Source organism: Bos indicus x Bos taurus, chromosome 13 (genome assembly GCF_003369695.1).
Source record: "Bos indicus x Bos taurus breed Angus x Brahman F1 hybrid chromosome 13, Bos_hybrid_MaternalHap_v2.0, whole genome shotgun sequence".
NCBI classification, from domain to species: Eukaryota; Metazoa; Chordata; class Mammalia; order Artiodactyla; family Bovidae; genus Bos; species Bos indicus x Bos taurus.
The window spans coordinates 50,982,888-51,271,245 of NC_040088.1; the positions used below are offsets into that span (position 1 = coordinate 50,982,888).

The 288,358-nt window shown below is 39.0% G+C and overlaps 3 protein-coding genes and 1 non-coding gene across 5 annotated transcripts; all 4 read right to left on the minus strand.

Annotated features, from left to right (window-relative positions):
- Window positions 1-22,322: 22,322 nt before the first annotated feature.
- On the minus strand, window positions 22,323-136,201 carry MRC1 (mannose receptor C-type 1). Its single transcript, XM_027559833.1, has 30 exons — window positions 135,941-136,201; window positions 121,603-122,004; window positions 117,139-117,312; window positions 111,552-111,716; window positions 104,886-104,999; window positions 98,190-98,336; window positions 92,942-93,127; window positions 89,500-89,657; window positions 86,803-86,913; window positions 80,416-80,531; window positions 78,386-78,534; window positions 73,501-73,700; window positions 70,891-71,018; window positions 70,153-70,240; window positions 68,551-68,695; window positions 66,110-66,151; window positions 59,794-59,957; window positions 58,673-58,740; window positions 57,147-57,247; window positions 54,829-54,971; window positions 54,377-54,491; window positions 50,768-50,934; window positions 48,310-48,412; window positions 44,603-44,835; window positions 41,276-41,441; window positions 36,612-36,761; window positions 26,657-26,770; window positions 25,925-26,089; window positions 24,421-24,462; window positions 22,323-23,460 (listed from the first exon to the last, which is right to left on the minus strand). Exons 1-30 carry the CDS (start codon window positions 135,999-136,001, stop codon window positions 23,210-23,212), a joined length of 4,368 nt encoding a protein of 1,455 aa, XP_027415634.1. The 5' UTR covers window positions 136,002-136,201; the 3' UTR covers window positions 22,323-23,209.
- A 15,686-nt stretch (window positions 136,202-151,887) lies between these two features.
- TMEM236 (transmembrane protein 236) lies at window positions 151,888-191,473 on the minus strand. Its single transcript, XM_027559835.1, has 4 exons — window positions 190,989-191,473; window positions 179,524-179,596; window positions 174,640-174,781; window positions 151,888-153,410 (listed from the first exon to the last, which is right to left on the minus strand). The coding sequence occupies exons 1-4, from the start codon at window positions 191,243-191,245 to the stop codon at window positions 152,830-152,832; spliced, it is 1,053 nt and encodes a 350-aa protein (XP_027415636.1). The 5' UTR covers window positions 191,246-191,473; the 3' UTR covers window positions 151,888-152,829.
- Window positions 191,474-213,563: 22,090 nt separating this feature from the next.
- Window positions 213,564-276,905, minus strand: STAM (signal transducing adaptor molecule). Of its 2 annotated transcripts, XM_027559836.1 has the most exons (14): window positions 276,673-276,905; window positions 260,837-260,921; window positions 246,032-246,107; window positions 245,855-245,950; window positions 244,213-244,359; window positions 239,899-239,989; window positions 237,890-238,082; window positions 235,379-235,473; window positions 231,513-231,601; window positions 229,255-229,342; window positions 228,758-228,812; window positions 228,109-228,262; window positions 226,061-226,230; window positions 213,564-222,510 (listed from the first exon to the last, which is right to left on the minus strand). In XM_027559836.1, the coding sequence occupies exons 1-14, from the start codon at window positions 276,710-276,712 to the stop codon at window positions 222,285-222,287; spliced, it is 1,605 nt and encodes a 534-aa protein (XP_027415637.1). In that variant the 5' UTR covers window positions 276,713-276,905; the 3' UTR covers window positions 213,564-222,284. The 2 variants fall into 2 exon arrangements, with proteins under 2 accessions (XP_027415637.1, XP_027415638.1); XM_027559837.1 differs by lacking the exon at window positions 260,837-260,921 and having other exon boundaries at window positions 221,191-222,510; window positions 276,673-276,875.
- LOC113903794 lies at window positions 237,440-237,525 on the minus strand. Its single transcript, XR_003514327.1, has one exon. It is a non-coding gene; the product is annotated as a small nucleolar RNA SNORD62 (small nucleolar RNA).
- Window positions 276,906-288,358: the final 11,453 nt, after the last annotated feature.

Here is a 288,358-nt window from a genome sequence, read left to right on the forward strand (position 1 = left end):
TCATTAGAGCTTTATTTTATAAGCTACAGGATTTTAAACAATTTCAGGCATTCTTAAGTCTATTTTTCAAAAAAAAAAAAAAAAAAGCATGTGCTAGAGGAAATTCTTACCTGGGACTTAAGTGGGAAACTTTAATTAGCTGTGTATATTCTGATCTCAGATTCTGTGTTAGAAGTAATTACATCATGCCCTCCGGTGCTGTGAAACGAGCTCTCGCTAACTTATTAGGGAATAAATGACTGAAAGAACAAATGTGGTAAATTTTATAGGCGGTAAGAGAAGTTAAACACCCAAGATTTCAAAGTGGACATGGAAACAGCACAGAGGCTCCAGAGACACAAAATGAATCTGAAAAGCGCAGGCAAAGGAGAGGGATTTCTGAGTTGGGTTCTGAGGTGGTGGTTGGGGAGGGAGACCAAGGCAAAAAACAAAGAAGGTGAGATACTTGTTCTCAAATGTTCATCGGGTATGAAGATTGGGAACAAGAGTGAAATGATCCTAGGACAATGCAGGTAAGCCTGTTAGAAATACGGAAGGCCAGCGCTTCCAGAAACCGCCGGGCTGCTCTTGACCCACACATCAGGGAACACTCAAGATTTATCTAAACTGTCAGGGGAAGGGCCGTGGCCTGTATCTCTCGACATCTGTGGGAAGATGTTCCTGAAGTAAGAGTCCAAAACCATGCGTCCAACAGAGGAGTGAGGAGGTGGTCAAGACCTACCAGCCGTGGAGGTGGATGCAGAACAGGAAATGGACTCAGGACCAGAGAAGGCACCTTGGGCAAAGTTCTCAGCAAGCTCCTGCTCCCGACCTGCTGCCCACTCAGCAGCTGGAACCACCTGAGCATCATTTGTAGGCTCTGTCCCATCTCAGTCTCAGGGACCCAGGGAGCTGGTAACTAAGTAGCCCAAAGTCTACTGAGCGAATTATCCAGTCCTCTTGTCACCTGCTGCTTTTCATAACTTCAGCTCTGCCTTATTTCTGGAATTAAGCCCTTGCTTCCTGGCCCACTTCCAATCATCAGGTTCCCAGATCGGCCCTCCCCGCCCAAGTCCCTCCGTATAATTTTCCAGGTTAGAACAGAGCTGCATCTTGATTGGCTATGAAGTGGTCCTGGGAGAGCGCCCTCTGCTGGAACTTTGAGATCTTTCTCCGGATTCCCAGATGGATATCCAGCCTGAAGTCCTGTGTTTTCTAGTCTCAGATGCCCTGTGGCTAGGGATCCGCCCCTCTTAGAGCCCCAGCAAATTACTTCCTGCAGGAATTCTCAAACACCCATTACTAGTCTCAGCTGATCCCAGCACCTCAACCAGGCCACCCAGGAGCTAAGAGGCTCTCAACTAAGGGAACTTTTCCCTCAGGACACAGTCTGTATCATTTGCCTGGAGGCTTGGTCTCCCCTCGGAGTCATACCTAAGTCAGCCACCGACCAGATTTCTCTTCCTGCCTCAGAGTGAGACAGCCAATAGGAGAGGCAAGGAGAAGCCTTGGAGGAAGGCTGGAAGGCATGCAGATCCCAAGGAAGAAGGAGGAAGCACTTGGCTGAACAGTGAGGTGTCGCTTTCTTCATCTGATCTGGGTTATAGCTGTTAACTCTTCATCCCCAACCTGCCTGCTTCCCCAACAACCCTGAAATCAACCTTGCTTAAGCATGGTTGTATTTGCAATCCAAACCAACCTCTGGGGATAATGAGTTTCAGGTGTAAATTAACCCCCTTTATGTACAAAGAAGGAGCTCATTGACTCCTGGTTGATATTTACAAGGATTAACAAGGATTTACTAATTTGGAAATAGTTTCATCTGCTGCAGTATCTCCTGATAAGTTGTTGTTTAGTTACTAAGTCCTGTCCAATTCTATTGCAGTCCCATGGATTGTTGCCTACTGGGCTCCTCTGTATTCCTTTTTCTAGGAAAAGGAGTACGTCAAGGCTGTATATTGTCACCCTGCTAATTTAACTTATATGCAGAGTACATCATGAGAAATGCTGGGCTGGATGAAGCACAAACTGGAATCAGGATTGTTTGGAGAAATATCAATAACCTCAGATATGCAGATGACACCACCCTTATGGCAGAAAGTGAAGAAGAACTAAAGAACTTCTTGATGAAAGTGAAAGAGGAGAGTGAAAAAGTTGGCTTAAAACTCAACATCCAGAAAAACTAAGATCATGGCATCTGGTCCCATCACTTCATGGCAAATAGATGGAGAAACAGTGGAAACAGTGGCAGACTTTATTTTTCTGGGCTCCAAAATCACTGCAGATGATGACTGCGGCCATGAAATTAAAAGGCGCTTATTCCTTGGAAGAAAAGTTATGACCAACCCAGGCAGCATATTAAAAAGCAGAGCTATTACTTTGCCAACAAAGGTCTGTCTAGTCAAGGCTATGGTTTTTCCAGTAGTCATGTATGGATGTGAGAGTCGAACTATAAAGAAAGCTGAGTGCCGAAGAATTGATGCTTTTGAACTGTGGTGTTGGAGAAGACTCTTAAGAGTCCCTTGGACTCAAGGAGATTCAACCAGTCCATTCTAAAGAAAATCAGTCCTAAATATTTATTGGAAGTACTGATGTTGAAGCTGAAACTCCAATACTTTGGCTATCTGATGTGAAGAGCTGACTTATTTGAAAAGACCCTGATGCTGGAAAAGATTGAAGGTGGGAGGAGAAGGGGACGATAGAGGATAAGATGGTTGGGTGGCATCACTGACTCAATGGGCATGAGTTTGAGTAAACTCTGGGAGTTGGTGATGGACAGGGAGGCCTGGAGTGCTGCAGTCCATGGGGTCGCAGAGAGTCAGACACGACTGAGTGACTGAACTGAACTGAACTGAACTGAGGCTCCTCTGTCCATGGGATTTCCCAGGCAGGAATACTAGAGTGTGTTTCCATTTCCTTCTCCAGGAAATTTTCCTGACCCAGGGTCAAGCCTGCATCTCCTGTGTTGACGCAGGAAGATGTAGTAGACAGGAGGTGGAAGGGAAGCTGAAAGACATTAATCTGTCCTACCTGCAGCTCCAATTCTTTGCCGTGCTGTGTGATCTGAGTTTCAAACTTCTACCTCATATCAATATTGGAGAAGGCAATGGCAATCCACTCCAGTATTCTTGCCTGAAGAATCCCATGGATGGAGGAGCCTGGTAGGGTATAGTCCTTGGGGTGCTATGAGTTGGACACAACTGAGCAACTTCACTTTCACTTTTCACTTTCACACATTGGAGAAGGAAATGGCAACCCACTCCAGTATTCTTGCCTGGAGAATCCCAGGGACAGAGGAGCCTGGTGGGCTGCCGTCTATGGGGTCGCACAGAGTCGGACATGACTGAAGCGACTTAGCAGCAGCAGCGTATCAATATAATGCCTTGACCTGGAAAGAATTTAAAGGGCCCCACCAGGTAACATGAAATATAAGATGGCAGCCACTTCAGAAGAGGCTGAATAAAGTGTAGAGACATCTTGTATCATTCAGGGTGGCCATGCACAGTTTTGTAGGTTGTGTACTGTTCAACCCTAGGGATCATCATTTACTTCCATAATCATCACAGATTTATGGATTTATTATGTGAATATTCCAGCAAATGTCCTGAGAAAAGGAGACTCTGAGCTCGTGGTAGGACTGCATGTGTCCCTCTTCCTGAGCTTCCAGTTCACTGTGTGGGGCCATCTCTGGCAGTCAGATGAGGTCCTAAGACTCTGAGCTACTTCTGGGCCTTGCTCTTCCCCCTGTCCTCCCATTATGCTGTCTTCTTCCCTCTTTTCCAAGACTCTAACCTCCCTAAGTCATAACTAAATAAAGTTTATGAACATTTTTGAATTGTCTTTAATGCCTAGGCACTGGGCTAAGTAACCTCACATGTATTTTCTCATGTGATTTCAACTGAACCTAATTAATTTCATTTTTTTAAATTTATTTTTGGCTGCACTGGGTCATCATTGCTTTGTGAGGGCTTTCTCTGGTTGTGGTTTTCGGGCTTCTTGTTGGGATACCCTTCTCTTGTTGCAGAGCATGGGCTCTAGGGTGCACACGCTTAGTTTCCCCATGGCATGTGGGACTGTACTGGGTCAGGGCTCAAAACTGTGTTCCCTGTATTGGCAGACAGATTCTTACCCACTGGCCCACCAGGAGGTCCTGAACCTAATGAACTTCTTCTCACTGTACATTTCTAAAATCCCCAGGTCACATAGCTAGTAGATGACACCAGAAATCCAGGCCTGTATTCATCAAACTTGGTGCTTATACCAGCAAGCAACTGTCTGTTGCAATGTGATTCCATTTTTATTTGTTAAGTCTAGGTTTCTTTTTACAATGAATCATGGGCTACACAAAGGAATCAGGCAAAAGTTCATCATAAATAAAATAATCTTTTCCTGTATAGGTCATTATATAGTATTGGGTAGAGTTGTTTTTTTTTTTTAATTTTAATAAAAAAATTTAAAAGTTCATGTGATACAGATAGGTATTTTTTAAAAAAGAAAAAAATAATAATGATGTGCTACATTTTGATTTTTGAATTCTCCTCAAAAGTCCTACAGCACAAAAGTTCTCAGGGAAAAATTTTTCTTCAGAAAAGAAGTAAAACTTTAAAACAAATAGAACTTCAGGCTCTCCTTTTCTGTAATACATAATAGGTCTACCCACTAGGCATTTGAAACAAACACTACTCCTTCTTCAACTGTTTTCTCAGAGGAAAATCTTGATGTTCAATTGAAAGACAGCATTTACAGGGTAGACACTAGAGTCTTATTCATCTCCTGATTCTGTGACATCACTGTATCTCCAACAGTTAGAAGATGTCACCTGTTTTAAATGTTAACATTTAGATGATCTTTGATTTGGAAATAGTAAACATGATTTTTAAAAAACACGTATTTTATGTGCAACTTTCAAACAATATTTTCTTCTCCTTATGAAAACCATGTATAACTACTAATAAAAAAAGATATCTAAGAGCATTAAAAAAAAAGAGGGTGGTGTCTCTATCCAAGATAACAAATGGATTATGTTATATGCATAGTTTTGAAACAGTGTTTTTCCTACTATATTGTGTCAGACCTGCTAAAAATGGCTTTATAAGTCATTTCAAATATTCACCTTTTGGAATATTCAGTTCAGTTCAGTCGCTCAGTCATGTCTGACTCTGCGACACCATGAATCGCAGCACGCCAGGCCTCCCTGTCCATCACCAACTCCCGGAGTTCACTCAGACTCAAGTCCATCGAGTCAGTGATGCCATCCAGCTATCTCATCCTCTGTCGTCCCCTTCTCCTCCTGCCCCCAATCCCTCCCAGCATCAGAGTCTTTTCCAATGAGTCAACTCTTCGCATGAGGTAGCCAAACTCCAAAGCTGGAGTTTCAGCTTCAGCATCATTCCCTCCAAAGAAATCCCAGGGCTGATCTCCTTCAGAATGGACTGGTTGAATCTCCTTGCAGTCCAAGGGACTCTCAAGAGTCTTCTCCAACACCACACTTCAAAAGCATCAATTCTTTGGCACTCAGCTTTCTTCACAGTCCAACTCTCACATCCATACATGACCACTGGAAAAACCATAGCCTTGACTAGACGGACCTTTGTTGGCAAAGTAATGTCTCTGCTTTTCAATATGTTATCTAGGTTGGTCATAACTTTTCTTCCAAGGAGTAAGCGTCTTTTAATTTCATGGCTGCAGTCACCATCTACAGTGATTTTGGAATATTATTCCACCATAAAAAGGAAAGAAATTGGGTCATTTGTAGTAATGTAATTGAAACTAAAGTCTTACAGAGTGAAGTTGAAAAGAGAAAAACAAACATCACACGTTAACACACATATGAGGATTCCCTGGTGGCTCAGTAGTAAAGAATCCACCTGCCAATTCAAGAGACACAGGTTTGATCCTTCTATCGGGAAGTTACCCTGGAGAAGGACTGGTGACCCTCTGCAGTATTCTTGCCTGGGAAATCCTATGGTCTGAGAAGCCTGGCAGGCTGTAGTCCATGACATTATAAAGAGTCAGGCATGACTTAGCAACTGAACAACAGCACATGAGTATGGAACCTAGAAAAATGGTACTGATGACTCTAGCTGCAGGGCAGGAATAGAGATGCAGACATAGAGAATGAACATATGGACACAGGGGTGAGAAGGGGAGGGTGGGACGGACTGAGAGAGTAGCATTGACATATATACACTCCTGGGTGTAAGACAGCTAGCAGCAAGCTGCTGTACAGCACAGGGAGCTCAGCTCGATGCTCTGTGATGACCTAGAGCCGTGGGATGGGAGGAGTGGGGGGAGGGGATATATGTATGCATATAGCTGATTCCTGTTGTACAGCAGAAAGTAACACATTATAAAGCAATTATACTCCAATAAAAATATAAAATAAATAATACGATCCCCCAGAATTTACCTTTCACTTTGGCTTTGATGATCCTAATTATAGCCAGCTTTTCACATCATTAATTTCCACTCTTTTTATTTCCTTCCTCCTTTTATCCCATCTTTCCATGGTTCTGTCTTTGGGATTGAAGCTTTGAGTGGCAGACGTTGCTAGATGTCTATCTGTTAACCATTCTTCCTGCCTTCATTTCTTCAGGGCAGCAAAGTGCTCAACTAAAAACCCTTGCTTCTCCAGACTCTTTAAAAGACAGGTGACACAGCCCTGAGATGATGTGAGTGGTGGTCCGCTGGGGGCATCAAAGGGGGCCTCCCGCCTGGGATGTAGAAGTGACACAGCTGTGGCCCCGGGGGAGGCAAAGAGCAAAAGAACAAGAGCCTCCCCCTTCCAACTGAAACAGGAAGACAGAAGAAGAGCCTAGGCCTCAGAAGTATCACCCAAACCACCCTAGCAGCCCTGGCTGCCTATTCTTGGACTATTGGTTGAGTGAAATCCAGAACTCTATCTGTGAACTTCTTTCTGTTAAGTTCTCTGTTGATTTGCACCAAATGTAAACACTGCTACCCCTTGAGACAACAATGATATGTCTTGCCATCTTTTTCTGCTTCCTTAAAAATTTTTTTTGGAATATAGTTGCTTTACAATGTTGTGTTAGTTTCTGCTGTACAACAACCTGATTCAGCTTTATGTATACATATATCCCCTCCCTCTTAAGCCTTTCCCCACCATCCCCGCCATCTCACCCCTCTGCTGTTGCTAAGTCGCTTCAGTCATGTCCGACTCTGTGCGACCCCAGAGACGGCAGCCCACCAGGCTCCTCCATCCATGGGATTTTCCAGGCAAGAGTACTGGAGTGGGGTGCCATTGCCTTCTCCATCTCACCCCTCTAGGTAATCACAAAGCACCGTTTTTGTGCTGCTGAAAGCAGTATTTTCAGACATGGAGAAAGCTCATGGAAATGGAGAGTTGGAATGAGGAGGCCTGGTGACCACTTAATTTCCCAGTTACTTCCTGAGTCACTCAGAGTGAATCACTGTGTAAACAGGTGTATGAATCATCTATTTCTGTACCACACTGAACCACAAGCTTGGGCTATGGTTGACATGTTGATTATCCCATAATTTCTGTGGGTTGGGAGTCCAGGCGTGGCTCACATGGGCCGTCCACTCTAGGGTTTCATCAGGCTACAATCCAGGTGGTGACCAAGGCTGAGGTTTCTTTTGAAGATTGGACTGTGGAAGAATCCCCTTTCAAGCCCATGTGGTCCTTGGCAATCTAGTGAATTTTAATCCCAGGTGACACTGCATATTGAACTGGTCAGAAGTGAATTGCCTACACTCAGTAGGAGAGATATACTAACAGTGTGAATACCAGGAGGTGGGGTATCAAAGGGAGAAGAGTGGAATCACTTTGCTCTATGCCTGAAACTAACACAATATTGTAAATCAACTGTAATGTCATTTCTTTTTTTAATTTTGTTTGGCCAAATTGCACAACAAGCAAGATCTTAGTTCCCCAACCAGAGATAGAACCCATGCCCCCTGCAGTGAAAGCACAGTGCCCTAACCACTCGACAACCATGGGATAGATAATAACTTTTAAAATAATAGAAACTAATAAATGTTATTTATTCCATTATTTATTCCCTATAGTTCCATTTAAAAAGGGAGAAGAGTGTGAAATGATGTGGGTGAATATGATGATTAACATTCCAAAGGCTATGGTTTGCATCCATGTTCTTTTCTGAGGAGGTAAGGAAAATGGAACTTCTGACATCTTTCTTCATCTCCTAATCACTCTCCAACTGGTTTCAAAGTCCTCCTGGAGTTAGCTATGTGTGCTAAGTCGCTTCAGTCGTGTCTGAAGGCAAGAATACTGGAGTGGGTTGATATGTCCTCCTCCAAGGGATCTTCCTGACCCACGGATGGAACCCAAGTTTCACGCCTTCTGCATTGTCAGATGGGTTCTTTACCACTACTGCCACCATAGACGTTACCAAAGGATGTATTTAACATTTAGTACTCCTTCAGAATCTTGAGTACTGGTCCAAACCACTGGGAATTGTGTCTTTTAAAAAATTCAACTTCTCATTTGTTTGATTCTAAAATTGAGAACTTATCCTTTGTAATTTGAGATGAAAAGATATTCCATAAAGTATGCAACCATCAAATGTATTTTTTCTCCACACACTTAAAACGTGGCAGTTTCTAGAATATTTTTAGGAAAACAGTAGAATCCTTACTGAACATTTTATTCTACTTTTAAGATAGTAACTTTGGTATTCATAGTTAAATATGTCAAAAGTATGTGACTTGGGCTAAAATTTGTCTTTTGAATATCCTTTAACCTGATGACTTTAAAAAAAATGTGAACTAAAATCTTGCCAAGAAAAAATGATTCAACATTTATGTTGAATAAACTAATGACATTCAAGAGCATTTACAAAATAAATTGTTCACTGCTTATTATTCAATGGATTTTCATCTTGGCATGAAAAGACTTCTAATATTTGTGTAATTATTAGGCACATTATATAATTAAAAAGTTGTTAAACACTTATGTATAATGCTATTTAGATCATAACTATGTCAAATATATTTGTGGCAAAAGTATTGACTATAAAGTATTAATTGTAGCTCCCCACTGGTGGTAGGAACATAGGTGATTTTTCTTTCCATTTTCAATATTTTCCAAAGTTTCTATAACAAATGTATCATCTTGCACAATGGAGGAAAAATCATTTTTAAAAGAAAGGATTTGACTAAATCAATGACTTTCCTTTTTAAATTATTTGTTTTAGCAGCAAAACTCTTTTTTTGAAAGAAATTCTTAGAGGTCACCCAAATATGTAAATCTGAGAAGAGTGATGATTGTGTTTTGGAGGTATTCTTTATTGTTTCTGGATTCCATAACATCTGAGGGTTCTTGAGAACACATTTGAAAACCACTAGACTAGTTTCTAGAATTCCTTAAAGCAGGCCGTGCTGGTAATAGGAGCCAGAGACCTGTGGAAAGAATACTGAATACTGGCCCCGAGTAGGACTTCTTATGGGACCTCTGAGCCTTCTTCTCTCCCTTTTAAGATGCATTTATCATCTGCCCTTGGACATTTTAGTACCTGGCACGTATAGGAGCTCAGTCATCACACTGCAATCATTCTATAAGCTCTGTGATGTAATTCCATGTAATTCACTCTATAGTCCCTTCCACTTCAGTTCCTTCTTTTTCTCTCCCCACCCCTTAAAAAAATATTTACTTTTGGCTGTGCTGGGTCTTCATTGCTGTGCACAGGCTTTCTCTAGTTGCAGTATGTGGGCTTACTTGCCCCGCAGCATGTGGAATCTTCCCAGGCCAGGGATCGAATCTGTGTCTCCTGCATGGCAGGCAGATTCTTAACCACTGGATCACCAGAGAAGTCTTCCTTGGCTTCTTCTCCAGGCCACTTTTGCTTCTGTTACACTGAATTTCCCCAGGTTCTAGTATTCATGATATTCTCTCAAACTGGAAAAGCCCTTTCTCCTGTGAGCTGTTGAGTCTAGTTTTTGTTTTCCTAAGGCCCAGCTCAAATACCACTTGCTTTAAAAAGCCTTCCATGACTCTCATGTGTGGTAGAATCTCCATCATCTGTGCCTTGTGATACTTTATTCCATTTGCCTCATGGTATGCTAATCCATGTGTTTACATCTTGTTACGTCTTAGCTGCACCCATCAATGGGGCACGGGTCGTAATTATTTTTGTGTTCCTAGTGTTACACATTGTATTTGATAAATAGGGGGAACCCATCAATAGAAAATAGTGACCACAAGCAGTAAACAATAATATAAACACTTCACTGCACTGACTTAAGATTATCAGCGGTTGCAAACAGAGGAATCCACATTTTTTGAGTCTACTGATAAATGTGGAATCAGAGTATGTCTTTGAATGGATGGAATTCTTACTGTTAGGAACAGGGAAGGACCTGGCAGTGGAATATGCCAACACAGGTAAGACGCGGAAGTACGAGAGTGCTCTTGAGTCCTGAAGGTGGGCAGAAGTCCCACCCTTTGGAAACACACCTCAAGCCAATCCAGCAAGTGATTTTTTCCCACAAGATGTCAAAATGTAAATCACTGGGGAATGAGAATCTATTTTCAGTTAATTTGTTAAACTTATCTGTCCAATACTGAACAAAACTATTACTTTCCCAAATGGTTTAAATAGATGGGTTGATACTGATTCACAAAACTGTTGAAAGTCAGAGTAGCACCCACGTGCATGAGAAATATGGCTTTTTATATTCTTATGCTAACTCTAACTCTGAGCCTCCTTGTCAACTGGCTGGAGAGAAATTCCATCCTGAACTGGATCAAAAGTCCCAGGTCAAACACCAGGGACACCTAATCAGTGATACCCTCTGGAACTGGCTAAGAATCTTCTCATCCTAATTCCTGTGGTCTGCTCTTGTTTAGTGCTTCTCCTGTTTCCATTGTGTGTGGGGCTCAGAATCCTTGCTGAGACTGAAGCTCTTCTCTCTCAGTTGGAGGCACTCTGATGTCTTGTCACCCCAAGAGAGCAAATTCAGGCCCTCAACAGATTGAATAATGATCCCTTCCCACATTAAGGAGGACAACCCGGTTTACTCAGTTTACTGATTCAAATGCTGATCTCATCCAGACACAGGTTCACAGACACACCCAGAATATGGGTTGTGTTGAACCACTTATCTGGGCACCCTGTGGCCCTGTTGAGGCCTAACAGTAACTATCAGGTCAATATATGATAATTTATGATTGAAACTCAGCTTCCAGGACTTCCCTGGTGGTCCAGTGGTTAAGACTCTGTCTTTCCAAAGCAGGGGCTCAGTTTCGATCCCTGGTTGAGGAACTAAGACCGTACTTGCTGCGTGGCATGGCAAAATTTTTTTTAATTAAAAAACAAAAAAAGAAATCCAGCTTTCTATTACATTAGAACTTACAGAAACTCAGCTTCTCTTTGGGGCCACGTAGCATTTCCCATGTGAACCTCTTTAGACTGTAGAATTCAACAGAGTAAATCTCAATCTAGTGAGGGCCTGAACAAAACAAAAAGGCAAGGACTTCCCTGGTAGTCCGGTGGTTAAGACTTCACCTTCCAGGGCAGGGAGGGTGGGTTCGATCCCTGGTTAGGGGAGCTAAGATTCCACATGATTCAAGGCCAAAAAACCAAAACATAAAACAGAAGCAATATTGTAACAAATTCAGTAAATGCTTTAAAAATGATCCATGTCAAAAAATATTTTTTAAAAAAAGGGCAAAGGAAGGGAGAATTTGTTCCCTCTACTTAATGATCTCTGAGCTGGGACATTGGGTCTTTGACATCCTGAGGCTTGGCGCTGTGGAATACACTTGGTTGAAGACTGTCCAGAAGAACACAGTGGCTTGGATTCTTTGAAGATCAGCTTCAGGAAAAGCTACCTGATACTGTCTGGCTTCCCAAGACATGTATTCCTTGCTCCTCTTGGCCCCCATGGAAACCCCAGAGAATTGAGATTTTCCTGCTTGTCGAGGAAGAGATGTGGCTAGGAGGAAGAGAAACAAGTCCAGTGATGGAACACATCATGAAGATGAGCTCCGGGGAACACGGTGACTACACAAGTTCCAGTTGGCTGAGGCCCCTTGGAGGTTGTGCCAGATTCTCTGTCACTTGGCAGCAGAGTCCTTGTCAGCTGCTCAGGCTGAGGTCCCAAACTGGGTCTGCTTCCTTCAAGCTCTGCAAGTTTGGCTTGGGTGTTTTTGCTGGGTAGGGCGTGGCCCTGTGGATAGTCAAAGTGTTACTGAACCCAGGACTAGCTGCTCAGCCCTCAAAAGCCAAAAAAAAGGCCAGACTGGTGGAAAGGAAAGCTTGCTTTATTTTGGATGCTGGCAACCGGAGAGTGTGGGACAGATGTCTGTCCAAAGACTGACTGCCCACGCCTCCTCCATAATCAGTGGGCAAGAGTTTTTATAGCTGGAGGGAAGGGGCTACACGCAGGAATAGCACAGTCAGCTCTGACAGTCATCTTGAAATTGGTCATTGGTGGTCTGACCAGCATCATCTTGATTGTTTTAAGTACAGTTAATCTTCAGTTCCGAGGTTGATCAGTTTCCATTTCCTTGAGGCCAATCCTTGGAACTTCGGCAACTTTTGTCATGGCTAGAGACTGGTCACCATGTAGTTAACTTCTTCCACTTGGTGGGGGTTTCAGTATCTATAAGACAGCTCATGGGATATGGCTCAGAATAGTATATACAGCCCTTGAGAAGGAATTAAATGTTCTTAACTATACTTAATGACATTATTACTATTTGATCTCCTTTGATTATTTTCCTTTTTTTCTGCATTTTCTCACTTCTCTGATTAAACTTTGAATCTTTGGCTGAAATTTTACCACAGATGAAAGGCAGGCTGAGGACACTGTGGGGAGAGGGGCAAGGACCCTGGGGTCCTGCTCGGTTTCAAAAGTGGGAGTCCCAGTACCTGCTTTGTGATGCATCCACCGTAGGGACTTGATATGAGCACAGGTGTATCTGGCCAGGCTGTGGTTCATAAGGAGAGGTGGCTCACAGCACAGGTAGGGGGCTGGCGGGGTGCCCAGTATATGGGAACAGACTTCCAACAAAAATAGTTCTTAAGTAATCCGTCTCTAGTTACAGCCTATGGACACACGGCAGCAAAGGCCCAGATAGAAGCCTGGACAAGTCCGGAGAAAATAACGACATTTTATTATGAGACCAGAGATCAATAACACAAACGCATAGACTGGACAGGTTTAGCCCATCCTGTAGCCCGGTATTTCCTGGAGGGAGTCAAACCTTGCCAGGTGAATGAACTCTCCCATTTGGAGAAGTAGATTCCTAGGCACTGTCAATCCAATACCCTCTTTTCTTCTCCACTGGAGACTTCAGATCCTCCTCCTGGATCCACACCAGTTCAAGAGTCAGGCCCTGAGTTGGGAAGTTAACCCCCAGGGTGGCACATAGCAGTAAGCAGAACACACTCCAGGAGCAGCTGGAATGCATTTGATTGCCTGCCACTGGGCCTGGCATTTGAAAGGGACTTCATCAGTTTCCCTGTGACCTTTAGAGCCAAGTGTTACTCTGATTTCCAGAAAACTGGAGGAAAACAGACAGGATCTTCTTTGAAATATGGATGGCAATTTTTCTCAAAGAAGTTGATGAGGTTTCTCCTGCTCTCTCACATCTCAAGACAGCACAACTGGATTATAGAGTTAAGATGGTCCTGAGCGTGAGAAGGTTCCCATTCACTCCCTTTTAGAAGATGAGCAAACTGACCAAGGGAGACTGATGTTTCCATGAAGTGAGAGTCTCTATGGTGATAAACAGTTTTGTTATTACCGACAACACAGAGAAATGGTTCTTTTCCCAAAGATCTAGGGATCTGCCCAGGTTCACATAATGTCAGGCCTTTCCCCTCCTGGAGTTTGTAGTCTAAGACTGGATAAGAGAGGCAAATTGTCAACTCACACATCCTCATTCATGGTGATTGTGGAAGGGATTATAAGAATGCTGCAGCCTTGGGAGAATATCTTAATTCATTTGGGCTTCTATAACAAGATACATGGTGGCTTATAAACAACAGAAATTCATTCCTCACAGTTATGGAGGCTGGGAAGTCCAAGACTGAGGTGCCAACAGATTCAGTGTCTGGTGACAACCAGCTTCCTAGTTAATAGAAGATGGTCTTCCCTTTGTGGGATCTCTTTCATAAGGGCACTAGCTAATCCATTCATAGGGGTTCTGCTTTCATGACCCAATCACCTCCCAGAGACCTTACCTCCAAGTACTATCACTTTGGGGGTTAGGTCTCAACCTATATGGATTTGGTAGGGGGACTGTGTATATTCAGTCCATAGCAGAGAGTATAAGGGAGTTCAGAAAAGAAGTAAAGAAGTGGATTTTAGCACCAACAATTTCTGATTAATAGAAAGAATTGAAAAACTGCAGTTTTCATTAACTTCCATGCTGTTTGGTTATATGGCTTTGACCTCGTGGATTATTTGAAATTCATAATAGCTTTGGGGAAAATGATACCTTCACATAAAAATGATTCCAGAATAGATTACTCATCAAAATCACATCCTGAGGGCATCAGAATCCCCTGGGATGCTTGTTGAAATGCAGATTCCAGGACTGGACCCACATCTACTTAGTCAGAATCACAAGCAGGGGCCCAGAGGACTCTCTATTTTAAATGAGCTCTCTGAGAGACTCTTATGCCCATCAAAGTTTGAGAACCCCTGCCAAAACCCTGAATTAGGAGCAAGCCCAGGCAGTTTTGAACTTTCCTGCCCTTGAAGAAAAATAAAATTAAGTCAACAGAAAAAAGAACATGGTAGCATCACAGGTTTCTTGAACTTTGTTTCATAGAGAACTGTTTGTATGTGAGCTGTAACCAGACCCACAAGGAGAAGGGTTAACTCAAACCCGCAGAGCAAATTGAATGAGATCAACAGTCTTTGCCAAACCCTAACTGAGCAGACCTGCCATGAATAACTTGAGCATTTTAAAGGTCCCACAGCACAGCCAGGATCTCCAGCCAGCTCAGAAAGCCTTTCCAATGTCAGTGTCACCTTTTGTTGAAAAAAGTTGCCTGTCAGTGTTCCCTTCTAAATGAAAAACATTATTTACAAAATGCTAAGGAAATTCTAATACCAAAATATGTGTTCCTGCTATGTTGTTGAGAGGTTTGGGCAACATTTCCAGTGTAAGAAGTCTCCTAAAACATTTTCATGATAACATCTAAAATCCAAAATATTGTTTTGAGGAAATTTTCTCATTTGATAGTTGGACACAATGAGAAAAACCAGAAGTATAAAAAGACACATTGCTGCTGCTGTTGCTAAGTCGCTTCAGTCGTGTCCGACTGCCGGGAGCCGGCATATTGCATATTGAGTGCATATTGCATATTGAGTGCAGCACTTTTCAGGATCTGGAATAGCTCAACTGGAAATTCTATCACTGCCGGTAGCCAGCGTGAGGAACTCCGCCCATGACAAAGGTCATGAGGAAGGAGGCTCGGCATACGCAAAGGCGGGATCGAGCTTCAGGAGTCCCCCTGGAAATTCTCGAGCATATACCCCCAAAACCAGAGTCTGCCTACTTTCTGCTTTGTGCTTTCACCTACACCTCTGACTTTACGGGGGGCTGTCCCCCACTACCTCTCTGAAAAAAGTTAGCTTACAGCTCCAGTTAATAATTCCTGGGTGTGACAGTGTTTAACCTACAAACTCCTTTGGAAATCCTCTAGCCTGCCTGAATAGGTTTTTCCGGCCTCATTGATTGTTCGGAGCCTCCCAACTGTGAGAGGCAGGAGATGTTCTAAACTGTCTAAACACAGATTCTTTTGAGTAGTTAAAAGATTGATTAGAAATTGTATTGGTGAAGGGATTTTCACTTGTTGGGCCAATGTTTGCTGCTAAGTTTCCATATCCCTTACTTGCTGTGTCCCTGGCAGTGTATTGATTAATATAGTTGGTGTAAACAGTAGCTTTAATGTTTGTAACCTGGGACCCTTGAGTTAATTCTTTTTCTTGTTGTAGCCCACCACACCTTTGCTCTGTAGGAATGCAACTTTATCTAATGCTTTTGGAGGGTGGCTCCTGACCAATCACCTTTAGAGAAAAATAAGTTTTCTGAAGAAAAGGTCTTAAAATGTTCACAGGCCTCCGGGCCAGAAGATAATGCAAATCACCTAAGCTTTTGCATATGATAAGTTTGCAGGAAGAAAGCCTGGTTTGCTGCAAGACTCTACCCCTTCCCCCATTATCCTCTGTGCATAACTTAAGGTATAAAAACTACTTTGAAAAATAAAGTGCGGGCCTTGTTCACCGAAACTTGGTCTCACCATGTCGTTCTTTCTCTTACCTTCTGGCTGAATTATTCAGCCTCTTTTCTCCACTGAATTTCTTCACTGAGCTATCTTCATTTCAGCCTCTTTTCTTCACTGAATTTTCCTACTGAGCTATCTTCATTCTATTACTCTTTATATCTTTAATTAACATTTAATTAAGCAATTGTTTCCTGATCTTCGCCTACGCCGTCTCTCCTTCGAATACCCTGGTTCAGCCGGGGCTGGTCCCCGGCATCCGACTGTGTGACCCCACAGAGGGCAGCCCACCAGGCTCCCCCGTCCCTGGGATTCTCCAGGCAAGAACACTGGAGTGGGTTGCCATTTCCTTCTCCAATGCATGAAAGGAAAAGTCAAAGTGAAGTCGCTCGGTCGTGTCCGACTCTGTGCGACCCCATGGACTGCAGCCCACCAAGCTCCTCCGTCCATGGGATTTTCCAGGCAAGAGTACTGGAGTGGGGTGCCATTGCCTTCTCCAAAAAAGACTCATTATGATGCTATTATTTTGGATCATATCCTCTCTTTGTTAATAAATTAAAAAGAAAATTAAGAAATAAAACTATATTGAGGGTAGCTTTTCTACATCAGAAAATTTACTAACTGATCTTCCATAATTGTGAGTGACATTACTATATTCATATTTTCAAGAATTTAGACCTCATAGGGAATCCTGAATAATTAACCTTCATGGATGTACTGCTGCTGCTGCTGCTGCTGCTGCTAAGTCGCTTCAGTCATGTCGGACTCTGTGCGACCCCATAGACGGCAGCCCATCAGGCTCCACCGTCCCTGGGATTCTTCAGGCAGGAACACTGGAGTGGGTTGCCATTTCCTTCTCCAATGCATGAAAGTGAAAAGTGAAAGGGAAGTCGCTCAGTTGTGTCCGACTCTTAGCGACCCCATGGACTGCAGCCTACCAGGCTCCTCTGTCCATGGGATTTTCCAGGCAAGAGTACTGGAGTGGGGTGCCATTGCCTTCTCTGCATGGAAGTACTATTTAACATCATTTTGTCACCACGAACTTCATGAATCACCCAGGGAGTTCTTATCTGTTTGTTCTGTTTTGCTAGTCAAGCCAATGCATGAGTCCCACCCCGGGTTCTAGTTTCATGGGCCTGGAGTGGGGCTCAGGTGTTTACCATATGCAATCAGTGTTGAAACACCCATTTACAGCCAATACAACAGAGTTTTCTTAAGTTATTTGCAGAAGATAAATTCTCAAAAATGTAGGTGGTTTATATTCTCAATAATACAAAGGTTTCTATAATTAAGATAGAATTTTCTACTTTTAATTTTGTTATAGAGACAAGCCAATAATTGTTCTATGCATCCCGTAGTTATATAATCTAAGTCGTGGGGTGGGGGTATATCTGAGCCTAATTCTTTTTTTTTTTTTTGGTAAGGGGGAGACTGTTTTTATTTATTTTTAATTTTATTATTTTCTTGTTGGAGTATAATTGCTTTACAATGTTGTGCTAGTTTCTGCTGTAGAACAATGTGAATCAGCTCTATGTATACACATATCCCCTCTTTCTTGAGCCTCCCTCCAACCACCCCATCCCAGCCCTCCAGGTCGTCACAAAGCACGGAGCTGGGCTCCCAGTGCTGTGCAGCAGCTTCCCACTAGCTCTCTGTTTTACACATGGCAGTGTAGATATGTCAGTGCTACTCTCCCAATTCACCCTTTTCTCTCTGATCCTAATGCTTACTAAGTTTACTACAGTAACTTAATGGCCCCAAATTTGAGTGTCTCAGTCAAAAAGAAGTGTTATTTCTGAAGGCCTTCCTACGTTAAGCCATGTCACACATACAGCTTTGATTATTTGTGTTTTAAGGCAAAGTAGTAGTTAGGTCGTTTCCTTGGTCAGGTCAGGTGGGTAGCGTCTGACATGATATCAGGATGCTCTGAATTTAGGTCAGGTGTAGGGAGGACCACACAGAAGATGACTTCCTGTCAGTATTTGAGGCAATTCCTAAACTCCAGCCCCTGCCACGTGCATCTCACTTTCCTGCTGCTGCTGCGTCGCTTCAGTCGTGTCCGACTCTGTGCGACCCCATAGACGGCAGGCAACCAGGCTTCCCCTCCCTGGGATTCTCCAGGTAAGAACACTACTTAATGACAACAAGCTGTTTCTTATCTCAGTGGCTTTGCCCAAGTTCTTCCTCTCTCTGGCATCCATTCCTACCTTCCTTCCTTACACCTCAAGATTCTATCATCTCATCAGGCTCTGCTCAGTCTCCACCTATCAGAAGCTGTTCCTGATACTAAGAGTTGTTCTATAATGAAACAAATAAAGCTTATTAACCTTTGGGGCCCCTCACTCACATGGGTCCCTTCCAAACCCCTGGGAGGGACCATGGAAATATTTTCATGTGGTCGTGTTTCTTAAATCTGCAGAAATAAGAGATTGTAACCATAATAGATTCAGACTGTCTATTTCAACTACGCCCCTGTCAAACTTTCTCTTGTATTAAGTCCTGCTGGAAAGACCATGAGCATTTTTGAGAACCAGGGTAAATGAACATTGAATTTGGAATATATGTAGTTTGGGTTTAGTGGAATAATATATTTACAAATAATATAACCAGTGATGTCAGTATAAGAATGGCATATCAGTTGGATTCAAAGAAATAGAATCAGTAGAAAATAATAACATAGACTGATGGTAGGTAATTGATAAATGAGAGATAGATGATACATAGATAGATATACAGATATAGATAATTGATAAATAGATGTATAGATAGACCTTTTAGTTTCACTGTCTGGAGAACCCTGCAAATATGATGATCAGTGGAAAAAAAAAAAAAAAGTGTTGTAGAAGCATGCTACAGGCTGAATTGTGCCTTCCTCTCCAATTCATATGTTGAAGCCCTAACACAGAACCTCAGAATGTGACTGTATTCAGAGACAGTGTCTTTAAGAACTAGATTATGTTAAAAATGATTTTGGAAGCTCATACAACTCAACATCAAAAAAAACTCAAATGAAAAATGGGCAGAAACCTGAGTATACAGTTTTCCAAACAGGAAATACAGATGGCCAACAGTCACATGAAAAGATGCTCGGTGTCACTAATCATCAGGGAAATGCGAATCAAAGTCACAATGAGATATCACCTCACATCTGTCAGCATGGTCATGATCGAAAAGAACGCAGCATTGGCAAGGATGCAGTGCAAATGGAACCTTCACACATTGTTGCTGGGAATGTAAACTGATTCAGTCGGTGTAAAAACAGTATGGAGGTTTCTCAAAAAACTGAAATAGAACTACCATATGACCCAGCAATTCCACTCCTGGGTATATATCCCCCCCAAAAGAGAAAACATTAATTAAAAAGATACCTGTACCCCAATGTTCATACCAGCATTATTTACAATTGCCAAGATATGGAAGTCAACAGATGAATGGGTGAAGAAGACGTGGTATATATACAACCCAATGTTGTTCGGCCATAAGAAAGAACAAAATTTTGCCATTTGCAGCAACATAGGTGGACTTGCCTGGAGAATCCCAAGGACGGTGGAGCCTTTTGGGCTGCTGTCTATGGGGTCGCACAGAGTCGGATACGACTGAAGCAACAGCAGCAGCAGCAGCAGCAGCAGGTGGACTTGGAGGGTCTAAATCCATATTCTAAGTAATAAGTCAGGTATAGAAAGACAAATACTGTACAATATCACTCATACATGGAATCTAAAATATACAACAAACTAGTGAATAGAACAAAAACAAAGCAGACTCACAGACATTAAGAACAAATTAATGGTGATGGATCAGTTGGTAAAGAATCCTTCTGCAATTCAGGAGACCCCAGTTCAATTCCTGGGTTGAGAAGATCAGCTGGAGAAGGGATAGGCTACCCACTCTGGTATTCTTGGACTTCCCTTGTGACTCAGCTGGTAAAGAATTCGCCTCCAATGCAGGAGACCTGGGTTCGATCCCTGGGGAGATTCCCTGGAGAAGGGAAAGGCTACCCACTCCAGTATTCTGGTCTGGAGAATTCCATGCATTTTATATGGGGTCATAGAGTCAGACACGACTGACTTCACTTCACTTCAGTAGTTACCAGTGGGGTGAGAGGGGCAACAAGGGTAGGGGATTAAGAGGTATAAACCACTAGGCATAAAATAAGCTGTAAAGATTATATTGTACAATATTGGGAATATGGTCAATATTTTATAATAATTATAAATGGAGAATAATTTTCAAAAATCGCAAGCCACTATACTGTACACCTGTAATTTATATAATAGCATGCATCAACTATACATCAAAAAAAAAATCCCTCCAAAATGATTGTGTGCCTGGACCTCCATTAGACTGTGTACTTCTTCTCATGGACCAGCACAGCTTCTCACCCACATTTGAATCTCCAAGACCTAGCTCAACACCTGGGATATGTATGAGATGCTGATGGTGTATGTGATGAACAAATAGGTAAATACACAAACAGATGCCCAAGTGAACACTGAAAATAGACGCATCAAGACATTCCCAGTCTCTAGAGATATCATCTTTATCTTTAGAGATCAAGTCAAAGACTCTTCATATTGTTTTGAGTTCAACTGGGGGAAAAAAATATCCTTTAAGAATCTTCTGACTGCTGAATTCTGATGAAAACAAGTGCAAAGCCAGTGTGGAGAGCACTTAAACATTTAATCCCCAGAAAGAATTTTTGGTTTAAAAAAAAAAAAACAAATGGACTACAACCACCAAAACCAAAAATAAATGTAAAAAGCGAACAAAACTGCTCTTCTCCATTTTAGAAAACTTCTCTACCCGCCCCCACCCCATGCTTAATACGTTACTGAGTTTGAGTACATACGTAGATACAGATGACATCTATTTGATTGTATGTTTGAGTGGATAATGTGAGGTGTATTCAGCATCCTACTGATACAGACAGTTTCTTGAAAGGATAAGACATTTAAGTATGAGACAAATGTCTGAAGTCCAAAATACTTTCTGTGAAAATGTAGCTCTGAATTCTAAAGAAAATGACTTGTGTAAAGAATTTGTAAATCATGCTCACTCTTATATTTCTCCTCTTCCATATTTCTAATTCTCTCTTGTTTCTCTTGTGTCTTGAAAGAAAAAAAAATACATATATAAAGTTTTTTCAGTATAATTAACCACACACTGCTATGACACTGTAGCCATTGTTTCCATCGAAACGTCCTCAAATGGAACATGCTTTGTTCTTACCAAGAAAATAAAAGCAATTTGTTTTCTCCTGTCCAAGGCACGAGAGAAAGTCGTTTGTTCCCAGAAAGCTTTCTCACAATTGCCCACCTCTTACAACCTCATTTGGAGAAGGCAAGGGCACCCCACTCCAGTACTCTTGCCTGGAAAATCCCATGGACAGAGGAGCCTGGTAGGCTGCAGTCCATGGGGTCGCTAAGAGTCGGACACGACTGAAGTGACTTAGCTTAGCTTAGCTTACAACCTCATTAAGTTGGGGTATTGCAAACTCCTTCTTACTAATCAATATGCTGCTTCTTAGTCTCTCTCTTGTTTTTTTGGCTGCAGCACATGGGATCTTTAGTTTCACCTCGCAAGATCTGGTTTCCTGACCAGGGATCAAACTCGGGCCCCCTGCATTAGGAGCTCAAAGTCTTAACCACTGGACCACTAGGGAAGTCCTGTTAGTCTTTTGTGAGTCGTGGACTTTCTTGAAAATCTAGCTATTTTCTTCCCAGGAAAAAAAAAAAAAGGTATAAACACAAATGGAGACAACATTTTGCAAACAATTTGAGGGTCTTCGTAGACCCCTTAATGCCATTTAAGGATCCCTGTTTAGGGACTTCAGGTAAGGAACTTCTGCTTGTGAGTAACCCCTTGGGAAAGGCAAGGATGAGTTGGAAATATGATATCGGGGTAGATGCGACACCTCTGATATATTTTACAGTGTACACAAAGCTTCATCTGAGGAAAAGTTTTTGAGCAAAAAGGAATTGTTAAAGTGAGGAAAAGATCCTTAGAAACCTAATTCCCAATTAGGGAACAATGCCTTCAACTGTTGTGTTCTGAGATCAGTCAGTGTTACAGGGGAAAGATCCAGAGAAATAGGCCAAGTCATTATAGCAAAAAATTCATTTTATGCACAGTGTTTTAGCAATCTATGTTTTCCAAATACATTAAGAGCTTAATTTTAAAAATTCCTCTACTGATAATATCATTAATTTTCCAAGTAAAATGTAAAGTAAATGGATAAATAAATCTCAGTTAAAAGAAAATTTACACTTACTAAGATCACCAAAATACAAATCTATTAAAAATACACCTTGTCTTTGATGTTTATTTCACATTATCTAACTACATACAGTTATGCAAATTTACATTTTTATTTCAAATCTTTGCATTCCTGATATACATAAAACAGGACAAAGAACACATTTGTAATGTTCAGCCTGGAAAATCTTGCTTGGGGCAGACAAAATTCTCAGCTGCCTTTTTCTTTCTGCACATGTACAAATACAATTCTGAATAACTGGAATTAAAAAAATCAAGATGGGTATAAGGAAAAAGGTGACTAAATTTTTGTGTCACCTGAGGTTATATGTACTTGACTTTTAAAATGGTCTTCTAATTATCAAATAACTATCTCATGGGTAACAAGTCTTTGGAATCTCCTTAAATGATTTCAGGACACTTAGCTGGTTGCTTCTGGGGTTCTTGTATTTGAATGCAGTTGACATGAGCTATACACTAATGCTGTATATTCATCTAAGATCTTCTTAAACATTGTAGTCAATGTCATTATCCCTCTTTTGTGAAAATATCTTGCCAGGCTTAAAAAGGAGCACTTATTTCTTCCACTCGGCAAAGGAAAAAAGACAGACCAGCGTAATACAGTACTATTATAATTTGAAAGGAAATAATCACATTGAACAAAACAAAAGACCTTACCATTTTAGTTATAATTTTATGAAATTCAAATATACCTAAATCATACCATGATACTAGATGGCCGCATGTTCATTCTGTTCAATGTTTCCCATGAGATCTTTTGTATCATTAGTTCCTGGACTTGATCCACTGTTAAAATACAGAGTGTTCTCAAAAGCGTCCTCTCGAGGCAAATGCACACGTCTTTTCTTATAAAAGAAGTACACAGCGAAGCCAGCACCCATTATAATCAGGAGCACCACGATGACCACTACTCCTGTTGCACTGGAAGACGGTTTAGAAGGTTCCATCTTCCTTGGATCAGCTATAAATAAGTAAATATATTTTAAAAAAAGGTAAGCGGAGGGAGGCAGAGAGTAAAGTGCCATGGAGAACAGTACAACTGTCTTAGAAAAACTAAAATGCATGAATTTCCTGTCCAGTGACATTTCCCAAACAGAAATTTAGGACACGAATATAGAATTTCGTGGATGATAAATTCAAATGTTCAGATGACTATTCAGTTGCAAGAGTATCTCATGTATCTATGCAGCAGTAGGCTAGTATGATATTTTAAAATATTTATACCTTTTAAAAATAATTGAAGGCTGCTTACACATACATCATATGAAGATAAATGGAATAGTAAAAGCAGTGACAATAATAACAACCAAGGGGGAAAATTAGGGAAAAAAGAAAACGAATAGTGGAAATTTGAACACATGAGTATTAGTTAACAGCACGTAGGAAGTTAAGAGAGATGGAGGCAAGCCACACATCTCACTTTTACTTTTTTTTGGCAGCAAACAACATAAGTGAAGGAGGTCAGTTCCTCATTCATTCAAACTGTCCATAAAGCTAAAATTTTAAATATTGCTTAAAAAAAAAGAAAACAAAGAAATCATAGGGATTCCTAAGAGAAATTTCTTCCCTGGGTTCTCATAGGGCAATTAGTGTAACAAAGCAGTTAGTGTCCTCAGTAAGATCTAGAGTTCTTGCCTGGAGAATCCCATGGACAGAGGAGCCTGGCAGACTACAGTCCATGTAGTCATAAAGAGTCAGACACAACTGAGTGACTCAACAACAACAACAGGACCTGGGATAAAAACACCAAACTGACTCCAAGACCGGCTTTTCTAGAATATCATTCAAGAGTGATCGGTGCCCTAACGACAAAGGCTAGAGAGTGTAATGGGTGTAGGAAGGGAAAATTATGGTTTTTAAAGCAAACACACTGTATCAATGTATTGCTAATATGGAACTTAAAAGTTCATGATGATCTTACCTTTTGTTGTAATTAATGTATGCGTAGGTTCAGCATCAACAACTGTTTGTAAAATAACAAAATAATTAAATAGTTATAAAGACCCATGATAATTGCATGCAGATAGTGAGCATTATTTGGTTTACAAATACATAAAATTATTCATGTTTGATTTATGGTGATATATGATATATATCATATATCAGGTTCTTTCCCTGGTGGCTCAGACGGTAAAGCGTCTATCTACAATGCGGGAGACCTGGTTTCGATCCCTGAGTTGGGAAGATCCCTGGAGAAGGAAACGGCAATCCACTCCAATACTCTTGCCTGGAAAATCCCATGGACAGAGGAGCCTGGTAGGCTACAGTCCATGGGGTCGCAAAGAGTCAGACACAACTGAGTGACTTCACTTTTACTTTCATGATATATAGACAATAAACAGATAGATGGGCAGATAGATAAAATCTGTATGTATATATACAGATTTTAGCTATCTATCTTCCTATAAATGCAACCTACAGCTGCATGGTGAGTTTAAATAGACTGGAAGATCTGAAAACAGGAAAAAAAAAACACCCAGTTGCATTTGAGCCACTTATACCACAAAAATCTATCCAATCTACCCATAAAATAATGTATTCTAGGCTAGTGGTTTTGAAAATGGCTCACTGAAGCATAAGATATTACAAGGCATTTGAATGAAAAATAAAACAAGGAATCCAACACTGCACTAAAGGGTACAGTATCTTAGAACAGAGTTGTCAACAAATGAAGAACTAGCATCACCGACTCAGTGGAAATGAATTTCAGCAAATTCTGGGAGACAGTGGAGGACAGAGGAGCCTGGCATGCTACAGTCCATGGGGTCACAAGGACTCAAACGCAACCTAGCAACTGAACAACAACAACAAAATAATAAAACCACTGGGGATGGAGTATTACTTTATTTAGTTCATTTATTTAAATCTATTATCTAATTAATTTTATCTCATGGCAAAGATACTATGTGAAGTAGAATGGCATAAAACTATTGTGAATGTCCAGGTAATATCATATCATGGGCACATAATACTATTAACTCCCCCAATCCCTGTCCTGACATGGCCTGCCATTCAATCTCAGGAGGAAACTTAATTGGTCTTACATGATTTATTTCTTAATAAATTCTCATTCCTCCCCACTGTCCACTTCTTGTTTGGTCAAGGTACATATTTTATCTCTTATTCTCATACACCATAAGGCTAGATCTCCAAACTTCTCCCAACTTCACAAATCCATGTGTATGGATATTTCACACATGTGTATTCATATACCAAAATTATTACTTCAATTAAGCAGGAAGTTTTGTGCTCACTCAAAGCGACAGACAGAACTAATCATCATGGCAGACTAGATTTCTTGCTTATAAAGAGGGACAGTTTATAAGGAACCTGTAATCACATTGTAATTCCACACCTAACATCTTCATATTTGCAAGAAAAGGGAGCCTAGAAACATATGTACCATAGGACAAATTCTTACTTACTTTTTGGTCTTTTACAAATGTATCCTTTGTAGGAAGAACAGTGAATATTACTCCATAATCCAGAAGATGCATATAAAGTGACACAATCATTTCTTTCACCAGAGGGATCACCTGTTTTCCAGTTGACAAAGGAGAGTGGGTTGTTGTTTATCCACACCCACATTCCTGATTATCAGAGGAAGCCAAAAAAATTACAAGTTAAAAATAATCCCCCTTAAAATAAATTCAACTTATTCATGTGAAATTTCTAAGCATGTTATTTTACACCACAATCAATAGCTATTTACACTTAAGAGTTTTAATAGGCAAGATAATAATAATTAGTTAATAGAGGAAAGGAAACTTAGAATTATGTTTCTTATGTAATTTCAGTTGAAAATTTATTCCTAATTAGTATATATATGTAAAGTTATCTCCCCCTAATTTTTTTTAATAGCAAAAGATAGAAAAAATTTTAATAAAATTTTTAAAAATATTTGTCTTTAACTTAGCAACAGTGGATATTCCTTTTAGCAACTTTTAAGATAGCCTAATGTGTGAGTCACTTAAATATTCAGTTCTTATCTCAAATGAAACTATGAGTTTGAATTTTCAAATGTTTCACAAATTAATCATTAATTAAAGCAAGATTTTCTAGAACTGAAAACTTGTTTTGAAACAAATTTGAAACACTTTGAAATATTTCAACATTTTGAAATATTTATGATTCAAAAATCATGGTGCAAAAATTACCTTCAACATTTCTGTACAATCCTATCCAAAAATTGGTTTTGCTTTGAAGTGGCTCAACTCGATATGACAGGAAACTCAATTCAGCAGCACTTTCAATGGTAACCAGAGAGGAACCTACAAAGTACAAAAGAATAAACAAGATGGCAATATATTTAAGTAGTTGAAAACATTTTTATAATGATTGTGTTGATATCAAGAGCAATGAAAATCATCCCACTATCTCCACTTAAGGGGAAGAATTTCAAAGGGTGAACATTTGTCTTCTAAGAATTTGTTTCCATTCTGAAAATATGATTTTTTAGGCATCATTTGTGTACAACCACTGGACAACTCACTTTAGGATATACAAAGATGAGGAGAACACAGAATACCTCAAGAAGGTTATGGTTCAGTGAATAGGAATGAGTTGAGCATGTAAAGAAATGTATTAGAAAAGAAAATAAATATAAAAAGGTACTGACATGTCAAACAGGGAGAAGATTTGTTTTAGGGGAAGCTATTTAAAGGAAGCATGCAAGAAACAGAATTTAAAAATATTAGGGAGCATGAGATTTCAAGTAGAAAGAATAGAAAATAATTCGGAGATTAGGAAGAATAAAAAAAAATAAAGAAACAGGGAAGCATAGAGGTGGTTCACAGATGCATGGAATTCATGTCTGGTTTATAGTAATAAGATATGAAATAGATAGAAAGGCAGGTAGGTAGGTAGGTAGTTAGGTAGGTAGATAAGGCAATCTATTGGGGTAAATGAATAGCATTGATAGATAGCTCAGTTTGGCTGGATGAATCTGGTCAATGGGTGAAAAAAGCCTTGAGTTAGGTCTCACTGCAGATGGCAGGAGACTGGTATTTAGGGTATTTAGGGTAATGGCAGGAGACTTAGATTTTTAGGCAGCAGAATGATGCACGCACTATAAAAATATTAATCCAGCTGTTATGTATAGGACTGTACAAAAAGAAGACAGGAAACAGAAAGGCTGCTACAGCATCTAGCATACCCAGTCAAAGATCGCTTCAGTGCCAGTACTGTATTTTATCATAAATTTATAGAATTTTAAATAATAACAACTTAAACTATATTTAAGCTATTTCTACCAGATATTTTGCTTTGGGCTTTACAAACATGATCTCACTAACATTTTACAACTATCTTATTAAGTTAGTACTACTGTTAGTCCATTTTACAGATAAGGAATCTAAAAGTCCAGAGGGTAAGATCTTTCAAGATCTTAATGAGAGTGGAGGGCAAAGTCATGGCATGATCTGGGCATCTGAATCTTGCCCTATACCTAACCACATGCCTGCATCCCACATGACTGGGACCTTGCTGACTATTTTCGTTGCATCATTTCATATTTTATTTTAAAATATATTTCACAGATGATAGCCATTTCAATATATATGGGATATATTTTGATGAATGTGAATCATTCATTTTATTTATAGGAAAACATAGTTATCTACAGTTGAAAACAAAGTTTCTACATATCCACTGCCAAGAATTTTTTAAAAAATATTTAGCAACATAAAAGAAAAAACATTTAATTTAAAAAAGGAGGTTTCAAGTGACATCATAATGAATGGCAGAGGAAGAACCCTTGAAAATCCTCTCTCCTACAAAAGCAATAAGAACACTAATTTTTTTTCAAATCAACTTTTTCAGAACACTGAAAGTTAACCAACAGCTTGTAACAGTCCAGGAAGTATTTATTCAAGAAAAATGACTGACTCTCAGTAAGGAAAGTGAGCTTCATGATGTTTTAACTTGTCCTAATCCCATAGTCTTATCCCTAGCTCTGTGATTGCCTTAAAAGCCAAAAGCCTCAAAATCACACTGAAGACCAGAAACCAAGAAGACACTGGGAAAGTCAGAATGGGATTGGGGTTCTTTCCAAGTCACATTCTCAGAGAATTTCCATTATTTGATCTCTGACAGTTCCCTGGAAAACCTCACTTGGCAGAACCTGCCTTAATTTGAACTAACTCAGAGCTCATCCAATGTAAACAGCATTTTCCTTGGGGGAATTTGTCAAAAATTAACAGTGGCAATAATCTAACAGTATAGCTGCCTGAAGCAGGGATAACATTTTAGGGAAACAATAAGCTAATGAAAAAGCTAAAAGGAAAGACTGTGGAGTAAAATGTCCATAGGGAACTTTAAGAAGCACCGACCTATTCCTGGGAATCTAGAAGGCCACAGACATGCACTGGAGTGTGTGCATGCCCAGGACTATGTGCATGCCCATGGAAGATCTGAAAAGTCTCTACATTTTCACCTCTGGCTGACCTTGACAGTCTGCACAAACAGGAAGTGAAGGCTAAGGTAGAGTTTTAAACTTCATGTATGAATGTTGAAGACATGTCTTCAGACAGAGCCCCTCAGTAAAACCCAGAAAACTTATTCATTCTAGGCACTAAGGAAATACGTTACATCACTAGCTGACCACTAAACTAACTGGGTAGAGAATTCAGTAACTGCGCATGAGAAAGAATATGTACTTTATAGAATTTATGAGGGAAAATTACTAAACAAGGCAACAACAACAAACAGCAACAAAATCAAACCTTGTTGAGTGGAAATAAACTTATTTCCAATGTTGCTTCTTTTATTATTTTAAATACATATTTTTCAGTGAAAATTACAAGAAATTCAAAGAAACATGAAAATATGACCCATACCAAGAAAAGAAGCAGCCAGTACAAATTTTTCCTGAACAAGTCACATCTTTGGCTTACTGGACAAAGTCTTTTGAAACCAGCTATGTTAAAGATGTTTAAAGAACTTAAAGGGGAAAGTGTCTAAAGAATGAAAAGAAAGTTATGAAATAATTGCTCACTAAATAGAGACTATTAATAAAAAGATAGAAATTATTTTAAAAATAAAATTCTGGAGTTAAACATTATAATAATTGAAAGGAAAACTTCACTGGAGAAGCCAAAAACTGAATTTGATTAAGTAAAATAAATAATCAACAAGCTTGTGGTTATCCAGTCTGAATAATGGGAGTCCTAGGAGAGGAGTGAGATAAAGAGACGTAAAGAGTACTTGAAGAAATGATGGACCAAAAGCTTCCCAGTGGTCCTTCCCAGGACAAGTGCATGGCAACCCACACCTGTATTTCTGCCTGTAGAATCCCATGGACAGAGGAGCTGGTGGGCTATGGTCCATAGGGTCACAAAGAGTCAGGCACGACTGAAGCAACTTAGCACAGCACAGCACAGCACAATGGCTGATAATTGCCCTGCTGCTGCTACTGCTGCTAAGTCACTTCAGTTGTGTCCGACTCTGTGCGACGCCATAGATGGCAGCCCACCACGCTCTGCTGTCCCTGGGATTCTCCAGGCAAGAACACTGGAGTGGGTTGCCATTTCCTTCTCCAATGCGTGAAAGTGAAAAGTGAAAGTGAAGTCGCTCAGTCGTGTCTGACTCTTCGAGACCCCATGGACTGAAGCCTACCAGGCTCCACCTTCCATGGGATTTTCCAGGCAAGAGTACTGGAGCGGGTTGCCATTGCCTTCTACCTTGGAGAAAGAAACAGACATCTAGATCCAGGAAGCATAAGGAGTACCAAATACAGTGAATCTAAAGAGATTATTGCCAAATTCAGACTTAAATTGAAGAAAGTAGGGAAAACCACTAGGCCATTGAGGTATGACCTAAATCAAATCCCTTATGATTATACAGTGGAAGTGAGAAATAGATTTAAGGGACTAGATTTGATAGATAGAGTGCCTGATGAACTATGGATGGAGGTTCATGACATTATACAGGAGACAGGGATCAAGACCATTCTCATGGAAAAGAAATGCAAAAAAGCAAAATGGCTGTCTGAGGAGGCCTTACAAATAGCTGTGAAAAGAAGAGAAGCGAAAAGCAAAGGAGAAAAGGAAAGATATAAGCATCTGAATGCAGAGTTCTAAAGAATAGCAAGGAGAGATAAGAAAGCCTTCCTCAGCAATCAATGCAAAGAAACAGAGGAAAACAACAGAATGGGAAAGACTAGAGATCCCTTCAAGAAAATCAGAGATACCAAGGGAACATTACATGCAAAGATGGGCTCAGTAAAGGACAGAAATGGTATGGACCCAACAGAAGCAGAAGATATCAGGAAGAGGTGGCAAGAATACACAGAAGAACTGTACAAAAAAGATCTTCATGACCAAGATAATCACAATGGTGTGATCACTCACCTAGAGCCAGACATCCTGGAATGTGAAGTCAAGTGGGCCTTAGAAAGCATCACTACGAACAAAGCTAGTGGAGGTGATGGAATTCCAGTTGAGCTATTTCAAATCCTGAAAGATGATGTTGTGAAATTGCTGCACTCAATATGCCAGCAAATTTGGAAAACTCAGCAGTGGCCACAGGAAAAGGTCAGTTTTCATTCCAATCCCAAAGAAAGGCAATGCCAAAGAATGCTCAAACTACCACACAATTGCACCTATCTCACACGCTAGTAAAGTAATGCTCAGAATTCTCCAAGCCAGGCTTTAGCAATACGTGAACCGTGAACTTCCAGATGTTCAAGCTGGTTTTAGAAAAGGCAGAGGAACCAGAGATCAAATTGCCAACATCTGTTGGATCATCAAAAAAGCCAGAGAGTTTCAGAAAAACATCTATTTCTGCTTTATTGACTATGCCAAAGCCTTTGACTGTGTGGATCACAATAAACTATGGAAAATTCTGAAAGAGATGGGAATACCAGACCACCTGACCTGCCTCTTGAGAAATTTGTATGCAGGTCAGGAAGCAACAGTTAGAACTCAACATGGAAAACCAGACTGGTTCCAAATAGGAAAAGGAGTACGTCAAGGCTATATATTGTCACCCTGCTTATTGAACTTATATACAGAATGCATCATGAGAAATGCTGGGCTCGAAGAAACACAAGCTGGAATCAAGATTTCTGGGAGAAATATCAATAACCTCAGATATGCAGATGACACCACCCTTATGGCAGAAAGTGAAGAGTAACTAAAAAGCCTCTTGATGAAAGTGAAAGAGGAGAGTTAAAAAGTTGGCTTAAAGCTCAACTTCAGAAAACTAAATCATGGCATCTGGTCCCATCATTTCATGGGAAATAGATGGGGAAATAGCGGAAACAGTGTCAGACTTTAGTTTTTGGGGCTCCAAAATCATGGCGGATGGTGATTGCAGCCATGAAATTAAAAGATGCTTACTCCTTGGAAGGAGGGTTATGACCAACCTAGATAGCATATTCAAAAGCAGAGACATTACTTTGCCAACAAGGTCCGTCTAGTCAAGGCTATGGTTTTTCCAGTGGTCATGTATGGATGTGAGAGTTGGACTATGAAGAAAGCTGAGTGCCGAAGAATTGATGCTTTTGAAGTGTGGTGTTGGAGAAGACTCTTGAGAGTCCCTTGGACTGCAAGGAGATCCAACCAGTCCATTCTGAAGGAGATCAGTCCTGGGTGTTCTTTGGAAGGACTGATGCTAAAGCTGAAACTCCAATACTTTGGCCACCTCATGCAAAGAGTTGACTCATTGGTAAAGACCCTGATGCTGGGAGGGATTGGGGGCAGGAGGAGAAGCGGACGACAGAGGATGAGATGGCTGGATGGCATCACCGACTCGATGGACGTGAGTTTGGGTAAACTCCGGGAGTTGGTGATGGACAGCGAGCCCCAGCGTGCTGTGATTCATGGGGTCGCAAACAGTCGGACACAACTGAGTGACTGAACTGAACTGAAAAAGACCAACACTGAGACACATTACAATTAAGTTGTCAAAAATGGCAATCCACTCCAGCACTCTTGCCTGGAAAATCCCATGGATGGAGGAGCCTGAATGGCTACAGTCCATGGGGTCTCAGAGTAGGACATGACTGAGCGACTTCACTTTCACGTTAAAGACAAAGAGTGATTTTTTAAATTTTAAATTTATTTATTTTATTAGAGGCTAATTACTTTACAAGATTGTATTGGTTTTGCCATACATCAATATGAATATGCCATGGGTGTACATGTGTTCCCAATCCTGAACCCCCCTCCCACCTTCCTCCCCATACCATCCCTCTGGGTCATCCCAGTGCACCAGCCCCAAGCTTCCTGTATCCTGCATTGAACCTGGACTGGCAATTCATTTCTTATATGATATTATACATGTTTCAATGCCATTCTCCCAAATCATCCCCCCTCCCTCTCCCACAGAGTCCAAAAGACTGTTCTATACATCTGGGTCTCTTTTGCTGTAAAAACAGTTAAACAAAAGCAACTTTTTACACATAAGGCAATCCCTGCAATACTATGAAGAAATTTTCCAGCAGAAACTTTGCTGTCCAGAGGGAGTGAGAAGATACATTTAAAGTGCTTAGGATAAAAGCTTCCAACCAAGAATACTCCACCTAGAAAAACTGTCATTCAGAATTAAATGAGAGATAAAAAGTTTCCCAGACAAATAAAACTGGAAAGAGTTCATCACCAATAGATCTTTTCCCTGATAGCTTTATTTCTGTCCTGATAGCTCAGTTGGTAAAAGAATCTGCTTGCAATGCAGGAGACCCTGGTTCAATTCTTGGGTGGAAAGATTCACTGGAAAAGAGATAGGCTACCCACTCCAGTATTCTTGGGCTTCCCTTATGGCTCAGCTGGTAAAGAATCTGCCTGTAATGTGGGAGACCTGGGTTTGAACCCTGGGTTGGGACAATCTCCTGAAGAAGGCAAAGCCTACCCACTCCAGTATTCTGGCCTGGAGTATCCACGGACTCTATAGTCCATGGGGTTGCAAAGAGTCGGACACAACTGAACAACTTTCACTTTATAATAAATGTCAAAGGGAATTCTTCAAGTTAAAGTGAAAGGACTCTAATTAATAATACGAAAATATTTGAAAATATAAAACTCAATGGTTAAGGTAAATATGTAGGAAAATCCAGACTATTCTGATATAGTGGTGGTAGGTAAATCATCCAGAATTCTAGTATAAAGGTTAAAATACAAAGTATTAAAAATAACTATAAATACAATAATTTGTTAATGTATACACAACATAAAAATATGTAAATGGTGACATCAAAAATATAAAAGGTGGGGGAATGTAGAAATATAGAGTGCTTGCATACATTCAAAGTTAAGTTGTTGCCAGCTTTAAATACACTACTATAAGATGTTTCATATAAGCTTCATAATAACCACACAACAAAACCTATAGTACATATACAAAAGGAAACAAATCTAAGCATATCATGATAGAAACCATCTAATCACAAAGGAAATGAACAGAGGAAGAAAGGAAAAAAGGAAGGTCAAGACAGACAGAAACAATTAACAAAACGGCAATATGGAGTCCATGCCTACCAATAATTGCTGGAAATGTAAATGGACTAAATTCTCCAATCAAAAAACACAGAGTGGCCTAATAGATTGAAAAAGAAGAGGAATAAAAAGAAAAAGCCCCAACTATATGCTGCCTACAAGAGATGCATTTCAACTTTAGGACATACATAGGCTTAAAGTGAAGGGATTAAAAAAAATTATTCCATGCAAGTAGTATTGAGCGACTTCACTTTCACTTTTCACTTTCATGCATTGGAGAAGGCAATGGCAACCCACTTCAGTACTCTTGCCTGGAAAATCCCATGGACGGAGGAACCTGGTGGGCTGTAGTCCATGGGGTCACACAGAGTCGGACACGACTGAAGCGACTTAGCAGCAGCAGCAGCAGTATTGAGAAAACTGACAGCCACGTGAAATAGAGTAACTAACTACTAACACTACACAGGAAAATCAACTCAAAATTATTAAAGACTTGGATGTAAGACCTGAAATCATGGAAGAAAATATAGGCAATAAGCTCCTTGACATTAATCTTGGTGATGATTTTTTTGTATTTGCCACTAACAACAAAGACAAAAAAAAAGCAAAATTAAACAAATGGCACAACACCAACCTGAAACGCTTCTGTATAGCAAAGGAAACCATCAGCAAAATTAAAATATTACTTACTGAATGGGAAACACATTTGGCAAACCACATGTCCTGCTGCTGCTGCTGCTAAGTCGCTTCAGTCGAGTCCGACTCTGTGCGACCCCATAGGCGGCAGCCCACCAGGATCCCCCATCTCTGGGATTCTCCAGGCAAGAACGCTGGAGTGGGTTGCCATTTCCTTCTCCAATGCATAAAAGTGAAAAGTGAAAGTGAAGTCGCTCAGTCGTGTCTGACTCTTAGCGACCCCATGGACTGCAGCCTACCAAGCTCCTCCATCCATGGGATTTTCCAGGCAAGAGTACTGGAGTGGGTTGCCATTGCCTTCTCCGAAACTACATGTCCTAATAGAGGTTTTATATGTAAAATATACAACTTAAACAACTCAATGGCAAAAACTGAATAACTCAATTTAAAAAATGGGCTTAGAACATGAATAGACATTTTTTTTCCATAGGAGACTTTCAAATGACTAAAAAGTACATGAAAAGTTGCGCAACATCACTAATCATCCTGGAAATACAAATCAAAACCACAATGAGCTATCTCCCCACACTTGCTTAGGCTAGCTATTATTAAAAAGATAAGAGATAACAAATGCTGGAGAGGATGAGAAAAGAAAACCCGGTTAGGGTGAATATAAATTGGAACAGCATGGGGGTTCCTCAAAAAATTAAAGATAAAACTATCATCACTCCCATTCCTCAGTATATATTCAAAGGAAATGAAATTAGCATCTTGAAAAGATATCCGCACTCCACGTTTACTGCAGCATTATTAACAATAGCCAAGATATGGAAACAACCTAAATGTCCATCAACAGATGAATGGTTAAGAAAAGGCAGTGTGTATATACAATGGAATATTATTCAGTCTTCAAAAAAGAAGGAAATCCTGCCATTTGCAGCAGCATGGATCAACCTGGTGGGCATTATTTTAAGGAAGTAAGCCAGAGACAAACAAGTACTATATGGTATTACTTATACGTGGAATTAAATAAAAGTCAAACTCATAGAAACAGAGAGTAGAATGGTGGTTGTGAGGGGCTTGGGGTGTGGGAGAAACAGGGTACAAACCTTCAGTTATATGATAAATAAGGTCTTGGGATCTGTTTAATATAGTGACTATAGTAAATACTGTATGATATAAGAGATTAGAAATTAAGTATTCTTACCAAGAAAGAAAAAAAAGTAAATATGTGATACGATGGTTCTGTTAACTTGACACTAGGAATCCTTTCCCAGCAAACACATGTATCAAATCATCACCTTGTATACCTTAAATGTATTATAATTTTATGTCCATTACACCTCAATAAAACTGAAGAAAAAACTAAACATAAATGCAAAAAGAAGTAGCAAAAACTCCAGGCTGACTTTTGAAAGAACAAGAATATGAGAATATAACCCTTGCTCACCACTGTTGAAACAAGAGCCCTGACTTAGGGCATAAACAAACTTCAGTAACAAAATAATTCAGTAAAATATTTATTTGGATTAAAGTCAGTAAATTTGTTAATGTACCCTGAAAAGTTCACTTTCTTTGATATTTTTATATCAGAAGGGAAACCTTCCACTTTTGTCATGTCTACTTGAATTTTCTTTCATATTTATTCACAAATAAGATAACCAGATCTAAATGCTTTTCTATTCATGGCAAAGCAAAATGGTTCCTGTGCACTTGTGAAGGCTGAGCTGATTAGTGATAAAAGGTGAATCCAACACTCTGAATTATAATCCCAGTGATTTAAAATACTAGGGCAGAAAGTAAGAAAGACTTCTTCAGCAAATCATTGCTTTCCATACCAGAATTCTTTAATCTTTTGAGGCTATAATGTTAGAAATTGCATTTAAGGGGCATGATGTTAACATTTCTGTAACAATATGAATTATTAAGACAAAAAAGACAGATATTCTTACATTCCTTAGGTTTTAACATACAGGGCTACTATTATCATGGTAATCTAGAGTATATGATCATGGAATTTTCTGACAGTAAATGTGGCACTTACCCATTCGAAGACATTCCAGAGAAGCCTGGCCCCAGTTCCTTGTAAATGAAGATTCAATATAGTAGCAGTGACCATGGAAAGGAATCCATGCTGAGTGCTCTGTCTCAGGGCATCTACCAGGCAGCTGTGGGGGTTCAGTGGCAGGGATTTCTGTTAATAAAAAGATATTTGAAATAAAGTAAGATCTGAAGCTTCTGTAGTACACAGAATAAAATATTAACAATTAAGAAAATTTTCATCATCTGTTATTATTTTTTTAAAGCCCTAATGGTAATCATTTAGATCTACCATTTCTATTACTGAGATTTCTTTTTACTTTATCTTTATTTTATTTTTAAAATATTTAAATAGAAGTTATTGTGGTACAATGGCAATCAACCACATTCATAATTAAGAATATAGATCTACAGATACCTACAAAGATGTTAGTAAGTTCCCCAAAAATAATTTGCAAAGTGAGTCTTCCTGGAAACTCTTCATTTTCTAGGATCCTTGCCCCTATAAAACCATCTTAGCTGTGACTGACATTGATGTTAAAACTAAGTGCTATAGGTAGAATTTTAGGACTTTATCACTGTCCAAATTCAACTATATGTTAAGACTTTATCACTGTAATATCTCTGACTCCAATGAATCTGCATTGTTGTTCATTCATTAACTCACATCCAATGCTTTGTGACTCCATGGACTGCAGCACCCCAGGTTTCCTGTCCTTCCCCATCTCCCAGTGTTTGTTCAAACTCAAGTCCATTGAGTCGGTGATGCCATCCAACCATCTCATCCTCTGTCCTATCCTTCTCCTCCTGCTCTCAATCTTTCCCAGCATCCGGGTCTTTTCCAATGAGTTGGCTCTTTGCATCATGGGGCCTATGTATTGGAGCTTCAGCTTCAGCATCAGTCCTTCCAATGAGTATTTGGTTTTGATTTCCTTTAGGACTGACTGGTTTGATCTCCTTGTTGTCCAAGGAACTCTCAAGTCTTCTCCAGCACCACAGCTTGAAAGGATCAATTCTTTGGTGCTCAGCCTTCTTTATGGTCCAACTCTCATATCCATATGTGACTACTGGAAAAACTATACCTTTGATTATAAGGACCTTTGTCAGCAAAGGAATGTCTTGCTTTTGAATATGCTGTCTAGGTTGGTCATAGTTTTTCTTCCAAGGAGCAAGTGTCTTTTAATTTCATGGCTGCAGTCACTGCATCACTGACAGTGATGTTGGAGCCCAAGAAAGTAAAGTCTGTGACTATTTCCACTTTTTTCCCTATTTATGTGCTGTGAACTGATGGGACTGGATCCACCATCTTAGTTTTTTGAGTGTTAAGTTTTAAGCCAGCTTTTTCACTCTCCTTTTTCACCCTCATCAAGAGGCTCTTTAGTTCTTCTTCACTTTCTGCCATTAGAGTGGTATCATCTGAATACCTGAAGTTGTTGGTATTTCTTTCAGCAGTTTTGATTCCAGCTTGTGCTTCATCCAGCCCAGCATTTCGCATGATGTACTCTGCATATAAGTTAAATAAGCAGAGTGATGAATACAGCCTTGGCACACTCCTTTCCCAATTTTGAACCAATCTGTTGTTCCATGTCCAGTTCTAACTGTTGCTTCTTGACCTGCATACAGGCTTCTTGGGGAGCCAGGTAAGGTGTTCTTGTATTTCCATCTCTTTAAGAATTTTCCACAGTTTATTCTGACTCACAGAGTCAAAGGCTTTAGCATAGTCAATGAAGCAGAAGTAGATTTTTTTCTGGAATTCTCTTGCTTTTTCTATGATCTAAGAAAAGTTGACAATTGGATCTCTGGTTCCTCTGCCTTTTCTAAATCCAGCTTGAATATCTGGAAGTTCTTGGGTCACCTACTGCTGAAGCCTAACTTGGAGGATTTTGAGCATTACCTTGCTAGCATGTGAAATGAGTGCAACTGTATGGGAGTTTGAACATTCTTTGGCATTGCCTTTGGAATTAGAATGAAAACTGACCTTTTCCAGTCCTGTGGCCACTGCTGAGTTTCCAAATTTGCTGGCATACTGAGTGTAGCACTTTAGCAGCAGCAGCATTTAGGATTTGAAAAAGTTCAGCTGGAATTCCATCACCACCACTAGCTTTGTTCACAGTGATGCTTCCTAAGGCCCACTTGACTTTGCACTCCAGGATGTCTGGCTCTAGGTGAGTGACCATACCATCATGATTATTTGGGTCATTAAGACCTTTTTTGTATAGTTATTCTGTGTATTCTTCTCACATCTTCTTAATTTCTTCTGCTTCTCTTGCTACTGCTAAGTCACTTCAGTCGTGTCTGACTCTGTGTGACTGACTCCATAGATGGCAGCCCACCAGGCTCCGCTGTCCCTGGGATTCTCCAGGCAACAACACTATAGAGTGGGTTGCCATTTCCTTCTCCAATGCATGAAAGTGAAAAGTGAAAGTGAAGTTGCTCAGTCGTGTCCAACTCTGCATGACCCCATGGACTGCAGCCTACCAGGCTCCTCCGTCCATGGGATTTTTCAGGCACGAGTACTGGAGTGGGTTGCCATCTGCTTCTCTTAGGTCCTTGCTATTCTGTCCTTTATTTTGCCCATCTTTGCATGAAATGTTCCCTTGGTATCTCCAATTTTCTTAAAGAGATCTCTAGTCTTTCCCATTCCATTGATTTCCTCTTTCTTTTCATTGTTCACTCAAGAAAGTTTCATATCTCTCCTTGCTATTCTCTGGAACTCTGCATTCAGTTGTGTATGTCTTTCCCTTTCTACTTTGCCTTTGGCTCCTCTTCTTTTCTCAGCTTTATGTAAGGCCTCCTCAGACAACCACTTTACCTTCTTGGATATCTTTTTCCTGGGGATAGTTTTGGTCACTGCCTCCTATACAATGTTACGAATCTCCATCCATAGTTCTTCAGGCACTGGGGCTACCAGATCTAAACCCTTGAATCTATCACCTCCACTGTGTACTCATAAGAGATGTGATTTAGGTCATACTGAATGGTCTAGCGGTTTTCCCTACTTTCTTCAATTTAAGGCTGAATTTTGTAATAAGGACCTCATGATCTGAGCCACAGTTAGCTCCAAGTCTTGTTTTTGCTGACTATATAGAGCTATCCATCTTCAGCTGCAAAGAAAATAATCAATCTGATTTCAGTATTGACCATCTGGTGATGTCCATGTGTAGAATCATCTCTTGTGTTGTTGGAAGAAGGTATTTGCTACGACCAGTGCATTTTTTTGACAAAACTCTGTTAGCCTTTGCCCTGCTTCATTCTGTACTCCAAGGCCAAACTTGCCTGTTACTCCAGGTATCTCTTCACTTCCTACTTTTGCATTCCAATCCCCAGTGATGAAAAGGATGTCCTTTTTTGGTGTTAGTTCTAGAAAGTCTTGTAGGTCTTCATAGAACTGTTCAACTTCAGCTTCTTTGACATTAGTGGTTGGAGCATAGACCTGGATTACTGTGATGTTGAATGGCTTGCCTTGGAAATGAACCAAATCATTCTGTTGTTTTTGAGATTGTACCTAAGTACTGCATTTTGGACTCTTTTATTGAATATGAGGACTACTCCATTTCTTCTAAGGGACTCTTGCCCCCAGTAGTAGATAAAATGGTCATCTGAATTAAATTCACCCTTTCCCATCCATTTTAGTTCACTGATTCCTAAGATGTCGATGTTCACTCTTGCCATCTCCTGCTTGACCACATCAATTTAACTTGATTCATGGACCTAATATTCCAGGTTCCTATGCAATATTGTTCTTTATAGCATTGGATTTTACTCAGTATCAGTTATATCCACAACGGGGCATCATTTCTGCTTTGGCCCAGCCTCTTCATTCTTTCTGGAGATATTTCTCCATTCCTCCCCAGTAGCATACTGGACACCTACTGACCTGGCAGGCTCATCTGGTGTCGTATCTTTTTGCCTTTTCACACTGTTCCTGGGATTCTTGAGGCAAGAATACTGAAGTGGCTTGCCATTCCCTATTCCAGTGAACTACATTTTGTTATAATTCTCCCTCATGACCTGTCTGACGTGGGTGACCCTACCCATGGCTCAAAGCTTCACTGAGTTACACAAGGCTGTAATCAATGTGATAATTTTGATTAACTTTCTGTGACTGCTGTTTTTGTTCTGGAGGCTGTAGGACTATAGTTCTTGCTTCTTCTGTCTGTCCTCTGATGGATGAGGATAAGAGGCTTGTGCAAGCTTCTTGAGGGGAGAGACTGGCTGCAGGGAAAACTGGGTCTTGCTCTGTAGGCAGGTCCATGCTTAAATCTTTAATCATGTCTGCTGATAGGTGGAGCTGAGCTCCTTCCCTGCTAGCTGTTTGGCCTGAGGCGACCCATTCTGATAAAAGTATTTTGATACAGCTGTGTTGTCAATATCAAAAGCAGTCATAATTTCCTGAGGACTGTGATATCATAGACTCAGAGGATAATCCCAAATAATAAAACAAATTAGATATGTAAAAATAAACTCCAGCAATGAAGGAAATTTTCTCTCTCTGACCTATATATATTTGTTTATTGCCAAGTCAGTCTTTGGTTAGGTGAAGGAATATGTTTTCCCTTATCCCTAAGTTACCCCAAAACATATGACTGTTTAAGAATATCAACGGTGGTTTGTATTAGCTTATTGAGAAAATTTCAAACCCTTGACTGTTTTTGTGTACTCGATTACCATCTGATCTTTTGCAGAGAAAATAAAAGCTTTCATTGCACTGTGCTGTCTTCCAGTAGCCATCAAGATCCATATAAGCACATGCTGACTTCAGTCTGGGCTCATCAGGAGCCCAATTAGTGTACCTCACCCTCCATTTATCAGTCCAAATGTAGTCATTATTGGTCTGTAAAGAATAAAAACAACCATTAACATCAAGCCCAGAGTCATTTAGAAAATACCAAAAGAACCCAGTGAGGAGTAAAAAGTTATGTTTAAGACTGTGATTTGACAAGGAGTCTTCAACATTTGAGAATAAAAAGATTATAAATTACTTCTACCAACTCAAATTCAGGAAATGCAGCCTTTCTTAAGAAGAAAACTACTTCTTAAAGATACTCATGAAGACACCGTTAAAAGCTATTTTGAAAAACACCGGCTTAAAAACCTGTATCTTATTCTAGAAAACTCTATTTGCAGGCTTTCAGTGCAAAAGAGAGATTTTATCCTCAGAACAATATCTATTATACTATCATTGAAATGATAATAGAGATTAAGTAGTTTTTATTGAACTCATCCACCCTTGAGAGAAACATGTACCTCTTTTAATCTTACTGTTTGACTGTTAAAACAGGGCCAATGACAAATGACTGTGCAAGGTGACATGAGTGGATAAGAGAGGAGCTTGGGTCTCCTGCCTTCCAGTTAGGTGTCTCTCAACCATAAGGAAACATGATTGTATTTTTAAAAGCTAGTTGTTTTGTTCAATTTGCATACTCAAATCTTATTTAAACAAATTTATGGTCACATACAAATTAAATGATAACATCAAACATTTTCTTATCAGTGATATATTTTTAACAGTCTAAAAGAGATTTTACAGGTAAAGCCTACATTTTACAGATTCAGATAGCTTTAATCAGAGATAAGTACTTTTTTGGGGGGGGGAGGGGCTTCCCTGGTGGCTCAGAGGTTAAAGCGTCTGCCTGCAATGCAGGAGACCTGGCTCCGATCCGTGGGTCAGGAAGATCCCCTGGAGAAGGAAATGGCAACCCACTCCAGTGTTCTTGTCTGGAGAATCCCATGGACGGGGAAGCCTGGTGGGCTATAGTCCACGGGGTCGCAAAGAGTTGGACACTACTGAGCGACTTCACTTCACTTCAAGTACATTTTTAAACCATTCTAACAGTTATCACTTTCTAACTGCATTATTTAATTTACCAATGCAATTACCAAAGATTTAATGACAAAAGCAAAAGCATATGGTATTGCAACTTAGAATTTTGTAGTATTATACCATGTTTAATCAAATAATTACATAATCATTAACTCCATAGATATAATAAATATAACAGTATTATTTTAGTTATAAATGTTAGTATAATGGAAAGCTATTTAAACTTTCTAACAATAAATAAATCCCTATTTCAAACTCTTAACAGCATTGCAACCACAGCTGTGAGAAGAAAATATATGAATTAGTATGCAAATTAGTTACTAAAAATAGATTCAACATAGATGTAAAAATGTCGTGCTTAAGTTTAAACACAAAAATCATTGTGGCATTACTTAGATTTTTTTCCTGCATTTTATTTATTTATTTATTGGAGTAGAGTCATTTTACAATGTTGTGTTAGTTTCTACTGTACAGCAAAGTGAATCAGCTGCATGTACATATAGCCCCTCTTTTTTGGATTTCCTTCCCATTTAGATCACTATAGAGCATTGAGTAGCTTCCTGTGCTATACAGTAGCTTCTCATTGGTTACCTATTTTATACATAGTATCAATAGTGTATCTATGTCAATCCCAATCTTCCAATTCATCCCACCCCTCTCTTTCCCCCTTAGGGTCTGTATGTTTATTCTCTACCTCTATGTCTCTATTTCTGCTTTGTAAATAAGATCATCTGGAACCACTTACTTTTAAATGTTCACTACACACACCCTAACTCAGGAAATAGTCATTGCATGATGTATAAAATTCCATCTCTGCATCCAGGTAGAATAAGTCCTATAAAGTCTGACACCAGTCTGCTTTCCAGTTTTATCCCCTTCTATCTTTTCTCTCTTCTTGGTACTCCTTCCTTACATTCCGCCATCCTAGACTATATCTATAAAGTTTGATTTTCTCTGAGAAACTCTCTTGGTCCTCTCCCCTGGCACAAATGATCCTTTTCCTCTCAGGTCACAGCACTTTGTCTATATCCCTTTTTGACACTTGTATTATCTCCTAATTACTTATTGACATCTCTGTTCATTGCACTAGGAAGTTTATTGACTGACTAGTTAGATGGATAGACATATGGGTGGAGGAGAGATGGATCTCATGGTGTCAGAGAAGACTCGTTTTAGGAAAATTTTGGCAATGCCAGCACCACTCTTAGTTCTGAACCTCATCCCTCATTCTACCCCATCCTCTGCCAACCTTCTTTTCTGTTATAGAATCCAGAGAACTGACTGCAATGAAAATTATCCCATATGAATAGAAGCTGCACAACTTCAGAAAGGATAACAACTCTAGAATGATTTACCACAAAAAATAGGAAGAACCCCTCATTGCCCAGGAACTATGCCCCTGATGTTTTCTTTAACTCCTAAGGCATAGTTGTAATCATGACACTAAAAAGACTTAATGCATGAAACTGAATAGATGCAGAATCTAACTTTAATATTCAAAAGCACTATGACAGTTAATATTAGTTGGATAAGCCTTAGTTTGATTTCGGACACACATCACTAACTTGCCAGATCCTTGAAGGCACCATGCAGTAGAAAAATTGGGTCTCATATATGTTAGTATCGTTTTCTTTTCTTTTTTTAATTTATTTTTAACTGGAGGAGTATAATTGCTTTACAATATTGTGCTGGTTTCTGCCATTCAACAACATGAATCAGCTACAAGTATTAATAAATCCCCTCCTCCTCAAGCCTCCCTCCCACTCCACCCCTCTGGGTTGTCACAGAGCACCTGGCCGAGCTCCCTGGGCCAGACAGTAACTTCCGAGTAGCTATCTGTTTGCACATGGTAATGTATATATGTCAATGCTACTCTCTCAATTTGTCCCACCCTCTCCTTCCTCGCACGTGTCCACAAATCCATGCTCTATGTCTGCATCTCTAGTCCTGATATGCCAACAGGTTTCTCAGTATCATTTTTCTAGATTCCATATATATGCATTAATATATGATATTTGTTTTCTCTTTCTGATTTACTTCACTCTGTATAATAGGCTCCAGGTAGCAGTTTCTCTCACATAATAAGTATTCAACAGAATGAACAAAAGAGAAATCAGATTCAATTACCATTTATCAGTCATGTCAAGTCACGCATGTTTCCAGCATCTTACCAAGTTACTGTTGAGGGCAATCCATACAGGTTCATTCAGTGTCTGCATGTGCATCCAGGCAAAAGCATTACTATAAGGATCTAGAATGCTAGCGATGTGGGAAGTGTGCATCTTGCAGTAATCATCAGCTTCATGCCACTGCAGCTTTAATTTCATAAGCGAATAGCTACTTTCACCATATTTAATAAAACCATCTTTCGGAATTGTTGTTGGAGAACTCGGCAAGGAACGGTCTGGAATAAAAAGAAATATTTTCACTAACACTAAACACAATTTGAGTGCCATCAGCACATGACTTCTATATTTCATGCATCCTAAAAAAGAATCTAAAAAGCCCAAATTCAAACCATTGATGTTAAACATGTTTTCATGAGCCATTTCAAATGAGAACACAGTTCTGTTTTTTAATCAGTATGCCTGATTGAAGTCATTTCTAAACTCTATTTAGAATATTAAGAGAAATACATGATCAAGTTTCTAAACTATACAACCAAAAAGACTTATAAATACAGTGAGATCTAGGGTTTGAATGAAAGAAATGCCACAGTTTAAACCCACAAATTAGAGGATGTCTATCAACCTGTCAATACTAATCTTTTTTTTTCCCCACGTTGATTAAATATTAAGATCGAGAATAGTCTTCTTCTCCTTCCCCTCCCCCATTCTGTTCCATTCTACCCATGGAATTTGCATTTATATCTATTTGACTTCATCTGTGTGACTTCATCAGTGATTCATGTACCTTCAAGAGACTGGTTTATGCTCTGAAGTGAAGCCATATAACAGTTGCCAGTTCATTTAACCTTGATGTCAGGATCAAGCTTTATTCTTATGATGAGTAAGAGCATCTTATCTCCATGCCTTATCCAAACTGCAGCCTTTGCAAGTTAGAGTCACCCTAGCTTTCTGATCTTTCCTCCTCTATCTCTTAGAGTGGGTTTCTAATAACTACTCTAGACCCACCCAGACTTTGATCAAGACTCCAAAGAATCTTGTTTCTGTGTGCCTTAGTGGATGCCCAAGAGCAGAACAGAGGTCAGTGAGTAACAGCCAGAGGGTGAAATCTGGCCTGTTGTCTGTCTTTATATAGCCCTTGAGTTTTTTAAATGGTTGGGGAAAGAAACCAAAGAACAATATTTTGTGACATGTAAACATTACATGAAATTCAAATTTGTGCACATAAATAAGGTTTCAGTGGAACTCAGCCACGCTCGCTTGTTTATGGACTATGATCGCCCACGATCACAGCAGAGTTGAGTCACTGCAACAGAAACTTTACGGACAGCAAAGCCTGCAATATTTATAATCTGTCTCTTACAGGAAAAGGTTGCCAACTCTGATCGAGGGCTCCACATATCCTTGCCTACCAATGTTGTCTTGGCCAGTTCTCTGATCTGTTCCACTGTACACCAACCCAACCCACCACGTGCCTTGTTCTGTCACCCCACGAATGCCAAACTTTCCTTTGATGACTCAGAGGCAGCAATTTTGATTCAGTAAAGAGGGAGGGCAACCTCCCCTTTCTTCTGCTGTTGCTGCCATCGTGTGTTGGTACAATAGCATTAGCCCAAGAGCCCCAGCCCAGGATCCTTACGTGTTACAGCCAGCAGGAAGTCAAGTCCTATCTTTCCCAGCTTGGGGAGAGCTGGGTTTGTCTTAGTATCATTGGAACAGCTTTGGTCTGCTAAAAGTGACAAATGAAGCTTAAGATAAAGCTTTACAAAGCTGTATTAAAGCCTATATGCAGCCAGGAAATTAGCTCCCTTGTCTAATTAGCTTATTTATTAAAACATTCATAGAAAAAATTGCAAGGAAAAACTAAACTTTTGAGAGGTATTTTCAGGTGCTAAGATTAAGGGTAATTTTTTCTTTTTATACTTTTCTGTATTTTCTAAAATTTCATCAAGGAACATGTGTTTACGGATTGTGTAAGTGTTTTTTAATTCATATATTCATATGTATTCATTCATGTCTTTATTTCTATATTTTTATATATTTACATGAATATAGTCATTCATTTTTATTCATACACATTCATATGAATAAAAACACTATTTTATCTTTATTTATTTTATCTAATTTTTTTAAGGCCATACCACGTGGCTTAAAGGATTTTAGTTACCAGACCAGGGATGGAACCTGTGCCCCCTGCCATGGAAGCACAGAGTCCTAACCATTGGATCATCAGAGAATTTTTGAGAACAACAGTGTTTAAAAAAAATACTGAACACATGTTCTTTGCTGAAATTTTAGAAAATATAGAAAAGCATAAAAATGAGAAAAAATTACTCAGAATTTAATCACCTCAATAGTTTAGTATTTCCTTATAATTTTTATATATAGAGAGAGAGGTATTATATAATGTATACAATATAAGTATAAATATATAGAGAGAGAGAGACAGTGTGTGAGAGACAAATTTTTTAAAAATCCAGAAAAATACAATAGTACAATGAAGGAACTAAAGTTCTTAATCCCACGATCCACACACATCCACTATTTCTATTTTGATGCATTCCCATAGCTTTTATGTTCTTATTTGTTTAAGACAGTTCAAAGTGTTTTTTTGCATCATCAGTAGTCTGTAAAATTTTATATTCTGCCTTTTTCACTTTCATACTGTCAACCTCTCCTTAAACCTAAATGATTAAAAATCTTAGAGATATTTTTTGTTGGCAGCAAATATCCACTCTCTTATGTTTATAGGAAGAAGAAAAAAATGATTTTAAGTTAGTCTAGGGATTATCATTCACTCTTGGAAGGGGTCTCCTTTCTTTCCCCCAAGACCAGAAACATAGAGGTGTCACTGGTGGCCTAAGAATCTGGTGCTCGAAGGGCATAACAAAGTGAGAGCTGCGACCATGGCTTGGACCAGCTTTTGGATTAATAGAAGGCTAGAATTTCTGCAGAACTTTCCAGTCATCTGAAGATATCAGTAGTGATTTTCACTCATTGTTCCCTGATTCCCCAGAAAGAACAGAAAAATTTGTTAGATCTGGGACAGCATGTACCTTCCAACTCAAACACCTCTTAAGAGCTCTGCTCAGGATGACAACAACCCACCTCATCTCCAACCCGTGTCTCTAACCTATCTTTTATTTTCTGATCCTCTTCTTAAGTAGCTAAACACTTTCTAATTTCACTTGAAACTAAAATGTACATAACTACAATCTAGATTCTTTGTCAATATCCACATATCTGTTCTATTTTCCTTGAACCATAGTCAAGGCTTTCTAAGGTGAAAAAAAGGACCATAAGTAAGACAATTACTTTTCAAAAAAAATAGAATACATAGCAAATACTGAGACATATATGATGTTTGGGGTCAACGGTTCTCAAATTACATGAATTTAAATGAGATGTCCCCACTCATTTTTTTTTAAGCAGAGGTAAGCAAACATCCCAAATTTCTATCAAAATTAGAAAAAGTTTCAACTTCAAGTTTAATCCATGCAGATTTTCTGGTAACAGATGAGTGAGCACATTCATCAATAAATTATAGAAAATATCCTTCTTGTCTGTCACAGGCATCCCTGGATGAACGTGTGAATCAAATAAACATATTGATGTGCGAGGGGTCACCTTTTTTAAGCAAAAACTTTTTTAGAGCAGTTTAAGACTCACAACATAATTGAGAAGAAAGTCGTCCTTAAAAAATATGTAAGAGCCCCACCTCTTACAGGCTGGTGAGGTCTGTTAGGACTTACCAGGGTGTGTCTGGCATATATAACCTCGCTTACTGTCGCAAGTGTCATCCATCCACTTCCCCGCATCCCTTGTGTTCCCTCCAATAACAACAACACAGTCAGCCTGTATATTCATGGAAGAAAAAAAAAGCCAAATATGGACCAAAAATTATTTAAACCAATCATTAAAAAGCAGGAAAAACAAATCCTTAATCCCTAACCTCCAAATTTTAGGATAGTCCTAATTCATTCAAGGCAAAAGGAGAAGGGGGCAGCACAGGATGAGATGGTTAGATAGCATCACTGACTCAGTGGACATGAATTTGAGCAAACTCCAGGAGATAGTGGAGGAAGAGGAGCTCATATGCTGCAGTCCATGGGGTGGCAAAGAGGTCGACATGACTCAGTGACTAAACAACAACAATTCATTGACAGCACGTTCGATTCATCCTGACTTTCCACACTATTGCACCAACTTCCATGCAGATCCCTCACACTGAACTCTTGCTATTTTAACTGAAAATTAAGTCAGTTCAGTTCAGTTCAGTTCAGTCGCTCAGTCGTGTCCAATTCTTTGCCACCCCATGGACTGCAGCATGCCAGGCTTTCCTGTCTATTACCAACTCCTGGAGCTTACTAAATTTGGGGGCTGGTTCTGAGAAATGTTGCTATCAGAAATGCCCAGAAAGCTACCACACCTTTCACTATGGCCAGAGTCATCTTTTCAGCCTCCCTGCCTCCAGCCTCATTATCCCATGAGCCTTAACTATCTGGAACCCTGTAATCCTACATTTCCAAGATTCTCCACTCATCCCTTCTTAGCTATTATCCTTCATTATCCTGGCTCAGCATCTCTGTTCTAAGCCAGGAAACTGTACAGAACAAGCATATTTCCTCTGCAAAATGCATGTGAACATTTCTCTCCCACTCTATCAAACTCTATCTAATCCTCTTCATTGTAAAGGCTCTGAAATTGTAACAGCACATGTGTTGATTTGTGTGTGTGTGAAATAAACTTTATGTTTTTATACAAGCTAAGAAAAAAATCTAGGAATAAAACTAACAAAAATTAACAATTTTTTTGCCCTGTATGGTCAGTTTATAGATTAGTTTGTTTCTGTTGTTTCTCCTTTTCATTATGTTCTTAAAAAAAAATACCTGAGCCATAATGAATTTTGTTGTTTTAAATAAAATTTATCACTCATCCATGAAGTCTTTCTAAGCAAACCCTATCTCACTCCATTCTACTTTTCAGCCTCATTTATGTAATAAGGATTCAAAGAATTTCTCCTCAGAAGATTATTTACCCATAACCAGAATATATTTACCCTATACATAGCGACCAAATTAATTATTATAAAGATGCCATTCTGATCAAATCATTTTTCTGCTTAAATCTTTTTTTTTGTTGCCTATCTGACAAAGTCCAAACTCTTTCCTAGGGCATCTAAATTTCTCTAAATTCTGTTTTCCACCCTCTAAAGCTGACTCCTACTTCTTTTCTGCATGAAACTCCTGCTATATTCAAAGCCCTTGTGTCCTGCCAAAACCCAGCTTATGTCTTTTTCTTGAAGACTTTATTCACTTTTCCCACTTAACATTACTTCCCCATCCCTTGCCACCCCCTAATCATTGTGTTTTAAACATCTTGAGTGAAAAGACCCATAGCTGATTCTTCCTCATATTCCTTCTTCCCACCAAAGGAAAACTTCTGTAGATATGTTGCATATGTTCCATAGAGATGGAGTGAAAATCACTCCATCCCATAGTAAGTTTCTTTCCTCCTAACTGCTATCATGCTTTATAGCTTCTTCTCATTACACATTTTCATTCTTTTACAGTCTTCTTTCTTTACAAGACTTGATATCTAGCTGAAGGGTAAGCTTCTTCAAGGTAAGAATAAAATCTTAAGTTCCTTCGTGTATTTTGAAATGCCTAATATAGCATTTAACACTGATTAGTTGGCTTTAATGATATAAGATCAAAAGTAGTGAAATAATGAACCCATCGCCTGCCTCTTAGATGAGTGTACAAAAGCACTTAGCAGACTGGCACATGGTCTGCACCCTGCAAATGGTAGCTCAATGATAATGATGATGATGATGATATCTTTAGAAGCAGTAGTAGTAACCATATCCCAAATACTACAAGAGCTTCAAGAGTTTAGGGGCAGCTGATGCAAAGAATATTGTTAACTCTGGGTTCAAGTGTACATGCTGACTACAACATAAGCCCATGTTGGAGCTGACTTTCCCTATTCCTCACTACCATCACCATCTCTTCCTACCCTTAACCTAAAGATACAGAGTTCTTAACTGAATTTATATTCCTTCGTTCAAGGCTGGTTCAGTCTGAAACAGTTAAAATCTATAAGAATGAATCAGATCAAGTAGATTTTTCACAGAAGATTAAACACTACCATGGTGACCTGAATACAAACTGATAGTGTACAGAGAGGTGACCTGACAGTGATACTTACATCTTCATAAGAAAGACTGCTCCTTCTCCCACCAGGGTATCCTTTCCCCCAGTTTGTGTAATGAACTCCTCGTCCGTCTGTCCAAAGGAAGGTGTGTTCTGAATTGATATCATTCAGCCCAGTCCAGGCATTAAAAGTGGAGTTCTTCATATGATATGTAAGAAATGCTGAAAGAAAGTTTCACAAGATAATTTTTAAACTTTGGGGGGAAATACTCAAATATCAAAAATATTCAAAATACATGAATTTACAAATACAAAGCACATGGTTAATGTCTTTATTATCATTTAAAAGTTTTACCATGAAAACAAACACATTCTAACCTGACCAGCATGTTATCACTTCAGCTTTGGACTTTGAAAAGCATTTCACAATAAAAAGTCTAGGTTTTACCCTGGTCACTGCAGACAGCTGTATAGGTTGTGCTCTGCTCAGGGGTACTGGAGCACTGGGGAAGGGGCAGCGAAAATCCAACCCCTGCCCCAGTCTCTATCTGGTACACCCAGATCTGTGTTGTGGTTGCCTACCATCCTGCACGAAGAATATTTTTTCTGATACAAGCAGTCATCCTATGAGTTAGCAGGTATCCTAATTAGATAAATAAGATAATCTGACTATAACAACTGGGGGCCAAAAAGAGCTCTTAATTCAAAAAAGTTCTGAAAACAAAAACTATCTATCAAAATAAAAAAGCATTAAGCTCTCAAATGATCACCACCTTGGATTGCCAAACCCAAAGAACTCCTGCAGGGTGGCCAACTCCTAGGGGTCAGCAGCCATCCATGTCCAGTGAGTGTACTTGGATCTAGGGGGCATCCTGATGCTAAGTGCTCACATCACTGGGAGAGAAATTCTAGAGAAAGTTAGAGAGGGTAGGACAAATATGGCCTGCTGCTTCTTTACCAATTCTGTGGCAGAAAGGATGGTGGCAAATATGCAGCAGCTGTAAAAGGCTTAAGTGCAACATGTTCCCCATTGTCTCTCCAGTAGCCCATCCCCATGCCTCCCAAACCACAGCAGCTGTCTTCTGAGGTTAGCGATCTTACCTTCCAGGAGCCGTGGACACCTAGGACTAGATGGACACCTACTGGAAGAACCTTGACTCTACAACAGGGTCTCCAATCCCTGAGCCACAGACTGGTCCATGGCCTGTTAGGAACTGGGCCACACAGCAAGAGGTAAGCAGAAGGTGAGCAGGGTTCCCTATATTTATAGATGCTCCACATTGCTCACATGACCTCCTGAGCTCCACCTCCTGTCAGATCAGTGGTGGTTTTAGATTCTCATAGGAGTGTGAAGCCTTCTGTGAACTGCACATGTGAGGGATTTAGGTTGCATGCTCCTTATGAGAATTTAATGCCTGGTGATCTGATTTTTCATATGGTGGGTTATCTAATTATTTAACATTATATCACAATGTAATAAGTGCACAATAAATGTAATGCACTTGAATCATCTCGAAACCACCTCCCCACCCAGTCCGTAGAAAAACTGCCATGAAACGGGTCCCTGGTGCCCAGAAGGTTGAGGGGGTGGGGGGTGGGGGGTGGTCACCGCTTTATAGGGCAATTTTCAAACATACACACTTAAACACAACTCCTGAATGCAAACAGGAAACCAAATGACTAACCACTTGCGTTACTAATACAAAATGTAAAATAGAAGGTAACCTACAGAGATTATCTGTTTATTCATGAAAAAAAAAAAAAAAAAACAGTTCCAGAGAAGGGCCACTGCTATATGCTTATTCTTCAGCAGAAAAGAAGATGTCACCACCCTGCTCAGAAATTTGCTTATTTCTCAACTAACTAAAAGTAAAGAAAAGATTCTAATATTTTCAGAAAGAAAAGTGCATGGACAGATATATATTTTGTTTTTATTTCCCAAACAAGATCATAACTCTTGCCCTATCCCCAACTCAAAATGAAATGTGGAAAAGCTCTACCTGCCAATATTTCAACACTGACTTGTTTTCTGCCAAGAACTACAATAAGAATCCAACGTGTGCCTGTTTTGCCAGGAATAATGTTATTTTATCTGAAAATTGTTTCCTTCTGCACATCTCTATTACCCAGGTTCTAATTTTGTGATGCCAGGAATCAGAACTCTGTGGTTAAGAGCGGAAATCAATTATTGTGTTTCTCTGCTGGGTAGCTAAGCCCAAAATGTGGTAGACTGGTTAGAGAAATGTGAATATTATACTCTTGAATTTTTTTATTGTGTGCTATGGTTTGACACTTTTATTCCAGCATCTGGCAAGCTGCTGAACTTGTCAAAGGTTCTCAGAGAAAGCTATGTTGATTTAGTGTAGAATGCATTCCGAAGAAGCACATGGTGGCATTCGTGAACTGAAATTCACACTTGGGGGAGTGACACACGGGGTTCCAAGGTCTCTCTTCTTTCTTACATTTTTTGAGATAAACCATTTTTTTTCCAGTAAATGATTTTGGAAGTCAAAGAACCTCAGAACCAAAAGGGAACTTAGAAACCATCCAGTCTATATCTCTCCCCCCACAACATCTGCATAAATTCCTCTGTACAATAAATATTCATTGAGCATCTTCCAGGCTATATACCAATCAACATATGTGACTCTGCAGCACCAACTTGAGTACCTTCTAATATAAGCATTTTTACAGTTCTTTAAAAATGCATGAAGCAACCCATCCAATTAACTCTAATTGTTGGAATAAGCTCCTAATTCTGAGATTAAAATTGTTTCCCCGTAACTGCCCTTTATGGGATCTAAGTCTTCCTTCTCGAGTCACATGGGACAATCCTTCAAAGTTCACATCTTTTCTGACTGTGAAATATAGGGTCTTTCAAACAGTCCTTATTCATGGCTAGCTGTGGTTTCAAAACTTTCATCTGTTTGGTTACTTTCATCTGAATGGCCTGCAATTGGTCAACATCCTTTTTAAAGTAACTAAGCAAATATCTACAAATAAAGTGGCCCCCAAAAGACCAAGTGAAAGGCTCAAGTACCTCCTATTGACAACAATATAATGAATTTTATTATCTGCTATATGGAAATGGTATGTTTCCTCCTCCTGTTCTTTAAAGCTCTGGCTTATCCTCATGTTTTCTCTAATTTTTTTTTCTCAATTTGTTCAATGTTTCTATTGGAAAATTAGTTTTATTGAATTATAAGTTATAGGATCAAGTGATTAGAAGAGCAGTAAATGGAAAATGAGCAATTTAAAAATTTTATTCCGAGAAACCTCTACTTTTTTGGCTCTTTTGTGAACAAACCAGTTTGGCAGAAAACGATAGAACTGAAGCTGGAAGATCCAGTTTGATTCCCAGTCCTACCCCTTCCCACCAAGCTCCTTGACCTAAGACTTTCTGCACACCACTTCCTCATTCACACTGGACTGATGATTCCTGCTTCAATAGATTCATTATAAAAATGGAAAGGCGATTTACACATAAGACATTCAGCATAGTGCCTACAACTAATAAAATAGCTCTCAATAAGAGTTTGTTCTTCCTTCCTAGACTTTACTCTAGAAAATAAAAAAATCATTTACTATAAGCAACAGTCTACCATTTTTTAGGGAAAAAATTACATATTTATGTGCATCACTGACTATAAAACAGCCCACACACCTTGCTCTTTTTCATTGTATATGGATGCCAGATTTCCTCCAAATCCTATGCAATCTTTTCGTGCCTCTTGCCAATTTTTTCTTTCTTCTTCAACAAATCCAAAGATTTTGAAACACTGGGATGGAAGGGAAAAAAATCACAGGAATTACATACAGATAATAGTGTGTACTAAAGAAATGAAAGTGATTCAGAGCTAAATATATGTTTGCTCACAACCAATCAAAAATGGAGGGTAAAAAAGTTTTTTTCTACCTTGGGACAACAGGCATTTGTGTATTTGGATAATACCTTCAAGTCTACTCTCAATTCCCATAGAGAATGTAACACGGGAGCTCTTGCCTAAAATTCTCTGAATTGATGAGGTAAGCAAAAGTTAACTTAAAGCTGAAAGATTTGCATTGTCACTCTCCATATTGATCAGAGCCAGGACTACAACTAGATTTTCTTAGTACCTTGTGATTGTAAAAATTCCAACCTTCTTTACAACCTCCTGGGACTGACACCGTGGTCGGGACAACTGTGGCATTGATGCTGCTGTTATGGCGCTGGCAGATGAAGGCATTTGGATAACCACAGTTAATGTCATTCCAAAACCCTGACAAACAACAGAATAGTTATATTAGATTTACATATTTACCTTTAAACCCCTTTTTTCCCCAAAACAAACAACTTTTTATTGAAGTAAAGTTGCTTTACAATGTTATGTTTTGAGTATACAGCACAGTGACTCCATTTTATATATACTATATAAAAGAATCTGAAAAAGAGGATTATATAAGAATTATATATAAGAATATATATATATGTTCTTTTTCAGATTCTTTTCCATTATAGGCTATTACAAGATATTAAAATAGTTCCCTGTGCCATACAGTAGGTATTTGTTGTTTATCTATTTTACATATAGTAGTTAAAAATACTTATAAAAAAATGTGTTTATATTGTATAAGGATTCTCAAAAATGATTTATACTACAAACATCATTTACACAAGAGACCAGAAAGATCTATGTGGATAACCTTTTGAGCTTTCACTTAAACCAGTAATAGTTCAATTTTAATCAAGTGTTTGCTACTGCTACTGCTAAGTCACTTCAGTCGTGTCCGACTCTGTGCGACCCCATAGACGGGAGCCCACCAGGCTTCCACGTCCCTGGGATTCTCAAGGCAAGAACACTGGAGTGGGTTGCCATTTCCTTCTCCAATGCATGAAAGTGAAAAGTAAAAGTGAAGTTGCTCAGGCGTGTCCGACTCTAGCGACCCCATGGACTGCAGCCTACCAGGCTCCTCCGTCCATGGGATTTTCCAGGCAAAAGTACTGGAGTGGGGAGCCATTGCCTTCTCCGAATCAAGTGTTTACTATGAGCAAAGACTATATTAGGTGTTACACAATTATTTAAATAGCCAGACTTGCTAGTAATAATAATCTAATGATACATAAACTTTATATATATAAGCATTTGCTTAGTAGTTTAGATGTATGATCTCCTCAATTTTCTCGACATCAGATACATTCTGTTGTTACTCCCATTTTACAGTTAAAGACATGGAGATAAAAAATGTTTCATAAAATGAGAAGAAGTGAGAAGACTGTGTCATTCATTAGCTTATTTATTTATAAGAAGAAAGGATGTAGTATCCATTCACCTTACAAACTGAACAGTTGTGTTGCTAAAATTAGAATTCTTCATTCTCTCTTTTCTTATCTGATGTAGCACATAACTTGCTACTTTTAGCCTAGGGATGTAGCAAATGACACATCACACTACAGGGCAGATTCTACTCAGCCATAAAAAGGAACAAAATTGTGCCATTTGCAGAGACATGGATGGACCTAGAGTTTGTCATACAGAGTGAAGTAAATCAGAAAGAGGAAAATAAATATTGTATATTAATGCATATACATGGAATCTAGAAAAATGGTATAGATGAACCTGTTTGCAAAGCAGAAATAGAGACACAGACATGGAGAACCGATGTATGGACACCAAGGAGAGAAAAGTGGAGTGAGATGAATTGGGAGATTGGGATTGACATATATACTCTACTATGAGTAAAATAGATAACTAATGAGAACTTACTATATAGCACAGGGGGAAAAAATGAAGGTATAATCTGTTTGTAGGATATATATTAAGTTAACCTTAAAAATGCATTCCAATATACTTTGCTAAGTTGCTTCAGTCGTGTCCGACTCTGTGAGACCCCAGAGATGGCAGCCCACCAGGCTCATCCGTCCCTGGGATTCTCCAGGCAAGAACACTGGAGTGGGTTGCCATTTCCTTCTCCAATGCATGAAAGTGAAAAGTGAGAGTGAAGTCGCTCAGTCGTGTCCGACCCTCAGTGACCCCATGGGCTGCAGCCTACCAGGCTCCTCCGTCCATGGGATTTTCCAGGCAAGAGTACTAGAGTGGGGTGCCATTGCCTTCTCCCCAGTATACTTTAGGTATAGGCAAATACTGCTTGATTCCACTTACACGAGGTACCTAGAAGAGTCTAATTCATAGAGTCAGGAAGTACATCGGTAGGTCCAGGGGCTTGGGGTGGGGGGGATGGGGGATAGGGAGTTAGTGTTTAATGGGGACAGAGTTTCAGTTTAGAAAGGTGAAAAATCGGGAGATGGATGATGGTGAGAGTTTTACAACAGTGTGAATTGTACTCAGTGCCACTGAACTGTATAGTTAAATATGGTTAAAATTGTATCGTTTATATTATGTAATTTTACCACAACAAAAAAAATTTTTTTTAAAGAAGATTGTGATCTTGTTTACCTGAATTTGAATACATGGTTACACAGTTTTCATCATCATTTGCAAAATTGGGTTCACCTGTGGCCCAAGCCACATAATCCACTTTGCTTCCATCCATCCAACTGGAAAAGAAAATTAAGGTATTAGGCAAAAATCTAATTACAAGAGTTAGGAACTCCTAGTGGTGGGAACAGGCAAGTTAATTAAGATGAAGAGACCACAGCATCTTAAGCAAAGAGAAGAGAGGTTTCTACAGAGACCACTAGGAACCCCGGAAAGCTAGCTGCTGCTCCTGGGGCATTGAGATCTCCTGTAGCAACTGGATGCCTGACTAGTCTGCCTTCTTTTCCCTCCACAGAAGAGGTAAGTGCTTTTAGTCTTGAAGTGAGAGAAGAAATGGAGATTCCCAGTTACCCTAGAAATGGACTCAAAGTAAACATCTTCCCATAGTATTTCTTGGGCATGATTCCCACAAAACAAAACTACCCACAGAGAGACAGAGAATATAGAGTTTCTCATTGGGCCCCATTCTCTGATTTTCATGTTTACTCTGGTTCCTTCCAAGATAGGTGAAAAGTGAAAGTTGCTCAGGCCTGTCCGACTCTTTGCAACCCCATGGACTATACAGTCCATGAAATTCTCCAGGCCAGAACACTGGAGTGGGTAGCCTTTCCCTTCTTCAGAGGATCTTCCCAACCCAGGGATCAAACTAGGATCTCCTGCATTGCAGGAGGATTCTTTACCAACTGAGCTACAAGGGAAGCCCTCTAAGATAGGTAAGCCAATGTTTATTTTCATAAATTATAGAAATTCTGAGGCTATTAGCTAGAAAGAGAAAGGAGATCATTGAATTCCACCTTCTCTTTTGGAGGTGGTTAAAATGGATGCTTGCCCAAAGGAACATCAAACATCCTGATCTTTAAAAATAATTTATATGGGACTTTCCTGATGGTCCAGTGGTTAAGAGTCCATCTTCCAATGCAGGGGACACAGTTTCATCCCTGGTCAGGAACTAAAATTCCACATGCTAAGGGGCAACTAAGCCTGTGTACCACAACTAGAGAGCCCTCATGCTGTAACGAAGACCCAGAGCAGTCAAAATTTTTTTTAATTTCTAAATCTTTTTAAAAAATAATAATGAGAGTGAGTTTGGGTCTTTCCTGCCAAAAACAGCAACAGCAGTCACAATTGGTTCTGGGCACCAAAGACAGTCCCAATGGGAATAATTTTTCAAATAAATTCAATATTCATATTTGGGTAATACATCTTCCTAATAGATGATTTACTAACAGGTGATGACCCCCTAAAACAGAGAGGTGACATTTTGTAAGTTTCAATCAGAGCTTGAGTTGTTTATCTGAGAACTATATTGTTGAAAATACTTAAAAGGACTTTTTAAAATTAGTTTTTTAAAAAGATGCTCTGTAGATTGAGAGCCCATCAGGATTTTTTTAAATGCATTTAGCAAAAAGAAAGTCTGAAAATTGCTCTTTAGTGTTCATCACGTCACTGTCCTTAGCAAAGTTGTTTTATTTTGATTTACTTACATAAATTTTTTATCCAAGCTGATCAATAAACCAATAAAATATGCCGGCTGTACATCATTCCTGTTCACCTAGAACATGTAAGTTTACATATAGTTCAATCTGTACTTATATGATAGGCAAATTTTAAATAAAACCTACAGGTTAATGAGACAGGCTGTTAGGGACTTTTCTAAGGAGGCAATCAAGCAGAAACTCTGTTGTACATTCAATGTTTTTCACAGAAATAAAATGGAAAAAAAATGCACATTATGTAACAACCTGTATTTATATAGCAAATACCTTAAGATATTCTCTGTAATATCAAATACCATTAGTAATTAGATATTATTAAAGATATTCTTTTAAACAAAGTAATCATTTGGGATTATGTGTCTAAGGAAAGACTTCTCCATCCACACATATATTGGTGCAATATTAGGAAATACCTTGAAATTTTCAAACCATGGTATATCTATGAAAATGGAGACGAATCAGACTACACTCCAAAACCTTCATAATGAAATGAATTCTTACTCTTTCATTACTGTTGAGTTTAATTTTTCCTTCTCTCTTACCGCTTTTCTGGATAACAATAAAGACGCCATGAAGATTTTTAAAAAGGAAGAGTGAGTGAAGTATGCTTGGAAAAAATCAATTATACTTTAGCTGTTAGCTGAAATTTCGGTATAGTCAAGAAACAGTCTTATATGAATAATCAAACTGTACTATCTATTGACCAAGAAACTAATCCAACTAAGACATAAATTAATAATCAACTTACACTGTATACAAGGGTTCAGGACTGATATTTAACAACTAGTTAAGAATGATAATCTTTGAAAACAAAATTAGTGAAGTCAAGCCATCAAGTCTGGATTCTCCCAAAGCCCAGTCAGTCCTCCCAAAAAGTCTAAACACTGTTTCTGGGTTCTATGATTCTGCACTGAATATTCCAACAATCAAGTCATTCACTTATGTGATGGCCAGCACCCTCCTCCCTTCCCCTGGGACTCATATCTTTACTCCTGACCTTAGGAGGTTCAAATTCAGCACATAATTGGAAATTGCACCATGAGGTAGCAATTGCAGACATTATTGTTGCTTATCACATGTCACTATTTCATTCTTATTCACATTCTTACATATTTCCATAGAAACTTCTTTTCACTTTCACTTCGGATAGAAACAAGATCACCAAAATTCCTCTTGCAAAATTCTCGTGCCTTGTCCATGGTTGCCTTCTCTTTGCTGAAATAATACTGGTAGTCTTTGTAAATAACCCACCCATCATCGGTGACTGGTAGATCTGAAAAATAAATGAAAAAGGTGATGAATTTTACTTAGACGAATTCAAGAATCTAGTATGTAAGCTACACAAAAGTGAAAAGGGCAGAGCAGCCCTTCAGAGGTATCTGCAACTCTGAGAACTCAGAAGGAGCAGAACATTTATGCCAATATAGACTGAATTACCTAAACCCAAATATCTACTTTCCAACAATTCTGTAAAAACTAAGTTCCACGTATCATTATTGGGTAAGAGAACTCCCAACGTTACATTCATCAAAGAATCACAGAGCTGGAATAATTAACATACATGTACCCAAATGTTCTAGATTCAAAGAATAGAAGCCATGAGAAAGCAGTTTTCATCTCAGTGTAACAAAGAGGTTTTAACAGATGTACTTTGATGATGCTTCAGTGTATAATTGGAGAACTAAGGAATTCCCATACCCGGAGAGCTTCCAAGGCTTCTTCCCAATCAAAGAATTCTATGGTTCTGTGCTGTAGCAGGCTGAATAAGAGTCCAAAACATACCCAGGTCTTTTTTGCTTTTAGAATTGATTCGGCTGCACTGGGTCTTAGTTGTGGCTTACACTGGGGTCTTTAGTTGTGACAGTGTGTGTTCTAGTTCCCTAACCAAGGATTGAACCTCAGCCCTGCATTGGGAGCATGGAGTCTTAGCCACTGGATCAACAGGGAAGTCCTGATATCCACGTATTAATATCTGGAATCTGTAAATGTTATACAGAAAAAAGGTACTTTGTAGATGTGATTAAGTTAAAAACTTTAGATGGAGAGATTATCCTAAGTTTTCTAGGTAGGCCCCAAATGTAAATCATAAGTATCCTTATAGTGGGAGACAGAGGGAGATGTGAGTACAGAAGAAGGTGGCTTTGTGACAAATGAAGGAAGATGCTACATCGTTGGTTTTGATGAAGAAGGAGTGGGCCATTAACCACCAAATGTAAGGAATGCAGCTCTAGAGCTGGTGACAACAAGGCTATAGACTCTCCTTTAGAGCCTCTGGAAGGAGCATGGTCCTGTCCATCCCTTGATTTCAGCCCAGGGAAACTGAGATCATATTCCTGACCTCCAGAACTGTAAGAGAATAAATGCGTGTAGCCACCAAATTTGTGGTAATCTGTTACAGCAGCTATAGGAAAGTCATACATTAGGCCCTTGGATTTGATTCATGAACACTGAGAAATTGCATTAACATGCCTGATGCTTGTGCATGTCAGTATCTGTCTGGAGGAGAAGATGCAAGTTCTCATAAGATTCTCAAAGATATTAAGAATCTCTTTTATCTTCCCAGGGTAAGCATTCCACACCCACCCCCCACCCCTCTAAGAAAGCAACGAGAGAAAAAAAATCTATCAATATTAGAAAAGAAAAAAAAAGGCGGAGGTAGAACAAGATGGCAAAAGAGTAGGTTGACATGGAGTACATCTCTCTCCACGGATACATCAGGAATACACCTTCAGACACAGAAGTGCATGCAGAATACCAGCTGAGAGCAGACAGGAGTACCTGAGCAGCGGAAAAGAATACATAGAACCACACAAAACTCGGTAGGAGGAAGGAACTAGGGGGAAAGACAGGAGTGTTAGTAGGACTGGACCTGCCCTCGGTGGGTGGGGGAACCGAAGCAGGGGTGTCTGATCCCTACATCAGGGCAACTGTCTGAGTCAGAGGAGAAAAATTTAAGGCTGAGAGTGAAACTGCTGACCTGTGGCAGCCTAAATGGAATGAGAATCAGACAGTCTTTGCTGCAGCCATACACACCCTGGACAGGGACGCAGGTCCTGTGGAAGGCGCAGCAGCTGGCAGCTGGAGTTTAGGGACTGTGGAGCAATCCCAAGGCGAGGGTTGCTGTTGACTGTGGAGAGACAGTGAGGGGATATGAGGGAGGAGGTTGTGGGGGGAAATGCCTGTGGAGGAAAGCCAGGCAGCCATGGAAGCAAGGCGATACTGCTGAATCACGTGTAGGGGGTGGAGCCGTCACCATAGCCTCTCTCCCCATCTGCCAGCATCAGCAGCTGAACAATAGAGAGGTTGGCCCATCAAACATCTGAAGCACTGAACTACAGAGTAGGACCCTACCCAGGGTGCCCCTTTAAGTGCCTGACATGCTGATCTACAGAGTAGGACCCCAGCCAGGGGAGCCACCCTATGTTCCTGATGTGCTGAACAACAGAGAAGGACCCCAGGCAAGGGAGCCCTCTAAGTGCCTGAATGGGTGGAGCTACAAACAATAGGTTACTGAAGAAATCAAAAGGGAAATCAAAATATTTCTAGGAAGAAATGACAGTGAAAACATGACAACTCAAAACCTATGGGATGCAGCAAAAGTAGTTCTAACAGGGAAGTTTATAGCATTACAAAAGCTCTCACTGTTTTCAGATGACATGATACTGTACATAGAAAACCCTAAAGACAGTATCAGAAAATTACTAGAGCTAATGAGTGAATTTAGCAAAGTTGCATATACCTCAAGAAACAAGAAAAACATTGAATAGACAACCTAACTTAACACCTAAAACAATTAGAAAAGGAAGAACAAAAGAACCCAAAATTAGTAGAAGGAAAGAAATCATAAAGATCCAAGCAGAAATAAATGAAAAAGAAATGAAAGAAACAATAGTAAAGATTAATAAAACTAAAAGCTGGTTCTTTGAGAAGATAAACAAAATTGACCAACCTTTAGCCAGACTCATCAAGAAAAATAAAATAATCAAATCAACAAAATTAGAAACAAAAAAGGAGAGGTTACAACAGACAATGCAGAAATACAAAGGATTACAAGAGACTATTATGAACAATTATGTGGCAATAAAATGGATAACCTGGAAGAAATGGACAGATTCTTAGAAAAGTTCAATCTTCCAAGACTGAACCAAGAAGAAATAGAAATTATGAACAACCCAATTACAAGCACTGAAACTGAAGCTGTGATAAAAAATCTCCCCAAAAAACAAAAGCCCAGGACCAGATGGCTTCACAGGAGAATTCTATCAAACATTTAGAGAAGAGCTAATGCCTATCCTTCTTAAACTCTTTCCAAAAATTGCAGAGGAAGGAACACTTTCAAATTCATTCAATAAGGCTACCATCACCCTTATACCAAAACCAGACAAAGACAACACAAAAAAAGAAAACTATAGGCCAATATCACTGATGAACATAGATGCAAAAATCCTCAACAAAATTTTAGCAAACAGAATTCAGCAACACATCAAAAAGCTCATATAGCATAATCAAGTTGGGTTTATTCCAGGGATGCAAGGATTCTTCAATATACATAAATCAATGTGATACACCATATTAACAAATTGAAAGATAAAAATCATATGATAATCTTGATAGATGCACAAAAAGCCTTTGACAAAATTCAGCACCCATTTATGATTAAAACTCTTCAAAAAATGGGCATAGAAGGAACCTACCTCAACATAGCAAAGGCCATATATGATAAGCCTACAGCAAACATTATTCTCAATGGTGAAAACCTGAAAGCATTCCCCCTAAGATTAGGAACAAGACAAGGGCGTCCACTTTCACCACTGTTATTCAACATAGTTCTGGAAGTGCTAGCGACAGTAATCAGGGAAGAAAAAGAAATAAAAGGAATCTAGGTTCAGAAAAGAAGAAGTAAAGCTCTCACTGTTTTCAGATGACATGATACTGTATATAGAAAACCCTAAAGACAGTATCAGAAAATTACTAGAGCTAATCAGTGAATTTAGCAAAGTTGTAGGATACAATATCAATACACAGAAATCACTTCCATTTCTATATACTAACAATGAAAAACCAGAAAGAGAAATTAAGGAATCAATCCCATTCACCATTGCAACAAAAAGAATTAAATATCTAGGAATAAGCTTACCTAAGGAGACAAAAGAACTATACACAGAAAATTATAAGACACTAATGAAAGAAATAAAAGATGACATAAACAGATGGAGAGATATTCCATATTCCTGGGTAGGAAGAATCAATATTGTTAGAATGACTATACTACCAAATGCAATCTACAGATTCAATGTGATCCCTATCAAATTACCAATGGCATTTTTCACAGAACTAGAACAAAAAATTTAACAATTCATACGGAAACACAGAAGACCCTGAACAGCCAAAGCAGTCTTGAGAAAGAAGACTGGAGCTGGAGGAATCAACCTTCCTGACTTCAGATTATACTACAAAGCTACAGCCATCAAGACAGTATGGTACTGGCATAGAAACAGAAATACAGACCAATGGAACAAGATAGAAAGCCCAGAAATAAATCCATGCACCTATGGGTACCTTATATTTGACAAAGGAGGCAAGAATATACAATGGGGCATAGATAGCCTCTTCAATAAATGGTGCTGGGAAAACTGGACAGCTACATGTAAAAGAATGAAATTAGAACACTTTGTAACACCATATACAAAGATAAACTCAAAATGGATTAAATACCTAACTGTAAGACCAGAAACTATAAAACTCCTAGAGGAAAACATAGGCAGAACACTCTCTGACATAAATCAAAGCAAGATCCTCTATGAACCATCTCCTAGAGTAATAGAGATAAAAACAAAAGTAAACAAGTGGGACCTGATTAAACTTAAAGCTTTTGCACAGCAAAGGAAATTATAAGCAAGGTGAAGATAACCCTCAGAATGGGAGAAAATAATAACAAATGAAACAACTGACAGAGGATTAATTTCCAAAATATACAAGCAGCTCATACAACTCAATGCCAGAAAAACAAACAACCCAATCAAAAAGTGAGAAAAAGACCTAAACAGACATTTCTCCACAGAAGACATACAGATGGCTAACAAACACATGAAAAGATGCTCAACGTCGCTCATTATCAGAGAAATGCAAATCAAAACTACAATGAGATATCACCGTACACCAGTCAGAATGGCCATCATAAAAAAACCTACAAACAATAAATGCTGGAAAGGGTGTGGAGAAAAGGAACACTCCTGCACTTTTGATGGGAATGTAAATTGATACAGACACTATGGAAGACAGTTCAGAGATTCCTTTAAAAACTAGGAATAAAACCACCCTATGACCCAGCAATCCCACTCAGGCATATACCCTGAGGAAACCAAGATTGAAAAAGACACATGTTTTTTTCAACACATGTGCTGCATTGTTCATTGCAGCACAATTTACAATAGCTAGAACACGGAAGCAACCTAGATGCCCATTGGCAGATGAGTGGATAAAGAAGTTGTGGTACATACACACAATGGAATATTACTCAGCCATAAAATGAAATGCCTTTGAGTCAGTTCTGATGAGGTGGATGAACCTAGAACCTATTATACAGAGTGAAGTAAGTCAGAAAGAGAAATATAAATATCATATTCTAATGCATATATATGGAATCTAGAAAAACGGTACTGAAGAATTTACTTACAGGGCAGCGATGGAGAAACAAAGAGAATAGACTTATGGATATGGGGAGAGGGGAGGAGAGGGTGAGCTGTATGGAAAGAGTAACATGGAAATTTACATTACCATATGTAAAACAGATAGCCAGTGGGAATTTGCTGTATGGCTAAAAATCTCAAACAGGGGCTCTATATCAACCTAAAGGGGTGGGATGGGGAGGGAGATAGGAGGGAAGTTCACAAGGAAGGGGATACATGTATACCTATGACTGAGTCAGGTTGAGGTTTGATAGAAAACAACAAAATTCTGTAAAGCAATTATCCTTCAATAAAAAAATTAAAAAAAGAATAACCTGTACACCAATAGTATATTAACACATACATATGGAATTTAGAAAGATGATAAGGACAATCCTATATGCAAGGCAGCAAAAGAGACATAGATGTAAATAACAGACTTTTGGACTCTGTGGGAGAAGGTGAGGATGGGATGATTTGAGAGAATAGCACTGAAACATGTATATTATCATACGCAAAACAGATGACCAGTCCAAGTTCGATGCATGAAACAGGGCACTCAAAGCCAGTTCTGTGGGACAACTCAGAGGGATGCGGTGGGGAGGCGGGTAGGAGGAGGGTTCAGGATGGGGAGACACAGGTGCACCCATGGCCGTTCATGGTGATGTATGGCAAAAACCACCACAAGATTGTAAAGTAATTAGCCTCCAATTAAATAAATTAATTAATTAAAAAAAAAAAAAACAGAAACACCTACTGTCGTGAGGAGCTGGTGTTGGCTCAGGTTTGGGAGTTTGTCCTGGAAAACAAGAGAAAATAAGATATAAAAGGTGATTGAATTTGTGCTATTTCATATCCTCTGGTTTCATTATTTTCATGGATTAATATAGCTAAAAGCTTAACTCTTCTTTCTCTTCCTTCCACTCTCCAATTTTACTATCATGTTGTGAGGGAGAAAAGCAAAGGGAAACAAAATTAGGAGTTTAAGAGTTCAGCAAATTAGGTACAATACCACTAAAAATTGGAAGACAGTTTTTAAGCACAACAAGCAGCATTATATAAAGAAAGAAAAGAACACGAGTTTTGGAATCAGAAAACCTAGGTTCAAATCCCAGTTCAGGTTCAAATTTCTTACCTTTAATTTTCTCAACTACAAAAAGGAGTTGTCACCCACGTAAAGAGATGGGATAAAATATGCAAGTTATCGGTATTTAGAAGCTGCTCAATAGATGTTATTTTTACAGTAACACATCTTATAATCAGCTGTGAAAGTATAAATTTTCATTATTTGAAACCATTAGATACGAGCTATTTATTTATAAAATATAGTTTCTTCAAAAAAGCATATTCTTACTAAATGCACATTTTATGAAAAGTTAAATATTTTTCTTTCCAAGTAGTTAATGATCTACCTGGACTTTGTCAGAATCTGATAAAAGGACTCAAGTTACGTAGCTTTTGGTTTAATGAATTGAACATCTGTAAGAATAGAGCTGCCAATAACACACAAGGAAATTAGTCCTTGGGAGCAAAGAGACCTTTAAAGAAAAACTGTCCACTATTCATTCCTCCAAATTCCTGTGAAATGCCAGGCTGTATGAAGCGCAAGCTGGAATCAAGATTGCCGGAAGAAATATCAATAACCTCAGATATGCAGATGATACCACCCTTAAGGCAGAAACTGAAGAGGAGCTAAAGAGCCTTTTGATGAAAGTCAGAGAGCAGAATGAAAAAGCTGGCTTAAAATTCAACATTCAAGAAACAAAGATCACGGCATCTGGTCCCATCATTTCATGGCAAATAGATGAGGAAACAGTGGAAACAGTGTTAGACTTTATTTTCTTGGGCTCCAAAATCACTGCAGATGGTGACTGCAGTCATGAAATTAAAAGACGCTTGCTCCTTGTAAGAGAAGCTATGACCAACCTAGACAGCATATTAAAAAGCAAAGATACTACTTTGCCGACAAAGGTCCATCTAGTCAAAGCTATGGTTTTTCCAGTAATCATGCATGGATGTGAGAATTGGACCATAAAGAAAGCTGAGTGCTGAAGAATTGATGCTTTTGAACTGTGGTGTTGGAGAAGACTCTTGAGAGTCCCTGAACTGCAAGAAGAACCAACCAGTCAATCTTAAAGGAAGTCAGTCCTGAATATTCATTGGAAGGACTGATGCTGAAGCTGAAACTCCAACACTTTGGCCAACTGATATGAAGAAGTGACTCACTTGAAAAAACACTGATGCTGGGAAAGATTGAAGGCAAGAGAAGAAGGGAATAACAGAGGAGGAGATGATTGGATGGCATCACTGACTGGATAGAAATGAGTTTGAGCAAGCAAGATTTGGTGATGGACAGTTCTGGAAGCCTGGCGTACTGCAGTCCACGGGGTCGCAAAAAGTCAGACGCAACTGAGCGACTGAACTGAATGGATTCATTCCTCCATCCTGAAAACACTGTAAACACTCATCTAAGCAAGAGTAAGGCAAACAGCAGGAGAGCAGCAGCACAGTATTTTCAGCGAGTTGGAGCTGTAGCCAAGGTTCCCAGACAGCAGAGGGCGATGTGGTTCTATTTATCTGTTGACAAAGGAGGAAGTTAATATACATTTTGGTTCAAGGGTGGGCCTATTTATCTTAAAAGAATCTGACTTGGCTATGTGGAGCTTTGTGAGTCATTAATCACAACTGATGCGTATGCATTGATCATTGTTGACCATCAACAACATGGTGGATCTTATAGCATCAGGGGCCTCAGAATGGTGCCAGCTCTTCGGATGAACATCCTTGAGAAATCAGTCTGCAGTATGTTCAGACTGAGGGAGATAGCACCTACTGGATGATGAATGTGGGTCAGAGGGTGAAAATCCCCCAACAGAAATCACACTCTATTTACTCTGCTTACAGAGTCAAACATCTACCCACTCCCACGACTGCAGGAACTGAACAGGAACAGCAGCTCCTGAGAACTATTTTGGAGGCCACGCTCCGGTCCAGGATTCTGGGCTGGCCTTTTCATCCTCTGTTCCTTTGGAAGATTTATCTGTGCTCAGTGAGTTCACTCTTATCCTGTGAAGTGATGGCCCTTGGTGGTCCCTTATATTATTCCATTTGTTTGGTTGCATGAATAAAGGGAAGACTTTGGGATCACAGGAGGTTAGTGTTCCAATCTGATATAAAGCAGAGGGCAGGTCATCTTACCTTTTCGTATCTGGCAAATCCAGTTGTTAAGATGTTCACAGTTAATGTCATTCCAGGACATACCAGGGTCACCTTTTAACTCACCACAGTATTCAACATTTTGATAATTATTAGGTTCTCCATAAGCCCAATTTTCATATGACACCTATGTTAGAAACATTACATTACAACCATTAGCCAATACCAATCATCTATCCCTAGTGATTCACTTGGTAAAGAATCTGCCTGCAATGCAGGAGACCCGGGTTCCACCCCTGGGTCAGGAAGATTCCCTCAGAGAAGGAAACTGCAACCCACTTCAATACTCTTGCCTGGAGAATTCCATGGCCAGAGGAGCCTGGCAGGCTACAGTCCATGGGATTGCAAAGAGTTGGACACGACTATGCGACTAACTTTCACTTTCATCCAAACACAAAAGGAAAGATATGTTCACTTTTTTATTCTCTACTTTTTTTCACAATATGTTTGCTTTGAAAACAAGTTTGATGAGAACAGCTGGGAAAGAAATAGCTCCTATTACATGAAAACTTTTGAAGCTGAATAGACTATTTTAATTATTAAAAAATTTTCTTTACTCTTATTAAATGGAATGTATCCAGGACCACAAAAGTGGGATTTGTATATAGGAAAAACTTAGTATAGAAGTTCTACTTCTCAGTATTGTGAGTTCCTAAATTTACAACTCATCCTGAAGGGATAACATTTCATTGTGATATTTGGAACTTTCTTTTATTAGAGGGGTAGGAGAAAGAAATGGAGAAGGAAATGGCAACCCACTCCAGTACTGTTGTCTTTAAAATCCCATGGATGGAGGAGCCTGGTAGGCTACAGCCCATGGGGTCGCAAAGAGTTGGACACGACTGAGCGACTTCACTTCACCAGGAGAAAGAAATAAAACTAGTTCTCCTTACAAACAAAAAGGACTTCTGAATATTGCTAACAAAGCTACCAAACGTTACCAAGATGAATACTGGAAATAAGTGGAGGGCTAGGATTAGGTCCACTATGGTGTTTTCAGAGAGGAATCATAGCCTATATCATGACCTATTTTCCAGAGATCTAAATACAAAACCCTTGCTATCAATGGAGACATCAAATAATCCACCCTACACAAGTGCTCTGAAAAGCTGCTAATGGGTGGTAAGGGGAGGCAGAACTGAAATTACACAAAATCACTCCCTGCTGAGAATGGAGAAGTCTCACAAAAGTCAATGGTTGACACAAGTCAATGGTTTCTAATAGAATATCAAAAGTTATTTCCATATCTCCTAGTCTATAAGACAACATAAAACAGTTTTTAAGAAGTCTAGCTACTTACATACCAATTTGGCATGACAGAAGGAAGACATTATTTTATATAAATTAGAAGAATGAGTTTCCTAATTTTTTTCAGTCTATCATGGTTCCACCTCAGGTGAACAGAACTGTCCTGGGTCAGAGGCAGAATAATGACCCTAACATAGCATTTATTTTGCATAGAAAAATGTCTCTAATTATCATCATAACCCATCTTACCAAAAATTTTGAGTAACCCAAAAAGATAACATCAAAATAAAGACACAATAAAAGTAATAAAAATATCTATGAAATCAAATTACTCACAGGGGATCCATCACTCCAAGTAAAGCCCTCGGAAGGACTTCCATATGTCAGTCCCAACCAAAATAGTTCATGGTAGCTTCCACTAGCCCTGCAACATACAAGATATAAAGGCAGCTTATGGTACTATATGAACCAAGTTTGGTTACCTATGAGTCCTAATCAAATTTGAAAATGACTCCCAAAATATAAATTGGTTAGTACACAGGTGAAGGATTAAATGACTAAATATAAGCGTTATTCAACAGTTGCACATTTTGGTACAACTTGTAAATATCCTGAAAACAAGCTGCTGTTTTAAATAATTGTAAAGCATTGAGATATTCATTCATTTAATAAACGAATAATAAGTGTCTTATGCTTTTATAGAGCAATTCATCTCAGGATTTATAGCTATAAAATTAAAGCATTTGGAAATGAAGTGAAAGTCACTCAGTCGTGTCTGACTTTTTGCAACCCCACGGATTGTAGCCTGTCAGGCTACTCTGTCCATGGAATTCTCCAGGCCAGAATTTGGAAGTGAAACTAGGTCCAAAAGTTCCCACAGATTTGGGATATAGTATCACCAGTTCAATGGACGTGAACCTGGGCACAGTCTAGGAGATGATGAGGGGCAGGGAGCTCTGGCATGCTGCAGTCTATGGTTTGCAGAGTCGGACACAACTTGACAACTGAATAACATACAACAAATGTGTACTCAAAGGGTCAAAGGAAGGAGTATTAACTAGAAAAGATACTTACGTTACTAATCTCCATATTGCTTGCTGTTCCTCCTTACTATTGATACTAGCTAGATCTCCACCCAGAGCTCTACAAAAATCTCGAGATTCAAACCACGTTTTCTTCTCATGTTTTCCTTTTGCAAACAGCTAAAAGTAATACAGATTCAGAATTTATTTTACACTTCACAGCTTATCAAACCAAGAGAAATAATTATCTACTTTTGACAAGATTTCATTTAGCGAAAAGCAAGACATTACAATGGCCCCAAGCAACATAATTCTCTTGGCTGAAAATCAATTTGTGAGAGAATATTTGGGTAACAGAGTTTAGCAGATGATTTTGTTGAGAAAACCCTAGAAAATATAATTATTTTATAGCACTGAAAAAGTCGGATTGAAAGGTTAGGCATACAGCTTCTTGCAGAAGACAGGATTAATTTGGTTGTGTCAACTATGCCATTCAAATGGAAAAGAATGAAAGAAACTTGATATAGAGAAAGCAAACATAAATAAAAATTTAAGGATAATAACCTCCCTAAGATAGTGCCACAGTTTTGTTATCCTGTTTAGCTTAAACACTGAATAACCTGGGAGTCTTCCAATGCTTCATTGGTATGTTCTTAAAATTATCTTATCATTTTTGCTTATGGTTGCATATTTTAACAAAGATTGGAGGTCATGGCATGACAGACAGTAATTGGACAGAGCATGTAAAAAAAAATGGTATGTAAGCTAAATTTAGTATTTATTTAGAATTTAGAGAATATGTCATATTACCCAGAGGACTGCTGGGGGAATGGCACCCACAGGGATCCATCAGGATGTAAACAGTGGAGAGGTTTACATCACTGTATTCCTCAACTTTTATAATTTTTATTCATTGCTTCTCATGAGACATGGCCTGTATCATTGTAGGCTTGTAGAAAAGGAGTTTGTTTCCAATAGACCTGTGGTTGTCTAGTTGTCACCAAGCAACCTGAGGCAATCTTCACCTTGACCCTACTTGAGTTATTGGGACCCGTGTGCCTTGAGCAACTTTTCATTGCAGTAACTCCCAAGACCTCTGTGAGTAACTCAACTTGTGTAGATGGTGATAGAAGATTTTATTTTTGTAAATCAACTTACTAAAATAGCTGAACTTTATTAAGAATTTTCACACCTTAGTATGTACAAAGATGGTCTATATATTTTCAGACAAACCCTACCCCAAGCACCTCCAAAATCATAATTCCTAGGGAAGCACACATTTGAATTTGTTAAACATCTACCCAGATAATGTCTGCTGGAATTCTTGGTTCATTTTCCAGCTCTGGAGAATTCTGTACTGTCTCTCAGAAATCCTGCAACAAATCTCCATAGCCTGCCACTCTCCCGTGAATGGCTGTGTATAGGATGAACCTGGCCTTTGTGTAATAACTCAAAAGTTTCCAGAGGCAACAATAAAATACTTGATTTGCTTTGTATTAGTTTTCAACCCATTCGTAAAATCCTCTCCAGTCTTGGCCCAATATTTTCCCTTCTATGTAAATTATGCTTTAAGCTGGACTGGCTAATCTGTATTAAATAGCTCATGAGTCTTTGTTATTGCTAGTGGTAGTTACCAACCAAATTAGCCCTTAAGTTAGAGGCTAAGCAACCTCATTCCAATACACATTAGCAACTGAAGTTCTTCATCAGCTTTGTCTAACTGTCTTACAAAACATGCCAGAGCCATATGCCTCAAAGGATAGAATAAAAGAGGTCCCGAGAACTGGCCATTAGAGAATAATGTCATTAAGTTGTAGTTAAGTATTGGGTTGACCAAAAAGTTTGCTTGGGTTTTTCTGTAACATCTTACAGGAAAACCCAAATGAATTTTTTGGCCAACCCAATACATTGCTATATTTGGCTAAATCCAACCTTCTCTAGAAAGAATATGATTTACAAGAAAGAAAAGGACCTAAATGCTTAATTCACTGGAGTCGGGGTATGTTTTTTATTTGTTTGGGTGAACTTGATTGCATAAAGAGAAAATGGGTGATCTCACATAGGAATGTACTAAGTGACTACAGGATATCAAACTGTCATTTACGAGTCACTGAATGGCCATGTACTCCCTACCTAACAGTCCTTCATCTTCCATCAGGCATCATAATCAGGGGTTAAATAAGAACACAGGAATATTCTCTCTAGAATCCCCATGTAGCTTGATTGCAGATTTGTTTATCAATTCACTTAGCCAAAAGCTTGAGCTCCAAGAACAGAGCCAAAATGGGATGCCATAGGATAGCATGAGGTGGGGCAGGAATTTTTATTGAGAAAAAGAAATGTGAGCTCAGAAAGCATGGGAAAGAGGAAAGATGCCAAGTGTATGGAGTGATAAAGGCAGAGCAGGTGAAGAAAGGCTGGTGTGACTTCTATTTACAGTATCGGTCATGTTTGTTGGTCTGAATGCAACTGGTTCTTATCTTTCCACCCAAGGAACGCTCTTTCAAAACAACAAATGCCCAAGTCCCCTTTCAGATCAATAACATCGGAATTTCTATAGGTTCAACCCGGACATTGCTTTTGTTTTGTTTTCATTCCTTAGATGATTCTTTAGGCTGAAACATATCCCCAGTTCTTGAAGAGCTCAGCAATGGATACTTACTTTGAAGCACAAGCTTGTTTTACTGGAGGCACCCCAATCCTCTGGACATTTGGGTTCAGGGGTGGTTGTGGGCTCTGGTGGGCGAGTGACTCCTTCTGCCCAGTGTTTGCACACAAATTTTGCCTTTTCTTCACATCTCAAGACATCCCACAAGCCCCCTGCAACCCCAGTCTTCATGGCAACACATCCGGCTTTCCGTCCTGCAGGTAACAAAGCAGAATTCACAAGAGGTGATTGTGAAACCTGGCTGTGCTCAAAGAGCTCAAACCTGAGCCTCAAGTAGTGGGATAAAATCTACATGTGATAAGAAAATGTAGAGGAGACACTCTGCAGCATTTCACAATTGCTTTGTTCTATTTCTGAACCATTATTTGCCTTTTATTTGCATGGCCTATATCCCCAACTGAATTATCAATATAATCTCAAATGTTAAGGTTTGGCAGAAATAGAGACATAGATAGATGTAGGGAGCAAACATATGGACACCAAGGGGGGAAGGGAAAGTGGGATGTGTTGGGAGATTGCGATTGATATATCTATACTATTGATACTATGTATAGAATAAGTAACTAATGAGAACCTGCTGTATAGCACAGGGAACTGTACTCAATGCTCTGTGGTGACCTATATGGGAAGGAAATCCAAAACAGAGGGGATCTCTGTATACATATGGCTGACTCATTTTGATTTACAGCAGAAACGAACACAACATTGTAAAGCAACTTGTATTCCTATAAAAAGCAATTAACAGTCACCAGAAGGTAACCCAAGACCTTCATGTGAAAGTAACTCTGAAAAAAAAAAATTGTCAGGGTTTTGGTAACATTTTGTATTTCTAATATCTGGTGGGGTCCCCCCGCACCGAACAGAGACATAACAATACAATATTTTTAGTATGATAAAATCTATCCTAACGACAAAAATAACGGGTTTTGTTTTACCAAGGAAATTGTTTTTTATTTATTTTTTATTTTTTTATTTTTTTTAGTCTTATGTAGTGTTTATTTGGACAAATTACATAATCTCTGTGATCTAGTATTCATATACATATATATGAAGGTAAAGGATTTTTAGTACATTTTTCGCTCACTTGATGGATATAAAGCACTATAGTATATGCTAGAGAAGAAAGAGAACTTTCAACTTTCTGGATCATGAAATATTGTCATAGGATTAGTGTGTTTCAGATTGAACTAATGTTCAAAAATTTGCTAAAAATTTCTATCTGTTAATTCAGAACATACAAAGGTGAATAATTTTTATTTCATATTCTACAGATGTAACACAATTATACTGGCTTCACAGTTTATTATTAAACTCAGCAGTGGCCACAGAACTGGAAAAGTTCAGTTCTCATTCCAATCCCAAAGAAGGGCAATGCCAAATAATGTTCAAACTACTGCACAATTGCACTCATTTCACATGCTAGCGAGGTAATGCTCAAAATCCTCCAAGCTAGGCTTCAACAGTATGTGAACTGAGAACTTCCAGATGTACAAGCTGGATTTAGAAAAGGCAGAGGAACCAGAAATCAAAGGGTTAATATTTTCTAAAGAATAAGTAGAATTTCTTCCTTAAGGTACCACAAGCACTGCCTTAGGAATGCTCCCATTATTGTCTATCATGGTTTGAGATCATTAAAACTGTTATTTTCTTAAGGATGGTATGGGGAGGGAGGAGGGAGGAGGGTTCAGGATGGGGAACACATGTATACCTGTGGCGGATTCATTTTGATATTTGGCAAAACTAATACAATTATGTAAAGTTTAAAAATAAAAATTAAAAGAAATAAAAAAAGAAAAAATATCAGGAATATCAAGAAAGTAGTGAATATTTTGATAAAATAGGGGTCTCAAATGCATATAATGGATATTAGGTCTAACAGTTTTAATTTCCCTATAAACATACATTTTCCATAACCTCAATGGAAGAATTTATAGGTATCTAGAGAAAAGAATATCATAGAAAATATTCCTTAGAAAATTATAATAGTTTGCTTTTTTTTCTTAAACTAGGATTGTAGACAAAGATGGGAGAATTCTTCTATAGTTAACAGATTTCTCAAGCAATTTTTTTAAAGTTTATTGATTTAAATGACTATATTTATAGTTAGAACTACTTAAAAGTTATATGTTCTGGTTGACTGGAAGAGATATTAATATTGAAAATTATGTTAGACTAAGATCTTTTAATTTTCTATTAAAGTTTTATAGTATTATATATTAGTTATAGCTCATTGCTTTTGATTATGCAACAAATTTTCTCATTTTATTTTTTAAAGTTATTACAATTATAATAATACAATTATTATAATATTGTACTAGTAGACCAAACTAGTATCCTAAAAGGGTTAATTTTCTGAAGCTGAAAATTCCTAAACATCATGTTGACTTTTATTGAGCATAGAAAATCAATTTGGTATGTGCCCAAAGTTCACAAATCCTATAATAATTACGGATTTTTTTTCTTTTATGTTTTAAGGAAGTTGTTTTTTAAAATTAATTTTTATTTTATATTGGTGTATAGTTGATTTAAATTGTTGTGTTAGTTTCAAGTGTACAGCAAAAGTGATTCAGTTATACATACACGTATATACACTCTTTTTTGGATTCTTTTTCCCATAGAGGCCATTACAGACTATTGAGTAGAGCTCCCTGTGCTATACAACAGGTCCATATTAGTTATCTATTTTATATATGGTAGTTGTATAGCAATGGCAACTCACTCCAGTACTCTTGCCTGGAAAACCCCATGGACGAAAGAGCCTGGTGGACTGTCCATGGGGTCGCTAAGAGTTGGACACGACTGAGCGACTTCACTCTCACTTTTCACTTTCCTGCATTGGAGAAGGAAATGGCAACCCACTCCAGTGTTCTTGCCTGGAGAATCCCAGGGCCGGGGGAGCCTCGTGGGCTGACGTCTATGGGGTCACACAGAGTCGGACACGACTGAAGTGACTTAGCTGCAGCAGCAGCAGCAGTGTGTATAGGTCAATCCTAATCTTCCAGTTTATCCCTCCCTGCCCTTATCCCCTGGTAACCATATTTTTATTTTCTACATCTATAACTCTGTTTTGTAGATAAGTTCATCTGTGTCCTTAAAATTTTTTTATTTTATATTAGAGCATAGTAGATTAACAATGCTGTATTAATTTTAGGTATACAGCAAAGTGATTCATACATTCATTTTAAAATTCTTTAATGGATAAAGAAGCATATAAAATAAAATGTGGACCTACTAAGCTTCATAGTTTATTTCAAAATATCATTAAAATAGAACTTGAAAAACATTAGGATTTCTTACTGCTAAGATGAGATAATCTTTGATTATTATACTTTTAAAGGCAGTATATGTTTAGTTTTAGAGAACTACACTTTCCCCAAAATATTTTCTCTATGATTGCTAATTCCCTATGACTGTGGTTTGATTTATTTTTATTCCCTAAGGATGTTCCTAGATTAATCTTTCAGTATCCTACTGCTAAATGATCAACACCAGTGAAATTAAGGCATGTTGTCTGGCAAGTAAAAATTATCACTCAAAAAAAAAAAATGCACTCAGCTCTTAATATACTACCCTGTTCTTTCAAAATAAACTTAAATCTTACTATTTTCCAGAATGTTCAATTAATTAAACAGAAATCACACTATCCAAATTACTGATCTATTTTCCTTATTGATGACTGAGGATACAAATTTTTAAAACTTCTGAAGATTTGAACTTATTAGGCCAAAGAGTTAATTTGCATACTTAAGCTCTATTATTCCTTCCATAGCTTTTTAACTAGGCACAATGAAACATTTGCTGTAAGGATGTTGAATTTCCTGAGTGCAGTCATACTGAATTACATCATAGGCTATGTCACCAGTGCATTAAAAAAAGCAAAAAATAATTTGAGTGTCTATTTCAGAAGCTCCTTATTAATGAAGGCAAATAAAAATTTATAGGGAGAAAGGGTGACCTCCATGCAAAGAGCATGGATTTGGGAATTACAAAGATTAGTCTAAATCCATGCTTATAAATTTTCCAAGTCCCAGTTTCCACCTCGACACAAGGAGGATACTGAAACTTAGCTTATGGGTTTTCTACAAGTATAAAACTAAATCCAAGTCATATACACTAAGTCCCCTACATACAATCAAATTCCATTCTGAGAGTGCATTTGTCAAGTCCAATTTGTTTGTAAGTGCAATAAAGTTAGCCTAGGAACCCAACTAACACAGATGGCTATATAGTACTGTACTATAATAGGTTTATAACACTTTTCACACAAATAATACATAAAAAAACAAAAATAAAGAAAACAATTTTAACATGACAGTACAGTACCTTGAAAAGTACAATAGTACAACAGCAGGCATCCAGCGGCACATTCACATCTTTGAAAGTTCGCCACTTGAGGGTTTGTATGGAGGGGACTTATTGTAAAGAGCTAACAGGGTGGCCCGTTCAAGATACTGAAATAATACATTCCACATAAGCACTCAGTCTTGTTCTACCACTGAAGCACAGTCATATTTCTGTTCATAGTCACATTTAAAGTTTTATACCCCCGAGGACAGTTTTAAGTTCTCAGAAATACGTGAATCAGTGGTCACCATGGAATCTTTCTGACCATTAAGGATTTCATCACTATTTCATAAATACTTCAAATAGAGTGGCACCAAATAACCTAGGAGTTTTCTCTTCCTTTTTATCTTAGACCACTGCACACTAATGGGAACATTTTTTAAAGAAAAAAGAGAGTGAAATAAAATATAATAAAATTTTAATAGTACAATGAATTTACAGAAGTCTATTTGGAAAGGTACATGAAGGAATCACAGATTTGGCCAAATGGATATGTGGGGTGAATGGAAGTCTGAAACGGAAGCCCTGCACATACCTGGCATATCTGAATTCCAGTGTGTGAACTGAACGGCTTCCTCGACGGTCCACTGAAAGGTGCCTTTGTGTTGTACATCGGAAAGTCCTATCCAAAAATATCTTTCAGGCCTCAATCCAACCAAACTAGTCAGAAAGGCTTGTTCATATCTTAAAAAAAAATTTAACTAAATTTTAGGAAAAAAGTGAATTTTTCTAATTATCCACATGAAAAACATCTCAATTGTATGCCTATGCTATCATTTAGTTGGCAAATCAAACCTATTATGTCCTATTTACTTGTCATTTAAGTTATGCAAATTTTCGCTAAGGAAATGTGATCTTATGAAGGAAAAGTATCATACAGTTGACAGAATAAAATCATTCCAATGTACCCAAACTATTTCTCTCTATTTCTCATCAGTCCCTCTGCTTATCCTGTTGCCTTTTAAAATACAATGTTTGAAAATCAATTCACTTTTCAAATATTTCAGATGCTCTACACAATTCTTGGTGAAGTAAGTGGAGAGGCTGCAACATTATTAAAGATAATACAATTAGAAAATTTGTGTCGATTTTCCCCTCAATTTCATTCCCATTTCTCAGCTCTGAAACAACAGAGAAAATTATCAAGAAATATAGAGAACTAGAGATTCAATCTCTAGAAAGAACTGGGAGCAGAATCACAAGCTCCAACATTTTTTCTCCCTCTGGATCTCATCTTTATATTTGGCGTCATCTGGTAATAATACACTGTGGTTAGTAAGGCAAACAAAATTTGTCCTAATTGATAAATGACAGTGATGCAGCAGCATACGCAAAAAAGTCTCTCTTTGGGCAAAAGAAAAGTGATGTTCAAAATTTCCAGCAACAAGGGAATTGTAGATGGCTCTAGCACAAGCAGAGAGGAAATGGAGAGAAAACCACAATAACAGAACATTGGTTTGACCCTAGTCTGAATAATTTAATTCCCTAAACTGAACCAAAAAAAAAAAATTAAAAATAAGAAACTCAATTTTTCTTAAATGCCTAAACACCAAATTGAACCAAAGAGTTAGTGAGTTCCTGAACACAAATATCACAGAAAACACACACAAAAAAAGCAAACCTAAAATAGAAAATCTAGGGACATCCATGCTCCAGTAGACTCAAAGACCAACAAGATAGACCAGAACATGCTCCCAAGGTACTTAAAAATGTGTAGCTTACTTCCAGGTCATAAGATAAAAATTATCTATGTTCTGATTTTCAGAGGTGAGCAATGTATCAGACATTTAATTATACATGAAGAAAGAATGTTGAAATATAAGTTTTTTTATAAAGACTATATAAATTCTATGAACTCTATGACGTCTTTCATTTTATCAAAGAATTTTAATATCAATAGCATCTTCTAGATCTTATTGGGCCTGCTTTAAAAGGCCAAGAAATATAACTTACTGTATTAAAATTCAATAATTTTTACCCGTTTACTCCAAATCAAAATTAAATTTAAGTTTCTTGAAAAAAGTAGGAGAAAAATAAATACCGAAATCTCAAAGAAGGATAGAACGCTAGAAGTTAAAGGTTACATAAAATTCTCTATCTCCACATCATTTTCTGGACCTGCTAGTCTAGTAAGCCTAGAAAATCTCTCTGCTCCCTCTCACCCCCACTGGACTGCCAAGGGAAGTTCCTGTCTACCTTTTTTTATATTGGAGGTGGTAGTAAAAATAGAATGTTTGATTTCTTGAGATGATAAATTTTCCTTACTTTCTCTGCTTTAAAAACTTTTGAGATCTACTACATTAAAAAAGTTAGATATATAAACAACATTTACTGGAGTATTAGCAAATTGTTCTTGTTTTTTGGTACTAAAAGTAGCAAAATATTTTTTAGTGTTTGCAATGAAGAATCCAAATAAAAATATGATTTTTACTGCTTCTATATTTACAAACCATACTTCAAGATTCAGTGTAATTTACTCAGAAATTTAGAGCATACTGATATACTCTTCTGAAAATGTTTCATTATTTGATATATATATATATTTAAAATAGAATAGTTGCATACCTGTCTTCAACAGTTGTTAGGTAAGCCTTCTCACTTACACAGGTTTGGTTTGCTTCTGTAAATGTTGAAAGTGTGTGTCCAATCAAATAGCAGTAGAATCCATGCCTTTTCCAGCCCTATTAATATTATCAAGCAGAATATCATGCATATTTATTATATAATATTATTTTAATAATTTCTATATATTGAAACACAAATTGATAAACAATAGAAGCATGTAAATAACACAAATATCAGTAACTTGATATGCAATGAAAACAATTTATGTGAATAAAGAAAACGAGAGTGCATTGTTCCTCATAAGACGAATTATGATACAAAATGGGGGTAAGGGGAGTCATTCTTTCCATTCTGATGCAATTTTCAACAAAAACGATTTGTGAAATGTTTACCAGAGAAACTGAATGAAATGGGTAAGTTCTCAGTTTTAGAACAGGAAGCCACAGGAACTAATTTGCAGAATAACAAGCTTAGTTACCTACTGAAGACAGCAGTAGATGGTGAGTACAAAGCTGTGCCATCTGGTCAAAGGTTGCTGCTGCTAAGTCATTTCAGCCGTGTCCGACTCTGTGCGACCCCATAGACGGCAGCCCACCAGGCTCCCCCGTCCCTGGGATTCTCCAGGCAAGAACACTGGAGTGGGTTGCCATTTCCTTCTCCAATGCAGGAAAGTGACAAGTGAGAGTGAAGTCGCTCAGTCGTGTCTGACTCCTAGCAACCCCATGGACTGCAGCCCACCAGGCTCCTCCATCCATGGGATTTTCCAGGCAAGAGTACTGGAATAGGGTGCCATCGCCTTCTCCGGGTCAAAGGTTAGTACCTATCAAACTCCTGGCATCATAAATTGACATGGTTCCTCTCCCACAATTCAAACACATAGAAATGCTAAATAAAAACATGGCAATAAACAGAAAGTCCATACTAGAATTTGAGAGAAAGAAGGAAAAATCTTCAGGGTCAAAAATAAGTACTAGAGAACGAAAAAGCTGGAATAGAAAATGTACAAGCTGAGATTGTAGTTGCCCAGTCATATTTTAGACCAAGATTAAGGTCCTGAAGTTTATGGATTAGGGTTTTACTGTTCATACAGATTAAGATATTGGGCCATCAGCTCACCTGAGGCAGGGAGACAGAACTGATTGTTGTTGTTTAGTTACTAAGTTATCTCCGATTCTTCTACGATCCTGTGGACTGCAGCCTGCCAGGCTCCTCTGTCCCTGAGATTTCCCAGGCAAGAATACTGGAATGGGTTGCCATTTCCTTCTCTGGGGGATCCTCCCAACCTAGGGATTAAACCCACATCTCCTGCATTGGCAGGCGGGTTCTTTACCACTGAGCCATCAGGGAAGCCCATAGATCTGAAGTCCTTATGTAAAGATGATACCCATTCATGGTAGCCCCTCTGTGAAAGGAGAGCAAGAAAACACCACCCACAAAAACAGGAAATTAAGAGATCCTTGTCACTTGCTTGGGGATTTGGACACAGAAAGAAGAAAATTCTTCTGCTGAAAACAAGTACCAAGTCTGTGCCACACAAGTGGGTGCCAGTCCCAACTTTACGCTATCCACACTGTATGAGCCTCCATAGTCAAAACATGAAAAATAAAATACACAAAAGGAGAATCTTACAGGTGCTTTGAGAATTAAAACGCAAAATCACACAACAGAAATATTTCCACAACCCAGGTCATATAAGACTGTGACATTTGAGGGTAGGAGGAGATGGGATGGTGAACTAATTCACAACCAAAAATTATAAACCATCTAAGAAAAATGTCTCCTTTAAGGGAGAGTCAACAGTTTAACATAATAAAACCAAGTGGGAAAGAAGCATGGTATGGTGATTTAAGTGACAAAGGAAGAAAGATAATCAATGAGGAAAGATCAAAATACTATGAACAAAGAAAAACAGGATTTGACTACACACAAAAAAACCCAGAATTTCTAGAAAAGAAAAATATGAAGTTAAAAACTCAATGGCCAGATAAAGCATAGAAAATGTGGTTTCAGAAAGATTAGTAAGCTGACTGAATGTGGAAGAGAGATGAGACTATGAAAAGATGTTTAAAATCATATTGATAGAAAATATAGAAGATACAGAGGGCTTTCCCAGTGACTCAGCATTAAAGAACATGCCTGCAGTGCCAGAGACGCAGGAGACATGACTGAAGCAACTAAGCATGCATATTTGGTGAATGAGGTTGAAAAGCATCCTGAGAGAAGTTTGAGAAGCATTGAATAGAATGAATGACTGGTAATTTTCAAGAATGGAAAGATACAAATCCTCAAAATGAAGAGATACTCCACACCAAATGGAACCAATAAAGCAAATCCAAATCTCAACACATTATACTTACAGAGACAATGAAAAAACTATTCAAATCAATCAGAGAGAAAATACAGATTATCCACTTTTTTTAAATAAAAAAAGAAGAAGAATTAGTTTAATAGGAATTCCAATGGCAAAAATAAAGATCAGGAGAAAATGAAATAATATATATAGTGCTGTCAGAAAACAGCTGTCAACCTAGAATTCTAAAATGACTTACCTAAATTACTATGCAGAGGGAAGATGAATTCAAGACATTTTCAAACACAGACAGAGAGTTTTCCACTCCCAAATCCCAGTGAAAAGAACTTCTGAAAGATTAACTTTGGCAAGAAAGTAAAGTCAAGAGGAGTAAGTGAGCTAGAAGTCTACACTGAGCAAAGAAGTCAATAAATGTCAGTAAATCCAGATCTAACTGCCTGGACAAATAGCAAAGATAACTAATTGGAAGTGAGAAGCTAAAGAATGGAATAGTAACAAGATCTGTAGTTTAGTTAACCATATTGTATCCATGCCAACCACCTGTTGTGATCATGTACTCTGGTTAGATAAGACGCTATCGTTGGCAGAAGTCGAGTGCAGACTTCTCAGTACTCTTTTTTTTTAAACTTCTCATGAGTCTAACATTATTTCAAATTTTAAAAGACTCTGAATTATAAGTGGAATAATAACATTCATTTTGTTCAGGAGGCAGAGAAAGAGACTGGTTAACTTCAAGACAAGAATGCATGTTAAAAATATAAGATTAACCATTTTGAAAAAAAAAGGAGTAAAAATGTAGAATTTCCCAAAAGGGGCTTCCCTTGTGGCTCAGATTGTAAAGAATCTGCAACGTGTGAGACCTGGATTTGATCCCTGGGTCGGGACTAGCCCCTGGAGAAGGGAATGGCTACCCACTCCAGCACTCTTCCCTGGAGAATTCCATGGACAGAGGAGCCTGGCAAGCTGCAGTCCATGGAGTCTCAAAGAGTCTGACACAACTGGGCAACTTTCACTTTTTTCAGAGGAGGGAAAGGGGGAATATATATTCATTAGAACCAATGTGAACCAATGTTATGCACAAAAAGAGAAAAAAGAAAGAAAGCAGAACGGTAAACAAAATAAAGCACATAATAATATGGTGGGAACAAATCCAAATAGATTGGTATGCGAAACAAATCTAAGCTCATGTCTTCACCAGTTAAAAGCCAGAGTTCCTCAAATTAGATTAAAATGAAAATGCAGATATTCATTTACAAGGGCCATTCTTCAACTACAGCTACATAGCACGATTAAAAGCAATCAGCTGGAAAACAGGATTCTGGGCAAACACCAAACAGAAGATAGCTTCTGTGGCAATATTATTTAAAATTGACTTTATGGTAAAAAACATTATTATGAATGAAGAAAATAACTACATAATTAAAGGACTGATTCTCCAGAAAGATATAAATACATATGAAAAGTATACAAGACAAAACTTGATAGAATCACAATAAGAATATTATATCAAACAGACGAAATATTAGTAATATAGAATATCTGGATAATATAATTGCTAAGTTTTATCAGTGCTCATTCAGTCATGTCTGACTCTTTGAGATCCCATGGTCTGTATGAGATCCCATCTATGTGTTCAAGCATAGATGGAATATTTAGAAAAACTGATTATGAACTAGATAATGAAGAAAATCTCAACAACTAACAACAAAAACTTTATATGAGCACAATGCAGTGGAATGAAAATCAATAGTACCTCCCAATTATTTAGAAACTAAAACACAAAACTGCCATTACTGCCACCAAAACTTCCACCAGCATGAAAACACACACATATACACATACACACCCCAGTTCACAGGTCAAAGAATCTCAATGGAAACAAAACATATTTAGAATTGAATCATAAAGAAATCCCACATAATACATGGTGTCTGGTCCATGGTTTCAATTCCACCTTTTACTTCTCATAAGCATTTGAAAAAACCAGTCACTTTAATGTCACATCCATTCATTCCACTATCTAAAGCTCATGATGGTATGTTTTATAATTTTGGATTTCAAACTCATCTGTGGGATTCTCAATCAGCCTGGAGAAGGGGTCTTCTAAAGAGGATTTACACGTGCATCTATCAGACATCCAGGAATATTAGCAACTCAGGACCACTTCATGTTAATTTCTTAAATCAAGGTTTCCCACAGAGATAGCAATGGATTGCAAACTGAATCCCAGATCTTGATCATAGAAGGTCTGTAGTTCTGAACTCTCAAAAATACTCCCAAAACACCAAGTACCCAGGCTCAGACCAAAAAAAAAAAAAAAACAAAACCTCTCTGTTATCTTCTTTTGCCAGCAAGTGGGTTTTTTTTCCTAGTCTTCCCAATGATCTGAGGAAACCACTGCCTAAAGCATGTGTTTTTAAAAACTTGCCAAATTAATATCTCTAAGTCTTTGCTTCCTCTCCTGTCTAATTAGAAATGTAATATTTATCTTTTAGGGCTTCCTTGGTGGCTCAGTGGTAAAGAATCCGTCTGCCAATGCAGGAGAGTTGGGTCCAATCCATGAATCAGGAAGATCCCTTGGAGAAGCAAATGGCAACCCACTCCACTATTCTTGCCTGGGAAATCCCATGGACAGAGGAACTTGGTGGGCTACAGTCCATGAGATCACAAAACAATCAGACATGGTTTGGCAACTAAACAACAAAATTAATCTTTTAAGACTATTGAAAGCAAAATAACCACACTCAACAAACAATTGGCTGATACTTTCTTCCTTTTCTTATTACCAACCTAATGATTAAATTGGATTTTATCAGTGATTGTAGACAGTTAATAGAAAAAATATATATAAAAAAATTTTGATTGCATAGAAGTAATAAAATTTACTTTCCCGGTGGCTCAGACAGTAAAGATCTGCCCACAATGTGGGAGACCCAGGTTCGAGCCCTGAGTCAGGAAGATCTCCTGGAGAAGGGAATGGCAACCCATTCCAGTATGCTTGCCTGGAGAATTCCATGGACAGAGGAATCTGGCAGGCTACCGTCAATGGCATCACAAAGAGTCGGACATGCCTGGGCTACTTTCACTTCACTTCACTTCAGTAAAATTTAATGACTGGTTTATTAATTACAGAAAGTTACAATAATAGACAATCTCCTGTATATGCACATGATTAAGTAAAGAATATATAAGTGTACTGGTGGTGAAACCAGCAGTGAAAGTCTAAGAACTTGGCAGGAGACTTGGGTTCTTAACTTCCCTCTGTGTGACTTGAAAAAGTTATCACTTCTCTGGCTGAAATTTCCAGAATGCAAAATTTAAGTGGGGGTTTTCAATAGTCACTAAGATACTCTTTCTATCTCTCACATTCTGTGATTTTCTGTGTCTGCTCTATTTTTCTTTATGGTTTAATGGTATAGTACTCAATTATGTTTCATGAATTCTGGTGTTTGTTATAAGATAATTTGATCATAACGTGACACTCTTGGACAGAAAATCAGTTGCTACTTTATTTTTATCCAAGAGAAGTGAGAAAGGAAAAAAGAGGAAGATAGGCAACTCAGCAATCAAACAGGAAAATGATAACCATACACCCTGTGTTTTTGTAGCTTCTTTGCGTTTTCAGAAACTGTTTCACAGAAATAATCTACTTTAACCTCAAAGAAAGATAAGACTTGCTAGGAGGTATTACTAACCACGGTGCAGCTGAGATTAAAGCACAATAGGATTGCATGGCTTGACTTGGCTTAGCTGAATTACTACTAGCTACTACCAGCTGGAATGTAGACCTCCTGCCTTCTAGATCCTCAGAGATTCCCAGAGATGAATCCCCACCAAGAACAAGGTCACCAGAAATATTAAAAATGGAAAAAATGACTAAGGATAATTTGCTGGCTACAACTTAAGGTTATCCACTAGAGATGTCCTTGACAATGCACTGGGTCAAAGATTAGCAATACCTTGAAGCTGAAGCATTTGGCTACTATGACGACTAAGTACTTCAACAGACAAAAATAAGCTAAGTCTATCACATCGACTTTGCTGATCTGAAACCATGGGGTGCGTTCTATACTCACTTTCTGGCAGCCTGCTTCCACTTCCACTACTCCTGGAGTTTGGGCTTGTGATTTCATCTTACAGATGTAACCAAGAGGCCGTTCGCATGCCCGATCTGCCCAGTACCCATCCTGCAGAAAGCAAGGGGGGAAAAAATCTTAATGATTATCAGTTGTTTGACCTTGATGCTATTTTCTTATAATTGTGCCTCTGAAAAGGGAAACAAAGATTCGAGGTTATTAAGAGAAAAAGGCATCTATGAAGAGGAAAAGTAAGTGGATATTTTACCAGGAAACTGCAAATTTGACTTCGGCTACAAAGATGTAGCCAAATCAAGATTGCTGGGAGAAATATCAATAACCTCAAATATGCAGATGACACCACCCTTATGGCTGAAAGCAAAGAAGAACTAAAGAGCCTCCTGATGAAAGTGAAAGAGGAGAGTGAAAAAGTTGGCTTAAAACTCAACTCAAAACTAAGATCATGGCATTTCATCCCATCACTTCATGGCAAATAGATGGGGAAACAATGGAAACAGTGACAGACTTTACTTTTCTGGGCTCCAAAAGCATTGCAGATGGTGACTGAAGCCATGAAATTAAAAGACGCTTGTTCCTTGGAAGAAAAGTTATGACCAACCTAGACAGCATATTAAAAAGCAGAGATATTACTTTGCCAACAAAGGTCCGTCTAGTCAAAGCTATGGTTTTTCCAGTAGTCATGTATGGATGTGAGAGTTGGACTATAAAGAAAGCTGAGCACCGAAGAATTGATGCTTGTGAACTGTGGTATTGGAGAAGACTCTCAAGAGTCCCTCGGACAGCAGGGAGATCCAACCAGTCCATCTTAAAGGGAATCAGTCCTGAATATTCATTGAAAGGACTGATGCTGAAGGTGAAACTCCAATACTTTGGCCACCTGATGCCAAGAACTGACTCATTTGAAAAGACCCTAATGCTGGGAAAGATTGAAAGCAGGAGGAGAAGGGGACAACAGAGGATGAGATGGTTGGATGGCATCACTGACTCCGTGGACATGAGTTTGAGTAAACTCCGGGAGTTGGTGATGAACAGGGAAGCCTGGCATGCTGCAGTCCCTGGGGTCACAAAGAGTCGGACACAACTGAGCAACTGAACTGAACTGACAAAGATGTAGGAAGGAACTGTAGCCACAGTTTGTTTTTATATATTCACTGTCAGGTCACAATGGAGAAGGACCTAGATAGAAATTAAAAATGCTCATAAGCCCTTAAGTGATGGTTCAACAGAAGGTTTGCACACAGCCTCCTCATCCATCCCTACCAGCAGCTGTTTTCAAGTTAAGTGAGTACATTTATTTATTTATTTATTTTTGGCCAAACCATGTAGTATGCAGGATCTTACTTCCCTGACCAGGGATTGAACCCAAGCTCCCTTGCAGTGAAAACCTGGAGTCTTAACTGCTGGGCCACCAGGGAAGTCCCAGAGTACACATAAAGCCATGCAGAAAGAACACTCCCATGCAACACACCCAACCTGAAAACAGTATCCTTCCCTCCCTTCTTCCTATTTCTATTGATGAGGGTCCTCTATGAACTTAAAGTGGCATCTTTCATTCTGCTTCAAATTCTACCTTTTCTATCTTCCCTAGAGATTTCACATTAAATGAGTGCTCATCCCCTTCCCTCAACTGCTAAACACCTTGAAAAGTGGTTTTCTGTACTCTTTGACTTAATCCTCACATTTCACTCAGTCTCAGCCACTACAATCTGGTACTCAGCTCTTCAGCCAGCATAATATTTGCAAACTGCAGATTTGGTTTGGCTGCTCCTGGGCTAATGCATGTTTTCTCTTTGCCAGTACTTTTCCTACCCACCTCTCCACCTCTCACTCCATGCTTTCAGCCATACTGTCTTTCGAGTTCTCAATAAGAACAAAGCTCTCTGGTTTCCTCTTCCCAGGATATTCTTCTGCCTATTCTTTCAATAATTAATACATATTCTTTCCTTAAGCTTTCAATTTTTCACTGTGAAACCAACCACAATGACAAAAACTGTAGCTAATACTTACTGAACACCAAGTTTGGGCCGGGGACAGTGCACATTATATGTGTTAATCCATTTAATCTTTATACCTACCATGTGAGCTGGGTACAATTATACTCATTTTACAAACAAGGAAATGTTTTGCATTAAAACCCAGCCTCTTAACCACCATGTTCATTGTTTATTAACAAAAAATAACTTGATGATATACTTCATAGCTAAACTGCCTGATTTCCAACACGGAAGCCATCGTTTCATAGTTGACACTTCTGTGTAACCTAAAATAACAAAAGTCGCTCTCCAAGCACAGACTCAAGGTTGTAGGACCCAGGATAGATCTAACCAGGTCTACATCCACTCGGAGCAACCAGCTGAAAGTAGAACCAAAGTTCTGAAACTTGTTTAATCAAGCCATATAATCATATGGCATGATTTAGAACCAAACGCAAACAATATGAGCATTCGTACTGGTTAATTTCATCTTTGAAATGACAGTTTATCTGCTGCTTTTCTGGTCTTCTTGAAAATGACTTGGCCAAGATACTCAAGAGACTGAATCTGAATTCTAGTTCAACTTTGATCTATGTCAACTCATTAGGATAGAAACAATGGAAACAATGATATATAATAAGTGGGGCAAAAGGAAAATTCTCCTGTGGCTTTTGCTAGATATCACTAATTAAAAATGTCTTACTTTGCCTTTCATCACTGCACAGTCTTCTTGCCTGTTGTTTTCATGACTTGGTTCTCCATGAAGCCATTTGGTAAAAGTTACAGGGGTGCCATCACTCCATTCAAAGTACATTTGAATCTTGATGTCGTTTAAGCCAATCCATAACTCATCACTTGGCTCTAAACAGGAAGAAAAGCACAGAAGCAATTTACACAAAGTTTTCTTTCCAAAGATCAAAAGGTTATCAGGAAAGGAAGACCCCTTCTTTATCAACAATTCTTTTGATATTACAACTATCATAATATACCATCCACTTGCAAGTTAAATGGATCTACCTCTGTAGCCTGAGATGTCAATGACATTTTGTGTTGTCAGTTTTAGTTTAAAATATGTAATGTATGGGGAGGGAGGAGGGAGTGGGGTTCAGGATGGGGAACACGTGTATACCTGTGGTGGATTTGTGTTGATGTATGGCAAAACCAATACAATATTGTAAAGTAATTAACCTCTAATTAAAATAAATAAATTTATATTAAAAAATATGTAATGTATTCTTCACATTGTGAAGGTGACTGTACTCTTTTTTTTTGTGCTACTGCAGATTTAATCTCCTGAGAGTTGTTAAAATGAAACTGAAGTAGATCTATCATTACCCTCTATTTTGTGAAACTGTTTTTTTGTTATAAATAATTTACTATAACCAATCAAACTCATGGTGCTGGAAATATATAGTTTATTTATACATAAATCTATTTGACTACTATTAAATCTTAGTGTAGTGAAGGTTTTAAAATAAAAACTTTAAAAACCACTTCTATTTTACTAACAAGGTTGTTACCAAGAAAATTCTAGGTGTTTCTGTTAAAGTTTAATCACTGTAATAGAAGTTAAAATGATCCATACAGTAAGAAGATGTATCAACTGAATAAATGGACTCTCTTGGCATTTAGCACTTATTAGTCTATAAATATAAATGAATCCATCATCACTGTCACCACAAAATACCAGAAAAACCCAAACAAACAAAAGTTAGAATAAAAAACTACCAGGTATAGATATAAAAGGTAATCATTCTGTTCTGAAATTCTATGAAAAGCATCACTGATTTTATCAGGAATTGTAATTCTAAAAGTTCTAAATAGCATAAGCATAAATGGGATAAAATTGAAGGCCTGCAATCTCACAGCTAAAATCATACACATTTCCACATTTTTAAAAATTGGAGGCATACACAATTCAACATGTGTTTAAGTTATCTCCCTGGAATTCCATCATGGATGCTTGATCTATGTTCTTTAAACAGTTAAATAAAATTATTTGTCAACAGATTGTAAAGATGTTGTATTAATAGTAGAAATGCCACATCTTATAGGAATTTCCCTAAATGGTGTAGCCTCTTCCTCCTAAAAGCTGTCACTCAGCTTTGCTTTTGGAGAAGTCCCTGGCTGGCCCAGTGTCAGCCCCAGCAGATGTTTCCAGCACCATGAGGCATGAATGGCTTTGCCAAGATGATCCCTTTTCCTTTCACTTAATTTGGCAGATCATGATCTGTGAGCAGCAAATACAGGCTCCAAAATGACCTCATGTAACTCCTCAAGGTTTTTAGGTTCAAGATCAATGAAAACCTAAACTCTCAAGTCCCACAATTATAACAGAGTAATGAGGGTCCAATAAACATTTTTCTCACTAAACTCTTCTCCCATCTAGCTTTTGTAGTTCATACGCACAAACTTGATCCTATAAAATATATTTAAGATGTGAGCATAATGTTGTTAGACAAAGTTTTTTGTAAATCTGTTAAGTAAACTGTCTTAGTTAATGGAGTCAAAATTTATATATGTAGGTTCCAACTTATCCACTGTATTTCCATGATTAACATGATAGATATTGTCTAAACTAGCTAAAAAAGGTTTTCTAGGCTTTTGACTCAGAAACAATTTTTTTTCAGAGGTTAAGGAGGGAATTTTTTATTAAAGTGTAGTTGGAAAGTTTGACATTTTAGGAAAAGAAACACTAATTTTAACTTTATTACTTATTTTTTATTAATATTATTTGCATGGTTTTAAAGAAATAAATCTTTATCAATAATAAAAAGGGAAGTTTCTCCAGTGAAAATTTACTAATTCTCTAGCTGAGTTTAAAAGAAACCTTCCTCATCCAAATTCAAAATAACTACAGCAACAAATATATAAGGTTCTCCTTTATAATAGACCATATTATATAAAGTAGAGAAAATTTGCACATTAGCCCTACAGCCTCTTAAACTGTTTTCCACTGACTCACTTGAAAAGTTTATCACCTACTATAAGCATCATGCCATCTGTGTCGTGATATTATTCAGATATCTTGGTTTTGATTACATTATTATTGTGTAGTCTAGGTGTTCCAGGGTAGGTAAATATAGAGTAATCAAGAAATTTACAAGTTAGTCGAACATCATCACCCTACTAAATTCAGTGAGGTGAGCAGAGGAGGAAGGATTCCATTCAGCCAAGCACTAACAGCAGCAGTGTTGGGGATCTTTTGTACTTGTCTGAGACTAATTTATCTCATCTGTTTGTTCATTGTTTTTTTCTTCTCCCCTACCCCCACTCCTATCAATTTTCATACAGTAAGTGTCAGGAAGCATTCCCAGCATCACCATCATCCATTTCCTCTTGTTTTGCTCTCTGGAAATGAACAGGTCCAGCTATTCAGCAATCTCATCAGTGGAAGAAGAAAATGATCATCATTTAATCAGCAAGTACCATGGGGTGTCCATCATTATTATATCCTTCCTCACCCTCCTCCTCTTCAGGATAAGCATTCCCAAGTCCTTTACCCACTTTTCAATTGTTTCTGATAGAGCCAATTTTTGAAAACTTTACAATATGTTAGTTTTCTATATTTTCTACATTTACTCTGTATCTCTTAGATTATAGTCCTAAAGTGGATATATGAATTACTTCAAAAGGTTTAGGCCACTATCTAACCACTCCAATCAAACATCTTCTTGATTTTTCTGCTCATCATTCTAGCAGAATCAGCTAGATTAACAGAGAAAATAAATTCCAAAGGATGAGATAGTTCATTTAGAGACCTTTCCTGTGAGAGAAAATATCGGCCTTAAAATAGAAAATACCTCCATACACACAAATTCCAATAAGTGAAATATTGTTCACAAGTTTAAAGAAGACTGCTCTAAATCCAGGTTTTATATAGAAAAACAATATTTTAAAAGCTATGCATAAGCTGATTCCTTGTTAAAGGAAAAAATCAAATGTTCTCTCAGTGATAGAAATTCTTTAAGTTACTATGCAATTTTTATATTTTAGGCATAATTAATATTTGTCACTAAGTTTATTGAATTGTTAATTTGAATTTATCTAGATTATAAAATTTAACATTTATGATTAAATTTTCCAGAGACAGATTGTAAGTCGGGAAGACAAGAGTCAAGCATATTATAGATGGAAGTTCTTACCATAGCCCAGCTGAGAGATAATAAAGTCAAATTCCTCAATGCTGTGGATACTTGCTAGGTCACCACCCTCCTTCCTACATGCTCTTAAGGCATCTCTTTGTATTTTCTTCTCCTCTCTGTAAATCTTGTAACAGTGACCTGCATATGGCCACCACTGACTTGGGCAGTTGGTAGGCACATCACTTTCTAGAAAAAAAAAGAGTTTGGAAAACACTTTAAAAGAGTTTTAATTGTAACAATATTTTCTATTAATAACATTCTCTATAGTAAACAGTTCATTATTATAGGCAGATACAGCTAATAGTTATTTTCTGTTTTTTGGCATAGGTATTCATAAAATATAGAGAAGAATGTGTTTGATATTAGACTAAAAATGATATGGAAGCCATCTTCCACTATAAAATGAAGCCAAATGAGAAATCTCTTTTACTTTTCAATTATGCATACAAGGCCACAAGAAGATACAATAGATTATCTCTTTTTGTATTTTATCATCAGTAGACCTGTCCTAGCCATGTCCTATAAATATATTGGAGGCACAGATTTCAAGGGGACTTTCCTGGTGGTCCAGTGGTTAAGAATCTGCCTTGCAATGCAGGGGACATGGGTTTGATCCCTGGTTGGGGAACTAAGATCCCACATGCCACGGGGCAACTAAGCCTGTGTGCCACAACTAGACAGTCCGTGCTCTGCAACAAAGATCTTGCATGCTGCAACTGAGACCCAATGCAGCCAAATAAATAAATCTTTCAAAAAGATTTCAATTTACTTCTCTTCTATGGACATTAGGGAGCCACTCATTCCTCAGAGGAGGGCAAAACTCATAATGCAATCAGGAGAAAAATGTGTTGACACAGGGCACAGAATGGGTAGGAGGTAGGGGAGTCACCAAGGAGCTTCTGAAACCATGGTACTGTGAGCTGGCCACCTGTGCCTCTGAACCAACTCACTGCCACTGACTTTCTCCCAAAAGATGACATGTGACATTGCAGAAATCACAAGGATTTCAATTCCAAAGTCTTTCAGCCAAAATCTGAATTTGCCATGAGCAAATCACATCACATGAACCAAACTATCCATATATATAAAAAATTGTAAATAATATTAATACTAATATTAAACTACCCATCCTCACTGTGTTCTTCTGCACTGGAAAACATTTGAGATAATATGACTATAAATTATAAACATGACAACAATGATGATTTAATCAAATCAGTAATAGTGACCAATATCCTATTTGTTGCTACTAACAGTTAGGGTCAAATTTCATAACCTTGATGATTGATACATTACAAACATGTACTATAATAGTAATGAGTGGGGGAAGGGACAGTAACGACATCTGAAGGCAGGAGACTCACTTTATTTGTCCCCATACGTCCTAAAATGACATAGGGCCTGGCACAGAATAAATGTGACGAATATTTGTCAGGAAAATAATTGAAGTTATATTTAATACACAAAGCTTATTATTACCATTTTATGGATACTATTTTAGAGAGCAACTGAGCAATATATCCTGCTTAAAGAGGAACTATATTGTCAAATAAATGTCAATCTCTATAAGTTTGATATGAAATATTCTCAAATGTACTGCCTTAGTAAAGTTTCAACATAAGGTATCTTTGTCATTTGATGCATTGGTCCAATATTGTCTCAAAGTCTGGGACTGTTTGCATCACCTTTGTATAAGCTCAAGATTTTGTGTACAATCATCATTCAAGTAAATAGCAGTCCTGATATTCAAACACTGTATTATTATAATAGAAAAATGCATATGTTAATTTTTAACTAGAATATAATTGCTTTACAATGTTGTGTTTATCTCTGCTATACAACAGTGGGAATCAGCTGTATGCATACATACGTTCCCTGCCTCTTGGACCTCCCACTGCCCTCATCCCATCCCCTAGGTCATCACAGAGCACCGGACTGAGCTCCCTGTGGTATGCAGCAGCTTCCCACCAGCTGTTTTACACATGGTACACGTGTCAGTGCTGCTGCCAATCCATCCCACCCTCTCATTCCCTTTCACCCCATATCCTCAGGTCTGTTCTTTACGTCTGCATCAAAAAATGCATATTTTTAGAAAATATTCCTTGTACACAGTTCCAGTAGTTACCAAGAAAAAAAAAGTTTAGTATTTCTCTGGAGCCCTCTGGTGGGATATTTTAATTTTGCTGCCCAAGAAGCTGAAAATAATGCCAGCATATTCTAAGGGCTTCAAAAACTAAACAGATAAACTTCTAAAATATTAAAAAATATGAGAACAACCAATGAAGAGGGGTTACCTGGGGCAGACACAAAAGATGGCTTGTTTCTCTAGAGCAATGCTATGTGATTGAGGCATAAGGAAATCCACAAATGGAAGCCACCTATGGAATTCTAAATTTGCTAGTACCCAAGTCAAGAGAAACAGGTAGCTTTCATTTTAAATATCTTATTTAACCCAATATATTCAAAACATGATCATATAGTCAATTAAAAATAATGAGGTAACTTTTTTTGTCATGCTATGTCTTGGAAGTCCAGTGCATATTTTATACCTATAGCATAACTCTCTTGGAACTAGCCGTGTTTCATGTGTTCAGTGCTCACATGTGGTTAGAGGCTACTGAACTGGACAGTGCAGCCCCAGAGACCCAGGGATCATGGATGAACAGGGTGGCATTGCAAGGACAAATAGTACATGAGGTGGAACTCTTGCCCAAGAGAGTCAGCAACTGCGTGTGCTTCATACTCCTCTTTGTTTTTTCAAACTCAGGCTTATTTGAGTGTATAAATAAGACAGAATGCTAATCCAGGAAGTACAGAAAATTTAAAAACTAATGGAAAGTGAAAGTTAACAAGTGAAGTAAGGCATGTAACCCAGCAGGACTTTATGGGGCCTTCAACAGACCCCACTCTCACATCCTCAGCTGTAACTTGTCTCTGAAATACCTAGACAACAGTGTCTTCTGAGTGTTTAATAAGTTGTTTTACAGATGCTAAAACCACCACCAAATGAAAGAAATTAACTACTTGATTATCATGGGCATGTAGCCCTCAGACCTGTTGGTGCCCAAGGATTGATAATATTAACCCCTGTGACCCTGCCCTGATACCTCACCATCAACCAGAGAATTGTACTTGAGCTTATCACATACCCTGCAATCCACCTCCCTTACCTAGCCTTTAAAGATGCTTTGCTGACCTGCTGTATAGCACAGGGACCTCAGCTCAGTGCTCTGTGATGATCTAGAGGGGTAGGATTGGAGGGGCAGGGAGTTGACAATGGAAAGGAGACTCAAGAGGGAAGGGGTATATGTATACATATAGCCAATTCACTTTGTTGTGCAGCAGAAACTAACACAACATTGTAAAGCAATCATACTCCAATGTAAATGAATAAATAAAAATGCTTTGCTAAAACATATTGAGGATTTAAGTGTTTTGCACACTAGCTGCCCTAGACTCCTTGCTTGTCACCTGCAATAAACATTGTGCTTTCCTTCACAGCAACCTAATGTCAGCACATTGGCTTTACCGTGCATGGGCTAGCAGACCCAAGTATGGTTCGGTAACAGGCCTTGTAGAGATACAAGAATAATGGACTGAGTGCTTGACAATATAAACAAGTACTCACAAGGAGAACAACTATTATTAGTATTTCTACTTAATAGGTAGGAAACTATAACTGGAGGGTTAAGGAACAAAGTCAAGTTACAGAATTCTGCCTACTATACCAGGGATGATAAAACCACCATTCTCCTCTTTCCCAAAGTGGCAATTCCAAATCTTCTGAAGGAGAATTATATGAGCTCTTCCAAGAGGGAGGATTATACTATTTATCATATGCAAGGAAGAGAGGAGATGAAATATAAAAATTACTGAAGTCTCTCTAAGGCATGCCCACAGTTATAAGGGTGAACCTGTAAAGTATAATCAAACCCAATAATGGGACCTTCATCTACATCCATTGGCAATCTCTGCCGTATTTGTATCCATTAAAGTTCCAAACACACCTACACTCTGCTTCAGCAATTCCACTTCTAGGAATAATGAGACACATGAAACCACATAGATATAAAATTATTCACTGTAGCATTGCTTATAATAATAAAAAAATGGAAGTAAACTAAAGCTCCATTAAGAGAGGACTAGTCAAAAAACAAAAAAAAATATGGTCTCTTCCTGCAATGGCTAATGTACAGCCATAAAAATGAACATAGAAGCTATTTATGTACCAGAAGGAATAACACCCAACATTGTTATTTAGTGACAAAAGTAGAGAAAAGTGTATTATCTGCTGCTATTTGTATAAAACATACAAAAATAATTACATATTTATTTATATAGTCATAGAATAACTAGGTAAGGATATACACTCAGACACAGTTATTCAGAGAATAAATGCATATTTGAATAAGACATTGGAGGAAATTATTATTTATCATGTCATACCTTGGACTTTCTAGCTATGTCAACCATATTTTAAAATAAATGAAATTGCTTTTAAAAGTCACAGAGAAAAAAAAAGTCAAGAATGCCACACTATCAGATTTCCCAAGCAGAGAACATACATACATACATAAGTCTCTTTGAAGTTTTAAGTGTCTCTCCAAAACAGCTGATAGTGAAAAAAAGTGTAGTTAGTTCGCTTTTGCTTAGTTTGAAGAAGGAATGCAGTTTGGCCTTGGTAGTTTAATTCTTCTATAAAATTATAATAGAGAGCATAATTGCCCTTTTTCCCTCTGGTCTAGCCTGTATATAGAATTCAGTTACTACTTCTGGGATGTTTTACTATATTTCAGTGAAGACTTCAGTTTATGTTAAACAAATAGCACTGGCTCCCAGATAGGCCATTACATAGCGAGGACATAATAAAACACCCTTTTCAGATATTGATTTCCTAGCTTGGACTTTAGTTCTGTCACATGTGCCAATTTTTTGCAGCCTATGAATATCTTTTTCCTCACTGAAAACACATGAATAATAATACCTACCACCTAGGGCAGCTGTGAAGATAAAATTTTTATTAACAATTATTTATTTATTAAATTTTTTTTATTAATGGTTTTGCTCCTGCTGGAACACCCGAGAACACTCTGGAAACGTTAGCAACCAAGACAAAGACATTTGTAGGAATATCATTAAGTTGCCTCCATAAATGATCAATCAAACCTGTCATTGCCGACAGTTAGGACTAGGCTGTCATTTGACCTCTAAATTATTTTATGTACTTCAGATCAAATAGATCACTTACCTGAGGGGATAACAAAAGGATTTAAAGTGGTGTTGCCTTTTTTGCAAATATAGCCTAGTTTCTGAACACACTGTAGATTTTCCCATTTAGCATTTTTTCCGGGATTGAGTGACACACAGCTTTTTCCTGGTTCTGCTGATGGACTTCCTTTGGAGAAAAAAATAAAATAAAATTAGGATTACTATAGTATGACAAGTAGATAGTCCCTCACAACCTCATGTGTTTATCCTTGGCATTTAATGGATCCCCAGTTTTTTGCTATACATTCACAAAGAAATATTTACTGCCTACAGAGCAAAAGCTATGTTGGATACTACTTGTTTTTCCGTTGTTGGCTCATCCCAGTACTTAAAATGTTGATTATACAAGTTTATTTCTTTGGGTTTTTTTAAGACTTTTTTTTTTTGATGTGGATCATCTTTAAAGTTCTTATTGAATTTGTTACAATATTGCTTCTGTTTTATATTTTGGGTTTTTTTTTTTTTTTTGGCTGCAAGGCACATGGGATCCCAGCTCTCTAACCAGGCACTGAACCTGTACCCCATACACTGGAAGGCAAAATCCCAACCACTGGCCCAAGGAAGCCTCAGTAAGTTTACTTCTTTGAAATAACTTTTTCCCCCAATGAGCTCAAATAATAAAGCTAAATCTTAAACCGTGAACAGTTTTCACACTGGGCTATTTTATGTATGAAAGTTAAAGTTTGAAAGTGTTAGTCACTCAGTCGTGTCTGACTCTTTACAGTCCCATGGACTGAGCCTGCCAGAATCCCCTGTCCATGGAATTTTTCCAGGCAAGAATACTGGAGTGGGCTGCCATTTCTTATTCCAGGAGATCTTCCTAAACCAAGGATTGAACTCAGGTCTCCTGCACTGCAGGTGGACTCTTTACCATCTGAACCACCAGGGAAGCCCCTCATTTTATGTATGATAGCGGGGTAAATAACAAGAGTTTGTTGTGTGGATCCCAACAAACTGTGGAAAATTCTTAAAGAGATGGGAATACCAGACCACCTGGCCTGCCTCTTGAGAAACCTGTATCCAGGTCAGGAAGCAACAGTTAGAACTGGACATGGAACAACAACTTCCCTATTCCTTCCAAATAGGGAAAAGAGTAAGTCAAGGCTGTATATTGTCACCATGTTTATTTAACTTCTATGCAGAGTACATCATGAGAAATGCTGAGCTAGATGAAGCACAAGCTAGAATCAAGATTGCTTGGAGAAATATCAATAACCTGATAAGCAGAAGACACCACCCTTATGGCAGAAAGCAAAGAACTAAAGTGCCTCTTGATTAAAGTAAAAAAGGAGAGTGAAAAGTTTGGCCTAAAACTCAACATCCAGAAAACTAAGATCATGGCATCTGGTCCCATCACTTCACAGCAAATAGATTGGGAGACAATGGAAACAGTAGCAGACTACTTTTTTGGGGCTCCAAAATCACTGCAGATGGTGACTGCAGCCAGGAAATTAAAAGACGCTTGTTCCTTGGAAGGAAAGTTATGACCAACCTAGACAGCATATTAAAAAGCAGAGATATTACTTTGCCAACAAAGGTCCATCTAGTCAAAGCTATGGTTTTTTCAGTAGTCATGTATGGATGTGAGAGTTGGGCTTTTAAGTTGAGTGCCAAAGAACTGATGCTTGTGAACTGTGGTGTTGGAGAAGATTCTTGAGAGTCCCTTGGACTGCAGGGAGATCCAACCTGTCCATCCTAAAGGGAATCAGTCCTGAATATTCATTGGAAGGACTGATGCTGAAGGTGAAACTCCAATACTTTGGCCACCTGGTGAGAAGAACTGACTCATTTGAAAAGACCCCAATGCTGGGAAAGATTGAGGGCAGGAGGAGAAGGGGACGACAGAGGATGAGATGGTTGGATGGGATCACCGACTAAATGGACATGAGTTTGAGTAAACTCCAGGAGTTGGTGATGGACAGGGAAGCCTGGCATGCTGCAGTCCATGGGGTCGCAAAGAGTTGGATACGACTGAGCAACTGAACTAACACAATATTTCAAACTAGCCATATTCTACATAGTCAATACCCTCCCAAAAACCTAAGTCAAGCTAACTGTGAGGACCAGCTTAGAGACATGGGAAATTTTTCTAGTTAGAAAGAAGAGGCAGGAAAGATGGCAATAGGAGAAAAAGAGAAGAATGTCACCAAAAATGCAAGTCCATGTGCCCCGATGCACAGGGAGGACAAACAATTCTAAAAAACATTGGAGTTTGGAACAGAGAATTGTTTACTGTAGGACCGTGTAAGAGGATAGGTGTCTCGTGCCCCCAAGAACCCCAAAGTTACTGAAGTCCCCACTTAGTCCATCAGTCATGTCCAACTCTTTGTAACCCCATGAACTGTACCCCCCCAGGCTCCTCTGTCTGTGGGATTCTCAGGCAAGGGATCTCCGACCCAGCGATTGAACCCCCATGTCTTGCATTGCAGGCAGGTTCTTTACTGTCTGAGCCATCAGGGAAGCAAATCTGTACCAAACGAATGTTATTCTCTGTCCTGATAAAAAAGGCACAACTTTGACTCTCCAAGGTCCCAGTCCTGGCTAAGCAGAGGCAGAGCTCAGTTGATGGCTCCCTCAGGACCAGGTCCCCTGACTCTGCCCAGCTGTCATCTCTGAAGGGAGCTAGGTATCCAGCCCAACTGGCCCTCAGGCTCCTCAGGCCACCCAAAGAGGGGAGACCAGGTCCCACAGACTGTGACCCAGGCAGACTGCCACCACCACGAGGTCACAGAGGCAGTAACGGGGAGAGGTTCGCCACTGCCTCAAGGCCCAGTCCAAGGCTAGTGGCTGGCCTTGGTGGGGGCTCTGGAGCCCAGCAAGACACAGCCCCCAGCCCTCTGGCCCAAGGCTAAGTGAGCTGAAGGGTCTCAAGGGAGAAGACCACGATCCACCTCAGACCACCACTCCACTGTTGTCTGAATCTCCTCACTAACTGTCCTTTCTTGATGGTTGGTTGCTTGTGGGAAGATTCCACTGAGGCACTGACCAATGGCTGAGCAGGACCTGTTGCCTGGTTACAGACTACAGAGTAATAACGCGCAGCAATGGCTGCTGTGCTAAGGGCTGCGCTTCTCTGCATGCACTTACAGGAAGAGCTGCTAGAAGTAGCAATGTGTGTTCAGTTGCTTCAGTCATGTCCATCTCTTTGTGACCCCATGGACTGTAGCCCATCAGGCTCCTCTGTCCGTGGGATTCTCCAGGCAAGAACACTGTAGTGGGTTGCCACACCCTCCTTAAGGGGATCTTACCCACCCAGGGATCAAGCCTGCATCTCCTGTAACTCTGCAATGCAGGTGGATTCTTTAGCTAAGCCAACTACTTCTAGGGAAGCCTAGAAGTAGTAATATGCCACCCTAAATGCTGACAAAGTATTCCCAAGAGCTCAGACTCTCTCTCAAGATTTTAAACTCAGCCTATTGAAGAATATTTTTAACAGCTAACCTCTCATCCCATTGCTTACTAGAAAATGATTAAAACACCAGGTCAAGTCAGCTTGGCGAATGCACTTGATACAAGGATCAATACCCACATTTCTCATGCTTTTCTATCACTTTAATATATGATTTTAAAACCAGGACTGGAAAAGCTAGCTGCAGCTCCCAAGAGAAGACAGGATGATGAGTCACACTTTCTTTATGACTCTGCTTGGTCACTTCTGACATGTATACAAACTGGGTCTGGGCCACACTTTCCCTTCCTGCAAGATGGAATCACATTACCTGCTCCATAAAACCTTTGTCAAAAGTGTTTGGAAGTTGCTTGAATAGCACAGAAAGAAAAAACTGTTAGTGATAAGGATAAACCTTTTTAAATGTATTGGTTTTATGGCCAAACTTCCACTATAACTGAACTAAGAGATAAGGTACCAGTACTAGAAAGAAACTTTCAAGAAACAATATTTCACAGCTAGTAGTACTTAACTAATATATAACTATTAAATCATAGTGATATAGCTATTTACCAATAGAACACCAATACCAACTTTAATATATCAATTATTTGTCTTAAATGGTTACTATAGTTACTTATTTGCATTCACACTTCCATGTCATTTGTATAAAATATTGTTACTTAAAATGTAGATGCACTTAAAAAAAAAAAGTAGATGCACTTTAATAGATGTATTACTTTGGAAGTACTAAACTGAATGCTGATTAAACAGTTTATACAATTAACCACTTCTAATATCCCACAAGGTTTCTAATTTTTGTTTGAAGAAACTCTCATTTCAGAAGTTGATTTGATCTCAAACCTACTTCTCAGGAATTTGATTTAGTAAGAAAGGATATCTCTTTTCTCATTAGTATTCCAATTTTATTCCTCACTTTCACCGAAGTTAACCCCTCAATTTTCTCACTGAACTCTTAGAATGCAAATGGTTAAATCTAACAATAACTGTCACTTCAAACTGAGTAATAAAATGATCTAACAATCTATAACAATTAAGCAGCAAAGAATAAACTCTAATCCTCCAATAAATAATTATTATCCAATCATCTGACTGAGTCAACTGGAAGTCTCCAATTTAACTTGACTGAGTCAGAAGGCAGACAAATCAAATTCTCACTCATAAAAAAGCACATCTTATATTCCCCTGCAGCAACGCTTACTTCCCATATCCAGAGGAGAGCAGAGCTAATGCTAATGACAGACTTGTGACCATCGTGCACTGAAGCAATACTTTGAAAATCAAATTGCAGAGTAAAATCTAATGTTTAAATCAACATGTCTCCTCTAAAAAATCCCCTCTCACGTTTTAGCATATTCCAAATATCACCTACTTATTTCAAAGCTTTTTTTTTTCTTTTCAATATCATAAGACTATAACATAGAAAGTGGAGAGTTTAATCCTCTAAGCCAAAAGCAAAAATCATTCAATGGCTTTAAAAAGAACTCTGATCATATGAAAAAACACCACACCAGTATTTTCCATCACAGAAATGATAAATAGACATGACCCATCCTTTCCCACACCTACTGCAGACATCACTAATCCTTTCCTGCATGCTTTCCTAATAAATCAAGATTAGTACAGGATGGAGTGTGGGTTGGGAGTTTAGAATCATACTCGGTAGAGAATGCCTCAGGGGATCCCCAACTTCGGGGATCTAATGCCTGCTGATCTGAGGTGGTGCTAATATAATAACAACAGAAGTAAAGTTCACAATAAATGTAATGTTCTTGAATGACCCCCAAACCATCACTCCTCCTTCTTGGTCCATGAGAGAACTGTCTTCCACAAAACCAGTCCCTGGTGTCAAAAAGGCTGAGGACCACTGCCTCCGGAAGTGACTAACAAGGGTTGGTATTGGTGGATAAGATGGAAGACTTTTTGTCATCACTGGTCCTTTGTTTTCTCAGAATAATTGCTGTATATGTAGTTGCATCTTTATCATTTAGTCTCCTTTTATATTCTGTTATCTCTCTGTCAAAGCTATGGTTTTCCCAGTAGTCATGTATGGATGTGAGAGTTGAACTGTAAGAAAAGCTGAGCGCCAAAGAATTGATGCTTTTGAACTATGGTGTTGGAGAAGACTCTTGAGAGTCTTCTTGGACAGCAAGGAGATCAAACCAGTCTCCTGAGAGTCTTCTTGGACAGCAAGGAGATCAAACCAGTCCATCCTAAAGGAAATCAGTCCTGAATATTCATTGAAAGGACTGATGCTGAAGCTGAAACTCCAATACTTTGGCCTCCTGATGGGAAGAACTGACTCATTTGAAAAGACCCTGATGCTGGGAAAGAATGAAGGTGAGAGGAGAAGGGGATGACAGAAGATGAGAAGGTTGGATGGCATCACCAACTCAATGGACATGAGTTTGAGTAAACTTCAGGAGTTGTTGATGGACATGGAAGCCTGGCATGCTGCAGTCCATGGGGTCACAAAGAGTCAGACATGACTGAGCAACTGAACTGAACTGAACCTCTGTGTCATGACAATGAAGAAATTAGTTCAGAGCCTTCTCTGGCCTTCAAAAAACTGGAAAGCTATTGCAGGCTTGATTGTCCCCTGTGTTTTTTGACAACTAAACTACAAATTGTTAACAAAATTGTTCATGAATGATAATGCTAGTATGGAATATTACAACCTGTGGCTGTAATTATTTTTAATCCAACTCTATTTGATTAAAAACAGGAGAAAATGATGTTAGTGTAGACTTTCAGATCATGATCACGATGACAGAAATATGGCAAATATCTCATGGCTCAAGATAATGAGAAATTCTCCAGCCCAAAATAATTTAAATTTCTTAAATCCATAGTGTGTGTATATGCAAATAAATATGCATAAAATCTTTGAATATAATATGTAGCATTATATATTATATAAATATCTCATAAATATAAAATAAAATATTTGAATATAATACCTAGAGAATCAAGGATACTCTGAGAATATATACTTTTGAGTCCTCTATTGATTTGTGCAATAATCCTTCCAGACAAGTCCTTTTCCCAGAAAGCTGGAATATCCTTATAATTTTAGTGTATTCGAATCTAGCTGGCAGGTTTCTAAGCAAGGTAAGAAATGGACTGCATTTGATGAAGTCTCCCAATTATGCCCTTCGTGATCTACATGTGAGCTGATGGAGATCTCCAAGGTACCAAGATAAATTAAATGTATATGAATTCAACCAGCTTAATCCCACCGATTAAATCAGACAAGCTTAATCCTACCTGGTAACCAGTTCAAATATCGGAACGGACTGCCCCCACTCCACTGCCATCCACTGTTGAAATTTAGACTGTTTAGTCCAATCCAGAGTCCTGAAGTCAGAGAATTGGTTAAACCTATAAGACAGAAGCAAAACAAAAACTGTCACTCAGAAAAGATGGTGAAATAAAATTCAGAATTAAGTACTTGAATCAAAATGTATTAGAGAGAAGTCATGAAAATCATGTCTTGCAAATCTCCTCTGAGTAGCCTAACAACCTAAAAGCAAGTACAACTGTTACCTCCACTGGTAACATCTAAGTTAAGAACATAGATAAGCAAGGAATGTCCTTGTTGGGAGTCTAACTCAGATATGACCAGGCCTCAGCCCCCATCATGTTGATGACTATTACAGGATCATGTGAACATGCTTTTAATTTGGAGAAGACTCTCTCAGACTATCTTCAAACCAAAACATGTTTAGTACATTTTAGAGAAAAAATAAGATTGATTTTGTATAAAAGTCAGCATTTCCTATCATGAGAAGCTGAATACACATTTCAATCCATCACTCTTGTTACCCTGCCCTCATATTTCAGAACTTACTCTCAGAATCTTTTATTGATATTTTTAAAAATCAATTTTTTCCTCATGAAGATGATGATTAAAATCTAAACACTATGTGCTTGTTCTCCTACAAACAATGTTTTATTTAGGTAGTTGCCCATACGTGCTTACTTGCTTCAGTCCTGTCCGACTCTTGTGACCCCATGGACTGTAGACTCCTCTGTCCATGGGATTCTCTAGGCAAGATACTGGAGTGAGTTGCCATGCCCTCCTCCAGGGGATCTTCCCAATCCAGGTACCAAACCTGGGTCTCCTGCATCTCCTGCATTGCAGGCAGATTCTTTACCATTGAGCCACTGGGAAGCCCATTTAGGCAGTTAATAAATCCTAATTACAATGTTTCAAAGTCTGTGCTTGGCTTGAGATGGAATAAAGAACAAAACAGAAGCAACATGGACCTCAGCCCTCCTATGTTAAAAAACTCTAACCTTTTATTACTTATAACTTAAAAAAAATTAGATCTGTTGTTCTCTATATATTCTTTTTAGTTGATTAAAGAGTTAATGATAGCATATTGAAAAGCAGAGACATTACTTTGCCAACAAAGGTCCGTCTAGTCAAGGCTATGGTTTTTCCAGTGGTCATGTATGGATGTGAGAGTTGGACTGTGAAGAAATCTGAACACCGAGGAATTGATGCTTTTGAACTGTGGTGTTGGAGAAGACTCTCTTGAGCGTCCCTTGGACTGCAAGGAGATCCAACCAGTCCATTCTGAAGGAGATCAGCCCTGGGAGTTCTTTGGAAGGAATGATGCTAAAGCTGAAACTCCAGTACTTTGGCCACCTCATGCGAAGTGTTGACTCATTGGAAAAGACTCTGATGCTGGGAGGGATTGGGGGCAGGAGGAAAAGGGGACGACAGAGGATGAGATGGATGGATGGCATCATGGACTTGATGGACATGAGTTTGAATGAACTCCAGGAGTTGGTGATGTACAGGGAGACCTGGCATGCTGTGATTCATGGGGTCGCAAAGAGTCAGACACAACTGAGTGACTAAACTGAACTGAACTGAAGTGGCTCAGTGGTAAAGAATGCATCTGCCAATGCAGGAGACTTGGGTTCGATCCCTGAGTCGGGAAGATCCCCTGGAGAAGGAAACAGCAACCCACTCCAGTGTTCTTGCTTGGATAATCCCATGGACAGAGGAGACTGTCAGGCTGCAGTCCATGGATTGCAAAGAGTCAGACATGACTTAGCAACTACAACCACCACTCCACGCTGAATTAGAGTTGACAAAAAGTGCAACTGACAAATTTCAAACTCTGTATTAAATATGTCACTTAAACCTGATGAGTATCTTCCACAATTTTTTCTCTAATGTGTTTGTAATTTCATAAAAAAGATTACCAAATGTTTTTAGTATTATTACACAAAGCATCAATTCCACATGCTAAACTTTTTAATGTTTAATTATTATGCATGCATTGTCTGAAATGGTTAATACCTACTTTTAAACTTAGTTATAAGACATAGTAATGTCCAATATTACACCATATTTTTCTTTTCTATACTGTGGTCCAATGTGTTCTCCAGCCTCCACCATAGGAAACTGGCAAAAACAATCAGAGTAAACAAGCCAATTTCACTTCCTGTACCTTATTTCAGTTCTGCAAATCCTATTTGTGCACATACATAGTTATAAATCAGTTTCAAGAACTGAAGATTTAATTGAGTGTCCCAACATTTTTGAGGGCAGAAGTAGAAGAAACAATGAAGTGACGATGGGTGATGTAAGAATTGGCTGCTGGGCAGAAGCCGTTAACCCAGCTGCTGCTGCTGCTAAGTTGCTTCAGTCGTGTCTGACTCTGTGCGACCCCATAGATGGAAGCCCACCAGGCTCCCCCATCCCTGGGATTCTCCAGGCAAGAACACTGGAGTGGGTTGCCATGTCCTTCTCCAATGCATGAAAGTGAAAAGTGAAAGGGAAGTCGCTCAGTCATGTCCGACTCTTAGTGACCCCATGGACTGCAGCCCACCAGGCTCCTCCGTCCATGGGATTTTCCAGGCAAGAGTACTGGAGTGGGGTGCCATTGCCTTCAGCAGATAATGTGAAATCAGATTGCCAGTTTACTAGAATGAATTTTCTAGAACAAGGGGCTGTTGACATCTAAATTAAGAATTCTCCTTCATGCATTGGGGACCATCAGATCTTTGCTTATTTTGTGAGTGAGACCTGGGCAGAGTGTAATGGAAAGACAGAGCTGAATTCCAATTCAGTTATTTTCTGAACATCTGGGATAAGGCAAAATGCTTAACTCATCCCTCCTTCTGTTACTTTGTCTATAAAGTGAAGACAGTAATTCTTATTTACCAGTTTTAGCATCAGCTTTAGAAATAAAGCTGTGTCTGACACACAAAAGCTGTTTAATAAATAATAGCTGATTTGATTTCAGAGTCATTAAAGAGGCTTATACCTTTGTGTCAAATGAAATTTACTCTTAAAAATTCTCACATAAAATAAATCATATTTTATTTTAAAAGTATAACTATTGTATTTGTGGCTTTTAAAAAATTTTAGTGATCTACTTCCCAGAATGGAATGAATGACAATCTCCTACTCACACCTTCATTTTCTAGAGTCTTCGCCAATTTATGCCAATAAATTCCAAATGTCATGAATACCTTCTTTCCAGAAAAACAAAAGTCTGTATTAATTTTTAAATTCTCCCTTAGACTCCTTTTGTCTCCTCATGCTTGGTATTTCTAACTTAAGGAAAACAGGAGGGACTTCCCTGGTGGTACAAAGTGCTTCCAATGCAGAGGCATGGGTTTGATCTTTTGTCAGGGAACTAAGATGCTGTGCAGTATGACTAAAAAAAAAAAAAAAAAAAGAAAGAAAGAAAAGAAAAGGCAGGAGATGCTACACATCTCATTGGAGAAGTCATTCTTACCCGGATTTCAATTCAAATTTGCTGACTGAAATTCCAGAGGCTTGGGTGAGATTCAGCTAAGTATCTGAGGTGAACTCTGCCTCGAAATCTCTTTGGGCTTGTTTGCTCCCCTGAGGACACAATAATAGCCCTTGCTGATTAGGGAAGCATTTCCTGCAGCCAGCGCCTGATAGCAGAGCTGGAGCCAGAAATGTGGAAGCGAGCGGAGGGCTGGGGCAGTGATGCTGTCCTGCCCACGTGGCCCCTTTGCTCTAGGCAGCTGGAAAGAGAGTCCAAAAGTAACCTGTGCTCTGTCCCTTCGCTTCTGGAAAGCCAGAAAACAAGCAAAACTCAGAAGAGTCAAGATAACACAACACACAAACAGACCCATTAAAAAAAAAAAAAAGCCAAGTGAAACCATTTCAACTGATAGAGTTTTCTCTCACCCATGCAAGCCAGCACACATCACACCAGGATTGTCAGCTCATCATTTCTCTTCCTTCATCATCTACATAAATTTCATCTATCTCTGTCTGTTTTCCTCTTCTCCTTATCTTGATACATGGTTATAAACATTAATCCCTCTGTACTTTGTCCCAACACTACATACAAAGGCCCCAAAGACCAACACAGACCAGGACAACACCCCGGTGAGGTCACAGCGCTTTTCTGTCTTCAGTTTCCTTAATAACGCCGGAAAGAAAATGGCGGCTGCAGTTACACTACTAGGAAAAATGTTATACTTGGTGTTTTCAAAGTTGTACTTGGCGCCTAACTATTGCAATAAAGCTTTCATTACAGTGGAGCCAGTTTTCATGATTTAGTCCTCAGAAATGGGCAAGAAGCAGAAAAATCTTTCCTAATAATGCCTTGTATATTTCACAAAGTTGTACTAAAATATAACGCATGTTACATTTTTTTCTACCTAAAATAGGATGCAACCAGCATCTTGAAATTCAGTTTAAAAATAGTAACTTATAGGAGAAATGTGTTTCACTTGATGGAGATATCATCCAAAAAGAGTTGGAGAAAGCAAAGTCCTAGATAATGAGGTAAGGCTGGGGACAACTCTGTCCCCCATACCAGGTAACACACACTTTCTCCCTTAACAGATGATATCACTGCAGCATAGAAGCCTCAGGTATTACCCCCAAGATCCCCCAGCTTCACAGATCAGGGGCTCAGGCAGTCAGGCTCCTAAGTCTGTGCCCTACACCTCTGAGCTCTGCTGCCTGCTGTCCAGGCAGATGGAATCAGTAGGCGTTTTTGACACAGCGGGTACTGAATATAGTGTTTTACCAAGTGTGGTCCTCATCCACTTGCCCCAGAATCACCTGGAAAATTGATCATATGCAGATTCCTGGGCTCCCACATTACACCTACTAATCTATATTCTCTGGGGGTGTGCACCCAGGCAGCTTCACTTTAACAAAGTTCCCTAGTGATGGATAAGCAACTTCACACTTAAGAACCATTGTCTTCTTGCCATAAACTGACCACTGGTCCAAATGTGAGGCTGAATTTATAAATAATTGCTTTTCTTGTGTTGCATCCTCATTTGTCAGTTAGCAAATATTCTTCAATACTGTCTTCCTTGGAAGGTTCTGCTGTGAATCTCTCTGGGGGTGGGGACATACCTAGTCACAAGAGATCCCTCACTTTCAGCCGTCTGCCCCTCCAATCCTTTTTCTACACAGCATTCAGTTTGCTCTCTCTGTGGCATTTAATGATAATTTGTATTTATTTGTTTGTTTTCTTGTTTATGTGTTTTCCCCATTGAACTTTAAGCTCCACGTGGACAGGATATGACTGGCTTTGGTATCATTATGTCCTAAGACCTAGAACAGTGCTCCATGCACAGATACCACCTTGTAGAATGATGAATGAATTTAAAACAAATGAATATTAGGGGAAGTAGAACATATATAAGTAACTTTTATAAAACTGGTAGACAAATAAGAGAAATGCAGACACAAAGGGAGAAGATTGCCTTTCAACTGGATAACATGTGGGGAATCCCAGATACAAAAAATGCCATGGAAACAGATGTGGAGGTGAGAAAGTATGAGACATTAGATGAGAAACCCAAAACTTTTCTTCTGTCAAGACTGTGAAAAGCACAATGGGGAGCAGCACTCAGTGGACAGGTGACAGCCCTTGGAAGTCAGGCAAAGATGTGTTGTTAATTATTTGATAAGAAATGAGAAGCCACTAAGGGTTTTTTCAACATGGTGGTGACCAGAACAGAGATAGATTAAGCTAGAAGCAGGGTCAAGGTGAATGGGAGGAGAGACTCTAGAGCAGGAAATGGGGGATGCTCTTAATCTCATACTTATTTCTGGTCCTGATCTCTCTGTTCCCCGAGTGTGGATTACAGAAGTTAAAACAGAACTTCTCATCTCAAGCAAACACTAATTCTTTTCATTTTCACATATAAACCAATGCTTAAAAAAAAAAATTGTAGAAACAGTAAGACCTGAAAACCAGTAGTCTGGGAATTTGAGAGCTAGGAGGTCAAAAAAAAAAAAAAAAACCCAGCTCTTGTCCCTGTTTGTGGTGGGAGTAAATTCTTCAATGCTAATGGAAAACCACTGACTTGAGGCTACACCTAGAATACCTGACCTGTCTGGCACCCATGTCTTGTGTCTAAAACATTGCTAATTGATCGTGGCATCTTCTACTCTGAGCCCAGATTAATCTTCAGAATCCTTCTCAGCACAGGTTCCAGACACTGTCACAACTAATAGAAGAAAGTTGGCTACGTTCAAGAGGGAGGGGACATATGTACACCTATGGCTGATTCATGTCGAGGTTTGACAGAGAGCAACAAAATTATGTAAAGCAATTATCCTTCAATTAAAAAATAAACAAATTTTAAAAAGTTGGGTCATGAGACAAAACCTATTTGTCACTTCAGGTGTCTTTTACAGGTTTCACATTTGTCATGCCTCCTGCACCATCTCTTTAGGACTGACTCGATCATGATATCTATAATTATTTGTGCTATCTGCTTTTAAGTTAAACTGCAACCCACACCAGTATTCTTGCCTGGAAAATTCCAAGGACAGAGGAGTCTGGCAGTCCATGGGGTTGCAAAGAGTTGGACACAACTGAGCAACTGAGCATGCATGCACACATAGAAAGACAACAATCATGACCTCACAACTTTGTTTTCATTTCACATCATTACCTGTCAGGTATGTCTGCTCATGTATCTCTGTGATGCTCAAGAGTTCGGCATCCTGTTGTTGGCAGCTCTTCCTCGCCTGGTGCCAAGTTAAAGCAGCTTTGGAATTTATCTGATAGTAAATGCTGGTCAATGGATCCTTAGTCCATAAGCTTTCACTGCCTTCAACTGCAAAAGAAGCCAAAAGGAATTGATTACATTACCCAGGGAAAGGATTTTCAGGGAACAATATTTTTGAAACAATCTTGGTAGTACTAATGCCTAAAACATTGTATTTCTTTTCCTTTAATTCTTTCTTTTACTTAGGTTTAAAGTGACTATGAAATTGTCTTGACTCCTGAAATCAAGATGGGGAATTTTCCAAAGATCCACCACATTGCATTTCTTTCATGTGCCTCAAGAAAGAAAGGAAAGATATTTGTCTGTTTTTCCATTAGGATGCTAGAGATCAGATGAGTTGAGAAGTGAGGCAAATACAAAGATTAAGAACAGTGGTAACAGGGACTTCCCTGGTGATCTGGTGGCTAAGGGACTCACTTTCAGAGCAAGGGACTTGAACTCGGTCGGGTTCAACCCCTGGTCAGGAACTAGATCCGGCATGCCTCAACTAAGATGCGGTGTAGCCAAACAAATGTGTGGTTCTTTAAAAAAAAAAAAAGAATAGAGATAACAACCCAACTTCCTTAATCTAGAAAAACAAGAAAGAGAAGAGAAAATAAATATGTCTTCTTGTGTCAATGTATATGTCACCTGCACTTTCTAGTTTGGTCTTTTTAGACCAAAGACACAGGCATTACAAGCAAAGGCCACGGATTCCACAGACTGAGCAGAACTTGCCTCCAGGCTCTGTCACTCACTCGTGATTTGATCTTTAATTAAAGCAATAGCTTCTGGAGTCTCATTTTCTAATCTCTAGAATATATTACACATTGTGGTGGTTTAGTCGCTAAGTTGTGTCCAACTCTTGAGACCCCATGGACTGTAGCCCACTAGGCTCCTCTGTCCATGGGATTCTCCAGGCAAGAACACTGGAGTGGGTTGACATTTCCTTCTCCAGGGGATATTCCTGACCCAGGAATTGAACCCGGTCTCCTGCATTACCGGCAGATTCTTTACCAACTGAGCTACAAGGAAAGCAGAATATTACATGTTGGTACCTCTCAGTAATAGCTTATCATTATTTTTTTTCCTTCAGAGTAAAAATAATTTTTAAATTTTTACCTTATTTTTTTCCTTTGCTACTTTACACTTCCCAATATATTCTATAAACTTGGCAATATTCTATGAAAGGCCAATAATATAGATGAATAAGCATTACTGATAGCATTTTGCATATAAGATGATTGGGAAATGAGTCAACAATTGAAATATCTTTCTGTGCTTTGTGTTATAAAAACTTTTCTTTTGTCTTTTTAGTAATATAAAATTCTACTTACAAGTCATGTGAAGTCATAACCCTTTCATTTATTTGTAAGGAAGAGAGAAAAATTATGTTACTTCTCAGATTTTCTGAGAAGTATTCAATTTGCTAAGAAACTGGACAGTTGGCCATGTGTATAGAGCCTATAGTATTCATATGCATATGCATATGCTGCTGCTAAGTCACTTCAGTCGTGTCTGACTCTGTGCAACCCCATAGATGGCAGCCCACCAGGCTCCCCCATCCCTGGGATTCTCCAGGCAAGAACACTGGAGTGGGTTGCCATTTCCTTCTCCAATGCAGGAAAGTGGAAAGTGAAAAGTGAAAGTAAAGTCGCTCAGTTGTGTGTGACCCTCAGCGACCCCATGGAATGCAGCCCACCAGGCTCCTCCATCCATGGGATTTTCCAGGCAAGAGTACTGGAGTGGGGTGCCATTGCCTTCTCCATTCATACGCATATAGCCAACATCATATATCGCATACAGTCTACACTATATATGCATATAGCTTACTCTCTATATACACATATATACTACACTTTATATATGCATATAATTGCAATTCTTTGTATCTGACAAGGAAGTGACCTTTTTCATACACTTACCACACAGTATGATATGAAATTTAAGGTCCATGAAACACTAAAGAGGAAGATAAATATGTCAACAGTTCATCTGGGCAACAGCAGAGACATTTCTAAGGTGTTTTAACTATAAAATCATTATATTTTTATATAAAAATAAATTTGAGTTAGTAATGTTAAATTTAATTTAATGTAATTTGAGATCTTACTAGTTTAATGTGTAATTGGAATTTTCTCCATGTAAGTGAGATGATTCAAACGAGACTGATTTGAGGTTTATTTGAAGAGGAAGCTATTTTAAATAAATATTTTTAGAAACTTGGAGGTTTGGCTTGTATTGTGGTAGAAAGTGTGAAATATAAGTGAAGTAAGCCAGAAGGAAAAACATAAATACAGTATACTAACGCATATATATGGAATTTAGAAAGATGGTAACAATAACCCGGTGTACGAGACAGCAAAAGAGACACTGATGTATAGAACAGTCTTATGGACTCTGTGGGAGAGGGAGAGGGTGGGAAGATTTGGGAGAATGACATTGAAACATGTAAAATATCATGTAAGAAACGAGTTGCCAGTCCAGGTTCGATGCACGATACTGGATGCTTGGGGCTAGTGCACTGGGACGACCCAGAGGGATGGTATGGGGAGGGAGGAGGGAGGAGGGTTCAGGATGGGGAACACATGTATACCTGTGGCAGATTCATTTCGATATTTGGCAAAACTAATACAATTATTTAAAGTTTAAAAATAAAATAAAATTTAAAAAAAAATAAAAAAGAAAAATAAAAAAAAGGGGGGGGGATGATTTCTCATCTAGGAATGAAGAAAAGGGATATAAATGAACAAAGAAAAAATACAAGACTTTTCTCTTCATTTAAAGAAAGAATGTTTTTCATTTTAAATCAAAGAACTAAAACTTATTTCTCAATGAATGCATAGGTTTGCTGACCCTCTATCTCCCCAAATTGTACAAATTCCCACAGTAAACCAGCACAACAGATACTGAGAGCTAAAATTGCAAGCTATGAGGAACTGAGAGAAAGGGGGCTTTTCCTTTTCCTGTTGCCCTGATACTTGAAAATAAATGTCTAAATAGAAGGAAAACATTACCATAAACAATAAAAAGGACAATGAAGAGCATATACAAAATGTCACTAGGTCAATAGCTGGGACCTCATCTTCCTGGATTGAATCTGCTAGTTGACAGCCAACATAAAATAAAATGCTCTTTTGAAAGAAACACAAAGCAAGGACGATGAAATAGTTTGGGAAACTGCAAAACTCTTTACGAAAGGCATAAATTGTATAAAAGGTTCTTTAAAATCATAATGCATGCTGAAGTCAAAAGTGTTTTAAATTTCTACAGTAATTTCTCTTTTATAGTTAACTGGAAAAAATATACAGTTTGCTTTAAGACATAAATTGGAATCAATGAGACTAAAAATTTATTCTAGAAGATACTCAGTTTATCCCTCCAATGCACGTCTAGCCAGGGTGGTGAGTTTTCACTTTTTGTGTGTTTTTTTTTTAATGATTACTGGCTCACCATTTGTCTTCCACTTAATGATTCATTAAATCATACATGCAACCAACAACACATCTGTCAGCACCGTGGAAGTGTAAGATGTTGAGCTGGACCCAGGAGATCTGTAGCCCCAAGACACTACATGATAACAGATTTAGAAAATACTATTCCCGCAAAGTCCAGGACAAAGATGCTCCTCCATAACTGGAAAACAAATACTGCTTTATCTTATGGGAGGAAAAAGGTTAAATTTAGTTTTCAGACAGCAAATCTTCTAATACAGAGATCAGACATCAATCAACTTTCATGGGAATCAAACCTTTAGTTATAGGGGAGTTCCTTGGGAATACAGTGGTTAAAATATTTGTCTTCCAATGCAGGGAGTGTGGGTTCAATCTCTGATAGGGAAGCTAAGATCCCACATGCTTTGTAGCCAAAAAAAAATCAAAATGTAAAACAGAAGCAATATTGTAACAAATTCAACAAAGACTTTAAAAAAATGGTCCATGTAAAAATATCTTTAAAAAAAATTAAATAAATAAAGGTTATCATAAAAGAGAAATGAATTTACCTCACCCAAGAATGGGAGAGTGGTTCCACTATGAACACAGGAAGACTGTGAGGTTTTGTGTGTGCTCAACCAGAAGAGAGGGACTGTACCCAGACGGGAATTGCAGTAATCTAAGGGGCTGAGAAATCAAATTAATTTTTAGTGTGATTTTTAGGAATTAAAAATCAAAAAAGAGGTAAATAAACATGACTCTTGAGTTTTGGCTTTACAAACTAAGATACTTTTGTAAACTGGACTGTTTTTTTTTTTTTTTTTTTTTCCACAATAATCCTTGGAATACTGTGATGGTAGGTGGATGTGTAGTCCTGAAAGTTTAGTGGTAAGCAACACTCTTGCCATGCAGATGGTCTCACAACACCCCAGACTGCCTCTGAGGCTCTGCCCCTGCACCCAGCCCTTGGCAGGAGAGCAGAAAACAGGAGCTCTGATTCCATAGAATCTGAATTAGCAAGAATAAGAAGTTCAGGGGGAAGGAAAGGATGAGAGCAGCTGGCAGCAAGAGGTATAATGGAAAGGGAAGCAAAGAACTCTTGTTTCTCTGCATTTTTTACCCCTCTCTCTGCCTTCCAACACAAATGTCCTCCTCCATCCCACCCAAAATCTGCTACCCTGCTTTCTTTTTTTGTTTTTTGGCTGAATGGTGTCATATGTGGAATCTTAGTTCCCCAACCAAGAACAGAACCCCATGCCCCCTGCAGTGGAAGCATAGAGTCTTAACCATTGGACTACCAGGGAACTCCTGCTGCCCTGCTTCTTAACAGATTCTTGAGCATGGAAAGTACACCAAGCATTTTGATGGCCCCTCCTATCAATATAACAAAATAAGTTATTTTGCATCATTCCAATAAGACTAATATTTTCATTTTAGAACCCCTTCAAGCATAGACATAACTCACTTCCATTGAAACTATGTTAAATTAAATGATAACTCTTTTTAAACTGAATTTAAGAAGAGTAGCATTACTATCATTTTCACAGTAAGGAACCCTTTTCATTACACTGACACAAAATTCAGGCATCCCTAACATCTCTCTCTCTATCAAACTTCATGCTGTAGCATTGCTTAAATTTTATTTTTGATCTATAGTTTAGTAAAGGTAAACCATTGGGGGGGTTGGAAAACGGGATGACCACCTCTGGTATTAAGTATATACTATATCATATACCATATAATTTGCCTTAAAGTCTTAGAAAATAACTGACAGTAACAGTGGAATGTGAAGAGAAGAAGTATTTAGTGAAAATAAAGGGGTCATTTGATGCAACCCAGGGATAAGAGTCAGAAGATGTGAGTTGTGGTCTTTAACCAATACAGATCGCTCTCTCCATGAGAAAATGGGGACAGTGACATCTGTACAGGGTTGTGCTGGTGTATGATCTGAGATAATAAATGAGAAATCACATAAAGGAAAAAAGGAAAAAAATACACAAGGTTTTATCACTAGGTTGCCATATTAAATATGCCAAAATTGTCTTAAAGTTACTTACACTTCAATGGGCAATATCCAAAGAGCCTATCCGTGTCATAATCCGTAGTAGTTCCACACCACAGCCAGCCGTCGGATCGTCCAGCCTTTGTGCACTCCCCGTACCACGTGTTTTCAAACTTGAATGGAAACGCACAGGTTGCCCCGTTGGCATTGCCCAGGAGTGTGTACATGGCTAGAAGAGACACACCGACTTGCACTTAGAAATGATGTGAATTTCCTGAACACTGACTTCCCAATCAGAAGGTTACTGCAAGAACCGGTCTTACTCTTCTGATGACACCTCATGCCCCACACAGGGAATTCCCCTGTATTTCCATTCCCTCTCGACCCCTGTCTTTTGCTCATACAGCAGTGTGTCCTCAGGAACAACTCTAGTACCGCTTCTGTTCCGCTGTCTTTGGCAATAGGTTTTCCTCTTTGCTCTCGCAAGCCAAAAGTAGTCAGCTCTACTGCCAACTTTGACTTCTGCCTTTCCTCCAAATAAAGAAAAGGCTATCCTTCCTCTTGGTTGAAGTTGGAGAATTATTGAATCTCTAGATTGAAAAATAACCTTATAACCATGGAACCCAAACACACAGTCAAAACTTCAGTCCCCTCCAACCACTCCTACCAAGACACACTCCACTTGAGTCCCTCAACAATGGCCAAGAAAGGGTAGGAATTCTCATATAAATCTCTGATTCACATCATGGAAAAAAGCACTCAAAACCATTAGATACTATCTGTCATCAATATCTGTCTTTTTCAAAAAAAAAAAAAGAGTCCAAACAGATCAAAATGAGAAGCTCTAGGTTTACTTAGAAAAGGAAGTTGAAACAAATATAGAACCATTGTGGATTATGGTTTGGCTTAAGCCAAAAGGATTAGAGAAGGTCACATCTCCATTAAGAACCAAACCACCCATGTAGCTAAATTCTCCAGTACGTTCAGATTATCTCTGGGAGATAATTTCTATACTGAAATATTTAGTCGCTTGTGACTAGTTGATATTCAGAATTTTTTCTAGATAAGAATACTTTTTTCCTAATTGTTTCATAGATCTATGACTTTAAAAAATTCTTTAAAGACATCTTGAAAGTTATTTAGATAATATAACAGTTGTAAAGCACATAGCATGGCACCTAATGTACATAAGTAAAGTGAAGTGAAAGCCACTCGGTCGTGTCCAACTGTTTGTGACCCCATGGACTACACAGTCCATGGAATTCTCCAGGCCAGAATATGGAGTGGGGAGCCTTCCCCTTCTCCAGGGGATCTTCCCAACCCAGGGATCGAAGCCAGGTCTCCCATGTTGCAGGCGAATTCTTCACCAGCTGAACCACAAGGGAAGCCCAAGAATACTGGAGTGGGTAGCCTATCCCTTCTCCAGCAGATCTTCCCAACCCAGGAATTGAACCAGGATCTCCTGCATTGCAGGCAGATTCTTTACCAACTGAGCTATCAGGGAATCCCAATGTACATAAAGAGCATGACAAAAATAAATGACTTACTTATTTCCCTCTTTTCCTTACTTACCTCTTTTCCTTTTCCTTTATTCATACTTATCCAGTCTACCTTAAAAGCTAGGTTTATTTTAAATTCCCTCAAAATTACTTTTTTCCCAATTGAAAAGTGAAAGTGAAGCCATTCAGTCGTGTCCAACTCTTTGCGACCCCATGGACTGTAGCCCACCAGGCTCCTCCATCCATGGGATTCTCCAGGCAAGAGTACTGGAGTGGGTTGCCATTTCCTTCTCCAGGGGATCTTCCCGACCCAGGGACTGAATCTGGGTCTCCTGCATTGTAGGCAGACGTCTTACCATCTGAGCCACCTAGCTGTTAATAAGCTTAAAATGTGATTCTAAATTTGGTTCCACTAAGTTATAGGACTATTTTTCTAAATCACAGATTGTATAAAAATATGTTGAATTTGTAATAATTATGCCATTGTTCTTTTGTATGAAGTAAACCTGATAATGGAGAAGGCAATGGCACCCTACTCCAGTACTCTTACCGGTCGCAAAGAGTCGGACACGACTGAGCGACTTCACTTTCACTTTTCACTTTCATGCATTGGAGAAGGAAATGGCAACCCACTCCAGTGTTCTTGCCTGGAGAATCCCAGGGACGGGGGAGCCTGGTGGGCTGCTGTCTATGGAGTCGCACAGAGTCGGACATGACTGAAGCAACTTAGCAGCAGCAGCAGCAGCAAACCTGATAAAGACTACCTAGGGCTAGTCTCACTGCTTATTAAAGCAGCCAAGGAATTTTTAGAGCTCAACTTATAAATCCCAATCAAAAATGGCTTTTTAAGGACTAATTCAATGTATTTATTTATTTTGTTAACAATTTTGGCCACACCACAGGGCATGCTGATCTCAGTTCCCTGACCAGGGATTGAACCCACGCTCCCTGCAGTAGAAGCACAGTGTCGTCCACTAGTCCCTAACTTGATTGATTAAACAAAGCACTGATGAGACCAACTTCAAGAACAACTCATGACACAGCACTCATTGCTTCTTCCTCTTGTGGTCCACTCTTCCAGACAATCCTCAGATGCTTTCAAATCTACAAAATCTAATTCTATTACTCAAAATTAAATCTTTGGTCTCAGACAGTATTCCTCCCCAAATCTTTTTTAGAGAGACAAAGAATCTCCATACATCCTCTCTGCCTTGTCTTTACTTCTAACATATATTCCAATGAATGGATTCCAAGATCTCTCTGAAAGGCTAGATCATCTAGCAGGAATACCTTAAGTACTGGGAGAGAGTTAGGGAGTATGTGGTCAAGGGACTATTTGCATCCAACCACCCAGGTGTTCATAAAAATCATTCAACAGATCCCTAGGCCCTTCCCCCAGTATGCTCATTTGAAATCTAGTGATCTGGGATTTGAAATCTTGAAATTTGAAATCTTGGGATCTGTATTTTTAACAAGTTCTCCAGATGTTTCTTAATCACGTTAAAATTTGAGAACCACTGTCTTAAATCCTATGCATATTTTTCTGAAAGCAAACAGAATATCAGAAAGTGTGGGCAGGGAGTGGGAAGGGGATTGTAGAACTTCAGTGATATCTTTTAAAATAAAATGAGAATTCCCATCTTTTAGCACCAAACTTCCTTGTGTTGAATTCCTCAATTAGAAGTATTGTCCTATCTGTGGAATTTGACTCGGTCAACATTTCGTTCACCTTTGTCCTGCCCTACAACTTTCCCTCAACTTTCTCTTGAAATGCTATGCTACTTTGGTTGTCTCTCACATAATTTCTAAATCTACATATTCCTCAGGATAACTTTTTTCTGAGCCCTCCTCCTCACTCTTCTTTAATTCCTACTTTGTTTTTCTCTTTATAGAACATAGAAGGAAAATGGAAAGCTGATAAATCATCATCTTGCAAAGAGCTGAACTCTGATGCTCTGCATAGCTGCCATCAGACAAGTTCAACCAAACTTTGCAGCCTCAGTAACATAGTAACTTTGGAAACAGGTTAATCTCTTGTCCCAAAAGGCAAACTCTTTCTCTGACCTTGAGGATGTTCTAGATAGCACTATACAATAACCAAATGACCCATCCTAGAATGTGGCTACATCATCGTCTGACTCAAGAGGCCTTTGTAAAGGATTTCAAGTTCTTTTTTTTTTTTTTTTTCTGTGCAGCTGCCAGAAAATGAAATTTGGCCTAGCACTGGCGACCCACTCCAGTACTCTTGCCTGGAAAATCCCATGGACGGAGGAGCCTGGTAGGCTGCAGTCCTTGGGGTCGCACAGAGTCGGACACGACTGATGTGACTTAGCAGCAGCAAGAGAAGACTAGATACTCTGATTTTATTTCACCTTGAAGAGCTAAAGGAACCAACTACATATAAAGTCATTTTCTGTCCACTGGTGCTATCACTTCCTAAAATAGCAGACTAAACATGCTAAAGGTTAATTTACAAGCCAATGCCTCAGCTTTGCTAATTTTCTGATTATTATATAATGTTTCTAAATACTCATAAGGTAACAAATAAATTAGAAACATTTAGAAACCCAAACTGTCAATGTCAAGATTTTATGCAATCTGAGTTATTAAAAAATGTGTTTCCATAGATCATTTATTTAGAGATGACTTAAACCAAAGGAAAAGAAACATTTGGTTAAATTCATTTATCATGACAATCACACAGTATTAAATCCAGAACTCTGAATTAAAGATGACAGTGAAAAGTAATTTCCAAAAACAATAATAGTTGTTAGGAAAAATTTTAGCAAAAGTTAAAAGAAATGTCTTCCCATTAATTACAAATAGCTAAGTATCACTCAGGACTTTTTAACTGCATTTATTCACTCACAGAACACACAATCATTCCAAATTCAAAAGTAATCAATATTTCTAGTACAGACTGAACAAGAATATGCTTATTTTCTTGAATTAGTTCTCAAATAAGAGGATGAGAAATAATGGACAGAAAGACAAAAGAAAAAAAATTCCAAGCTTCTTACCTTCATAGCCTCTAGAGCACAGATCATCAGTGGTTCCATAAATCTTCCATCTGCTCCATAAACCCGATCCCTTGTAAAGCATAATGTTCTTTTCTTGTCTGTTGCCATAGTTAAAAAATAAATCTTCTCCCTTGATTCCTAAGAGCGTGTCATTTTTGCACTCCCATTTCTGAAATTCACTCCTAGAGTCACAGGCATACAGAGTGACAGGAACCCAATCAGTTTTTGATGGTACCCCTAAGCATAATTTCAGTGCAACGCTCATGATCTGGGATTCAGACACCCATCGGAATTTCTGAGCTTCATTGTTCGGGTCGCAAACTGCAGTTTGGACTGCACTGGGACTTAATGCTTCCACGCAACGCTTGTGATCTTCATTGTATATTAAAAATGGCCTAGTGTCTGTTAAAAAAAGAGAAAGGGTGTTTAAGTGGATACATAGGATAAAGGCAATATTTTAGTTCAAAAGTTCTTTATGTTAAATAGATAACAAGGACCTACTATACAGCACAGGGAACTCTGCTCAACGTTATATGGCAGCCTGGGGGTGGGGGTTGGGAGAGAATGGATACATGTATATGTGTGGCTGAGTCCTTTTGCTGTCCACCTGAAACTATCACAACAGTGTTTATTAGTTATAAAATAAAAAGTTAAAGAAAAATAAGTTCTCAATTTTTCCATTTCCCTTAAAGACCTATGATCACAGGAAAAAGGATGAAACTGACTCTGCCTGGGCCAACTCAGCTCCTCCAGAAAGGTCCCTGAAGCTGGAAAGACTGGGTTGAGGGTCCTCTGTCAGGAGTACATGGCTGCCAGCTGCCAGTAATTAACTGGAAATCTTCAAAATGTCCTAGTTTGGACAAGGAACCTTATGAAAAGGCTCAAATGCTTGGGGTCGCACAGAGTCGGCCACGACTGAAGCGACTTAGCAGCAGCAGCAGCAGCGGCAGCAGCAAACATAAAAGGGGGCTTCCCAGGTGGCACAGTGGTGAAGAATCTGCCTGCCAATGCAGGAGATGAAGAGACACGGGTTCAATCCCTGGGTCGGGAAGATCCCCATAAGGAGGAAATGGCAACCCACTCCAATATTCTTGCCTGGAGAATTCCATGGACAGAGGAGCCTGGCAGGCTACAGTTCATGGGGTTGCAAAGAGTTGGACACGACTAAGCACGAATACAAGCAGGCACAAACATAAAAGGTAATAGAAGAAGAAATAACACTGATCTGAGAAAAACAAATTTGGAGATAAATACAATAAAGTATAAAATTAAATATTTCTTTGTCCTAGAACAGAATTTTGAAGTCTGACTACCCTTAGCCTCTTTGAGATAGATGAAACCTATAGAGCGACTGAACTGAACTGAACTGATACACAATTATTCTAACACTGGGAAAGTTTCCTGTGTCTAGAAAAACAATTTTATTTTAGGAATTTTTACCTTCATTTAATGGCCAGCAAATCTGTGAGCTAACAGTCTGCTGGGTAGCCCTGGTCTGGGCAACTAGAGAGCTTTTCTGTTTTGTTTCCCATCCAACAGTTGGCACCTCAGACATCTAGTATCTGTCATTTCATTGGCATATTCAACTTGACCTTTGTATTAAAAAATGATACAAAATGCATTTGAAAAGTGTAATAATTTGTGAAGTTTGCAGTAAAGGTTGAGTACATTACGTTTTTATATTGTTTAAGGTAATATTTATAAGAGAAACTTTACCAATAACAGTGTTTTTTTATGCTTGCAATTTGGGGTTGGTACTTTAAATAAATATGTATACATGGTTTATTCTTGTAGGACATAGCTGCTATCTGGCAAAACTCAACTTCCTCTTGCCAAAAAAGAAAAGAATAAAAGGAGCTAGTAAGCACATTTTTATCCTTTAAATCACAATTGAATTCAAGTTTGATCATTTAAAGGTTTTCTTTTTTGTCTATTTTTTAATAGACAAATGAAAGGAACTAACTATTTGGGGGGCACAGATATAAATTAAACACTTTTTGTGAAGTTTAAGTAAATTCCTTCTACTTAAGAGCTTCTTTCAAAGTGAGCTAGTATAGTATTACAGATGTTTGAGGGTTTGGCTAAATGAGCTTGTTATTTTTTTTACATTTGATTTCAACTTTATTTTTTTCATTCATTGAAGTATAAGTTGATTTATAGGGAAGCCTAGCATGCTGCAGTCCATGGGATCACAAAGAGTGAGACATAACTTAGCAACTGAACAACAAATAGATTTACAATGTTGTGTTAATTTCTGCTACAACAAAGTGATTCAGTTATACATACATATAGTCTTTTTTACATTCTTTCCCATTATGGTTTAACCCAGAATATTGAATATAGTTCCCTCTGCTATATAGCAGGATCTATTGTTTATCCATCCTCTATACAATAGTTTACATCAGCTAACCCCGATTTTAATCAGGTCATCCCAGTGAAACTATCAAATAATCATAGTATCACTAAGAGAGCCCTTTGCTGTTTACAAAGCACTTTCACAAGCCAAATTCTATTTACTGTCCTCAACACCCCTGTGGGCTTGGCAACACTCACACTCTGAGATCAGTCTTGGACCATCAACTTTGAGGTCATAATGGATCTTTGCCTCAAAAGATTATGTTCTCTTGCCATATCTGCTCTTGTCTACACTTGGTAGAGACCTCCCGCCTCTGTCTTGCCTGGGTTCCTAATTCGGAGCTACTTTGAACCTCTGCCTAGATTCCTTGGCTGGGTTCCGCATGTCTGCTGGTTCCACTTCTTGGAATCGGGACTCACTAGAGCCTGAATTCAGAACATCTGCTTCTGTTGGCATATTTGGAGTTGGCGTCTGTCAACAGAACATGCAGTGTCAACGCAATCTCCTCCCATCTAACCGAAGTCCTTCCCAAGTTTGATCTTTGTGTGGCAACACAAGTAACTTTGTGCATTGGTAATACAATTAAAATTTTAATAATATTGTGTTTTACTCACAGTAAAACCCAGGAAATAGGAAGATAAAATGTTCTTTAAATGGATAATGTATCATACAAAAATTTATATCTGGCTAAAAGGGTACTGAACTATGAAATCGCCATAGATATTTGTAGACTCATCTATACTGACCTTTACATTTAATTTGTGTTGGCCATTGCACCTATTGCTTTCTTCTCTAGACTTCTCTTCCACATTACACATAGTTTTGCTTAGTACCATCCTGACGGAATCTATCTTCCACCTTCTACTTCAGTCATTTGATCGTATTGTTGAGTGGCCAACACTTACTGTCTAAATTCAGTCAACCAACCAGCTGGTAACCAGCCATTTAAAGTAAGGTCTTTAGAAGTCTTTATGCAAGAATAGAATTCCTCTTTCAGAGGTTTTTATACTTCCTTGAGTTTTACTTCATGTATTTAATTTTCATCTGTAGTTCCATCTTTAACTTTAACTATCATGGCAACATCCAATATTCTTTTTTATTAATGGCACCATCATCCATCTAGATCTACAAGCCAAAGACCTAGGAGCCATCTAGATTCTCAGCTTTCTTTCACTTTCTAGGACAAAATTATAATCTGTTGGCTCTCTTCAAAAATGTACCACAATGGTTACTTTTATGTGTCAAATTGGCTGGGCCATAGGATCAAACTTATTGGTCAAACACCTGTCTGGATGTTGCTCTGAAGGTTGTTTGCGGAAGTTTTTTGTTTTTTGTTCTAGTTCTAGAAGATTAACATTTAAATCAGTAGACTTTTAGTAAAGCAGATTATACCCCATACTGTGGGTGGGCCCCATCTAATCAGCTGAAGACCTTCAGAGAAAACAGGCTGAGGTCACCCACAGAAGTGGAAATTCTCTCTCTAGACTATCTTTGGACCTGAACTGCAATATCCACTCTTTCTTGAGCTACCAACATGCCAACCCACTCCTGTAGATGTTGGACTTGTCAGCATCCACAAGTGCATGAGGCAATTCCTTAAAATAAATCTCTCCCAAAAAATATTGATAGAGGATAGGTAGAGAGATAGGTACATAGACAGAGAGAGAGGCAGAGGTGGAACCATACATACATATTCTATTGGTTCTGTTTCTCTGGAGAACCCAACTAATACATATTCCCTAAGCCAGTCTTTTCTCTGCATTTCCACTACCATACCCCGGACCAAGCCACCATGGTCTTGCTCTGATTTTCCTCTGTTCGAAATGGAATCATTAGCAATAATGCCTGATCTCCCAGTTTCCTGGGTGAGACAGTCTTAACATGTCACCTGACCCCAGACTGCAAAATCTACTTGATGCCATGAAATATTTCTACTTGGCCATATAAAAGGGTCAAATTTCTCTGTTTCTGCAGTCTCTTTAGTAGATTGCCAATACATGTCACATTCTGCTTGAATACTTATTCAATAATAAAATTATTTTTTCTTTTTCTTTTGGGGAGAGGTTTTCCAGGATGGAAGAGATTTTGTTTTTCACCATATCTCTTCCCAAGTGTAAACTCTTCACGAGGACCACTGAATACACAGGAACAAAACCCTCCAGTTTCCATGTCACAGCTCACTAGATGTGACACCATCCAGGGGAGCTGCTCCTACTCTCACCTCCTCCCACCCTTGTTCTCACTCCCCACCTCCCAGCCACAAAGCCTTTCTGTTTCTCAAAAACTTGAAGCTCATTTTCACTTTACAGACTCCATATTTCAAGTTCCCTTTTCTTGAGACACTCATTAAGGTTCCAACTCAATTGCCAACTCCTTAGTGAGCTAACAACTCTAATTTTAATCTTTTATTTTCTATATAATATTAATAACCACTTTAAAATATATATTTTTAAAATTTTGTTTACTTTTTATCTGTGTCCCTACTGGAATGTAAATTCCCTGAGTAGAAAGACTTATCTTTCCAATCCATCACCATATTCTCTCTTTTCAGAGCATAATAGGCCTTCAACAAGTATCTGTTGAATGAATAAGGGAATAGTTATTAAATTTGAAGCATCTCCTGACTGTTAACCCAGGTACTTTCTCTTATTTAATGCTTGATTCAAGATGATGGATCTATTTCATTTGACTTTTTACCCTGAAAGTTTATTTTTCCCAAAGAGCAATTTATAAATGTTTATATTTATAACAGAAGTACTTGCAAATGAAAAGCTTCTATTTCAATACAAACTTATCTGTTCTTATTTCCTTTATGTATCTTGGACACTAGGAAGCAGTGCAAGTTTGATATTGCTTCTGCCAGACAATAAGAGGAAATGTAAAATTATCGCTTTATGATCCTGTGTTCATACGTTATTCTTCTCCTTGACGCATCAACATGTGAGTTTTGCTTGTATCACTGTCTCTGTGCAATGTCTCTGATTTAAAATGTCATCTGTCTTCCTCTGAAAGTGATTCAAGACCTTGACCAAAAGACAGCTTATGGCATTTTTGTCACTATGAACCAGACCAATGTTTTATTTGGATAAACACTTAATTTTTGTTGTCTATACTATGTTTTTGTAACAGAAATATTGCAAAGCTGAACAAATGAGAATAGATGGTACTTATACATCAGAAATGTATTTACCGAATTGATGAAGCCAGCCATCCGTCTTAACTCAGTCTTAATAATCTTTTATTTTTCAACAAATAGATATCAGGCACCCTGCTGGTGACAAGGCAAAGACAAACTAGAGACAAGTTCCCTGATACGCAGAGCCCACACTTCAAGGGGAGAAATATAAAAAGTCAAACTGCACTTAGGAAAGAAGTTTCCACACAATGTCTCAGGTTAAAAATGCCTGAAGTCTGGCCATAAAAAGGAACGAAGTTGGGTCATTTTGTGGAGACGTGGATGGGCCTGTGAAAGTGTTAGCTGCTCAGTCACGTCCAACTCTTTGTGACCCCATGGACTATAGCTTCTGTCCATGGAATTCTCCAGGCAAGAATACTGGAGTGGGTTGCCATTCCCTTCTCCAGGGGATCTTCCCAATCCAGGGATCAAACCTGGGTCTCCTGCATTGCAGGCGGATTCTTTAACCATCTGAGCCACCAAGGCTGAACCTAAAGACTATCATACAGAGTGAAGTAACTCATAAAGAAAAAAAAAAACAAATATCATATATTAATGCACATATGTGAAATCTAGGAAAAATGATATAGATGATCTTATTTACAAAACAAAGATGTAGAGAACAAATGGACACCAGTGTGGGAAAGGGAGGGTGGGTGGGATGAATTGGGAGACTGGGATTGACATGTGTACACTACTGTGTACAAAATAGGTAACTTATGAGAACCTACTATATAGCTTAGGGAACATTACTCAATTCTCTGTGGTGACCTAAATAGAAAGGAAATCCAAAAAAGAGGGGACATATGGATACACATGGCTGGCCTACTCTGCTGTAACAGCAGAAACTAACACAACATTGCAAAACAACTATATTTCAATAAAAGTCAATTTTAAAAAATGGCCAAAGCCTGGATATCCAACATCACGGGTACAAATGTTCTTTTAAGCACATTTTAACTGTTTTAAATGATAACACTAAGCAAGTCATTAAATTTCCAAAGTGAAAGTAAAAGTTACTCAGTTATGTCTGACTCTTTGCAATCCCATACAGTCCATGGAATTCTCCAGGCCAGAATACTGGAGTGGGTAGCCGTTCCCTTCTCCAGTGGATCTTCCTGACCCAGGAATCAAACTGGGGTCTCCTGCATTGCAGGAGGATTCTTTACCAACTGAGCTACCAGGGAAGTTCAAATTTCCAAATTTACTGGCAAAGAAAGTGAGGTTATTAAAGGTGACAATTTAGAGATAGAACTGTCATAGGCTGTACTTCCTTATACATATTTAGGCTTTCCCCACCATCTATAAATAAAACACTGACATGAAAACATAAAAGCTAATAACTTGTGGAAGAAAGGGAAGCTGGATAAGAGGAAAGTAAATGGGTATTTTGTAGTGGATGTTGCCAGAAACCCATTTATTTCTCTTGCCTTTTGCTACTTCAGTGAGTACCAGCTCCAATCCCCAGGGGCAGCCCCACATCTCTGGGCCTGGGGACGTTTTTCGGACCATCAGAGCCTCCTTCACCCACTGCAAAGACCAGAAGGGTCAGAGAAAGAACACCTCCTAGGAGCAGCCCTTCACTAGTGACCAGTGGGTGTTGGAGGAATGAACAGCCCTAATCCTTACACCAAGGAAGGATGATTCTGGGACATACATTCTACCTTGTCACCCAGAGTACCCAGGAAGGCTGAGCTCATCTGCCCACAGGGCTCACTTGCTCCTTCACCCACCCTGGACCAGCTGCCTCTCTCTGGTCTCACAGCCCCCTCCTCAGCCAGTTTTTCCCAAGATTTTTCCCAGTCTTGGGAAAAAAGTCACTGTCAGAGGTCAAGTCAAGTCATTGTCAAGTCATTGTCAGAGGTCACCATCTTGAGTCAACCAAACCAAGAATCTGTTCATTAGCCCCCGTCAGTGACAGTACACCCCACAAGTGTGTCTCCAAAGAACTGAAATTAAGCTAATAAATATTTATTTATGTAAATGTATTAGTTAAAAATAAATATTTATTATGCACTTACTATATACAAGGACTTCCCTAGAGACTCAGTCAGTAAAGAATCTATCTGTAATACAGAAGACCCAGATTCAATCCCTAGGTTGGGAAGATCCCCTGGACAAGGAAATGGCAACCCACTCCAATATTCTTCCCTGGAGAATCCCATGGACACAGGAGCCTGGTGAACTACAGTCCATGAGGTCACAAAGAGTCAGACATGACTGAGGGACTAACCCATCACTACCATACACGTGCACACACACACACACACACACACACACACAAACTATAACAATTGCTGGGGGCAAGGGGGAAACTAAGGATCACATGATTAGGTTTAGTGATACTGAACAAAAGGATAAAGAAAAAATTGAAATGATTTTATTTTCCTCTTAGATCCTTCATTCATTCATCAAATATCCAGAGAACCTACCAATTAAAGTCACCGTATTTGGCTATTGGGGATTCCCAAGTGGCTCAGTGGTAAAAAATATGCCTGCCAGTGCAGGAGACACAGGTTTGATCCCTGGGTCAGGAAGATCTACTGGAGAAGGAAATGGCAACTCACTCCAATACTCTTGCCTGGGAAATCCCATGGACAGAGGAGCCTGGCAGGCTACAGTCCATGGGGTCCCAAGAGTCGGACACAACTTAGAGACTAAACGACAACAGCAACAACAATTAGGCTACTGGGGGAGGTGCAAGTATTAATCCAATACGGACTATGACCTCAAGGAGAAAACAGTCTGGGAGTAAGTAAGGAACACTGCCAACTTCCTGCCTCCCTCCCTAAAGATAGGAATACCTACTCCCTTCCTGTATTCACTCACTCCCATCTCAGGAGCTCTCCTGCCACCTGCTGATCCCCAGACTTATATCCTGGATTCCATTCTCAGCTGCCACTTCATTCACCATCCTTTCCTTTCTCTCCTGATCTTCAACCTCAAAAACCCAGCCTCTCTGCCAACTTCAAGACAAGCAAAACATGTAGGTAAGAAGCTGAGACTACACAATTTTTCTTCTTCCACTCATAACCAGGCAAATTAATTTTTATGCATTGTGTCTACCTGACTGCGACATAATTGGAGCTCTACTGCTTACTGAGTGACCTTACTCAAGTATCTAAACTACTCTGTGCTGCCTTTTCCCCCTGAAGAATGAGGAGGAAACAACAGGACCTGCTGGTCATGTGAGATTTAAATTAGATCATCTAAACAAAGCGCTGAAAACAGTTCCTGACACACAGAAATTGCTTGATACATATTAGTATATTCTTATCATTAGCTGGGGAAAATCAGTATTGTAGGCAATGTGAAATGGTCCAGAGCAGGATGAAACTAGAAAAAAACAGAGAACTGTTGCAAAGACAGGGACAGGAGGATAGAGACCCCAGAGTTCCCATGTGATGTGGTGGAAAGAAGCATGTGTTTGCAGGCCAGCAAACTTGCAATCAAATGTTGGTTCCACCAAGTCCTAGCTGTGTTGCCTCAGTTAAATTAATCATTCTAGCCTCACTTTCCTGATCTGTCAAATGGGATAATAATGTTCTCTGATAGAGCTGCTGGAAATTTTCTAAATATTTTTTTAGAAATGTTTAGATATATATATTTACAGATAATTTAAGCAAAGCACCCAGAAAATCATTTTGCAGATAGTGAACCCTCAAAGGTTACTGTCCCCTTTCCCATCTCCAAGTGAAAAATCTAAATAATTGATCCAAATAGAGGGACTAATCCCCTTTTTGACATACTGCTGTTTTGAAGCACGTTTATGTCTTTCCTGATCAATACGCTCCAGCTAGTAAATTACATCTTCTTAGCCTCAGAACCAGAAGACCACAATCAAGAACTGGTCAGGTCCTTACTGGCTAGCTGACTTCTGAGCCTTTCATGTAGTAAAAGGTGGATGACATTAATAACACCCAACCAACCCATCTCATGGCTTCCCTGATGGCTCAGACTGTAAAGCACCTGCCTCTAATATGGGAGACCTGGGTTCTGTCCCTGGGTGAGGAAGATCCCCTGGAGAGGGAAATGGCAACCCACTCCAGTACTCTTGCCTAGAAAATTCCATGGATGGAGGAGCCTAGTGGGCTACAGTCCATGGGGTCGCAAAGAGTCAGACACGACTGGGCAACTTCACTTTCACTTTCAACCCTTCTCATAGGGTTGTTGTAAGGATCTGATTAAGGATCTGAAAGCAATTAATTGAAGTGGGTAAGGATCTGAAAGGGCTCTGTAACCTTAACTTGGTTTATAATCAGAAGAATCTGTCACACAGTAAGGGGCTTCCCAGGTGGCTCAAGTGATAAAGAATCTGCCTGCCAAAGAGATACAGATTTGATCCCTGGGTTAAAAATCCCCTAGAGGAGGTAATAGCAACCCACTCCAGTATTACTGGCAGGATAATCCCATGGATAGAGGAGCCTAGACAGCTACAGTCCATGGGTTCATTAAGAGTCCAACACAATAGAAGAACTGAGCACACATGCACATCCTATAATGTCTCCTATGCCAGTTTCAGTTCTTTTTCAAAGGGTATTTGCCTTCCTATCTCCTTCTGCTCTCAATTTATTACCTGATTTCCATGAGTTCCCTCTATGGATCAGTGTAACTATATGATGTTTCCATTCAACAGTGCTTGATGCTTACCAGGAGGCAAGAGGACCCTGTTATTCTCACATTGATAGCAGTTTTGTTCCTTCTCTGCCATGCAAACAACACACCACTTAAAAGGCTACATTCCTTCTGTTCAACTCCCCGAGTGGCTCTGTGACCTCCTGGTTCTCCTTCAGCTGCTCAAGATTCAGTGTCAGAAACCAGGTTTCAGGAATACTTGTCATCACTGTGATCCACGTCCCTTTGAAGACAGGGTCTTTGTCTATAACTGAGGTTGAGTGTGTTTGATTCTTTTTTTTTCCCCCTTACAGGTTGCCTTCCGTATTTTGTTTTTTAAAAATATATTTTATTGAAGTATAGTTAATTTACAATGTTCTGTTCGTTTCTTCTGTACAGCAGTGACTCAGTTATACATATATACGTTCTTTTTCATATTCTTTTCCATTATGGTTTATCCCAGGACATTGGATAGTTCCCGGTGCCATACAGTAGGACCTTGCTGTTTATCCATTCTCTATATAATAATTTGCATCTATTAATCCCAACTCCCGGTCCATCCCTCCCTCAGTACCCCTGCCCGTGGTAACCACAAGTCTCTTCTCTATGTCTGTGAGTCTGTCTCCGTTTCATAGATGAGTTCATTTGGTTTATACTTCATATTTCACACATAAGTGATATTATATGGTATTTGTCTTTCTCCTTCTGACCTACTTTAAGTGTATTTAATTCTTTAACACTCACATTTAACCAGCAGTGATTCTTCCTACCTAGAAATTAGGTCCAACAACCTAAGAAGGTGCTGAAATGTCACACAACAAAGCAACTGTCTTCTCACCTGTATCTGCAATATCCTACACCTACAGGTCTCCAACTCAGAATCAGAGAAAAAAATCAGAAGTCATTTGGGACAATAACAAGAAAAATAGACAACTATCAGAACAGCTGAAGAAAGAAAGAGGACAAAAACTTGGTTTTGCTCAACAATGTCAGAAAGTATGTGTTAAATCTGGTACCAAAACAAGTCACATGTATAAAGGAATAAATGAGAGACTAGAAATAAAGAAAAGATAAAAAAAGAAAGGAAGAATGAAGGAAAAATATAAATATTAAAGGAAAATTTTATGAAAACTAGTAAGGGAGTGGTCAGTGGGCAACTGTTCCTCACAGACATCCTAGATTAGTATTAAAACCAATCTAAAGGGATAGTTTGGGAGCTTGGGATAGATATGCACATGCTGCTGTATTTAAAATGGATAACCAGCAAGGTCCTACTGTTTAGCACAGGGGACTCTGTTCAATGTGAGGTGGCAACCTGGATGGGAGGGGAGTATGGGAGAGAATGGCTAAGTCCCTTTGCTGTCCATCTGAAACTATCACAACATTATTAATTGGCTATACTAAAAAAAAAAACAACAACAAAGTTTAAAAAAAAATGAATGTAAAAATATCCCAGTAAGCTTTATATTGATGAATGTTGACTAATAATATTTTGGATACACTGGGTTAAATAAAACATATTCATAAAATCAGTGTCACCTGTTTTTTTTTTTGTTTTTTTGTTTTTTTTACCTTTTTAAACATGGCTATATAATGTGGCCAATGATGTTTCTATTGCCAGGTTGGAGTACAGGTCTCATTCAGGGTCTGTCTGAAGACCTTTGCTAAGTCACTTCAGTCGTGTCCGACTCTGTGCAACCCCATAGACAGCAGCCCACCAGGCTCTGCTGTCCCTGGGATTCTCCAGGCAAGAACACTGGAGTGGGTTGCCATTTCCTTCTCCAATGTATGAAAGTGAAAAGTAAAAGTGAAGTCGCTCAGTCGCATCCAACTCTTAGCGACCCAACGGACTGCAGCCTACCAGGCTCCTCGGTCCATGGGATTTGCCAGGCAAGAGTACTGGAGTGGGCTGCCATTGCCTTCTCCTCTGAAGACCTTTAGTGAGAGAAAACTTTCTCCTACAAAGAACATTCTATTTGAGACAGTGAAACCTTTAGAAGATTGTCACTGGTCTTAGTTTTAACCTTTGGGGTCACGAAGAATATATTAATCCTCTTGCACAAGACAGTCTTTCAAGATGAAGACCAGAGTGATATGGAGCCTGCTATCCCGTCACCCTTCTCCTTACTCACTAAGAGATGTGCTTTGTAGCCAGGACTCAGGTTAAATAAGAGCTTCCCTGGTGGCTCAGTGCTAAAGAACCCGCCTGCAAATGCAGGAAACTCAGGTTTTATCCCTGAGTCAGGAAGATCCCCTGGAGAAGGAAATGGCAACCCACTCTAGTATACTTGCCTGGAAAATTCCATGGACAGAGGAGCCTGGCAGGGTTATAGTCCATGGGGTTGCAAACATGACTTAGTGACTAAACAAAAACAACAGGGAAAATATCTCCTCAGACTTCAGGACTCCTTCCTCTGTATTGTTTCTTGGAAAACCTTTCCTTTAAATGCTAATTATCTTGCTTTCACTGAGCTACTGATTGCTACCATGGGGGAAAAAATAGTCATGGTTATGAATAGCTAACATTTAGTAACTATTATGAGTCATACTATGTTCTAAATATTTTACATAGTTTAATTCATTGAGTCATTGCAACAACTGATGGGACAAGTAATATGATGCTTCTTAGTTTATATACTAAGAAAGTTTATAATTAAGGCACAAAGAAATTAAGTAGCAGGGTCCATTTACAAACTATGCTGCCTTTGCTTGTGTTTTTATCATCTCAGCTATTTCATGGTCATGCCAATTTGTTTTCTGTGGTTGAACATTCTCCCTGGAAAGCTTCCTGGTGGTCAGGAGCTTCTGTCTCATCCATGATCCCCTCTCCCCAGCACCTGCCTCCAACATGTTGACAGGGCATGGAACACCCTTGGCACAGGCTGGGCAAGGTGGTATTTGCTGATTTGTGAAAAATGAAAGGGGATCAGAAATACAAAATTTCAAAGCTGAAATCCCATCTATTTCATCTCAAAAGAGACCTTGGAATAAACATTCCTCCAGACACTCAGCTCTCATTCCTCAGCTCTCATTCCAAGGGTAAAGCAAGATGTTTAAAGAAATAGAAGAGAGAGACTTCATACTGTCTTCAGGCTTCTGGAAAGCTCTGAGTCTGGTCCTCATGAATTATCATCCATTTCCAAGAAAAAAAAAAAAAGGAAGGGATGGAAGAATAGGAATAAATCAGTTTGAACAACTTAGAACTGAGAGAAGGATCTATGTAGAACACCTAAGGATGAACTGTCTAGTAATAAAAACTAGGACTGATCAAAATGGTTCATTCACTGCTGAGTGAAGTAAGTCAGAGAAAGACAAATATCATATGCTATTGCTTACACGTGGAATCTAAAAGGGGATACGAATGAACTTATCTACAAAATAGAAATAGAGTCACTGAAACAGAAAATAAAATTTATGGTTACCAGAGGGTAAGGGGTGGGTGGGGAGTAGGGATGCATTGGGAGATTGGGATTGAGGTATACACAGTACTATGTCTAAAACAGATAACTAATAAGAAGGTGCCTTGCAGCATAGGGAACTCTACTCAATACTCTGTAATGACCTATATGGGAAAAGACTGTAAAGAAAGAGGGGATGTATGTATATGTATAACTGATCCCAATTACTGTACACCTGAAACTAACACAACACTATAAATCAACTCCAACTTAAAAAAAAAAATTTTTTTTTAAGGTGCATTCACAGAAAAAAGATGAGTTGTAAACTCGCATGAGATCTTTGGGGGGTACTATCTGTGACCCATCCTTACACCTACGATAAAGAGAGACACCAGCGCTGCCCTCATTTTGGTCAAAAACGCTCAGAAGAGATTGGTTGAGAGTTAGATGGAAATTGAAAACAAGAATTCGCCAACCGGAGCGGAAATCACTCCAAGAATATATAGCAGCGAAAGGGCAATGGGAGACGAGAGAAGAGGTAAGAGGAAGGCAGGGTTCTGAGGGGCTCAGATCAGGCAGCCCCCTGACCCCAGGAGGAGCCGCTGCCTCCTGCCAGTCCCCAGCTTCCAGGCCTGGGAACCCGGAGCAGCTTCCTGCAGAGCTGGTGGTGCTGTAGCCCGGCTTCCTCCTCCACGCAGGTGTGGAAGGAATCCCTTAACACTCTCCCCCAAAGGAGGGGGTATCATAGACCCCAGGCCCCAAGTCAGGAAGTTCAGACCTCATTAGCCTACTTACCCAGGAGCTGCACGGCTACCGGAAGAAGAAAGAGGAGAGACAGGAGTGGGGACGGCCTCATGGTCCAGAGTTTATCCTTTTCTTCCACGGATGGAGAGAAGAGAGCGGGGAGGACCAGGCCAGTGAGCCCCCAGCTGTCCCTGCCCGCTCCGCCCTTCTCAGAACTGCCCAGCTGAAAAGGAGCGTGGAGGAAGCGCCCACTTTTAAAGGGCTTCTGAAATTAGGGAAAACCTCCAATAAGGAGATATCCTGTCACATGAGGGTGGTTGGAAAAACAGGAATTCAAAGTTACAACTTTGCTTTGTAAGCTAACTTCTGAGAAGAGCAGACACAGAGGAAGGGGAGAGAGGGACACGTGTGGGAGAGAGATGAGGAAGAGGGTGGAGGCGACTGGGCGCCTGTGAGAACCCAGGAGCCAGGGCCGGCCTGCTGGGAAAGGGGGGAAGTGAAACAGCGCTGGACCTCCCGGCTCTGCTTGGATGCGGGGGAGGGCAAGCTGGAGGCCACTACCTGGGCTGGAAAAGTGAGATTCTCTCTGGGCAGCAGCTGAATCCAGGGACCTTCAGCAGACAAGCCCTGGAATGTAGTGGAGATGGCAGGCAATAAAGAGGACAGTTTTCTGGACTTCCTTAGCAGTCCAGTGGTTAAGACTCTGGCCTTTCAACACAGAGCGGGCACAAGTTCAATCCTTTGTCAGAAAATTAAGATTCCCACATGCCACATGCGGCCCCTCTTCCAAAAATGAAAATTTTAAAAATCCTGAATTATACCAATATGGCATTACATCTAAAATAATAAACTATTTTTTAAAGGATAGTTTTCTGGTGGAAATGTCTTCTTAAGCGCTGAAATGGATCCCATCCTACTCTCCATATTCAACGTTTAGAGTTTCCTTTTTTCTTTGAAAGCTTCGAAAGTGGCTTCATATGGAGCTTTGTTCCTTTCAGCTAGAAGAAATGTAAAATAGAGACTAAGCTTAAGAAAGAAGCTCAGTTGTAAAAGGAAGAAGAAAGTTCTAGAAGTCTTTTTCTAGAAAGTCCTCAAGAGATCCAGAGAAAACAGTGACAGGACTTGCAGTAAAGCCCCACTGCCCATCCTTAGCAATAGTGATCCTCTTCAGGTTTACAGGGGTCGTCTTGCCAGGAGGAAGTCTGCTCATTTGGTCATTTCATGATAGGTGGGATAATTTCTTTTTAAAGAAATGAAAACATCTTTCATGAACCATCATATTAACCCTACAGATCTATTGTGTTATTTTTCAGAAGTAAAGCATGAATTAAGAACATTTTGAAGCAGATATCGATAATTAGATAGCCAGCTCACAACTGGAGTGTGGGAAATGCAAAAGGAAGCTGCTGGAGTATTTCTTGAAATTTTATTTTAGTTTTTTAATTTAAATTTACTGATTTTAATTGGAGAATAATTGCTTTACATTATTCTGTTGGTTTCTGCCATACATCAACATAAATCAACCATAGGTATACATATGTCCCCACCATCTTGAACCTCCCTTACACCTGCCACCCCATCCCACCCCTCTAGGTTGTCACAAAGCACTGTATTTGAGCTCCCTGCATCATACAGTAAATTTCACTGTCTAATTTTACATATGGTAATGTATATGTTTTAATGAATAGTTTGTCTTCAAGTGGAAAGCTCAAAGATTCACCATCTTTGTGATACTATAAACTTTGCTTCCCAGTAAGAAATGTGATATATTTCTCTTACTGATTTTTTTTAACATTCTAAATTTCAGATTACTCTGACAGGATGAAAAATATGATGAAAATGTAGGACACAAAGAAAAATGTTTCTTTTTCATTAAGCCAGTGTTTCACTGACATAAAAGATTGGTTACAAAACACAGCAAATGAAACAAAATATTTCTTTCTAAAACACTGCTTCACTGATTTATCGTGAGAAAAAAAATACTTTAAATGAGACATTCATGGTTTTTAAATGTAAACCAACTATATAAATTCAGAAAGTTTGGCCTAATTTGGATTTACATTAATTTCAGAAGCAGATAAAACTTAACTGAATTTTCTCTACACTCACATTCAGATTTTTTTAAATCACACAAAATGTGTCATATGGCCAACCAGGATCAGTGGTACAATCTGTGATTTTGAAACAACAGGAGATCTATCATCCCACAAAGAATTTACCCCATGACCTTGACCTTACTAAAACAAAGATTTATCAGGTTAAAAGAGGTGACCAAGCTAAAAAGAAAGCCAGTTCTTGTGGGAGTGATAGTGGAGTAAGAAGCTTTAGAAATCCATCATTCCACTTCAACACCTACTAAACTGGGCAGAAACTGTCTGGAGTCTATTTTAGTATCCCAAGTAACTAGCAGAAACTTAGGAGGATCCAGGGGAGAGCTTGATGGAAATGCTGGTACATTTCAGTGAATTTCAAGCTCTTCCTTGGGTGGTGGCTATCATCTTCCACTCCCCCATCTTTGTGGCAGGTAACAGCCTTTTTTGCACCCTGATGGATCCAGGATAGCCCTTCAGGGGACTCATCTTCCAAATATCAGACTTGTGTATTCTGAAGGGTAATTAAAGCTTTTAATTGCTTTCACCACTTCTATTCAACATGGCAAGAAAAGTTCCAGCCAGAGCAATTAGTCAAGAAAATAAATAAATAAAGGCATCCAAGTCAGAGAAAAAGGAGTAAAAGTATCTTTCTTCCAGAGATGACATTATTTTATATGTGAAAAATCCTAAAATGTCTACCAAAAAGGAAAAAACAAAAAACAAAAAACCACCTGCTACAGCTAATAATCAAATACAACAAAATAGAATACAAAATTAAAACACAAAATTTGGTTGTGTTTCTACACACTATTAATTAAAAATCTGAAAAGGAAATTAAGAAAGCAATTCTAGTCACAATAGCATCAAAAAAGAATAAAATATTAGGAATAAATTTCACCAAGGAGGCAAAAGACTTACACAACAAAAACTACAAAACATTGCTGAAAGAAAGAAGACCTAAATAAATGGAAAGCTATCCCATGTTCATAGAGTTGAAAACATAATATTGTTAAGATGACAATACTACCCTAAGAGATTTACAGATTCCATGCAACTTCTATCAAAATCCCAATGATGTTTTTTGCAAAACAGGAAACCCCATCTTAAAATTCATATGAAATTCCAAGAAATCCCATATAGCCAAAACAATTTTGAAAAAGAACAATGTTGGAGGTCTCACACTTACTGATGTCAAAACTTATTATAAAGCTACAGTAATCAAAATCGTGTGTGGTTCTGGCATAAGAGAGAACATAAAGACCAATAGAATAGAACAGAAAGCTCAGAAATAAGCACTCAAATATGAGGTTAGTCAGATTTTACAAAGGTACCAAGACCATTCAATGCAGAAAGTATTCAAAATGTGTCAAAACCTAAAGTTAAGGGCTAAAACTATGAAAATTTTTGTAAGAAAACATCAGGAAAAATCCTCATGACATTCTATTTGGCAATATTTTTCTTTTGGACATGACACCAAAAGCAGAGCTACAAAAGGAAAAAGTAGATTAAATTGGGGTTCATCAAAATTAAAGAGGACACTATCAAAAGAGTGAAAAGAATGAGAGAAATGAGAGAAAATATTTGCAAATCATATATCTGATAAAGAATATCCATAATGTGTAAAGAAATAGAACTCAACAGCAACAACAAAGCAACCAATTTTTTAAATGAGCAATGTACTTGAATAGACATTTCTCTGGAGAAAATATACAAATAGCCAATAAGCATGTGAAAAGATGCTCAACATTGTTGTTGCTGTTTAGTTGCTCAGTCATGCTTGACTCTTTTGCAACCCCATGGAGTGTAGCCCACCAGGCTTCTTTGTCCATGAGATTTCCCAGGCAAGAATATTGCAGTGGGTTGCCATTTCTTTCTCCAGGGGATCTTCCCAACCCAGGGATAGAACCCACATCTCCTGCAATGCAGGCGATTCTTTACCACTTAGCCAAGGTGGAATTGCAAACAAAACCAAATCATATATCACTTCATGACCACTAGGGTGGCTGTTATCAAAGAACAAAAACAGAAAATAACAAGCATTGATGAGGGTGTGGAGAAATTGGAACTCTTGGGCATTACTGGTGTGAAGGTAAACTGGTGTAGCCACTATGGAAAAAGGCTGCTCCTATCCCTAAAACATTAAACGTGGAATTGCCATCAGATCAGATCAGGTCAGATCAGTTGCTCAGTCGTGTCCGACTCTTTGTGACCCCATGAATCACAGCACGCCAGGCCTCCCTGTCCATCACCAGTTCCCGGAGTTCACTGAGACTCACGTCCATCGAGTCAATGATGCCATCCAGCCATCTCATCCTCTGTCGTCTCCTTCTCCTCTTGCCCCCAATCCCTCCCAGCATCAGGGTCTTTTCCAGTGAGTCAACTCTTCGCATGAGGTGGCCAAAGTACTGGAGTTTCAGCTTTAGCATCATTCCTTCCAAAGAAATCCCAGGGCTGATCTCCTTCACAATGGACTGGTTGGATGTCCTTGGAGTCCAAGGGACTCTCAAGAGTCTTCTCCAACACCACACTTCAAAAGCATCAATTCTTTGGCGCTCAGCCTTCTTCACAGTCCAACTCTCACATCCATACATGACCACAGGAAAAACCATAGCCTTGACTAGATGAACTTTTGTTGGCAAAGTAATGTCTGCTTTTGAATATGCTATCTAGGTTGGTCATAATTTTCCTTCCAAAGAGTAAGCGTCTTTTAATTTCATGGCTGCAGTCACCATCTGTAGTGATTTTGGTATATGATCCATCAATTTCACTTTTAGATGTATACCCAAAAAATCGAAAGCAGAGATGCAAACAAATATTTGTACACCAATGTTTATTCCCATTATTCATAGTAGCTAAAAGGTAAAAAGCAACACATGTCTATCAATAGATGAATGGATAAAACAATATATATACAATGGAATATTATATATATTAATATTATTCTATTCCATTGTAATAAAATAATATATCTAATGGAATATTATTAAGCCATAAAAAAGAAATTCTGATACCTGCTACAACACTTACAATCTTGAAATAACACAGACATAAATAATACACAAAAGGACAAATGCCTCATGATTTTACTTATATGAACGTAGAATAGACAAATTCATAAAGACAGGAAAAATACCTCTATTTTTACCAGGGACTAGTGGGGGAGGGGAAATGAGTGTTATTGTTTAATGGATTCAGAGTGTCCACTGGGGATGAAGAAGAGTTTTAAAAATAGTGGTGATAGTTGTACAACATTGCAAATACACTAAAACCACTGAGTTGTACATGAAAATGATAAATTTTATGTTATGTACATCTTACCACATTAAAATAAAATCCAACTCTTACCATCCTCTTTATACTTCTACTAAGTTTTGGTTCTGGTTTTCGTTTAGCTTTCTGATGGTTGTTTTCAACTAGTACTTCCTTCAAGCTAAAGGAGGATTTATATAAAATAAAGGAAATCCTCTTTTTTTCCTAATTGGTGAGACAATTGGTGAACTATTTCATTTCCTCTTAGATGCTCTCAAACATTACGTACCTCACACCCACTCAGTTCCATGTAAGATGAACTTAGTGACTCCTTTGTTCTGAAACAGTTCCAAGAAAATCAGCTCAACAAATTATTTGGTAGTCTATTCCATCATTTCTCCTAGTTTAAACTGGTGATTTATACAGAAGTTTATTTGGTTTAACCATCTCTATCTTTTAATAGGCAAATTTGCTCAAATGATACCAAGATAATTTTGACTCAGAAGGAAAAAAAGATATAATGATGCAGTAAAGTAAAAACTTAAAATTTTAAAGATAGAAAACTGGGATTTTAATTGTTCTTATTCTTCAATTTTCCAATCCTTATCAAAATACATCAAAACACCAATAATAAATTGCTTTTGCAATTTAATAGAAAGTAATTAACTTTATAGGAATGAAAAATCTTTGTATTGGATAATTTATCTAAAATTTGACTTCAGTTCATAATATTCTTCAGATAGTATATTTAGATTTACTGTAATGTACAGACTATTTGAAGAGCCAGTGTTTTGTTTGGCATGGCACATGTCTTTCAAAATAATTTAATTATAAGATTATTTGACATATTAAAAAGATCATAAATTATGACCAAATGGGCTTTATTCCAGGGATGCAAGGATTTTTCAATATTTTCAAATCAATAAAACTGATACACCACATTAACAAACTGAAAGATAAAAACCATATGATTATCTCAGTAGATGCAGAGAAAGCCTTTGACAAAATTCAAAACCCACTTATGATAAAAACTCTCCAGAAACCAGGCATTGAAGAAATATACCTCAACATAATAAAAGCCATATATGATAAATCCACTGCTGTTGCTACTGCTAAGTCGCTTCAGTCGTGTCCACCTCTGTGCAACCCCATAGACGGCAGCCCACCAGGCTCCCCCATCCCTGGGATTCTCCAGGCAAGAACACTGGAGTGGGTTGCCATTTCCTTCTCCAATGCATGAAAGTGAAAAGTGAAAGTGAAGTCTCTCAGTCATGTCCAACTCTTCGGGACCCCATGGACTGCAGCCTACCAGGCTCCTCCGTCCATGGGATTTTCTAGGCAAGAGTACTGGAGTGGGGTGCCATCGCCTTCTCTGGATAAACCCACAGCAAACATTATCTTCAAAGGTGAAAAGTTGAAAACATTTCCCCTAAAGTCAGAAACAAGTCAAGGGTGCCCAATCTCATCACTACTTTCAACATAGTTATAGAAGTTTTAGCCATAGCAATCAGAGAAGAGCAAGAAATAAAAGGAATCCAGATTGGAGAAGAAGAAGTAAAACTCTCACTGTTTGCAGATGACAAGATCCTCTACATAGAAAACCCTAAAGACACACCAGAAAATTACTAGAGCTAATCAGTGAATATAGTAAAGTTGCAGGATATAAAATTAGTACACAGAAATCCCTTGCATTCCTATACACTAACAATGAGAAAACAGAAAGAGAAATTAAGGAAACAATCCCATTCACCATTGTGAAGAAAAGAATAAAATACTTAGGAATAAATTTACCTAAAGAAACAAAAGACCTATACATAGAAAACTATAAAACACTGATGAAAGAAATCAAAGATGACACAAATAGATGAAGAAATATACCATGTTCATGGATTAGAAGAATCAATATAGTGAAAATGAGTATACTACCCAAAACAATCTATAGATTAAATGCAATCCCTATCAAGATACCAATGGTATTTTTCACAGAACTAGAACAAATAATTTCACAATTTGTATGGAAATACAAAAAATCTCGAATAGCCAAAGCAATCTTGAGAAAGAATGAAACTGGAGGAGTCAATGTGCCTGGCTTCAGACTATGCTACAAAGCTACAGTCATCAAGACAGTATGGCACTGTCACAAAGACAGAAATATAGATCAATGGAACAAAATAGAAAGCTCAGAGATAAATCCATGCACCTAAGGACACCTTATCTTTGACAAAGGAGGTAAAAATATGCAATGGAGAAAAGGTAATCTCTTTAACAAGTGGTTCTGGGAAAACTGGTTAACCACCTGTAAAAGAATGAAACTAGAACACTTTCTAATACCATACACAAAAATAAACTCAAAATGGATTAAAGATCCAAATGTAAGACCAGAAACTATAAAACTCCTAGAGGAAAACATAGGCAGAACACTCTCTGACATAAATCACAGCAAGATCCTCTGTGACCAACCCTCCAGAGTAATGGAAATAAAAGCAAAACTAAACAAATGGGACCTAAATAAACTTAAAAGCTTTTGCACAACAAAGGAAACTACAAGTGAGGTGAAAAGACAGCCTTCAGAATGGGAGAAAATAATAACCAATGAAGCAACTGACAAAGAATTAATCTCAAAAATATACAAGCAGCTCATGCTCAATATCAGAATAATAAATGACCCAATCAAAAAACGGGTGAAAAAACTAAACAGACATTTCTCCTAAGAAGAAATACAGATGACAGACAAACACATGAAAAGATGCTCAACTTTACTCATTATCAGAGAAATGCACATCAAAAACACAATGAGGTACCATCTCACGCCAGTCAGAATGGCTGCTATCAGAAAGTCTACGAACAATAAATGCTGGAGGGGTTGTGGAGGAAAGGGAACCCTCTTAAACTGTAGGTGGGGATGCAAACTGGTACAGTCACTATGGAGAACAGTGAGGAGATTCCTTTAAAAAAAACTGGAAATAGAACTGCTATATGACCCAGCAATCCCACTGCTGGGCATACATACTGAGGAAACCAGAATTGAAAGAGACACCTGTACCCCAATGTTCATTGCAACACTGTTTACAATAGCTAGGACACGGAAGCAACCTAGATGTTCATCAGCAGACGAATGGATAAGAAAGCTGTGGTACATATACACAATGGACTATTACTCAGCTATTAAAAAGAATACATTTGAGTCAGTTCTAATGAGGTGGATGAAATTGGAGCCTATTATACAAAGTCAGAAAGAAAAACACCAATACAGTATATTAATGTATATATATGGAATTTAGAAAGATGGTAATGACAACCTTATATGCAAGACCAGTCCCATCACTTCATGGCAAATAGATGGGGAAACAGTGGACACAGTCACTGACTTTATTTTTTTGGGCTCCAAAATCACTGCAGATGGTGATTGTAGCCATGAAATTAAAAGACACTTGCTCCTTGGAAGGAAAGTTATGACCAACCTAGACAGCATATTAAAAAGCAGAGACATTAGTTTGCCAACAAAGGTCCATCTAGTCAAGGCTATGGTTTTTCCAGTGGTCATGTACGGATGTGAGAGTTGGACTACAAAGAAGGCTGAGTGCCGAAGAATTGATGCTTTTGAAGTGTGGTGTTGGAGAAGACTCTTGAGAGTCCCTTGGACTGCAAGGAGATCCAACCAGTACATCCTAAAAGAGATCAGTCCTGGGTGTTCATTGGAAGGACTGATGTTGAAGCTGAAACTCCAATACTTTGGCCACCTGATGTGAAGAGCCGACTCATTTGATAAGACCCTGATGCTGGGAAAGATTGAGGGCAGGAGGATAAGGGGACGACAGAGGATGAGATGGCTGGATGGTGTCACAGACTTCATGGAAATGGGTTTGGGTGGACTCTGGGAGTTGGTGATGGGCAGGGAGGCCTGGCATGCTGTGGTTCATGGGGTCAAAAAGAGTCAGACACGACTGAGCAACTGAACTGAATTGAACTGAACTGATATGCAAGACAGCAAAAAAGACACAGATATAAAGAACAGACTTTTGGACTCTGTGAGAGAAGGTGAGAGTGGGATGATTTGAGAGAATAGCATTGAAACATTATATTACCATATGTGAAATAGATGACCAGACTAAGTTCGACGCATGAAACAGGGCACTCAAAGACGGTGTACTGAGACAACCCAGAGGGATGGAATGGGGAGGGAGACAGGAGTGGGGTTCGGGATGGGGGACACATGTACACCCATGGCTGATTCATGTCAATGTATGGCAAAACCCACCACAATATTGTAATTTGCAGATCCAATTATAATAAATTAATAATAAATAATGTTTATATTAATAATGTTATAATATAATTTATATATTTATAATAAATTAATATTTAAAGGCTTGTTTGACCCATTTTATATTTGAAAAAAAACTAAGAATAAGGCAAAAAATGTATTTTTATGATCTGTAAATGATCCAGATTTTAGAGATGGAAATCAAGACACAAAAGCAGAGGGTATCTTCTTCAAACTACACCAAATATGTAATATTATCTATAATTGTAAGCAATTTAAAAGGTAATTTTTTAGTTTATGTAATAAAATATTCTGGAAAACCTATTTTCTAAGGAACCTACATCTTTAAGAAGAAAAATAAAGAAATACATTGTAGAAAAAGAAGACTTTCCTTAAAAAAAGTCCATTAATATTCCAATTTCAAAGCAAAAGAAATTATGAGATTTTTATTGATAATCAGTTAGTTCAGTCACTCAGTTGTGCCCGACTCTTTGCGACCCCATGAATTGCAGCACGCCAGGCCTCCCTATCCATCACCAACTCCCGGAGTTCACCCAAACTCATGTCCACCGAGTCGGTGATACCATCCAGCCATCTCATCCTCTGTCGTCCCCTTCTCCTCCTGCCCCCAATCCCTCCCAGCATCAGAGTCTTTTCCAATGAGTCAACTTTTTGCATGAGGTGGCCAAAGTATTGGAGTTTCAGCTTTAGCACCATTCCTTGCAAAGAACACCCAGGACTGATCTCCTTTAGAATGGGCTGGTTGGATTTCCTTGAAGTCCAAGGGACTCTCATAGGCACATCCTAAATATTAAGATTTGTGTATGTATAAATGCCAGTTTAAAAGCAAATATTACTTTGGAAAATATTATCCCCAAAACATATTTTAAAAGTTTGAAGTATTTAAGACTACACTATTTTTTTTTGCTTTCAAATTATTATGCTGGAGAAGACTCTTGAGACTCCCTTGGACAGCAAGATCAAACCAGTCAATCCTAAAGGAAATCAACCTTGAATATTTATTGAAGGACTGATGCTGAAGCTCCAATACTTTGGCCACCTGATGTAAAAAGACACTTCACTGGAAAAGACACTGATGCTGAGAAAGATTGAAGACAAAAGGAGGAGGGGGCAGCAGAGGATGAGATGGTTAGATAGTATCACCAACTCAATGGATATGAATTTGAGCAAATTCCAGGACATACTGGAGTATAGAGGAGTCTGGCATTTTGCAGTCCATGGGGTCGCAAAGAGTTGAACACGACTTAGTGACTGAACAACAACAACACTACTACTTTTTTAGGAAGACATTTTTTTGTTTGAGCAATTTTAGGTTTACAACAAAATTGAGTGGAAATTACAAAGACTTCCCATCTCCTCCCCTGTTCCCACACATGCATAGGTTTTGGTTTTCTTGGTTTTTCTCTATTGATTTTGTTTCAATTTCATTGATTTCTGCTGTAATTCTTATTATTTCTTTTCTTCCCCTTTTTGACTTTTGATTGTTCTTCTTTTTCTAGCTTCCCAAGGTGGAAACTTATTTTACTATAAAGTGAAAGTGAAAGTGAAGTCGCTCAGTCGTGTCCGACCCTCAGTGACCCCCACGGACTGCAGCCTTCCAGGCTCCTCTGTCCATGGGATTCTCCAGGCAAGAGCACTGGAGTGGGGTGCCATTGCCAACCCCATACATTTGGATAAGTTTGTTTTCATTTTATTTACTCCAAAATATATTTTAATTTCTGGTGAGACTTCTTCTTTGACCCATGTGTTATTTGGAAATGTGCTGCATAATCTCCATGTAATTGGGAATTTTTCTATTACCTGTCTGTTATTGATTTCTAACTTAATTCCCTTATGAGAAAAGACTTTATATTGTTTTTATTCTTTTAAATTTGTTGAAGTGTGTGTTATGCCCCAGAATATGGCTTATCTTGGTAAATGTTTCTTGTGAGCTTGAGAGAATGTGTATTCTGCTGTGGTCAGATGAAGTAGACCTTAGAAGTCAATGATATTCAATTAATTGATTAGTGTCATTGAATTCAACTCTGTCTTTACTGATTTTCTATCTGCTGGAACTGTCCATTTCTGAGAGATTGGTGTTGAAGTTTCCAACTATGATAGTAGCTTCATCTATTTCTTTCTGTGGTTCTATCAGGTTTTGCCTTATGTGGCTCTGTCATTAGGCACATAACACACTAATTCTCCTGAGAGAATTGACTCCTTTATTATTATGTAATAATCCCTTTCTTGAAAAATTTTCCTTACTTTGAAGTCTGTTCTGTCTGAAGTGAATGTTAGTGCTGCTTTCTTTTGATTAGTGTTCAGATCAGATCAGTCACTCAGTCATGTCCGACTCTTTGCGACCCCATGAATCACAGCACGCCAGGCCTCCCTGTCCATCCCAACTCCCAGAGTTCACTGAGACTCATGTCCATCGAGTCAGTGATGCCATCCAGCCATCTCATCCTCTGTCGTCCCCTTCTCCTCCTGCCCCCAATCCCTCCCAGCATCAGAGTCTTTTCCAATGAGTCAACTCTTCTCGTGAGGTGGCCAAAGTACTGGATTTCAGCTTCAGCACCATTCCTTCCAAAGAAATCCCAGGGCTGATCTCCTTCACAATGGACTGGTTGGATCTCCTTGAAGTCCAACGGACTCTCAAGAGTCTTCTCCAACACCACAGTTCAAAAGCATCAATTGTTCGGTGCTCAGCCTTCTTCACAGTCCAACTCTCACATCCATACCTGACCACAGGAAAAACCATAGCCTTGACTAGACGAACCTTTGTTGTCAAAGTAATGTCTCTGCTTTTGAATATGCTATCTAGGTTGGTCATAACTTTCCTTCCAAAGAGTAAGTGTCTTTTAATTTCATGGCTGCAGTCACCATCTGCAGTGATTTTGGAGCCCAGAAAAATAAAGTCTGACACGGTTTCCACTGTTTCCCCATCTATTTCCCATGAAGTGGTGGGACCGGATGCCATGATCTTCGTTTTCTGAATGTTGACCTTTAAGTCAACTTTTTCACTTTCCATTTTCACTTTCATTAAGAGGCTTTTTAGTTCCTCTTCACTTTCTGCCATAAGGATGGTGTCATCTGCATATCTGAGTTTATTGATATTTTTCCCGGCAATCTTGATTCCAGCTTGTGCTTCTTCCAGCCCAGTGTTTCTCATGATGTACTCTGCATATAAGTTAAATAAACAGGGTGACAATATACAGCCTTAACATACTCCTTTTCCTATTTGGAACCAGTCTGTTGTTCCATGTCCAGTTCTAACTGTTGCTTCCTGACCTGCATACAGATTTCTCAAGAGGCAGATCAGGTGGTCTGGTATGCCCATCTCTTTCAGAATTTTCCACAGTCTATTGTGATCCACACAGTCAAAGGCTTTGGCATAGTCAGTAAAGCAGAAATAGATGTTTTTCTGGAACTCTCTTGCTTTTTCCATGATCCAGTGGATGTTGGCAATTTGATCTCTGGTTCCTCTGCCTTTTTGAAAACCAGCTTGAACATCAGGAAGTTCACGGTTCACATATTGCTGAAGCCTGGCTTGGAGAATTTTGACCATTACTTTACTAGCATGCGAGATGAGTACAACTGTGCGGTAGTTTGAGCATTCTTTGGCATTGCCTTTCTTTGGGATTAGAATGAAAACTGACCTTTTCCAGTCCTGTGGCCACTGCGGAGTTTTCCAAATTTGCTGGCATATTGAGTGCAGCACTTTCACAGCATCATCTTTCAGGATTTGGAATAGCTCAACTGGAATTCTATCACCTCCACTAGCTTTGTTCGTAGTGATGCTTTCTAAGGCCCACCTGACTTCACATTCCAGGATGTCTGGCTCTAGGTCAGTGATCACACCATCGTGATTATCTGGGTCATGAAGATCTTTTTTGTACAGTTCTTCTGTGTATTCTTGCCATCTCGTCTTAATATCTTCTACTTCTGTTAGGTCCATACCATTTCTGTCCTTTATCGAGCCCATCTTTGCATGAAATGTTCCTTTGTTAGCTATGATTTTCTTGAAGAGATCTCCAGTCTTTCCCATTCTGTTGTTTTCCTCTTATTTCTTTGCATTGATCACTGAAGAAGTTTTTCTTATCTCTTCTTGCTATTCTTTGGAACTCTGCATTCAGATGTTTATATCTTTCCCTTTCTCCTTTGCTTTTCACTTTTCTTCTTTTCACAGCTATTTGTAAAGCCTCCCTTGGATGGAGAAAAATATACCATGATTAGTGTTAGCATGGTATATTTTTCTCCATCCATTTTCTTTTAACCGATATGTAACGTTTATAACTTTTTATAAGGACACAAAAGCTGCACGGGTCTTAAAAAAAAACCATTAGAAACAATGAGAATTGCAATGTAATTTTAATAGCATAACTTTTAATCACAGAGTGTATAACAACCAATGCTTTATTAGCATAATTTGCTGCAATGCCTGTTAAATACCATAGACAAAGTTTATAAACACGTGCATACCCTTAAAACTATTAAATTACATTAGGTACTCTGTAATTGTCCTCCTACATGGAGTCTTTTGTACATGCCTTCATTATTTATACAGTGTTGTGACTCTCCAAAATATCAGGCACATTCATGTTCAAATATTAGGTGCAAAATGCATTCTAAACTCCAATAAGTAATACTTCCCAAATTATCTGAGCGTTGTTCACTGTATAAATTCCAATACAAAGGTAAATATAAATGTACATAAAATATTTTCATATTTAGGAATATTACAATCAACTACATAGTTATATCAGAGAAGGCAATGGCACCCCACTCTAGTACTCTTGCCTGGAAAATACAATGGACAGAGGAGTCTGGTGGGCTGCAGTCCATGGGGTCGCTAAGAGTCAGACACGACTGAGCGACTTCACTTTCACTTTTCACTTTCATGCATTGGAGAAGGACATGGCAACCCACTCCAGTGTTCTTGCCTGGAGAATCCCAGGGACGGGGGAGCCTGGTGGGCTGCCGTCTATGGGGTCGCACAGAGTCGGACATGACTGAAGCGACTTAGCAGCAGCACATAGTTATATATTCTTCTTAATAAAAAATAATCAGGTATAAATTGAAATAAATTATTTGTATGATAATCTGGTTTTAGAGTTATAAGCATTATAAGTTTCTATGGGATTGACAGAGGAAGATAAAACGCATTGTTAAACAAGATATGCTCAGGCCTTTCTTTAAGGAATTTAAAGATTAATGAGGAACTCAGAAAAGCAAACACCCAATGAAAGTCTTTAAAAGTGCTATAGTTAGGGTTCTGAAAGAACTCATAAGAGGGACACTTTGATGTCTGATGAGTTAATACCTACATCAAGTTTAAGTCCTTTAAAATTTTAACCTTTTTCAAAAAACATTTATTTATTTGGCTCTGCCAGGTCTTTAGTTGCAGCATGCAGGATCTAGCTCCCTGACTGGGGATTGAATCTAGTAGCCTGCACGTGGGAGCATGGAGTCTTAGCCACAGGACCACCAGGGAAGTCCACTTACATCAACTTTAATCTCTATATTCAGTAGATTACTCACTTCTAAACATAACACTATTTGATGAAAAATTATCGTCTGAGGTAACCTGAAGATTTCATATATTATTTTTCACAAGTGTATGGTTTAAATTATTATTCCCAGAGAGTAAGCAAAGACACAGAAAAGAAAAAAATAGGAAAATTAAAACAATGCATTAAGCTACCTGTTTCTCTGTAGGGATTTGATCCAATTAAAAGTCTTAGCATTTATCAGTTATTATAGTTAGCCAGACAATACAATGAAAACACTCCCTATCTAGTTAATCCTCTCAGACCTATAAAGTACTATTTAACCTTATTTGTAGCTCAAACAGTAAAGAATCTGCCTGCAGTGCAGGAGACCTGTGTTGGGAAAATCCCCTGGAGAAGGGAATGGCAATCCACTCCAGTATTCTTGCCTGGAGAATCCCATGGAAAGAGGAGCCTGGCAGACTACAGTTCATGGGATTGCAAAGAGTCACACAGGACTGAGCAACTAATACTACTAACCTTATTAAAGTACCAGTAATATACTCACTTTTGGATGTTTGCCCCAAGTCATAAAACCAGAAGTTAAGCTTTTAGCAACTGTGAATAGACCTTATCTTAAGTATAAGGAAAAACCATAAAGCCTAGGGGGAGAGTGAGACTGGAGGATTTGGTGGAGAGTTGGAACGGCAGTAAAATCAGTTATTCATTCTTTAAGCTATTTGTTACCAAAGATCACTGAAGAGACTGCCTGTGTAAAACATTACTCTGCACATGTAAGACTCTCAGAAATCTCTGTAGCATCGGTAAATTTATATAGAGTGGAGAGCCCCTGCTATGTATATCTGAGGGTATCCCAACATATGAAATCAAATCACATAATTCCATATTTAATTATTTAATGTCAAGATAACTATTATATATTATCACAAAAAACACTAATGCACTTGCTGTTATATTTGTAAGTTGAACTTCTAACTTTAAACAGGGCTTGCACCTTGCTTTCATGATGGTATCAAATTCCAAATAAATATTCTTTTACTTTGAAATTTCCCTCTTCAATTAATGGCTTCCTGTTATAAAAGTTTATCTATATCTTACCTTAACTTCATTACATTAGATTGAGTCAAATGTCTGTGAAATTAAATTGCTTTCTCTGCTGAAATCAACTGACTACATAAAAATCTCTTGCCACAGTGGAATAAAGAACATAATTACATGTCTGAAGGAGACTCTTAAACAATTCAATTTTTTTTTTAAAATACATGAATCAGCCATGGGTGTGCATGTGTCCCCAGTCCTGAATTCCCCTTCCACCTCCCTCCCCATCCTATCCCTCAGGGTCCATTTGTTAAAAGTATTGATAGAATCTAAACTTATTTAATAATAACAGGCTTATTTCCTAAAATTAATTTTAACAAATTCTTGTAATGCCCTTTCTGTCAACAGTAAAAAAATCTCATTCTTGGACTAACTTAGCAGGAAGACATGTTCTCATTTTTTTTTTTTTTTATGTTCTCATTTTTTAAGATGCTTTACTGAAGGGTACTTTTAGAAAAAATGCAGAATACGTAACAAAAATAACTACGGACATTTTCTACAAATCGAGGGGAACCAACTTATTAGACTACAACTTTGCTTACATTTAGCACCATTTGCATACATTTAAAAAATTGACATGTTATAGTTTTTAAAAATAGTTTTTTCTCTAGCATCTATTTCTTCATTTCTTCCTAGAGCACAAAGTAACGTATGCCTGCCCCCCAAAAAGATCACAAATATATGCATGTGCATAAAAAAGAGGTTTGACTATAGGACATTTTCTCTTTAAAAAGATCTCTCAAAGGTAGAAAACATCCTGAATCTTGTTAAGAAATTGAAGTAAACATAAGACAGAGTCACCAGCACATTTTTAAAAAGACCCAATACGGGTGTGATTGTTCCCAGGCCTATGATTAAACTCAGTCTAACAAAGATAAAAGGTAGATCCTGGAGAAGGATGGCAAAGGAATTCAGAAGCGGGTTCCGGGGAGTGAATATCATTCGAAGAAGAGAAATGTAACTGAAGATGTAGACCACGTACACCCAGCCTGACTTGTACACCCTGGGGTGTCCGGCCACCCGCACCATTTCTATGGTGTCAGCCCACAGCGGAAAGCTCCCGAGGAAGATCTCTGCACGCACGTCCTGCTGGGACAGCGTTCTCAGGATTCCCCACTCAAAGGTGGGATCCTGGGGTCCCTCCAGCTCAGGAGAGGAGTTCCCTGTGGCGCCTCCTAGTGGCCGCGACAAGTGGGTCCTGTTGGCTGGCTGTGGGCGAGTCGGGTTTTCTTCATTTTGCTTCGCTTCACATGTCACAGTTCTTATTTGTTGCAAATTGGTCGTATGGATGTGCCTGTCTTCATTACCTGCAACAAATTGATTCATTTAAATTTTAAATCTTTATTAAAATGTAACTTTTCATTCAATTTTATTTAAACTTACAGGGATTTCCCTGGTGATCCAGTGGCTAAGATTCCATGCTCTGAATGCAGGGGCTTGGGTTTGATCCCTGGTCAGGGAACTAGATCTACAGGCTGCAACCAAAAGGTCAGGCTCAGCTGCAAGGAAGACGGAAGGGCCCACAGGCTGCAACCCAATAAATAAGTGACTGTGTGTGTTACTGGCTCAATTGTGTCTGACTCTTTGTGACCCCAGGGGGTGTAGCCCACCAGGCTCCTCCATCCATGGGATTTTCCAGGCATGAATACTGGAGTGGGTTGCCATTTCCTTCTCCAATAAACAAATAAAAGAATAAATATTATAAAATAAATAAATAAATATTACCTTATTTATATTTGGTGCAGTCAAATAAATAAATTTAGAAATAAATTTAAATTTTAAATGCTTTATTTAAATTTTTAAATTTTAAATAAAATTTCACTTTTAAATGCTTTATTTAAATTTTTAAATTTTAAATAAAATTTAACTTTTCCTTCAATTTGTTTAAAATTTAAACATTTTAAATTTCAAAATTTATTTAAACATAAAATTCTTAAATTTTTATTTAAAGTGAAATTTTTATTTAAACTTGAAAATGAAATATGAGTGATCTCTTATTTGAGGTCTGTGTCACACATAGAACTTCAAGATAGCAATGGATAGCACAGTGCCAAAAAATGTAGAAGCAGAGAATGCTCTTTATGTCTTTGCATTTCCTGAGGTATGGATCCTAAGTCATTCTTACCGTTTCAAAATAATACCCATTACTGATTACTGAGCTAAGTAAACACTTTCACACATTGACTCATTTAATCCTCAGGAAAAAGTTGAGAAATAGGGATTACTATCCCAGTGGATAAATATGGAAACTGGAGTCTAAGAGAGAAAAAGACACCTGAATTCAAATACACAGTTAGGAATGAGCAGAGCTGGAACTCATACCCAGACTTGTCTGACCCCAATTGACAATCTCTTAACTTTATCACTTTCTAGAGGCAATACATCAAGTGCTAATTATAAACCATACACATATCATAAAATCAAATGACTCAAAAGTTCAATGGTTCAGTCTCATCACTTTATAAGAAGCCTACAGGAATGACTACAACCCAGATCTCCAGGTTTAGAGTTTGGTGCTAAGAGGGTCTTTTTTTGATCATGAGAGAGTTTTAGTGAAGGGTAACTGTTGGGGGCCAGCGTGAGGTACTCCACCCGTGGCAAAGGTCATGAGGAAGGAGGCTCGACATACGCAAAGGCGGAATCGAGCCTCAGGAGTCCCCCTGGAAATTCTCGAGCATCTACCCCCATAACCAGAGCCTGCCTACTTTACTACTTTGTGCTCTCACCTACACCTCTGACTTTACGGGGGGCTGTCCCCCACCACCTCTTTCAGAGAAGGAGTTAACTTAGAGCTCCAGTTAATAATTCCTGGGCGTGACAAGAGTGTTTTAACCTACAAACTCCTCTGAAGGTTCTCTAGCCTGCCTGACAGGCTTGTCCGGCCACATGTGATTGCTCACAGCCTCCCAACCATGAGAGGCACGAAATGCTTTAAACCTTCTAAAAACAGGTTCTTTAGAGAAGTTAGAAAACTATTAGTATAAGTATAGTGGGCTGATTAGAAATTGTATTGGTGAAGGGTTTTTCATTTGTTGAGCCAATGTTTACTGCTAAGTCTCCACATCCCCTGCCCTTACACACATTAATGAATATATAGAAGAAATAAGTATTAACCTTTGATATAAATCACGTTAGACCTTAGGCCAAGTAAATTCTTTCCTTAACTAAAACCCACTACACCCTCACCCTATAGGAATGTAACTTTATTTGGGTGGCGTCTGTTTTAAGAATAATCACCCCTGGAGAAATAAGTGTTGACTGACCGCTGTCACAAGGAGAGGGTCATAAATTGTCAGCAGGCCCCCTGGCCAGAAGATGATGTAACAGCCCTAAGACCTCTGTATACATTTGTATGAAGCACCTGAATTTAATAAAAGTCAGGACTGCTGTCCCCGCATGACTTTTGTATAACTTTTGTATAACACCTCAGTGTATAAAAACAGTGTATAAAAACAGACCCTGGAAAATAAAGAATTGAGATCAGTTCCTCGAAAGACTGGTCTCCGCATGTCTCTCTCTCTCTCAAACTCTGGCTCAGTCTCCATCTGGAGCGAGGAACCCGCCACTAACTTTGCCTGGGCTTCTAAGATCCGACCAGGGAGGCCTCAGTGTCTCCTCTCCTTCGGGAGAATGGAAGGACGCCTGCGGCCTATGTAAGTGGTGCAAACTTCTTGTCTTGAAGTTTTATTGGTCTCCCGCGTAAACCAAGCTACTCAGCCTCTTTTCTCCACTGAATTTTCCTGCTGAGCTATCCTCATTCTATTACTCTTTATATCTCTAATTAATATTTAAATAAGTCGCCAACGCCGTCCCCGCTTTGTATACCCTGGATCAGCCGGGGCTGGACCCTGGCAGGTAACATTCTGAACTCAAGATTTTTAAGCTGTTCTTTCCCCCCAAATTTTTGAACTAGTCAGTATGATTGTTTAGACAAGTATCTCGTTTGTGACCGTGAAGCTGTGGCTGATCAACAGGTCAGTCATCTGAATGAATAGGGTGTTCCTCGTCAGCATCACAAAAGTGTGTGTGTGTGTGTGAGAGAGAGAGAGAGAGAGAGAGAGAAAGTGAATATGTGTGTCTCTCCATACACACATGGGTATTAAGGTTGTGATTATGAAGGAATCTCAGATCTCAGAACTTACTGCTGATGATAGGACTTTTCTATGAAAGAAACAGAACATTATTTTCCAAACATTTAACCACTTAGGCACCATTTTCACTGCTAAGAATTTCTCAGCTCTTGACACAGTTTACTCAGCCAACAACATGCTGAGCTGTCACATTCCTTGATAAGATAAAATTTAAAGAGAGTCATTAGACGGAATAACTCTAAAGGTTAAAGACACAAAGGCAATAAAATTCGTTGAAATGTACTGAGCAGAAGTGAAAACATTTTAAAACAAATAAGTTATTATGATTAATGACTAACAAAGGGCTTGATGACTATAAGTAGGAGTTGTTTAAAGAACATACCTCAGTTTTCTTTCTATACAATTATTTTAAAATTGTAAGTGTGAATTGAGTACATTTATTAATTTAAAAAATAAATTTTTGAGATATTACTTCCCTCTGGTATGAATTATTCATAAGTATTAGGACTCATGACCCTTAGAAACTTCCTTATCAAACTTAAGATGTATTTAAGATGTCACAGTAGCATGAGTAAGAATCGTTTTTTTTATTAGAATATAGTTGACTTATAATGTTATGTTAGTTTCACGTGCATAGCAAAGTGATTCAGATATATATACATATATGGTGATTGAGCTACCCTGTATCCAAGGTCAGGGGCGGCAGCCGAGAGGAGCTACCCTACATGCAAGGTAAGGAGCAGCGGCTGTGCTTTGCTGGAGCAACTGTGAAGAGATACCCCACATTCAAGGTAAGAGAAACTCAAGTAACACAGTAGGCACTGAAAGAGGGCATCAGAGGGCAGACAGACTGAAACCACAATCACAGACAACTAGCCAATCTGATCACACGGACCACAGCTTGTCTAACTCAATGAAACTAGGCCATGTCGTGTGAGGCCACACAAGACGGACGGGTCATGGTGGAGAGGTCTGACAGAATGTGGTCCACTAGAGAAGGGAATAGTAAACCACTTCAGTATTCTTGCCTTGAGAACACCATGAACACTATGAAAAGGCAAAAAGATAGGACACTGAAAGATGAACTCCCCAGGTTGGTAGGTGCCCAATATGCTCCTGGAGATCTGTGGAGAAATGACTCGAGAAAGAATGAAGGGATGGAGCCAAAGCAAAAACAACACCCAGTTGTGGATGTGACTGGTGATAGAAGCAAGGTCCAATGCTGTAAAGAGCAATATTGCATAGGAATCTGAAATTTTAGGTCCATGAATCAAGGCAAATTGGAAGTGGTCAAACAGGAGATGGCAAGAGTGAACCTCGACATTCCAGGAATCAGCAAACTAAGATGGACTGGAATGGGTGAATTTAACTCAGATGACCATTTTATCTACTACTGTGGGCAAGAATCCCTCAGAAGAAATGGAGTAGCCATCATAGTCAACAAAAGAGTCCAAAATGCAGTACTTGGATGCAATCTCAAAAATGATAGAATGATCTCTGTTTGTTTCCAAGGCAAACCATTCAATATCACGGTAATCCAAGTCTATGCACTGACCAGTAAGGTGAAGAAGCTGAAGTTGAATGGTTCTATGAAGACCTACAAGACCTTTTAGAACTAACACCCAAAAAAGATGTCCTTTTCATTATAGGGGACTGGAATGCAAAAGTAGGAAGTCAAGAAACGCCTGGAGTAATAGGCAAATTTGGCCTTGGAGTACAGAATGAAGCATGGCAAAGGCTAATAGAGTTTTGCCAAGAAAATGCACTGGTCATAGCAAACACCCTCTTCCAACAACACAAGAAAAGATTCTACACATGGACATCACCAGATGGTCAACACCAAAATCAGACTGATTATATTCTTTGCAGCCAAAGATGGAGAAGCTCTATACAGTCAGCAAAAACAAGACCAGGAGCTGACTGTGGCTCAAATCACAAACTCCTTATTGCCAAATTCAGACTTAAATTGAAGAAAGGGTGGGAACCACTAGACCATTCAGGTATGATATAAATCAAATTCCTTATGATTAAACAGTGGAAGTGAGAAATAGATTTAAGGGACTAGACTGATAGATAGAGTGCCTGATGAACTATGGACTGAGGTTCATGACATTGTACAGGAGACAGAGATCAAGACTATCAAGAAAAAGAAATGCAAAAAGGCAAAATGGCTGTCTGAGGAGGCCTTACAAATAGCTGTGAAAAGAAGAGAAGTAAAAAGCAAAGGAGAAAAGGAAAGATATACCCATTTGAATGCAGAATTCCAAAGAATAGCAAGGAGAGATAAGAAAGCCTTCCTCTGCAATCAATGCAAAGAAATGGAGGAAAACAATAGAATGGGAAAGACTAGAGATCTCTTCAAGAAAATTAGAGATACCAAGGGAACATTTCATGCAAAGATGGGCTCAAGAAAGGACAGAAATGGTATGGACCTAACAGAAGCAGAAGATATTAAGAAGAGGTGGCAACAATACACAGAACTGTACAAAAAAGATCGTCATGACCCAGATAATCACGATGGTGTGATCACTCACCTAGAGCCAGAGATCCTGGAATGTGAAGTCAAGTGGGCCTTAGGAAGCATCACTACAAAGCTAGTGGAGGTGATGGAATTCCAGTTGAGCTGTTTCAAATCCTAAAAGATGATGCTGTGAAAGTGCTGCACTCAGTATGTCAGCAAATTTGGAAAACTCCGCAGTGGCCACAGGACTGGAAAATTTTCATTCCAATCTCAAAGAAAGGTAATGCCAAAGAATGCTCAAACTACCACACAATTGCACTCATCTCACACGCTAGTAAAGTAATGCTCAAAATTCTTTAAGTCAGGCTTCAGCAATACGTGAACCATGAACTTCCATATGTTCAAGCTGGTTTTAGAGGCAGAGGAAACAGACATCAAATTGCCAACATCGGCTGGATCATCGAAAAAGCAAGAGAGTTCCAGAAAAACATCTACTTCTGCTTTATTGACTATGCCAAAGCCTTTGACTGTGTGGATCACAATAAACTGTGGAAAATTTTGAAAGAGATGGGGATACCAGACCACCTGATCTGCCTCTTGAGAAACCTGTATTCATGTCAGGAAGCAACAATTAGAACTGGACATGGAACAACAGACTGGTTCCAAATTGGGAAGGGAGTACGTCAAGGCTGTATATTGTTACCCTGCTTATTTAGCTTATATGCAGAGTACCTCATGAGAAACGCTGGGCTGGAAGAAGCACAAGCTGGAATCAAGATTTCTGGGAGAAATATCAATAACCTCAGATATGCAGATGATACCACTCTTATGGCAGAAAGTGAAGAAGAACTAAAGAGCCTCTTGATGAAAGTGAAAGAGGAGAGTGAAAAGTTGGCTTAAAGCTCAACATTCAGAAAACTAAGATCATGTCATCCAGTCCCATCATTTCATGGCAAATAGATGGGGAAACAGTGGAAACAGTGGCTAACTTTAATTTTGGGGGCTCCAAAATCACTGCAGATGGTGATTGCAGCCATGAAATTAAAAGACACTTACTCCTTGGCAGGAAAGTTATGACCAACTTAGACAGCATATTAAAAAGCAGAGACATTACTTTGTTACCAAAGTCCATCTAGTCAAGGCTATAGTTTTTCCAGTAATCATGTATGGATGTAAGAGTTGGACTATAAAGAAAGCTGAGCACAGAAGAATTGATGCTTTTGAACTGTGGTGTTGGAGAAGACTCTTGAGAGTCCCTTGGACCGCAAGGAGATCCAACCAGTCCATTTTAAAGCAGATCAGTCCTGGGTGTTCATTGGAAGGATTGATGTTGAAGCTGAAACTCCAATCCTTTGGCCACCTGATATGAAGAGCTGACTCATCTGAAAAGACCCTGATGCTGGGAAAGATTGAGGGCAGGAGGAGCGGGGGATGACAAAGGATGGGATGGTTGGATGGCATCACTGACTCAATGGATGTGAGTTTGGGTAAACTCTGGGAGTTGGTGATGGACAGGGAGGCCTGGCATGCTGCAGTCCATGGGTTCGCAAAGAGTCAGACACGACTGAGCCATTGAACTGAAATGAACTTATGGTGATTGACTGAGTCCTCATTCGTGTCCGACTCTTGTGACCCCAGGGACTATGGTCTGCCAGGCTCCTCTTTTTCAGATTCTTTCCCATATAAGTTATTACAAAATATTGAATAGAGTTCCCTGTGCTATTACAGTAGGTCCTTTTTAGTTATCTATTTTATATATAGTAGTATGCACATGTAAATCTCAATTTCCTAATTTATCCCTTCCTGCCATGTTTCCCCTTTGGTAACCATAAGTCTGATTTCGAAATCTGTGAGTCTGTTTCTGTTCTGTAATAAGTTCATCTCTGTCATTTAAAAAATAATTTCATTTAGTTATTTTTGGCCGTGCTGGGTCTTCGTTGCCACACAGGCTTTTCTCTAGTTGCGGCAGGCAGGGGCTACTCTCTAGTTGTGGTGAGTGGGCTTCTCACTGCAGTGGCTTCTCTTGTTGCAGAGCACAGGCTCTAGGGTTTGCAGGCTTCAGTAGTGGGCTCAACAGTTGCAGCTCCTGGACTCTAGAGCACAGGCTTGATAGTTGTGATGCATGGGCTTAGTTGCTCCGTGGCATGTAGAATCTTTACAGATGAAGGATTGATCCCATGTCTCCTGAATTAGCAGGCAGATTCTTTACCACTGAGCCACCAAGGAAGCCCTGCGTCATTTTTTAAAATTAGATTTCACATATAAGTGAGACCATATGACAATAGAATACTACTCAGCCATAAAAATAAATTTAAAAAAAATGAAATAACACCATTTGCAGCAACATGAATGGACCTAGAGATTATCATATTTAATGAAGTCAGACAGAGTAAGGAATCATTTTGATAAATTACTCTCAAGAGAGAAAAATACACTTACTTTTTTAACTTTTCTTTGTTGCAAGATATTATTTTAATAATCATAAAATCATCTTTTAAAACTCAGATGCTTACTTACATCAATTGTATCTCTTATTTTACCAAAAAATAAACCAATGTAGAAAATAGAGAGTGTGTTGTGTATTAGAGTACACTCCTTCACCTCTCTTAGTAGATAAAAGTGTTCAAGAGAAAACCCCAATTCCTTTGTTAATATGAAGAATACAGCATACAATACAGGCTCTTGAGGATGACTGCAAATTCAGCATTGTTTCAAGGCCAGGAAGTGCCATCTAAGAAGTGACACATTAACAGTTTTTAAACAGTGAGGGTCATAATATCTGAGGATAAGAGCTGTTGGTTTGAACAATAAATTCTTATCTATTTATTTTTAATTGAAGGATAATTGCTTTATAGTATTGCATTGGTTTCTATCAAACATCAGTATGAATCAGCCACAGGTTTACCCATGTCCCTTCACACTTGAACCTCCCTCCCATTTCCCCCTCATCCCACCCCTCTAGGCTGTTACCAAGCCCCAGTTTGAGTTCCCCAGAGTCATACAGCAAATTCCCATTGGCTATCTATTTTACATATGGTAATGTATGTTTCCATGTTACTCTCTCCATACCTCCCACCCTCATCTCCCCCCACAACACCCCAGCCGTGTCCATAAGTCTTGAGCAACGAATTTTTAGGTAGGGTTCATTTTTAATGAAATGAGAAGAAGGCCTTAATCCATGTGTATTTGGTAAAACCAGGCCTGTAAGCCTCCCATTTCTCCATAGCTCATTAGGGACTAGTTTAGATTTGGGGACTAGCTTAGGGGACTAGTCCTCTTATCAAGTAAGAAACACTATAACTAAGAGCTGGAAAGCTCTGCTGGCCTCTCAGAGGGGAGGGCAGAGTTGAGGATGCCAAGAAACCATCTGGTCATTAGAACAGACCAGCAAATTTATCCTCTAGTCACGTAAACCTTCATGTATTCGTTACTGTTTCCTTAGGCTCCATGATCACTTTCCCTTCAAATTAGTATTTTTTTAAATTTCCACTCGCAGTTGAAATTCTTTTCATTGTTGCTGTTAATTGTCAGGGTTCTGTTTGCGGGAAACTATATTTATTTGTGCAAAATCGGTAAAAGATATAAACACAAAGAGCAGTCTGTTCACTTCCTGAAAGGCTCACATTTTCTGTAAAAAGCACAAATAGCAGCCATTCTGTGCAGTTCCCCACAGCTAAAGCCAGTCACCAAAACTTTTTGTCCTCACTGTGCATGCTATATAATTAAAGAAATGCAATTTTGATAACAGAAAAATGTTTAAGTAACATACCCCTTTTACTTTATTATTTCTTTATAGTGATATATTTCTCTCTCTAACTTTTACCCCAAAACTTTTTTGGTCACTTCCAGGGAAAATGTAAGTACAATATAACAAATCAGTAGGGAGGAATTTTCCACAGTGAGCATGTATTCCTCTTGCAAAGAGAAAGAGAAAGCAAAAAAAGTTATTTTTCTCTTCATTTTCTTTATTTTCTCTACTCATGTTATTTTAGGAACTAACACAAGCTGGAATCAAGATTGCCAGAAGAAATATCAATAACCTCGGACATGCAGATGACAGCACCCCATGGCAGAAAGTGAAGAAGAACTAAAGAGCCTCTTGATGAAAGTGAAAGAGGAGAGTGAAAAAGTTGGCTTAAAGCTCAACATTCAGAAAACTAAGATCATGGCATCTGGTCCCATCACTTCATGGCAGATAGATGGGGAAACAATGGAAAGAGTGACAGACTTTACCTTTTGGGGCTCCAAAATCACTGCAGATGGTGACTGGAGCCATGAAATTAAAAGATGCTTGCTCCTTGGAAGAAAAGCTATGACCAACCTAGACAGCATATTAAAAAGCATAGACATTACTTTGTGACAAAGGTCTGTCTAGTCAAAACTGTGGTTTTTCAGGTAGTCATGTATGGATATGAGAATGGAATATAAAGAAAGCTGAGTGCCAAAGAATTGATGCTTTTGAACTGTGGTGTTGAAGAAGACTTCAATGAATATTCATTGGAAGGACTGATGCTGAAGCTGAAACTCCAATACTTTGGCCACTTGATGCGAAGAACCAACTCACTGGAAAAGACTCTGATGCTGGGAAAGATTGAGGACAGGAGAAGTGGGGGACAGAGGATGAGATGGTTGGATGGCATCACCGACTCAATGGACATGAGTTTGAGTAGGCTCCAGGAGTTGATGATGGACAGGGAGGCCTGGTGTGCTGTAGTCCATGGGGTTGCAAAGAGTCGGACATGACTGAGTGACTGAACTGAACTGAAAAGTTACTTAAATAAAAAGAGTGAGAGAGAGAAGGATCACAAGAAAAGGCAGCTAAAAACAAGGCAGGAATGAAGCTGCTACTAAGACTGCACTTTTTAAAAGAAATCAATATTTTTATTCATTCCAAAATTTCATTCTGTGTAGCTTAGGGGTAAAACAGCATTTTTGAAGAAAAATGGGGGCTGGGATCAAGTACCAACAGCAGGCAAGTGCTAGGTCATGCCACTGGCAGGGAAGAGGCATCAATACTGCCTCTGCAAACAGCGGCTTCAAAACTGCTCCTCATGGTCCAGTGGTTAAGACTCCATGCTTCCACTGCAAGGGACACAGGCTCAATCCCTGGTCAGGGAACTAAGATCGCCACATGGTGTGGCCACAAAACTGCTCCTGATATTGGCTAAGGGCTGAATCAATTGGACAACCAAGCTGTCTGCTGTGATGAGACAAACTGTAGAGTGCTGTTCCAAGCTTAGACTGGGTTTTGAGAACAGTGCAGCAGGTAACGTGCCCACCTTCATCACCCTGTCTCCTGACATCACATCAACAGGCACAGAAGAATAAACTGTGGCAGGGCTCTCAAAGGAAGGTAAGTTCTGTGATGAGAGACTACCCCAGGGAGTCTGAATTAGACTGGCAGTCAAGCACAGCTCATCTCCGAAGTCACAGTTAAAGTGAAAGTGAAGTCACTCAGTTGTGTCTGACTCTTTGTGACCCCATGGACTGTAGCCTACCAGGCTCCTCTGTCCATGGGATTTTCCAGGCAAGAATATTGGAGTGGGTTGCCATTTCCTTCTCCAGGAGATCTTCCTGACCCAGGGATGGAACCCTGGTCTCCCGCATTGTAGGCAGATGTTTTACCTTCTGAGCCACCAGGGAAGATTGACAGTTAAACACAGACCTAAAGAATGCATGGGAATAAATTATGTGAAGAATGGAGAAAGAACTTTTCAGGTGGTAGAGAGAACAGGTGCAAATATCTTTCAGCTAAAGGGACTTCCCTGATGGTCCAATGGTTAAGAATCCGCCTTCCAATGCAGGGCACAAGGGTCACAATTCAATCCCTAGTCGGGGAATTAAGACCGCACATGCAGTACGCTAAGCCTGTGCACCACAACTAGAGAAGCCTGCACGCTGTCACAAAGACCCAGCACAGCCCCCCAAGAGAAAAAGATCCTTCAGCTAACATGAACTGAAAGGAGAGTGTGATGAGGGGGAAGCAGACAGAGAAGAGTGATGAGGGGGAAGCAGACAGAGAAGAGGAGAGAAGCTGTGATTTATGCAGGGTTTTCTATATACGAGGAACTGTGTTAAGCCCTTTCTATGCATCCATTCACTTGATCCTTATAAAAACTGTATGATGTGGTTACCAAAGGGGACAGTGGGGAGAGGGATAAATTAGGTATATGGGATTAACAGATACATACTACTATATGTAAAACAGACAAACAACAAGGATTTACTGTATAACACAGAGAACTATATTCAACACCTTGTAATAAGCCATAACAGAAAAGAATTTGAATATATACATATCAATATATTGATATATAACTGAATCACTTTGCTGTACACTTGAAACTAACACGATATTGTAAATCAACAAAGGTTCATTAATAATAAGCCTCTATGATGTAGCTACTACTATTTTCCATTTTATTTTTAAATTTATTTTCTTTAAAGATTTTTTTTTTGATGTGTACCATTTTTAAAGTCTTTATTGAGTTTGTTACAATATTACTTCTGTTTTATAGTTTTTGGCCATGAGGCATGTGGGATCTTAGTGCCCCAAGCAGGGATTGAACCCACATCCCCTGTATTGGAAGGGGGAGTCTTAACCCCTGGACCACTGGGTAAGTCTCCTATTTTCCCATTTTAAAGATAAACAAACTGAGGTAGGGAGAGACTAAGAATTGTTTCCAGGGTCACACAGCAAATAAGGAGAGGGATGGAGCATGAAACTCAAACATCTAACCATTAGACCACATGCTTATTGGGCATGATAAAGTTTGTGGACTTGATTCTAAGTTCACTGAAGATGGGGACATTGGAGGGCAGGAGAGATGACTTGGGGATTCAGTAAAGAGGCTGTTGAGGCTGTCAAGGCAGCCAATGCCCCCATTGGATTGTTACTCAACTCACAGCAACCAGAAGATGAAATTAAAGACTTGGTCAGAAAAAGTATGATAGGTCTTGATGAACAATTTCCAAAGTTAATTTTGCCCTGAGACAAAAATGATCTAGAGAAAGCAAAATTCTAATAATTTAGATATAACATGATGAGGGGAAAAAAATCTGGAAAAGAAGAAAAGCCACAGTCTTACGGAAGATTTTTTTTAAATATATGAAACACACAAAGAACTTTTAGTCATAGTACTTTAAGAGAATAAAAAATAAAACATACAGCATCTAAAATAAACACTTTAATATATCTAAGTGTTTAAAATACAGATTATAACCATTGTTATTTTGACCCTCTCCAAACCAGTCAATCCTAAAGGAAATCAACCCTGAATATTCATTGGAAGGACTAATGCTGAAGCTCCAATACTCTGGCCACCTGATGAGAAGAACTGACTCATTGGAAAACACCCTGATGCTGGGAAAGATTGAGGGTGGGAGAAGGGGGAGACAGAGGATGAGATGGTTGTATGGCATCATTAATTCAATGGGCATGAGTTTGAACAAACTCTGGGAGATGGTGAAGGACAGGGAAGCCTGGCGTGCTATAGTCCATGGGGTCTCAAAGAGGGACTGAACAGCAACTGACTAAACTCACTGATCTGTGTCTATACACAGTCTCCTTTGAGAAGCATGTCTGAGGTTGGGAAGACAAGTACTACCACTGCCAAGTAATAAATGATGAAACCCAGCACCAACCTCCCAGCGTGATTATGATGAAGAATTGAAGCAGTGTTTGTAAAGCATTAGTGTCTGACACAGAGAAACAGTTACTTATGTGTTAAATAAGTAACGGGTAGCCATTGCTAAATCATCTATTGTTTCAAATGAATTAGAAGAAAATAGAAAATAGAATGCAGTAAACAGTAATTACAGTTTGTTCAACTTTGGTTATAGTTACACTGCAACCCAGCATCCCATATATCAGGAGAGGTTAAAAAGTTGGAGACAGAGTGTCACACTATAGAGCCTGATTCTTTCATTCTTAGATTTGCCTGTGCACGTGACAAAGCCAAAAACTACTGCATGGATATACCCTACGCAGGCAGAGACAGCTTGCACCAGCTGACAAGAGCATGTAGTATGTACTGCTTCTCAATTCTGTGATCAGTGATCAGCGATACCACCTTGGTATCTGGAAATTTATTATGATGAGAGTATTCACACTAGAAAAGCTGGCAAATGCTATCCATAAGGACTTTTACCCCTCCTCAACCAGGAGAGAGAGTTTAAATACTGGCCAGCATACTACTATCTCTCTGCTCAAAACTGCATACAAGTTTTCATAAAATAATAATAATAATGAATTCAACCCATCATCAGTTCTGCATAATCTCATGGGCATACATTCTCAGAAGTGAGATAATGGTGACAACTTTTTTTAAAAAGGCATTGGATCCAGTAAATTCAATACCCTCAATTCAGTTTCAGTTCCCTGCTAGACACTGCACAAATCTGAGAAGAAATATTAATAAAAGTATGATTTCTTAATTTTAGGCAATGTGAAATTCTAAGAGAATTCTTTTGTCTGAGGACACAGCAGGAAGGCTTGGCAGTTTAAAGGCCATCTTTCCCTCTATAGACTCATCTAACACTGGACAATAGCTGCTAAAAACATAAAATTATTGATTTTTTTAAACCCCATTTTTTAAGATTGTGAAAACTTTCTTAATATTCTAATCTTCAGTTTTTCATTTGAGATATTCTGGTCCTTCTCTTTGATAGGTGTTTAGATCAGAGAATGTAATTTAATTAACAATATATAAATAGAAAAATTATTTTCTACATTTAATTAATATATATTAAGTATAATATATTATACACTGTAATAGTCAATTATGTTAATAGGGAGAAGGCAATGGTACCCCACTCCAGTACTCTTGCCTGGAAAATCCCATGGACAGAGGAGCCTGGTAGGCTGCAGTCCATGGGGTCGCAAGTCAATTATATTAATTATGCTGATAATTAACATAATAAACACATACTATATTAATATGCACTGTGCACGTGTGTGTCTGTGTGTGCTTTCATTCATGTCCAGCTCTTTGCAACCCCATTGACTGTAGCCCACCAGGCTCCTCTGTCCAAGGGATTTCCCAGGCAAGAATACTGGCATTATTATACAGAGTGAAGTAAGCCAGAAAGAAAAACACCAATACAGTACACTAACGCATATATATGGAATTTAGAAAGATGGTAACAATAACCCTGTATACGAGACAGCAAAAGAGACACTGATGTATAGAACAGTCTTTTGGACTCTGTGGGAGAGGGAGAGGGTTGGATGATTTGGGAGAATGGCATTGAAACATGTATAATATCATATATGAAACGAGTCGCCAGTCCAGGTTCAATGCACAATACTGGATGCTTGGGGCTTGGTGCACTGGGATGACCCAGAGGGATGGTACGGGGAGGGAGGAGGGTTCAGGATGGGGAACACGTGTATACCTGTGGCGGATTCATGTTGATATATGGCAAAACCAATAAAATATTGTAAAGTTAAAAAATAAAATAAAATTTAAAAAAATAAAAAGCAGGAAAAAAAAAAAAAAAGAATATTGGTATGGGTTGCAATTTCCTAATCCAGAGGATTTTTCCAACCCAGGGATCCAGCCTGAGCCTCTAGCATCTCCTGCATTGGCAGGAGGATTCTCTACCACTAGCACCACTTGGGAAGCCATATAATACACATTAATATACAATAAATATTAAATAATCCTAGATTTTGAAATGGTTTGATGTCCCTCTACTAGTTAAGTGCTTGGATATAGACCAGAGCTAAAAACCCAGCCTGAGACCGTTCTGGGTGACAAAAAATGGACACATGTGGGAATGAGCCTGATTCCTTGCCTTCAGAACACTTAGCTTTAACTATATGTATTTGTTAGTATAGTTTTAGAAACCTGCTATTGCACCCACTAGACTGTGCGTGCATGCTCAACCACATCTGACTTTTTGCGACCCCATGGACTGTAGCCAGACAGGCTCCTCTGTCCATGGAATTTTTCAGACAAGAATACTGGAGTGGGTTGCCATTTTCTCCACCAGCGGCTCTTCCTGACCCAGGGCTGGAACCCCGGTCTCCTGCATTGGCAGTTGGATTCTTTACCTAATCAGCCATCACGGAAGCCCCACTAAATGGTGAGCTCCATGCAAAGGGGACTCTGTCTGCTTTCACCACCTCTCTCTTTCACCCACCACTGTACCCTCAGCACCTAGTGGAGTGTCTGGTATGCATCAGATCCTCTATAAAAATTTGCTGCATAAACGGTAGGAGGAACTCCTGATACGGAGTTCTATAAGCATGAGGGCACCATGGGGATTCTGGTGGGGGAAAAAAAATCTGCACTAAGGGAAGGAAGCCCAACTATCAAAGCGAGGCTGAATAATAACCCCTCCCTGGGACCCCACCTCCCCCACGTTCTCAATCCTCTCACATCACAGGAAAACTTTCGAGTCCTGCAAGTGGTCTACCACTCAGATAGCCCTCTGCCTCAGGGTCCTAAAGACAGCCCTTGAAGCAAGATGAGAAGCTTTGGAAGGCATTTGGAATTCCTGGCAGTGCAGCCTGGGTACCTTCCAGCGACCGTGGCCACCACAGAGCATGCGCATGAGCGGTGTGAGCTCACCCAGCCTCTAGGACCCCGCGAAGGTGGCGGGGACTCAAGGTTTTCTAAAGCCTCCCAAGCACCAGCAGCGACAGGAGTGACTGAGCACGGGCAGACATGCCAATGAGTGATTCCAAGAAGAGTTTGTGAGTTCATAGGAAGCAGCCTTTACAACACCCACTCCACTCTCAACAACAGAGTCTGAGCAAACTGGTGTCCCACTACTAAAGTATACACGACTTAAAAGGCTCTCTGGCCATCAGCTCCACAACCTGTCACTCTCTTCAATCCTATGCAAGGAAATTTAGATACCAAAAATCCATGATCTATCCCTTTAATTTCTAGCTGGGGCCTTAAATTTTTGTTGTTATTATAAAGTAATGCATGCTGGATTTGCTTCCACACAGGGGGCATAGGTTCCATCCCTGGTCTGGAACTAAGATTCCGCATGCCCTGTGGCCAAAAAGATAATAAAATAAAGTCAGGTTAAAAAAAATAAAGTATTGCCCGCTGAATTCTTTATGTTCTCTTTCTCTTACCAGACCCTGAAAATGTTTATTTTGAAAATACCTTGCAATTCTCAAAAACTGCACTTTATATATTTAAAATGTTCATACATTTTATTTCCTTCCTAGAGAAAAAAAATAACAATTAAATACCAAATTGCTATGCTCACGTAAAGCTGTCCTACTCAAAGGGAGTCAGCTCAGACCTGACAGCACCTGATGCCCCATGTTGTTTGGCACAGGGACCACAGCAGTCTAATTTCTGGCCGGGTCTGCACTGACCTAATCCTGACAGCTGGTGCTTCATTAGAAGTTATAAATCAGAAACTCTACCCTTCTCTCACCCCCAGTCTGGTAAATGGCTACTTGTTTCTTGAGAAGGGGGGAAAAAATCCTAGAGCTGACATACTTTTCTGAAACTTCCTTCTTCTAAACAGCAAAGGGAGAGTATAAAAGGAAATGCCTCCCTCCCCTTCTTGGCATGGCTGCGGACTCAGTGTTCCTCTTATGTGCTCTCTAACCACATTGCAAAACACATTATGGAAACCAGTGAGCACATCGGGTTCAGACTGTGTGATAAGCTTTTTCTTAAAAAGAAGCAAAGGGGAACTTGAGATGCCATTCATTTTATTCAGAGAAAAGCAGTGTCCTTTTTTTTTTTTTTAAATTTCTTTTCCCATCTCTAACATGCCATTTGGTTATGGAGTGATAAGTTCCATTTCAAAGAAATCTGAGATGGAAATTCCTTTCAGAATTTGGATTTTATCTCTTGGGTTTTAACTTGCTATTGGTCTCAGTTCCTGATACTTTCTATGGTCAAAGGCTCTCAATCAGGGTGGGCATCAGAAGTGCCTGGAGAACTTTAAATAAATTACATATGCCAGCCTTAAAACCTTGCATATCCTTTGAGCGTGAAATTGCACACGGAGGCATTTCACTTGAAGAAATGATCATCTGTGCTGCTGAAGTGCCTGCAGCACTTGGTCCAAGTCTCTGGGTATTAAAGAGACTACACAGAAGGAACTGGAGCACAGCCACTGAGAGCAGATTTATTTGAAAACCTTACACTGCCAACATCATACCTGGCACCTCTTACTGATGTGACAGTGGAAACCGCCTCCTCTGCAGGGCTATGATGTTTTCCACTCAAATAGCCTGTTGATCTCACTTCTAGCAAGTCACGTCTGACTCTGCAGCAAAACCTCATGGAGCAAAACCATCTTGCCACCCGACTGGTACAACCCCCTGTGGCCCCTCTGTGTTCGTCCTCATGAGCAGCCAGTCCATAATAGTCCCTCTCTTCTGCCTAGGGCTGTTGCCAAGGAGTCTGGGCATGTGCGATGCTCAGGGTCTTCTAAGGACAGTGTCTGTGGTCATCATACTGATATCATTCAGCTGCCGTCCAGCAGCAGTTAACTCTATCTCCAACCTCTGCTGGGCTAGACACATCATGGAGTGAGTGGCTGCTGACTCCTGTACATGGCAGAGGGTCCCCGCAAACAGAGACCCCCTGCACCATCCACACACCTGTAACCTAACTGGGCACGTCTCCCCTGCCCAGCTCAAATACACAGCATCTTATTCATTTTAACCATATCCTTGTCCTTTTCTTCTCAACCCTTTCACTTTTGAAAAAGTCAGAACAATAATGTTTGTCGTAGCTAAAAACTAGGAGGGGACATCTCTGGTGGCACAGTGGATAAGAATCCGCCTGCCAATGTAGGGAACACAGGTTCAATGCCTGGTCCTGGAAGATTCCAAATGCCACGGAGCAACTAAGCCTGTGTGCCACAACTGCTGAAGCCCACACACTCCAGAGGATATTCAACAGTCTAGACCAACAAATGAGACCATGGGAGATACATCTTGGGTCTAGTTTAAAAATGGGAAAGAGAATAACACGGAAGGAAGAAGAGAGATGAAGTCTAGTCACTAAGAGGTTAGGACCAAGCTAGCAAAATTCAGATGGAAATGTTAAAGTGTGCTCATTTGTACTCACAAATTAGTAAGAGCCACTACCTGGTGGCTCAAACAGTAAAAAATCTTCCTGCCACGCAGGAGACCTGCGTTTGATCCCTGGGTCTGGAAGATCCCCTGAAGAAAGGAATGGCTACCCACTACAGTATTCTTGCCTGGAGAATGCCATGGACAGAGGAGCCTGGTGGGCTACAGTCAATGGGGTCACAAAGAGTCGGACACGACTGAGAGACTAACATTAGTAAGAGCAGGAGACATGCAGGCTATATCTTGTATTCTTATTGTTTGCTCACATGACTAGGACTTGACACTATTAGGTGCTATGGGCACCTGTGACATTACATGCCTTGGAGATCTGTGTTCCAGAAAATATTCCCAACTGAGCCACAGTCTATGGGAAATGACATTATAACAATGACATTAGACATTATAACGTGGTAATCACTTGATACTTTGGCATTTCAACTGGTACTAGGAAGTTAGCAGAAAGGATCCCTTGGGCCAGTGAAGATTGGTTTAACCATATATCAAATATAGAGCTTTTATAATTTTTTAAATTTAGAAAAAGAAAAGCTAAATGAAGATCAAATTTTGGTGGCTTGGAATTAAAGAGTTAAGACAGTTGGGGAGGTGGGAAGGGATAGAATGGGAGTATGGGGTTAGCAGATGCAAACTAGTATATATAGAATGGTTAACACCAAGGTCCTACTGTATAACATAAGGAGCTATATTCAATATCTTGTGATAAACCATAATGGAAAAGAATACATAAAAAAGAATGTTTATATATGTACAACTGAATCATTTTGCTGTACAGCAGAAATTAACACAACATTGTAGATCACCTATACTTCAATAAATAAATATACTGATGCAACAACAACAACCAAAGATAATTAGGCTAGTGCAAGAGTATCCATTAAGTCCAAGCTTTGTAGAATACCTTAGTTTCATCTAGCACAAGGTGAAAACTGCAACAACTGGTGTGTATGCATTTCAAACTATCTGGAGAGAGCAAAGAACAGAATATATGTTCTTTACCGACACTTCCTAAGGGAAGTCAAATTAGTCTGAACTCTGTCCCACATCCCTATCCTACCTCTTCTATGCTAAGGTAGCATATGCAGTGAAACCATATTTATGTTTATGTTCAAATTGATGTTTTATAATCTATGTTTATGAATTTACATATTAATATTCCAGAGGATAAATGAGAATATCCCATTGATTCAAAATTCATACAATTGATTTTATTAGTAGCCTGTTACAATGAGTATAGGAGACTATTTGAGTTCAAATTTTACACAAAAATTAAGTATACTTATAATTAATATTTATAAAAGTATTTTGAAAGAATGATAGTTTTTTAAGTGTGACTTTATTAAAGAATGGAGCTACTTAACTAGACATTAACCCTCCTAAGTTTGAGCAGAGAAGAGCTCAAGAAAGAGGCTCTTCAACTAAGAAGCAGCAATTGGACAAGATGTTCTAGAGTCTTCTCCCCAGGACTGACTTCTTCCTTGGGGTTCTCTTATTTTGATTCTTTTTTCAGCATTATTTCTTAATACCAGGAAAATTTCCCTTTAAAAAACCAGTTCATCCCTTAAAATATAAAATGCCAATAACTTATGCTCAGAAATATACATGTGCATTTAAAAAAAAGAATTTTCACTAAAAACCTATAAAGTTCACATTCACATGGAAAATACAGACTCATTAAAAACAGTCCAATTTCAAAATAGACTTGTGTCATTAAGGAGTCTAAAAAAGTAGTCAAGGGTTTGACAATTCTCAAACCACCTCAGTTTAAGACAAAACACTCAATTCAGGAAGGCAGGTGTACCTTGGGAATACCTTTTCCCCCACAGACTCATTGGCTGCCACTGTCATCTTCTCTGCCTTATCACCTGTGTTATTTTAAACATAACAGCTTCTCGTCCCCCACCAAAGGACAAAGTGCAAAATATGAAACTCAGAGTCTCAGATATCATGGTGGCCTCCAATTCAGTTCTGCTTTTCAAACTGAGGAGCAAGAGTGGCCAGAGGGGTGGTGGCTCACTCTTCCATAAGGAAGGGGTGGTGGCTCACCCCTCAGTCATAAGAAATGACTGTCTAGTGTTTTCCTTCCTGGTTGTAGTAGTCACCTTACTATCCCAAAGCATTCTCCTATGACTCACTCAATTTACCCCCATCCACCCCATCAGTCAGAGAGTGATGAACAGAACATACCAATTTTAAATGCAAAATCTTTGCCATCCAATAACCACACCATGCAAATATTGTACATCGAACACAGATACTATCACATAAAACTAAAGTGGAGGGGACTTATGACTGACCAAACAAAATATTCAGTTAACAAAATACTTTTTTAAAAAGGCCAATTGATATCCAGTTTCAACTGTTCCCTTTGGAAAAATGTGGCATATCTTGGTAATCTTCAGCATTTTGACAATTCACAATCATGAAGCAACTAAATTAAAAAAAAACAAATAAATCTCCAGGAAATATCTGCAGTAGTCATATTAATTCCCATATCAAAAGTATCCAGACTAAAAAGTGTGTTAGTCACTCAGTTGTGTCCAGACTAAACTTCTTATTTATTCATCTAAACTTAAGGTTTTGAGAGAGTTCCTAAAATACAAATGTACAATAATTTACTTATGTAATTTTCTTGTCAGAGCAAACATTAAAGATTTAGTAGTCAATATTTAGTAAGTTTATTCATTTATAAGTACTATCAAAATCAAAAAAAGAAAAGAACTGTATAGCTATCAAAGTAGGTTTAAAAATAATGATATTTAGATATCTTTATTTGTAATTTTCTAACTACAATGTTAGCTCTTAAAAAATATCATGAAACATGTCAACAGATAACAGAATGGGAGAAAGTTGAATTATATGTTAAACTTTTAAAAAATATTTGTATTTAAAAGAATACTTACTCTTTTGCCTCCCTCTAAGAGGATATATCCTGAGTTTTTCAATAATATCAACCACAATCAAGCAAGTCAGAACTAGGGAGACTGGCAGGTCAGGTAACATATCCGGTAACACATCAGTGGAACCATTAATATTCTTTTGAACCTGTTTTCAGAAGACCATTAAGAAGCATTAAATTTTTATACTTTCTTTGTTCACAGTTCTTTGAGGAATCTGAAAGAAGTGCTAAATTAATTATACATACATTTGCTAAAAGATCAGAAGCATGGTTTTCAGCTTTTTAGGTGTTCAATCCCACAAAGTTTTGAACCATTTCTAAAGATGTCATTAGGATCCACGTTAATGGAAGACAGAACTCTATCAGTTAAAGACAGACTTCAGTAAATGTGCGTTAAAATTTAACAGTAGGAATCTCTCCCAACCCAACAGCTATACAGAGCCTCTGAGAGTCCTAGCTCAAAGATGTAGGGAGACAAAGATTAGAGTGTAGGGTCTTCTAAGAAGAGAGAGCTGGGTAAACCCAGCTAGGCTTTGGAGCACTTGCTTCATCAGTTTAAGGCATCCACAAAAAACCTATGGCAAAATCAAGTTAACCGTAGTACATTAAGAGTTTTCAATACCTCTGAGGACAAGAATAAACCAAAGGTTACACCACTACCATTTCTATTCAACACTGTACTGAAGTCCTAGCCAGTATAATGAAGCGAGAGAAAGAAACGGTGTTTAAGTATTAGGAAAAAAGAGAAGCAGAAAGTCGTTATTCATAGACTGTATGATTATAAATGGACAAATCTCCCCCAAAAGGATAAATTATTTCCTCATACCAAAAACAGAACAGTTATAAAAAAAGATTTTTAAAAATGATACCATTTGTTACAACCTCAATAAAATTCCAACTTTTCTGTGGAAAATGATAAGCTGATTCTAAAATGAACATGGAGATTCCTTCAAAAACTAGGAATAAAACCACCATATGACCCAGCAATCCCACTGCTAGGCATATACCCTGAGGAAACCAAAATTGAAAAAGATACATGTACCCCAATGTTCATTGCAGCACTACTGACAATAGCTAGAACATGGAAGCAACCTAGATGTCCATTGACACATGAATGGATAAAACAGCTATGGTACATATATACAATGGAATATTACTCAGCCATAAAAAGGAATGCTTTTGAGTCAGTTCTAATGAGGTGGATGAACTTACTGCCTATTATACAGAGTGAAGTAAATCAGAAAGAGAAAGATAAATATTGTACACTAACATATATATATGGAATCTAGAAAGATAGTACTGATGAATTTATTTTCAGGGCAGCAAAATAAAGAACAAAATAGAGAACAGACTTATGGACATGAGAGGGAGAGGAAGAAGGAGAGGGTGGGGTGTATGGGGAGAATAATATGGAAACTTACATTACCATATGTAAACTAGATAGTCAATGGGATTGCTGTATGACTCAAGGAACTCAAAGAGGGACTCTGTAACAACCTAGAGGGGTGGGATGGGGAGGAAGATGGGAAGGAGGTTCAAAAGGGAGGGGACATATGTATACCTGTGGCTGATTCATGTTGACATTTGGCAGAAAACAACAAAATTCTGTAAAGCAATTATCTTTCAATTTTAAAAAGTGGAAAAAAAAAATACAAAGAGCAAGACATTCTAGAAGAAAAGGAAAACAGGAAGGTTTACTCTTCTGGATACAAAGAGCTATTATAAACATATAAGAATTAAGATATTGCAGTGTTGGCACAGGAATAGAAAAGTAGGCCGTGGAACAGAACAGAAAGCTCAGAATAGACTATGGACACACACATCTGGTTTATTAACTACAGAGAAATGTGACAAGGGCAGACATTTTAATAAATGGTGCTCAGTCTATTAGCTATTATTTGGGGGAGAAAAAAACAATCCCTTACTGCACAACACACACAAAAATTAGTTATGGGTAGATTGTGAAGTTCAAAGAGAATTTCAAAATGTTATATAGGAGACTGTCTTTAGGACTTTAAGGTTTAAATTGACAATATGATAAAATTGTTTCAAACAGGTAACCAAAAGAAAATACGGCAAATAAAGTGACACAGTGGACTACTGGCAAAACCAATACAATATTGTAAAGTTTAAAAATAAAATAAAAAAAAAGCTTTTATCCATCAAAATATACAATTAAGAGCATGAAGTTACAGAATGAGACATTTGCAATACATAAAATCGACAAACAGCCTGAAATCTGAATATATAAATAATTCCTCCAAATCAATTTTTAAAAGATAAGCAACACATTAGGGGGGAAACGGAATGAAAAATATGCTCAATCTCATTAATTATTGGGGAAATGAAATTGAAAACTATAATGAAATTCAAGGATATTCTCACCATAATAGTTAAAATAAAAAGGCTGACAACGCAAGTCCTACTGAGGATAGGGAACACAAAGACTGCTCATTCTCTGCTGCTGCTGCTGCTGCTAAGTCGCTTCAGTCGTGTCCAGCTCTGTGTGACCCCATAGACGGCAGCCCACCAGGGTTCCCCATCCCTGGGATTCTCCAGGCAAGAACACTGGAGTGGGTTGCCATTTCCTTCTCCAATGCATGAAAGTGAAAAGTGAAAGTGAAGTCGCTCAGTCGTGTCCGACTCTAGCAACCCCATGGACTGTAGCCTACCAGGCTCCTCCGTCCGTGGGATTTTCTAGGCAAAAGTACTGGAGTTGGGTGCCATTGCCTTCTCTGCATTCTCTGCTAGTGGAAGTCTAAATTAATATAATCTCTTTGAAAAACTGACACTTTTAGCTATAATTGAGTACTTGAATATCTTGTGATCCATCAGTTCTACTCCTGCACATTTAACTAACCCAAATGCTTATATATGGCACCAAGAGACACGTTTAAGGATGTTCACAGCAGCAAAAACTGGAAACTGAAATGACCATCAAGAGTATAACTGACGGGAGTTCCCTGGTAGCCAAGTGGATAGGAGTCCCTGGGCAGGGAACCAAGATCCCACCAGCCAGGTGGCATGGCCAGAAAATAAAATAACATAGAATAGAACTGATAGAGTGTGATATATTTGTAAAATTAAATACTATACAGGAATAAAAAATGAAAATGAATGAACTACATCTAAACAGAAAAACAAGAATAGCCCATATTTTGAATGAAAGATACACAGACAGAAAGATCATAGACAGATAGACAACAATTTGATTTCCTTGTATAAAGCTTTCAAAAACAGATAAACTAACCTGTGAAGTTAGTAAGGTAGAAGTGACCTTTTGGATAGAAGGAAGGGTAGCCAGTAGAGATGGCCTTTAGGGAGCTGGCAAAGTTTTATTTTTTGAACTGAGTAATGTTTCCACAGGGGTTTCCTGTAGTATCCCATTAATATTGTCTATATTGTGTGAACTTTTCTGTTTGTGTGTTACACCTCAGTGAAAAATAAGAAAAAAGTAAACAAAAATATGCAACAATGGGTGAAACATAATGAGAAAGTTGGCCCAAAGGGGCCATAGATAGTGCACAAACCATAAGTAGTGCATAAATAGTGCATAAACCATAAATAGTGCATATAGTTTATCTATGATAAACCATAGACAGTGCATCACTGGGACAGCAGTGTTCCTTGAAAGGTCATACCCTGAATTTCTGAAGCTCATAGGTACCTCCCAGGTGCTTTACAAGGTCTCTGGTGGGGAAGGAAGAGAAAATGACAAATCAAGATTCAAATATTTGTGGGTTGCCGTTTGATGCAAAGTCCATCTTCTGAGGATATTCTGTGTGTTCATATACTGTCCTCATGCTGCATCTAGGACATGTTCCAAAGTCATGTAATTTCTAATGATGTCATCCATTACCTGGTATACATCTCTCTCATAGCACTAAGCAGACCTACTCTTGCTGCCTGTTTTTTTGCTCTCTACCATCTGTTTAAAAATTACTGAGGGCTGTGCGGATGTGCTGTCGCTTCAGTTGTGTCCAACTCTTTGCGACCCCATGGACTGTAGGCCACCAGGCTCCTCTGTCCATGGAATTCTCCAGGCAAGAATACTGGAGTGGGTTACCATTCCCTTCTCCAGGGCATCTACCTGACCCAGAGATCGAACCCATATTTCCTGAGGCTCCTGCATTGCAGGCAGATTCTTTACTGCTGAGCCAGCAGGGAAGCTCACTGAAGGCTAGAGACTGTCAAATTTTTTTCCTCTATCCTCAGGATCTAATTTCATGTAATATGCACTAGTGACGATCTACTCAACATGTAAATGAAAATTTTATTAATAAATTAAAAAATTACATCTTTCAAGCACCTTACAAATAATAAGATTAGCAGGGCATTCTGCTTTGAATTACTATCTGGGTAATAAGAGTTCTCACAGCCTAAAAGTTGTAGCTATAATATTCCTGTTCTGCAGATACCCATCCATCAGAGTCCCTTGGGAGCTGCCTTTGGTTGAAACATAAATTGAAATTTATTTTCAAATAAACATCACATGCAAATTATTTGGCAACAGATATCTTATCAAAGGTCTTATCATGTGAGTGGCTGTTCCCTGAGATACTGTTCTATTCTCTTTAAAACCAAGAACACTCATGAAAAACATCAGCTTAGAAGAAACAAAATGTGGATCTTCTCTCAAATTCCTTGCTTTTTTATTATTTTCAAGTGACATTCCTTTCTCCCCACCCCTCTACACAAACACCGTAGATTTTAAAAAATTGGCTGTTAGACCTTCCTCCACAATCACAGAGATAACAATGATCTAAGACTGGAGAAAATCAACTTTAAGAAACTTGTTGGGCATACCATTCTGTGAAATTTTAAGAACAGGGGGACATTCTAAAATCTCAAAATCTTACAGGCAGGAGAAGAAATCAAAATTCCATACCTCGGTCACTGCTATAGAAAAGCTGAAGCTGGGAAGCGTGGTGAGTACTATACACATCATCAGAACAGGTCTCCTAGCAAAGGAGAAAAAATAAGCAAAAGCAATAATGTACAAGATCAACAGTTCCTGTTCCATTTTGCCAGTTGTGCAGTTCTTGCACTCCTTTATAGTTTTTCTAAGAAGCCACTGCTTCCCTATTTCCATTTCCCAAATGTTTGAGTATGGCAAAGGGGAACACACAAAAAACAAGGATGTTTTTCTAGAATAAGAGGGTGAAAGGTTTCCAAATAATTAACAAACCGTCGATGGCTAAAAGCATCACAGTGCAAGGCAAATGACGTTCAGTATTTTCATAACTCATTCATTAGAATCCTGTCCAACACGTCAGGCTCTGGTGACCAGTTGAAAAAAAAAGAACAGCATGACTCTCTCTAGGGATACTATAGCCCATGCTGCAAAACTGATCTTTCAAAAAATAAATTAGAAACCATATACCATTAGTTAAAGGTGACAAATCTGGATTTTTCTTACCTGAGGGGGGGGGGAAATTTTATATATATATATATATATATATATATATATATATATATATATATACACATACACATACACATACACAAAAATCACATAGTTTTCATATTTGTTTTTGGACCACCTTTTAAGCCTTGCCTGGAGAATTCCATGGACAGATTGTGTAGTCACAAAGAGTTGGACACAACTGAGTGACTAACACTTTCACGTTTTAAGCCTTGCATGATCAAGCAATCAGATATTGAGATATAACATATAAATATTTTATGACAGAGAGAAGTAACACATATATTTAGCATTATCAATTTACAGGAAGATACTGTAAAATACACTCAAATTTTTCTATAATGAACTATTTACCTCCTCTCTCCTTAGTTAAGAGTCAGAGTCAGAAGAGTTAAAGTCGGCTCAGTCGTGTCCGACTCTGCGACCCCATGGACTGTAGCTTCCAGGCTCCTCCCCCCATGGGATTCTCCAGGCAAGAGTACTGGAGTGGGGTGCCATTTCATTTATAGGATAGTGTGTGTTTAAGCGCACAGCGTTGGAGTCTTTCAAAAGACTAAGAATTTCTGCCTGCCATGTCCCTCTACTTCAGCCTCATCCTAGATTTTCTAGGTATAGACATAAGATAGAGGTGAGATAGCCCAACTCTCATAGCCAGACCCAGAACAACCTGCTAAAACCAGAGGTATGATGAAATTTTAAAATTGGTAGCTTTGCCTCTTGCTCTGAGCCCAGATGGAGATTCCTGAAGCACTCAGCTCTCTGAGGCTGGCAAAGGCATTCACAGAGTCCTCTTCTCAGCTTCACCTTTAAGAGTACCTCAGGAATTATTCCAGCACCTCTTCTTTTTCTGTGTTATTTGCCTGATATCTCGGCCAATCCCATCATCTAAACATCACCAACTAGCCCAGGACTTGCAAACAGATTCTAGAATATATACAATGGCCTCTGTCCTGAGATCTGGAGTTGGACACCCACCCATCTATTTGGTACCTCCATTGGATGTCTAACAGACAACTTAGGCTTAACAGGCCTGAAAAGGAACCCATACTCATTCCAGTCATCATCCAGTCCTGCATGATTTACTGCCAAAGTGCATTTCAAATCATCGTCCGCTAACACAGCTCACTCACTATCATCTCTTATCTGCAGTGCTTTGTAACCAGTTTCCTGTTAGTGTTATTCTTGCCAAGCAATATTTTCCCATAAAGCAAACGTCTAATTTTGTAAATGTAAAACTCATCTTAACTACTCAGCTCAAAATCACCAGGGCTGGGAGGAGTGGGGAATGGGGAGTTAATGTTTAATGGCTATAGAGCTTCAGGTTTTCCAGATGAAGAAGTTTCTGTGGATGGATGTAGCACACCAGTGTGGATGTACTTAATGCCCATGAGCTCTACATTTAAAAATCATTAAGATGGCAAGTTTTATGATAGGTGTATTTTACCACAAAATATATTTGTGGATTTAATAAATTTTCTAAAAATCTCCAGTGGATAAGTAATTAAAATAAAATTGAAACCTAGCACCATTGTCTACATGTTCTCCATGATGTGGTTTCTCTTATTTCTTTTACTCTCTTCACTTAGAATGATCTGCCCCTTCCCCAACATCCACTTAACCCCACTATACTGCTGCTGCTGCTGCTGCTAAGTCACTTCAGTCGTGTCCGACTCTGTGCGACCCCATAGACGGCAGCCCACCAGGCTCCCCCGTCCCTGGGATTCTCCAGCCAAGAACACTGGAGTGGGTTGCCATTTCCTTCTCCAATGCATGAAAGTGAAAAGTGAAAGTGAAGTCGCTCAGTCGTGTCCGACTCTTAGCGACCCCATGGACTGCGGCCTACCAGGCTCCTCCGTCCATGGGATTTTCCAGGCAAGAGTACTGGAGTGGGGTGCCATTGCCTTCCCCGCCCCACCATACTAATAACATCTAATAACATACTAATAACATTTTGGTATTCTGTGATCATACCAACCTTGCCCCACCTGCCAGATTTACACTGGCTATTCTTTTCTGACAGGGAGTCTCTGGATGATAGACCTAGTCTAGACCATAAATCTTTCATGTCTGACTCCTGTTTGCCTATTTCCAAGGTAAATTCCATGGGACAAGGTACCCTATCTGAGTTGTTCATTACTTTATCTCCAGCATTTAGAACAATATTTCCAAACCATTTTTATACAATAAACTTTCTGGGAATCTTGTAAATCCTATGGACCCTTCTCGGAATTTTTAAGTACATAAAATACATAGACTTACACAACAAAGTAATGAGGCTGAAAGACAGTTATCCACAATCTTTTAAAATTTTGATTTAGTAATTTACATACCTCAGAGTAGGAAACGGCAACCCACTCCAGTATTCTTTTCTGGAAAATTCCATGGACAGAGGACCCTGGCAGGCTATAGTCCATGGGGCCGCAAAGAGTCAGACACGACTAAGCAACTGAGCACACAGGCAATATATACACCTAGCTAACGCTTACGCCTTGGAAGGAAAGTTATGACCAACCTAGACAGCATATTAAAAAGCAGAGACATTACTTTGCCAACAAAGGTCCGTCTAGTCAAGGCTATGGTTTTTCCTATGGTCATGTATGGATGTGAGAGTTGGACTGTGAAGAAAGCTGAGCACCGAAGAATTGATGCTTTTGAACTGTGGTGTTGGAGAAGACTCTTGAGAGTCCCTTGGACTGCAAGGAGATCCAACAAGTCCATCCTAAAGGAAACTAATCCTGGGTATTCATTGGAAGGACTGATGCTGAGGCTGAAACTCCAGTACTTTGGCCACCTCATGTGAAGACTGACTCATTTGAAAAAACTCTGATGCTGGGAAAGATTGAGGGCAGGAGGAGAAGGGGACGACAGAGGATGAGATGGCTGGATGGCATCACCGACTCGATGCACATGAGTTTGGGTGAACTCCGGGAGTTGGTGATGGACAGGGAGACCTGGCGTGCTACGATTCATGGGGTTGCAAAGAGTTGGACACGACTGAGTGACTGAACTGAACTGAACTGAAGAACATATTGTCTTATTTTCTTTGACACACTCCTATCCATATTGCAAAAGATGCAGAAAAGATGAGAGAGCACATTCGGGAGAAAACAATTAGGGTGTGGCTTGTGAATCCAATCAACAATTTCAGCAGAAACACTAACAGCTTGCACTGAAGGGCGACAGAGACAGGACAAGATGAAGAAAGGCCGTGAGACTTCCAGGATACGATAGGCAGGAAATGGGCTAATACAGAGCTGTGCCGTGCCATGTGTGCATGCTCAGTCCTGTTCAATTCCTTGCAACCCCATAGACTGTACCCACCAGGCTCCTCTGACCATGAGATTTCCCAAGCGAGAATACTGGAGTGGGTTGCCATTTCCTTCTCCAGGGGATCTTACCGACCCTAGGATTGAATCCACATCTTCTGCATTGGCAAGTGGATTCTTTACCACTGAGCCATCTGGTAAGCCCAATACCGAGCCATTTGGCTGCAAAGATGTGCCATCATTAAGAAAAGGGAAGAATGACTCTGTGATGCCACAGAGGCCAGGGAAGCTGCCACTTCTGCCATGGGCCCAGGGGTTCCCTCCTCAGATGCAGAGAGCAGGCCTGTTGCCCGTGGCCCAGAGGGTGGAGCCCTTACTCTGATAGGTCCAGAGGACAGAGTGTCCACACACACAGGTTGGTTGTCAAGCCTTAAACCTTAGAACTGCAGGCTAAAACCAACATATAGGCAGACCTTGTTTTGCTGTGTTTCACATTACTGTGCTCTGTAACAAACTGAAGGTTTGTGGTATCATAGAGAGTACACTTAGACATTAACAAGTCAGCTAGCATCCCAAGGAGACATCATGAAGAGTAAAAGGTTCAGAAATCACAGGACACAGAGAATAACTGATGGGACTTGGACACCGGAGAAAACTTCTTAGCAGACTAAATGGGATGTGGCTGAAATGGCTGTGATGAGCCCATCTTCAAATATTTGAAAAGCTTCAGTATAGACATAGTGAGCTCAGAAAGGAAGTCACCCTTAGAGACACAATGTGGAGAGTTGTCATCACACAAGCGACAGTTTATGAGAGCCGACGAGAGAGCTTGAAAAGCAATAAAAGGGGACATATGTATACGTATAGCTGAATCACTTTGCTGTACACTTGAAAATAACAGAATACTGTAAATCAACTATACTCCAATAAATTTTCTTTTAAAAAAAGGGAAGAAAAAAGTGTCATGCTACTGAGAGTGACCATTACATGTGGCTAATTAATTGCTGGTAGCCATGCCAGCATAATTTCATAACAAGGACAGTACTCTGAAATTGGTGAGTGTTTTTTTTTTTTTTTTGGGGGGGGGGTGAGTGTTGAATCACTGAAAATTGGCTGATTGATTGATTGATTGAAGCCAAAATTTTCTTTTTCTTCTTCTTTTTAAAAAATCTTTTAGCCCCACCATGCAGCATCTGGGATGTTAGTTCCTCAACCAGGGACTGAATATGGGCTCCCTGTGGTTACAGCATGGAGTCGAAACCACTGGACAGGGTATCCCAGAAGCCAAACTTTTCTATGCAAATTAAAATATGCAACCTCCAAATTAAAATGCTTGACACATAAAAAAGAAAAGCAATAAAAAGAGAAAATCAGGGGGCAATGGGTAGGGCTCCCAGCCATGGCCAAATTCATTGGCATCTAAGGCAGGGCATAGGATGTGACAGCTACAAAGAAGACGGGAAGGAAGCTACACATGGCAGAGTTTATTTCAATACAAGGAAATAAGGAAGACTATTCTCATAATTGCTTCCCAGGTGCCACTGGTGGTAAAGAATACGCCTGCCAATGCAGGAGATGCAAGAGATGTGGGTTCAATCCTTGGGTCAGGAAGATCCTCTGGAGAAGGAAATGGCAACCTACTTTAGTATTCTTGCCTGGAAAATTCCATGGGCAGTGGAGCCTGGTGGGATACAGTCTATGGGGCCTAAAGAGTTGGACACAACTGAGCGAGTGAGCACAATACAACACATTCTCATAATTAGAGACACAAAAAGTCATGAAGCTCCTTTAAAATCAGAGGCAGACTGTCTGTATTGTGAGAAATAGTATGATAGATGGACACTAAGGTATCTTCAGCTTTCAGAAGATTCCAACACTGAATTCTAAAAGCAAGGGCAAGAGTAGAGTTTTAGAGGTGGAACGGAAATGCAGGCAACATTTTTCAAGGTTATTACTCTGTCAACAAGGACATGGAGGGAATGAGAGGGACAGAGAGGCAAAAGGAAGGACAGCTATTGGTGAAGGTCTCCAGAGCCCCAGGAGGTTCATAAAACGCTCTCTGTGCCTCCTTGAGCAAAAGCGACCAGAACAAGGGATCTGACGCTAGACGTGAATAGATCAAAAGTTGGCGAGCCATGCCAGAGACTCAAGTGCACAGTGGCCCTGGAAATCAGTGCCTGATTGGGGTGAGGAAAACAGTCATGAGAACAAGATGCTGAGTCGATAGAGATGAAAGAGGAAGAACTCATGGAATCTGGTGACTGACTGCATATGCAGGAGAGAAAAGCAAAAGTGAATCCACTCCTGCTGACTGACTGGAGGTGGTGGGACAAGCAGAGAAAGCCTGTGGTCAAGGACAAGAAAGTGATCAGTCTTGGTTTTCAGAAGATGACAGACAGACTGAGAGAAAGACGGTTCTCTGGGAAGAAGTAACTGTTAAATACCACTGGTTATCTCCTGGCAATTCACCTATGACCTTCTCGGAGGTGCTGGAAAGAGTGAGCTCTGCCTCAGGTGAGCCAGTCACTCGTGTGTGTTGCTGTGCACCGTTAAGGTGCTCAGACTCAAGATAAATGGGGTTGGTCTTGACTCCCTACTCACTGGGCAGGTGGTCTTTTAACCTCTGTGCCCCAATTTCCTCACTCATAAAATGAACACTGTAAATGTTCTTCTTCATAAAAGAGAATTAACTAAAATAACACAGGCAGTGTGTTTACAACTCTTTTTGGTACATAGTAATTGTTCAATCAATATTTACTCTTATTTTACTATGATGACAACTAGAACTATTACTGCTATGACTTCCACTGCCACCAGAAACAAATCAACAGCAAATTTTGCAATGTAAGTTAAGGATGTCAACAAAGGAAAATGTTCCAATTGGAGTCTTTCCAACTTGGCACTGCCCAGGATGGCCGACACGTCATGGTCTGAGGCAGAGGTCCCCAACCTCCAGGATCTAATGCCTGATGATCTGAGGTGGAGCTGATGTAATAATAATAGAAATAAAGTGCACAATAAATGTCATGTGCTTGAGTCATCACAAAACCATCCCCCACCATCCTAGTCCATGGAAAAATTGTTTTCCAGGAAACTGGTCCCTGGTGCCACAAAGGTTGGGGATGGCTGGCTAAAGAAATCATACTCTGCAAGACTCGATAGAATCCTAAAGTATCACCCCAATCCAGTCTGGGAACCCCCAAAAGTCTTCTAGGATTATCCTTCCCCAAGGTACCCTCTCCGAGGAAATCTACTTCAGTTTCAGGTTAGTTTGTAGCTCAACGGTTTCACCCATTCACTGATTAGTCTATACCTCAATGGTTTCACCCATCCCGTCATATCCCAGGCAAAGTTTCCTCTTATTTACTGGGATATAAAATTTGGGGTGGATATAAATAGTTTTTCTTCTTTTCCTCAAACCATGTCCCTAGTTTATTATAAATTATGACAGGCATCCCTAAAAAGAACAGTCATTCCAAAGGAATGAGGAAGTGTTTAACAAGAGTAAAAGGAAGAACACCGGATTAAAGTTCAGACTTCTGTTGGTTTAAAGTGTGCCCTAAACTTTCTGACCTTGTTTCCTCCCTTATAAAATTACAATTATATCCACTCCCTCAACTTTACAACACTGAGTGCAGGCCAAATGAGAAAATGAAACGTAAAATCACACTCTAGTATAGAACAGTCTAGTGGTTGTCAAGAGGGAGAGGACTGGGGGAGGACTGGGTCAGGAACGTGGCATTAGCAGCTGCAAACTGCCATATACAGTATGCATAAACAACAAGGTCCTGCTGTATGCCACAAGGAACTGTATTCAATATCCTGAGATACAGACTTCCCTAGTGGTCCCGTGGCTAAGACGCCACACTCTCAGTGCAGGGGGCCCAGGCTGGATCCCTGGACAGGAATCTACATCCTGCATGCTGCAATAAGTGAAGATTTCACATGCCAGAACTAAGACCTGGCAGAGCCAAATTAAATAAAATATATATCCTGAAACAAACCATAATGGAAAAGAATATAAAAATATGTATATATATGTATAATTGAATCACTTTGCTGTACAGCAGACATTAACACAATATTATAAATCAACCATGAAAAGTGAAAGTGTTAGTCACTCAGTCATGTCCAACTCTTTGCAACCCCATGGACTTTAGCCCCCCAGGCTCTTCTGTCCATGGAATTCTCCAGGCAAGAATACTGGAGTGGGTAGTCATTTCCTTCTCCAGGGGATCTTCCTGACCCAGAGATCAAACCCAGGTCTCCTGCATTGCAGGCAGATTCTTTACCATCTGAGCCACCATTCTTCAATTCTAAAAAAAATAAATAGAATCACACTATGTATAGAATAGAATCACAAAATATAAGATATTCATCATTTCACTCTATCCACCTTCCCTACTCTCAAAGGATAAAATAAACCGAGAAGATTCTCTGGATACACAGAGTATCACTTCTAGAATTTTCTTCAGTTTTATCATCACTTGTCAGAGTCATTCTGAGGATTAAACCAAATAATGTTTTCAATAGATACTAAATTCAGCATGAGATAATAATACTAACATTCACCGGGTCCTTACCATGTGCTAGGCATTGTGCTCAGAAGTTTTCATGCATAATCTTACTCAATTTCTTAAAACAACCCAATAAAGAAACTAGCTTGTCCCCATGTTGCTCATAAGAAAACTAAAACTTAAAGAATTTAAAGGATGATCTCACAATCAGGGCCAATGCTGGAATTTCAATTCAGGTCTGCACGCCTCAGCCACAACGTCAGGAATTCACTAGCTGGGTGACTCACTCTCTCCTGAATACCAGCCACATAGGACCCATGGCACTGGTGTGGATGTACAGGGAGATTCTCAAATAGGCCCATCAACAATGTAGCTGTGAAAGCTAAGCATCTATGAAATCTCACATAAACAACTATTTAAGTATTATTCAAAAATAATTCATACTTTCAATTCCTACTTTCTGTAATAGCAATTATTTTTGCATCATCTTTCTCTAGAAATCAAGTTATATGACACACACACTGTTACCACATATATTAAAATATTCTATACACATTTTGGGGGATCACATACAATATCCAAATATACATCTTTAGGGAAGATGTATTCTAATGACACTAGAAAAGCTGCATTTTTTAAAAACATACTTAGCATTCAAAGTCAGAATATTTTAAAAGTTGCATAAGGTGGAAGAAACAGCACAGAATCAGACCACTCTGGGCTCACAAATTCCAGCTCCACCAGTTATAAACTTTATCACTAGCCAAAGTTAATCACTTCTTCAAGTTTCCATTTCTTTATCTATACAACAAGACTATTAGTGGATACCTCACTGGGTTGTCATAAAGTCTAACAGTATGGAATGTGTAAGGTTCCTTGAATAGTACTCAGTAACAACTTCTTCTTTTCTAGGCCAGTAAGCGATAACAATGGCTCGAAAAGAGGTCATGGAGGGAACAGTTTCACTGAAATCATAGATAACATGCCATCCACCTAAAACTATTTAGAATACTTATGACCAACCACACCCACAAATAGAAATAAAAGACTGGAAGAGTATTTTCCAAAAGGAATCACTGAAAGATGTAATTATTGTGACAGCCCAAGACAACTTAGCACAAGGGAAGTAGCTGGACCAGACGTACAAAGAAAAACAACAAACAAACCAAAACACAGACACTAAGGAGCAGAAAGACTGCTGCCTTCTTTCCTTTCAATTGCCCCCAGAGATTGGGACCTCACTCTTCAAAGAAGCAGTTCAGGGCAGTGGTTAGAAGGACCAACCACAGAATCAGACGGACCTGGGTCCAAAGTACAGTCCTTTCACTCTCTTGTCAGCTGGCCATGTAAGTTTCTTAACCTCTCCAATCTTCAGTTTCCTCTTAGGAATAATAAACTCAAAAAAAGACATACTTCACAAGGTGGTATGCAATGAAATGAAACTGCTAAGTTCATTATATAGTACATAATAAGTAATCAGTAAAGAATTATAGCTTAATAATAATATAAATACATTATTTAAAAATAATATATTTTTTCAAGTTTTTTAGGTGGACCGTTTTCAATGTCTTTATTGAATTTGTTGCCATATTGCTTCTGTTTTATGTTTTGGCTTTTTGACCATGAGGCATGTGGGATCTTAGCTCCTACATAATAATAATAAGCAATATGGGAAGGTTTCCTCCCTAAATGATATTCAGACCTAAAAGGTCCTAGGGATTAAGCCAATGCAGAAAAAAAGAGTACCTTCCTGGGCTGGTGTGGCCAGCTTCCTACTGGTTTACTCCTGTTGTGATTTAGACCCTCCTTATCCCTCAAACACTTCCCGGCCTGGTCAGGAGTCTTGAACGGTTGAGGCAACTCCTAGCAGGTATGAGGGGTGGAGGGCCCAGCTTAGCTTAGTTGATCTTGAGGATTTGGGTCAAGGGTTGGAAAACACCTAAACCCCATTGATGAAAGCAATGCCAACCACATGATTTATTTTCAGAAACCACTCAGGACATCTGTCCTCCAGGAACTGAAAGTCTCCTGTTGTGTTAGGGGGTGACATCAAGTATCAGGTGCTAAAGAGCAGATCCTGGGCCCCACCCTCCCTGGCCACACTCTCCCTACAGTGTTTCTCACTATACAGCTGTATAGCTGTATCTATTATTTTTACATTTCTGTACTTGCTCGAATTAAAATTCCCAGCTCCTTGTTTTTCAAATGTATTCTATGCATCTCAGATGACAAGAACCAGATCTGAAGATTTAAAAGGAAAAATACATTAGGACCGGAGATTATTTGTTCTTAATACCTTTACATGGATCAATATAGTCATTAATCTATGAGTTCAATCCTTATTAAGCCATGATTAATTTAAAATATTTCTGTATTATTATTTGAATACGTACCCTTCTCACCACCAAGGTAATAGAATTTATCAATACAATCAAAGCATTATTATTTTTTTAAACTAAATAAAGGAACCAGTTTGCTTAAAAATTTTAGTTGGTTAATGATCAAAGGATGCCTTAGAGTTACAAAACATTGCGGTAAACATTTAGACATTACTTTCAGCTTTAGACATTACTTTCAGGTTTATACAACAGAAAATTATATATTAGAATCTTATGATTATGATTTCTGTAAATTAACTATGATAACTTTGTGCACTTAGTGTACACAGGAATTAGTACAAAAACAATCACTACTCAGAGTATCAGAGTCTTAGGAATACATGTAAGTTGCAATTATCAGTCAGCAAAAAAATGACTCTTTAAAAAAAATATGGAAGGAGACTTCCCTGGTGGTCCAATGGTTAAGACTTTGCCTTCAAATGCAGGGGGTGTGGGTTCAATTCCTGGTCAGGGAGCTAAGATCCCATATCTCATGGCCAAAACATAAAACAGAAGCAATATTACAAAAAATTCAGAAAAGACTTAAAAAAAATATTCCACATCAAAAAAATATTTTAATAAAATATGGAAGATACTTCCATACTTTATACAACTATGAATACATTGATTGAAACAGTGGTTATTACTTCTCCTTAATCTCACATTACACACCTGTGTGTTATGCTAGCATCCTTGCCCAGAGAACATGAGACAGTCTCTTTGAAAGCATCCCAGGGGGTCCCTGTGAAAGAATTCTTTTTACTCACCATCCTTTGATTTTTTGGTAAAGATGACGTTTCTTGTACAAGAGAACTTTCACAGGAACCCAAATCAAGAGAGACACTGAAGCTACATAGGCAATTGAACAGGAAACAATCAGCCAATAACGTGTTTTGTCAGGCGGATGCCTCGTGGTGGAATAGGCAACAGCAAACTGTTCCATTATCACCAGCGTGGGGACACAGAAAGCAGTAAACTCAAGCAGCTCAAACACCAGCAGCTTGATTAGTTTTCTCGAAGCCATCCTGGGAGGCCGAGCACCCGGGGACCACAGTCTCCTCTTCTGACTGTGAACAGCATATGGACTCACAGATACTGAACTGGGGTCAAGTTCCTTGTACTCGAATCACTCACCAGTGACTTTATTCTTTTATTGACCCTCATATGGTTCAGTGATCTTCCAACTTAACAACCGAGGTCTCTTAAAGAAACAGAGCCGTCGTGGAAGTGATCACTTAATGTGTTTGCAGATCTGTTACTAGAAGTCAAATGAATTTCAGAATATGCTTCAGAACATCAGTAAAAGTGGGGTCTTTTAATGTTTTTATTATGAATTTGAGCACAAGAAAACATTTATTTAATATTTAACACTTAAGTAGAACCATTGCAATAATATAATTTTAGTTAGAAAAGAAGAAAAGACATAATCCAATCCCCTATTTTTATAACTGAGCAGATCCAGTCAAAGAGAAATACTCAAAGCTTGAGTATTTGTCTAAGAGAGTGACTTCTCATTTCTCTTCAAAGTACATGAAAAGGGAGTTTGGATTCACTTTACCAATTTCCCAACCAGACTTCCTCCTGGTACTTGAAGTATTTATTTGTTCTTGCACATTAATTGCTATGCAACACAGATTAACGTTATTTTTATTTTGCAGGTCAGGAGACTAACGATGATATGAGAAACCTGCTATCAGGATCAATATATGAAGAGTTATCTATATCTAGTCTAAAAGCATATCAAATATTTAAAAGACAATTGTCCCCATGAACATCTTTCCTTCGCACAAGCCACTTTTGAGCAGCTGCGATGAGCGTTCCACTGGGTGTGGGGTGGTTCGATGTATGTGTGACAAAGCATCCTTCCCTGCAAACCCTCACAATCCATAGAGGAAACAAACCTATGGGCAACAAAAAATAACTGCAGTCAGAAGTCTAACCTAAATGCCATGATACAACAGAGGAGAGCTTCCTCTTTGGTTTTGGGAAGGGGAGGGAAAGATAATGATGATGCGAGCAGATGGTGGGTGTTGGGGTGTCAGTGACATTTCAGGAAGAAAAAAACAACTGGGAGGGAGGCATGATGATGAAGTCTGGCGTGGCATGGTAGGACCAGGGGAAGTGATGCTAGGAAAATCAGCTGGACTCAGAACACCCATATCCTATGAAGGATGTGTGTGCGTGCGCATGTAAATGTGTGTGTGAAAAGGCATTTGGGGAACACATGTATACCTGTGGCGGATTCATTTTGATATTTGGCAAAACTAATACAATTATGTAAAGTTTAAAAATAAAATAAAATTAAAAAAAAAAAAGGCATTTTCTAAACAGAGGATCAGCTGACTACTTGGAAAGGAGGGATAGTGCTGATGTGAAGGCAGGGCTAGAGTGGTGTGGACCTAGAGATGGGGAAGCCACCTGGGAGCCACAGAGGAGCCTACGTAAGACAGAGCCTTGGCTACCACAAGTGGAACAGGGGTGACGCACCCACACAGGCTGGCCCAATCCCTCCTGTCTGCTGGCTTCATCAGATGGCTCCCCCGCGCCTGTGTCTGAGACATGTCATATTTCTCTTGGCTTCTGTGTCTCAAGGCCCTTTTCAGAAGGGATCCCATAGTTGCCTGGTTCTTGGGATGCACCTAGGATTCTGGGGGGTGGCTCTGAGGATTCACACCTCCTGCCCTCCCACAGCAGGATAATCAGACACAAGGTTCCTTGAGCTGCCAGGTGATTCTCTTTGACCTCACAGCCACTGAAGTGTAACAGAGGACTTCCCTGGTGGTCCAGTGGTTAAGACTGCACGTTTCCACTGCAGGGGGGCACAGGTTAGACCCCTGGTTGGGGAACTGGGATCCCACATGCTGCACAGCACCAATAGTAATAATAAAGTGCAGCAGAAGTCCTCTATATGAAAAAAGACATCTGGAAGAAAGGTGGCAAGAATACAAAAGGATGGAGCAGTAAAGCACCTAAGCAGCAGTTCTGTTGGCAACTGTTTCTAATAGCATACCATTGACATCAATGCTCTGTTATCATTCCTGAAAAATGTTCTATTTAAATGATACTGGATACAGACTAGATTTTAACCTCCTAACCCTGGGTCTTGGGTCATCTAATGTTACAATGTATTATAATTTCTTCCATAAACTTTGTTACTAACTGGAATTGTGATCTGAGAATTTGAAGATAGTTGTTGAATAAAAACAGTCTGGCTCTTACCTGGACTGGAATTCCGTTTATTTACATATATGGGAATTGAAAACTGACACTCACTTTATATTTCTCACCTATCATCTTCCTCCAGTTCCTATTCTATAACTTTAGCCTCAAAGATAACACCAAGTGGTGTTACATTCATGGAATGGGACCTACTGTTCTCCACCACAGGGAATGCCCTGATAACTAGCTGTGCTTCTCTTGAGCAGGAGAGAGTTTATGCCTGTTGTCCTCTGTTCACAAGGAGCCCAACTCCATATAAAGGGAAGACTGCTTGGGTTACCCTTGTAACAGACCACAGGTCATGGTAGAGGCATAGTGACTGACTGACCCTGTGACTGGGGAGATGACCAGATGCGCATGTAGGACCCGAGAAGGTGTGTGGAGTGAGCTGGACAGCCCTACCCTGCAGGCCGCCAACCACTCCACCAGACATGTCTGGATGAACATTCTGGCCACAAAATGTCCAGCTGTCTAAGAGTGGCCTGGCATGACCTGGGCCAATCACTTTCTCACCCTTAGGAATATGAATTAAAACACATGTGGAGAAATTGACAAGTGGAGTTAAAGGAGGCCATGATTTTTGAGTCAGAATCAGAGCAACTCAAACTGTATGTGCCAGAACCATTTCTGGCTTGTGGTTGAATTCTGTAATTTGTTGAATGAATGAACATATGGAAGCCAAATGGTGAGGGAAGAGAAGAGTGAGCAGAGCAGGGAGGCCAATCCAGACAGTAACAGTCAGGACAAATCTATGGGGTTTTATGCAAGCACACCAAGGAAGACCAGCCCTCTAGTTGCTTGACTCCCCAGCTCACCTATATTCCCACAAAATGGGGCCTTTGTTCTTTGCAACCAAAGGGCTTAAGTATAAGGGGGAAAAAAGGTGTTTATGATCAGGGGCCAAATATACAGAAACAATATGTAAAATTACTGGATGATTCAGAGGACAGGATTGAAAAAAACTGAAGTCAAGTTGACTAGAGAAGGTGAATTTTGGCCTGTATTCATTTATAAATTGACACATGATAATATCTCTATATTGTTACAACAATCTTCTCTTTATAGTGTATCTTATTTTAAAAATAGTTCTAAGAATTTTCATGATGCAGTGAGTTGGGGAGAGGAGTGGCAGAGAAAAACAATGGATTTTTGTTTTTGAAATATTGTAGTTGTAGATAAATGTAAATTTAAAATCCAGGAAGATAGCAATCAAACAACAGCATTATCCCTGGGGAATGGGTGAGGTGGGGCAGAGAGGGTTTTTGCATTTTTTAATATTTGCATAGTTGGAATATTTCCATGCATAAAAATTAGAAATCAACTTTAGTAAATACTCAACTGAACAAATAAACTTATTAAAAATTTTGCGCTCTTTTAAAATGTTCCCAACACAATTTTCCCCCCTACTTCCAAGCAGAGGCAGAATGAACAAATTTTACTTTTGCCTACCCCCGCAGTGGCTGAACTAAGCAGGGACATAGCTAAGAGGCAAGCAGGAGATGGGGCAGTGGAGGGAAGCTGTGAAGGATTGTTTTCTGGCTGGCAGTTGGGGTTGAATTCAGATATTTTCTCCTGATCTCACAGGAGAGTGTGAATAAGTGCCATCTTCACCCCTCAGCCCCAGATTAAGGATTTCCATTTCTCAGAACTCTTTTACTCTCCTTCTTCAAGTAGAAGTGAGTAATTCCTCTTGAGTGTAAAACACTTTTTGAGGGGATTTCCTTGGCCGTCCAGTGGTTAGGACTCTGCATGTCCACTGCAGGGGGCCCGGGTTCTATTCCTGGTCAGGGAACTAAGATCCTGGATGCCGCGTAACTCAGCCAAAAAAAAAAAAAAAAAAAAACCCAACAACAGATTAAAGCTACATATAAAACCCCTTTTGAAACTCTTGTCTCCCTCAGATGTCTGCACATCGGGTTCCTGTGAAACTGAAAGTTCCCTGAAGGCAGACAGCATGCGCTCTTGTCTTTGTACCATCATTTCTTGGCACAACACTCAGTACATAATCGGCCCTTAGTGTACATTTGGGGAAGGAAGGAAGGAACAGATGGCAGGTAAGAGAAGTGGCGGGCAGCAGGGAGAATGTGCTGGGCTGTGAAAATGGCTACCTTGTTTTTATTTCAGGGGAATGCTGTTTCTAAACCGACTCTGCAGGGGGAGAAATCATATACTACGAGCTCCCATACAATCTGTTCACTCAGCCCATGAGGTTCAGTGTCCTTGAGTGGCCCCAATGACAGCGGCCATGTCTCCTTCCTCATTAGCCATGGCTTCAAAGTCAAAGACCCTGGGGATTACAGAGCTTCTTAATCCCACAACGCATGTTTGGAAAAAGAAAACTATGCCCCTTGCAAGCATTCACAAAGACTTTCTACATTCCAATGTTAAAATGTCTTTCCTAACATTTTCCAACACACATGCCCTCAAGAATGCATATCCCATGATGGACTTGCATTGTTAATGAAGGTGGTTGGAGAGGACTGTCTGGTAATCATCTGGGCCAAGGAACAGTCTTCAATCATTTCAGGGTCCTCAGCCCCTCTGAAGTATCATTTGTCTAAATTTTCTGTAACAGATTGAGAGGCATGGAAATCTTCTTCATGTGGGATAGAGTAACTAGCTAGTTTGCCAAAGGGAAAATAGAAAGCTTCAATGCCAGCTTGAAGCTATGGGTAAAAAACAATGCCACACCCCTGACAAACACAAAGGGATATAAGAGAGGGTTTGGGATCCCTACCCCCCCTTCAGCTGGGACCAGTTTCTGTCAGTCCTAATTCTGTCCCTTCTAAGTCCCCTGACGAGTCCACCATGCAACTGTACTGCCAGTCACTGGAAGGACACGGAGGGGGACATTTTCAAACCACCTGAATTCTTAACTTGGATTTATCCCAGATTGATTCGAGGAATTCTGCCCCTGAGTCTGCTCTTGAATGCTGTGTTTAACAACTTCCTGGTAGGAAACAGATTTGGTTTTCTGAAGCAGGGTCTGTGGTGGAAAGACTGAGTCTTGTGGTTAGAACTCACTTCCATGTAGGAGTGTTGATGCAGGGGTTTTTATTTTAGTAAGCAGAAGATATCATGCTGTCCAGGGTGACACCTGTTCTCCACACTTCCAACTGTCATTTCCTTCCTGCAGGCAGGAAGTCAAAAATTGAAAGTTTCTTAAATTGTTAGCAAGATCATTTGTAATCTCAAGGTTTTCTCATTGTTTTCAGCGTTTTGTTCCGTGAAACAAAATGTACAAACTGCCAGGAATGTTCTGGCATGTCCATGGCTGGTTTCCTGTGATCGTGTGGTGTTGATATGCAGCAAGGCAGGCTCTGGTGGCAGTGAAACTGCTCCGGGATCAAGCAGGATCTGCGAGGAGCCCAGACAAGAGGCAAAAGCATGTCCCCGCCCAATTTACTGATTATTTATCATTTCCTAAGAGTATTTCCAAAATACATTACTGATCCTAACAAGAAGAGGTCACCAAATAAATAACTTGAAGTAAACTCACTAAGATTATGCCCCATGTGATATAAACTCCTTTTTACTAATGTTATGCTGTCATAGTCCAGACTATACTGAATTCATATTATAGGGAAAGGATTAATTTCAGCTCTCTGGCTATTTATAAACAAGTAACTTTGTAAGAGTAAAGACCACAGCATATCCACTCTTGTAACCCTTTGAATATCTATCTGGTATCTAGTGACTCTGTTCTTCAAAGTAACAAAATGTATATAATATCCTTACTTTTTAAAAATAATGGTACCAGATCTCAAAAAAAGCAGGAAAGAAATGAAGAAAGAAAACTTCCCACTCTAGGACTTACCTGGTAGTCCAGTGCTTTAAGACTCCATGCTTCCAAGGTAGGGGGCTTGGGTTCGATCCCTGGTCAGGAAACTAAGATCTCACATGCTACGTGGCACTGCAAAAACAAACATACCAACAAACAAACAAACAACCTTCCCACTCCACTGGGCTTCCCTTGTGGCTCAGCTGGTAAAGAATCCACCTGCAATGCAGGAGACCAAGGTTCGACCCCTGGATTGGGAAGATCCCCTGGAGAAGGGAAAGGCTACCCATTCCAGTATTCTGGTCTGGAGAAGTCCATTGACTGTATAGTCAACGGGGTCGCAAAGAGTCGGACACAACTGAGTGAATTTCACTTTCACTTTCCCACTCCACTATATAATCATCACACATACGTGCATAGTGATATATAAATGGGAGTTAAGAATTAGAACATTAAAAAAAAAACAGAAAGTCACTTCATTCTTAACAATAATTCTCAGATACTTTTTAAGGGACTGCAATAATCTAGTTAGCCTTTCAGCATTCCAAAATGACAAATTTAATCAAAGAAATAAAATCCATTTAACTGAAGATGCAGCCCTAATTCATTACAGTACATCCCCAAATTCACAAGAATAATTTAACCTAAATTCTTGTTGGTTAAGGATATAAGTTTGAGCTTTCCAACTGTTCCTTACTTAAAAAAAAAAAAAACAAAAACTTGAAAACGATGTTAGTAGACACACTCATATCTTCAGAAAGTGAAGAAATTATAATTGTCCAGTTATTTTGTTCAATGTATTAATAGTTAGATCAAAATCTCCAAGCAGTTTGCCTTAATCGGGCTGCTGTTGCTGCTGCTGCTAAGTCGCTCCAGTCGTGTCTGACTCTGTGCAACCCCAGAGATGGCAGCCCACCAGGCTCCCCCGTCCCTGGGATTCTCCAGGCAAGAACACTGGAGCAGGTTGCCATGTCCTTCTCCAACTCATGAAAGTGAAAAGTGAAAGTGAAGTCTCTCAGTCGTGTCCAACTCCTAGCAACCCCATGGACCCTAACTCCACTGCATGGCGCAGGTTTGTTTTAAGTGGTTTTTTTTTTTTTTTTTTTTAATTTTTGGCTGCACCGTTTGGCCTGTGGGATCTTAGTTCCCAGACCAGGGATCAAACCGGCACCCCCTGCATTGGATACACAGAGTCTTAACCACTGGACCGCCAGGGACGTCCCTTAAGTGGGTATTTTTAAAGATATTGTGCATTTGGAATCTTCTGACCTAAATTACCACTTAGACTATAGAGGTACATAACTAATATGTCTTCTTGAACTATATACATGTGGTCCATTTAGTTTGATAAGCATTTAATGAAAGAAATCAGCTGATCTCTTCTCTGTCAGAAACCTTCCCTGGGACTTCCCTGGGGTCCAGTGGTTAGGTCTCTGCATTTCCACTGCAGGGGGCACGGGTTTCAATTCCTGTTTGGGGAACCAAGATCCTGCATGACCTGTGTCATGTGTCATGGTCAAAACAAAACAAAAAAAGGCCATCATTGGCTTCCCATCTAATTATAGAGTAAAAGTCCACAGCTTTACCAGAATTTTCAAGGTGGCTACCACCCAGCATATTTCTCTCTGACTTAATTTCCTATTTCTTTCTCATCCTCCTCCTCAATCTTCTTCAAACACATTAGGCATCAAGGCTTACTCAGCCTGCCCCCTTCCTGCTCTCACCTGAAGATGCCCCAAAAGTCAACTACCTCACTCTCTTTAGGTCTTTACATAAATGACACTTTGTCCATGAGACTGCTTGCCCAAAATTCTAATAGTCTCCCCTCTAAATTTCCTGTTCATCTCCCTACTTTTTCTTTTTACTTACTAATAGCATAATGTTTACTTGACTAATTCATTGCATTAATTGCCTGCCCTTCCAATTGTTCTGTTGTGCTCAGTCGCTCAGTTGTATCTGACTCTTTATGACCCTATGGACTGTAGCCTGCTAGTCTCCTCTGTCCATGGGGATTCTCCAAGCAAGAATACAGGAGCAGGTTGCCATGCCCTCCTCCAGGGGATCTTCCCAACCCAGGGATCAAACCCAGGTCTCCCGCTTTCCAGGTGGATTCTTTACTGCTGAACCACCAGGGATAAGTTTCTTTAGGGGCTTCCCAGGTGGCACAGTAGTAAAGAATCTGCCTGCCAATGCAGGAGATTCAGGCTCAATCCCTGGGTCAGAAGATCCCCTAGAGGAGGAATGATAACCCATTCCAGTATTCTTGCCTGGAAAATCCTGTGGACAGAAGAGTCTGGTGGGGTACAGTCCATGGGGTTGCAAAAGAGTCAGCCATGACTGAGCAACTGAGCATGCATGCATGCAAGTTTATTTAGGACAGGAATTTTTACCAATTTTGATCTGCTATATACTCATACTAGGCTAGTGTTTAGCACATAGTAAGAGCTTAGTAATTATTTGTTGAATGAGTAATGACACAATGAATTTACAAATAAACAGAGTGGACTCTCTTTGCAAACTACGACACTGATGCAGAAGTACCAAGATGACAAGCTCTCTGCCCTTACAGGTTATGATCTGGTTGAAGAGACAGATGGAGCCATGGGTCATTTCAGTACAAGTGCAATGAGAAATGTGTGTCCAAGTCATCATGGGGGCAGAGAGGAGAGGTACATGGTCAACCTAGAAGTTCAGGTGAAGTTTCCTGAATAAAAACAGGCACTTTCTTGAGATGAAGAACCTACTCTAGCTAGAGAAATAGAATACTGTTTCAAAGTTGGTTTTTTTTTTTTTTTTCTTTAATATTTATTTTTATTCATTTGGTGGCACTGGGTTTTAGTTGCAGCACATGAGATCTTTAGTTGCAACGTGTGGGATCTAGTTCCCTGACCAGGGGTCAAACCTGGATCCCCTGCATTGTGATCTGTTATCTTAACTACTGGACCACCAAGGAAGTTCCTCTTCCAAAGGTCTTAATAGAATAGACTTTTAAGTTTTGCTCCAAGGTGTGACATCAGCAAGATGGTGGAATGGGAAGTCTCCAGCCCTAGTCTCCCAACAGAAATGCCAATTTAGTAACCATCCACAGACAAGAATGCCTTTGTGAGAATTCCAGAACCCAGGGAGAAGACTACAGCACCCTGATAGACTGTGAAAACTAAAATCAGAAAATCACATTTAAAAGGACAAGAACAGCTTTACTTTGTTTGCAGTGCCCTCACCCCCCGTCCCCACCCCCCACCCCCCACCACCCCAAGCCAGCACATCAGCAGGGAGGAGCCCCTGGGCCTGTGATTTCTCTAGTAGAGAAAAGGAGACCAAGGTACAGATTCAACTTTCCCAGCATTTCAAGGTACTGCTCAAGAGGCCCACTTCTGTCTCACCTCATGCAGAAAACTGAAGACACTGGCACAGCTAGACCACCTAGGATTGTTACAAAGTAAGAAGGGATGGCTAGTGCATACAGATCTCCCACAGCCCACCAACAACCCTGACCACGACCTCCACCAGCCAGCCCCAACCAGCTATAAATCCCACTAGCCAATCCTGTCCAACCACAAACCCCACAGCCACTGTTGAATTACATAACCCAAGGACCCTGGAATTGAAAGACCCTGCCTGTGGATGATCCCAGGATTGGCTCACTGAGAGTGATGAAGTCCTTTCCCTGTTGAAACTCTCTTGAAATGCACAGACACCAGTACAAGGATACAAAGACCACACAGAATCAGGGAAACATGACACCACCGAGGGAAACATAAAACTTCTAGTACATGCGTGCTCAATCACTAAGCCATGTCCCACTCTTTGCGACTCCATGGACTGTAGCCCGCCAGGCTGTCCACGGGATTCTCCAGGTAATAAAAGTGGAGTGGATTGCCATTTCTCTTCTAGAGGATCTCCCCAACCCAGGAATCGAACCCACATTGTCTCCTGCATTGGCAGGCAGATTCTTTACCACTGAGTCACCTAGGAAAATCATAAATTTCTAGTAATTGACCCTGAAGAAATGGAGTTCCACAAACTGACAAAGACTTTAAACTAGTCATCTTAAAAAAACTCAGTGGCTACAAAAGAATACAGATAAACAACTAAATAAAATCAGGAAAAGACAGGAATAAAATGGGATGGAATAACATCAGCAAGATGGCAGTATTAGAATTCCCAGTGCCCATCCTTTCCCAGAAACATCCACTGGAACAACTATCCACATGAATTTATAAAAATACCTTCAGAAGACCTAAGCATTCCAGGTGAGGGATGACAGCACCTGGGCAGAGCACAGAAACGAGAAAAGAGGCATTGAAGATGGTGGGTAAGGTAATGTCACATTATGTCTATGATCCTCCTCTAAACCCAGGCAGCCCATCAGGGAAACAAACATCATCCCTGTGGGAGGGAAGGGAGGTGAGCACCCAGCTCCACCACAGACCCCAGCATGGTCCCTCAGCACCACCATCCCTAGGTGGCTCTTGTGGTGCAAGGTTTCTGATGGGCTCTTGTAAACCCAAGATCCCACCCATCCCAGCACTGGATTGGAATCTGCAGCTCTAGGCACCAAACTGGCCTCTGTGAACCCAGGCTCCAGGCAGGCTCCTATTAATCCAGGCTCCCAGCCAGGCCCAATACTATGTCAGCTATCATAGACCCAGGCTCCCAACCCACCCCAGCACCATGTTAGCTCCATGAAGCCAGATGCTCAGCCCAGAACCAGGCTAGGACTTACAGACCCAGACACTGGGCTCACCCCAGGTCCATAGCACTTAACTGGTTCCATAGAACCAGGATCCAGGCCTGATCCCATGGACTTAGGCACTGGAATTGCCAGCCCAAGGACTTCATCAGAAAGGTCAATCACAGACACCACCCTGTAGGGCTCACCCATAATATTTCACTGGTAATGGGCTTTCCTTGCTGAAGCCACCCTATAAAGACTAGAAGAGGTGTCTACTTCTTCAAATGTACAGAAATCAATACAAAGCCACAGGGTCATTAATAATCAAGGAAATATTATTAACTCCAATGACTGACCCTAAAGAAAGGGAGATCTATGAACTGTTTCACAAACAGTGAAATCCTTCAGTCAGAGTAGTCAAAGAAAAATGAATTAAAAAAAGTGAACAAAGCCTCCAAAAACTGTGGGATACAGAAGCAATCTATACATTACTGGAGGCAAAGAAGAAAAGAGGGAGAAATGACAAAAAGCTTATTAAAAGAAATAATGACTGAGAACTTTTCAAATCTGGATAGAGATCTGGATACCCAAGTTCATGAAGCTAACAGGCAATCCCCAAATTTCAATTCAAAAAATTTTCTCCAAGATACATTATAATAAAACAGTCTAAAGTTGAAGATAGAGACAAATTTAAAAACAGAAAAAGAAAGATTAAGTTCTCACATATAATGAAACCTACTCAAGTCAATCAGTGAATTTCTCAGCTGAAACCTTGCTGACCAAAAGAGAGTAGATGGTATATTCAATGTGTTGGGAAAGAAAACACAAAAACAAAACGAACCAAACAAGAATACTTTACCCAACAAAATTCTCTTTCAGAAATGAAGATTGAGACTTTCCTCAAAAAACAAAATATGAAGGAGTTCATCACCATTAGACCTGCCCAGTGATATACTAAAAGTAGTTCCTCAAGCTTTTTTTTTTCAATAATAATAGGAGATTATCATACTTCATGTTCAACAATGGATGTATCTTTCAGATGGAAAATCAATAATGGAACACTAGACTTGCACAACACTATAAACCAACTTTGCTGTTGCTGTTAAGTTGTTTCAGTCGTGTCCGACCCTGTGCTACCCCATAGATGGCAGCCCACCAGGCTCCCCCGTCCCTGGGATTCTCCAGGCAAGAACACTGGAGTGGGTTGCCACTTCCTTCTCCAATGCATGATAGTGAAAAGTGAAAGTGAAGTCGCTCAGTCATGTCCAACTCTTAGCGACCCCATGGACTGTAGCCTACCAGGCTCCTCTGTCCATGGGATTTTCCAGGCAAGAGTACTGGAGTGGGTTGCCATTGCCTTCTCCATGACTTAACAGCATATACAGACTATTCCAAACCAAGAGCAGTGGAATATATACTCTTTATAAGCATACATGGAACATTTTCTGGGATAGACCACATGGTAAGTCACAAAACAAGTCTCTACAAATTTAAGAATGCTAAAATCTTTTTTACTTTATTTTATTGCACTTTTCAATGAAATAAAACTAGAAATCAATAACAAAAAGAAATTAATAAAACACACAAATACATGGAAATTAATCCATTCTTAACCAACCACTGAGTCAAAGGAGAAGTCAAAGGGAAATTTTAAAATATTTTGTGACAAATGAAAATAATAAAATATACCAAAGCTTAGGGGATATAGCAAAAGCAGTACTGAGAAGGAAGTTTTTAGTGATAAACACATTAAAAAAGATCTCATACAACCTACCTTTAAACCTCAATAAACAGAAAAAGAAACTAAGCTCAAAATTAGCATAAAGAAGCAGATAATAAGGACTAGAGCAGAAATTGATGAAATAAAGAATAGACAACAATACAAAAACAGAGAAAACTAAGAGCTATTTTTAAAAAGATAAACATCATCAATAAACCATTACCTGAACTTACTGTAAAAAAGAGAAAGACTAAAAATCAGAAATGAAAGAGGAGATGTTACTTATGCCACAGAAATTTTAAAAAATCACAAGGGACTATTATGAACAATTACTTATTAACAAGTTGGATAACTTAGAAGACACATTTGAAGAAACCACTAAGACTGAGTCAAGAAGTAGAAAGACTGAACAGATCAATAACAAATAATGAGACTGAATCAATAATCAAGAACCTCCCAACAAAGACCAGGACCAGAAGGTTTCATAGGTAAATTTATCATCAAATATTTAAGAAAAATATGCCAAAGCCTTTGACTGTGTGGATCACAATAAACTGTGGAAAATACTGAAAGAGATGGGAATACCAGACCACCTGATCTGCTTCTTGAGAAATCTGTATGCAGGTCAGGAAGCAACAGTTAGAACTGGACATGGAACAACAGACTGGTTCCAAATAGGAAAAGGAGTATGTCAAGTCTGTATATTGTCTGCTTATTTAACTTTTATGCAGAGTACATCATGAGAAACGCTGGGCTGGAAGAGGCACAAGCTGGAATCAGGATTGCCGGGAGAAATAGCAATAACCTCAGATATGCAGACGACACCACCCTTATGGCAGAAAGTGAAGAGGAACTAAAGAGCCTCTTGAAGAAGCTGAAAGAGGAGAGTGAAAAAGTTGGCTTAAAACTCAACATTCAGAAAATGAAGATCATGGCATCTTGTCCCATCACTTCATGGGAAATAGATGGGGAAACAGTGGAAACAGTGTCAGACTTTATTTTGGGGGCTTCAAAATGACTGCAGATGGTGAGTGCAGCCATGAAATTAAAAGACGCTTACTCCTTGGAAGGAAAGTTATGACCAACCTAGATAGCATATTCAAAAGCAGAGACATTACTTTGCCAACAAAGGTCCGTCTAGTCAAGGCTATGGTTTTTCCTGTGGTCGTGTATGGATGTGAGAGTTGGACTGTGAAGAAAGCTGAGCGCCGAAGAATTGATGCTTTTCAACTGTGGTGTTGGAGAAGACTCTTGAGAGTTCCTTGGACTGCAAGGAGATCCAACAAGTCCATTCTGAAGGATATCAGTCCTGGGATTTCTTTGGAAGGAATGATGCTAAAGCTGAAACTCCAATACTTTGGCCACCTCATGTGAAGAGCTGACTCATTGGAAAAGACTCTGATGCTGGGAGGGATTGGGGGCAGGAGGAGAAGGGGATGGCAGAGGATGAGATGGCTGGATGGCATCATTGACTCAATGGACATGAGTTTGAGTGAACTCCGGGAATTGGTGATGGACAGGGAGGCCTGGTGTGCTGCGATTCATGGGGTTGCAAAGAGTCGGACAGGACTGAGTGACTGAACTGAACTGAATACCAATCCTTCAAACTGTCCTAGAAAATAGAAAAGAGAACATTTCTAAACTCCTTTTATTAGGCCAGCACCACCTTGATAGTAGAGCCAGACAAAAAACAAGAAAAAAAGCACAAAAACTATATAAGCTAATAGTCCTGATTAACATGGATATAAAAAATTCTTAACAAAATATTAGCAAACTTAATTCAATAGCACATTAAAAGCTTCAGGTAGGACTTATCCCTGGAATGTAAGGGTAGTTCAACACATGCAAGTCAATGTGACAACATCACGTTAAGAGAATGAAGGACAAAAATCAGATGATTATTTCAATACATGCAGAAAAAAAGTATCTGACAACATTCAACACTTTTTCATCAGACTTCAAAAAAAAAAAAAAAACATTAAGTGTAGAAGAACTTACCTCAAAACACAAAGGCCCTATATGAAAAACCCACAGCTAACATCATATTCAACAGTGGAAAAACAAATTTTTCTCTCTAAAATCTGGAAGAAGACAACACTTGTCAAGACAGCTATTATAAAGGGAAAAAAATATATAGTTGGTGAGGATGGATATGGAGAACCTGGAATATTTGTTGTACACTGTTGGTGGGAATGTAAAATGGTTTAGCTGCTATGGAAAATAGTATGGAGCATCCTCAAAATATTAAAAGTAAATCTACCACATGACTATGACTTCTGGGACTGAATTGAAATCAGGATCTTGAAGAGGATCCAGCCCCGGCTGATCCAGGGTATTCGAAGCGGGGACGGCGTCGGCGACTTATTTAAATATTAATTAGAGATATAAAGAGTAATAGAATGAGGATAGCTCAGCAGGAAAATTCAGTGGAGAAAAGAGGCTGAGTAGCTTGGTTTACGCGGGAGACCAATAAAACTTCAAGACAAGAAGCTTGCACCACTTACGTAGGCCGCAGGTGTCCTTCTGTTCTCCCAAAGGAGAGGAGACACTGAGGCCTCCCCAGTCAGATCTTAGAAGCCCAGGCAAAGTTAGTAAGCATGGCGGGCTCCGCGCTCCAGATGGAGACTCAGCCAGAGTTTGAGAGAGAGAGAGACATGGGGAGACCAGTCTTTCAAGAAACTGATCCCAATTCTTTATTTTCCAGGGTCTGTTTTTATACACTGAGATGTTATACAAAAGTCACACGGGGAGAGCAGTCCTGACTTTTATTAAAGTCAGGTGCTTCATACAAATGTATACAGAGGTCTTAGGGGTGTGACATCATCTTCTGGCCAGGGGGCCTGCTGACAATTTATGACCCTTTCCTTATGACAGCGGTCAGTCAACCAGAACACTTATTTCTCCAAGGGTGATTATTCTTAAAACAGACGCCACCCAAATAAAGTTACATTCCTATAGGGTGAGGGTGTAGTGGGTTTTAGTTAAGGAAAGAATTTACTTGGCCTAAGGTCTAACGTGATTTATATCAAAGGTTAATACTTATTTCTTCTATATATTCATTAATGTGTGTAAGGGCAGGGGATGTGGAGACTTAGCAGTAAACATTGGCTCAACAAATGAAAAACCCTTCACCAATACAATTTCTAATCAGCCCACCATACTTATACTAAAGGTTTTCTAACTTTTCTAAGGAACCTGTTTTTAGAAGGTTTAACGCATCTCGTGCCTCTCATGGTTGGGAGGCTGTGAGCAATCACATGTGGCCGGACAAGCCTGTCAGGCAGGCTAGAGAACCTTCAGAGGAGTTGGTAAGTTTGGAACACTCCTGTCATGCCCAGGAATTATTATTAACTGGAGCTCTAAGTTAACTCCTTCTCTGAAAGAGGTGGTGGGGGACAGCCCCCCGTAAAGTCAGAGGTGTAGGTGAGAGCACAAAGTAGTGAAATAGGCAGGCTCTGGTTATGGGGGTAGATGCTCGAAAATTTCCAGGGGGACTCCTGAGGCTCGATCCCGCCTTTGCATATGTCGAGCCTCCTTCCTCATGACCTTTGCCACGGGTGGAGTGCCTCCCGCCGGCTCCCCACACCACACTCACCACAGCCAAGAAATGGAAACAACCCAAATGTGCACTAGCAGATGAGTGAATATGGAATGTATACACAATGCAATATTATTCTGCCTTTAAAAAGGAAATCCTACTCTTTGCAACAACACTGAAGACATGATGAATGAAATAAGTCAGTCACAGGAAGACAAATACTGCGTGATTCCTCTTATGTGAGGCATGTAATATAGTCAGATGGAGAGAAGTAGACAATATAACAGTGGTACCTGGAGATGGAGGAGGAAATGGGAAGTTGTCACTCAAGGGTACAGAGCTAGTTATACAAGATGATAAGTTCCACAAATGTGCTCTAAAGCATTGTGCCAGTAGTTAATAATAAAGTACCATGCATTTAAAATTTGTTAAGGTGAATCTCATGTCTAGTGTTTGTATCACAAAAACAAAACAAAGGGACACAAAGAAAATTTGGAGCTGATGGATATGTTCATCACCTTGACTATGGGGATGGTAACATGAGTATATACACATCCAAAGTCATAAAAGGGTAATTTTAATTATATGGGGTTTTTTTTGTGTTTATTACTGCAGTGAAGTTGAAGAAAAAATTTTGTTCCAACACTGAAATGACTATGGCCTGTACCTAACTCCCCAGTTGCAATATTAGCACTTATCTCCTCTTGTAGTACTGAACACCTTACTAAATTCAACCTTGTGCTATAGCTTTAAATGTATGTGTTTTCCTTCCTTACACATTTGTGAACTTCCAAAGGCAGTGACAGGACCTTGCTGTGTTGAAGGGACCCCAATGCCACTCGCGGTTTTGATGATCCACTAGGACGACTCTCAGGGCTCAGTATACTGCACTCATGGCTGTAATTTATTGCACCAAAAGGACTTTAAGCAAAGTCAGAAAAGAAAAAAGGTGCATGGGAGGCTGTCAAGGGAAACCAGGTATGAGCTTCTATGAGTCCTCGAACCAAAGTCACACAGGACGAGTTTAATTCCCCCAGCAACAAGGCGTGACAACACGTGTGTAATGTTGCCAATCAGGAAAGCTCACTACCCATGGTGCCTGGAGCTGATCATGTCCCCAGATCATGTCCTACTTGGCATGTCCCCAGATTCCAGACTCCCAGAAGGAAGCAAGTGATCAGCATAAAACACATCATTTGTGCAAAGTTTGGGCCCAATGTGCCACTCTTCTCCATTCTGAGAATAGTAGGAACCCTCCCCAAATCCAAGCTCCCAAAGCCAGTCAAGGCCAACCTTGGAAAAGGGACCCTCACAAGATGGCAGTCAGGCCCACTATGCCAGATTTTTTTCTGTCCACTTAGTCATTGTTAGATCTCCCTGGTATGCAAACATCTGCTGAATTCCATTTTCCACTTCACATTTTTGCTAAAGCAAGATGATGGGAAATAAATGATCATTTCATGTATACAAAGAACTGTTTCATGTTTTAGAACTGGTCTACATGTGTTTTTAAAAACTTTGTCTTGCCACTCAACATAGTTTTATTTCACCCTTTAATACTTAAGCTTGGATAAACCAATTTTACATAAACAGCTAATCACGATAATAAATATAAAAGTAAACACAAAGTAGTGGTTAAATCACCACCACAGAGGTAATGGCCTGGATATGATTTCTATTTTTAATATCTGTTTGGGATCTGACCTAAGGTATTTAGTCTATAGACCTTCTTCTGTAACGATAACACTTTGAACTTATGTTAACAGTCAGCAGCAGACTGCTAAGTCGATTCTGACTAGTAACAAACTTAGTCTCAATAATAAAGAACTTTGAGTGACTTGGCAGCTCCGCTGGCAGGATCCAGGCCTGGTGATGTCAAAGGATGCTTTGGTAAAAAACTGGAGAATTCTGTCACGAGTCCCTGTGTTTCATCACCAGCCTGGCAGGACTTTTCCTGTGGGACACCATGGCCCTAAAATTATGCTCGAAATAAGATGCTTGTCTTTGAGAATAGAAAAAAGGTGGCTTGACAGATCAACACCATCTCCTTTTCCTTTTTTTTTTTTTTCCTGGACAATGCCAATGACTGCAAAGTATGAAAGCCTGCCTAAATGATTTCCTCAATTGACTCTCTTGTGTGTTTTGAAGAATTCCTATGGACTGTAAGGAAAGCATACAGGTTCTGTGAATTTAGCTTTTCCGTGTGTTCAGGAACACAATATCTAAAATCTGCTCATCTTCACAGCTCCCGACTCTGATGGCAATATTGGGGCAAAAGGGTCCATCAGTGGGATGGGCCAAGCTTAGGGCAACCCTTGATGCCTAGACTGAAAAGTTTTAAACAGATTTTACAGCACAGGGGTTCACAGACAGGATATATAGATGGATTTTAAGTATCTCTGAAACACCTGAAATTATATGCAGCACTCTAGGTGGGGGCATTTTTCTGGGGAGAAGATCCAAAGCCTTCTTTATCTTTTCAAATGTGACTGTGACCTCAGAATGTTTGTGGAAACTCAGGCCAACTGGATAAGGAAACTTAGGCCAAAAGAAGGTTGCATATTGTCAGCATTTTCCAAACCAGTGTTACCAGGAGGATCATCTGGGGCATTTGTTAAATTGCACTTAATTCTCTTCTCCAGGAAATTAAAATTGAATCACTTAAAAAATTTTGAGGGACTCCCCTGGTGGTCCAGTGGTTAGGACTTCACCTTCTAATGCAGGGGGTACGGGTTTGATCCCTGGTCAGGGAGCTAAGATTCCCATATATGCCTCACAGCCCCAAAGCCAAAAAACAGAAATAATACTGCAAAAAAATCAGTAAAGACTTTAAAATTTTAATTAAAAAAATCTTGATATGTATTATGATTCATTGCTTCTATCTCAAAAAGTAAATTAAAACAAGAAGGCAAGTGGTAAACCCCAGTATAGCACGTCAGAAAATTATCAGTAATTATGTTCTATGACATGCTTATCCTTCAGATTCTGTGGAGACACATCCACTGCTGCCCCTATGTTGGGCAAATCCAGAATATTTCACATATTAAGTAAATCAAAATCCTAAAAACTGATGTTTTTCAGATGTCATGAAAAACAATAAATCACAAATTGATGGTTCTGTAACATTCTTTCCCAAATAACCTGTCTGAAATCCTAATCGTCAAGAAATGTCTACTATAGATTTTTCTAGATTCAATCTCAGCAGCACCACCTACTGATAATTTGAATTCAGTACTTTATATAAACTCAGCAATAGGAAAATTAACCAACTAATTGGAAATCACCTAGAACATGCTTGGCTTTTCATAAAATATGTATGATAATTTAACTGACAGAGGAAAGTGTTTTAATATTTTTGCAAGTGGTGAATCAAACTGCATTCAATGACAAGGGTTGCTTCAATCATGCAACAGATTGAATACTTATGTTCCCTGAAAAATTTGTTGGAATTCTAAGCCCCAGGGTGATGGTGTTTGGAGGTAGGGCCTTTGAGAAGTGATTGGGAGAGAGACCCATTGTGAATGGGATTAGTATCTTCTAAGAGAGACGCCAAGGAGCTGTCTCCCTCCTTTCTTTTGCCATGAGAGGTTATCATGAGAAGACAGCTATGAACCAAAAAGCAGGCCCTCACAAACTGAATCTCCTAGCATCTTGACCTTGGACTTTACAGCTTCCAGAGCCGAGAAATAAATTTGTTACTTATGTAATTTCCATCTCCCCTCTGCTACAGTATTTTTTTTTTTTTTGGCTTTGCCATGCAGCATGTGGAATCTTAGTTCCCTGAACAGGGATTGAATCCATGAACCCTTCAGTGGAAGCATGGAGTCCTAACCACTGGATCACCAGGAAAGTCCCCTGGCTATGGTATTATTACAGCAGCCTGAAGGGACAAACACACACCCAGATATGTTTCTACTATGTTGGCTATTCTCCATCCATCTCCTCACCTGTGCTCCCACCATTCTGTATTCCAGTTGGGTTTGGCCAGTGAGATGACTAGCAAGAAATCAGAGGGCAGTGGGAGACACTAGGGTGTTTATTCCTCTCGTCCTTCTCTCCTGACCACTGTGCCATTCATAGCTCTGTCCATCTGTCCCTCCTCCTCTAGTCCAGCTCTCACCTTGTGTTGCTGTGTAACACTTACCCCTCTTGACTCAGAGGTCCTGACAGTAAAGGATGCCTCCATACCCTTGCTGGCTCCTTCAGTCTTCAGTTAAGGAGTTCTTTTGCAAAAGCCTGTTTAGTTGACCTCTTGTGTGTAATCTGACTTTCTGGCAGGCCCCTGACAGGGACACGGAGCTCTCTGGAGACTCATCGTGCTTACTGTAAAACTGAAGTGATCACTTACTCAACACTTAGGTACCTGAGTACAGTGGAAAAGATATTGCTCTAGGTACAATACACATAAAAATATGAAAAAGATTCCACTATTAGGAATCTCCCATTAATGAGAAGTTCATATTAATAGACATACAAGGGGTTTGGGTTGACTGAAAACTTCAATGATTCCACATAACTATTCTAATTTCTATACATAGTATCACTAATCTTAGGTATCAAATAAGTCAGCCTTTTAGCTATCACGTTTAGCTATCACGTTTCCACAGTGCCCTAAAAGAGTTTCACCCAGTTTATCACCATCAGACTGGAACCTTGTGGTTTATTTAAATAATCTTAAATAAGCCAGCTGGAAACCTGGAACCAACTACTTAACCTGAAAATGTGTATTTTTACATTCTAATGAGGTAGTCTCACCAACAAATGTTTACTGTAGAGTTCTTCTGTGGGACATAAACACACACACACACACACACACACACACACACACACACACTACAAAATTCTGCCTTTATGTGAAGATTCTGGAGAGAAGGGGCTGCCTCATTCTCCCCTGTAGCTTCTGGAGTTCCTATACGTTAGAAAACGAATCATCATTTTAATGACAAGCTGATGAATAAGAGCACAAACTTTACTTAGCTTTGAGCCCCAGCCTTGCCCCCATCTGGCTGGACAACCTTGAGTAAATTACCAAACTCTGTGCCTTGGTTTCCTTTCTTCATCAGCCCACTTTAAATGAGAGATTTGAAAAGCACTTAAGAGTGGTACCCATTCTACAGTAAGAACAATGCAAGTGCTTGTTTAATAAATAAAATTAAAGTGATGCCATTTTTTCACATCACTGCAGGAACAGCAGCTTGAACAGAACTTAAGACATAATTCTCTCATTTTATAGATGATAAAGCTGAGGACCAGGAAAAGTTAATGCAATAAGCCAGGGTGGAAAATGTGACTGACGGAGATATCACCCCTAGGAGGCTCACTCACCAACACAGCATGCTTTAGAAAGAAATGCAGCAATTTTGTCCAAGAAACAAAACTCTGATGTCAAAATGAACCTATAAATGACCTGCATTTACATCTCCTGATTTATAAAAGTATTTAAATAAGTATCTACTAAGTGCTATGAAATATAAAAATTTAGAATGCAGTAAACCTGAAAAACCTGGTACATGACTCAAAAGTCAGCCAACTGAAGGTCAAATCGATAGTTAATTTTTAAAAAATCAGTGGAAATAATGGCACGATGGCCTTGCCCATTTAACTCAGAAAATGATGGTTTTAATTTTCCTCTGTTCTCTTTTTTTGGAGGGAGATGGCAGAGTTGTCAGTCATATAACCTCACAGATTGTACTTCAGCAAAACACAATTCTTTGAATCTGAACATGCTCACATGCTCTACTGGGATCCTTTCGACCTTGTAAAGAGGAAAGAACATTTTATATCCTAGATATACCTGATTCTTTTCCAATACTTAAAAACATATTTTTTTTAAGTTAGAAATAAATGGTGACTAGCCACTCACCCTCCATCTCTAAATGACTTTGAGAGTCAGTATGGATATAACTGCTCTTTGGAAAACAAAAACTTGTTGCAGGAGGTGATACAATAAAGGAACAATGTGAGCAAAACGCAAATTTCCAGGAGAAATTTGTCCAGGAGAAACAGTAGGTGAAATGCAGGCTTTGTGGCTTTTGAAATGTGGCTTTGTCCAGGAGAAACAGTAGGTGAAATGCAGAAGATGCACCCAGATAAACTGAGTCGTGCAGGAACACGCAAAACACCTGCAGAAACAGGCAAAACCCACATGCGGGCGTGCCTCACCCCACCACCAGCAAGCACCCTCAGCTCACCCGGGGCTGAGTCACACATACCCAGATCTGGTGTCACAACGGGCTCTCCTACTCTAGCAGTCCCTATGCCCATCTGCATGTTAATTCACAAATAAATCCTTCCCATATCCACTCCCAAAGGCTCACGTCAGGTCTTTGTCAAGGTAAAGCGTCATATTTACCGTAATGTTCATGTCTTCGTAAGCCATTTAACACACGAAACGGTGCTACTATTTATATTAGGTTCCTATTTTTATTCTTAAGTATGTTATTGCAGATGCTTTGCAATGTTGTGCCTCTAATGGGTTTTTCCCATAAACTCTAAGGCTTTTTTTATCGTGTAGTAATGCATGCTGCATAGTGATTTTTAGGACACATAAATGCCCAACAGCAGAATTTCCTGTATTCTGAGCTCCAGGTCATTAAAGTTACAACATTTTAAATCCAATAAACAGGAATTATCTGTGAGAACCACAACCAGTCTTCAGGTTTCTCTTCAGTTGATTTCATTCTGCATACAATTTTACATTTCTCAAACCACAGTTCTTGGAATAACTATCTAGAAAAAAATGAGTTATACACAGCATTTGACTAATAAACATGTGAATTACTAGATATAAAAAAGTTTAGAAATAGGACTTTCAAACGATACTATACATAGTAATTTAGATTATTCTACTCAATTTTAATAATGCTCACCTCTTGGTCAAAAATGAAAAATACTTGAGTTTTTAATCTCAAAATGTGTTTGACAAAACTGTTAAAACATATTACTTAAACTCAGCTCCTTCAGCTATTAATCTATCCTCCTTTGCTTAATTTTTGAGACCAATTTCCCTGACCATTGTGAATTACAACATACATAAAACAAACATTTGGTATAAACTAGACACTTACTCAATTTTAGTGCTCCCACTGAAAGCATAAATAGAATCCTGTTCCAGTAAGTATTCTTTAGCAAGTAAAAATTGGAGAATATTTTTTTTTGGAAGACATTTTTTGGTTTTCAAATAGACAAATCAGCATAGTTAGACACAAATGCTGAATAAGAGTTAAAATAAAAAATAGAACTTTACTCCCTTCATACTGAAAACCTGAAGGAAATGATTCTCTTTCAAGTCCATGAAAGGCATGCAGAGGAGAGATACTCCTGTTCTGTGGAACGAAGTAAAAGCACAACACTTTACCTTACAGCCTAATAAAGTTCCATTCCGGACACCAGAAGTCTTCCTGTTTCAAATGCGTATTTAACTTAACTGGAAGGAAACCCACTGGCCTACCTGCTCCCCCTCCAAATAAATTAAATTTGGCAATCATGTCAATGAAATAAAAGTATCCTGATGTTTTGATATCAAATTATTTCACTAAGACCAATTAGAATGTAAGTAATCTTTTAAAAATAAAAAAGAAACATTACCTATACAAATACAAAATTTATTTTCACTATGACATAAAATAAAGAACTTTGTCTTTTTTGTTTGTTTGCTTGTTTTGGTAAAACCTAACCAGTATTCACTCTTGAAATTACTCTTAAAAAAATCAGCATTAGATAGCAAAAAAGATTCTAAAAAGGAACCGACTATTCCTGCTGGGAATATAACACAACCAGTGATAACAACTGGAAATTCTGTCTTTCCCCTCTATAAAAAGCTTATTTACTTTCTGTAATACTTGACAAAAACCTTTTGAGATTCCATGAAATATCATAAACTAATTTAGGAAAGAATTTTTAATGCCAGCAGGATATCTAATTTCCTGACGTCCAAACAAGAACACTACAAAAAAAAAAATTCGTTTTATTTTTGAAATTGTCCTATATAACTATGTAAAATACTGTACACATGTAACTGACATTGACACATAAGACAAAGTTGGTTAGAAAAAACTAACCTTTAAAAGCTAATGTTTATGTGTATTAATAACTTATAATCACACAATACATTTTTCTAGGTCAAATATTTGTGATGCAAAAAAATAATGACATTGCTGATTTTGTACCTTATTTGGAATATTAGAAAAAGACTCGCTCAGCCTGTCTCAAAGATGGAAGCTCCTAGTTTCCACAGTTCTCCAGCATTTCAGGTGATCTGCTTATTTGGTAAATAAAACAGAAAAAGTATACATTGGTTTTGTCACCATTCTCACCTCGGTGAGTCCAAGGGTACTATTCTGCTTACAAGAACATCAAAAGCAATAAAATTTCATAATAGTCTTAGTCTGTTGTTGCCTCTCCTTTAGCTTGAAACAAGATACAAAAACAGTATATGCTTCAGAGCCATAATTATTTAATTTTTCCTCCAAATCGGCACCAGTGAAAGTACTATCAAGTGAAGGTGCTTCTACTCAAAGCGCAGATATTCCTCATGGGGTCACACAAACATCAACAAAAGGCTCAGGAGTCGACTAACGCAGGGGTCCCAACCTCCAGGATCTAATGCTTGATGATCTGAGGCGCAGCTGATGTAATGATAGAGTGCACAATAAATGTGAAGCGCTTGAATCATCCTGAAACCATCCCCCTGACCCTGGTCTGTGGAAAAACAGTCTTCCACGCAACCGGTCCCTAGTGCCAAAAAGGCTGGGGACCGCTGGACTAACGGATATCAGGTATCCCAGATTACACACAGGGACTGTTACGACCATATGCTGGGAACATGTTCCCAAGTTTCTGTTCCTTGTCTGCCTCTGAGCTGTGAGGTAACAGCAGTGGCACAGATGAGCTGTCAAGGCTGAATGGCGAGAAGGCTGAGGCTCTGAAGCACAGAATTTCTGCAGGCTTCAAAGGATCATGTAACAGTTATACTAAAGTGACAATTTATAAATAAGTAGAAGGCTGGAGAGATTCATCGAACTGCTAAGAATCACATATCTAGCAAGATAATTCTTTTGACAAAAGACATATCTGGGTTAAAATCTGAATTCCTAAGGGTCATGAACTAAAATGTCCACATCATAGTAGAATAGAACCCCAATAAACTCGTGAAACATAATTTAGTTCTTATTCTTTTCTTCAACCAGAAGTATCACCACATACTTTACAAAAAAACCCATGTGGTCAAAATGGATACAATTTACAGTGCAAATACTAAAACCATTTGTTTTATCCTGTGCCATCTACCATGTATAGAAATGGGCTTGCTATAATGAAGCTTCTTTGGTAAATATTTAGTGAATTTACCTGTATTCTTCACTACAACTTCTTTAGTCATGTTTCACAACTCCTTTAGGGTTACCATATTTTAAAACTACAGAATATCAAACATATTAAATTGAAACATTTTTTTTCCCCTCTGAGGGAAAAGGAACAAAATTCAAAACCAGTACACAAGTATTTTAATCATACCATATGGACGTTTCATATTTGGCATCTTAAAATACCTTCCAGATAGTATCACACACAATTAATCAAAAACATTCTTAATTGTTTACATACTAGATCTCTTTTTGAAGTAGTAAGATATGTAATTATCCTGCACTTAAGAAATTTCATATAGCCTGACACAGAAACAATGGATTACAAATACTGGTTTGTTTTTTTTTTTAAAGCCATTAACGAACTGAAATAATATGAGGGTTTAAACCAGCTACTTAACAACCTGATAGTGTATATTATTGTAACTTGCATGTGTTTCTAACTTTACTCTGGGTATAAATTTTACTCAGCCTGATTCCAATTTGGCAACCAATCTCAAGTAAAAACTAGATTTTTTAAAAAGGAAGTACTTCCCTTCCCTTAAAGTGATTTCAGTATCTTAATAGAAGATATGATAAAAGGTAATGAGTCTTTTAAAACAAACATGCCAAAATGTACACACCCTAAAACAAAGTTCTATACTTGTTGATGCCATTTCTAAAATACTTAAAAGCCACTGTGAGTGAATCAGGTACATACAAGCTTGAGAAAAGCTGATTTGGGTTTGAATGGGGATAGAAGGGAGCCAATTATTTTTAAGGGTTCAGATTTTCTTCATTGACTCTAATTGCAATTTGATAAGAAGGACACAAAACTACTAAGCATTAGTGGACTGAGCACACAGCCTCTATTTATACAGAATAACCACATCTGAAGGCTCAAAATGTTCACTTATATATACACTTTTCTGATATGAGGTTGAAAAATTTAGATTCACCACCTTTAACCATAAATCACATAATTCTGACTAACTTTTGAAGGGTTAAGAAAAAAGGACTATAATGAGAACAGAGCATCAAGTAATAAATAATAATTAACATAAAAAAAAGAGCGATAAATCCAGAATGTGGGACACACTAAACGACAAACAGGTTTGATCTTTAAAAAGGCAAAAAAAAAGATTAATCTAGACTCATAGAGAATAAAGGGACATTAAAAATGTGATCTATTTCCTGGAATTTAAAAAAACTGTACCTATAAAACAGGGATTATTAGGGATGTTTGATAACAATTATATTACAAAATTGCTGTTAATTTTCTTAGATGTGATAAAGGTTTAGGTTATGAAGGAAGAGGTATTTATCTTTAACAAAATACATGATGAAATGCTTAGGTATATAGTTTAGTGCAAAGTCTAACTTTGTCTATTCACACAATATAGTATATGTGGATATGCACACAGAGACACACCTATATGCAAGCATGAATACACATACACACACATATATATATAAACATAAAGAGATAAAGCCAATGTAACAAAATGTTAATGATTCATGAATCAGGTGAAGAGTACTCAGCTTTTCAATATATTACTTCAATCTTTTTATAACTCTGAAAATTCTCAACATAGAGAGCGGCTGGGAAAAGCAGCACTTGTAGTATCAGATGCTGACTTCAAATGGCCAACCTAGTATCACAGTACTTTCACTCTGTCTAATCGTAACCTCTAAATCAGTGGTCTCCAAATCAGGCAGATACATTCTAGGGTACCGACTAATGAACCAGAGATAAGCGAAGAAATATCAGAATTTCTATTCATAATTTTTCCTCTTATCCTTGTAAGATTTCTTGGGTTTCATAATGTACTACACGTATTACTACTGTAGAACTTGTACCATTTGTAAATACACATATTTTGAGGCCATAAACTCAAAAATATTTGTTACTGATGGCATAAGATAAAAAAATCTGAATATACTCTTTTCTAAAATACACATAACTTTCTTTAGTCTATGAACACCAAAAGATATTAGAACCAGTTCCTTTCATGTTTATCCAGGAGCTTACTGACACTTAATATGTAATCCTTATCAGAAACCCTGACTCGAAAAGAAACAGGAAACGGAGAATAATGGCAATGGCAAGTATTAACATAAAGCTAGGAGTAGGAAAATCAGCAAAGAACAGTATGAATACAAGTTATCACCAATAAAGAGTTAGGCTTTGTTCAATAAGGAAATCTGTATGGAAACAATATTTCTGAAGCTAGAAAAATCAGGGGGTAAAAATAATCTCAAAGGAAGACCATATAAAAAAAAAGTGCATAAAATTCAAGGCAGTTTTGATTAGAAACAGGGGCTGTAATCATAAATAGCATAGAAAATAATCTAGGGACTTCCCTGGTGGTCCAGTGGTTAAGACTTCAACTTCCAAAGCACAGGGTGCAGGTTCGATCCCTGGTCAAGGAGCTAAGATTCCACATGCCTCATGCTCATAAAAAACAAAATATAAAATAGAAACAATATTGTAACAAACTCATTAAAGACTTTAAAAATGGTTCACGTAAAAAAAAAATCTTTAAAAAAAGAAAGAAAATAATCTAGGTATTGACAAGAACACTTAATCATGATTCTAAAATAAAAAGATAACTGAACATAAGGTCTTTGAGAAATAGTTAAGTTTTTTCTTTATGTTTATTCTAAAGGGTACAAAGATTCATTGACAATGAAAAACTTTTTAAATTAGAAAATGCTATGATTTTGTTATTAAATAAATAATGATACAACAGGACTCTATAATTGCTAACTGGTAAGATGAGAAAAAGAAAACAGTGATTTTAATGTCTTAAATGAAAATTTGACCAATTATACCAATGGACCTCAATTTAGAAAATAACTGTATAGTTTTTGCAGTTGCAGAGTTTATCATATAGGACACTAATTTATCTTTTATAAACTTGAAGCCTGGGACTAAAGATAAGTTTCACGCTGAATTATACATGTGTCATTTATGAAAACTATGAGAAAAGAATGCTAGGGGTCTACTAAGCATTTTAATTACAAAAATTAAGAGGTATAGAGACAAACTTTCAGAAGAAAATCTGGCACAGAAAAAGGTTCCTCATGAGTAGGAGAGACAGTAACAGCAAAGCAGGACCACAGAGTTAGGGGAAATGAGGGGAAGGATGCACCATGTGTTATTACCAGTAGGTGGGTTTAGGACACTGATGTATTAGCCATCTGACTGACCACGAGGTTTGTTGGCTACTCTTGCTAGACAGTAACTGGGCAGAATTTTTCCATTCAGATGTCACTGGCTTATGGATACACAAACTTTATAAAACTTTATAAAAGTAAAAAAAATTTTTTGCTTTTACTTTATAAAAGTAAAAAAAATTTTACCAAGAAGTAAAATTTGCTTCCCAGAAATTCATTTTATAGCTAATTTATTTTATAAATAATTCAATTCCCTTTAAAAGGGGACAGCTACCTGTTAAAGAAAAATTTTACGAAAGTGCAGCACATACTCTGGTTGCAGAACAAAATCACTGTGCTTCTAATTGGTCCTTTTCTATTTCTAGCCTTGCCGTGTCACCTGAAAGATGGAAAATCCAGTGCTTCCTTTTCAGGGGAATTTTTTCCATCTGGTATTTTCACACCTAGTAAGTGAAAGCTTTTTAGTTGCTGAGTGATGTACAGCTCTTTTGTGACCCCATGGACCATAACCCACCAGGATCCTCTATCCATGGGATTTCCCAGGCAAGAAAACTGGAGTGAGTTGCCATTTCCTTCTCCAGGGAATCCTCTCAACTCAGGGATCAAGCCAGCATCTCCTGCTCTGCAGGCAGATTCTTTACCGCTGAGCCACTGGGAAAGCCTAGTAAAAGAAAACTGCAAGCTTATAATATAGTATTAGTTTTAAGTATTTTTAAGTATTCATCATTTAAATCTTTATAAAAGCCTAGTAATATGACTAGGCAAAGAAACTTACACATGCCTTGTAATAAGGGTAGCCTTTGTTCATTTCACCATTCTTTGACTTTTACAAAGCAAACACATACTAGAGAATATGTCATTGATTTTACAGCACAAAGCTATCAAAATAAAATGGGACAATGATACATTTTGCCATTGGTATTGGGGAATTTATCAAAAGAGAAAAATACAGTATGAATTGAGACAAAGTGTATCACTTAAAATATTCAAATGGCTATGAAAAATATTACAATCTTTTGACAATGTTTAGCAAAAACCAACATATTAAAAATTTTAATGTAAAGTTTAATTTAGAATTTTAAAATTACTGTTTGAGGGCAATGTACTCTAAACTCAGGAAGGCACAAATTAGATATAAGATGGTGATTTAAATTTGAACCTACCTTGAACCTACCTCAGAAAATACAAATTAAATCTTCATTTATGGTGTGAAACCTGTTAATAAATCAATTCATTTACTATGGTACTCAATTCTTCAGTTGTTTCAATAATAGTGTTAAATAACACCACAACTAGGGAAATTATAAATATTTAAGGAGATTAAAATATCAGTAGAAAACATATTTCATATGGATTAAAAGAAAAAGCATTCACTCAAAACTACTTCAGAATAAGAAGCCAAAATAATTCCATTCGGGAACTTTAAAAGAGAGGAGAGAGAGAAAACAGCCTATAAATCCAGTTTCAAAGACAAGAATAAATATACAAACTGTTAAGCAAAGCCAGGAACCTCGATGACTTTGAAACATCTACTTACACTTATTTTAATGAAGAATTAAAGGATACAATATGTTAAAGATAAGACTAGCAGTGGAATAAGACAGATGAATTGAGTTTCACCATCGCCTAAATAATTACAAGAGACTGAAATTGTAGTGTAATTCATATTCTCTTTCCAGTTTAAAAACTTCTATCCTTTGCCTCTATCTTTGGTGTCACTGCCACCAATAAACACAGTATACAGCTTAGAAACCTAATTACTATCTTCGACTAGGAAAAAGTAAATTGACATTATCTCTTTAAAAGTTAAGATATAAAAGAATGCAGTCCAACTTGACTTTTGTCTCATGGTCCCACAGTATTCTGATATATCATGCCAAAATGTCAAAGTGTAAAAGGGAACATCATCATTTGCTAGAAGTGCACCAAAAATTTAGCTACTGTACGCTGGTGTGATGACAGCTAGTAGTATGCAGAGGCTACAGAATGACATAACATATGTGCATTCAGCTCCCAATTACTCCCAGGAAGGTTCAGCTGAATGGGAAACTGAAACGGGGACAACATAACACCTTCATGTACATATGCTACAGTTTTGTTCTCTTGCAGTTTAAAAGGATAGTGTAATTATCTTCAATTTACACAAAACATTATGAAACATGGTAGCTGTTCATGATTAAAATAAAATAGCAATGTCAATTAATTTAACAGTGTTAAATATATTCACATGATCACCACTCGTGATTCAAAATGGCCAGTAGTGAAGTTACACAGCAACCTATGTACACAACGTTTGCCACAACAGTGTTGGTAAGATTGACTCTGCAGGCCAGGTGATTTTACGAGACAGATAATCTTGCATTGACCCTTTCATATTATGAAAGGAATTATATGTTGTAAGTAGTTTCATTCCTCACAGGGGAGGGGAGGGGAGACTCTCTAAAAAGTCAGTGCAAATTGAAGAGGGATCTCCCTTCTTGAACATTGGAACGTGTTGACCAAGATACGATTCCTATAAGCTGAGGGTAAACCAATCTTAAGATATTAAAGAATCTCGTAACATTGCCATTGGCGATCGGCGGGTATTTGCCACAAAGGGGACTCCAGTCCTATAGCAGAGCCTTCTGGGAGTACGGCTGCTGCGGCTGAGGTGGCTGCTGGCTGCCCCCAGGCTGGGGCAGTGTGGACGGTAATGTATAGTTCGGCACCTGGGACAGGCTGGTCCCTGTGTTCTGGTAGATGGTGACGTCGGGAGCAGCTGTGGCAGCAGGGGGAGGACTGTACACTGAAGCCTGGCTGGGATACGTACTTCCCGGGACGGAGCTGACCATTGTGCTGTGGAGGGGAAAGAACACTCAGTTAGGTCAACACTGACTTACACAGCCATTCAGAGATCAATAGCAAAGCTGTTCACTAAACAGTTACTCATTCAAGCGATCCATTCCATTAAGTATTTATTAAATAGCTAGAATGTGCCAGACACTGCTATTTGAGGCACCGGGATATCATAAAGGAAGAAAGGGGAAAGTCCCCACCATCATGGAACTTATATTCTAATAGGAGGAAAAAAGATGAGAAAAAAAGTGTGTAGTATGTCAAGAGGTGGTGACAAGAGGTGATATGAAGAAATACAGGGACTTCCCTGGTGGTTCAGAGGTTGAGACTTTAGCCTTCCAATGCAGGGGGTGAGTTTGATCCCTGGCCAGGGAGTTAAGATCCCACATGCCAAAAAAACCAAAACACAAAGCAGAAGCAACATTGTAACAAGGTCAATGAAGACTTTAAAAATGGTCTAAATCAAAAAAAGAGAGAAAGAAACAAAGCATCCCAGGAGGACCACTAGCTCCTCAGACAAGAGATTCCTGTGGATCCAGATGGTGGGGGAGGGCACTCAGATACAGCAACACTGAAGGAGAGACCCGAAAAGAGCGGGAGGTGGTGACACCGACAATCTAGGAAAAAGGGCACTTCAGGCAAAGAGGACAGCAAGCCTGTGCGAAAAGGCCAGTCGCGTTCAAGAGACAGCAAGGAGGCCTTGATGGCTGAGCAGAGTAGGCAAGGGCAGAGTGGCATGAAGTGAGACAGCAGAAACAGAGGAGAGGAGCCTGCGTACACAGGCCCTGTAGACTGTGGTCAGGATCCTGGCCTGTGGCTGCGGGGGATGGAAAAACACTGGTTGGCTGTGGACAGAAGAGCAATCGGGACTTTGCTGGTTCAGTGGTTAAGAATCCGTCTGCCAAAGTAAGGGACTTGGGTTCGATCCCTGGTGGCGAACTAAGATTCCACATGCCGAGGGGGAACTAAGACTGCACACCATAACCAGAGAGCCCATGCGCTGCAACTGCTGAGCCTGCGCACCACGAGAGAGGCCCACATGCCACAACCAGAGACGTCCACGTGCTGCAACTAGGCAGAGAAGCCCCTACGTGCCGCAGTGAAGACCCACCAGTCAAAAAAGGACAATGTGACGCGACGTGGTTTTAACAGGCTCACCCTAGGGTGATGGAAGTCCAGAAGAGTGACAACCAGAGAATTGAAAATCTATGTAAAAGAATAAGAAACTGTCTGCTAGATATGGACCGAGGGACACTAAAATACCTGCCCACCAAAAACACAGGAAAAAAATTCCTCTTGACTGTGATTTACAATTAGAAAGTTTGAGTCAAACATGTCATATACCTCTATGGTGTATACTTCCACCTCCATTTTCACTACTTCCAATTTTGTTAGCGTATGTTTGTTTTGCCATCAGTTTTCTCATTCAAACACACACAGATGCACATGTACCTACACACAACTGTTCCTAATATTATCTTTTTAAAAATTGCCTCAAGGTCTTTGTGAAGACTTTTCCAGGAACTGGAATATATAACTCACTGGCCTAACACAGCCCTTGAAACTCCCATCAAAACATTTATTTATCAAGTATCTACTGAGCTCCCACCAGGTGTAAAACTCTGTGCTACACAGTGTGGCTCTGAAGGTGACAGATCCCACTCCAGCTCTCAGGATACAACAGCCTAGATGGGGATACAGACAAGACGACAGTGCGCTGGGGGCCTGGGACAGCAACAGAGGAGCACCAGTGCTGGCGAGGGGGAGAGCGAGACAGCCTTGGACAACGATGGAGCTAAGAACTAGAGAATGAGCAGAACAGCCACATGAAGAGGACTCAATATTTTGATATTAATGCTCTGCCAAAAGCACCTCTTGAAATGCACCTGTGTTTCTGGAGAGGTGATATTTACAGCTAGCCAATAGCCAGGCTGGGGGATACAGCACAGGCCATGGGTCCAGGACAGGGGTTCATGTCTAGGTGGCAGGAGAGGACAGAACAGTCCCAAGCCAACAGCGACACGGCACTCTGACTCTGCAGCACGTACTATCAGAGCAGCTCATTTACAAGGATAATACCTCAAGGCTCTGGACTAAGAGATCCAAGTAGCCTTCAGTGACAAGAGCAACTAGAGCCGCAAGTGACAGGGTCACCGAGGACCAGCTGGGACAGAGCAGTACCTCTGGACAAGGCTCAAGTTTCTAAGACCTTCCTACTTCATTCCCGTACACTGGCTCACTTCTCAACAATTTTCCACCTCTACTCACTTTGATCTAATTTTAAAGTAACATGTTACTCTCCTAAAAGCTGCTCCCTACTGATTTCCATGTAAGGGTATTTGGTTTTAACAGACTGAGAATTAAAAAAAATAAAAATGTCCTTGGACAGACAGAAAGGGTTCCACCTAACTTTTCCGCTAAACTCTGTAACCCTGTAGGTGGTACCGTCTTCTGGCTGCTGTCATCTGATGCCTGTAACAGGCTTCCCCACTACCCTCCTTCTTAAGGTACTTTTAGAATACAAGATGTGACCACAAAATCATGTTTGGCAATCCCTCAGCATCCCTAGAGTGGGGCTCCTGAGCTTGAACAGTACAACAGTGAAGGAAGGACAGGAGCTCTGAGATGACTCCAACATGGATGGAGGTTCCTAGAAATTGTGCCTGTGTTACCGAGAAACTTCTGTTGTGAACTCTTAAGTCTACCTGTCTGAGTCAAAGGAATGACTTTCCGTTAAAGTAGAAAAAGCATTCATAAATTATGAATAATATAATGCATACATATAATCATTTACATGATGGGGCATTATATGTAAATGACCAAAACAATGAGCCTGACATTTCATCATCAGCTACCTGCCCCATGAACCATGGGGGTGTCAGCTTCTTATTACTGTCTCCTTCCACGTGGTTTATTATGCTGTGATATATATATACTAACTTCCTACCAGGGTAAAAAGAAGGAAATATTTGCTTCTAAGATACAGTTCAGAACTATAAATTGTAAAGGAATAATCAAAGAACATTTAGCTTTTTATGTGAAATTTGTATAAAATGTTAAATTACAGTTATCAAAATAAACTTAAGTTTCATTAAAGTCCTTAGCTAGTATCACAGATGGGAAGGAATATCAAAAATACCTAGCTACAATGTTATGTGGCAGCCTGGATAGGAGGGGAGTCTGAGGGAGAACCGATTCATTATAGGTCTGGCTGAGTCCCTCTGCTGTCCACCTGAGATTATCACAACACTGTTAACTGGCTATACCCCAATACAAAATAAAAAGTTAAAAAAAAAGAAAAATGAGGTAAAATCACAATCCAGCAGTTCAAGGATCAGTAGGACAGAGGACTGGCATGCTGGCTGGCACTGCCACGCTGCAGGGGGTCCCAGAGAACCCACTTGCCACCACAGACAGGGCTGATCTTCTGCTATCAGTGATGACACCCATCCTGCATTTTTTAAATCCATTTTTCATGATTACAGACGATCGACGGCACTTGAGGGTTTCAACAGTGCTACCCACAAACAACAGTCAATAATCAAATTACCTGGGGTAGGAAGCCTGGGCTTGCTGAGTAGGAAGGGCTGGGTTTGCAGATGGTGGCACTGCTCCTTGGCTGAGGGAAGACAGCTGCTCTGGGGGTAGGCTGTAGCTCTGCAGGTGGCTCATCTGGGCGCTCCCTGCGACCAGGTAAGCACCACTCTGAGGAGGGTACACCTAGAACAGTTTCACATAAAACATGTTAGGGTCCCTCTGATTTTAACAGGCATGCTTTCAATTACAAACAGAACAATCATATCTCCGAAATCCTTTAAGTTACTTCTGCTGTCAGGCATTTGAAAAAATTACTTTTCAGTGACGTGGGCTTCTGATGATTTTTGTTCTTAGGTAAACAATAGCAAAACTCATGTTCCCCTCCATACAGAAGCAGTAAAGAAACTTAGCTTGAAATCTGATACTGATATAATCTCTCTTTCCATGTTGATACTGTATCTCCCTAAAAGGAATCCCTGACTCAATGGACATGAGTTTCAGCAAACTCCAGGAAATAGTGAAGGACAGGGGAGGCTGGCATGCTGCAGTCCATGGGGTCACAAAGAGTCACATGACTTAGTGACTGAACAACAAAGGGATCCCCCAAAATGCTTAAGAAAGTGTATTTGAATTCACTGTTTTACAGCAACAGTTCACACATACCTATTAGAGATATACTAAATATTTCCTAATTACAGTTTATTGAACACAGAGCAAGCTAAGCTACCCTTCAAAGCCTGCAGGGTCAGCAGACTTTGTCAAGGGCCCAGACAGTACATGTGTCAGACTTTGTGGACCACATGGTCTCTACTGGCACTACTGAGCTCTGCTTATAGAGAAAGCAGTCAGAAACGATGTAAAACCGAAGAGAATGGCTGTATTTCAGTAAAAGTTAAAAAAAAAAAAACCAAAACAGGTGTAAGGGCTGCATTTTTGCCCTTGGGCCATTGTTTGTGAATCTCTGCATCTAAAAACTGTATTTGTTTTAAGCCAGAGAGATTAAGGTCTCAAGTGCCTCCCAAATCTTAACATGCATAATATTCTAATTTTCTGTAGTATTCATTAGATCCTTCCATTTCACATGTTTGAAAACTGTTCAGGGAGTGCGACTCTCACTAGCTGTTACTGTAAGACGGTAATACCACCATCAGGACACAAAACCACCACCATCTGAGTGCCTGTGTTAAAGCCACAAGAGACCGTACTACACACAGAATCCAAAAGGTCTTCATTGTAAACACAGCTAGTCCAGTCCTCACAAATGCAATTGTTTGTACTTTGCAAAACCAACAGGAAGGGGTTCTGTTTGTCTGTTGGCTCGTGCTGGTATCATGACTCATGGGTACGTGCTGTCCAGCCCCACATTTCTCAGGTCTGGCTGCTCTTCTTCAGGGTTCTGGCCCCTCCCTGCAGAAGTGCACCTCACCAAAAAACAAAAAAAACTCACCTGCACAAAGTTTATGGTACTCTGTGTGGATAAAATATGGTGTCTGGCGAACTGCTCCCTACACCTTGCACTTGGTGAGTTTGTGGGAAATGGGCTCTGGAAACTGCTGGTGTGACGAGTTTTAGGGGCCTGTGCTGCATCACACATGTTCCCATGTAATGGAACAGAAAAAAATTCAGATCAAGGCAGCTCACTGTAAAACTGAAAATGGGAGATACTCACAAGGACTTAGTAATATTAAGAAACTGTACTCAGACAAAAACTGTCCTTCTTAACCAGAAAATTAGATGTGAAGCTTTAAAAATACATAGATGTTTGGATCTCACACCTGGATTCAATATGCCTGGGGTACAGCCAATGCGTCTGTATTTTTTTTTAACTTGATGGTGACTGATGTGCACTTCTGCATAAATATAATTTTTTTGAACAAGAACTATCAGTATAGTTAGCATACTATACATTGTATTTGTCAATTAAAAAATCTTCTAAACTTTCTTTTTACTCTGAACATTACTTTTGGGAAGTTCCACATTTTATAAAAACATAGCTATTTCAAATAATCTCAAATATATTTGAAAATTTTAAATGAGATGCTTGAGCTTTTAAAAGCTTACCTGAGAACCAGAAACTCCAGATGACTGAATATAATACTGCTGATTCTGTAATTTTGCATACATGGAATACATGGGGTCTTCATTCATTAACTTGGTATACAAGGACAGGGCTTCCATCACTTTCACATTCAGTTCTGAGAGTTCTGAATGTTTTCTGAAATATTATACAAGAATGTAAAACATCACTGCTATTTAAATATTCTAAGTAATAAGATGCATCTCTTATAGTTTAACTCCAAGGCAACCAAAAAAAGATTTAGGTGTTGTATGGGTAAGATTTAGGTGTTGTGTGGGAAGGACTTGAGCTTATTGCACTTGACTTTACCTCAAAGTATCTAGGTTTCCCTCATTAGTAACACATGGGTCATGTGTGGGGCTTGATGATGCCACTAACAGCAAATATGATTACAACAGTTAACCCTTATTAAAAAAAAGGACTAACATCAGAAAGTCACACAAATTCTCACTTTAAAAAGGGGGCGGCAGGGACAGATGGGTCTAATTTTGATTCTCACATCTAATGGAAAACAAGTGAAAACTGGCATATCTGTAAAAACAAAATAAAAAGGCATCTCCATTCCAAGATGCAGCTTAGAGAGCTCTGTAGAGAAGAGGCCATGCAGCACAGGCAGCACACACACGGTCTTACCTATCAATATCCTCCAGCTTCTCATCAATGAGAGGCCCCATCTGGTGACACATTGCTAAGATGATGAGATGGAAGAAATGTAAGACAATGCAGCAAAAGACAGCAACTCTCTAAAAGATGTCATTTGGAATAATAAAAATTCTATCAATTAACCTCAGGCCCACAAAACCCAAGACTGGTTTTCCTGAATAGTTATAAAATCAATACTTTTGACTGATTGCATTGCTGTCAGAAAACTTTAGTACCAATCTTCATTTTACAACATTTTAAAATGTTGAATAAAATATTTACTTTGGGTAGAAAAGTATAAAAATTTGAATTCTACCAAAGGTTTAAACTGCATGTAAACATGAGACTGGTCACAGAACAGCAAGAAATGTTAACAGTTTTTATATCGTCTTCAATTCTATTTAATAATAAAAGCACTCTGTAAGAGAACATTAGATATAACCCTTAATTATTTTTTACTTGCAAGGTAAATGGAAAACAAGGTTTACCTTCAAGATGAAGTAACTCTGGAAGATCTGGTTGATCATCACTGGGATCTGTACTTTGCAACATCTGTAGCAACTGGTCCATTTTATCCTACAGGAATTAAACAGTTAATATAAAAAGCAACAAATCACGCTGCCACAATGACTTCTCACTTTGTTAATTAGATAATGGATGAACTTATAATTTACAGATATGAAAACTTCAATTTTGCTTTAATGTATTTACTATCCATGTATTTTCTTTACTACCATGTGAAGTCAGAGTCTTGAAACCTATTTCTTCTTGTTTTTGAAACTGATAACAGAAACTCTCTTAAATAAGAAGAAATACAGCAATATTTAAAGTTACAACATGTGATTTCATTAACCTCTTATGTCATGCTAGTGGATTTCCGTCTCACTTTGTTTTGGAGCATCGGTAGCCTGGCCACGGTGACAGGTGTACCCTATCAAGCTGGCATCATTACTTATGACTAACAACTTGGTTACTACTTCTCCACTGGGGAGAATACAGCAGCTGTTTTATAAGGCACAGTTCAGCTCTATTCCAGCTGTTCCTCTTCTAAGTCACACCAGAAGGATTTATTCTACATTCTCTTTCCACCAATGTTTCAGTTTGTCACCAAAAAAAAGGAGGATGATTTGTGGTTTCTCTATTCTCCTGTGTGAAAGGCTGGAAGGCATCTCAAAGCAGTGACTCAGATCTATTTCAGAATCTTTTGTTTTAGACCAACAGAAATAAAGAAGCCATCATGACATAAACACATGTAAGCATTATATTAGCAGAGATGTATCTATATGTAAGTTTAAAAAATCAAAATATAGATCTCCTGTACCAAACAATATTACTATAATAATTGCAAACTTTTCTCCATTCATGGTTTTGACAAGGTTATACTACTAAGCATAGCTACTTAGGTAAATTATTTAAAGACTATCAATTCAAAGCAAAGTTGTTACATAAACCAAAACAAAACTTTACAGTCTGCACAGAAGGAGAGTAGTTTGAGAGATAAATTAATCACTGAGTGAAAACGACACAAGTATATTAAAAAAAACTCTCTTGAAGTCAAAGAATTTCATATTCTGAAATAGATACTACTTTTCAATGTAAAAGAGTCCTAATTTCATTTTAAGTAGTCTAAAAGAGAAGGCACATGTCAGCAAAGTGTCTGAAGTCAAAAAAAGAGAGGGGTAAAATGAGAGTCAGCTAACATGTGGGTAACTTCTGTCCTCTTGGTTTACAGAATTCTATACCCTATTTGAAACTATCTATTAGAGAAATGAGGTTTCTAGATAGACCCTACATGCATTTTCTTTATTAATATTTATTTATTTGACTCTGCCAGATTAGTTACAGCACATGAGATCTTTGATCTTGTTGTGGCATGTGGGATCCAATTCCTGGACCAGGGATCAAACCTGGGCCCCCAGTGTTGGGAGAGTGGAGTCTTAGCCACTGGACCACCAGGGAAGTCCCCACACATTTTCTGATGTCGTGCTATAGCCAAAGCTGACTTTCCCTGCCCCTATACAGGCTCTGGCTCTCAGCACAGCCTTCAAAAGAGTGCTCTTCGAACTTTAGTCCTCTGGCTCCCTCCAAACAAGGCTAAAAATCTACAAATCCCTTCACATATTTTAAACAGGAATTCTCATTTTTCATCATTAGTTTAAAATGTTACAAAGGATATAACTGTCAAAAAATTAACTATTGAGATTTAAAAATAAAGTCAAGGACGTCAGTAGCAGTCCAGTGCTTAGGACTCCACATTTCCAATGTAGGGGGCTTGGATTTGACAGCTGGCTGGCAAACTAAGATCTCACATGCTGTGCAGTGCAGCCAAAAAGTAAAAAGTAAAGTAAATAAATAATAAAAATAAAAGTCACACATTCTTTTGAAATTATTCCAAAAAGTCTCATTACAATAGTGTTTGTAACAGCAAAAAGAAAAAAAAAAAAGAAAACCCACAGAGAAATGAAAACAACCGAACTGTCCAACAAGAGAATGAAGTCATGATAAACCCACACTATGGAAGATTAAGCAGGAAGTTAAAATGAGAAGGGACAACTATACCTACGACATGGCAAGAAAGGGACTAGAGAGGAAATTTCCAGGAGAATTTTGACTTGGTCTGTATTATTTGAATTTTTGTAACAACAATATACATGCATTAATCAAGGACTGAATTTTTTAGAGAAGAGAAGAAAACCACTTCAACTTCAATATCAAGTAAGGTGCTCTCGGGCAGAAAGTCACTTACCTCATCAATGTAGGCTGGTTCTGGCTCTGGTTCTATCGTTTCTACCTGAACTTCATCACTAAATTGTACCGTCTTCTTCTCTGTTTTAACTGAAAAACATGTAACAATTATCTTTTCCATATCATAAAATTACAATTTTATCTTAAAGTACTTTAAGTTGCAGGAAAGAATCTAGGTGTTTCCTATATTCTTTTCAATCTGACAGACTCAATTTAAGGGATACACCACTAGCAGATTAAGGCAGTAATGACAGAACAATACATTATGAAACTGCGTAAAGACTTCTTAATTTTCTCTTCTAAAGATTATATGTTTTCTATAACAGATACTTCACTAAAAATAAGAGCTACATCTCTGGAACAAAGATTAATCACCTATTACAAATGAGAGTTCAGTAAACTGCTGAATGAAAAGCAAAGTTTTACAATGGTATAAATGAACTCTGCTATTTAAAATTAATCCTCTTTTCAAATTACCAGTTCTTTCAAAGAAAAATCTCCGCTTTTCCACAGGCCATACTCTTTCAATATAGTGAATTTGGGAAGTGAGCTGTATATTCCCTGCACACCACTCAGACTTTTTTTTTTCACTAAGGGAATGACATTTAGGCCAGTGGAGAACTTTACAAATGGCCTTGGCAGGGATCTGAGTTTTTCCACTAAATCAGTCTGTATTTTTTTTAGTTACATTATTCTTTGCAATGAAAGGGTGGTTACTAAGGGATCTGCAAACTAGAAGTACATATTTCTCTTGCTCAACAAAGCAATGTTTAAAAAGTATTCAATATATCACTAACTAGCAAGTATAAGGTTATCATTTCCACAGCAACTGACTTTCTCCAAAGTAATACTGAGAGGCACATACAGCCTTAAAGGAATGAACTTTCTTTTGGGATCTTTTTATCCATGTATCAATATAGTTGCCTTCCCCTGTGGCTCAGTGGTAAAGAGTCCACCTGCCAATGCAGGAGACACAGGTTTGATCCCTGCGTCGGGAAGATTCCCTGGAGAAGATGGCGACCCACCCCAGTATTCTTGCCTGGAAAATCCCATGGACAGAGGAGTCTGGAGGGCTACAGTCCATGGAGATGCAAAGAGTCAGACAAGACTAAGCATCTAAATAACAACAAATCAATGTAGTCAAGCAGTATTCATAAAAATTAAGACTCAAGGTGGAAAGAGGGGGAGTGGAAAGGTGCAGAATTAAGAAAGGAAAATAATATTTATTAAACCACTAAATGTGCTTAATGGAATACTGCATTTCCCCCAATGAGTCTCCAATATAATCCTCTAAGATATACCCACCCTGTGAATGAGGTCAACAGTGGCTTAGAAGGATTAAAAGCAAATCAATGGCAAGGCCTGGACCTGAATGCCCATCATTCTAGCTGCACTAGCCCACACTACTGGAATCCAGCCTGTGACTTTACTCTGAGAACAGTAAGTCATATCACTTATATATCCTATATTGGACTTCCCTGGTGGCTCAGACGGTAAAAGCGTCTGCCTACAATGGGGGAGGACCCAGGTTCAATCCCTGGGTCAGGAAGATCCCCTGGAGAAGGAAATGGCAACCCACTCCAGAATATAAATGGAAAAGAGTTTAATCTCCAATAAAGGAATATATTCATCCCACAGAAGTCACAATAAAGAAAAAGTCTACACACACAAGAAATTTCAGCTTATTTCACTTTCCCATGGGAGAAAAAGAGCCACCCGCTATAGATATTTCCACTTTTTATCCTGAACTATAGACACGTAGAGAGCTGGGACAGCCCTGCAAGGTAGATTTGCCATCCTAACAGCTGGCCGTGCACAAGTCTGCAGTGTTTTTTCTCTTAGGGGCTAATACTATTACTTTGTTTGCGTGCATTATGTTTGTGTATTATGTGTCACATGTGTATAAATATCATACACACACACATATACACGTATATTATAAAGTCCTTTCACAGAATCTTACTGACTCTTCAAAATGTAAACAAGCTAAGTAGCTCAGGCTACTTCTCATTAAGTGAAGTGGACCTCTATTTCCTCATACAGAACAATACTACAAGGATCTTGCTAACACTCCTTTTCCAAACTTGAGAACTATAACTCCATTACATAAGCTCTGATGCTCTCTTTTAGGTGGTCCAGAGTGAAACACATGAAAATAGCTAGAAAATTCATTTTAAGGCTACCTTGCTATGTGACAGGGAAGAAGGTAAGATGGCTACTTTATCCATGTGACATACTGGATCTCATCTGGAATGGACATTCAAGACAATTCTATCCAACAACTAACTCAACATAAACAAACAAAAACAAAACAAAATCAGAGATAAAAACAAAAACAAAAAAAACCTCACAGCAAAATATAGAAAAGTTCACCATTATCAAAATGTGCACATTATGCACTGCCATTTAAACTAGGTTCTACAACTTGTTCTTGAGTTTAACAAAAAAGAACTTCATAAAGGAATGGGTATCGGAATCTGTCTGTATTAAAGTGACATAAAACATCCTGAAAATAACTATGAAACGGCACTGTTTTATCCAGGATCTGTAATGTATGCTATTAAAGCCTTCTCTTGAAAGAAAAGCATTTCTGTATTTTCAAAGAAAAGTGTATCTTTACTAATACATAGACACTTATTTATCATTTATTGTATAAACATTTATACAGTCTGTATTCTGGATACGGAGAAGGCAATGGCACCCCACTCCAGTACTCTTGCCTGGAAAATCCCATGGATGGAGGGACTGGTGGGCTGTAGTCCATGGGGTCGCTAAGAGTCGGACACGACTGAGCGACTTCACTTTCACTTTTCACTTTCATGCACTGGAGAAGGAAATGGCAACCCACTCCAGTGTTCTTGCATAGAGAATCCCAGGGATGGGGGAGCCTCGTGGGCTGCCGTCTATGGGGTCTCACAGAGTCAGACATGACTGAAGTGACTTAGCAGCAGTATTCTGGATAAGACTCAATACCAAGTACTGCTGTAAATAAAACAACTGAGACAAAGATCTTTTCTTAAAATTCTCGTAAACTGAAAAAGACCAAAGCAAATGGTGATTTATAACTCTCTTTGATCTCTTCTATCTGGCGTTACAGAAAGATAAGATGAGCTGAGACATTTTGCCAAGATAACTAACATACAAAAGCCCTTTAAACTCAAAACATTTCAGTCACTAATAGAAACCTTTCTAGATGAGAACATATTTCTGCTTCCTTAAACAGAGGAAGAATATGACTTACTCCTGATGACTCAAACTTATCATTAGGAAGATTCATCACAGTATTTTGTGGAAATACAGTGGCCCACCTACCAACATTTCGATAGGCTACTGGCAGTTGACATCTCCTGCAATGATTATGCCTGCCAGTAATACCACTTTTCCTCCTTGGCCCCACTTTTTAGTCCGTTTCTCCTTGTCAGCAAAGCTTTGGAAGTCAGAAAGTACTGACATGGTTAGGTATGGTTCCTTCTGAATATCTGACATTAAGTGTAGGAAAGCCATTAACTTGCTTAGAGGCTACTGCTGCCAGGTTTGAGGCTGGACACTAGGGAAATGAACTAACCTTAGAACAGGAAGAATCTCCACAAGGTTACACTGCATTTGTTGCACTATTGTCAACTGATGATACCAAAAATACAAGATTAAATTCTACAACATTTAATTTGCATTTCTGCAATGACAAATAAATACACACACACATTTTTTTTTTTCCTAAATAAAAGTCTACAGCCTGATAAACTGACTGGGGAATTGCATTTTTAATAAACACCTTGGAGGCTCTAACATTTGAGAATTCTTGCTCCAGAAAGCTGAATTTTAGAGAATTAAGGATTACTGTCCAGTGACAGACCAGAAAATACTTACTCATTTCAGGCTCAACAGTGAGATCTGCAGTCACAAAATTTGAAGGGAAGAGCCCCATGCCTTGATGGGTTTCCCCTTTCCACCAGTTGGGGTCACTAAGAGGAACAACAAAAAAAAAAGAACACTTTACTATAACAAAGAATTCTTATTTTTATTTATCTTTACCTTTTATGGTGTTTAACTTATATCATTACCAGATGTGAAGCCCACAAGAATCCAACGAAGGAGGAAATGAATGTAGCATTATTACAAATACGAGATGAGGTCTCAGAGAAGACATGAGACTCTAAACACAGTTCTTTTTCATATTTTGGAAGGCTAGTAAATGCTCTGAGGATCTAATATAAGGCTCTGAACTCTCTCCCCCGCAAAAGACAGATCCCCAGACTTAACTGTCAACTTCAGGACTTCTCTGCTGGTCCAGTGGTTAAGAATCTCCCTGCCAATGCAGGGGACACGGTTTCAATCCCTGGTCCGGGAAGATCCCACATGCAGCAGGGCAACTAAATCCACATGCTGCACTAGAGCTCTAGAGCCCACGCTCCACAAGAAAAGCCACCACAATGAAAAGCCCACACCCCGCGCTACAGTAGCCAGACCCTGCTCGCTGCAACTAGAGAAAGCCCATGCGCAGCAACAAAGACCCAGCACAGCCACAAATAAAAAATTAATATTTTTTTAAAAAACTGTCAACTTCAGGTGGTTAATAGGCTCCAGTCTAACAATTTTAACAGGATAGATGGTAGACTCTGAATCCAGACCTCCATTCCTAAATCAGTGTTCTCTGTAGCACACATGAGCATATAGTCCATCCACAAGAGAACACACATGATAGTAACATCACGAGGAGCACAAAATGTTCACAAGGAACACAATCCCCAGTGCATCCCCACACTCACCACTGGATCCCCAGTGCCTAAGATAAGGAAAGCTGCTGCTGCTGCTGCTAAGTCGCTTCAGTCATGTCCGACTCTGTGCGACCCCATAGACGGCAGCCCACCAGGCTCCGTCGTCCCTGGGATTCTCCAGGCAAGAATACTGGAGTGGGTTGCCATTTCTTTCTCCAATGCATGAAAGTAAAAAGTGAAAGTGAAGTCGCTTAGTCGTGTCCGACTCTTAGCGACCCCATAGACTGCAGCCTACCAGGCTCCTCTGTCCATGGATTTTCCAGGCAAGAGTACTGGAGTGGGGTGCCATTGCCTTCTCAAAGCTAGCCAGCACTCAAGAAAGATTTTTTGAATGAATGAATGATTAAGGTTTCGGGCAACTTCCAAATAACCAGCTCAAACTACTTCATTTTCTTTCACTCAAGAAAACATACTAGTACACAAGTGTGATAGATACTACAGGAATAATCTTAGATCTATTTGAATTGACCTTCAAAAACCACTTGCAAAAAATTTTAGCACTTCATTATGAGTAACAATCACCAGCAGTCATTTTCAAGTAAACATAAAACTGTAGTAAAAAAGAGATACACTGTATCATCTCCCTGATGATATAAATTACTTCAATATTATATATTTCTTCTTTTTTTTTTTTTTTCTGGACAAGGGGCATAGTCAGGAGGATGGCACGCACGTCCGAGAGCAAGCCTGAGTTGCACTCCAGGGTCTCTCATTCCAGACGAGGAACCAAGGCCCTCCCCCAGCAGGACAGATTCTTGACAGACCAGCAGGAGAAAAGAACCACAGGCTGGCTGCGGGGGTCAATGGGAGGGAAAGAAAGGTCAGCGAGGCCCAGAGACCTCCTCCTAAGTAGTGACCCAGCGAATCCCCCAGAGAGGAGAGCTGGAGAGCAAGGGTATCTTTGTGTCCCCTTTTGTGGCACAAAAAGGCAGGAGTCCTTTATGCTTTGCCTCCAAAGGGTCTGGAAAACAACCAGGGTCTGGGGCTTAGGGTTCCCAGCATCTTTGGATCCTTCTGAAGCCTGTTATGACAGGACGAGTCAGGGACCACCAGGCCCAAGGGAATGCTCCTAAAGGCTGGAACGAGGTGTGAGAGAGCAGGGAGGTGGGTCAGGAGACCCTCAGGAGCAGGGTCTGGGGGTCACCACGTGTGGTCTCTCGGTCACGTTCCTCTTCATCTCCCTGCTATTGAGTCCACAGTGGAGGGTCAGAAGGATCTATTGGAATCGCATCACTGAGACTATATATTTCTTATAAATTCCATAAATGCATATATGTTTAGTGTATTTTCTAAAATCTTAACTTTTTTTTACTAATTTAACAGTGTATAGTATTAGATAGAACCAAAAATGAACAGAGTAAACTAGGCCTCCAAAACAAATAGAAAGCATTTAAAGTGATAGATGAGAAAAAAAATTAAACTATAAAATACAAATCTCAACAGTATGACACAAACAAAGCAACCGACTGTCTGTCCTACAGAGAAAATACCTGAGTCAATATTTGATTTTATTATGTTTGATAAGGCAGTCAGCAGGAATAAATGAAACACAGAATATATTATGTATCTTCAAGTGAGTATTCAGCTTAGTAGTAACCATCACCTGTCATCAAGAACTGTAATAATTTCTCCAGCTTTAAAAGTCAGTTCATTATCTTCAGCAGCTTCAAAGTCGTATATAGCACGAACTTTCCGGCCTTCATGTTGATGGTTAGTTAAGAGGTTGGATGTGCTTGGATACAAAGTGGAAAGGGTGGTTGACTGCTGCCTTTGTTCCTTCAGGGACAACTCAATGGCTGGAAAATAATGAGTTTAAAAAAAAAAAAAGACCCAAAATGTTAATATACCCAACAATCCTAAGAAGTACAAAAAAGTATCTGAGGGTAAAAAGTATTCTTTCAATAATGTAGTGGGAAGCTAGCACATATCCTGATATAATAATAGTGAACAAAAATAATGACACTGATTGTATTCATTCATTCACAGCTTAAAAAATAAATAAGCTAACAAAACAGCTGAAGAGCATGATGGCTTTTTTTACTGAACAGGTACAATTTAAAATACTCTGGGTAATAAAGTGATATAAACTCAAATCTGTTTTTTAAATTTATCTACAGATATTTTATATTTTCTTTCATCTTCTCAGTTTATTTCTAATAGCTTAAGTTTACCAAATAATAATCAAAATCACTTTGGAAGTCAGAAGTCCCAAGCTGGAGTCCTTCACTGGGGGCTCATTAAACAGAAGTCTCAAAGATAGCATTTGAGAGCCTGTGTTTTATTGTTCCAAAGGTCATTCTCAGGTAAGCAATCTAAGAACTGGAATTTGGAAACAAATGCAGTGAAGTCTCACCTAACACCCCAAATAAATCTTAAATGTGTCTGCTCTATCTCCTCCCCAGTGCAGGCCATCACCACTCAGGCTTTGTAATGTAATCTTAATGAATTGACTACACCATTTTCAATTCAATACATAATCCCTTCTTCCCTGCCACCTCTGTTCCAAATGAATAAAAGATTAGATGAGAAAATAAAACTTTAAAATTAACATAAGAAAAAATAGGAAATCAGGAGCCTGGGAGAGAGGAAAATACCTTAAGACATTAAAAAAATTGTAAAAGAAAAGCAAAAATTTTGACTACATCAAAATTTAAAACTTGTTTAATACAACATGCCATTATCAAAGTTAAACTATAAGCCAAAACCCAAGAGTAGACATCCACAACAGATATAACAAGCAAAGGTTGATATCCAAAATAAAAACTATATATACACCATTACCTAGGAAAAAAATATAGAAAAAGAGACAATTAAAGCAGCTAATAAACACACAAAAAAGGACTGAACCTCACTAGTAATCAAGAAAATAAAAATTAGGTATCATTTCAAACCCATCAGATTCACAAAAATTACTCTGATACCAAATGTCATCATGAGACTACAAATAATAAGTGAATAATAAGAGCTTTCATACACTGCAAATGGGAAAGCCACAACTAGTAGTAAAGTTGAAGATGTACCTACTCCATAAGGCAACAATACCACAAAACGATCTTTCACATGCACACACACACACTGAAGAACATGAAAAAGGGTATTCAATGCTGCAAACACGTTATAGTAAAAGAAATCAGAAAATCCAGATGTCCATCAGTAGGAAGGAAGATAGACTAAAGCAGGTGCTTATTAGAACCTAAAGCAGGTGCCAATACTGGAATATTATACAGCAGTTAAAACAAATGAACTTGACATAAATACCTTATTATGAATAGATCTCAAACATTGCATGAAAAAAACAAGTTGCAGATGGTACCTAGAGTGCAGTATTTATGAAAAAAGAATTTGCTGGAAACAAACAAGTATTTGGTATTATTTATGGATACACAGATATAGTAAAAATATTATAGAAACAAGACTGAACAGACATACACGACAGTAGCTGCCTTGGAAGAGGAGAGGAAAAAAGTGATACTGAAGAGAGGAACAGAGGAGAACAAAGCAGATTTCAGCTTTGGCTGTGAACTATTTCCTTTATTTTTAAACATCTTAGGGGAAAAAATATCAAGTAAGAGACCTATCATCTTCCCAGGGTCAGGGACTTAAAAAATGTACCTTTCGCTAAATCTTCCTCTTCTTTTTTGTTAGCCGCAGTACCAGGATCCTTGGCTACCAGAGCTGGGCTTGCTTTCGCTTGTTCTGCAGCCTAACACAGAAAAAAAAAATGATATTTGAAAGCTGTTCTCAAATTTTCCTACTCCCATTAATCTAAGAACTCACAAGACCCCTCCTTGAATTAATCCACCAGACTTCTGAACAAGAAAGAAATCCAAGGGGGAGAAGTCTCCACTTTGAAAGGAGACAGAGCTGAGGCAGGACTGGAGAAAACAGACTGAGCATTCATTTCTTAGGGATGTCAGAACAACCACACTTTGCCAGATGTGACTGAAAAGGGGACACTAAAGGCAGCCAGTATGTAAACCAGCAAACACAGGCTAGAGGAGATCTCAACATTTCTGGAAATTTTTATAACTAGAAAACGGGGTGCGAGGGGAAAGGAGATGACTACTTTTAAAACAAGTAGTTTTTAAAACATCTAGACAAGAGTTATATTTTGTTGTTTCCTTCCAGCTCAGAAGTCAGGAATCCAAATTTCTATATAATAATATAAATGTTCATAAGATTATACTATCTTCTAAACTAAAATACTAGTAGTCAATGTTGACAATATATTACTGTCCATCTTAAACATATTTTGTAAATAAAGTACTGGACAAGTAAACAAACATACACATTGATTCATGCTTATAGAATCACAAAGCTTCCAAAGCCTGAATGACTGCTTACTTTTTGGTGGCCATCAAGGAGAATTAGACTCCAGCCTCCTTTTTCAACCATTCCATCATTTACCAGAACTGCTGGCACGAACGTACACACACATACACTTTGACGCCTCTGACACACACTTGATTCTACTCATAACGTCTTCCCCTCTAGCTCCTTTTACTCCATCCACATTTTTTCCTACTAAGTTTCAACCCAAAAGTCAGGGAACAGCTAAAATATCACTTTATCAGTGAAACATTCCTAAACCCTCTAAGTAAGCATCTCCTCCTTTGCGTTCCTCTGATTTTCAACAAGGTCCTAGGACATGGGTAGATAAGAAGGCAGGCTGTGGAGTCAGGCCAACGCAGTGTATGTCCCAGATGTACCACCTTCTAATGCACGAACCTGGAGCCCATAAGCCTCCTTGTGTCTCAAGTTCCTCCTCTACAGAATGAGGCTGCTTACATGTCTATCTCCATAATCAGGATGTGTGTTCCTTGAGGGCTGTTGTGGCAGTTTAGTTGCCAAGTTGTGTTCAACTCTTTGTGACCCCATGGGCTGTAGCCCACCAGGCTCCTCTGTCCATTGGATTTTCCAGGCAAGAATACTGGAGTGGCTTGCCATTTCCTTCTCCAGGGGATCTTCTCCACCCAGGTATCAAACCTGGGTCTCCTGCATTGTAAGCAGATCCTTTACCAACTGAGCTACCAGGGAAACTCCTTGAGGGCATATGGCCCTAAATATTATAAGCAATGATTGTTGACTAAATGAAAGGCAAAATATTCAACATTATAGTAAATACAGTCTTCACATAATAAATTTTATAATGTCACACAAATGCACGAGGCATTTATTTTTAGAAAAGCTGATAAGAAAAGAGCTTTTGGACTCACTGAATAGAACATTAAGTATTTTCAATCTGACCCACCTCTAGCTGTAACCTTCCCTGGATAAAAATGTTTTATTATCACACACCTCTTAACACTGAAGGTATGCTTCATCAGAGAACCTTTTTCATAATATATGCTTTTTGTTTCACAATTTAGTGAATTTCACAAACTAAACATATAGATCTTTTATGGTCTGTGAAGGGATCTCTACTGGTCAAGAAGGAAGCGCAGAACTGAGCTATATTAAGCTCTACATTCCTGAACTGCTCTCTTTTCAAAGTTCCTTTCTATCATCAGGTTCCAAGTATAGCAATGCTACTTGTCTTATTAACCAGTCAAACGCAGCAGCAGAGCCAGCATCACTGCTCCCTTGAGGTCAAAAGTCAGTGCTATGAGAGAACCACAGCAGCAAGAGTCAGGTGACTCAGGATGACTTTTCTTAATATTTTTACATTATTTTCTTCTGTACCTGGATGACAAACCATACTTAAAAAAAAAAGTCCTCATGTTTCCAGAGGCTTTTGTTAAATATGCTAACAAATATCTAGTCTGACTAAAATGTTGTAAGCATAAGCGACTAAGTGGCTATAAAATTTGTAGGGACTTCTGCAGTTGATTCCAGATGACAGATTTTTTTTTTTAATTAAACAAGGAGCTCTTTACAAACAGGATTTTCAATGACAAACAAGCTCTTCAGAAGCTACTATTAAAAAAAAATAAAATAAAACACCATTCTACCTCATCATAGTTTATACGCATTTTACATATTTCCTGTGGGTGAAACACAGCAGCTATAACAGAATGAGCTTTCACATACTTCATAACATCTACATGAAAAAAAGTCACTCTTTCCTACTGCTAATCTACATCTTGAATCTTCTGAACAAGACAGGAATCCCATGTCTACACCCATCAGTACGTAAGCACTCTTCCCAGTGTTCACTCCACTTTTTATCCTTCAAATCCTAGTCCGGACAGACACATATCTACTAACCTCAATAGCAAACGGAAGGCAGGATCGTGTAGTGGAAAGAACACTGGACTGAGAGTTGGAAGGCCTGTTCCAGCTCTGTCAACCACTAGCTGTGGCCCTGGGCAAGTCACTTAACCATTCTGGGGCTCAGTACCCTCATCTGTAAAATGAGGGGATTAGATTAGAGGATCACTAAAGTGGCTCCCACAACTACTTGAGACTCGAGGTTAACCCAGCAAAGCTATGGATCAACCAGATTAACTCTCCTTCCTTCTCTTACAGGAATGCAGTTTTCACTTGCACTAAAAGTTGTCCTTAAGAGCAGTGCTGCTCACACTTTAATGTGCACAGAATCATTGGAGATCTTGTTTAAACGGAGCTGATGAATCCACTGCTTGGTGTGGTATGTTTCCACACATGAGTGAGATGACAGTCCTAACAAGCTTCCAGCTGATGATGACGACTGATGGTCCACGAACTACACTGTGAGCATAAGCTCTAGAACAGGTTCTCAGGGTACAGAAACTGACACTCCACTAAGTAGCTACACTCTTCCATTCTCCATAGTGAGTACAGTCTTTGATAATTAAACGCTGCTTCTGTTGTCATGTTATTATACCGTATCTTGGATTATTCTGCATAAAATTATTCCTTAACTACAGAGATTTAGAAATTATACTGAGTTGTAAAAACGAGCTATCAATTATGAATGACTACTTCTCAAGACATAATTTATCACTGTAAAATTAGTCATATGCTAATTTTTTAAGTAAGAAGAAAAATATCCTTTTCTTCTTTCATTTCCAAAATGTATTTCTGGATCTTCACATCTCAAGAGGACTTAGATAAATCAGAAGTGCCTTACGAAGAAAGTCTACATGAATCACTTCATAATTCCCTTGAAACGGCCAAAACCCTGAATGCAAGCCCTTCACAACTAAGCGTTTTCCACTCATGTTATTACATCATTCATTACATTCCACCCCAAGCAGTATAGTGGGGAAAGACAATACAGTAAGTTACCAGACATTTTAAGCCTGCTTAGTCAGGTGGACATCCTAAATAATGGTTACGCAGAAAAGAAAAATAATAAAAAACGTCCCCTTTCATTTTTTTTTTCCTATATGACATAAGTTAGAGATTGAGCCCATTACATAAATAATTTTTTTAAGGCAAATTAAGCCTTTCAGTCAATTATATTTATTAGGAAGAAGAAAGAAGACTTCTGTGCTGGTCAGTTCTTATTAATGGGAAAGATGTTTTATGTGTTTCCCCTCCTAATGAGCCCTTTATATCTCCCTCCCATTTAATACAGGTGTTCATAAATTTCATAGTCCAAATAACCTCTAAACACATCCTTAAATTTTAAGGAAACTTTATTTCAGAGCTGTCATTCTTTGTAGATAAAATTACAGCATGAAGAGCATTTAACAAGAATGTCAGTACTAACTAATAAAGCAATTTGCTCTGTATCATTAAAATTATATTAAAAGAAAAACTTAAAAAACAAAACAGTTAATTCATTTAAAAAGAAGAAACATTGGGGAAATGGAAGTTGGAAAACATTAGCAATCCACTATATATTCTTTTGGGCACCTTTATATGCAAGATTACTATTATTAATAAAATTCCTCTGGAGTATTAACAACTACCTGGGTTTGTAAGAAAAAAAGAAAAATTCAAATAAACATGGTTAACTTTAGAAACAAACTGCAGCGTACACACATGTCTATAAAATACCTGAGAGCCAATAGCGGGAAATGTAACACCCTGTTCTTTCAGGTTCTTAATCATTGCTGATATCAGACTGAGCTGTGGATCATTCTTGAATTCATCCGTCCATTCAACCATAAGAGCCTTCAATTTTTCACATACTTTAGGATGACCCTGAAAAATAGAGAAAAAAATTTAACAAAAAAGCACTTTCTGGTTAATGATTTAATACAGTATTTCAGATCTCTCTTTAAATCATAAAGTATCCCTAGCTATAGGTGACACATAAGAAAACACAGATGGTTACTAGAAATAAGCTACTTTTATTTTCATATTATGGAAAAAAAATAGATGATACCATCACATACGCCACATCAAATCAAAACATTAGATATACAGTTACTTATTTTGGAGGCCTGAAAGATATGACTTTTCAGAGTATTTTAAGACTAAGAGTATGTCAGAGTATTTTACTCACTCATATTTTACTGCATATGAAGAAGACAGGAAAATCTATTTTCTTTTTTTCAGACCAATAAAAAAATAAGTTGGAAAAGAGAATAAATAATACAGTTCTTTTATTTCTAATTCCTGATTTTTTATATGCATGACTGTGTTTTCCTCCAATTACTTAATTATCTTGAGGCCCAGTACTGTCCATATTCCTGGAAACTTCATTTCTTCAAAACAGCATCTCCCTCTTAAGTATAAAACCAGTAAGTTCACTATAAAATATATGTAAAATAAAGTGAAGTTCTTTCTCCTGTATGCAACTGCTTGCCTTTCAATGTAGTTGTTTATATTACTAAGTACTGAGTACACATCTTCAATTAAAGAAAATATTATATTAGAATCTCTTCATAAATAGCTGTACATTTTGAATGGACATTCAAGACATCAAAAGAATGGTAAAGAATTAGTAAAAAAAAAAAAAAAAAACAAAAAACCTTAAATACAATATAGCTAAATAACTGAATAAAGTAGCACAGGAAAAAATTATCACATACCATAGTGTATTAAAAGAAGTCCAGCATTTTAAATTATCTCACTTCTTTACTGTTTCCTACTAAAATTTGGAAATGCTCTTTTTTCCCAAAAAAACATGAAGCATTTCCCCTTTTAACATTAAAAATAATTTTTCTTAATAATTACTCCACCCACCACCAAGAAAGGCCAGAGATAACTACCTTTAGAATGCATGAATTTTTACTGGGAAAACTTAGATATTACTTAGTAATTAAATTTTAAAAATTCCTTCAACTGCTGGATTTGAATGCCTTACATTTTGTTAAGCAGATGACCTCTGTGACTAAAAAAGCACAGTAAGAACTGTGCCCAAAATAAACTGGTACCTTTTAATCAGATAGAAAAATGCACATATTTTTCATCAGAAAAAAGGACTGATGAAGAAAAAAGGTTAAATGTATCCTAATTTGGCTTCACCAAAACCAATGCTCCAAGTTATATAAATACGTAGTCTCCTCAGCAAACCTAACATGGATATACATGGGATAGACATAGCCTAGAAAGAGCTAAAAAAACAAAAACAAAAAAACACAGACTAGTCCTTTGTGATTTAAAAATGTGAAGAATTGAACAATAAAATACATGTAAAATACATGAAGAAAGAAGACAGTCTTAATTCATTTCTGGAAATAATGTTCTTTACCTTGTTTAATACGTTGCTTACTTCACTAGCAAAATCTCTCGAACATACTTCTAAGTGAAAAATTTTGCCACAGTTTGATACACATGCTCCTAGAAGCTAAAAGGATAAAATCGGAAGTTAAAAGGGCTTGATTTTGGCAGACAATTTTGCTGTAGATCTTAAAACGAAATCACTCACAGTGAGAGCCTGCATAGCCACATGAGGATCTTTATGGTTTACCCTCCTCATAATAGACCGAAGACAATCTTTAGGTCTAAAAAACGAAAAGTGTAACAATTAGTTGTATATTCCGCTTCCCCCTCCCACCTTAACTATAAGAGGCAATAAGTTGTGATATAAAATGGGAGAACCTGGTAGAGAATTTTAATTTTTATTAATGACACAATTGAAAAACTGTACACTAAAAAGTTCCTTCAAATTTTTCAACAAAATTAACAGGCTCTATCCTTAGCAATCATAGACTAGGCATTTGGGGCTAATTCTGGTTGGAAGGTTTTGAAAATAAAATGACAGATCAAGAGTTTTACTTCTAGTCATGATAGAATAAGTGGAACTCCTGTTGTAAATAATCAGAAAACTGGAAAAATATATTTAAAATACACTTGAGACGTCAGGCCACAGGTAGCACGGAATGATGATCTGTAAGAAAGAATACAAAATAGATAAACCAGACATTTGCTTCAACTTTCTACACAGCGGCACTGCAGATACTGCAACAGGCTTTCTGTCTATAGGCAGTTTCTGGATCTCAGTGCAGAGAAGGTGATCCCAGGAAGACAGCGGTGATCTCACTGAGTTGAGGGGACATTAGGATTTTAGCAGGCTAATTTTTGCACTTTTGAAAAGCATGTTGACAAACACAAAATTATCACTTCAAAGCATGGCAGGGGCCAAATATAAAAAGGATTATCTGAATACTAAAATTGAAATCATTAAAAAATAATGATCCAAAAGTGATTTAGCACTATGAGTAAAACTTTTTAGAAAATAATTCCCAATACTTGCTTTGCCACCAAGGTTTAAATGAAATTTCTCATGTATTGTTCATAAATCACATTAAAAAAAAAAAAGAATCTAAACTGCAGGGACTTGTGGAAGGAAGATGGAGAAAGGCACTTTGAAATGGATCTTGTACTTTGTATTTCACTCATTTCTATACTGCTGAAACATTTTGCCACAGCCAATTTTAAAAACCAAAGCAAAGACATGTCTGACACCAAAGTAAAGTTTGCTACGGCAACCATAAAAAGGATAATGCAAAACAGGAAAGTGGACTAGAATGCTTGAATCCTGATAAACACTTCATATATGCTAACAAAGCAATATCTTTTTAGATACATTAAGCTAAAAAAAATCCATTCAGAGTTGTACATAAAATTGGTGCTATTAAACAACGGAAGTGACCCACAAAACTCTAGTATTAACTACCTCATTCTGTTCCGTGTTTTTTTAAGTCATCTTTTCAGTATTTCCACAAGATTATAAGTAAAATACAGAAGTGAAACTGAAGTATTTGTATACACATACCATTATTAAATCTTACTATGCAACAAAAAATTATGGCTAAAATATTGTTTTCAAAAAGGCATAAGAGTTATAAGCGATTTTATATGTATACTTATAGCTGATTCACGCTTTTGAATACAGCAGAAACACAACACTGTAAAACAATTATCCTCCCATTAAAAAACATCCTATGAAAAACCATAAAAAAGAAAATAAAGTTATAACTGAATTTAAAGTAGGCATCCTCTGGTTATTATCTTCTTGACAATAAATGAACGTGGACTACAAACACAGCATCTGTACAATTTATCACGTATACACGTGCCCCTCTGAGAGTGAAAGGCGGTGCTAACCAGGCATAATGTATGCACAGAGTGAAACCACCCAAGGCAAACTGGATGCGTGGTCACCTGAGCCAAAAATATATTCATCCAAACATTGTCTTTTTATGCATAGATCTCGGACATGTAGCTCATACGAGAGTGAGAAACAAAGGCAGTACTTGCATCAAATTGTGGCTTCTGATGTCTTTTCCTTAAATCCTAGGCCAGATAAGAAAACAGGCCTTTCACAAATGGACAGGGCTGCCTCGGTATGTGTAAGCTCTGATGAACTAAAGCATCAGTTTCTTTATTCACAACATTATTCCAATCCACCTCAACACACTGCACTGTAGGCTTCAGAGAAAAGACAGCTTTAGGAGGGGGTCCCTGTCTATCCTCTCCCCCTACACCACTCTCGTCATTTAGGTTCTATGCCTTCAACATGGCCGATGCTCAAGAAAAAGTCACTGAGCCAAATGGGACAAACACTACTTTTCATTGTTATACAATTAATTAGTATTTTGAATAACTAAATAATCTTCACTATAAAGCTCTATTTGTTACCAACTTCTGCATCTTCCACTGAGTTTGCTTCCCATGTGGAAAATGTACATGCTCTCACAAAATTTATTTCTGAAACTTGCATGGTAAGGGAAAAATGCACAATAAGAAGTGTGGCGAGAAGCACAGGATGTGAAAAAAGAGACTGATGGTACATACAGATGAAGTATTTTATAAAAATGCCTGCTAAGATAAAATCTGCACGTGCCTTTAGAGGGGACTACCACCAGATTCCACCACCAATCAGTTAAATCCTGATGTCTCTCAAAACCCTTCCCCAAACCCCACTTTCGTATTTAAACCAATCTGTAAGGCTCATTCACGGAGAAGGCGATGGCACCCCACTTCAGTACTCTTGCCTGGAAAATCCCATGGACATAGGAGCCCGGTAGGCTGCAGTCCATGGGGTCGCTCAGAGTCGGACAGAACTGAGCGACTTCACTTTCACTTTTCACCTTCATGCATTGGAGAAGGAAATGGCAACCCACTCCAGTGTTCTTGCCTGGAGAATCCCAGGGACAGGGGAGCCTGGTGGGCTGCCGTCTATGGGGTCGCAAAGAGTCGGAGACGACTGAAGCGACTTAGCAGCAGCAGTAAGGCTCATTCACACTTTTCCTTATCTTGGAGTGGAAAAACAAAAAGATAGGAGGGATCAAGGATACAGACGAGAACAAGGAAAGAACTCTCCCTCACCTTTTCCAGCCCCAAATAATGCTCTTAACTTAGATGTGATAAATGGCCACAGCGTAAATCACACCACTGTAAAATGTAAAGGAAGCATATTGTTTCCTGGGTTTCCAAAGTCAGGGTATAAGGCAAACATGGTGGTTAATCAGTTTTCCTTGCTAGGGAGTTCCTACTGGAACTCATACCCTGCCATCTCTCAAGTATGCTCAATACGGGCAACTTCTCCTCAATTACTGAAGCACAACTGCTATGTTGTGCACCCAGCGAAGAACATGGCTAGTATACGTAGGGCCATGTTTAAAATATGAATACCCTGAATAATTACTCTCAGTGTGGGGAGACATTCACACTCTGTAAGAGAAACGGGAACTGAAATTCTGAGACAGCACACAGAGTTCACTCAGTGGACAGCAGACCAAGTTTTCAGGAAAAATAACATGGAGGGGGCTGCAAAAGGACACAGTTAAGTTCGGGAAGCTAAACACGTATATGATGCAACTCACAGGATCAAAGAAAACTAAAACTAATTTTGCATTCCTGCAATTCTCTTTTCAAAGAACAATGAAATTTCAAATCTCTTTGAATAGCCCTGAGTACATTTCCAAAACTGTCACATTATTTATAAATATCTACTTGTAGGTATGTTGTTGTATAGTTATGACAGTTAAACAGCTCAACATTTGTCCCTGGTTACCAATTAGTGAGACTACCTGAAAAGGTCTTTCCATTAATACACAAAGAGAAAGACAAAAATATTCAATGATTTTGCTGGATAAAAGGAGTCAAGGTTTATGAGATCTTACACTTAGTACAACTTTTTAGAAGTCTCTTATTTCAAATATGTCTCATCTCTACATCTCAGATAAAAAGTACTTATGTACCATAAAGATATCAGGTTCAACTGTAATAAGATTTTATACGCTTGGGTAAATTATTACCATTCAAAGAGCAGTGAATTTAAATTCTAATTCTGCATCTATTACTAAACCAAAGACTTCAGATCAATCAACTTTTCAAAATGAGAATACCACCTCTTTATTATTCCCCTCATGGGGCCTGACAGAAGAACAATAGGGCATTTCCCTTAAAGTATTATAAATATAAAAGAAAAACAGTTAAAAAAGAAAGTAACAGTAATAACAATCCATAGTACAACTCACAAATGTGCTTGCATGGTTAACCTCTCATCACCTTTGAGGCAGGACTGAAAAGGTACAGAGCTACTAGCTGTGTGTTTCTAAATAGGGGCAGAAAAATTCTTGTGATGTAAGACTATCTGGCGTATCACATCTCTGGCCCCTGCCTAATCGATGTCAGTAGTAACCTCCTGTCATCGTGAGAACCAAAACCATTCCTAACAGAGCGACACCACTGGGCTGAGAACCACTGCTAGACAAAAGCGGCACTGTGATTCAGGAGAAAGAGACGCAAGGCCCAACAGACCTCATCTGTAGAAGGGGACTTCAACACTTCCAGCTCAGTGTGTTATTACGTTACTCCCAGAATCGTGCCAGGGACTTAGAGACACTCGATGTGAGTTCTAGAAAGCACAAACGTGTCCTATTCTTCTATGAGTTTTACTTTTACAGCTTTAGCTTTCAGAGCTATTTTAGAGTGATTTAAACTTTACATTTTCATTTTATATGCTATAAAAAGTACTTTACTACAAACTATAATTTAAGGATATTGTAGAGTGGGGAGGGAATATATGTATGCATACTTTTACAGGTCTTAGTACCTAGCAGGCATACATTAAAAGAGATGAGAACTCAAATCTTTGCTGATCAAAGTAAAAAAAACTTAATTAACAGATAAGGTAAACCCACCTGGAATACTAGAGGATGACTTTCAAAAGCATAAAGGCATTACATTAACAATAAAAGAAGTTTAATATAAAATACAAAACAAATTTGAACTGAAATGAATAATAACTGTATATTCAATGTCATATTCAAAGTGCATATATGATTTGTAATATACATTACATAAAACACAGTCTACACAGCACAAGGGGGAAAGGGCAAAACACTGAATAGAAATAATCAAATTCTTGATTCTAAGCTTATTAAATAGGTATTTCTTATGAGATGACCAAGAACATGAACACAGTATACAAATTACGTTATTTGGTTAGTGAAAAGAACAAGTTCATGTTCCGGAAGGACTTCAGCAGAAACACTGAGGATTAACGGAAATGCATATAACACTCACTGAATTCTTAAATTTAGAATGATATCTGAGTTTCCCAGATCATATAACACAGAAGTATATATCAGTCAAACAAAACACAAGGTTATATCATGTATGTGAGAAAGAGGAATCACTAAAAACTTAATAAAATCAGTATGTCTTTATACACATTTGTTGTTGTTTTTCAGTCGCTAGGCTTGCAACCCCATAGGCTGCAGCCCTCCAGACTCCTCTGTCCATGGGATTTCCCAGGCAAGAATACTGGAATGGGTTGCCATTTCCTTCTTCAGCGGATTGTCCTGACCCAGGGATCAAACCTGTGCGTCCTGCACTGGCAGGCAGGTTCTTTTCCATCTGAGCCACCTAAGAAGCCCATTTTATATACATTACCATGTGTAAAATAGATAGTCAGTGGGAAGCTGCTGTACAGCACAAGGAGCTCAGCTCAGTGCTCTGTGAAGACCTAGCGGGCTGGGATGGGGAGAGGAGGGAGGCCTGCGAGGGAGGGATGCACACATACATACACCTGATTCACTTCGTTGTACCGAAGAAACTAACACAACACTGCAGAGCAATTTTAAACTCCAATTGAAAAAAAAACTGCTACGTCTTACTTAGTTCATGATTTTGACTTTTAAATAACCATGCACCATAGGTCTTGAGGACTCAGCACAAAGAAGTGAGAAAAAACATAAAATTGGTAAAAATAACCTGAGTAAAGAAACCTGACTTCCAATTTGCCTCTACAACTTTCAGACAAGTCACATTAAAATCTCAGTGCTGTAGTTTCCTCATGTGTGAAATGATCTCGGGAGTCATGAGGACTCTGTAGATCCTGTTCTACTGAATACATGGTGCTTTAAAAAACCATGTAAAATACAAAAGGAAAATCATTGTCTGGGGCAAGTAAAGATGGAAATATCAGATCTTATCAGGCCCACATCCCACTACCTGGTCAAGGTCCTGGCACCTACAGCTGTTGCTAATTTCTCCTGAATCATCAACATCACTTTCCCCTTACAAATGGTGTACCTCTTCAGGGTACACCATTGTTATAATACAGGCTATTTTGAAAAAAGAAATTTCCCATCAAACCACCAGTTAAAGGCTTCACTTAAATAGCACCAAAAAGGACAAAATGGGCTTCTCTAGTCGGTCAGTGGTAAAGAACCTGCCTGCCAATGCAGGGGACGTAGGTTCAGTCCCTGGGTGAGGAGGACCCCCTGAAGGAGAGCATGGCAACCCACTCCAGTATTCTTGCCTGGGAAATCCCATGGACAGAAAAGCTTGGTGGGCTACAGTCCGTGGTGTTGCAAAAGAGTCAGACAAAACCTAGTGACTAAACAACAACAAAAGGATAAAATACCTTATTAAAAAACTTCAACAAAAATGAATGAGATTTGTTAACAGGAAAACTTAAAAACACTATTAAAGGATATAAACAGAAAGATATGCTACATTCTCAGATAGGAAATTTTTAATATCAAAAAACTATTCATTTAAAACTAAGCCCATTAAAAAAAAAATAGTTCTGTTCATAAACTAGCCAGGCCAATCCAAAAGTTTATGTGAGGACAGTAGAGAGGGACAAGAATATTAAGAAACTGTAAAAAAAAAAAAAAAGAAAAAGGAGAAAACCAGCCCTGCCAGTATTAAAATGTATTATAAGGTTTTAATAATTAAAACCACATGGTAGCAGCACATGAATAGATACATACCAATGGGACAAAAGAGAATTAAAAAAAAATCCAAATACATAAAGCAATGTAATATATAAAAGTAGTATTTCAAATTAGAAAGGACAAAGATCATTCAATAAATGGTGCTGAAATTTTGAGGTAGCCAAAGAGAAAAGAATAAATTTAGAGCCATACCTCAAACTACATAATAAATTCCAAATAGATCAAAGACTTATATGTAAAAAATGAAATCACAACTACGAGAGACTTTGGAAGACAGTTTGCCAGTTTCTTACAAAAGCTATGTACAGTCCTATCATATAATCCAACAACCATGCTCTTTGGTATTTACCCAGTTTTTAAAAATCTATGTTCATACATACAAACAAAAAAACTGCACATGCTTTTACAGCAGCTGTATTCACAATCACCAAAAACTGGAAGCAATCAAGATATCCTTCAATAGGTGAATGTATAAACAAACTACAATACATTCACATGAGGAAATACTATTCAGAAATAAAAAGAAACGAGCCAGCAAGCCATGAAAAAAACATAGATGATGCTTAAATGCATTTTGCTAAGTAAAGAAGCCAGTCTGAAAAGGCTATACACACTATATCCTCCTAATTGTACATTTTGGAAAAGGGGAAATTACAAAAATAGTTTAAAAAAAAAAAAAAAGGTGGTTGCCAGAGGTTCAGAGAGAAAGGAGAGGGATGAACAGGGGGAACGCAGGACATTTTAAGGTTGGTGAAGCTACTCTGTGTGATTCTGTAACAATGGATGCATGTCTTTATGGACTTGTCAAAACCCATAAAACTGTACAGTATAGAGTGAGCCTTAATATAAACCACAGACATTGGTTAATCCATGGACAGAGGAGCCTGGAGGGCTACCGTCTATGGGGTTGAAAGAGTTAGACGAGACTTAGCGACTAAACCACCATCACTGCCACCACCACACTGATTCATTTCTTATAATATATACCACACTAACGCAAGACGTTAATAATAGGGGAAACTATATATAAGGGGCAGAGAAGGCAATGGCACCCCACTCCGGTATTCTTGCCTGGAAAATCCCATAGATGGAGGAGCCTGGTAGGCTGCAGTCCATGGGGTCGCTAAGAGTCGGACATGACTGAGCGACTTCGCTTTCACTTTTCACTTTCATGCGTTGGAGAAGGAAATGGCAACCCACTCGTGTTCTTGCCTGGAGAATCCCAGGGACGGAGGAGCCTGGTGGCTGCCGTCTATGGGGTCACACAGAGTCGGACACGACTCAAGTGACTTAGCATAGCATAGCATAGCATTAGCATATATAAGGGGGGGGGGGTTATGGAATTCTTTGTACTATTGGCTCAATTTTTTTGTAAATCTAAAATGCTATTTTAAAAAACAAAGTACATTAATCATAAAACAAAAACTGAAACTGTAAAGAAAACATGAGATAGTTCTACTAAAACCTTAAAGAAGGAAAGTCTGTAACTCAAAATTCTAAAAACCAGAAAACTGGTTAAATTCAGCTATATAAAAATCAAAAACTTCTAAATGGGAAAACAAAGTCAAATTAACAATGGAAAAAATATACACATAATTCATATAACAGATGAGGTATGTATAAAGTCCCTAACACAGATAATAAACAGTCAATAAATGAAAGACTTCAAGACCTAAGGCCAGTCAACTGAGGGTATGACTGTCACAAAACAAAACATTGGAAGACATCTGTTTTTTGACCTGAAGCTGCCCTTCTAATCTGAAGACACCTAGGTCAGAGATTACTTTTCCCTTAAAAAACAAACAAACAAACAAAAATCAAGACATATTCTATCAACCTCCAGTTAAAGCCCAAAGATAGTCAAAGTCCAGGTCCTGGACAACATAAAGCCAATGAAAAATATTTTTAAAAAACTCTTTCCCAAAGGCTTATATTCATATTTTTCACGAAATATCAACGCCTATCATTTTCTTCTTCTAATTGTATGTGAATAAATAAAAGACTATCTAAATAGATCCCTTAGCCAAGTACAGAGAAAAGTTTATCATGTTTTCCACTCTCAGTCAACTGTATTTTGGTCTAAGCAAAGATGGTTAAGATTTAAATAATAGCACAAATTAATCTGGATGTCAATTACAAAATATTAATTTTTTATTGTGGATAATCAATACTTACTCTCACATTTATTTTTTTACATATGAAATTAAAAACAAATCAATAAAAACTAACAGACAAAAGCTATGTGAAGACACGTTAAAGAAAACTGCTACTATTATTCTGAAAGTTCTCTTGATTTTGAACAGAGACTTTTCAGTCTATCATATGACCTCACTGGCTAAGCATTTTTCAGTACTTACTCAGACACTGGAACTGCACACTAAACATCATGTGAATATCTTACAAAGTCAGGAAAAAAAATTTCAGTTTTAAGTCCAGCATATTCAAACACTTTAGGGTGACAGGATATTAAGGAATTAAGTAATTACAAATGTTTATTGCCTATCAATATGGGAAAATTATTTTTGTATTTGTATAAAGGAACAATAGAAAGATACAAAGGAAACAGAAATGGTTACCTACAGAGGATGGGGGAGAGAAACAGGGACAGGAGTTATTTTCTCAATATTTACCTTTTTTAAGTTATTTTAATGTTTCAGCCATGTGAGTAACTATTTTTGAAACAAAAAAGTACATATTTCATATAAGCATAAATATTTCTATAAATCAACAAACAAATACACAGATATGTGTGGTTCAAAGAGGAAGAATTAAGGAGCGTTTTCTGAAAGACTGCTGGAACCATGTTCCTGGGTCACAGTTCTCTGAGTAAATGAAATTTCACAATAATTGGCTCTTCATTTCCCCTTAGAACTTGAGAATATTTTTCCAAATGACCACAATTCCAAAACAGTTTACAAGAAAGAATTTTTTTTCTTTTAAAAAGGGCCGAAGGATTTTAAAACATTATTTTCTTAGGGGATAAACACTTTACTATAAGTTATTTTATTTATGTACTAAATAATTCTACAATATATTGCTGGTAACAAATCATTTTGATTAAAATAAACAAATCTTACAAAACAGAAGTGCTTTTCTTAAAGTTCCCTCCCCCTTCCCTAAATCCAACCTCTTAAATAGATCTGTACATTTTATGAAATCACAGATTAACTCCGTATGACAATGTTTTAAAAAAAAAAAACCTAGACTGTTGCCTAGTACACGAATAACCTTATGAACTTCATACTTCAACCTGCCCTGTCTACACCAGTCTCAGGAAAACGCACACCCACTTTCCCTTTCACACCAGTGACACGTTTCAACCTTTTCTAAAGCACACCAAGTACTCAGAATGCTTCACCAACAATCTACAATACGTATGTTCAATATTCGTATGCTACCATCACCAACCTATACTAAACATATCTAGGTTCCTAGACAATATAAACCCTATCTCCATGAGTTTTCCATATACCTAATTATAAAATGATTAAAAACAATTAAAACAAAACTGTAAATGGTTACTAGGTTCAAGGCAAGAGGGGAATGGTAAGTTGTTTGACAAGCAGAGTTCACCTGAGATGATGAAAAGTTCTGGAGATGGACAGCGGAGATGATCTCATAATAATGTGAATGTACTGAATGCCACAAACTTAGATCAAAGAAAATGTTTTCATGTATAATAATACATTTGTCTTTATAATAATGCAGCCATAAAATATTTTTATTGCTTTTTATGGAGAAAGGGACCTAGGTAGACAAAAGTGCTGAGGGCCCATGAAAATCAAAATGTGGCCCTAATGCTTATTTCCTACTATGAAGTCAAGGCACAGCAAGAAGGTGAAAATATAACCAGATATGTATGTAAAACATTATTTGAAAGAGGAATCACACACATAAACAAACTTTGTGGGTTTGCATTTTTTGAACCCTAGTGAGATTACAATGGTATCTCAACTATTATATAGTCTTTTTCAAACAATTCTTTATTAAAAAGAGCTAGAAAGAGATATCACATTTATATAAACATATAACTGCATGAAAATTAATGTAATGAGACTTTAAAGGAACCAGAGAGCAAGAACTTACTATTAAGGAAGAAAAAATAAGTGAAAAGGGAAAAGAAAGAAAGAGAAAAGGAAAAAAATATTAATAAAAAACAAAAAGAACCATCCCTCTATTTAAATTAGCAAAGCTGAGAACATTTCCCGAGTAAATTCACAGATTTGGCATAATGTCAATTAAAATCTCCAAAGGGTAACAAAATATTAAAGAAAAATACTGAGAGAGAGAATGCCCTCTAAAGTAAATACGAAAAAAGTTTAAAATGAGCGTGTATCTAAACCTACTGATACTAGATAACAACAAAATACAAATAAAACACAACTGTTTAAAGCAACAAATTAGTACATTTTAAATACATATCTAGGTTCTTAGACAACATAAACCTGACCTGAGGACAACACGGATGGAACCTTGAGGGCACTGCACTAACTGAAATAAGACAGAAAGACAAACACTGTCCGATCTCACTGGTATGTGAAATCTAATATGATCAAACTCACAGAAACAACAGAGTGGTGGTTGCAGGAGGGTGGAGGGGTGGGCAAGGGGTGGCAAAATGAGTAAAATGGGCCAAAAAGTGCAAACTTTCAGTTACAAGATAAGTAAGTTCTGAGGGTGTAATGCAGAGCGCAGAGAGTATGGTTACAATACTTGGTTGTATGTTTGAAAGTTGCTGAGAGAGTACATCTTTTCACAGTTCTCATCACAAGAAAAAAACAGGAAATAAAATTAACAAATTAGAGTTTCTAATAATAATGTTAGCTGCAGAAAAACAAATTGATCTCTTTAAATCCTCACAACGTATCATATGGGATTTTTAGATGGGTTCAAATTTATTTTTTAACTAGAAAAATATGGAACATTTCTAGTCATGAAAGGGAGTTTGTCTTTTTATTTCAAGCCACTAACCACATTATTATAAAAAGCATCTCCAAAATGAAGAACACCAAACTAAAGATAAAATGAAAACTGATGGGGTGAAGAGAGGAGGGGACTTTCCAACTGCACTGCTAGATAAAAGCTTTATCTCCAAAACACACAGGGATGGAGCTAGGTGGATACCTCATCCTCAACAAACTGTCAGACAATATCACTTTAATCAAAAAGAAGCAGAGGTGCACCCACTTACCCATGCTCCAGATACTATTAAAAACACTTTGCATGTAGTAACTAATCTCACACTCACCATAAACCCTCTATGAAGAAGATACTGTTTTTATTCTCAAGTAGCAAACTAAAGTTACTATATCCACCGGTGACATAGCTAAGCAGTAAGAGCAGGGTCCCAGCCCAGGCATCTCATCCCAGAGGCCATGCTCTCAACCACTAGGCTATTTGCTTTCCTCTGCATAACAAGCTACAAATCTACATCTACTGGACATATATAAATTACTATTACACAAGACAAAATTCAAACAAGAATGGTTTTGATAGCGTGCTTTGAGGATTTAGATTTTCAGTCATTGGGGTAAGGAAAGGCTTTATGGAAGAAATAATATCCACAGTGGGTCTGGAGGATATGAGACACCACTGAGAATGGAGATGAGACTATTCCCCACTGAAGGAACAGAGGAACCAAAAGCAGTACAAAAAGCTGAAAAGCACTGGCAACTCAAATATCTGAGTTGAAAAGAATGTGTTGTTGCTGTTTAGTTACTAAGTCATGACCGACTCTTTTGCAACCCCCTGGACTATATAGCCCATGAGGCTCCTCCATCCATGGGATTTCCCAGACAAGAACACTGGAGAGGGTGATCATTTCCTCCTCCAGGGGGATCTTCCCCATTCAGGGATCGAAACTGCATCTCCCGCATTGGCAGGTGGATTCTTTACCACTGAGCCACCAGGGAAGCCCATTGAAAAGAATAGTGAGTACAAAAGAAGTAAATGAAAAATAAATGATTCAGAGGCCTAAGGAGGTTACTAGGCTTAATTCAGTGGAAGGCAGAGGAGTAACATGGTCAGAGTTGTCACATGGCAACTGGTTATAAAAACTGGACAGAAAAAGACAGAAGGAAGTGACAGAAGGTTAATTCACTAGTCTAAGCATGGTTAAGGATGGCTCAAGTAAAGTGCAGTCAACAGAAGCAGAGAAAAAGGAATAGATAAGGAACATGCAGCAGCTACTTGAACTTCAATTAAATTAAGGAAGCAACCAGGCCGGAAAGTACAAGACTGAGGATACTAAAATACAAAGACAACAAAGAGGATGGATGAGACCACGCTTGGAGCCATGACTTTGGGAGCCTGCCAGGAGGAGCACATTATAGGCTAAAAAGACCTCAAGTGAAGGGGCAGAAAGGCCTTAAAGACAAACTTTCCTGCCTAATCTGACCAAGTTCAGGAACTTAACTAAGGAGACTCTATGACATCAACATCGTGAGCGAGATCATGGATCAAACTGACAGAATTCAGTAAGAAGCCGACTGCAGGGGCGAACCTGAGGTTTTAAGCAGAAATGAGAATAACCTTGTCATTAACAGAGGTGAGGACAAAGGAGGGAATGGAGGTCTAAAGCAAAAAGGGACATGAGTTCAGGGTTCTAGGTGGTGAGGTTGAGGCTTATAACATGGGATATTCTGAAATTATGCTGCATCCATGGGAGTAGTACTTGAGTAAACAGAATCAGAGCTAAAAATATAGAAGTCACATAAAGATACTTGGAAGCTATGAGAGAAAAAAGGAAAAGTGCTGGGTAAAAAAAAAAGGATCAGAGAAAGTTTAAGGAACTATGTCTATTTAAAAGGGACTGAAGAAGAGCCTGGGAAGGTACCATCAGAGGGTTAATACTACAACCAGGAGAATCCAGCATGATTTAGCAGCGCTCTCAAACATTCTTCACAGGAAAGTATATAAATAAGACAGTGTTCGTGTGGCACAAAGAGATAAACGTGGCTACTCATAACTGGACGTTATTAGCCCAGGAGTGGAGGAAACCATTACTCTATATACGCCTTGCAAACCACTACTCAGTTAATCCGCTTGCTGCACTGTTTAGAAAGTCCTGTATTACCAAAAAGTCTGTAGGCCAAAAAGTTTACAATTCTATTTCCCTAAACTGTCTCTTTCCGTAGTCAATGATTAGTTGAGTCGAATGTGAAGATGTGACAAAGAAGACAAGAATACAGAAATAACCAAAAAATTTGGTATCTGAGAAATCAGTGATGACTTTAAATATCAGTGGGAAAAGGAACAACCTAAATACCCATCAGCAGATGAGTGTGGATAAAGACTGGTGTGTGTATATAATGGAATATCACTGGGCCCCAAAAAAGAATAAAATAATACCACTTGCAGCAACATGGATGGACCTGGAGATTATCATACTAAGCCAAGTAAGCCAGAAAAAGACAAATGCCATATGATACCACTTACATGTGGAATCTAAAATATGAAACAAATGAACCTATATATGAAATAGAATCAGAGACACAGAGAACAGGCTGGTGGTTGCCGAAGCAGAGGGGATGTGAGGGAGGGATGGAGTGGAAGTTTGGGATTAGCAGATGCAAACTATTATACAGAGGATGGCTAAGCAACAAGGTCCTACTGTGCAGCACAGGGAAATATACTCAATATCCTGTGATAAACCACAATGGAAAAGAATATGAAAAATATATATAGGTAAAAGTGAATCACTTGGCTGTAGAGCAGAAATTAACACAACATGTAAGTCAACTATATTTCAATAAAATTTCTTTTAAAAAATCAGTGGGAAATACTAGATTTTAGGAGACAAATATGGACAAGGGTGAATAATTAAAATATCAATACTGTTACTGGTCATGCTGTCCCTACTGTTACAAGGAGAACCTAAACAAGATGATTCCTCAAATCTTGCTAGTGAAAACATTCTTTTTTCAAACCAAATTGTGATTGTAGTAATAAGCTTTACCTTCTAACTCCAGTTTTATTCCCATTAATAAATAGGACGAAAAAATAAAAATCCTTTGAAACCCTGCAACACTTACCCAGTGCGAGACTGACCGACTTTATCACAAATATCCAAAATGAGGCCCCAATCCTCAGCAGTATTCATCTCACTGGTTGCTTTCTCTGTATATTACAAGAAGAAATTGCAGAAACATTATTTCTAAAAAGTCTTTAAGCGGTAAATGACTACATTCAAATTACCAAACTGTAGTATAACCAAGGACCAACAAATCACAAGAGCTATCAACATCTGGTTAATGAAATATTTAAGTCTATCTTTAAAAAGAGGTGGGTACCTTTGTCACCTATCACAATTATTTTCCCCACTTCATTTGTTTGTTACTTGGTATTTAAAAAAAAGGGGGGGCCACTGATTTTTTTTTATAAAAATGTACACACACACAGGTCTATCCCTATCTGCACACAGAAAGACCAAAATAAAGAACTCTTTCATGATCAATAGTTAATAGTTAGCTTCACTAATTATTTACAACTGTGGCTTCCCTGGTGGCTCAGACGGTAAAGCGTCTGTCTACAATGCGGGAGACCCAGGTTGGATCCCTGGGTTGGGAAGATCTCCTGGAAAAGGAAATGGCAATCCACTCCAGTACTATTGCCTGGAAAATCCCATAGACAGAGGATTTGCATAGTTAATTCATAGTTAATTTACATAGTTAATTCTTAGCTTTACTTGCCCTCGAAGGAACATGACAAAGAACATGTCTCTATCAAAATGTTCCAGGGAATTAAATTAACTATCTATTTGTTGAGTTTGGATTCTGAGAAGTAGGGTGGAGGGGGCACTGAACAAAAGAAAACCAAGCTTTAACTGAATATTTTCCCTTAAATCTAAACTTGACAAGTTAAAATAAAAAAAGCCAGAGGTATGGCAGATTAAACCAAATCATTAATTTAGACCCCTTTCTTCATTACAATAAAGGAATTTTAATGAAAACACACAAGGATAAGGAAAACATGAGAAGCAGTAACAGCAACAGTATCTCAAAAGCTACAGAACAACACTGATCCATGGTAAACTACTGAGAAGACCCAAGAAAGGTGAACCATGTATTGTTAGTAAGAAAAAAAGCTTAAGAACTAGTCTGTTGAATCCTCAGGAAATTCAACTATTGCAATTGAGAATGAAGAAAAAGAGCACTTCCAAGTTAGCAAAATGGGTTAATGCTGTTTGAAATGTAGGCAGGCTCTATTTCCTCACTCAAGGGCTCTAGCAATATCACTTCCCTATTCCGAGAAAGTGAGTGATGGTTTACTTTCTGTAGGTAAAGCAAATTTTTTCTAGACAGGGAGACACCAGGTATAGTTGAGACTTAGGCAGCAAAAATAAGGAATTCCCCACCCCCCAGTTTTCCAGTCTGGCATGTAAGCAGCTTGGATGTATTCACTTCATCCTAACAAGTAAAACACTGAACAAAGTGAAAAATCAACGACTCTTCTTAGAGCCCTCAGAAGTGAGGTCACAAGGCAAACTGATGCCCCCAAATTAGACATACAAATAGGCAGATACACAGAACCACAACTTAACAGAGCAGAAGCTCATCAGCACAAACATCACCAGGAACCAGTACCAGGGGAGGAAAATCTACACTGAAATTATCAAACTGCTGGAGGCTAAGTGTGCACAAGTCTGAGTTAAAACGCCAGAAAAGAGGCGGCTTAGAAGACTTCCCATACTTTTGTGAGTTTCAATTCCACCGTTCTTTCAGGTTCTCAAGGTGAACATCACAGAAAATTTCCCCTATTTTTCCAGCAGGGGGAGAGAAACTGACCATTCTGAAATACACCAGAGTATTCTCTTCCTAAAAAATCCTACCCTCAAGAGAAATTATTTTATCAGTCTTAACCAACTAGTGTTTTACCAGAGATTAACCCAACTGTGGGAAGAGAAATCCCAAAGCTAGCTTGTTCCAGCCTTCCACGTGGGAGAAGGGGAATATCCAACTCCAGCCCACTGGAGCCATCCCATTCCACCAATGGGATGAGCAGGGGATGGACACTGAGAAGCATGTGAGAATTCAAACCCCAGGGGCAGAGAGGCTCACTGAGCCCAAATCCCAGGACAGTCGGCACCTGATCATCACACCACTAAAGGCGGGTGTCCCTTCGTCTAGTATATCATATCCAGCTGCTGACAAGTCACACTATAAGGCAAAGAGCACAACTGGAAGGGTATCAGAGTAGCATCAGAACCAAACTCAGACATGAGAAGGATGTTGGAATTATCAGACCAGAATTTTTAAAGAATATGACAATATGCTAAGAGCTCTAAATGGAAAAAGGAGGTAATATGCAAGAACAGATGGACAATGTAAGCAGAGAGATGGAAATTCTAAAAACGAAATATTAGAGATCAAACAATAATATAATATAAATGAACATCCTTGGATGGGCTTATCATCAGTCTGGACACAGCTGAAGCAAGAATCTCTGAACCTAAGGACATGTCACTAGGAATTTCCAAAACTGAAACGCAAAGAGGAAAAAGTGATGGAGGGAGGGGGCCGGAGCAGGGGGGTGGGGGCACTGAAACAGATTATCCAAGAGCTGTGGGAAACTATAAAAGCTGTGACAAAGGAATCACTGGAATACCAAAGAAGAAAGAGGAAAAGAAAAAGAAGAAATATTTGAACCAAATATGATTCGGAATCTCCCCCAAATTAATGTCAGACGCCACACCACAGATCCAGGAAGCTCCAGGAACACCAAGTACAATAAATGTCAAATAAAGAAACAAACCCTCTACACGTTGGCATATCAAACAGCAGAAAATCAAAAATAAAGCGGAAAAAAAAGAAGCCAACAGATGTAGAGAATGGATTGGTGGACACAACAGAGGAAGGAGAGGGTGGGACAAATTGGGAGAGCAGCCTTGTCTTTATACACTACCATCTGTAGAGAGACGGCTAGCGGGAAGCTGCTGCGTGACATAGGGAGCTCCACTCGGTGCTCTGTGAGGGTTAGAGGGCTGAGACTGGGGGGTGGGAGGTGGAAGGGAGGCCAAGAGGGAGGGGGTATATGCATACTTTTAGCTAATTCCCACATGTTGCCATTCAGCAGAAACTAAGAAAACATTGTAAAGCAATTATTCTCCAATTCAAAGATTTTTTTAATTAGAAAAAAAGAAGCCAGCAGAAGAAAACACCTTACCTATTCAGAAGTAAACAGAATGATTATATCTGACATCTCAGAAACCATGCAAACAAGTAGAAAATGGAATGAAATAGTATTGAGAAAATAACCACCAACCAAGGATTATATATCCTGTGGAATTATCCATAAGGAAAAGACAAAGTCTTTCTCAAATAAAGAAACATCAAGGGTATCTGCTGCCACTAGACTGGCCTTACAAGAAATGTTTCAGAAGTTCTTCAGGGAGAATATAGGAGATATGCATACATGAATGTGTGTGTGCGCAGGCATATGTATAAATGAAATGAAGCACAGCAAGGACACCAGGAACAAAAGAGAGAAATTAGGAATGTGAATATTTTGTTACTAGAAGGTGAGCTGTACTATCACTGAAGTGGCACAATGTTATTTGAAAGTGAACTTGGACTAGTTGTAAATGCATATATATATTGTAAACTCTTAGGCAGTTACAGAAAGTAGAAAAATATATATAACTAATATGCTAAAAAAAGAAAATGGAATCATATAAAATATTCAATTAAAACTCCAAAGGCAGGTCGAAGAGTATCAGAAACAGAAATAAAATACAAGGGTTACAACTAGAAAATTGTAACAGGTATGGTAGATGTTTATCCAACAATATCAATAATCACTTTAAATGTTAATGGTCTAAATATAGGCAGAGATTGTCAGAGTGATCAAAAAATAAGATACAATTAAATGTCATTTACAAGCAACCCACTTTAAATATAAAGACACACATATAAAGTAAAAGGATGGAGAAAGAAACAGCATGCTGACACTAATCACAAAGAAGTGGGATTAGTTATATTAATGTCTGATGAAGCCAACTTTGGAACAAGGAAAATCATCACGGACAAAGGCATTACATAATAAAGAGGTCAATTCTCAGAGAAGACAAAAATCCTTAACATACATGTGCCTAACTAGAGAGTGTCAAAGTAACTGACACAAAAAATCATGTGAACTCCAAAGAGAACTAAGTCACTAAGTCATGTCCAACTCTTTTGTGACCCCTGTGGACTTTAAGCCTGCCAGGCTCCTCTATTCATGAGATTTCCCAGGCAAGAACACTAGAGTGGGTTTCCATTTCCTTCTCCAAGGGATCTTCCTGATCAAGGATCAAATCCACATCTCCTGCATTGGCAAGTGGGGGTCTTTACCACTGAGCCATCAGAGGAGCCCCTTGTTGGTTTACTCTATACCTAAAACGAGGTTACTATAGACTAAGTCTTTCAAGACCTAAAGTTCTTGTCACTATGAAACAGCAACATACCAAGAAAGTCCAGAACACCTGAACTGATACACTATGTCACCATCCGCACCAGTAGAAAAGATCTGTGTCTGGAGTATTTTCTCTTTTGCCTCTTTATTGGAATCCTGAGAAAGTCCACCAGCAAAAAAATGAAGCAAGCAAGATGCAGCTACAAGTAAAAGAATTTCTAGACTCACTAAATTGTTTTAAGTGAGCTTTAACCATGAGGGGATCTGTATTAATTCAAGAAACACCAGAGAGCTAAGAAAATTTTGAGCAAGGAAACAATCTGATCAGAGTTTGACTTTTAGGGGAAAAAACATGAATCTGCTGCCAACATGTAAAAAATAGTTTGGGAGAGGGAAAAGAAGAAACTATAATGAGAAACTTAACATAAATCTGGAGACAAAGTAAATGAGCTACTTTGAAAGCAAATGATGAAATGCTGTTTAATGTGTTCTCACTGGCAGGTGTGCCAAGATGGTAACAGTAAATTGACCTGTTTAAGCTTCCATAACTGTAAATCCCTTAAAAATAACAACTTCTACTTTGGGTAATTCTTTGAACATTCATGTTTTCAGTCTAAACGCTCAATAAATGCTAAACTTGATCATACAACTGCAATATGAATCCATAAGGGTCACAGAAACATAGACCTTTAGTAACATCTATTTCAGTGTTTTTTTTTCAAATTTTACTTTTCAATGCAGAAACCCTCTACAAGTTAAATCTAATGCTAGCTACCTGGAGTTAGCACACACTTCACAGGTTGAAGGTACAGGACTTCAAGTCTCCCCTCACTTCAGACACAAGAAACAAGCTCTGGGCTTCCCAGGCCACATGCATTCTGACCAACTGGCTACAGATTCAGGGGTTTCCACTATCCCCTTGGGTTCACTGATTCACTATAACCACTTACAGAATGAAGAAAATCACCTATAATTACAGTTTTATTATAAAATATACAAATGTCAACCAGCCAAAGAAGAGATACGCATTGTGCTGGGCCTGGGAGGAACTCAAAAGCAAAGCTTCTGCACCCTCAGGACTCCTCATCCTCCTGGCATGTCACTGTGGATCACCTACCAGGAAGCTCAATGGAGGCGGGGTGTCCACGGTTTTTATTGGGGTTTCATCAAGAAGGTATTGTTGACTGAATGAGGGGCCGCCTCCTGAAACTCCATCTCCAAGCCTCCTACTCCTTTGTGGAGGTCCAGTTGATACCATGTGACTCAAAGCGCCAGCCATCTAATCACAAGATTAGTCTTTTTGGAGCGATCAGCCCCCATACTGAGTGATTTTACTAGTATAAACCAAAGGACTGTCCCAGGAACCCACCATAAATATGAAAGATGCTCCTACCACTTGGGAAATTCCAAGGATTTAAAGGTTCCCTTCTCTGGGTGATCTAGGTTCCATCTCTGGGTTGGGAAGATCCCCTGGAGAAGGGGAAGGCTACCCACTCCAGTATTCTGACCTAGAGAATTCCATGGACTGTACAGTCCGTGGGGTAGCAAAGAGTCAGACACACTTTCACTTTTCCCTGGTGGCTCAGATAGTAAAGATTCTCTGACTGCAATGCAGGAGACCTGGGTTTGATCCCTGAGTTGGGAAGATCCCTTGGATAAGGAAAATGGCAACCCATTCCAGTATTTTAGCCTGGAAAATCCCATGGACAGAGGAGCCTGGCGGGCTACAGCCCATGGGCTCAAAAAAGAGTCAGACACGACTGAGTGACTAACACTTTCCAGAAAACATGGACAAAGATTAGTCAAATCCTTTATTATTCAACCATTTCTAAGAAAAATTTATCTTAAAAGAAACCCAACGTGTGAAGTAAATCCAAGGGGAACTGCTCTGAGGAGTCCCAGAACCTTGCCCCATTAAACCCCCAAACCATTTGACACCCAAGAAGACTGAGTGAGTCATCCCGAACAAGATCCTCCAGTCTAACATTTACAGTCTGCAGATTCAGCATCCATAGGTCAAAACTGTCAGAAAAAGAAAAATTCCAAACGGTCCCCAAAAGCAAAACTTGAATGTGCTGTGCATGGGTGACTATTTACACAGCACTTACACTGTATTTACAACTATTGACATAGCATTTACGTATTACTGCTGCTGCTGCTGCTGCTAAGTCACTTCAGTCATGACTCTGTGCGACCCCATAGATGGCAGCCCACCAGGCTCCCCCGTCCCTGGGATTCTCCAGGCAAGAACACGTATTACTAGGCATTACAAATAATCTAGAGATGATTTAAAGCGGTGGTCCCCAACTTCTTTGGCACCAGGGACCAAGTTCAGGAAGGCAGGGGTGGGGTGGGGATGGTGTGGGGGTGATTTAAGCACAGTACATTTATTGTGAACTTTATTTCCATTATTAATACCTCAGCTCCATGTCAGATTATCAGGCATTAGATTCCAGAGGCTGGGGACCCCTGACTGAAAGTATATGGTATATGGGAGTATTCATCTCCTTTGGGATGAACTCAGAGGGACACGTGCTTCTTCTTCACTCTCTTGAATACCTCGAATCTGAATTTTCCTTCCAGAACCCCTGAGGGCCTTTGGTCAGTGTGGTTCAATAAGACTGATTGAACAAGTCTCTCAAAATAACTGGAAAAGGAGGAAACACTGGCAGGAAAAGGAAAGATCTCATGTTTACAGAAAAGCCCTCCAATGCTTTACTTTTATATACATATTTTTTTAAATGTGTTTTTTTAAGATTGCAGGTTTCTTTTTGTAACCAGATACTTATATCAAGCACTAGTAACTGCCAAAAAATATGCTAATTTTCAGAATTGCCTAAACTTTACAATAAAAATATTTCACATTTATTGTAGTTTCTCTATGTTTAATTATTAGTGAGTCAAGTGTAATATACTGTTTATATCAACTACTTGTATTTTTCTTCTGTGACATACATATTCATGGCCTTTGCCCATCTCTCTTTTTGTACATCTACGTAAGTGTCCTAGGGCTTCCCTTGTAGCTCAGCTGGTAAAATATCTGCCTGCCATGCAGGAGACCAGGTTTGATTTCAGGTCATGAAGATCTCCTGGAGAAGGAAATGACAACCCACTACAATATTCTTGCCTGGAGAATCCCATGGATAGAGAAGCCTGCAGGCCACAGTCCATAGGGTCACAGGAGTTGGGCACGACTAAGTGACTAAACCTAAGTGTCTTATTAATTTGTAAGTGTTCAGTATTTGTAAAGAATATTTTTAAAAATTTTCTATGGTAAAAACATCTTTTCCAACTTGTAAAAAAAAGTCTATGAGAGGATATGCATACGTTATATGAACACATTATGCCATTTTATGAGGGACTTTGAACATCTGCAGTTCTGTGTCCATGGGAAGTCCTGCAGATATTGAGGGATGACTGTACTTCATCTTAGAAAAGGAAAGCAGGCTATCACTCTGATCTGGCAGCGCACTTAAATAATTAATTCATCGTTCTTACTGACTGGTAGCCAAGCAGATTTTGTAAAAGCTTAGTGCATTTTTTAAAAGAATACACTTAAATCTTGAAATCTATCAGTTTATTTATTAAATAATACAATATGCTCTGTAACAGCCTATATGAGAAGAGAATCTAAAAATAAGAGTACATATATATATGTATATGCATAACTGATTCACTTTGCTATACACAAACACACCCTGTAAATCAACTATACTCCAATAAAATTTTTTTTCTAATTTTATTTTATTTTTAAACTTTACATAATTGTATTAGTTTTGCCAAATATCAAAATTTTTTAAAAACAGCAAAAAAATATATAATAGTTAAGCTTATTAAAACCTAACTTACTAAAAAGTAAATAGTTGTTAACTAGAAGTGACAAGCTTATGTCTGATCAAATACAAATTGTCTATTATCATAACTAAGGATGATCTGAATTAAGGCATATCCAGGGGTGTCTTGGAGAAGGCAATGGCAACCCACTCCAGTACTCTTGCCTGGAAAATCCCATGGACCGAGGAGCCTGGTGGGCTGCAGTCCATGGGGTCGCTAGGAGTTGGACACAGCTGAGCGACTTCACTTTCACTTTTCACTTTCCTGCATTGGAGAAGGAAATGGCAACCCACTCCAGTGTTCTTGCCTGGAGAATCCCAGGGACGGGGGAGCCTGGTGGGCTGCCGTCTATGGGGTCGCACAGAGTCGGACACGACTGAAGCGACTTAGCAGCAGCAGCAGGGGTGTCTGGTATAGTCATTAGCAGATATTATGCTAAACATTTTCCTATGCATAAATAGGATCAGGATCTAACTCAATCTTAATAGAGATCAGAGATGCCACTCATCTCAGAACACTAAAACTATTCACATTATTTACTGATGCTGCCTCAAGATCAAGAGCAATAGCTCAGTTCTTCTAGGCTGTAAAATAATAAACATTTTTTAAATCAGAAAAATATAAACTATCAGAGCAGTTCAACATGGATTTGTAAACAGCGACGTCAAAACTCTTCATTTTCTAAGACAAAAAACAGGGTTCGTGGGAAAGGGAAAAGTGACAAGCAAATATAACAGACTTGCTTCCAAAGAATTCAAAGCTTCATAATGATCTCATTTTATCCTCAGATTATCCTTACCATTATACTCAAAAACAAGAGACTGAGAATTTGCCTAGCAGTACCCAGAAAAATCACACAATGAGCCTCATCTGAATTTCAGTAGTCTTCTCAATGGATTGAAGAACTTTTTTCTGATAAGCAGCTACTTCTGATTTTCTCAAAATTTATGACTGCTAGAGATTTGGGGAGGTGCTGCCAGGATGACTGTGTACCATGTTCAGGCTATAGGAAAAAGACTCATTCAGTCAGTCTGGAGATATAAGAGTTCATCAAATCAGCCAAGGGAAAACACAAGTCCTAAAGAAGTCATCCTCTTTTGGAGATCATCAGACTCAGTTTTCCAGAATGTTTCACCTAACTTTCCTGTCCATCCTGAGCACTGGAAATCCTATTGGCAGAGCAATCTGAAGCTCTTCTAACCAGACCAGACAGGGAAGCAGGTGTCAAAGGAAAACATGAAAGTGTCTCAGAAAAGAGCCCAAGATAGAAATGAAAACCTAGACGCAACAGAAAGAATAACCTACAGGAGAAGTAAAACAGGAACAGAAGAAACATTGAGTAGAAAATCTCTTAACCCAGTGGACAGCAGACCCTTAACAGATTTGTATTCTGGATTTTCACATTTTCCTCCCCAGTATGTTTTACAATAACTGATTCCACCGCTTAGAATCTTGAGTGTGTGCATGCTAAGTCGCTTCAGTCCTGTCAACTCTTTTCGACCTTATGGACTGTAGCCCACCAGGATCTTCTGTTCATGGGATTCTCCAGGCAAGAATACGGGAATGGGCTGCTATCCCTAGAAGGCTCTAGGGGATCTTCCCAACCTATGGATAGTATCTGCGTCTCTTCTGTCTCCTGCATTGGCAGGTGGGTTCTTTACAACTAGCACCACCTGGAAAGCCCTACAGAGGGTGCTTATATTCCGCTAACAATTACCAACTACTTAGTATGAGTAAAGATTGAGTTAGACAACTTGCACTTGAATTCTGGTTCAGCCATTTACTAGCCCAGGGATCTTTATAAAGTTAATTAAATTTGAAAGACAGAAGCTGAATAGCCCCCTCCAAATTGTTGTCTAACTTGATTATAAGAGGATCTGAAACGTATCCCTTGCGCAGGTACTGGGGTGAGTGCTTTACGTGCATCAGCTCCTCAAAAGAGCCTTTAATGGGGATTAATGAAGAGAAAAGTACGTCAGGTCAGAGAATCCACAAACGAAAAAGCCATGGTATAAAACCAACCAGGAAATATGCCTTGAGGAGAAATGTAGAGGCTGAAGAGACTAGGGTTAGGTCATATATGCTATGCTGAAAAGTACAAATTCCTGTGGAAAGCTGTAGATTCACTCAACTATTTTAATCAGAGGAGCCATAAGACCACATTTACATTTTAGAAATATCACTGTCACCTGGAAAATAACTGGGGACTGACTGGAAGCAGGGATAAGACAGCTGCTGGACCACTCATCAGAGAGCAAGCTAAATGTGCCTGGGTGGAGGCAGTGAGGGAAAAAAGGATGGGAGACATGAATGGAGGGACAGATGAATAAACTTAGAAGCACACAGACTACGGCAGCACCAGAATCCTTGAGGGCAAGTTCAGGGTACCCGGCTCACAGCAGACAGCATGGATTTCTTGTGAGAATCTAGAAAATGACAATTACAGAATTTAAGAATGGCATCCAGGCTCTTGACATATGTGACTATGTAAATTGAAGCACCAGTCATCAGAATAGAGGAAAAGCATACTCAAGAAGAAAAGTTTGAATGTAATTCTGAACATGCTAAATTTGAATATTCAACTCCAGTAAAGAGAATCTTGTGTGTTTTTAAAGTCCACATTCTGCCCACTTACTAAGAGCTGATGCTGTACCTGCAGTTTAAACCCAAAGCCCAAGCAAGGTCCTTCCCTCACACTAAACTGCAGGAGACTGTGATACTGACATTTATGAAAATTAAACTCGTGGTTTGATACTGACTGGGCTAACAAAACATGTCCAAGATTGTCGGGTATGAACTGGACCAAAACAGTGTGACTACAAATGCAAATGCATTATTATAAAAACTAAGACATGATGATTCGGCAGAAGCAGGGTAATGATTTCAAAGATGTCTCTTGGGTTTCAAACCAAGATATCTAGAACATAATAAAATAAACTACATAATTAAGAAAGAACCCATCTGGAAACATAAGCTCAGTTTTCTGACATTGATTTTTTTAGGTGGTAACAGAACACCAAATAGACAGGCAAGGCCAGAGAGGGAGCAAAATATCAACAACTCATTATTTAATAAATACATATTGAGTGCTTCCTATGTACCAGGCATTGGCCCTATGATACTAGGAACAGAACTGAAAATTTCTCATCCTCCAGGAGTTTATATTCTACACAGGAGAGAATCAATCGATCAATCAACGGGAGGTAGCTGAGTACAATGAAGAAACAAAACGGAACAAGGACGCAGGGTGAAGATGGATATGTTTTACAGAAAGAAATTAGGGGAAGCTACTCTTAGAAACTTATTTGAACAGTCTCGAACAACTGATGAGTATAAAATCTTCAAATACTTGGGGGAAGAATGTCCTACACAAAGGAAACAGCACAACGTAGATACCACAGCAGGAATGAGCTTGGTGTACAGAGAACCAAGAAGCTTAGAATGAAAGTGTCTGGAGATCATAATATCAGAACACAGGAAGGACCAGACTGTGAGCCACACTGGGAACTTGCATTTCCCAATAAGTGGCATGGGAAGGTCCTGGAAGATTCTGAGCAGGTAAATGACAGTATCTCAGACTTTTAAAAGAACATGGATCTTTGTAAATGAAAACTGATTGAAAACGGCAAGAACGGAAGCAAAGAAGCCGATAGCTCCTGCCACAGTCTATCAAAGAGAGAAGGATGACTGGAGTAAGATAACAGTCATGAGCGAAGGAGAAGTGATGAGATTCTAAATATATTTTTAAAGGAGAGCCAGAAGAACTGGCTTAGAGTATAGATGTGGAGGGTGAAGGAAAAGGAGAATCAATGATGACTCCTAGACATCAGAGCGGAGAAGGCAATGGCACCCCACTCCAGTTCTCTTGCCTGGAAACTCCCATGGACGGAGGAGCCTGGTAGGCTGCAGTCCATGGAGTCGCTAAGAGTTGGAGACGACTAAGCGTCTTCACTTTCACTTTGCACTTTCACGCACTGGAGAAGGGAATGGCAACCCACTCCAGCGTTCTTGCCTAGAGAATCCCAGAGACAGGGGAGCCTGGTGTGCTGCCATCTATGGGGTTGCACAGAGTCGGACACGACTGAAGCGACTTAGCAGCAGCAGCAGACATTAGAAATGAGTGACAGTAAATATCAGCAATGCCATCTATTGAAACAGGCAAGGATGAAGGACTGAGCAGGTTTGGGGAAGAAACCAAACACTGTTATTATCTCTATTTCCCATACTAACAATAAGGAAACCACAGCACAGTATATTTCAGCAACTAAGCAAAGTTACATGGCTGGTCAGCAGCTAACCTGGGAATTGAGTTTAGACAGTGCAGCTTCAGAGTCTGAATTCTTAACACTAAGCTAAGTCGCCTCGTAAGACTCCAAAGGGGAAAAAAAATATATCAAAAAATAAGTTCTAAGACCGAACATTTGGAAGTCACAAAAAAAAGAGAGAGAGAGAAAGAGAGGGAAGCCAAAAAGACTTAAAAAGAACTAAGCAGAAAGTTAGAAAAAGTTTGGTGTCCTAGAAACCAAGAGAATGAAGTACATCAAAAACAGGAATGCTAAGAGATCAACAAAGAAATGGACTAGGAATTGACCAATGGATTTGGCAAAATGGGATTCACCAGGGACTTTGAAATAAAAGCTTGATGGAATGAGTTATCTTTATAATTCAAGAGTTCAACTGAGCAAGAAATAAAACATCTGAAATGAGATTCATGTGTTCAATAAATGTTTACTGAATGTTTATTAGTGCCAGACAGTGGTCTACATGTTGGGGATATAGTGGTGAACAAACCAAACAAAAAGCCCTGTCCTCAGGCAGCATATGTTCTAATAACATATTGAGGCATTTCTTCAAAGGAAAAGTTATCTTCAGTATTTTACTTCTTTATGTAAAATGTTTCGTGGTAAAAATCAGTAAATTTCTGCTTTATGGTTTCAGTTTACCAGTTTATTGATGAATAAAGCTAATGGCAATTAATTTTTAAGTGGTAAAAGTATATGCTAATGTTAAGTGATAAATACATCAAGTGAGTTAGTGAGAGTGTATCACTGACATGCTCACTGATGGATAAAGTGAGAAGAAATAGTTAAATGTATTATACATACTATATTCTGCATGCTATCCTAGTAATAAAATTTTAAATGGGAGTCTACTGGACTCTGTCCAAGGATGATTTACTGGGAGTTTCTGGCAAGTCTTCTTAGACAACTTTTCATGATATTTTGATACATGGATCATGGGGAAAGAATTGATCCAAACACTAAAACCTAGCTTTTAAAAGGTAAAATTTTCTGGGACTTCCCTGGTGGTCCAGTGGTTAGAATTCTGCTTCCACTGCCAAAGGCACAGGTTTGACAGGGAACTAAGACTCTGCCAGTCACCAGCCAGAGCAGCCAAAAACAAACAAGGAAAAAGTAAGCTTTTCTGGAGCAAAACAATGCTCCTATACTCAAGAAGCTTACCATAACTGATACAGTCTCAATTCAACAAACTTTTATAATGCATCTCCTCCGTAGGGACAAGTAAGAGTTAAGGAGCAACGCAACATATGACTACCTTTAATATGAAATAATTTAGTAAAGACAAAAAGTATTGCAGGAGGTCTGAAAAGGGTGGCAACAACAGTGGGATAGAACAATGTTTCTCAACTGGAAACTATTTTGTGCCCTCGGGGGACATTTAGCTGTGTCTGGAGATGTTTTAAATCATAGCTGTGGGTTGGGTGGGGAGAGGTGCCACTGGCATCAAGCCGGGAGAGGTCAGGGATGCTCCTAAACACCCTACATTGCAGAGGATAGATACCCACGACAAAGACATTCACCTGGTCCAAACCGTTCGTAGTGTCACCTATGGAAACCCTAGGTTAGAGTAATCAGGATATGATTCAGGTATGAGCTGGATGCTGAGTTGGCCTTTAATCATGAGGACGTGCAGAAAGGTAGAAGAAACAATACGAGCAAAAGTGTAAAAGCAAGAAGGAGCCTGTGTCTGAATTGGGTGGTGCAGGTACTGGGAAAGGATTTGACATTAAGAATCCAATGGAAATGCGGGTTCAAAGGGCAATGGGATATAAAGATGATTGGGTAGGTGGAAGCTCGGTTACATACAACCATTAAAACTAGATCAAGGTGATGGAAACAGAAGGAGCAGGTATTAAGAAACTGCTTTATTTTAACCATTTGCCCTGGAAATTAATGTAGTAAGTTATAAAACTGCTTGAGAGCAGCAATCACGTCTCTTATTCATCACTATCTCTATTGTCACTGAGAAGTGTCCTATAAACAGTGTGTGCTAAGTACTTATTAAGTTAAATGTTACTTCCCAATTATTTATTTATTAAATACTCCTAGTGACCTCTAAAGCTCCATCAACTGCTAACATGCAGGACATTCATTTAAAATGTCCCAAAAAAGTTATCTTTGAGTTGATGCCTACTATCTAAAGGCACTGCAGGAGATCCTCTATACATGTTATCTCATTGAACCACAAACAGGATGTATTTTCCTTTTCTTTAAAGATGAGGACACCAGGACTCAAAGAACTTAAGTAACCTGCCCATGATTTCCCTCTGAGCTAGGCAGTGGCGGGGACAGGAGTGAAACCTTTTCTAATCTTAACCCAAACCCTCAAGCTTCAGTGGCAGGCTGTAAGCTGGGAATTAAAAAGCAAATTCAAACCTTTCATAATTAAACTATGCAAATATAGAAATAGCAATTCCATAAGGTCGCCCTTATTTTTCTTGACTGTAACAGTTAGACATGGTATTTAACCTGCTTTCCTGTGCGCCAAGGTAGTTACTAAGTGGATTCAAATCACCCCAAAATTCTCTCAGGGAAAACTCAAACTCCTGTCATTATTACCCTCAGACCAGGAAAACACACACACACACACACACACACACAGCTAACCTGTTGAATTGATATAGTCAGTACTTAAAACCTGTGATTCACGAAACAAACAAACAAAAAAAAGAGTATTTCAAATTCAGAACAAATTAGCATTTTCAGATCCCAGGTCCTCTTCTACACTTAAAGTACTGAGACCTACGCTAGGAAAGCAGCCCAGTGACTCAGGTCCTCAAGCGTGTTTATATTGTTGTCAAGTATTCCATCTTCATTTCTCTCCCAGTATCTTTAAGAGTCTACCCTTAACCAAAGCTCTCTCCTTCCTCTCCCTCGTACAGTTATAAAACAGATTTTAAAGTCGTCTAAGGAAGCTAACCTAAAACATTATCCCAGTTCCCAACGTTTGACATGTGCCCGCGAAACCCTTCATCACACAGCTTATCATCCTACGCCAGCTGGGACTCCCTAGCTCTGGATTCTGTCCTCCCAGGAGCAATGTCCCAGCACCAGATGCCACACCAGCTGTTCCTCCGCGGCCTTCGACACCCACTTTTCCAGCAGTTCTTTAGGAACCCACAGCCCAGCTCCAGGCCTATTTCCCAGGCTCTCTCAGTCCCCCCCCCCCTTTTTTTTTCAAGAAGATGCGACAAGCCCCCAACCTCCTCCAAACCCTTACAGAAAGAGCCTCAGGAAAGAGGCAGGATTCCGCCCGGCCCGGGGGTCCACACCGTCCTCCGGGAGCGGGCCAAGCGGGCTCGCGGTCCGCCGAGGGGTGGACAGGGGGCTGCAGAAGCACCTACCGACATCCTGATCGAAGGGATTGGTGGCAAACAGAGGCATCTCCACTTCGTGCAGAGGTGTCCGCAGGGACTCCTCCTCGACACCACGGGAGTCAGGGTGCGACCTAGGAAGGAAGTCTCCTCGGGCAAAAAGAGCGGCCGAGACGGACTCTCCGCGGCCCGCGACAACCCCAGCTCTCCCCGACCCGCAGCAACCGCGGCAGCGGCGGCGGCGGCGGCGGCAAGAGCGGAGGAGCCTTGAAGGCCCCGGGCGCGGAGCCTGTCGGGAATCTGGGTGCCCTGGGATTCGCCTGTCCAGAACCTGCCCCGAACTTGCCCCGCAGAAACCGGCCCAACCCCAGAGCCCCCTCCGCCCGGACCCCCTTTGACTGGCCCCAGGGAACAGTGGCAGGGATGCCTGTCTTTCCTGACTTGGCCTTGGTCCTGAGCCTCCGGAGGACGGGGTCCTCCAGGCGTGCCAAAGACGACTAACGAGCTCAAGCGTGAATCAGAGGTTGAGCAGAAAGAAAAGGGGTCGCGTCTGGGTAGAGAGAAACCCTCTTTTCCCCCGTGCTCCGTTGGTGGTCACAAGTTTGTGGTCCCTAGGGCAGAGGATGGAAACTCCTTTCCTCATCTGAGTAAAAGGGGTTATGAGTTCAGGTCGCTGCCCGCGGTGACAGGAAGCTTGCTCTGGTAAAGTCATGTGAGCGGGCGGCTTGGCCCGAATCCCGAAGAGGGGAGTGTCAGGCGCGCGGCTCCTCGCGGAGGCTGGGGCGGCGCTGGCATCATCCAGCGAGTCCCCGAAGGCCTGCCTGGAAGCTCTGTCGAAAGCTCTTCTAGCTGGGCGTTGGCAGCTACTAGCCGTGTGATCCGCAGGCTGTTAACAGTGATTGGCAGTTGACCAAAAAGGTCTGCGATAGTCAACCCCACCCCCACCAAAAAAAAGACGAGCAAAAAAAAAAAAAAAAAGAAAGCTGGAAAATGGATCTAAAGCTTGATCAGTGGTTAGTAATAACTTAAACTACTTAGTAATTTTATTTATGTTTACTTAATAACAAAAACTGTTCTCTGTATCCTGTAGAAATTCTAAGGAACATCTTGAGATTTGTGCATCCCCTTGAAAGGAACTTGGAGCATCTTGCATGTAAATTGAAATTATGTAAATTTACCAAAATTTACCGTAACTGCTGACTGCAGGATGTAAAGGTTTAGAACGTGTCAACAAGATTAGTCTTGTGATAGACGAAGAGTGCTTAGAAAAAACCCATTATGGGTCCCGTTTTTAAAAGTGAGAAATGCAGATTAAAGTAGCGTTGAGATACGTTTTTGTCAGACAGAGATGAAAAAGAACCAGGGATGTGGGGAGTCGTACACTCAGGTTGTTAAATGAAATTATTAGTCTCCCAGTAGAAATATTTGAAAGTGTGTAACACAGGGTTAAAATGTGAATACCTCTGGACCCAACAACTTTTTGAAATGTATCCTAAAGACATTCTTTAACAACATGAACAAAGTTATTCATAGCAACATTGCTTATAATATCAAAGCACTGTTAACTAGAAAAATGCAGGATATTAGTGATTAGACAGATAACATCCTGCTCGGTGTCTCAGTTTCCTCATCTGTTTGAAACAGGAGTGATAATCGGGTTGTAAGGATCCAATGGATTCATACAAAGGAAGCTCTTGGACACCCAGCATATAGTAAGCACTAAATAAGTGTAAATAATCGTTTTAATTCGTATTGATCATAGTACACACAGTCTAAATATTCTCCAGCTATTAAAAGTGTTAATACAGATCTGTGTTTATACAGAACGACATCTAAGTATATTCCTTTTAAAAAGCCGCTTACAAAACCATATAGGATTATGCAGTACCCCAAATTTTAAGTTTGAAAGGATATAGGTGATAATACTTTGATTATCTCTGAACTGTAAGATTTGTGATGATATTTTGTTCTTAGGCAGTTTATATTTTACAAATATTTTAATGCTGTGTTACAAATATAATGAGCCTATGTTTCTTTGAAAAGCAGAAAAATGGTTAACACGACAGTGTAAAAAATGTTGTAAGTTAGTCCCACCGATTCTTTACAGTTTAAGAAGCCAATACCAAGGCTTGCTTATGTTTCCTTATGACAAGTATAAAATTCTTCCAAAACATCACTGTTAATCAGTGAAGCAGAAAATTCTCTCTGAAAAACCAGTTTTTGATTACTGGGCTGACAGGATCAGGTGACAACTTGTCTACCTCAAGTTCCCAAACATTAGTGTGTCTGAGACACATTAATCATAATTGCCCTGTATCAGAGCCAGATATTTATAAAGAAGCGTTTGGATGTGCTTTGTGCATCACTGAAGAACTCTGTTGCCAGCAGTAAGCTAGTGAGCAAATTGTTCAAGCCTTGCTCATCAGTATGTACGCTCTGGAAATACTAAAGTAAAATAACACACCTAGTAATCATCATAGATAATCATAGAATTATCCATGTATTCTGACCTGGAACAATGATGTTAGCCATTTGAGGACTATGATTAATAGGCTATGAAAGCATTTTTAATATTATTTAACAAAACCAAATAGAAAAAGTGAAAGTGGTTTGTATTTTGAAGTTGCCTTTCCATGATTATCCCTTAAAACATTGAAACTACATGAGTTTCACTTTTACTTTTACCATAGTTTCAATGGCACCCCACTCCAGTACTCTTGCCTGGAAAATCCCATGGACGGGGGAGCCTGGTGGGCTGCAGTCCATGAGGTCGCTCAGAGTCGGACAGGACTGAGCGACTTCACTTTCACTTTTCACTTTCATGCGTTGGAGAAGGAAATGGCAACCCACTCCAGTGTTCTTGCCTGGAGAATCCCAGGGACAGGGGAGCCTGGTGTGCTGCCGTCTATGGGGTCGCACAGAGTCGGACACAACTGAAGTGACTGAGCAGCAGCAGCAGTGACACATTCAGGGGCTTCCCTGGTGGCTCAGCAGTAAAGAATCTACCTGCAATGCAGTAGACACAGGAGACGCAGGTTTAATCCCTGGGTCAGGAAGATACCCTGGATAACTCCAGTATTCTTGCCTGGAAAATCCCATGGACAGAGGAGTTTGGTGGGCTACAGTCCATGGGGTCACAAAGAGTCAGATAGGACTGGGCACCAGACAAAACATTCAAGTGTTTCTGTAATATATGTTTACTAGATTCTGTGGTTAATTTTGATATATTATTCCCTTTTTCTTGTTTGGTTTGATTTTGAAAAAAAAAAAAAAGAAGACACCTCCATGCAAATAGAGTTACTCCAGGAAAAATCTGTAATTTTAAGGTTTTAGAAAAGAAATATCCCAGGAACCTTAGTAACACTACTTTAGTTCACACTCCTATCAGCTTTTAGATGATTTATTACATTTATCTCCTGCTATGTTTTTCTCCTTTCCTACTGCTGTGGACTGAATCAAGTCCCCACAAAATTCATATGTGGAAGTCCTAATTACCAATGTGATAACATTTAAAGATTGAGCCTTTGGTAGATAATTGCTGCTGCTGCTAAATCACTTCAGTCGTGTCCGACTCTGTGCGACCCCATAGACGGCAGCCGACCAGGCTCCCCCATCCCTGGGATTCTCCAGGCAAGAACACTGGAGTGGGCTGCCATTTCCTTCTCCAATGCATGCATGCATGCTAAGTCGTTTCAGTTGTGTCCGACTCTGTGCAACCCCATAGACGGCAGCCCACCAGCCTCCTCTGTCTACAGGATTCTCTAGGCAAGAATACTGGATTGGGTTGCCATTTCCTTCTCTGGGTAGATAATTAGGTAATTACATTTATATGAGGACATAAAGGTGGGGCCCTTGTGGTCAGATTAGTGTCGTTATAAGAACAGACACCAGGGAGCTTACTCTCTCTCCTCTCCTCTGCCATGTGAGGACGCAGTGAGAAGGCAGCTGTGTCTGCAAGCCAGAAAGAGAGTGCTCCCCAGAACCTGATCATGCTGGTACCCTGATCTCAGATTTTCAGTCTTCACAACTGTTTTTAAAAATCTCTTTGTTTAAGCCCCTAGCCTAAGATATTTTCTTATAACACCTGAGTAAATACACTTACGTTTCTCCATACCCCTGCTGGAATAATTTTTCTAAAACAAAAATCTGATTATGTTATTCCTTTAAAGTTATCACATGGTTCTTCAGTCAGTCATTTAGTAAATATTTATTAACTCCTATGTGTACCAAGTACCATACTAGATGCTGGAAAAACAGAGATTAAAGTTCTTTTATACAGTAGCTGATGGGGAATGTGTCATTAAATAAATAATTAAGTCCTAATTCCTTAGTATTACATCCTTATAGAACTGGCCCCTGAAAATCTCATTTTTTTTTAAACTAGTCTCTCAGACCCTCTACTTTAGTCTTTCAGATTCCCCCATACTTTGCATGTCTTCAAACAAGCAATTCTTTCTACTTTCCTGCTCTGATTCTATACCTTCTCTCAATCTCCACTCGAATTCCAATTCTGAACTGTAATAGGCACATAGTAAGTATTAGTTAGTTGATTATTGACCATTTCTATCATAGCACTTTATGGTATTATATTAAGTATCTTTTACTACATAAAAATCACCCCAAAGTTTCTGACCTAGGACAACAATAATTATTTCTTTTGCTTGCAAATAAAAAACTTGGACAGAACTCTGTGGGCATAGCTTGCCTGTCTTCCATACAAGGTCAGTAAGAGGGGCTCAAGGCTGGGATCATTCACCGGGACTACAGTCTTTTGAAAGCTTGAACACTTACATGACTGGTGGTTGACGCTGGCAATTGGCTGGGTCATTGGCGCTGTTGGCCGGAACACCTGCAGGGGACCTCCCGTGTGTCAGCACGTTGGACTGAGCATTGTAAGAGGCAGGAAAATGAAACTCCCAGTTTCTCAAGACCTGAACTAGAAAGTGGGCATAGCAGTGCTTCTGTCATATTCCACTGAACAAGCAATTGCAGCATCTACACTCAAGGGGAAAGGAAATAAAACCCACATCTCCATGGAAAGAGTATTAAAGAATTTGGAGGCCATATTTGAAAGCTGCCACACTATTGTAACTTGTTACTTGTTTCCATAGCATTGGCCTGTGACTCTTTTATCTCTGGGTTCCCAGGCTTTCAACAATAGGTGTTCCATAAACATTTGTTAAATGTAGTAAATAAAATAAGTCATGATTAAATTGGCTCACTGCCATTAGCAGCCATGAGGGAGTAACAGGCTCTGGCCTTACCTTTTCACCATAACCAAGTAAAACATTGGACAAAATATATGAAACAAGTGATTGCAGACCTGAAACAGCAGTGTGTGATCCCAAGGAGAAAAAAAAACAAGCAATGAGCCCTATGATTGCCACAGCCTTCTGTCTAGAGTCAGTTTCTGATTATGCCCAGGGAGGGAAAACCCCAAAATTACCACATGGGATAATGAACAACACTTTACAAAGATACAGGCATAAATTCACTGGAAGACATAGTAATATCCAATGTGTTTAACCTAAAGACTGTGAACTGGAAAAAGAGGAAGCAAGATTTACAGAACTGATGGAAGAAATAGATATGTCCAGAGTTATGTTATCTATTTTAATACTCCTCTCTCAGGCAAAGATAGAACAAATAGAAAATTAGTAGTTATATAGAAAACAAAGAACTCTCTCAACCAACTTGACCAAATTGACATTTGTGATGGCCCCACCCAAACACTCCAAGACAAACATTCTTGTCAAGTAGACAAGAACAGTAACAAAGACAGACAATATGCTGGCTGTATAAAGACTCAAAACAGTTTAAAGGATAAAATTAAGTAGATTGTTTTCTTGACTAAAACAATTACCTTAGAAAGGTAACAGAAAGCTATCTGAAAATTTTCAATTTATGTAAAGATTAAACAATACAGTTCTAAATAATCTGAGTCAAAGGAAAATCAGAGACTATTTTGAACTAGGTGAAAGTGAAAACAACCAATCAACATTTGTGAGATGCAATTAAAGTAATGCTTAGAGGAAATACTTTAAGCATTAGATATTAGAAAAGAAACTCTAACATCAATGAGCTAAGCTCCTACCTTAAGAAGATAGAAAAAGAATTCAAGTAGAAAAGGGAAATAATAAAACCAGAAATCAATAAAACACAAAATCAATAAAATAAAAATTCAACCTTCTTAAAAGTCAAAATTGATAGCACTCTACCTAGATCAAAAGTTTAGTAAGAGGAAACAAATTACCAGTATCAACAATTAAAGAAGCATCATGACTATAGATCCTGTAATTAAAACATTACACAAAACATTCATAAAGGAATATTCTTTTAAGAATCTTTACGCTGATAAATTTGATAACATCAGTTCAGTTCAGTCACTCAGTCGTGTCCGACTCTTTGTGACCCCATGGACTGCAACACACCAGGCCTCTCTGTCCATCACCAACTCCCGGGGTCTACTCAAACTCACGTCTATTGAGGCAGTGATGCCATCCAACCATCTCATCCTCTGTCATCCCCTTCTCCTCCCGCTTTCAATCTTTCCCAGCATCAGGGTCTTTTCCAGTGAGTTCTTCGCATCAGATGGCCAAAGTATTGGAGTTTCAGCTTCAGCATCAGTCCTTCCAAAGAATATTCAGGACTGATTTCCTTTAGGATTGACGGGTTGGATCTCCTCGCAGTCCAAGGGACTCTCAAGAGTCTTCTCCAACACCACAGCTCAAAAGCATCAATTATTCAGCTCTCAGCTTTCTTTACAGTCCAACCCCACACCCATACGTGACTACTGGAAAAACCATAGCCTTGACCAGATGGACCTTTGTTGGCAAAGTAATGTCTCTGCTTTTTAACATACTGTCTAGGTTGGTCATAACTTGTCTTCCAAGGAGTAAGCATCACACACATTGATATATATATAATATATATATTTATATTATACATATTATTTATATTTTATATATATATCAATGTGTGTGCTTAGTCACTCAGTCATAACTCTTTGCGACCCCATGGACTGTAGTCCGTTCAGCTCCTCTGTCCATGTGGATTCTCCAGGCAAGAATACTGGAGTGGGTTGCCATACCCTTCTCCAGGTGATCTTCCCAACCCAGGGATCAAACCCAAGTCTTCCACATTGCAGGTGGATTTTTTTACCTTCTGAGCCACCGGAGAAGCCCATATATATATCAGTACCAGAAATTAAATTCTTAATTACACTCTACAAAAATCTCTAGGCCCATTAGTTCAATTGTTAATTCTATCAAACTTCTAAGGAAGAAATAATATCAAACATTTACAAAATCTTTTAGAAAATACACCAGATGAGAACAATTTCCTAATTATTGTATGAGACCAAAAGCATCCTGACACCAAAATCAGATGTTATAATTATCAAAATTATTATAAAAATATAATATTTTAAAATATTATAAAATTATATTAAATAGTACCTTTATTAATAGAAATATAACGATCCTTTAGAAAAAGAAATTTATAGGAATATGAAGAGAATACATCATGACCAAGTAGTGTATCCCAGGACTATAAAGTTACTTTAGTATTTGAAGATCAATCAACATAGTTCACCATACTAACAGTATGTAAGAGAAAAACCATATGAAAATTTCAATAGCCACAGAAAAATACTATTTGACATAATTCAAAACCTTTGTGATAAAAACAACAAAGAGTAAAAGAAACCTTTTTCAACCTGACAGAAGTCATCTCCAGAAAACTTAGACCTAACATCTTACTCAATGGTGAAAGAGAATGATTTTTCTGTAGTAAGAAGCAACAGAAGATTGCCCATTTTTGTGCTACTATTTAATGACAATCTTGGTGCTAAAGTCACGGAGAAGGCAATGGCACCCCACTCCAGTACTCTTACCTGGAAAATCCCATGGACGGAGGAGCCTGGAAGGCTGCAGTCCATGGAGTCGCTGAGGGTCGGACACGACTGAGTGACTTCACTTTCACTTTTCACTTTCATGCATTGGAGAAGGAAATGGCAACCCATTCCTGTGTTCTTGCCTGGACAGTCCCAGGGACAGGGGAGCCTGGTGGGCTGCCATCTATGGAGTCGCACAGAGTCGGACACAACTGAAGTGACTTAGCAGCAGCAGCAGTGCTAAAGTCAAGAAGAAAAAGGAATATACTTTTCAGACCTTGCCTTTAGCCAAGATGGAATAACAGAGACTGGATTTACCATTTTGCCTGAAACAACTGAAAACTAGGCTAAATGATTATAGTTGGAAATTTCAACTCCCCATCTCAATAGTAGAAGACTTGAATATTATCATCAAACTTGACTTAAATGAAACTGATACAACACTACATCTGATGAAAGCTGATTATATAGTCTTTTCAGGTGCATGACATATTTACCAAGATAGAGAATATTCCATGCCATAAAACAAATCTTGATAAATTTAAAAGGAGTCAAGTCATACAGAGTATGTTCAGTTCAGTTCAGTTCAGCTTAGTTGTGTCCGACTCTGCGACCCCATGGACTGCAACACGCCAGGCCTCCCTGTCCATTGCCAACTCTGAGAGTCTACTCAAACTCATGTCCATTGAGTCGGTGATGCCATCCAACCATCTCATCCTCTGTTGTCCCCTTCTCCTGCCTTCACTCTTTCCCAGCATCAAGGTCTTTTCCAATGAGTCAGTTCTTCGCATCAGGTGGCCAAAGTATTGGAGTTCCGCTTCAGCATCAGTCCTTCCAAAGAATATTCAGGACTGATTTGGATCTCCTTGCAGTCCAAGGGACTCTCAAGAGTCTTCTCCAATACCACAGTTCAAAAGCATCAGTTCTTCAGCGCTCAGCTTTCGTTATAGTTCTTCAGCTTTCTTTATAGTTCAACTCTCCCATCCATTCATGACTACTGGAAAAACTATAGCCTTGACTAGTCGGACCTTTGTTGGCAAAGAGTATGTTCTCTGAGTGCAAATGAATTAAATTAAAAATAAATTACAGAAGGATATTTAAAAGTCCCCAAATATTTTGAAACTAAGTAACACTTCTAAATAACCCATTGGTTAGAGGAGAAATAAAGTGAAAAATAGGATGTATTGAGAATGGGCTGATACTGAAAATATAAAATAAAATTTATGGGAAGCAATTATAGCAGTATTTAGAGGGATATGTATAATATAATATAGCATATATGGGCTTCTCTGGTAGCTCAGCTGGTAAAGAATCCACCTACAATGCAGGATACCCTGGTTTGATTCCTGGGTTGGGAAGACCCCCTGGAAAAGGGATAGGCTACCCACTCCAGTCTTCTTGGGCTTCCCTGGTGACTCAGATGGTAAAGAATCCACCTGCAATGTGGGAGACCTGGATTCAATCCCTGGGTTGGGAAGATCCCCTGGAGGAGGGCATGGCAACCCACTCCACTATTCTTGCTTGGAGAATGCCCATGGAGAGAGGAGCCTGGTGGGCTATAGTCCATGGGGTCGCAAAGAGTCAGACACAACTGAGTGACTAAGCACAGCACAGCATATAGCATATATACTGGAAAAGAGGAAAGTTCTGAAATCAATAATCTTGATTTCATTTTAAGGATCTAGAAAAAACTGCAAATGAAACCCAAAGAAAGCAGAAGAAAGGAAGTATTAAACATCAGAGAGGAAAGCAATGAAAAAGGAAACAGAGAAACAATAGCAGAAACCACACTTAAAGTTCATTTTTTGAGGAGATAAATAAAATTGATAAAACTATAGTCAGATTGACAAGGGAAATAGGTAAAAGATACAAATTACCAGTTTCAGGAATTAAGTAACATCACTACAGATGCTACACATATTAAGAGAATATTATTATGGCCAATTCTCTTTAAAACATAAATATACATAGGCGTCACAGCTTGCAGGATCTTAGTTCTCTGATCATGGATGGAACCTGGGCCCACAGCAGTGAAAGTGACAAGTCGTAACACTGGACCGCCAGGGAATTCCCGTATTATGGCCTACTCTATACCTATAAATTAGATAAGAAGAAAGGCAAATTCCTTCAACAGCACAAAATTCTAAAGCTCAAGACAGAAATAGTTCACTTGAATAGCTCTATTTCTATTAATGTAATTTCTTATTGTCACTCAATTCCTGACTTCCACTTTGACTCCTTTCTTATTATAAAGATTATATATTTTCTTTAACCTAATAATCGCTAATGACTGGGTAACTGGATTAGCAACACTCATCAGCTGGTTGGGGTTTATGGTGATTCTGCTGACGTAGTTTGCATCTGGTGTATCATGAAGGATGTTAGAAAATAAAGACATCCCCGAGAAATCTGCTCCTCCCCAGCATTTACCAGTCAAAGACTTTTCAGAGGCTCTCATGCATGTTAAAATAAGCTACAGATTTCCAAAAGAGATAACTACAGTTACGAAGGTGGCTCAAAGTTTCAGGGCAGAATGAATCAAAATATGTAAAATTTCTAACCATACCAAGTGTTGGCTGGGATGTAGGCCCATTGAAACTCCTCCACTGTGCTGGTGGGAACGTAAAATGGTACAACCCCTTTGGAAAACACTTTAGCACTTTCTTTGAAAATTAGACAAATATCAACCATGCGACCCAGTCATCCCACTCCTAAGTATTTACCTAAGAAAAATGAAAGTGTGTCTCTGTACAAAGACTTGTCCACAAATGTTCATAGTTGCTTTATTTGTAACTTGGAGGAAAAAAAAAAACCCAAATATGTAAACATGAGTAGATAAACTATGTGGTAAATAGATAAACAAACTGTGGTATATCCATGCAATAGAATGCTTCTCAGCAATAAAAGAGAGTAAATTACTGATACACAGTGCCACATGGATGAATCTCTAATTCATAATTGGTGGAACACAGCTACATAATTGGTGGAACACAGAGCAAAATGAAAATATGGATTCCTTTGTTCATATATTATTAAGGATTTCAAAACAGTGACAGCAGAGCATTAAAACAAGTGCCAAGCCCTTTTAAGTACAAGATCCTATAGGACTGCACCAGCCACATGCCTGTAAAGCCAGACCTGCTCAAAATAATTATCCTGAGTTAAGGAAGACAGACAAAAAGGATACATAACATATGATTTCACTTATTTTTAAATTAATTTTTATTGGAGTATGGTTGTTTTACAATGCTGTGTTAGTTTCTGCTGTACAGCAAAGTGAATCAGCTATTTGCATACATACATCCCCTGTTTTTTGGATTTCCTTCCCATTTAGGTCACATCAGAGCATTGAGTAGAGTTCCCTGTGCTATACAGTAGTTTCTCCTTAGTTATCTATTTTCTGTACATGCGTGCTAAGTTACTTCAGTGGTGTCTGGCTCTTTGCGACCCTATGGACTGTAGCCTGCTGGGCTCCTCTGGCCATAGGATTCTCTAGGCAAGAATACTTGGAGTGGGTTGCCATGCCCTTCTCCAGACTATCTTCCTGACCCAGGGATCAAACCCCTATCTCTTGTGTCTCCAGTATCAGCAGATGGGTTCTTTACCACTGGCACCACCTGGGAATCCCTATCTATTTTATATATAGTATCAATAAGGTATGTATGTCAATCTCAATCTTCCAATTCACCCCACCACCCCCTCTTCTCCTCTTGGTATCCATAAGTTTGTTCTCTACATCTGTATCTCTATTTCTGCTCTGCAAATAAGTTCATCTGTAACATTTTTTTCTAGATTCCACATATAAGAGATGTATATAAAATT

Coding starts and splice junctions, on each gene's coding strand:
- STAM (XM_027559836.1), bottom strand. CDS start 276,712: ATGCCTCTGTTTGCCACCAATCCCTTCGATCAGGATGTCG. Junction 245,951..246,031: donor TGGCTATGCAGGCTCTCACT/GTGAGTGATTTC, acceptor TTATCCTTTTAG/CTTCTAGGAGCATGTGTATC. Junction 228,263..228,757: donor AAGCTGGAGGATATTGATAG/GTAAGACCGTGT, acceptor ATAATATTTCAG/AAAACATTCAGAACTCTCAG.
- MRC1 (XM_027559833.1), bottom strand. CDS start 136,001: ATGAGGCCGTCCCCACTCCTGTCTCTCCTCTTTCTTCTTCCGGTAGCC. Junction 122,005..135,940: donor GGTAGCCGTGCAGCTCCTGG/GTAAGTAGGCTA, acceptor TTTTTTTAACAG/ACACTAGGCCATTTTTAATA. Junction 44,836..48,309: donor TATATGCCAGACACACCCTG/GTAAGTCCTAAC, acceptor TTTTTATTCCAG/ACCGTTCCTTGCCGAGTTCT.
- TMEM236 (XM_027559835.1), bottom strand. CDS start 191,245: ATGGCTTCGAGAAAACTAATCAAGCTGCTGGTGTTTGAGCTGCTTGAG. Junction 174,782..179,523: donor TTTCTATAGCAGTGACCGAG/GTATGGAATTTT, acceptor TTCTGAAAACAG/GTTCAAAAGAATATTAATGG. Junction 153,411..174,639: donor TCTTAGAGGGAGGCAAAAGA/GTAAGTATTCTT, acceptor AATTTGTTGCAG/GTAATGAAGACAGGCACATC.